We start from the raw sequence: 243,140 nt of genomic DNA on the forward strand, positions 1-243,140 counted from the left end.
ATTCCCAGTCATGTGAAATCCATATATTAGGGCCTAATTTCAAATGACTGAATTCATCATATGACCTGTAACATCTTGAAATTGTTGCATGTTGCGTTTGTATTTTTGTTCAGTATATGTATTGCTCTCAATACACAAGGCTTATGGTGCATTCAAGACAACTGTGAACTCCCAAAAAATACGAAGTCAAATCATGACGTCATTTATCTTCAGGCCTGAAAGTCGGCGCTCGAGAAAGATGGTGCTTTCAAGACAAACGGGAACTCGGGAAAAACGTCGTCAAATCATGACGTTGGTGAGCTTCAGGCGGCAAGCCGGAGTTGGACGACCGTTTTTCGAGTTCCCAGTTGCGTTGAACGCACTGAAGTCAGAGATATCCGAGTTCCCAATTGTTTTGAACGCGATATTACACTCTTTGGTATGATGCTGATCCTAGATCTAGGTTTATAGCCAATTTCGCTTAGAAAGCGCTACTTCCTGACAAACCAATCAGCTGACACACTCATGACAGGCAGGTTTCGGGTCATGTCTAGAAGGGATGCCGCGAATGTTAACGTGACGTCAAAAACGTGCATATAACTCGAACTCTTTTCCAAGCCTTGACCGAATTATCCTAACCTGCTACGTTAATTGCACGAAACTGCTATGAATAGTCACTTCTGACAGTAATCAAAACCTAGGTTTCGCGCGTGCGCTTTCGCCTGTCAGGAATATGGCAGCATCCTAAGCATTGAAAGCGCAATTGAACAGCAACATCATCGGGTTGGCAAGACAGAAACACAACAGCCACGCATCTTGGAGTGTCGGGGGTTGAGGTTCGGAAAATAATCAAATCTGGTCGCGAACAAACAGGTAAATTAATCTACGACTGCACCTCCGTGTAAATTACACAGAACCCTTGCTAAGCTAGCTAAGCATGGAAGACCTACTGTATACAATTTGCTAGCTTCCCTCTGGTGAAAAGCACATCCAGTTGAAGTGTGTGTTGATAAAAATAAAAACATTGCGACAGTTGTAGGCGTCGCTTGTCATGAGATATTTACAATATGTATCACTGAATTGGCCATTTCGGCTTCCGTCTTTACTAGGTCTCGTCTCTATCCGTATCCTTCCAACTTGGCCAGCTAGAGCTGCACTTGAATGTGGCCCTACTAGCCTGTAGCTTGCTAACGTTACCAAAGACAAATACACCGCGGCTGGCAAACGGGGTGTGGTTAAAGTGAGTCAGCAGGTATTTATCAAATTAGACACTCATATATACATGATCTTTCATTGTGTCTACGAAAGTATCTAACTACTTTTTCTAACGGAAGTTGTCAACGTCTAGCATAACTTTACGTTAGTTTAACTTGGATCCATGTCATTTGGATATCTTCCATCGAGATGTAACGTTATATCGTAGAGTTGAGTAAACTCAGCTACGTCTAGCAAGGTGTTTGTTTTGGTCATGACCTGTGTGATATGTACAATGAAATGCATTTAGTAATCAAACATTGAATTTGATAGCAGCATCTACATTCTCAGGCTGACCTAACTTGGTTGTGGCTGTCATATGCATTGTTTTTGTACTTCTAGCTACTACATTATTTTGCTACTGCGTTATCAGTAACGTTATGTGTAGGTGATTTTGCGTCATTGTAAGTTAGTGGCAACAATGAAATTGGAGAACAATATCTGTCAATATCAAATTTGTTGTAGACCAGAAGGTTAGCTACATCCACCCGTTATCCAAGATTAAAGTAACCGTTTTAAATGTAGCCTTGTCTTGATTCTCACTAGCACCATTTTCAGTAAATCAGACACATAAGCCTATATCCACAACAAAGGCTGAGATCCATTAGGCCTAGTCATTGATTGCATGGATCCTATGCAACTGTGGTGAACAAGGATCACAATACCTTTTTCCCTAAAGTTAACAGTTGCAGCATCATTCCCAACTGATAATATTGAAAGAACCCCAGTGGAAATGTTGAGGCACATAGTTCTCAAACCTCAAGTGTGTAAAGCCAGGCTTTTTGTCATCGGTAACAATGTTATTATGTTAGCTATCATCACAGTCATTTATATGCATGTATTTTCCCCTTTGATATCTGCTTATCTGAGTTAAAGTTTTGTTTCAAACCATTTCATGTGCCATCCAGGAAAGCTCTGTTTAAGACAAATCTAGCAAGTGAGGATCAAGACATGGGGAGAAGTTTGTTGTTACATCAGGGTCCTGGCTTGCTGACTGTGTTCCTTTCAGACAAAAACAATTAAAAGTTGTAAGATTTGATTATTTATTCCCATAACTTACATAATTTGTTATCGGCAGCATTTGCATTTATCATTCAATCTTGTGCAGAACTCCAATCATTTTGTGTTATTGCACATTCAAATGTCACATGAAGGCAGGTTACACAGTCACTCAGCGTTCAGAGAGGCTCTACGGAGCACTGTGCACTCACTGCTTGGAAAAACCATACACTGTCGTATGAGGCAGCGTAGGATCCATTTACTGCTCTGCCTTGTTGATTGTGTTTGTATCCTCCCTTGGCAAATTGAAGTACTATTTTTTTTTGGGGGGGGTTAGGAAAAAATTATTTCAGTGTAAACATAAACTTTATATCTGATCAGTCGTATGTAGAAAATGTATTCATTGCGACACCCACCACCAAAGCTGCTTTTTGATCCAGAAAAATATGGTATTACTGACTGTGCCCACAAGGGGTGCTATATCTATCACACAAGTATGTTAACATCCCTTCAAATTTGTGGATTCGGCTATTTCAGCCATACCGTTGCTGACAGGTGTATAAAATTGAGCGCACAGCCATGCAATCTCCATAGACAAACATCGGCAGTAGAATGGCCTTACTGAAGAGCTTGTGACTTTCAACGTGGCACAGTCATAGCCTGCAACCTTGCCAATAAGTCAGTTTATTACATTCCTGCCCTGCTAGAGCTGCCCTGGTCAACTGTAAGTGTTGTTATTGTAAAGTGTTAATGTCTAGGAGCAACAATGGCTCAGCCATGAAGTGGTATGCCACACAAACTCAGAGAATGGGACCGGCGAGTGCTGAAGCGAGTAGCGTGTAAAAAAAATTCTGTCCTCTGTTGCAAAACTGAAAACCGAGTTCCAAACTCCCTGTAGAAGCAACGTCAGCCTAAGAACTGTTTCTTCGGGAGCTTCATGAAATAGGTTTCCATGGCGGAGCAGCCGCACACGAGCCTAAGATCACCATGTGCAATGCCAAGTGTCTGCTTGAGTGGTGTAAAGCTCGCTGCCATTGGACCCTGGATCAATGGAAACACATTCTCTGGAGTGCTAAATCACGCTTCACCATCTGGCAGTCTGACGGACAAATCTGGGTTTGGTGGATTTCAGCAGAATGCTACCTGCCCCAATGCATAGTGTCAACTGTAAAGTTTGCAGGAGGAATAATGGTCTGGGGCTGTTTTTCATGGTTCTGGCTAGGCCCCTTAGTTCCAGTGAAGGGAAATCTTAACGCGACAGGATACAATGACATTCTAGACGATTTTGTGCTTCCAACTTTGTGGCAACAGTTTGGGGAAGGACCTATACTGCTTCAGCATGACAATGTCCCTGTGCTCAACGGAGGTCCATACAGAAATGGTTTTGGATGAATAGGAACACCGACTACGAGCCAGGCATAATCGCTCAACATCAGTGCCTAACTTCACTAATGCTCTTGTGGCTGAATGGAAGCAAGTCCCCGTAGCAATGTTCCAACATCTAGTGGAAAGCCTTCCCAGAAGAGGAGAGGTTGTTATTTCAGCTAATGGGGGACCAACTCCATATTAATGGCCATGATTTTGGAATGAGATGTTCGATGAGCAGGTGTCCATATACTTATGACATACTTGCTCACTCTCTAGGAGCGGATTGAATGTCTGCTGTAACCATGAAGCTTGATCTTGACATCTAGCCACTTAGCTAGTAAGTTAGTTAACCAAATTCATAGATGGAGCCCTGAGCTGGATATAATTTATTTGATGCATCTTAGATTTTTTTATAGTTCTAAGCAGTGGCGTAGCCCGCAGCCACCGTGAGGGTATATGGGGTAAATGATATATTGCCCAAGCTTAATCCACAGGAAAAGCTGGGAAGGGCCATCTCACATGACTACGTCCAGGAATCTGGGCTGGCTTTTTATACCCCTCATCACAGTTACAGAATTAAACTGCATGGCCTTTGAGAGGGGTGCAGAGCACATGGTAACCTCAATGCCCATTGCAAATGTCGGTCCCTATTGTTAAATTCCACCTGTGTGTGCTTGATTAAATTCATTAGGGGGAAGGGTTTGATGCATTAAAAAAAATGTGCTTAGATTCAGAAATGTTCCTTTTGGCTTAATGGTTTTAACTCTGGTTCTCTTTCAGAGGAAGATTGACTAACTTCAGGATTAGTCAGCTAGCTCCTGTCTGATTTGTTACCGTATGTGTTAGTGATGATTCAGAGTGAAGAGCACCCATCATATATGTTGCCTTGGAACTTTGTATGATATACTTCTCCTCTGTGATTTAATCTTACCATTGAAGGATTCAACTTATCTCTTGGGGGCAAACTTGACTTATTTCGCTGCCCCTTGCTGCAGGCTGACATGGAGAGGAAGGAAAAGAGCAGTCATTTATTTCCAGGTTATCTGGGCAGAGGGCTGACACAGGTTCCCTCTGTAACACTGGCAGCGCAGCAACCAAGAGTGAGAGGTTACTAATGCTCTCTGGGCGCAATTTACTACTAGTCTACTGCTACTGTCTCACTGTACTATTTGTTTGTCTGTTGGTCTCTGTCTGTTTACTAGTTACTACTAGTTGCTGGTTTTTATCTAGTGACTTTCTGTGATTTCGGTGGTGTGTGCATGATAGCTTAGTTACAATCCACATCGGTCTAGTATTCTCAACACAAGTACTGAAGTATATCTTTTTTGCTGGATCTTTGTAGAATTTTCACCCATTTTGAGTCATACAAAATCGTATGTTCTCTACTCCCAACAATTAATCCACAGAACATGGGAAACCTAGTTAGTTTTCTTTGATTAATCTCTCCTCGCTCATCTTTCAATCACCCACGTGGGTTAGTATGCCTGTGAAAACCAATTAGTAGATGGGAGAGGTGGCACTTTCAGCGCGTCAAGCGTCTCAAATAGAACAAAGTAATTTTTTTAGAGCCTAACTACGCAGAAGTCCGTTGACGTTCACGAGCAGTTGGGATGAAATGATTGAATAACATTTACATTTAAGTCATTTAGCAGACGCTCTTATCCAGAGCGACTTAATAACATGCAACAGACAGAGTTGATACTCTCTGACTGATAGATACTGTCTCAACAGCAGTCACAGCAACAAACAAAACAAAAAGCAGCATGCTTGTGCATGCAATGTGGCCATGGTGTCCGGCTTCATTGTTTTGTGAAGATGACCAACACATTCTCTTTGTATGCTGATGTGATTGGCTCAAAGGCTGCTTTTTGTTTTGTTTGTTGCTGTGACTGCTGTTGAGACAGTATCTATCAGTCAGAGAGTATCACCTCCGTCTTGTCAATTTGACTCTCGTTCAACACTGTTTAGTGCCACAGAGTTTGCCAGTGACGCAACGGTCACGGGACTCTCCCAGCCAGCACATGGAATGTCAACCAGGATTTCGACGCGTAGTTGAATTTGCAGACCGTAGGCCAGTCTATGCTTTCTGCCATTTGCTTAAATTAACGTTGCCTGGCATCCATTGCCACCTGTATGTACTCATTGAAGTGACCCTAAAGCAAGACTCTAAAAAGCCTATTTCATCATCCCTTTGTGTCTGTCTCCCTTGACCTTGTTCTCCTATATTGCAGATCTTGCCAGAAGATGAATGTCATCAAAGACAACAAAGACTTGGCCTGTTTCTACACAACCAAACACTCCTGGAGGGGAAAGTAAGAGACGCACCTCATATTCTAATGTTCCTTTCCATGATAGGATTTAATTGGTTGAATGACCGATTTCTCTGTCCTTGAAGCTGGTCTGCAAGGCTGAGTTAGGTACTTACTCCATGTGCTGTAACTACTACTGCACTAGTCTAGCACCACAACTATTAATGCAACATGCAGCAATTTCACTTTTTTTACAGTTCATATAAGGAACCAGCCAAATTGCAAAAAATTCATTAGGCTCTAAACTATGGATTTCACATGACTGGGAATACAGATATGTTTGGTCACAGATACCTTAGTTTTTTTTTTTTTTAAATGTATGGGCGTGGATCAGAAAACCAGTCAGTATCTGGTGTGACCACCATTTTCCTCATCTCCTTCGCATAGACTTGATCAGGCTGTTGTTTGTGGCCTGTGGAATGTTGTCCCACTTCTCTTCAATGGCTGTGTGAAGTGGCTGGATATTGGCGGGAACTGGAACATGCTGTCGATCCAGAACATCCCAAAAATGCTCAATGGGTGACATGTCTGAGTATGCAGGCCATGGAAGAACTGGGACATTTTCAGCTTCCATGAACTGTGTACAGATCCTTGCGACATGGGGCCATGTATTATCATGCTGAAACGTGAGGTGATGGCGGTGGATGAATGGCACGAGAATGGGCCTCAGGATCTCGTCACTGTATCTCTGTGCATTCAAATTGTCATTGATAAAATGCAATCGAGTTTGTTGTCCATAGCTTATGCCTGCCTACCCCAACGCCACCATGAGGCATTCTGTTCACATCATTGACATCAGCAAACCGCTCGCCCACACAACGCCAGATGGCTGTCTGCCATCTGCCCGGTACAAACATTTCAAGTAGAGGTCGACCGATTAATCGGAATGGCCGATTTAATTGGGGCCGATTTCAAGTTTTCATAACAATCGAAAATCTGTATTTTTGGACGCCGATATTTATTTATTTAAAAAAAATTTTTTTTTTTAAACATCTTTATTTAACTAGGTAAGTTAAGAACACATTCTTATTTTCAATGACGGCCTAGGAACGGTGGGTTTACTGTCTTGAGGGGCAGAACGACAGATTTTTACCTTGTCAGCTCAAGGATTCAATCTGGCAACCTTATGGTTAACTAGTCCAACGCTCTAACCACCTTCCCAACTAGGAGCCTGCCTGTTATGCGAATGCAGTAAGAAGCCAAGGTAAGTTGCTAGCTAGCATTAAACTTATCTTATAAAAAACAATCAATCAATCATAATCACTAGTTATAATTACACATGGTTGATGATATTTCTATCATTGTCCTGCGTTGCATATAATCGATGCGGTGCGCATTCACGAAAAAGGCCTGTCGTTGCTCCAACGTGTACCTAACCATAAACATCAATGCCTTTCTTAAAATCGATACACAGAAGTATATATTTTTAAACCTGCATTTTTGGCTAAAAGAAATCCAGGTTAGCAGGCAATATTAACCAGATGAAATTGTCACTTATCTTGCGTTCATTGCACACAGTCAGTGTATATGCAACAGTTTGGCCTGCCGAATGTGCCAGAAATGTACGTAATTATGACATACCATTGAAGGTTGTGCAATGTAACAGGAATATTTAGACTTATGGATGCCACCCGTTAGCTAAAATACAGAACGGTTCCGTATTTCACTGAAAGAATACACGTCTTGTTTTCGAGATGATAGTTTCCGGATTCTACCATATTAATGACCGAAGGCTCGTATTTCTGTGTGTTATTATGTTATAATTAAGCCTATTATTTGATAGAGTAGTCTGACTGAGCGACTGTAGGCACGAGCAGGCTCGTAAACATTCATTCAAACAGCACTTTCAGGCTTTTTGCCAGAAGCTCTTCGCTGTGCTTCAAGCATTGAGCTGTTTATGACTTCAAGCCTATCAACTCCCGAGATTAGGCTGGTGTAACCGATGTGAAATGGCTTAGCTAGTTAGAGGGGTGCTCGCTAATAGCGTTTCAAACGTCACTCGCTCTGAGACTTGGAGTAGTTGTTCGCCTTGCTCTGCATAGTTAACGCTGCTTCGAGGGTGGCTGTTGTCGATGTGTTCCTGGTTCAAGCCCAGGCAGGGGCGAGGAGAGGGACGGAAGCTATACTGTTACACTGGCAATACTAAAGTGCCTATAAGAACATCCAATAGTCAAAGGTATATGAACTACAAATGGTATAGAGAAATTCCTATAATAACTACAACCTAAAACTTCTTACCTGGGAATGTTGAAGACTCATGTTAAAAGGAACCGCCAGCTTTCATCCAATAATCGTTATCGGCTTTTTGTGTGTGTGGGTCCTCCAATAATCGGTATCGGCCTTTTTTTGGTCCTCCAATAATCGGAATCTGCGTCGAAAAATCATAATCGGTCGACCTCTGATTTCAAGTGTTTATTTCACCTCATGAAACATGGGACCAACACTTTACATGATGCCTTTATATTTCTGTTTAGAACATTTGCATATCTGCCCTGTGAATGGCATTATCATGCTGTGAAAGAGCCTTGGTCTTCATGTTCAGATCAAGCCAGGTACTCTACCATTCCACACTGAGCCTAGTTGTAGGCCTAGCTATCAAGCAGCAGCAGAACAGACACACTGATGTCAACACCCGAGCAAAGGGAAAGCACTGAAATCCCTGACTCGGTTCATCCATTGTGTTTACGTTTCCTTATCTTCAATGGGGAGGACAAGGTGTAAGTAAATCACTACTGTCAGATTATTGCTATCTGGAATACATATCACTGAAATCCCAATACCTATATAGTGCTGGTTAGACGGATTACTCTGAGTAGTAGGGCTGGACGATATGACCAAAATATCATATCACAATATTTTCCATATTTTTTTTACAATATTTTGTGTTTTTGAATAATACAAGTTTGAAATATGCTTTGAGTAGTTCATGAGCCTAGGGTGGCAACAAATGCATTCTAAGTGATTTCAATGGGGTTTCATCCATTCTGATTGAACAGCATAAAACAATCTAACCCCCCCCCCCAAAAATGCATAATTTTCATCAATTTCTGCATTTCCTGCACTCATTTGTTATACTTTTCACACTGCCGTGTAATTCTGCATGTTGTGGGCAAGGAATCTAGGCCTAATTAATCGGCCAACTGTTGGAAATATACTTATTATTCTAATTCTATAGTGGAATCTAGTGGGCAGCGCTTTGAAGCTTTGAATACATTTTTGTTTGACATGACAATGAATGAAAAAGCCACTAGATCCGTCGAACCAGCACTATATAGGTTTTGGGATTTCAATGACAGGGTAGGAAACAGTGTTAGTCAGTGTTTCCCAGGGGACCTTAATTAGTCTAATTAGATGTTAAAATTGTAATCGTTCTCTTACTTCATGTATACTGAACAAAAATATAAATCAAATTTTATTTGTCACACACATGATTAGCAGATGTTAATACGAGTGTAGCGAAATGCTTGTGCTTCTAGTTCCGACAATGCAGTAATAACCAACGAGTAATCTAGCTAACAATTCCAAAACTACTACCTTATAGACACAAGTGTAAGGGGATAAAGAATATGTACATAAAGATATATGAATGAGTGATGGTACAGAGCGGCATAGGCAAGATGCAGTAGATGGTATCGAGTACAGTATATACATATGAGTATGTAAACAAAGTGGCATAGTTAAAGTGGCTAGTGATGCATGTATTACATAGATGCAGTAGATGATATAGAGTACAGTATATAGGTATACATATGAGAAATAATGTAGGGTATGTAAACATTATATTAAGTAGCATTGTTTAAAGTGGCTAGTGATATATATTTTACATCAATTCCCATTTATTAAAGTGGCTGGAGTTGAGTCAGTGTGTTTGCAGCAGCCACTCAATGTTAGTGGTGGCTGTTTAACAGTCTGATGGCCTTGAGATAGAAGCTGTTTTTCAGTCTCTCGGTCCCAGCTTTGACGCACCTGTAGTGACCTCGCTTTCTGGACGATATCGGGGTGAACAGGCAGTGGCTCGGGTGGTTGTGTTCCTTGATGATCTTTATGGCCTTCCTGTGACATCGGGTGGTGTAGGTGTCCTGGAGGGCAGGTAGTTTGCCCCTCTGCAGATCTCACTACCCTCTGGAGAGCTTTACGGTTGTGGGCGGAGCAGTTGCCGTACCAGGCGGTGATACAGCCCGACAGGATGCTCTCGATTGTGCTGTAGAAGTGCTGTATCTGTAGAAGTTTGAGTGCTTTTGGTGAGAAGCCAAATTTCTTCAGCCTCCTGAGGTTGAAGAGGCGCTGCTGCGCCTTCTTCATGATGCTGTCTGTGTGGGTGGACCAATTCAGTTTGTCTGTGATGTGTACGCCGAGGAACATAACTTGCTACCCTCTCCACTACTGTTCCATCGATGTGAATAGGGGGGTGTTCCCTCTACTGTTTCCTGAAGTCCACAATCATCTCCTTAGTTTTGTTGACGTTGAGTGTGAGGTTATTTCTGACACCACACTCCGAGGGCCCTCGCCTCCTCCCAGTAGGCAGTCTCGTCGTTGTTGGTAATCAAGCCTACCACTGTTGTGTCATCCGCAAACTTGATGATTGAGTTGGAGGCGTGCGTGGCCACGCAGTCGTGGGTGAACAGGGGAAAAAGCTGCCATCAATCCACTGTTTCTGGTTTGGGAATGTTTTAATCGGCATCTTCAACGCACGTTCTAATGAACTCGCTCACCAAATCAGCGTATTCATCAATGTTGTTTGACGCAATACGAAACATATCCCAGTCCACGTGATTGAAGCAGTCTTGGAGCGTGGAATCAGATTGGTCGGACCAGCATTGAACAAACCTCAGCGTGGGAACTTCTTGTTTTAACTTTTGACTGTAGGCAGGGAGCAACAATATGCATTGCTGAAGTTAGAATAGCAATGATCCAAGGTTTTACCAGCCCTGGTTGCGCAATCGATATGCTGATACAATTTAGGGAGTCTTGTTTTCAGATTAGCCTTGTTAAAATCCCCAGCTACAATGAATGCATCCTCAGGATATGTGGATTCCAGTTTGCAAAGAGTCAAATAAAGTTCGTTCAGAGCCATAGATGTGTCTGCTTGGGGGGGAATATATACGGCTGTGATTATAATCGAAGAGAATTCCCTTGGTAGATAATGCGGTTGACATTTGACTGTGAGGAATTCTAAATCAGGTGAACAGAAGGACTTGAGTTCCTGTATGTTGTTGTGACCGCACCATGTCTCGTTAACCATAAAGCATACGCCCCCGCCCCTCTTCTTACCAGAAAGAGGTTTGTTTCTGTCGGCGCGATGCGTGGAGAAACCAGCTGGCTGCACCGACTCCGATAGCGTCGCTCCAGTGAGCCATGTTTCCGTGAAGCAAAGAACGTTACAGTCCCTGATGTCCCTCTGGAATGCTACCCTTGCTCGGATTTCATCAACCTTGTTGTCAAGAGACTGGACATTGGCGAGTAGAATGCTAGGGAGTGGCGCGCGATGTTCCTGTCTTCGGAGCCTGACCAGAAGACCGCTTCGTTTGCCTCTTTTACGACGTCGTTGTTTTGGGTCGCAGGCTGGGATCCATTCCGTTGTCCTGGGTGGAAGGCAGAACACAGGATCCGCTCCGGGAAAGCCATATTCTTGGTCGTACTGATGGTGAGTTGACGCTGCTCTTATATTCAGTAGTTCTTCTCGACTGTATGTAATGAAACCTAAGATGACCTGGGGTACCAATGTAAGAAATAACACGTAAAAAAACAAAACTGCAGAGTTTCCTAGGAACGCGAAGTGAGGCGGCCATCTCTGTCGGCGCCGGAAGTTACTCTAAATGCAACATTAAGTGTTGGTTTCATGAGCTGAAATTAAAGATCCCAGAAATGTTCCATGGCCACAAAAGCTTATTTCTCAAGTTTTGTGCACATTTAGCTTACATCCTTTTTAGTGCGCGTTTCTCCTTTGCCAAGATAATCGATCCACCTGACAGGTGTGGCATATCACGAAGCTGTTTAAACAGCATGATTATTACACAGGTGCACCTTGTGCCGGCCCAGGACCTCCACATCCGGCTTCTTCATCTGCGAGACCAGCCACCTGGACAGCTGATGAAACTGAGGAGTATTTCTGTCTAATAAAGCAGTTTTTGGGGGAGAACTCATTCTCATTGGCTGATCCGAGCTCCCGATTGGTTGAACCTGGCTCCCGAGTGGGTGGGCCTATGCTCAGCCCGCCCATGGCCGTGCCCCTGCCCAGTCATGTGAAATCCATGGATTAGTGCCTAATTCATTTATTTTAATTCCGTGTAGGTAATTAGCGCTAGCTTAACATTCATGCTTCGCCTATTACTCTCTGATTTAGAAAGATATACTTCCACAAACAAAATAAAACAAAATATATAAACTGTCTGTTTGCAGATAGTGTAATTATGGAACACTTATGGATTTATATTAAGAAGCATAGTAAGAATCAGTATTGTTGTCACCATCTTGTTGCAGACTGAGTGAACGGCACGGCAAGTAATGGGGGTTAGGGCTTGGTGTGGGAAGCGCATGGAGAAGTGGCATGCAGGAGGAGAGGGACAGAGACGACAAGTAGCAAATGGAATAAACTTTAAAAACTGATGTATTACATTTAACCAACATAACGTTATAGAATGTAAAGCATCAATACCGGTATATAGGAAAATACAGTATACCCGCCCAGCCCTAGCTCTAAGATAAGGTTCATAAATACAGCTGAATGGTAGCAATGAGTTCATGAATCAATAGCTTCTTCTATACCTTGGAAAGGGCAAACAAATGTTACTAAAAAACTGGTCCCATCCTGTTTCTCTGGTAGGCTTCAATAGAAGTGATACCTGAGGCATTGGGCATTAGACAACAGGATTACATTACTGATACGTGCTTCCTAAATGGCTTTGTACTATTAAGGCAGCCATTGACTGAGGTAACTATAGCAGCAGTGCTAAAGAGCAGATTAGCTATGGCCACAGGAAGGGGAGGGTTGAGGGCTGCTTCCTGCTAATGCCTCTTGATGTGTCCTGCAGGGACCTGTGGTGATGTGTTTGGAGTGGAAAGTCATTTAGTCAGGCTAGGGCTTTGACTGGGAGGCCAAGAAAGAACGGTTTGGTTTATTACCTAATGTTTCTCCTCTTCACTCCCTGTGGAGCATATGGCCGGAACAAGATCCCTTGCGGCTTTCCACCCCAATGCCAGTCAAACGTTTTCAAACACCTACTCATTAAAGGGCTTTTCTTTATTTTTACTATTTTCTACATTGTAGAATAATAGTGAAGACATCAATACCATGAAATAACACACATGGAATCATGAAGTAATCAAACGTGTTTATATTTGAGCTTCTTCACATAGCCACCCTTTGCCTTGAAGGCAGCTTTGCACACTCTTGGCGTTCTCTCAACCAGCTTCACCTAGAATGATTTTCCAATAGTGTTGGAGTTCTCACATATGCTGAGCACTTGTTGGCTGTTTACACAGCCTGTTTACACACGGCGTGTCGCTGCAGAATGCTGTGGTAGCCATGCTGGTTAATTGTTTACATACACTAAGTTGACTGTGCCTTTAAACAGCTTGGAAAATTCCAGAAAATTATATCAATGCTTTAGAAGCTTCTGATAGGCTAATTGACGTAATTTGAGTCGATTGGAGGTGGACCTGTGTATGTATTTCAAGGCCTACCTTCAAACTCAGTGCCTCTTTGCTTGACATCATGGGAAAATCCAAATAAATCAGCCAAGACCTCAGAAAAAAGGTAGCCCTCCACAAGTCTGATTCATACTTGGGAGCAATTTCCAAATGCCTCAAGGTACCACGTTCATCTGTACAAACAATGGTACATAAGTATAAACACCATGGGACCACACCGCTGTCATACCGCTCAGGAAGGAGATGTGTTCTGTCTCCTAGAGTTGGACCTACTTAATAGATGGCATCAAGAGGGAGGAAATGTATGTGGATATATTGAAGCAACATCTCAAGACATCAGTCAGGAAGTTAAAGCTTGGTTGCAAATGGATCTTCCAAGTGGATAATGTCCTTAAGCCATTTTGCCACAACTTTGGAAGTATGCTTTGGGTCAACAAAGTCAAGGTATTGGGGGGGGGCATCACAAATCCCTGACCCCAATCCTATAGAAAACGCGAGGGCAGAACTGAAAAAGCTTGTGTGAGCAAGGAGGCCTACAAACCTGACTCAGTTAGTTACACCAGCTCGGTCAGGAGGAATGGGCCAAAATTCGCCCAACTTATTGCGGGAAGCTTGTGGAAGGCTACCGGAAACGTTTGACCCAAGTTAAACAATTTAAAGGCAATGCTACCAAATACTAATTGAGTGCAAGTAAACTTCTGACCCACTAGGAGTGTGATGAAGAGTTCAAAGCTGAAATAAATAATTCTCTCTACTATTATTCTGACATTTCACATTCTTAAAATAAAGTGGTGATCTTAACTGACCTAAAACAGGTAATTTTTACTAGGATTAAATGTCAGTAATTGTGAAACTGAGTTTCAGTGTATTTGGCTAAGGTGTATGTAAACTTCTGACTTCAACTGCACATCAGGGTTGCCAATCAAGGATGTGCTCTTCAAAATATGTCTTATTTGTAGAACGCAGAAAATGTCCTGCTTTGGGAGTTGATATTTCTCAACCATCTTCTCAAATGACAAAATCTAAAGCAAATAAATAATTTAGTCTAGCTATGCCCTTATCAAGTAAAATGTTAAAGCCAGCATCCAACAATCCTGGTACAAAATCTGGGTTGTTAAGAATCTGGGTGAGAGCAGAGGTTCGTTAGGATCTTCACAAAAAACATTGAACTGACCTCCATACTTTGAGTGTGTTAAGTGTAATTGGATTATTGCAGTGATCTTTTACATACTTGAAGCTTCTGAAAAATAAATATCCTGCAAGGGGTGTTTTTGAAACAGTCTAAATTTCTAACCAAATAGAGTCATCAGCATTTGTGATCCAGTCAGAAATATAACATAGGTGGGCACACCACTGATAACCTAATATTGGGCAAGGCCCAAGCCCCCCGTAGAGCGTGGCTGCTGCACTATTTAAGCTTACTGTTCGATTTAATAAGACCCATGCCACAAGAAGGAGCCAGATATCTAGATAACCAGAAGAAAAAGCAAGTAACCTGACCCAAATATTCTCCTCCTGCTGGCTTTTGCAGATTCTGCAATTACTCTCCTGAATTTTAGGGCAATGGGCTACACAAGGAGTCTGCAACCTTTTCTCATGTGGAATGCCAGTTTGTTTATCTTACCATTTCTACCTATCTGCGTGCAAGTAATGGTTTTCACACGCACATTTTCGTGGAACAGTTTCATTTAATTTATAATAATGTCTTCATATCTCAAAATCAATGTTGTGTGGTAAGAAATTATATCTAAATGAAAATGATACAAACCTAAAAGGTAACTTATATTGTCATTGCCAACTATGTTAAAATAGCAAAACATAAAGGAAACAAACAAAAACATTGCAGCCATTATTCTTTGCTAGTAATGAGATCGCTGTGTCAAATATGACAGGAGACTGAAAAGCAGATGGAGGACTTTTGAATGCACGTGCCGATGTTCATTTCTGAATTGATGGGCTTCCTCAACTGAGATAGGTCTGGCGTGAGTATCCATGACACAGCCTACTGTGGTGGGGCTCACTTGAGACAGAGGGAAGGCTTTGACATTCTTGCCTCCACTTGGAAACCGAATGCTGGTTGATCAAATCACATTTATTTATATAGCCCTTCTTCCATCGGCTGATATCTCAAAGTGCTGTACAGTGCTGTGCAGTTGTACCAAGCTTTCCAGTAGACTCAAGAAGGAAGGTACTTAATGTGATGCATTCCTCTGAAATCTGAAACTGGTAAAGGGAAGCAAAACTCCAAAGTTTGCATAGTGCGGTTGATGCCTGTTGAATCATAGCCTACTTCGCCAAATAACAAGCGCATACGCGAAAAAAGCACTGTCGTTGCACCAATGTGTACCTAACCATAAACATCAATGCCTTTCTTAAAATCAAGACACAAGTATATATTTTTAAACCTGCATATTTAGTTAATATTACCTGCTAACATGAATTTCTTTTAACTAGGGAAATGGTGTAACTTCTCTTGCGTTCTGTGCAACAGAGTCAGGGTATATGCAGCAGTTTTGGGCTACTTGGCTCGTTGCGAACTGTGTGAAGACTATTTATTCCAAAAAAAAACATCCATATTCACCAAACGGGGGATGATTTAACAAAAGCACGTTTGTGAAAAAAGCACAATAGTTGCACGAATGTACCTAACCATAAACATCAATGCCTTTCTTAAAATTAATACACAGAAGTATACATTTTTAAACCTGCATATTTAGCTAAAAGAAATCCAGGTTAGCAGGCAATATTAACCAGGTGAAATTGTGTCACTTCTCTTGCGTTCATTGCATACAGAGTCGGGGTATATGCAACAATTTGGGCTGCCTAATTTGCCAGAATGTTACGTAATTATGACATAACATTGAAGGTTGTGCAATGTAACAGGAATATTTAGACTGATGGATGCCACCCATTAGATAAAATACGGAACGGTTCCGTATTTCACTGAAAGAATAAACGTCTTGTTTTCGAGATGATAGTTTGTGGATTTGACAATATTAATGACCTAAGGCTCGTATTTCTGTGTGTTAGGGGAATACTAAAGTGCCTATAAGAACATCCCAATAGTCAGAGGTATATGAAATACAAATGCTATAGATAGAAATAGTCCTATAACTACAACCTAAAACTTGTTACCTGGGAATATTGAAGACTCATGTTAAAAGGAAACACTAGCTTTCATATGTTCTCATGTTCTGAGAAAGGAACTGAAACATTTGCTTTCTTACATAACACATATTGCGCTTTTACTTCTCCAACACTTTGTTTTTGCATTATTAAAACCAAAATTGAACATGTTTGATTATTTGAGGCTAAATTGATTTTATAGATGTATTAGATTTCAGTTAAACTAAGTGTTCATTCAGTATTGTTGTAATTGTCATTATTATAAATAACTTTTTTTTTTTTTTACCTCTGCCGATTTTAAATCAGTATCGGCTTTTTTTTGGGGGGGGTCCTCCAATAATCGGTATCGGCATTGAAAAATCATAATCGGTCGACCTCTCGTAGATTATGCGAAATGGGTCAACTTTGAGCACCTTAATCTCCTGAAGTCACTTTCTGACCACTTCTTCTTGGGCAAACATGTATGAAAGTTTAGTTTAAATCATAAGTGATGCTTTGAAGAAGTGATAGAATTCAAATAGATTTACCCTGCTGTGTCTGGTTAGGGCTGTAGTATGCATCGCTAACACTGCGTCTTGTGCTTTCTCTTCATATAAACTCCCTTTTAACCTTAATCTCTATTATTCCCTGGTAACGTCATCCTCCATTTACACACCTCCCACACTACTGCCTTCCTCTGTCCCAGACAATACTGAGGAATTGTTGAGGGAAGAGACAAGTTGATTCAGTCAATGGAAAGGCTCTTTCACTGTGTGCTTGTGTGTACATCATGTACCAAAGCCTAGCTGTCTGTAGACAATAGATTTTCCAGCTGTAGACAAAATACCGAAGTGCCTTAGTGCTTATCACTTGCCTTCCTTTGCATTAGGCCTCTGTGCCGCATTAAAATGTATGCCAAACAAAAACCATTGATTTAAAAGTTTAACGAACCATACAACTCCATGCACAAAGGACTACTTTTAACAATTTACACTGAACATTTGACAAAAACACATTTACTGGAAGAACTGTGCCGACTCTAAATTTGGTAACAGACTTTTGGAAAAATCTCCTGCAGTTTGTGTCCAAGCGTTTCTTAAAAAAAAAAACATAAAATAAAAAAAAAAACATACATTTTTTTATTTTATCTGCTCCAAATTAAGATTCAATGATGTCTGCAGGAATAATGGGGTGTCAGCTATGACACATTGCCTTTGAAAAAAAAATATTTTGCTTATTGAACTACAGTAAGTAAAGTGGATTTGCACCCATTAACAGAATTGCGGTAACATAATTTAATCATGTGTCCCTGGTCTATACTACACAGAAATGCATACTTATGAAATATGAACATCATTCTCTTCATGGTGATGTATCCTAAATATGCAATATCCTCCTTTTGTATATTTGGGTATTATTCTACACACACACTTTTTATTTTAATGAACTCTGCCCCCAAACAGGACCAAATCTGAATCAATCATCGATGTCTGTTTCACAAGTTTGGAACGTGGAGTTAGTGTAATCAAATCTCGTGTGCTCTACTGTGTACTATACTCTACTGAACTATATTCTACTTTTCTTTTCTGTGTACGGTGCTGTCCAAACTTGTGAACCCAACTGTGGTTTGTGACTTTTGTGATTTTTTTTTCCCATTGTAGCCAATTCAATTGCAGAAATCCTGTTACTGATTTGGTGATTGAATTTAGAGTTTTAATCACTTACCAATTTTGTTGATGAATTATTATCTGTAAAAACACTAACGTGTGTGTGTGTATATATGTCTACCTTGTTACTTCTGAGAAATGTGAAAATATTTTAAAGATATGTGGGTTTTTGGTAATGGAATTTCAAGGCATTACATTTCTCAGACTAAATATAAGTGATGTAGTTGGCAGGGATCTTTACTTCAACATTGTTTTTTGATGTATTTCTAATACCTTAAGACTTTTTCTGGTTGTTGTTTTCTAAGACCCTTTTTCTGTTTGACCAGATATCAAAGCCTTTGCTTATTCCACATTTTTAAGATTGAAAATTGTTTCAAAATCTGTATTAATTTCTCAAATATTGACTCTTGGCTTTCAGTTGACACCCAATTTCATATGCTCCTATGAACTTCATGTTGGTGCTCATGGGGCTTTTTACATGTAAAATCACCCCCTGCCAATTAAATGTTCCACTGCTTCCAATAACACTCGTATGAAATGTGATAGCAGTGCCTTTATGATGATGTAAAGCACTCTGAGGTCATGGAGGGAATGCCTGTATAATGGCTGTTATTGTTGTGAGGAGCAGCCTAGCCAGCCCTGCCCTCTACTTTTCATAACCTCTGACCCATGTAGGCTATGTAGAGTTTTTCCTGACCATGTGACCTGCCCAGGAAAACTTGGTGCCCTAGTTAGTTTATAACCCGGGCCCAGAGTATGTCCTGGTCAGGAAAAACTCCTGGCCTTAACTACTACAGTATGTGCTGGGCTGAGTTTAGACTAGGCTGGTTGAGCTCCTGTATCTGCCTTGAGAGTACAGGTCACAGAGGATGAATAATTAACAAGTTGTGTGACTAGGCCTGGCCCAGCCACTGAGCAGCAAGGACAAAGGCCCCATGTAGAGGGGTGCCCTCATAGCAGAGGAGGAGCCCTGCACTTAGTGCTGAGAGGGAGGGAGAGCGAGTGAGTGAGGGAAGGAGGGTGGGTGGGAGTGGGTAGGATGAAAGGGAAACGATGTGCTTGCATAAGGATTGAGATGGAGGTAGACTCTGCTACAGGGATGCAGAGACTAGATTCCACCCAAATGTTGACTCTACCCCTGTATTTCTATCACTGATATCTGGACACACTTCGGCGTGGATCAAAGGTTGACCTCTAGTCCATAGGGCTCTGGTCAGAAGTACTGTATATAGGGGATAGGGTGTGATTTGGGACTCATCTTAGGCCTTAGTAGGGAAGGGAAGTCAGTTAAGTTTTAGCCCTCGTGTCTCTCTTTGTGTGAGTGGCGACGTGCCCAGCTAGCCTAGTTTCCCCCTCGGTCTCATGTGGAGGAAAGCGATCAAGGGTGCAGCCTAGAGGAAAGTCTTCATCCACTCTGAGGTAGCTAGGGCAGGGTGCACTGGGCTGTTAGATCAGCAGACCCCCACCTCCCGACACGCGTTCACACACTTATAAACACACAGTCATCGCTTTACAGTGGCTGCCATTTTTGACTCCCTTTGAATGTGGCAGGCGCTCACATTTCTCATAGATCTCAAGCACGCTTCCCTGGGATTTTATATTAACTCAACCGTGGTCTCCATCAGTGTCAGCAAGCTACTCGCTAGCTAAACCCTACTTATTATTCAGTTCCAGTGACAAAACGGTAGCAGTTGTTTAGAACTCCGCTCCATTTTGGTACAGTATTTATCGTCTGCCTCACAAATGGCACCTATTCCTTTTTGATAGAGGAATTCTAAATTCCTTTATGTTTTATTGCCAAAACCAATTCAATTCACACTCATTTCTAATTCATGATAAGTTGTAAGTTTATCATTTGCATGAATTAGCAAGAGACCAGTCTTAAAAACAAGTTCAGCATTTATTCTTGATGAGTACTGACCCAAAATACAAAGAACATTACATTTTAAAGAAAGGGAACATAAAATGACGTCATCAGTTTCACACCCTCTCCCATCCTTACAATAGGTAGTATTCAGTCCTAGAGACGTTTTACTCCCCTCATAAAACTACATTCCAACCTGTCTAAAAGATATACTTCTCTCCACTAATGGAATCCAACCAAAACATTCTGATCTGTATGAAAAGCCATAGCATTGCTCCCCGTTTAACCTCAAGAGACACAGACAATTAATTTGTTCTGCTTATATTTTCAGTAACAGCTTAACCAATAACTTTTACTGTTCATACCATAACATGATAGTATTAGAATAAATGGTTCTAATCAATAATGTATACATAATGAATCATCTTAACTACAATTTCCTCTAACACCTTTATAGGGGCTCTGGTCAAAATTAATACCCTAGGGAATAGGGTGACATTTGAGATGCACATACAAGTTCCCTGGTACATTCATCTCACTCTGTCCAGTGTCGAACTCCTCCGTATAATAGTTCTTTATTTTTACTATGGTTATTTCCTGCTCCAGAGGTATTTCGGGAGCATTGACTGGTCCACCACCATCACTGCAGTACTCCAGTCAATTTCTTTACTGAATGTTGAGCTACCCTAAGTTGCAAATGGAACCCTATTGCCTATATAGTGCACTACTTTTGACTAGGCCACATACTGTAGGGCTCTGTTCAGAAGTAGGGCACTATGTAGGGAATAGATTTCCCCTACAGGAGAAATTGCACTGAATGACGGTCTGCCTTTATCTGACATTCGTTCAGAGTTCGTTTGACGCAGTTTGTTTTCAGGGAACACCTGCTGGTAGGCGTCGGACTGCCAACATTTTCTGTTTCGACATTGGTTTACACTCGGTTAGCAAATTACAGTGAGCTAACTTGTTGTTGTTTTGGCTGTAGAATGAATATGGGGTTCAAGTTTAGGCTGTTGGCTATAATATCAAGGGAATTTTCATCCATATCGGGTGAACAGTTTAGACAGCACTTTTTGTACATAGTCCCCCCATTTTAGGGGACCAAAAGTATTGGGACATTCACTTGTGTATAAAAGTATTTGGTCATATATTCATAGCACACAATGACTCGGCAACATCAAGCTTGGAACACTACACATTTGTTGGATGCATTTGCTGTTCGATTTGGTTGTGTGTCAGATTGTTATGTGCCCAATAGAAATGAATGATAAATCATGTATTTTTTAAATTTCGGAGTCACTTCTATTGTAAATAACAATAGAATATGTTTCTAAACACTTCTACATAAATTCAAAAAGCACAGCGTTTACTGTGCTGATGATTGGCTGAGAAAAATCGATGATGAAAAGGTTGTGGGGGCTGTTTTGTTAGACTTTAAGTGCGGCTTTTGACATTATTGATCATAGTCTGTTATGGCCTTACACCACCTGCCATATTATGGATAGAGTTACCTGTCTAACAGAACACAGAGGGTGTTCTTTAATGCACCTGTCTGTCTAAACTACTGGCACACAACTCTGACAACCATGCATATCCTACAAAATATGCCACAAGAGGTCTCTTCACAGTCCCCAAGTCAAGAACAGACTATGGGAGGCGCACAGTACTACATAGAGCCATGACTATATGGAACTCTATTCCACATCATGTAACTCATGCCAGCAGTAAAATTTAGATTTAAAAAACAGATAAAATGCACCTTATTGAACAGCGGGGACTGTGAAGCAACACAACCATACACATCTATACAAATACACATTAGCATACGCACTATACACACATGTACACATATACATGTGGTACTAGAGTAGAGGCCTGAGTGCACACACACTTAATATGTTGTGAAATCTGTTATGAGTGTATTGTAATGTTTTTCACATGTATTACTGCCTTAATTTTGCTGGACCTCAGGAAGTGCAGTTGCTGCCTTGGGATCCATAATAAATACAAATGTGGATGCTACCATGATTAGGGATAATCGTGAATAATGATGAGTGAGAAAGTTAGACGCACAGATATCATACACCCCCCCCCCCACCTCTGTTATTGTAATGGTGAGAAATTAGTATAGTATTTTTATTTATTTTTTTCATCTCAGCCCCCGTCCCCGCAGGAGGAATACAGAGCCAAAACAACGTGTTGTCCGGCACTGTGTTCAGAGGTGCTAAGTACTCTTGGCCGGCAAATGCTACCTTAACTCAATTGTTTTTTTGTCATTTAGCAGACGCTCTTATCCAGAGCTACTTACAGGTGCAATTAGGGTTAAGTGCCTTGCTCAAGGGCACATCAACAGATTTCACCTAGTCAGTTCAGGGATTCGAACTAGCAACCTTTCGGTTACTGGCCCAACCTCTTAACCGCTAGGCTACTACCCAGTCCTCGCAATGTCCTGTAGGTCTTTGTATAACAGATGTTCTGTGGGTAGGTATCTGACTGACTGAGCTTTCCTCCTCTCTATTCCAGGTACAAACGAGTCTTCTCCGTGGGCACTCATGGCATTACCACGTACAACCCCGCCACACTCGAAGTCACAAACCAGGTCAGTGGGCTCATTTTAAAACCCTTAATTAGGTCTCTGAGTCATGTGACATTATCCTTGTGATCGCTATATCCTTTGTCACCATTTGGATGCTAATCTATGATCTGTAATTTTTAGCTTTAGTGAATGTGACATGCCTCAGTGACATATTTGCCTCTTTGTCTCCTCTGTGGTGCCCTGCAGTGGCCGTATGGGGACGTATGCGGCATCACGCCGGTGGGAAAGGGCCAGGGCACTGAGTTCAACCTTACATTCCGCAAGGGCAGCGGCAAGAAGTCTGAAACGCTCAAGTTCTCCACAGAGCATAGGACAGAGCTACTCACAGAGGCACTGGTGAGTGAAGACAGGATTGGTTCTGGAAGAATAGCTTGTAAATACCACAGGAGCTTAGCATCATCAGATGCCTTAACCCTCATCAGAACCCAAACTATAAGCTTGTTTTAGCCAATTGTTTGTAAAAACCATTTAAACAATGTGTAACTTCAATCCATAGCCCCATCTATACATTTGAGTGGTTACATTTCTTAAGCCCCACCCCTCAGCTGTTTACCCCAAAAAGTGGTGGGATTACATTTTACTCGTTTAGCAGACACTCTTATCGAGAGCGATTTTACAGGAGCAATTAGGGTTTAGTGTCTTGCTGAAGGGCACATCAACAGATTTTCCACCTAGTCGGCTCCGGGATTTGAACCAGTGACCTTTTTGTTACTGACCCAGCACTCTTAACCACTAGGCTACCTGGGATGACTGCTTTGTCATTGTTTGAATCACACACAGATTGCCCCACACACAGATTGTCCAAAAACAAAAATCTTAAGATTCTCTCACTCGTGTCCTTTGAGAGAGCTGTTTCTCACACACCATGCATAAAACAAAATGCGTTGTCCTGAAAAGGTGTAAGAGACTCTGAGTTTGATATTTCCATAAGCTTTAGACCAGCATAGTGACTTGACTCATCTCTGATGTGTAATTACACTTATTCAAAGGGTGATATCTCAATCTCCTACCTATCCAGGATACATTAATAGTGCTGATCTAGGATCAGCGCCCCTGTGTCACGTAGTCTTCTTCATTATGATGTAGAAGACAAAGCAGGTCTAAATTCAGCACTGAGAAGTATTGTGAATACGGGCCCAGATTACAGTGAATACATATTTAATCTGATCTCTCTTTCTCTCTGCAGAGATTCAGAACAGACTTCTCAGAGGGAAAGATCACTGGCAGGGTAAGTCTTGACTGAGGAAATGGAGAAAGGAGGGAGGGAATGAAGACCTGAACAAACGAGTGAAAGGAGAACTGAAAGAATTGAAGTGCTCCTTTACAGAATGTATGACCACACTATAGAGGAGAATAGAATATGAATGGCGATAAGAACAAATCAAAGGAGGGGGGGGACGAGTAAAACAAACACCCCACACACCCCAGGGCCATGTTGAGTAGAGCAAAGAGGAGGAAGAAGGGCAGAGTGGAGCAGCCTCTGGTTGTTGTTCTTCCTGAGTTGACGATAATAATAGGATGTCTCCGCACTGAGCTGGTCTAGCAGACTCAGTCAGGAACCCTGAGGATTTTATTTAGTGTTTCACACTGCGTCCAATATGGTACCCTATTCCCAATGTAGTGCCATTTGCACTGTTTTAAAAGTAGTGCACTATAATAGAGAATAGGGTGCCATTTGGGACGCTGTCTCTGTCTGTGTTCCCCTCCATCAGCACAATCCCATTTCCCTGGGAGAGAGAGGTTGGAAAAGAGCAGCCACTCGCCTGCTCCCCTAAAGGGTGACTTTCATCTACAGCACAGATCAATACAACTTCCTGGTGATCTCTTCAAAGAGGAGCACTATGGTTACGTCTCAAATGGCACCCTATCCCCTATTGGCCCTGGTTAAAAGTAGTGCACTACATTGGGAATAGGGTATCATTTTGGGACATATTCTGTTTTTAAAAGGGCAGCCAGGCACAGACAAGGATTATCTTCATATTTTTGTAAACCAGGGTCTTCTATAGTGGTTCAGTTTCTATATCCATTAGTTGTGAGGGATAAAAAAAAACACATTGTCAATTTGATTGATTGGTTTGCGTTTGAATGTCTGATAGATCTCTAGGCGTTATCATTGTCTAGCTCTGGTCCGGGGTGTTACTGTACATGTGGCTTGCTGACGCCGAGCATTCCCCAAGCTGCACGTAACACTCTGGACCAGAGCTATATTATGCCGTGATGCCATGACCAGTTTTGTCCACTTTATTAACGTGTGTGTGTGTGTGTGTGTGTGTGTCCCGTCAGCGCTACAACTGTTACAAGCATCACTGGAGTGACACACGGAAATCAGTGAGCCTGGAGGTGACCCCGGGGGGAATCGACCAGATTGACCCCCAGACCAACCGGGTTGTGTGCTCCTACGACTACCGCTCCTTGGAGTGCTTTGCAGAGCTCAACGACTACCAGGGGGCCTTCTGCATCCTCTATGGGGGCTTCAGCCGCCTGGTACGTCTCTAAATGTTTAATTGTCTGTGTGCAAATAAATGTGTTTATTCCCTTGTGAAATTCCACTTTCCAGGACTGACTCGCGCACGTACTGTTTTAATTGCACTCTCTCACACTCACCCCCCTCTCTCTACCTTCCCATCCCTCTTTCTCTTCTCTCTCATCCCTCTCACCACCTCCCCATCCCTCTCTCTATCTGCCCCATCCAACCCCCTCAGCACCTGTTTGCGTCAGAGCATCGGGACGAGATCATCAAAAGCGCCATTGAGCACGCTGCTAACTTCATCGGCATCACTCTGCGGCTGCGTAAGGACCCGCTTACCTTCGAGGACTTTGTGACGGACCGGCTTGGGAAGTACGGCTCAGACGAGTGTATCACTTCCCTGGCAGAGTTCGTGGTGCAGAAGGTCTCCCCGCGCCACTCGGTCAGAATCTAACTGCCATCACCATCGTTCCTTCCTTTATATTTGACCTGTTTACCTTTTTTATGAGGAGATTTTGACTTTGTTTGGACATTGAGATTAAAATGTGCTTTGTAGTCAACTGGCCCTTATCAGCTTGAGACTAACTTCTCCTGTACTGTTTGTCCCTGGCAGGAGCCCATCAAGAGGATCCTGTGCCTGACAGAGACATGTCTGGTGGAGAGAGACCCAGCCTCCTACAACATAGTCACCATCAAGCCCTTTGGAGAGGTGAGTGGCTGTTACAATTCCAACACAAACACTGGGGTTGACTCATCGAATTTGTAGAAGTCTAATTTTCCTTGTGTTATGTGGGTTTCAGAACTGTCATTTCTATTCATTCTATGACCTGGCCTCTGCCTCAGGCTCTGTTAAATGCCATGTTTGTCTTTTTCAAGTAAATTGCACTGAAGCACCGTTGTGTGTGTGTGCAGGTGTTTGCTCTCATCTGCGATGCAGAGAACCCCCAGGTGTTCACCATAGAGTTCATCAGAGGCCAGATCAGGAAGTACTGCTCTACAGACAGGTACTGCACAAAACAGCTCTATCATGGCAAATGTCATATTTGCCCTCCCATTTCCTTTTCTGTTGGCTAAGCTCACTAAATCTGTTTCTGTTCACACCCTGCTCATATGTACTGTACTCTCGATCCTGCATCGTTGTCTTTTTATATATTTTCTGTGTGTGCGTCATATCTGCATATTCTTGTCTCTTTCTAATGACTTAATTTGATGTGTGTGTTTAGGGACTCCCTAATGGCCAGCCTGCTGGACGGGGTGCGTGCGTCGGGGAATAGGGACGTGTGTGTGAAGATGGCCCCCACCCAGCGGGGCCAGCGCTGGGGCCTAATGAGCATGCCCGTGGACGAGGAAGTGGAGAGCCTGCACCTCAAATTTCTGGCAGCGCCCCCTAGTGAGTGACACCCCTATCACAGGTTTGATTTTTGACCTGGGGTGTGTTCAGTATTCACTAAATGGAAGAAAACTGACTTAAACTGGGCGGTACTACCTGAGCTTGTCCAAAAGCAATCGCTCAGGTGTGCCCAAATGAATTGTTGTATCTCTAAAGGATTGAGGGGTTAACTTTGGGTTTGGCCTGAGAATGAGAACTCTATGTGGCCCGACTGCCTCAAATTCTGTGAAATTGATTAATGCGCAGTGGGTTTTGGGCTTGCCGTACCGTGCTGTGTTAAAGAAAAACTGTGCGCGTCTTCGCACCTTCATCCTAATACCACTCTTACTCAGCTGCAACAGCTGGGGCCCCTAGCGGCACCAGGATTCTAATATTGACCAGAAAAATGTGTGGTCGTGTTTCAAATTGCGATACGGTTAGGCTGGAGTGCACTCGTGAGAACGAGGATCTACAAGACCATGACAGGCAGTGCATCTCAGTATCAGGAGGAGCGCATCGATTGATTATCAGACAAGTTGTCGGCTTTTGGACGGGAGTAGCAGGGGCTACTATGAGAGTGTAGAGGAAAAGCCACTTTTTTAAGCTACGTAACATGCTGGCAAAATGTTCTGATCAACTAATACATGAATAAGATGATCATGAGCACTCACCTCAATTTAGCTAACCTTTCCCCAGCCTAATTTTTTTTTGTGTGTATGTACTATGTAGGCACCTGAGCTGAGCCATGAGGTAGACTAGGCATCTAGCACCCCCCTATCAGATTAGGGGAGGGGCAGCAATGTGGCATATTTTTTTTAATGTACTTTTATCTCCCCCACTTGGGTTCTGAAATCACCATCACCCACTAATTCATTTTTGCAGATTAAATAACTAGCTCAAACACTTATCAATATAATTTTGGATTTCACCCCCATCTCAAAATCAAATGGTTTTGACAGTTTACTTTTATTCTGGTAAAACACTTTCAACCTCGCATAGATAACAATAACCTATCAAATTATACTGAATAAAAATATAAACGCAACATGCAACAATTAACGATTTTACTGAGTTACAGTTCAAATAATGAAATCGGTCAATTGAAATAAATTCATGAGGTCCTAATCTATGCATTTCACATGACTGAAAGGCCCACCAATTTGAGATCAGGCCCACCCACTGGGGAGCCAGGCTCAGCCAATCAGGATGAGTTTTTCCCAACAAAAGGGCTTTATTACAGACAGAAATACTCATCAGTTTCATCAGCTGGTGAAGATGCTGGATGTGGAGGTCTTGGGCTGACGTGGTCACACGTGGTCTACAGTTGTGAGGCCTGTTGGACATACTGCCAAATTCTTTAAAACGACATTGGAAGCAGCTTATGGTAGAGAAATTAACATGAATTTCTCTGACAACAGCTCTGGTGGACATTCCTGCACTTAGCATGCCAATTGCAAGCTCCCTCAACATTTTTGACATCGGTGGCATTGTGTTGTGTGACAACTGCACGAGGGGCACCTGTGGAAGGATCATACTGTTTAATCAGCCTATTGATATGCCACAGCTGTCAGGTGGATGGATTATCTTGGCAAAGGAGAAATGCTCACTAACAGGGATGTTTGAGAGAAATAAGCTTTGTGTATATAGAACATTTCAAGGACTTTACATGTTGAGTTTATAATTTTGTCCAGTATACATAGGCTGTCACTCAACTAATAAAGCTGACTATTTTATTTTTTGCCTTTGAAGCTGAAGGTACCGTGCAGATGTGTAAGATCAGGCCGCATACCTCTCATTGGTCAGTGCGTGAAGCTGGACATGGTGCCGTTTGACAACAGTAGACTACTAATATTGCCTGGGGTTGGCATGGAAAATAATTACTTGTAGATCAATGACTGTCAACACCATTACATGCTTACATGCTTGCATCCTCACCTTCAGTGTCGAAGTATCAGTTGTCATAAAATATTAGGTATTTTCTGAAGGTAGAAATAATGTAATCAAAAAATTATATACAATTGTGAAACGGCGATTTGTCATATTTGAATCGCTTTTTCTGACCGACGCATGCTACATTTGGATCTGTTTGGGATTTGCAGACCGATGCTCTAGTGTCTTAAACATATTAATCAGGGACGGGTACTTGGCGATGAATCGTTACATCCCTACCAAATATCCAAACGGAGATTCAGTGAATACAAAATTCTGACATTGATTGATTTATCAAAATCAGCTTCCAATTTGCTCATTTATCCCTCCTCCTCTTCAATGTAACTATTCCCAGGGCATTGCTGTAAATGAGAATGTGTTCTCAGTCAATATACCTGGTAAAATAAGGGTTCATTTAAAAAAAAATCCCCAATGGTGCTGTCCCAATCAAAACAGTGCTGAAATGATCTAGGTGACCACATATGACTATTGCTTTAAATTTGTATAATGATTGGATATGACTTTGGGGGTTTCAGTTTAAGCAACAATTTGATACATGCCTTTAATTACATTATCCTACTTTACTTCAATATTTTCGTCATTCAGTGGATCATAACTAAGGTGAGATTTCCTCTCTGCTCTTTTTGTAGGCCCAAGGGCAGTGGTTCTCAAACCTGGCCCTGGGGACCCAAAGGGGTGCACATTTTTATTTTTGCTCTAGCACTACAAACCTGATTCAAAGCCTCATGATGAGCTGATAATTTAAATCAGCTGTGTAGTGCTAGGGCAAAAACAAAAATGTGCAACCCTTTGGGTCCCCAGGACCAGGATTGAGAACCAGTGCCCAAGGGCTGTTTCCTCGTCTCCTCACTCAGCTTCAGCCCGCCTCCGCCGCATTGTTCTCAACACCAGTTTAAATCAATATACTTTTTTCTAGAAATCTTCCTTTTTTGCGCTCTGCTCATTTAATTTATGTAATGTCGGACCAGGCTTTAACTTTCAGGCTCGGATGAGAACTAGTTTGACAAAGTGTCTCTGTCTGTCCTTCTCAGATGGAAGCTTTGCAGACGCAGTGTTCAGATTCAACGCTAACGTATCCTACAGCGGTGTGCTGCATGCAGTCACCCAAGACGTGAGTGTTCAAGCCTACCAAGGAGAGTGTGTCTTGTCTGTAAGTGTATTAGGCCTACCTTAACACTCCTTTCCTCCGGCCGTCTCTCAGGGTCTGTTTTCAGAGAACAAGGAGAAGCTGATCAGTAATGCCATCTTGGCCCTGCTGTCCCAGGAGTGTGAGCTGCCGGGCCTCAACGCCGAGCTGGAGAGTCACTTTCACGCCATCCGACGCCTCGTAGCCTCCAAGGCAGGTTTCCAGGCCTTCACACAGCTGCCCAAGTAAGGCATCAAAACACACACACACTGCTAACATTTCTTCCTGACTTCTCACTACCCCTCTCTCTCTCCTTCAAAGCTCTGACTGTCTAATTGTTCTTATCTCTCCCCACCACTGCTACATTCTCCCTATCCTTCTTCTCTTTCCACCCCCTCTCCTACTAATTATTGCTATGCAGTGTTGTGTATTAGTGTTGTGGTAAGCGTGTAGGTAACAGACATACTCTGTCATTCCAAGGTCTGGTCAAGGGTCTGGATTCACAGATGGAACGTAAATATGAATCCATACATCTCAGTTTTCCCTCCTTCTCTGCCTCTTGTCTGTCTAACCTCCTCTGTCTGACTCACTGACCGACTACGTCTGTCTGCCTCTGCCGGTTGCTCTGTTTCTGTCTCTCTGGCCTGCTGTCTGTCTCTGGCTGGCTAACCTGCTATCTGTCTGCTCTCCTTTCATCTGTCTACTACTCTCCTTTCATGTGTCTCAAACACTGGGAGAGCAAAAGAGAAGTGATGTCATCTGTCCATCTCTTCTTCACCTCTGTCTGCCTGTGTACAGTTTGCTTATCTCTCTCTATTTTGTTCTCTCTCTCTCTGAACTGGGTCTCTCTTTCTCTCTCATATATCCAGGACACTATCTCTCTCTCTCTCCTCTGGGGTCACTGAGATGTATGAGAGGATGTGTATTTCTATTCTTGGTTCCTGTGGAATTGAGAATAAACCCACAGACTCATTGAAAAATATATTCTTGTATCAAAGGCCCTTTTTGAATTTCCAGTGTCAATGACTGTCCCCCTTGTCTCCCTATCATGTCAATGAAATGAATGAGTGAGTCTCTCTAGTATAATCTGTGTGTGTGTGTGTGTGTTTTGCAGGTTCCGGGAGAAGTTGGGGGTGAAAACGGTGAAAGCTCTGAAGAGGAACAACAACGGAGTGACGCACGCCGCCATAGACATGCTCTGTGCTCTTATGTGTGTAAGTGCCATTTGCATTCCCTGAGCAGGTACTGAAAGCGCACACACACTATCTTACACACAATATTGGTGTGGCGACATGACCGTACACGGACTGTGACTACTTTTGTTAATGCACAATTTTAAATTGAGAAATTTCAATTGAATAGCTATTTTAATTTGCAGCCGATGCATGATGACTACGACCTGCGTCAGGAGCAACTGAACAAGGCGTCACTGATGTCTTCCAAGAAATTCCTGGAGAACCTTCTAGAGAAGTTTGTCAGCAACGTGGTACGTGTGTCAGCCTCAACCTCTACTAACCTTTTTTTGTTGGTCGTCCCGAAACACGGCAGTAAACCAAAGGAAGCCATCTTCGTTCTTTATTGACAGTCTTCTTTACATTCTTCTTTCTTCCACTTCTCTACCCTCCCTCTAGGAACACGGCACAGGGGCACTGGTGATCAGCTCGCTGCTAGACTTCCTGACCTTTGCCCTGTGCGCCCCCTACAGCGAGACCAGCGAGGGTCAGCAGTTTGATATGCTGCTAGAGATGGTGGCCTCCAACGGACGCAGCCTCTTCAAACTCTTCCAGGTAGCTAGGAGGTGTGAGAGAAAGGTAGTATGGAATGCAACGGATATGCTCATTTATTTGTTTGGATTTCAGACTAAGGGAAAGGGTAAATGATGGGAGGATTGTGGATTTTATGACTTTTCCTAACAAGGAAAAACAATTAGTGAAAGAGGGTAAAAGGTAGAGGTGGGTAAAACGAAAAGACAAATTGAAAAGGAGCGTCTACACAGTGTCTTTGTATGACTTGCTTTGTATAAGGTATGTGACTTTTTTTTGTTTTTTGTTAGCACCCCTCTATGGCCATTGTGAAGGGAGCAGGCCTGGTCATGAAGGCCATCATTGAGGTGAGGCTGGGGGAGCAGGACTTGATATGAAAAATATAATAATTTTGGTGATCGTATTGGGGATGATCAAGATTAATATTTGTTTTGTTTATAAGGAGGGGGATAAGGAGATAGCCACTAAGATGCAGGAGCTGGCTCTGAGTGAGGGGGCACTGCCCAGACACCTACACACCTCCATGTTCACCGTCAGCTCAGACCAGAGGATGCTCACCAACAGGTAAAGGACAATGGGTCGAAATCTGTTTGCTTCAGATTTATACACAAATCTCCCATAACATCCATGCATGATTTACTCAAAAGTCCAAATATCTTTATCTCAATTTAGGATTCTGACAAACTCACTCATGGTTTTTTAACTGTTTTCCCACAGGCAGCTAAGTCGTCACCTTGTGGGCCTGTGGACTGCAGAGAACCCCATTGCCATGAACCTCCTCAAGAGAATACTGGTGAGGCTCTAGACAGGTGTTCAGGCACTTCACTTGTGTACCATCCATACTGTCAGGGGCAGGGAAATTGATATTGTGTACATTCTCTCCATCTCTCTCTCCCCTCAGCCGACGGGGCTGCTGGCATACCTGGACAGCCTTGATCCCGTTCCGGAGAAAGATGTGGACAGGATGCACATCCGAGACAACGTCAAGATCGCCACGGTAACCTGTTGTAGAGACACTTGCCCAAATTCCCCTGTACCCACTCTACTGTGGTACCTTTTTAGAAATGAATGTGTGCTTGTATGTTAGCAGTACTGTATATTTTTCTCTGTTTGTCGAATACAGGACCAGTTTGGTCGGCAAAAGGTGCCTGACTGGCAGCGGGTGGCGGGCAAAGCAGCCAAAGAGGTAGAGAAGTTTGCCAAGGAGAAGGCTGACATTGTGCTGATGCACTGGAGGGACAAGATGGGCATTGCCCAGAAGGAGGTGAGGAGAGGAACTCGCTGCTCACTTTTCTTCCCCATTCAGGGGCTTCATTCTGGCCCAGGTACTGTAGTACCAGTTAGCATGGCTAACATCCAGCAGCATTGCCATTACCTGGCTTGGGGGAGACACTCGGGCAACCTGTGGGTTTTGAACTACATTCTAACAAACCGTTTTCTATGCTGTTATATGAGGCCACTGAGCAGATATTTTATCAGTAAATGTTTTATTTAAACTTTGTAAGTTACTTAACCTCTTTGGGATAGGGGGCAGCATTTTCTCTTTTGGATGAATAGCGTGCCCAGAGTGAACTGCCTCCTACTCAGTCCGATGCTAATACATGCATATTATTATTATTGTTAGTATTGGATAGAAAACACCCTGAAGTTTCTGAAACTGTTTGAATGATGTCTGTGAGTATAACAGGACTCATATGGCAGTCAAAAAAGGAAGTGGGAAATCTGAGTTTTGTAGTTTAACTCACCCCTATTGAATACACAGTGGGATATGGGTTATTTTGCACTTCCTAAGGCTTCCACTAGATGTCAACCGTCTTTAGAACGTTGTTTCAGGCTGCTGCTGTGAAAGGGGGCCGGATGAGAGCTGTTTGACTAAGGGGTCTGCCAGCAGCCTCATTCTCAGTCATGCGCTTTCACATGAGAGGTATCTTTCGTTCCATTGCTTTTCTACAGTCAATGTAATTCTCTGGTTGTAACATTATTGAACATTTATGCTAAAAACATACTAAAGATTGATTCTATACTTAGTTTGACAAGTTTCTAAGACCTGTAATATAACTTTTTAAACTTTTCATCCGAATGGACTAGAACGCGCTTTTGGATTTGTTTATCAAACAAAAGAAGTTATTTGGACATAAATGGACATAAATGATGGACATTATCGAAACAAAACAAGCATTTATTGTGGAACTGCGATTCCTGGGAGTGCATTCTGATGAAGATCATCAAAGGTACGTGAATATTTATATGGTGGATGGTGGATATTTCTCTGGCTGGTTTGGGCTCTGAGCGCCGCTCTCAGATTATGCTTTTTCCGTAAAGTTTAAAAAAAATCTGACACAGCGGGTTGCATTAACCTCTGGGATATGTGGGACGGTAGCGTCCCACCTGGCCAACATCCAGTGAAAATGCAGTGCGCCAAATTCAAATAAATTACTATAAAAATTCAACTTGGGTGAAATCACACATTCAATATAACAAATGAAAGCTACACTTGCTGTGAATCCAGTCAACCTCTCACATTTCAAAAATGCTTTACGGCGAAAGTAAACGATGCTATTATCTGAGGATAGCACCCCAGTAAACAAAGAGGGAAAAGCATATTTCAACCCTGCAGGCGCGACACAACACAGAAATAAAATATTCATGCCTTTGACGAGCTTCTTCTGTTGGCACTCCAATATGTCCCATAAACATCACAAATGGTCCTTTTTGTTTCCGTCGATATATATCCAACATGTCCATTTATTTGGCTCGTTTGATCCAGAAAAACACCGGTTCCAACTTGCGCAACGTGACTACAAAATATCTCAAAATTTACCTGTAAGCATTGTCTAAACATTTCAAACTACTTTTGTAATACAACTTTAGGTATTTTTTTAACGTAAATAATCAATAAAATTGAAGACTGGATACACAGCGTTCAATACAGGATGATAACAAAGTGTAGCGAGCATTTCTGGTCACGCGCCTCTATCTAACAGTACATGTCAAATTACCCTTGTTTTGGATGGCCGTACTTCTTCATTACACAAATTAAAAACCTCAACCAATTTCTAAAGACTGTTGACATCCAGTGGAAGCGATGGGAACTGCAAGCCCCTGCCTTAGAATTATAGATTCCCAATGAAAACCCATTGGAAAGAGTGACCTCACTAGAAAAAATTCCTGGATGGTTTGTCCTCGGGGTTTCGCCTGCCAAATAAGTTCTGTTATACTCCGAATCATTCAAACAGTTTTCCAAACTTCAGAGTGTTTTCTATCCAAATCTTCTAATAATATGCATTTCCTGGCTTCTGAGCCAGAGTAGCAGGCTGTTTACTTTGGACACGCTTTTCATCCGGATGTGAAAATATTGCCCTCTGCCCCAAAGAAGTTAAGAATAAATTTGTATTTGTTACTCCGCACGACGCTGGGCCAATTGTGCTCCTCCTTATGGGACTCCCAATCACGGCCAGATGTGATGCAGCCTGGAATCGAACCAGGGTCTGTAGTGAAGCCTCTAGCACTGAGATGCAGTGCCTTAGACCGCTGTGCTACTCGGGAGCCCATGGCTAGCATATGCACTGCTTACTTCATGTGTGGTGTCTCTGCTTGTCTATGTGTGTCAGAGGGATCCACAGAAATCTTTTTTAAAGCCTCTACAGGATCGGTGGGTCCCCCCGCTGGACAGTTGAGCTAACGTAGGCTAATGCGATTAACATGAGGTAACAAGAACATTTCCCAGGACACAGACATATCTGATTTTGGCAGAAAGCTTAAATTCTTCTTAATCTAACTGCACTGTCCAATTTACATTAGCTTTTACAGTTAAATAATACCATGCTATTGTTTGAGGAGAGTGCACAGTTATGAATTTGACAAGTAAGTCGCTCTGGATAAGAGCGTCTGCTAAATGACTTAAATGTAAATGTAAAACCAACTAGGCACATTTGGGCAGTCTTAAACTTTGCATGTACACTGCTGCCATCTATTGGCCAAAATCTAAATTGTGCCTGGGCTGGAATAATACATTATTGCCTTTCTCTTGCATTTCAAAGATGACAGTACAAAGAGAACAAAAATGTTTTTTAAATTATTTTTTTACCATATCTAATGTGTTATTCTCCTACATTCATTTCACATTTCCACAAACTTCAAAGTGTTTTCTTTCAAATGGTATCAGGAATATACATATCCTTGCTTCAGGGCCTGGGCTACAGGCAGTTAGATTTAGGTATGTCATTTTAGGTGAAAATTGAAAAAAAGGTGTGGTTTTAAAGTGTAATGACTTCAACTTTGGGAGAGTAAGTGTATGAATGATGAATAACACCGTATCTTATGGTGACAGAATGTAATGCAAGCATTTACAGTAACAGAGTTAGTGTAACAAATTACAAGTCTTGTTAGGACTAATTTGTGTCGTTGCGTAGAGTAGACCATCTGACCGGGTCAGTCATTAACAGAAGACACTCTTTGTCCTCCTGTACGGGACACAGCTGCCTCTGCTCTGGCTTCCCTTCAAATCTTTAATCAAATTATATCAACTGGTCCATGACGCTGCCACAAACCAAAGTTCACCTATCCTTAATAATTTGGCATTTTCCTGGGATTTTCTCATCACACTAGTTTTTCTTAATCTGCTAAGATAAAAAGGAACTTATTAGTGCATATTCTGAATGAGACAATTTTTAAAGGCTTAATCTGGGTATAGGTGATCCCAGCTCAAATCAATAATTGAATTGACTTTTATTTGCCAACCAATCACCACAAAACACTCAAATCACTACCACAACTGTTATTATTTGCATTTAAATCTTACTAATTTGATAAAAATGTGGGTGAATTTGGACTGGAGACTGTTTTTGTCGATGAAGATTTGGATTATGATGCAGATGACCTAACGCCATTGAGAAGCATCTCTGTTTGATCCAACTGAGGACCAATAATCTCTCTGTCTCTTGCCCCCATGCTCCCTCTCTTGCCTGTTGTGGTTCTCGGCTGTCAATGAAATGCAGCAGGACAGAAATAACCTGGTAAGTAGAACTGACCCCCTCATCCTCCCTCTTGACCCCTCCCCCTCTTACCTGTCAATCATTTAGAGCTCATGCAACACATTATGTTTTGTGATCCCATCTCTGTATTTCGATTTTGTCACTGTTTATGACGAAGTTTGTGTTTTTGTTGGTGTTTGTTATCATGATAGTATTTTTCACCTGGTGGTCAGTGACATTTAATGTTGTCCGTCCATTTGAATTTATCAATACAGTAAAACATTTTTGTGATTAATTTTTATTTATTTAACCAGGTTAAAACCCATTGAGGTTTTAAACCTATTTTGGGAGGGTGACCTGGCAAGAAGGCAAAACAGGGAAATAGCAGCGTGTCCATAAAACGTTACAGAAAAATACAGAATACACACAAAAGTCAGTGTCACAAGTTAAAGATACAATTGAAGATTAGAAACAACTGCAGTTATCACAAACAGTGTTGTCGATCAGAGTCTTAAAAACAGGCAAGGACACTAACTGCCCTAACTTTAAAATCTTCTGAAGCATGTTCCAGGATGAATGGGCATTATGGGAGAAAGATTGTTTCCCCATCTCAGTTCTAGCCTTAGGAACAATTTAGGAGCAGTGACTGAACGAAGACTATATTGAGTGACTGATCTGGTCAATAAATGTATTGCGATTTGATACTGTGATTTTATTGAGATTAGATGTTCAAACATATTACTCACCATATGTCTGCTACAGAGGGACAAGATAGAGCCATGCGAGAACTAGTTTTAATCAGTCATGGAAATAAAAGTGCTGAAAAGGAATTTGCTCCCTATTTAAAGTAAAAAAGATGGGGAACAAGTTATGAAGGAAAAGCACTGGAGTAGGGGCAGGTATAGTCAACAGCCAATAATATTGTGATATTGTCAATATGACTTGACTTCAAAAATAATATTGTCTACTGTCAAACAAGCTTTGCAGTAATGACCAATTAGCGGATATTGCCACTATTGAATCTGTCACAGGTGAATTACTATCAGAACCTAAATTAATCAACCGAAGATTCTCCCTTTTCTAGAACAAATTGTACACCTCTGTTTGTAAATCCAGTCAGATCAAGTCTTCTTTTTAAAGAGATAAGATCTCCTCTTTCAACAGAGGAAGCCAGCTTGAGAGCCCACAAGTCTCTCTCTATGAACTCAAAGGGGCATTGGATAACATGAATAAAGGCAAATCACCTGGTTGTGACGTTATTCCGCCTGAGGTCAATTTCAAATGTTGGAACCAATTAGATCCACTGTTACTTGAAATGATAAACACAGCCGTTCACAAAGGTTTATTTGGAAGGGGCGTAAATACAGCACTAATTTAGCTTTTATTTTAAAAAATATATAAAATTAAAGGTTCATGACACCACCCAGTGCGCTCACTATCGCTCTCTATCTGTGATAAACACAGATATGAACATTTTTCAAAAATTCTGTCGTCCTGTCCCCAAAGCGTATTTGTTCAAAAAAGCCAACCTCCATTACATGCTTCATCAGAAACCAATGCTCCATGGGCAGTTCGATCTCTCGACGTAGAAAAATTATTTGATAGACTAGAATGGTCATATCTTTGATCGGTGTTGGATAATATGGAACTTGGCTCCAATTTCATTAATATGATTTTAAATTCTATATGCCAATCCCTCAGACATAGTAATAACAGGCAGTGCCTGCTCGGTTCCATTCAGAATAACTAGAAGTTGCAGGCAAGGTGATCCCATTGGAGTAACCAATTAAAAGTGTTAAACAAATGAAAATATATTTGAGTTTCTTCAAAGTAGCCACCCTTTGCCTTGATGACCGATTCGCTCTTTGATGCACGCTAACTATTCAATTATATGAATTGGTGTATTGTGCATGTAGCCCCCCCCCCCCAACAACAAAAAATTAAAGATTTAGTCACAAAAATCAAATAAAAAAATATCCCGATATGTAACTATACATTTTTTCCCCCATCACTATTCAATTTTTTATTTATTTTACCTTTATTTAACCAGGCAAGTCAGTTAAGAACAAATTCTTATTTTCAATGACTGCCTAGGAACAGTGGGTTAACTGCCTGTTCAGGGGCAGAACGACAGATTTGTACCTTGTCAGCTCGGGGGTTTGAACTTGCAACCTTCCGGTTACTAGTCCAACGCTCTAACCACTAGGCTACCCTGCTGCCCCAATACATGCCATACCTTCGTATTTGTTTTTATCTATCATCTGTTTGACTGTTGTACATTTAACGTAGTCTAGATCCAGATCTGTATGTGCCCTTGCCAACTCAATTACTGTCATTATCAAGCCAAACATGACAATTTTGTATGACAATGAGTGACAGGGAGTTGCCATGATAGCACAAAAAGACTGGCACTCAGGCTACCATGAACGCTGGTGTGACTGGTGTCATAATCATGGCATCCACTCACATTGTCTTATCCTTTCATGTAGAGCAGTTGTCCAACAACCCAGAGAGAATGTGTAGTAGTGACTGACTGACATTGTTCTTGGCTGCTCTTCTATAGAACCCCAACCAAAAGCCTGTCATTCTGAGGAAGAGGAGACAAAGGATCAAGATTGAAGCCAATTGGGAGCTCTTCTACTACAGGTAGCTACACTTGGTCACGTACTCACATAATGGCTTTCTTACTAGTATAGGCTTAATTGTGTTTTGCCCTCGATAATTTTTCATGTATATAAATGTTTCTCTATCTGGAGCAGCCTTCTACTTTAAATTTTGAAATAAATTCAATCAATGCATGAAAAGTGATTGATTTTGGTTTTGGATAAGTAGTCCCATCTCTGGTTCTCCTTTGTCGCAGGTTCCAGTTGGACCACTCACGGCCCAACCTCATCTGGAACCTGAAGACACGGGAGGAGCTGCGGGATGCTCTGGAGGGAGAGATGAGGGCCTTTGGTGTAGACCGCGAGCTGGGCAATGCTAGCGTCATTTCCTGGAACCACCAGGAGTTTGAGGTCATGGTTCAAACCAAATTACGATGATATGATCATTAATCCACACAGCATGTGGATTGGTAGCTAACGTGTGTGTGTGGGTTGTGTGCTTTTGCGTGTGTGTGTGTTGCAGGTCAAGTACGAGTGCCTTTCAGATGAGATCAAGATTGGTGATTATTACCTGCGTCTGCTGCTGGAAGAGGATCAGACGGACGAGTCGGGGTCCATCAAGAGATCGTAAGATATCCGCTACCTACGACATGATCAGCCGTCTAATGACAATGTTACTCTTGCATCCAATTGAAAGGCATAACTTAAAATGTTTCAATTGTTACATTTTTCCAAAGTAAACGTTTCAATCACAATATTCCTCCGTCCATACATCACTCTCTTTATCGTGCTCTCTCTCTGTTTCCCTCTCTTAGGTATGAGTTCTTCAATGAGCTCTACCACCGTTTCCTGCTCACACCCAAAGTCACCATGAAGTGCCTGTGCCTACAGGCCCTCACTATCGTCTATGGGAAGTGCTGCAATGAGATTGGCCCCTTCACTGACACCAAGTACATCATGGGCATGCTGGACCGGGTCAGTGGTGCTGACACAGACAAACCAAAGCAGTATAGCCGAAGCAGTATAGCAAACTGAAGCTTTATAGCGCAACATTTTTGCATGAATGGTTCAGCCAAAAGAACTCAATTGCAGTGCACACTTGGCCCCGCAAAAACACATCGGCGGGGGTTGGCTTGGCTGGGAAACTCACTACATGAAAGCTGAAGGCTATCTAATAAAATACCAGTTTTATATCAATCTAAAATATATAGCTTGTAGGCTAATGCATAGTAATCATTATATACTGAACCAAACTTAAACGCAACATGTAAAGTGTTGGTCTCATGTTTCATGAGCTGAAATAAAAGATCCCAGAAATGTTCCATACGCACAAAAAGCTGTTAGTGAGCATTTCTCCTTTGCTATAAGATGATCCATCCACCTGACAGGTGTGGCATATCAAGAAGCTGATTAAACAGCATGATCAGTACACAGGTGCACCTTGTGCTGGGGACAGTAAAAGGCCACTCTAAAATGTGCAGTTTTGTCACAACTCAATGCCACAGATGTCAAAAAATGTTGAGGGAGCTTGCAATTGGCATGCTAAGTGAGGAATGTCCACCAGAGCTGTTGCCAAATAATTGAATTTTCATTTCTCTCCAATGTTGTTTTAGAGAATTTGTCAGACATGGCCATCTAGGCAGAGTTGCAAAGAAAAACCATATCTTAGACTGGCCAATAAAAATAAAAGATTAAGATGGGCAAAATGACTCAGACACTGGACAGAGGAACTCTGCCTAGAAGGCCAGCATCCCAGAGTCGCCTCTTCATCTGTTTCTCGAACTAGACACTCTAATGTATTCTTGCTCAGTTTCCCACTGCTCTTTCTATTCTGGTTAGGGCAGGGCCAGTTTGCGCTGTTCTGTGAAGGGAGTAGTACACAGCGTTGTACGAGATTTTCAGTTTCTTTGCAATTACTCACATGGAATAGCCTTTATTTCTCAGAACAAGAATAGACTGACAAGGTTCAAGAGAAAGTTATTTGTTTCTGGCCATTTTGAGCCTGTAATCGAACCCACAAATGTTGATGTTCCTGATACTCAACTAGTCTAAAGAAGGCCAGTTGTATAGCACAATTTTCAGCTGTGCTAACCAAAGTGTTTTCTAATGATCAATTAGCCTTTTAAAATGATAAACTTGGATTAGCTAACACAACGTGCCATTGGAACACAGGGGTGATGGTTGCTGATAATTGTCCTCTGTAAGCCTATGTAGATTTTCCATATAAAATCTGCAGATTCCAGCCACAATAGTCAATTACAACATTAACTATGTCTACACTGTATTTCTGATCAATTTGATGTTATTTTAATGGACAAAAAATGTGCGTTTCTTTCAAAAACAAGAACATTTCTAAGTGACCCCAAACTTTTGAACGGGTGTGTGTATATTTGGTATGTATGTGTGTATGTACCGTTGAAGTGGGAAGTTTACATACACTTAGGCTGTAGTCAATAAAACTTGTTTTTCAACCACTCCACAAATTTCTTGTTAACAAACTATAGTTTTGGCAAGTCGGTTAGGACATATACTTTGTGCATTACACAAGTCAATTTTCCAACAATTGTTTACAGACAGATTATTTCACTTATAATTCACTGTATCACAATTCCAGTGGGTCAGAAGTTTACATACACTAAGTTGACTATGCCTTTTTAACAGCTTGGACAATTCCAGAAAATGATGCCATGGCTTCAGAAGCTTCTGATAGGCAAATTGACATCCATTAAGTCAATTGGAGGTGTACCTGTGGATGGAATTCAAGGCCTACCTTCTAACTCAGTGCCTCTTTGCTTAACATCATGGGGAAATCAGCCAAGACCTCAGAAAATATATTGTAGACTTCCACAAGTCTGGTTCATCTTTGGGAGAAATGTCCAGACGCCTGAAGGTACCACGTTCCTCTGTACGAACAAGAGTACGCAAGTATAAACACCATGGGACCACGCAGCCGTCATACGGCTCAGGAAGGAGATGCATTCTGTCTCCTAGAGATGAACGTATTTTGGTGCGAGAAGTGCAAATCAATCCCAGAACAGCAGCAAAGGACCATCGTACCTTTTGGAGAAATGTCCTCTGGTCTGATGAAACACAAATAGAACTGTTTGGCCATAATGACCATCGTTATGTTTGGGGGAAAAAGGGGGATGCTTGCAAGCCGAAGAACAACATCCCTACCGTGAAGCACGGGGTGGCAGCATCATGTTGTAGGGGTGCTTTGCTGCAGGAGGGACAGGTGCACTTCACAAAATAGATGGCATCATGAGGGGGGGAAATTATGTGGATATATTGAAAAAAAGTATTTAGTCAGCCACCAATTGTGCAAGTTCTCCCACTTAAAAAGATGAGAGGCCTGTAATTTTCATCATAGGTACACTTCAACTATGACAAGACAAAATGAGAAAAAAAAATCCAGAAAATCACATTGTAGGATTTTTAAATTTATTTATTTGCAAATTATGGTGGAAAATAAGTATATGGTCACCTACAAACAAGCAAGATTTCTGGCTCTCACAGACCTGTAACTTCTTCTTTAAGAGGCTTCTCTGTCCTCCACTCGTTACCTGTATTAATGGCACCTGTTTGAACTTGTGGACAGGCGTCTTTTATACTGATAACTTCAAACAGTCACACTCCAAACTCCACTATGGCCAAGACCAAAGAGCTGTCAAAGGACACCAGAAACAAAATTGTAGACCTGCACCAGGCTGGGAAGACTGAATCTGCAATAGGTAAGCAGCTTGGTTTGAAGAAATCAACTGTGGGATCAATTTTTACCAAAATATAACTTTTTGGTAAAAACTCAACTCGTCGTGTTTAGCGGACAAAGCATGCTGAGTTGCATCCAAATAACCTACTGTGAAGTATGGGGGTGGAAACATAATGTTTTGGGGCTGTTTTTCTGCAAAGGGGCCAGGACGACTGATCTGTGTAAAGGGAAGAATGAATGGGGCCATGTATCGTGAGATTTTGAGTGAAAACCTCCTTCCATCAGCAAGGGCATTGAAGATGAAACGTGGCTGGGTCTTTCAGCATTTCAAGGTCCTGGAGTGGCCTATCCAGTCTCCAGATCTCAACTCCATAGAAAATCTTTGGAGGGAGTTGAAAGTCCGTGTTGCCCAGCAACAGCCCCAAAACATCATTGCTCAAGAGGAGATCTGCATGGAGGAATGGGCCAAAATACCAGCAACGGTGTGTGAAAACCTTGTGAAGACTTACATAAAAAGTTTGACCTCTGTCATTGCCAACAAAGGGTAAATAACAAAGTATTGAGAAACTTTTGTTATTGACCAAATACTTATTTTCCACCATAATTTGCAAATAAATTCATAAAAAATCCTACAATGTGATTTTCTGGATTTCTTTCCCCCTCATTTTGTCTGTCATAGTTGAAGTGTACCTATGATGAAAATTACAGGCGCCTCATCTTTTTCAGTGGGAGAACTTGCACAATTGGTGGCTGACTAAATGCTTTTTTGCCGTATGTAATAACCCATCGTTCATTAGTTAAATATAAGGCTAATACTGCATTGAATTTATTACCTGCACTATGTTGCACTAACCACCAGTGACGACAGTTATGCTTTTGGATCCAATATCCCTAAATGGATGTTGATCATCTGCTGAAATGACAATGTTTCAATTTCTATAGTCACGTTCCAAAGAGTATTTAATTAATTTTTTTGCCTATTTAAAACGACCAAATGTTGGCCTTTTACCAGATCTGAATATTTTTCCATGAACCGTATGCCTAACTGATCAAATTCCTGTATATACATTATAATGTTCTGCCCATTAATTAATTAATTTTAGGCCATAGTGTAAAAAAACAGCCATACATGGGGCCTCCCGGGTGGCGCAGTGGTCTAGGGCACCAGAGACTCTCAGTTCGCGCCCAGGCTCTGTCGCAGCTGGCCGCGACCTGGAGGTCCGTGGGGCGACGCACAATTGGCCTAGCGTCGTCCGGGTTAGGGAGGGTTTGGCTGGTAGGGATATCCTTGTCTCATCGCGTACCAACGACTCCTGTGCAAGGCACAGTGCACGCTAACCAGGTCGCCAGGTGCACAGTGTTTCCTCCAACACATTGGTGCGGCTGGCTTCCGGGTTGGATGCGCGCTGTGTTAAAGAAGCGGTGCGGCTTGGTTTGGTTGTGTTTCGGAGGACGCATGGCTTTCGACCTTCGTCTCTCCCGAGCCCATACGGTTGTAGCGATGAGACAAGATAGTAACTACTAACAGTTTGAGACCACGAAATTGGAAAAGGGGGTAAAATATATATTTTTTTAAATAAAAAAAACTGCCATACATGATTAAAAAAATGTTGATAATAGACTCATAAACACAAACAAGCACTAGGCTACACAGCTTTTCCCCTCCCAAACACAGGGGAACTCGACATATTACACATATGCCGTCTAAGCCACACACACACACACTGTCAGAGTTCCTTTTGGCACAGTTCTGAAATGGTAACTCCTCCCTCTCCCCCTCTGTATTTACAGTCTACAGACAAACTGGAACGAGACAGACTGATCCTTTTCCTTAACAAACTCATTCTCAACAAGAAAAATGTGAAGGAGGTGATGGACTCCAATGGAGTTCGCATCCTAGTGGACCTGCTCACCCTGGCCCACCTACACACCAGCCGAGCCACCGTCCCACTACAGGTAGGTCTTTACCGCTGCCCTGTCTGACACCCAAATGGTAGCATATTCTTCTCATCACATATCGAAAGTTATGTTTTGATACAGTTACAGGTGATTGAAGCGTATAGCTGTTGGAATTCAACTCTAATTTTGGCAGCTATATGCTTCAGTAACAGGCCAGTCTGTCTGGTTTCATGCTAATAACATGTCTGTCAGAGCAATGTGATCGAGGCCGGGGCGGACATGAAGAGGGAGAGCGAGAAGGAGTGGTACTTTGGGAACGCTGACAAAGAGAGGAGGGGCCCCTTTAGCTTCGAAGAGGTATGTTTCTATTGAATGCCAAACCCAGACTAAGGCTTAGCTCTACTTCAAAAGAAAGCTCTTAGGTCTGATTATCTGGATCCAGTTGCATTAATTAGTTTTGTTGGTATCTCCATGAAAAGGTACATTTTGTAACATGGGTGAACTATCCCTAAGTATGATATCTTTATGACTGAACACATGCATGTGCCCCCCCCCTGCTCCAGATGCAGGAATTCTGGAACACAGGAGTGCTGACGGCCAAGACGCGGTGCTGGGCCCAGGGCATGGACAGCTGGCGCCCCCTGCATGCCATCCCCCAGCTCAAGTGGTGCCTGCTAGCCAGCGGGCAGGCAGTGATGAACGAAACAGACCTGGCCACGCTCATCCTCAACATGCTCATCACCATGTGCTCCTACTACCCCAGCAGGTAGGGAGAAGATCATCAGTTATCTCCTTTTCCCCACTTCTGTTCTCTCTCAATGTCTCTTACTTTCTTTCGTTCTTTCTCTTATCTTTCATTCCCCCTCTTGCTCTTTCATTCTCACTTTAATTTTCTCCCTCTTTTATCCTCTTTCATTTAGTCTCTCACTGAAACCCAGTTTAAAGTGTGAGTATGTCTCCGTCTTTCCCCAGGGACCAGGACAATGCCATTATTCGTCCCTTACCCAAGATCAAGAGAATGATCAGTGACAACACCTGCCTCCCTCACATTGTCCAGGTGAGTGAAACCAACTTATTATCAGCTCCATCTCCCTCCCATAGTTAATAACATTCACATGTTTGGTTGTCATTCAAATCACTATCCTACCACTTTAGCCAGCTGGACTGGTATTCATAAAGGATCTCATAAGGATCAGGTACCACGCTCCATTGTTTATAATCTAAGAGGTCAAACTTATCCTAGATCAGTACTCGTACTCTGAAACGCTTTATGATTATGAGCCCTGACATGTACAGAGTTAAATGTAGACCCAGGTCTCCCTTGTGAAAGATGTCTTCTGACCTCAATGGCACTTCCTGGTTAAATAAAATGTAATGATATGTGTACTATTTCCTCCTCCCTTCTCCAATCAGCTGCTGCTGACCTTTGACCCCATCCTGGTAGAGAAGGTGGCCAACGTGCTGTACCTGGTGATGCAGGACAACCCCAACCTGCAACGCCTCTACCTCACCGGCATCTTCTTCTTCATCATGATGTACACCGGCTCCAATGTGCTGCCTGTGGCCAGGTCAGACTGGTGGAGAGATGCAACCAGACACACACACATGTCATACACTCACGCACACACTACGATCCACGCATGACCGACTTGCCAAAACTATAGAAAAATAAGAAATTAGTGGTTGAAAAATAAGTTTTAATGACTCCAACAGTATGTAAACCTCTGACTTCGTGTGTGTGTCTATCCATCCATGTGTTTTTAATGATTTTTCTGTTGGCCTACATTATGTCTTGTGGTTTCCTTTAGGTTCCTGAAGTACACTCACCTGAAGCAGGCCTTTAAATCAGACGAGGCCAAAGGTACAGACATCGTGCAGCGCAGTGTTCTGGGGCCGGTCCTGCCCGAGGCCATGGTGTGTTACCTGGAAAACTACGAGGCAGAACGCTTTTCCGAGATCTTCCTTGGAGAGTTTGACACGCCAGAGGCCATCTGGAGCAGTGAGATGAGGTAGACATAAGCTTGCTGTTATTGTCCTTTGACGGTCTTTTGCACAGTCTGGAATCAAATCTCAGGCACTATCCCCAATGATTTCTTTTTACCGGATTAGAAGGACCAGATGGGTGTTGAAGGAATGTTTTTGGACCAAGTCTCTCTCTCTCTCTCTCTCTCTCTCATCTACACATCTGCCTCGTCACCCCCCCTCCCAGGCGGATGATGATAGAGAAGATTGCGGCCCATCTGGCCGACTTCAGCCCTCGGCTGTACAGCAACACGCGGGCCCTCTACCAGTACTGCCCCATCCCCGTGGTCAGCTTCCCCCAGCTGGACAACGAGCTCTTCTGCAGCATCTATTACCTCCGGCACCTGTGTGACGCCAACCGCTTCCCGAACTGGCCCATCCGAGAGCCCGTATGTTGATGTTAACTGTGCGTGTGTGCGTGCAACTATATGATGGTAGAATGGGCTTGTGAGAGGCTGATTGACAAATGAAAGTGTGTTTTGGAAGAGTTTCTGACTGCAGCACCTATACTAAAAGTGTATATGAAAGGGATGGAGACCCTAATAGTGCTATCATCATTGGTCTTTTGCCCCCTGCAGGTGAAGCTGCTGAAGGATGCCCTTGAGGCCTGGAAGAGGGAAGTGGAGAAGAAGCCTCCCTCCATGTCTGTAGATGATGCCTACGAAGTCCTCATCCTGCCCAAGGGTCAGGGACAGTAAGTGGCCATTCATATATGAAGATAAATATGCTTCTCCCTTCCCTCTGTCATCTCTCCTCTACAAGATGTATATTGGTACTCTGTAGATGGAATATTTTAAATTTTCTGATTGTTATACAATTGTTTTTCCACAGGCATGAGGAGAGTAAGATCAGGAAGGCCTACTTCAGACTGGCACAGAAGTACCATCCGGACAAGAACCCAGAGGGCAGGGTATGTTACCTTACCATTGCTGCTTCCCAGGTAGCACCCTATTCCCTATGTAGTGCACTATATAGGGCAGTGGTCACGAACAAAACTTGAAATGTGTTTAAAAAAAAAATGTTTTCCATCGCATGACCAAATGAACATGACCCTATATTATTGGGCCTTCTGTGTTGTGTGCCTGGTCGACCTTCAACCATCCTAGTCGGTCCCCAAACATTTCTGTAAAAACCCCAACGATAAAGCCTCACATTACTATTTTTTGTTATTCGTCTCACACTGTTGGCGGTAGGCGCACTTGTTCCCATTTTTAACCATTTAATGTGTCTGAAGCTATAAACTCCACCTTTCCGGTATGCCCGGACAGCAAATCAAGTGCACCTATAAGCCTACAGCCAGCAAAGTTGATACTGTGTTGATACTGTGAGATTTAAAAACTAGACAGAGCCTGTCAACAAAAACTGTAAAGAGCAGCTGTTTCTATGAGTGAGTTCATGTTTAAGTTTTTACTCTGCACCGTCAACACTTTTTTTTCAACACTTTTATAAGCCATAAAATGTGCTGCTGCCTACTCGCGCTACAACCAGCACTGCAGCGAATGAGTGTATCGATAGGCTTGCATTATTCATGTTAGCGACTTGGGTCTTTTTTCATATGGAGGGATATGACTTTCTCTGGTCATAGCAGTTACAACATGAATTTGTGCATGAGGCAGAAATAATGCGGTGTGACTAGAGTTTCCCCATCAGCTGGAAGACAGTGTCCCCTTTTTGGTCAGTCTCAGTGGAGGGAGAGCGGAGGGACATTGAGCAAAGCAATTTATTTTAAATTAGGCCCACTCGGCTGTGCCTTACAAGTAATACAACTGTTCTATTACCAGTTTGATCATATACCACAAGTTTTTTAATATAATTTTGAAATGGTCTGAGAATAACAACAATGTAGGGCACTTCAAGCGTAGCCAAAATGCAGTGATAATGTATTGGGCCTATAGCCTACTGCACAAACCCCGTTGCTACAGAACTGTTTTTAATTGGATTATGTTGCATAGGCTTATGTTTTTATGTCATGTTTTTATCTGAGCGGTGGATCTCGGCGTCCATTTTGACTCAAAGTGACCATAGATATCGGGATTAGGATGCCATTTGGGGCATAGCTATTATCATCAGAGTTTGAGCAGTATTCCCCTCCTGTCTTGGAGTATTTATTTTCATTGTTCAGAGTTGTGTGTGTTCAAGGCTGTGTCTCTTTGTGTGTTCAGGACATGTTTGAGAAGGTGAACAAGGCCTATGAGTTCCTGTGCACCAAGTCGGCCCGCATTATTGATGGCCCCGACCCTGAGAACATCATCCTCATCCTCAAAGCCCAGAGCATCCTCTTCAACAGACACAAACAAGGTCTGACATTCTAATACTCTCTGCATCATTCTGCATTGTCTGTCGTATTGTATTTTTTTAATGTTATTAAGGTGAATTGGACATAAAAACAGACAACAATTATAATGTCAGGGCATATTAACTTGCATTGGTTTTTGGACGCAAATGCTAAAAGGTTAGCATTTGGAGACGGTGGCCATGTAAATAAAACCAAAGGATTGGATTGCTATCTTACCTTGTCCAGACTGCTTACAGGCCAAATAAACCAATATGTTGTTTTGTAAATTGGGTGAACTATCCCTTTAAGGCAAGCTCTTGTTATCCTTTGTCGACAGAACTGGAACCTTACAAGTACGCCGGCTACCCAATGCTCATCAAGACCATCACCATGGAGACGTGTGACGAGCAGCTGTTCTCCAAGAGCTCCCCCCTGCTCCCAGCTGCAATCGAGCTGGCCTTCCACACGGTCAACTGCTCTGCCCTCAACGCTGAGGAACTCCGCAGAGAACACGGCATTGAGGTAAAACTAACAACACTACTGGCTGTTCACATATCAGGGTCATATTCAATGGAAGTAAATTACTATAACAGGGAGGTGTCCAATAAGAAATGTTAGTTTTTCATTTTCCGTTGCAAAACATTTTGCTACGTTTTGAAACCGTGTGCGCTAATAAATACAATTCAGATATTGCAACAATGTTCATCTTTTGTGATCGACATTCTTACATTTATACTTTTCTGGTGTATAACATTGTCCACCAAAAATATCCCTCTCCCATTTCCACCAGATTCTGTTGGACGCCCTATCCCGGTGTGTCGCTGTTTTAACCGCTTCCAGCAAGAATGATGACATGGCTGTTCAAGTAAGACCACCACAGTGCCAGGCCGTGGTGGAGTGGTAACACTCCCTGGCACGTCTTTTATACAATTCCCCCACCGGAGACAAGGATTCAAGCCTTGTGTTTACCCTTTCTATTCTCTATCCCACTTGCCTGTCTCCCCTTCTAATTTCCTTACTGTCTGAATAAAGTGTAAAATCACATTTAAAAATATATATATATATTTAACAACACACCAGATACACAAATATCCCTGTCACAATAATTTCACTGTATTCTAACCCAAACATGTCAGGCTGGAAATGAGTGTTTACTGTTCAGTGTCGTTAATGGGCTGTGTTATTTTGTCTGTTCCTAGGTGTGTGGCCAGGTGTGTAAGTGCTACAGTGTAGCGGCTCAGTTTGAGGAGTGCCGGGAGAAGATCATCGAGCTGCCCAACATCATCAGGGATCTGTGTCACATACTCTACTATGGGAAGGTGAGACCTCTACTTAATCATGTAACAACACCTTATATCTCTGGCTCTGTATGTACTAATGAGATACCACTCTGTCATCCAATGCAGAAAGTACACCAACTTATACTTGCAAAAAGTGGCATTTTAAATGTGAGCACATAGCTTCAATTGATTGCAATCAGCTCTTATTCTCTCTCTCTCTCTCTCTCTCTCTCTCTCTCTCTCTCTCTCTCTCTCTCTCTCTCTCTCTCTCTCTCTCTCTCTCTCTCTCTCTCTCTCAGGGTCTCCAGCGGACAGCGGCACTGTCCGTGCAGTGCGTCAGCTCCTTCGCCGTGGACTACTTCCTGCAGACGCACCTGTACCATGCCGGCGTGCTCTGGCACCTCCTGGTGCATCTGTTCAACTATGACTACACGCTGGAGGAGAGCGGCGTGGCCACCAGCCAGGACACCAACCAGCAGGAGGTGGCCAACAGCCTGGCCAAGCTCAGCCTGGTGGCCCTCAGTCGTCTGGGGGGCTACGCCCCGACACACCCACCCCCTGGAGATGGAGGTGTAGTGGAGACTAACAGGGTGGAGGGGCAACCCCCGGAGAACCCTACAATTCGTAAGAGCCTGGCGGCCATGCTCACACCCTATATATCGAGGAGGTTAGGGTCGGGGGCACCGGCAGAGGTGAGTGATATTGGAAAAGGTGAAAGGGAATATGTAGATTAGACACAATTACACATACTCATAGACCCACTAGTTACAACACTCTTGAGGATATACTCTGATATGCCACACTTCATGCTCGCTCACACACTCACTCATGCAGCTGTCCCTTGTCTTTTCCCCTGTGTGTCATACTAGGTATTGAAGCTGCTGAACAGCAACTCAGAGAACCCTTACCTGATCTGGAACAACGGGACCCGGGCCGAGCTTCTGGAGTTCCTAGAGGCCCAGCAGGAGGCCAACATCAGGAGGGTGAGCAGAGCACTTGGACTGACTCTAGAATGTGGCTACGTCCCAAATGGCACCTTTTTCCCTGTATAGTGCCCTACTTTTGACCCGGGTCCTTTTGGGATGCTGCAATGGACAGCTGTGTTATGATCACTGTAAAAGTGTATTATTTGGCCTGTATATAGAAATGTGTCTCTGTCTTAGGGGGATAACGATAAGAGCTTTGGCTCAGAGTTTGTGTTCAGTGACCATGGTAAAGAGCTTATCCTGGGCGAGGTCTTTGTCCGCGTCTACAACGAGCAGCCTGCCTATCCTCTAGAGGTGAGCCCCAACACTCAGTTTAGTGTCAAACCAAGCCCCATACTCGTCACTGTCAACCATTATTCAATCAAATTGGTACTAACAACATTGTCATGCCATTAAGTAGCACACAGTCACGGTAATCCATTTGCTTCACGCAGCTCACAGTAATATCTGAAAACCTGCAGGTAATTATCTGGTAATACGTACAGTACCAGTCAAAAGTTTAGACACCATGTTTTTTTCTTTATTTTTACTTTTTAGTTTCTACATTGTATAATAATGTTAAAGAAGACATCAAAAATATGAAGTAACATGTATGGAATCAGGTAGTAACCAAAAAAGTGTTAACAAATCAAAATGTATTTTATATTTGAGATTCTTCAAAGTAGTGTGAGCGGACCAAGTACTTGGAGATTGCTCTAAAGCGGAAAGGTAGAATGAACTTGTCAAGAGCAAGTTTTCTTAATTGAACAAAGTTCTCTATTGAGATATTTTTCCTTCTCAAACACTCCAACACAATCAAGGATGATATCCCAAGGAAAACACATTTTCACAACAACAGGGAACAGAAGGTGAGTATCTTTAAACTATAACATAAATCACGGGTGTGTCACCGCCTTCATGATCTGTCCATGGAAAGCCCCATTCGGGTGGTTGCCCGGATCCATGGTGACCATTCCCTAGAGGTGGTGTGTCCCCTTCTCCCTTCCCGAAAGGTACGTCCTTTGTAGAAGCAAACACTTTTTTTTTCTCCCCCCTCTGCCAGTCCCCTCCTTGCTCTTGTAGGGGAAAGAGAATAGCTCATTAGTACTGTCAGCTGGCCTTAATTGCCTCTGATCACCTTCACTCACATGCCGGGTTGGGCTACTGTCTGTGGGAGCAAACAGTAGCCACCTCTGGTGGTCCTTCCACAGTAGCCACCATTTGACAGCTTTGCACACTCTTGACATTATCTCAACCAGATTCACCTGGAATGCTTTTCCAACTGTCTTGAAGGAGTTCCCACAAATGCTGATCACTTGTTGGCTGCTTTTCCTTCACTCTGCGGTCCATCTTATCCCAAACCATCTCAGTTTGGTTGACGTTGGGTGATTGTGGAGGCCAAGTCATCTGATGCAGCACTCTCCTTCTTGGTCAAATACCCCTTACACAGCCGGGGTCATTGTCCTGTTGAAAAACAAATGATAGTCCCACTAAACGCAAACCAGATAGGATGGCGTATCGCTGCAGAATGCTGTGGTAGCCATGCTGGTTAAGTGTGCCTAAATAAATCACAGACCGTGTAGTGTAATCAGAAAAGCACCCCCACATCATGCCACCTCCTCCATGCTTCACTGTGGGAATTGCTCATGCGGAGCTCATCCGTTCACCTACTCTGTGTCACAAAGACACAGCGGTTGCAACCAAAAATCTCAAATTTGGACTCAACAAACCAAAGAACAGATTTCCACTGGTCTAATGTCCATTGCTCGTGTTTCTTGGCCCAAGCAAGTCTCTTCTTATTGGTGTTCTTTAGTAGTGGTTTCTTTGCAGCAATTTGCGCATGAAGGCCTGATTCACACAGTCTCCTCTGAACAGTTGATGTTGAGATGTGTCTGTTACTTGAACTCAGAAGCATTTATTTGGGCTACAATTTCTGAGGCCGGTAACTCTAATAAACTTATCCTATGCAGCAGAAGTAATTTTGGGTCTTCCTTTCCTGTGGCGATCCTCATGAAAGCCAGTTTCATCATAGCAATTGATGGTTTTTGCAATTGCACTTGAAGAAACTTTCAAAGTTCTTGACATTTTCCGTATTCACTGACCTTTGTCTTAAAGTAATGATGGACTGTTGTTTCTCTTTGCTTATTTGAGCTGTTCTTGCCATAATATGGACTTGGTCTTTTACCAAATAGGGCTATCTTCTGTATACCACCCCAACCTTGTCACAACACAACTGATTGGCTCAAATGCATTAAGAAGGAAATAAATTCCACAAGTTAACTTTTAGCGAGGCACACCTGTTAATTGAAATGCATTTCAGGCGAATAACTCATGAAGCTGGCTGAGAGAATGCCAAGAGTGTGCAAAGCTTTCATTTGTTTCACACTTTTTTGGTTACTACATGATTCCATACAGTATGTGTTATTTCATAGTTTTGATGTCTTCACTATTATTCTACAATGTAGAAAATAGTAAAAATAAAGAATCTCTGGAATGAGTAGGTCTGTCCAAACTTTTGACTGGTACTGTATGTAATTTAGCTACAACCATGTAATTAAATAGAACACTAGTAATTTGATGTATTTCTATGGTTATAACCATCCAAATATTTAGTTTAAACATAAGATCAGATGTTATAGGCCTTGTTATTAGTCTGTAAAATGTCTCCCTGTTGATTATGGTCCAGTACCCCAAGGCATTTGCGGCCAGCCTGCTGGACTATGTGGGCTCCCAGGCCCAGTACCTCACCACCCTGCTGGCCATGTCCCAGAGCAACAAAGTGGAGTCCCAGCAGCACGCAGAGAGGCTCCACTGGGCTGAGATGGCCCTGGAGGCCTTGCGCAACGTCATTAAGAATAACCCAGGTACTGTATAATATACAACCACCGCTCATTCTTTAAAAAAATGCTTAGCTTTTTTCATTACCTGAACGTGTGCTCTGTGACCTGTGTTGACCCCAGGTGCGGAGACCGAGTGCATCGGCAATTTCAAGCTGCTCTTCTCCTTGTTACGTGTTCACGGGGCTGGGAAGGTGCAGCAAATAGCTTTGGAGGTACAGTGACACTCTAAACTCAAATACTCACTCACTCACTCACTCACATATATTCACTCTTTGTTTTTCTCCCCAAGGTTGTGAACACGGTCACCTCCAACCAGGAATGTGTGGCCAACATCGCTGAGTCCCTGGTGCTGTCCAACCTACTGGTGCTGCTGCACTCCTTGCCTTCCAGTAAGACCACATAACACCTACTTCATCTACTACTCGTTTCTACACTATTCAAAACCTGTCTGATTTTATGTATTTCTTTCAGGCCGGCAGCTTGTACTGGAAACCTTGTACGCCTTGACCTCCAACACAAAGATAGTCAAAGAAGCTATGGCTAAGGGTCAGTATTATGCAGATTGTTATTGAATATACAGTATTATAGTAACTGCCAAAATAAAGGAAACACCAGCATAAAGTGTCTTAGTAGGGCGTTGGTCCACCACAAGCCACCAGAACAGCTTTAATGCGCCTTGGAATCAACCATGGCACATTTCCATACAGGATTTACCCCTTTTTTATTTACATTTTTTTACCAAAAGGGTCAAACTTTTCTGTTTATATCTATGCGGGCTGGCACCTGTCTCTCACTGGGCCAAGCTCTTACCTGTGGCCAAAGCCAGGCCACTGGTACTTTTCAGCTCTCATTTACATAACAATGGCTAACTGTGAACTGTAACACCTTCTCATAAAGCAACTGTTTTGGTTATGCAGAGGTTGTTGATTCTGCACTTTAAAAGTCATCACTGCCAGCCCTAGTTTTTTAAACAATTTCCCTACTATAACATAAGGGTGTATATACTAGTGTAACACTGGTGTAAGTCTAAAAGCAGCACAAGTCTCTGGAAATCTATTGGAGGAATGCAACACTATTCCTCCATGATGGTGGTGGAAAACGCTCTCTCCGGCTCTCCCCCAGAATCTTCCATAAGTGTTCAATTGGGTTAAGATCTGATGACTGAGAGACGCACACACACTTTAAACCTCCGATGCTCCTTTTGAGACTCCTCTTTCAAAGTCAGCCATCGTAGCCAAAATAATGGCCATTTTTATACATGACCAGATGTTAATTGCTTAATTAACTCAGGAACCCCACCTGTGTGGAAGCCCCTGCTTTATACTTTATCCCTCATTTACTCAAATGTTTCTGCTATTTTGCAGTTACTTGTATCATCATCTGTTGTCATGGGTAACTCTCCAGGGATTGACAATAACGATTTTCCTCTTGTCAAAGACAAGTTTTAAAAAAAATATTTAAAAAAAAAATGTTGGACAAGTAGAATATAGATTTAAGTTGTCAGAATGACAGGAGGGAGACGCCTGAAAATGTAGCCAAACTTTGAGACCTTTAATTACATAAATATAGGCTATACGCTAGTCATGTTTTACAAATATAATGAAGGATAGTTCAACTTTAATCTTAAAGGCTTGATTCTATCGACATATTCGAGGCAAGGTTTGTTCAGATAAAATGGTCACAACAGAACGGTTATGTACGGTGTTGCGCACCGTACAGTACATAACCCACATTGAATCTGAGCAAAAGGCAGTCAGCATTTTGAAACTATTTAACCATAAACATACTGTTTAAAACCTGGAAATGTTATGTCATATTATGAAGCATGTCTTACCTTGTTTCAAAGTAGCCTAGCCAAAATAGAACCATAGAAATGTGGAGGGAATTATTTACAAACACTTAATATGCCCTTAAAACCAGCATTTTTCTCATGTTCTCGTTATTTTATTGTCCAACAGACAAATGCATAAATCCTAGTCATATTAGTAGGCCTAACCAATGCTTCATGTTTAGATCTCCCCACTTTCTTAATTTCAAACATATATTTTCATCTGTCAGCTGAAACTGCTTATGTGTGCGGTGCGCTTTTGAGAATGGTGTTTTCCCTCTGATTGCATTTTGGACCGTTTGCGTGTAGCCTACAGCCATGTGCACATTGTTGCGCTTATAATAATATGAAGAAATAAAACTTGATCAACATTTTAAGCTAACTGGTCTGATCTGTTTCATCAGCCTCATTGCTTTTTTACATATTTTTTTATGTGTATGAATTTTGGATGTGTCATCCCAGAACTATCCCAGAACTGTCCCAGAGTTCGTTTTGAACCATAGACATATTTATTTTTATCATCCCAGGAAAGAGCTTCACTTTTTTAGCCATTTTTCATGTCAAACTCTGCCCTCCCCCGTCTTCCTCCAGGTGCATTGATCTACCTACTGGACCTCTTCTGTAACTCCACCCACCCCCAGGTGCGCTCCCAGACGGCCGAGCTCTTCTCCAAGATGACCTCAGACAAGCTGGTTGGGCCAAAGGTCAGTCAGTATCCTTGCGTGGCTTGCCATAGGAAGAGAGCGATCACTCTGTAGAGTATACTTTAGCTCTGCATCCCAAATGGCACCTTATTCACCATATATTGCACTACTTTTTGGCTAGGGCCCTGTTTTCTTTCTCCCTCATCCTTATCCTTATCCCTCTCTCCCCCTCAGGTGCGTCTGACTCTGATGCGTTTCCTGCCCGGCGTGTTCATGGACGCTATGCGGGACAACGCGGAGGCGGCGGTGCACATCTTTGAGGGGACACATGAGAACCCCGAGCTCATCTGGAACGACAGCTCTCGGGAGACCGTCTCCACCACCGTCCGGGAGGTGATGCTCGAGTACGCAAACTTTCTTTCTGGGCTTCTCTCTTATTGACCATGTGATTTGTATCTTTTATCTCATGTTTTTCTCCCTTTTACTCTGCAGGCACTTTAAGCAGCAAAAGGATAATCCTGATGTTAGCTGGAGAGTAAGTTCATTCAATTCAATAAATGGAGCCATATTCATGTAAATGTGATGGATATCTTATTTGCTACTAATACTTTTCGCTGTGTAGTAAACAGTGAATAAGGTGACCTGATAAATGCCCAAAGGAATCAGCGTAAACAACAGTAATCACATTAATTACACGGTGTGTTAATATTATACAATGTTAACTGTGTTTGCAGCTGCCAGAGGAGTTCACGGTGGCGTACGGGGACGGGCAGGGTGAGCTGGCGGTGGGTGGAGTCTTCCTGCGTATCTTCATCGCTCAGCCGGGCTGGGTGCTTCGCAAACCCCGAGAGTTTCTAGTGTCCCTCCTGGAGACCATTACTGAGCTATTTGAGACTAACAATCCCAATGTGAGCACACCCACACATTCATATCTTTGCCACCATGAAATTATCTCACTGAGTGAGTGAATTAAAGCACAATTCTCACACATACACATTTCCTGTAACTGAGCAAGAAAATACCTATTGTCATTTCATAAATGACCCTGTACAGAATATTCACTTCTATGCTTGTACGCGAACATCTCAATTTCTAACCATCACTGCTCATTTCCAACAGGGTGAGGCCCTGGAGACAGTTACCACAGCGGCAGTGTGTTTGTTCAGCACCCAGACACAGCTGTGTGATCAGGTCCCTCCCCTGGGACACCTGCACCGCATCTTAGCAGCACTGACCCACAAGAACAATGCCGTGCCCAAGAGCTCTATCCGCCTCATCCACGTGCTCTCAGATAATGAGGTGAGATCAGTCTATGGTGGCTTTCCACAACATGAGATGATATTCTATATGACAGACAGGGTGACCAGATCGACCATAAGCTAGTTTAGCAAGCTATGATTGGCTGATGTATTAATGTAGCTGTATAACTACGACCAAGTGAACTTTAACTACATATAGAGTCTACAATAGTCTTGATTTGATTGTAATGAGGTCAACAATCTTCCCATGTACACTAAATCTTGTCAAACTTAGAAGTGTATAGCAAGTCTAATGCTGTGTTTTTGTGTGTCTGTTTGTGTACACGTGTATGTGCGCGCGCAGCAATGTGTGCGCTCTATGGCGTCTCTGGAGACCATCGGTCCGCTGATGAGTGGGATGAGGATGAGGGCGGACATGGCAGGACTGGCCTGTGAGGCGCTGAACCGCATGTTCCAGAGAGAGCAGACAGACCTCGTGTCTCAGGTAGCTCATCTGTCATTTGTTGAGTCCCAAATGACACACTATTCTTTATGCAGTGCACTACTTTTGGCCAGGGTCCATAGTTCTCTGATCAGAAGTAGTGCACTATATAGGGATTAAGGTACCATTTGAGGTTAACACAGTTACATTTTCTCAACATTTTTCCCCCTGTTTATTCCTTAGGGGAAAACACAGGGTGTGCTTGCGTTCGACCCTTTTTTACTTGTTATTCCATGTAATTTGAGTGTTTTTATGGGGTCCTACATGCACACACAGGCCCTCCGAGTGGAGTTGGTGCCGTACCTCCTGCGGCTACTGGAAGGAATTGGACTGGAGACCTTAGACAACCCCTCGGCCACCAAGGCTCAGATCGTCAAGGCTCTCAAGTCCATGACACGCAGTCTGCACTATGGAGAACAGGTTCGGCACCACGACTATGTCAATCAATATATCAATCCGTATAACAACAATATATTGCAGTACTTACTGTGTGTCATTTCCCCTCGGGACATTAAAGTTGATCTTATCCTATCCTCACTGCTACTGTACACTTCTATCAGTCTGAGATGTCCTGTGTTGCAGGTGAATGAAATCCTGAATCGGTCCACTGTGTGGAGTGCCTTCAAAGACCAGAAGCATGACCTGTTCATCTCCGAGTCCCAGACTGCAGGGTACATCACAGGTGGGGATGTAATCCAGAGACACACACAGTATATTAAGCACTACAAAGAGGGGGCATTGTACAAGCCCAATCTGAATCCCTTCGTTCTACTATGCTTCCATTGAGCACTTTGTGGCTGCTGACTCCTCACTTAGTGCCTCTCAGCCTTATACCCTCCTCCCTACTTTTCCTCTCTGTTCTCCTCTCTTCCTCCTGTTCTTTCCCTTTGTCTTCTTCCACGTTTCCTTCTTACTCAGGTGTGTCCACTCCCTCTCTCATGGCGGCCAGCAGCCCCCTGCGGACCGGGCTGTAGTTTCCTATGCATGGTTCTCCCAGCACTCCTCTCTTTGCTCTTACTGCAGGTAGACTTTGTCCTTGCTCCCCCACCCACCCTCCCTCCACCTCTACTCCTTTCCCTGTGGCCCTCCAGCTTGTGCCACTGCTCAGTTTTTCCATTTCCACTTTCCCAAACTCTTCTTCGGATATGGATTGGAAAAACACAATGGCTGGATCACTGTAGCACAAGTCAATGAGGGAATCCTTTGAACCAGTGATGGGGAAGCTCTAATAAAGTCAACAGTGGCCCTAATAAAGTCAACAGTGGCCCTAATAAAGTCAACAGTGGCCCTAATAAAGTCAACAGTGGCCCTAATAAAGTCAACAGTGGCCCTAATAAAGTCAACAGTGGCCCTAATAAAGTCAACAGTGGCCCTAATAAAGTCAACAGTGGCCCTAATAAAGTCAACAGTGGCCCTAATAAAGTCAACAGTGGCCCTAATAAAGTCAACAGTGGCCCTAATAAAGTCAACAGTGGCCCTAATAAAGTCAACAGTGGCCCTAATAAAGTCAACAGTGGCCCTAATAAAGTCAACAGTGGCCCTAATAAAGTCAACAGTGGCCCTAATAAAGTCAACAGTGGCAATATGCTTGCTGATGGTTTAAGTAGCAATAGTTCATATACTCGTATGCCATCTCCACTACCACCTCTCACACCGCCAGCCTTGTAACATAACATAATAACCACACAATGTAACATCTTCAACAGATAATCTAGTGTTGACCTCAGTCCTTACCACTCATCTTGTGCATTCAATTTCAGTGGTCAGCCTTGAGCATTCCTCAGTCTCTCATCCCCTGTCTCTTTTTGTTTGGCTGTCTCCTTCAGGTCCAGGAATCGCTGGCTACCTTACAGCAGGAACCGGCTCCACAGTGCTGTCCAGCATTCCTCCCCCTGTGGACAATGACATTGGAGACTCAGGCTGAAAGACTTACTGACAGGTAGACTGAGCGAGAAGTGCTCAGCCCTCCAGACTGATCTGCTGCTCCAAGGCTGCAGCTCAGACTGCTCAGCTCCACGAAAGAGGGAGGATGGAGAGGGGCCATCAGACTGTCCCCAAAATGTCCGTCGTCGCCACACCTTCAAAATGTCACGGTCCTTCCCCTGCCCCCTCCAAACAGCACTCAGTCTTCGTAAAACCGTCTTAAAGCAAATTATAAAACTTGTCGTCAACCTTCGATTTCTGTTTTTGTGCTCCTTTGTGTCTTCCAATGAGACAACACATAGTTTACTTTTATATGAAGATATTTTTTACTCTTAATTTTTGTGGATTTAAAGACAAACAGACTGAAGATCTATGAAAATTTGGACCTGTCTCGCACTCCATTCTCTTCTTCCTTTCCTCCATCATGCCTGGTCTCACTACCCTGCCTGGTCACACACATCCTCACACCCCCCAGTCCTGAAGGAGGGTACTCTATCTGGCCTGGACATGTGATCACTGACTGAAAAAAGATACACTTTAATCTCCACTCACCTGTTTACAGGAGGCATCCAGTCATGCATCGAAAACATTTAATAAATATATGTTGTTTTGGTGTCGTATGGAAAAGGTTGAAAAAATAATTGTAAGAAGGAACTCACAGAATTATGGTGAATTAAGACTGCCCTTTTTGAAGTGGCTATATGTGTGCGTTCGTTGTCTGTTTGTCTTACCCTCACCATGATGATCTTGATCCATACTTTGCTCTGCTCACTATCTATTTGAAGGTTGCCCTTTTCTGCAGCTGCTGAGAATCTTTTTCTATGTCATTTTCCTTCTCCAGAATGCAAAAAGCACTTAAATATTTATAGGTAAATAACGGCCTTTACCAACAGAAATGAGCTTCTCTGCGAAGACATTTGGAAAGAAACTGACTATGATTATACATCTGTGAAAGACTAGTGCAATTGGGAAATGTTTGATGTATTATGACGTATATAAGCTTTCCATATAAACTGTACATAAATAAAAGTTACACTTGTACATAAGATTTTAAGAATAAAAGGGAACCCACAATGTTCTTTCCATCAGAATGTCTGTCTATTGCCAATTAAACTGAAGAGTGAATAACAATATAAAGTACAGTACAATAAGAGAAAAGTCTAACTTTATACCAGAGTGGAGTATAGCAACAGTACATACATTGACAGAGCAAGCAAACCCTTGGTCCATAAAGGTCCAGAATCTTGGGCTCAAGTACACATACAGCACCCGTCAAAAGTTTTGGACACACCTACTCATCAAAGGGTTTTTATTTATTTTTACTACATTTCTACATTGTAGAGTGATCGTGAAGACAACTATGAAATAAGTGGGAAATCGTGTTGGTTTTGAATGTATTTTCATTCATGCGAGCAGGGGACGCACATTCATATTCACTTTTCTTGGGACCCCCAAAATCTCACTTCCTTTTACATCTTATTACGATTTCCTCGCGCGAATAACAACGAAGCAACAGCTGGCGACTGAACTGTTGCTTTTTCGGAATTGTTGTACACTGTGATCGAGACGGATGACCTGTTTTAATTACGATAATGAGTGTTTGTCCAGGTTTTAGACATTTTGATGCTCATCAACCTCTGACAAGTTCGTAAATGAAGTCTGTCACACTTAATTTGGCCTCTCGCGAGCTCGACGAATTTTACTCCTGTTTGTTAGTGCTAGATAACTAACGCGCGCTAGCTAGCTAAGCTATTTATTTGCTGGCTAAAGGAATAAGCTAATGTTGGAGGTCTTATAAGGTAAGAACAGTGTTTAAGCTGATCTGTCCCCGTCCCGTCCCCCCCTTCCCAGACGTTTTGAGCACAACTATGCACGTTCTCAGAGCAGAACGTGACTGTCAATACTATCATGACTTATCAGTTAACTACTGTAGTTAAGTATGTTGTAGCTAACGCCATTGTCACTGACAGCAAAATAAGCTAGCTAACGTTAACAATATGTCAACGTCTTGTTATTTTACATTTAAGTCATTTAGCAGACGCTCTTATCCAGAGCGACTTACATATTCCCTGTAGTTAGCTAACGTTAGATATATGTCCTGCACTAAAAAGCCTGCTAGCCATATGACTTCCTATATCCATATAGCTAGCAGTTAACGTTACACTTCTACCACATTGCAGGTTTATCATGTCAAAAGGAGATGGAGAAGACTGCTGTCATGGCCTATGAGGTGAGTTTCAGGAGGCAGAAGAAATTCGTCTTGTCACCAAAAGCACTCACAAACTTCTACAGATGCACAATCGAGAGCATCCTGTCGGGCTTGTGTATCACCGCCTGGTACGGCAACTGCTCCGCCCACAACCATAAAGCTTTCCAGAGGGTAGTGAGGTCTACACAACACATCACCGGGGCAAACTAGCTGCCCTCCAGGACACCTACACCACCCGATGTCACAGGAAGGCCATAAAGATTATCAAGGACAACAACCACTGCCTGTTCACCCCGCTATCATCCAGAAGGCGAGGTCAGTACAGGTGCATCAAAGCTGGGACCGAGAGACTGAAAAACAGCTTCTATCTCAAGGCCATCAGACTGTTAAACAGCCACCACTAACATTGAGTGGCTGCTGCCAACACACTGACTCAACTCCAGACACTTTAATAATGGGAATTGATGGGAAATTATGTAAAATATATCACTTGTCACTTTAAACAAGCTACCTAATATAATGTTTACATACCCTACATTATTCATCTCATATGTATACGTATATACTGTACTCTATATCATCTACTGCATCCTTATGTAATACATGTATCACTAGCCACTTTAACTATGCCACTTTGTTTACATACTCATCTCATATGTATATACTGCACTCAATACCATCTACTGTATCTTGCCTATGCCGCTCTGTACCATCACTCATTCATATATCTCTATGTACATATTCTTTATCCCCTTACACTTGTGTCTATAAGGTAGTAGTTTTGGAATTGTTAGCTAGATTACTTGTTGGTTATTACTGCATTGTTGGAACTAGAAGCACAAGCATTTCGCTACACTCGCACGAACATCTGCTAACCATGTGTATGTGACAAATAAAATTTGATTTGATTTGGGGAAAAAGTGACCCTCCCCTACACCCAAAATAATTCCGACATAAAGTGGATAGCAGAGAACATGTCTTCCGTTTACCCTCACTTCTTGGGCTGACCAGAGCCTTAGATACAGTTTTAGAAACTGTTCTTTGTCCTGCAAGCATTAGGCTACATGGCAATGCAGGAATTTTGATATTGCACAGGGCTGTGGGCTAGAAGGTTGTGGGTTCGTAGACCACCGTGGGGGGTGGTAGGGTAGCCTAGTGGTTAGAGTGTTGGACTAGTACCCGGAAGGTTGTACAGCGCCATTATGGCTATTAGCAGGTAACTGGACAATAGACTTGCCTAGATGGAGGGTAGGGGGAGAATTCTATCGTGAAATGTATTTCTTGGTTAGGTTGGCTGTATCACAACCGGCAGTGATTGGTTTCAGTTTCAGTTTAATCCACCAGAAAAGACGAAACAAATAATGCAACAAAAAGTATTATTATTATGTATCACATCCGACCGTGATTGGGAGTCCCATAGGGCGGCACACAATTGGCCCAGCGTTTCTCCCTCTAAAAACAGAAATAAATATTTTGGCCTCTACAAATATTCTTTTGGCCATTATTCAGATTTCAATCGCTCACTTTTGTTTTTAGAAAATTAAATAACCTCCAAAATATCGTTCTATATTATCAAGTTGATGGCACAGTCATAAGCTGAGTGACTCACTCATTCATGGTTTAGGATCAAAATAAGTACCAACATTCTTTCTGATAGTCTTTAATAAAGAAATGTTTTGGTTATCCTGACCTGGACACCATGTACAGTATTATAATAGCCCATTATACGCTATTAGCAGGACAATATACGCTTACCAACACCTCTCTGTATTTTGATACTTTGTGGATGGGGGCTCCAGAGTGGATGGAGGCTCCCGCAGTGCAAAATGCTTTGCTACAGATGCAGGTTCGATACCCGTGCCGGCCGCCACGGAGACCCACGAGATGGCTTTTGGTTTTAAATTTATAAACCTCCAATCCGCTATATGTAATTATTGACTGAGAGTCAAGTCATATTTTTCGATATACTGTAGGCCTACCGTAGGCGAAATGAGTCTCACTAGTGTTGAGTAATGTGCTGTTAAAAGTGGTGTAGGTCTTATTTATTTAAAGAGCATTTTAAAGTTAGAAGCAATAGCATTTGAAGCAATGGCCTACAACTATTTTAGCACCATTTTGCGCTGCTCTGAGACAAGCATGGCGACTGGCCTTGATAAATCAATGAGATTTTTATTTTCACTGAATCTCTGTTTGTGTATTGGTTAAACCACAATTAGGGTGTAGAAGTGTTATTCTCTTAGTGTAACCTTTTTATTTAACTAGGCAAGTCAGTTAAGAGCAAATTCTTATTTACAAGGACAGTCTACTCCTTCCTCCCCGTCTGGGAATTGAACCCCGGTCTCCCGCGTGCCCGCACGACACAGGGATTCTTTAGCTAAATAGCCAAGTACTGTAGCCTACTCCCGACCGTCACGTTATACAGGGCCATATTTTCCGTTCCATCCTAAAGGACTCTGAGTTTTTTTTTTTTTTCTTGGAATAGAAACACCATAATATTAATTAAGCAACTTTTCTTAACTTATGGCTGCAATCCCCCTATTGGGATAAGTGTCATCAACAACCACTGAATAGCATAGAGCTACATTCAATAAATATTACTACAAATATTTATATTCATGAAATCACAAGTGCAATATAGGAAAACACATCTTAGCCTTTTGTTAACCTCTTGAAGCTAGGGGGCACTATTTTTGTTTGGAAAAATAACGTTCCCAAAGTAAACGGCCTATTTCTCATGACCAGATGCTAGAATATGCATATAATTGACAGATTAGGATAGAAAACACTCTATAAAGTTTCCAAAACTGTAAACATATTGTCTGTGAGTATAACAGAACTGATATTGCAGGCGAAAGCCTGAGGATAATCCAATCAGGAAGTGCCTTTTATTTTGAAACTTCTGTTTTCCTATGCGTGCCTGTCCTTCATTTAAAGGGATATTTACATTTACATTTAAGTCATTTAGCAGACGCTCTTATCCAGAGCGGATATCAACCAGATTCCTTTTTCTGTGGCTTCCCTAAGGTGTCAACAGTCATTAAACATAGTTTCAGGCTTTTATTTTGAAAAATGAACATTGCGAAAGTGGGTAGGTGGGGGCTCTCAGAGTAAGTTGGTGCGCAATTGAGTAATTTTCGTTCCATAAAGATAATTTTTATATCCAAAATACCTCTATTTGTTTGTCGCGTTATGTTTAGAAATCCACAGGAAAGAGCGGTCACGACAACGAATACGAAAATTCCAGATAGTTTCCATAATGTCCACAGAAACATGTCAAACGTTTTTTATAATCAATCCTCAGGTTGTTTTAAAACATATAACCGATAATATATCAACCGCAAATGTCTTTCACAGTAGGAGAGGGAATAGACATGGTTATCCAACCTCTGTTGCACGAGCAAAACTCATGTGACCACTTGAACGATGTTATCGTTCTGGCTCATTTTTCAAAATCAAAGCCTGAAACTATGTCTGAAGACATTAAAATTCTCTAGTACAGCCACTATTGAAGGCTATCAAATGCTTCTCAAAGATGCCCTCTGGTGGTCAAACTAGCGCTAACTAGCATTAATGGTACTAGTGGTTGGCACTTAAATAAGATACCATAGAATTCTGCAACTTTTAACCTCTTGGAACACTAGGGGCAGTATTTCATTTTTGGATGAAAAAACGTTCCCGTTTTAAACAAGATATTTTGTCACGAAAAGATGCTCGACTATGCATATAATTGACAGCTTTGGAAAGAAAACACTCTGACGTTTCCAAAACTGCAAAGATATTATCTGTGAGTACCACAGAACTGATGCTACAGGCGAAACCAAGATGAAACTTCAAACAGGAAGTGAGCAAAATGGTTGAGGCGCTGTTTTCCGTTGTCTCCTAATATGGCTGTGAATGCGCCCTGAACGAGCCTACACTTTCTGCCGTTTCCCCAAGGTGTCTGCAGCATTGTGACGTGTTTGTAGGCATAACATTGGAAGATTGGCCATAAGAGACTACATTTACCAGGTGTCCGCCCAGTGTCCTTTGTCGAAATTGGTGCGTAATCTTCAGCTGCAAGCATTCTTCCATGTGATTCAGAGGAGAGAGCAGACTTCCACGAATGATATATCATCGAAGAGATATGTGTAAAACACCTTGAGGATTGATTCTAAACAACGTTTACCATGTTTCAGTCATGGAGTTAAAATTTGGAAAAAAGTTTCGGCGTTTTGATGACTGAATTTTCGTTTTTTTTTTTTTTTTTTTTTTTTTTGGTAGCCAAACGTGACGAACAAAACGGAGCGATTTCTCCTACACAAAGAATCTTTCAGGAAAAACCGAACATTTGCTATCTAACTGAGAGTCTCCTCATTGAAAACATCCGAAGTTCTTCAAAGGTAAATTATTTTATTTGAATGCTTTTCTTGTTTTCGTGAAAATGTTGCCCGCTGAATGCTACGCTAAATGCTACGCTAGCTATCAATAATCTTACACAAATGCTTGTTTTGCTATGGTTGAAAAGCATATTTTGAAAATCTGAGATGACAGTGTTGTTAACAAAAGGCTAAGCTTGAGAGCTAGCATATTTATTTCATTTCATTTGCGATTTTCATGAATAGTTAACGTTGCATTATGGTAATGAGCTTGAGGCTGTATTCACGATCCCGGATCCGGGATGGCTAGAATCAAGAGGTTAAGGACAAACCACTGTATATAGGGCAGCAGCCTCTCGCTCCAATCAGGTCAGTGTTGGACAAGTGGGTGGACCGCCTTCGTGTCGGATGTGAACACAAACTTGGAGGAATTGCCAGGCATGTTTAGTGTATTCATCTGCTGAGGTGGGAGCTCTGGCTTATTTTTTGGTATTGTTCCTACAATCGTCAGCTTTCTCTTGAGGAGCTCCTATATATATGCCATTTAGCAGACGCTTTTATCCAAAGCGACTTACAGTCATGTGTGCATACATTCACTGTGGGGACGATGTCATCGATGCACTTATTGATGAAGCCAGCTCCTCAAGGAGTACACCGCATCAGTCGCTGGCTTCATCAATAAGTGCATCGATGACATCGTCCCCACAGTGACTGTACGTGCATACCCCAACCAGAAGCCATGGATTACAGGCAACATCCGCACTGAGCTAAAGGATAGTGCTGCCGCTTTCAAGGAGCGGGACTCTAACTCGGAAGATTGTAAGAACTCCCGCTATGCCCTCCAATGAACCATCAAACAGGCAAAGTGTCAATACAAGAAGACTAAGATCGAATCGTACTACACTGGCTCTGACGCTCGTCACATGTGGCTTGCAAACTATTACAGACAACAACGGGACGCATAGCCGAGAGCTTCCCAGTGACACAAGCCTACCAGACAAGCTAAATTACTTCTATGCTCGCTTCGAGGCAACACTGAAACATTCATGAGAGCATCAGCTGTTCTGGATGACTGTGTGATCACGCTCTCCACAGCCGATCTGAGTAAGACCTTTAAACAGGTCAACATTCACAAGGCTGCAGGGCCAGACGGATTACCAGGACGTGTTGTCCGAGCATGTGCTGATCAAATGGCAAGTGTATTCACTGACGTTTTCAACCTCTCCCTGACTGAGTCTGTAATACCAACATGTTTCAAGCAGACCACCATAGTCCCTGTGCTTAAGAAGACTAAGGTAACCTGCCTAAATGACTACCGACCCGTAGCACTCATGTCTGTAGCCATGAAGTGCTTTGAAAGGCTGGTCATGGCTCACAACACCATTATCCCAGAAACCCTAGACCCACTCCAATTTGCATACCGCACAACATAACCACAGATTATGCAATCTCTATTGCACTCCACACTGCCCTTTCACATCTGGACAAAAGGTACACCTATGTGAGAGTGCGTTTCATTGACTACAGCTTTTAACACTATAGTGCCCTCAAATCACTAAGCTGAGGTCCCTGGGACTAAACACCTCCCTCTACAACTGGATCCTGGACTTCCTGATGGGCCACCCCCAAGTGGTAAGGGTAGGTAACAACACATTCACCACGCTGATCCTCAACACGGGGGCCCCTCAGAGGTGCGTGCTCAGTCCCCTCCTGTACTCCCTGTTCACTCATGACTGCACGGCCAGGTGTAACGGATGTGAAACGGCTAGCTTAGTTAGCGGTGCGCGCTAAATAGCGTTTCAATCGGTTACATCACTTGCTCTGAGACCTTGAAGTAGTAGTTCCCCTTGCTCTGCAAGGGCCGCGGCTTTTGTGGAGCGATGGGTAACGATGCTTCGAGGGTGACTGTTGTCGATGTGTGCAGAAGGTCCCTGGTTCGCGCCCGGGTATGGGCGAGGGGACGGTTTAAAATTATACTGTTACACAGGCACGACTCCAACCCCATCATTAAGTTTGCCGGTTACACAACCGTGGTAGGCCTGATCACTGACAACGATGAGACATTCTATAGGGAGGTCAGAGACCTGACCGTGTGTTGCAAGGACAACAACCTCTCCCTCAATGTGTTCAAGACAAAGGAGATGATTGTGGATCCTTAAAAGGTTCCTTGGCATCCATATCACCAACAAACTGGTCCAAGCACACCAAGACCGTTGTGAAGAAGGCACGACAAAATCTATTCCCCCTCAGTAGACTGAAAAGATTTGGTATTGGTCCTCAGATCCTCAAAAGGTTCTATAGCTGCACCATCGAGAGCATCCTGATGGGTTGCATCACTGCCTGGTATGGCAACTGCTTGGCCTCCGACCGCAAGGCACTACAGAGGATAGTGGGCACGGCCCAGTACATCACTGGGGCCTAGCTTCCTGCCATCCAGGACCTCTATACGAGGCGGTGGAAGGAAGACCTTAAAAAAACTATTTGCATTGCCTCCCCCACACTCATTTACACTGTTTGCTACTCTGTTATTATCAATGCATAGTCACTTTAATGACTTCCTGCATATACATATTACCTCGACTAGCCGGTGCCCCCGCACATTGACTCTGTACCGGTACCCCCTGTACAGTATATAGCCTCGCTATTGTTATTTTACTGCTGCTCTCTAATTATGTGTTACTTTTATTTCTTGTATGTGTTTTTCTTAACTGCATTGTTGGTTAAGGGCTTGTAAAGTAAGCATTTCACTAATGTCTACTACACCTGTTGTATTCAGTGCATGTGACAAATCAAATTTTATTTGAAAATGGGTTCTTTTACATCTTCACAGAAATTGAGGCCAATGAGTTGAAATAATTATTAATTGTGTAATTTTTATTTTAGTAAACATTGAAAATGGGTTCCTCAGACCCGAAAACCACACAAGATTTAAGACCAGTTAGTCTGGAAAATGTCAAGATCCTTGAAAGTTTCTTCAAGTTCAATCGCAATAACCGTCAAGCGCTATGATGAAACTGGCAATCATTTGGACCGCCACCGGATAGGAAGACCCAGAGTTACCTCTGCTGCAGAGGATGCGTTCATTAGTTACCAGCCTTATATTACCTTTATTTGAACAAATTTGAGATTTTTGGTTCCAACCGCCGTTTCTTTGTGAGAGGCAGTAGGTGAACGGATTATCTCCGCATGTGTGGTTCCCACCATGAAGAATGGAGGAGGAGGTGTGATGGTGTGGGGGTGCTTTGCTGGTGACACTGATTTATTTAGATTTCATGGCACACTTAACCAGCATGAATACCACAGCATTCTGCAGCGATACGCCATCCCATCTGGTTTGCGCTTAGTCCCACTATCATTTGTTTTTCGACATGACAATGACCCAAAACACACCTCCAGGCTGTGTAAGGGCTATTTGACCAAGAAGGAGAGTGATTGAGTGCTGCATCAGATGACCTGGCCTCCACAATCACCTGACCACAACCCAATTGAAATGGTTTGGGATGAGTTGGAGCGCAGAGTGAAGGAAGAGCAGCCATATGTCGAAACTCCTTCAAGACTGTTGGAAAAGCGTTCCTAATGAAGCTGGTTGAGAGAATGTCGAGCGTGCAAAGGGTATCTACTGAGAAAAATCTAAAATATATTTGGATTTAACACTTTTTTGGGTTTGCTAAATGATTCCATTGTTATTTCATAGTTTTGATGTCTTGACTATTATTCTACAATGTAGAAAATAGTAAAAGAAAAAACATTGAATGAGTGGGTGTCAAAACTTTTGACTGGTACAGTATATATTTGCTCCAGCTCGACTAAAAACAATCTCAGGCTACCAACAGCCTATCTACCAAACAATCAACCAGTGGAATAATTGGGGTCAGCCCTGGTATGGATTATTGATTGAGACCACACTAAGTAGCTTTTAGGCGAACTTGATATTGAGCTTAGTGGAGAATTGGAGATGAGGGGCGGATTCAGGCACACATCGATTATATAGCCTAATTAGCAACTCATTCTATAACACTGAAAATGTCATTGAAATGTCATCGATTACAAATGACATGACCTTCCCCTGGATGGGATTTTAAAAAATACTAAACCCCTCCCCTTGCCTGAAATTGAAAAAGCATTATGTACATTTCGATCCATCCCTTATTGAAATGCATTATCTTTCTCTTCACTATGAAACAGGCCATCATGGAGTTCCAGTCAGAGAAGCACTTGAAGACCACTGATGAGGAGGCGGCGTTACAGCTGGACCACAATGACAAGTCTCTGTTCGTCTTCAGTAACTTCTCCACCCCAGCCTTCCACCACTGTAAAAAGGTCTGTCTCAAGACGCACACATTCCCAAACCTGGCTTCTACTTAATCCTCATAAGTCACAACATGTTAACAGTACTGTCAGCATTCAGCAATAAAGTGTACTGAAAACTGGGTCTTCCTGTATTGAACATAGATCATCCCGCCTTCAATTTTATCGATTTATTTACTTAAAAAAATACCTAAAGTTGTATTACAAAAGTAGTTTGAAATGTTTTGGCAAAGTTTACAGGTAACATTTGAGATATTTTGTAGTCACGTTGCGCAAGTTGGGACCAGTGTTTTTCTGGATCAAACACACCAAATAAATGGACATTTTGGATATATATGGATTGAATTAATCGAACAAAAGGACCATTTGTGTTGTTTATGGGACATATTGGAGTGCCAACAGAAGAAGCTCGTCAACGGTAAGGCATGATTTTTACGTCTGCGTGTCGCGCCTGCAGTGTTGAAATATTTTCTCTTTTGTTTATGAAGGTGCTATCCACAGATAATAGCATCGTTTGCTTTCGCCGAAAAGCCTTTTTGAAATCTGACATGTTGGCTGGATTCACAACACATGTAGCTTCAATTTGGTATCTGACATGTGTGATTTCATGAAAGTTTGATTTTTATAGGAATTTATTTGAATTTGGCGCTCTGCATTTTCTCTGGCTTTTGGCCAAGTGGGACGCTACCGTCCCACATATCCCAGAGAGGTTAACAACGTTTACTTCACCGTATCTCCACGGTACATAGTTGCCATTACTCTCAGGAGCGGTCCAACAGAGCACCGTAATAACAAGTATAGGAATACTTTAAACATGAACTTAACAATCTCCCACTTTTCTTTTTAGACAATAAAGTATCAACAAATAGTTAAATATCCAAGTGTTATTCAAGTCCCCATTACAAATGGGTCATGTTACAATGGCACCATTACTGATAGCCTTTAGGAGCACAAGTGCGAATGCAAATGTTTTTTTGTCCGTCAGCTTGCGGTTCTTTTGTGGCCGACCACAGAATCCGCTGGAGCCTGAATAAGTTCCTTGATGCTGCTAACCTCAAGACGAAGTCTTTTCTCTGTGACAGTCTTGGTTGACTTGACAGCATCAACTAGGGAGTAGTTGTCAGTGACACATTACAGGTACAATGTGCTGTTTTGCCTCAACAGTGGTAAGCTCTGAGAACACGGTTACCAGAAATATGAAGTCATCAACATGACAGGCAAGTACTCCAGTCACATTGCACTCTTGATCAAGCCAATAGAAGGCGGCAGGATCCACTTGTGACATTTTGCCACCTGTACCCAGCATTGTTGCCTAACCACTAGGCAGGGTAGCCTAGTGGTTAGAGTGTTGGACTAGTAACCGGAAGGTTGCAAGTTCAAACCCCCGAGCTGACAAGGTACAAATCTGTCGTTCTGCCCCTGAACAGGCAGTTAACCCACTGTTCCTAGGCCGTCATTGAAAATAAGAATTTGTTCTTAACTGACTTGCCTAGTTAAATAAAGGTAAAATAAATAAAAACTTTGTTGTACCAGAGAGTGATGCAGTTGTGAGGCCACACACACACTTTCTTAGTTTCTACAGTGTTCCTTAGCTTCAGGCGGAGGTTGAATGTGAATGTCCCTTGACAGCTCTGTAACCTGCAGAAATGCAGATTTGATGTCCATTGAATGAAGTGAAAAAGATTCTGTCAGATCACTGTCAGCAGCAATCTGAGTGACTCTGACGTGCATGTCGGTGAATCTTTTGGGAGTTCTTTAGTAGCCAGCTCCTCTTAACCACTAGACGTGCTTTTGGCAATATTCAGGTTCAGGTTTGTTTTCTTAGGGCTATGGCCCCTTTTTTCTCAACTTCCTGCCTGAATGACGTGCCCAAAGTTTACTGCCTGTAGCTCAGGCCCTGAAGCCAGGATATGCATATAATTGGTACCATTGGAAAGAAAACACTTTGAAGTTTAATGTTAAAATAATGTACAATAATATTTTTTTTATTTCACCTTTATTTAACCAGGTAGGCAAGTTGAGAACAAGTTCTCATTTACAATTGCGACCTGGCCAAGATAAAGCAAAGCAGTTCGACAGATAAAAACGACACAGAGCTACACATGGAGTAAAACAAACATACAGTCAATAATACAGTATAAACAAGTCTATATACAATGTGAGCAAATGAGGTGAGAAGGGAGGTGAAGGCAAAAAAGGCCATGGTGGCAAAGTAAATACAATATAGCAAGTAAAACACTTGAATGGTAGTTTTGCAATGGAAGAATGTGCAAAGTAGAAATAAAAATAATGGGGTGCAAAGGAGCAAAATAAATTAATTAATTAAATACAGTTGGGAAAGAGGTAGTTGTTTGGGCTAAATTATAGGTGGGCTATGTATGTACAGGTGCAGTAATCTGTGAGCTGCTCTGACAGTCGGTGCTTAAAGCTAGTGAGCGAGATAAGTGTTTCCAGTTTCAGAGATATTTGTAGTTCGTTCCAGTCATTGGCAGCAGAGAACTGGAAGGAGAGGCGGCCAAATAAAGAATTGGTTTTGGGGGTGACTAGAGAGATATACCTGCTGGAGCGTGTGCTACAGGTGGGATATGCTATGGTGACCAGCGAGCTGAAATAAGGGGGGACTTTACCTAGCAGGGTCTTGTAGATGACATGGAGCCAGTGGGTTTGGCGACGAGTATGAAGCGAGGGCCAGCTAACGAAAGCGTACAGGTCGCAATGGTGTGTAGTATATGGGGCTTTGGTGACAAAACAGATTGCACTGTGATAGACTGCATCCAATTTGTTGAGTAGGGTATTGGAGGCTATTTTGTAAATGACATCGCCAAAGTTGAGGATTGGTAGGATGGTCAGTTTTACAAGGGTATGTTTGGCAGCATGAGTGAAGGATGCTTTGTTGCGAAATAGGAAGCCAATTCTAGATTTAACTTTGGATTGGAGATGTTTGATATGGGTCTGGAAGGAGAGTTTACAGTCTAACCAGACACCTAAGTATTTGTAGTTGTCCACGTATTCTAAGTCAGAGCCGTCCAGAGTAGTGATGTTGGACAGGCGGGTAGGTGCAGGTAGCGATCGGTTGAAGAGCATGCATTTAGTTTTACTTGTATTTAAGAGCAATTGGAGGCCACGGAAGGAGAGTTGTATGGCATTGAAGCTTGCCTGGAGGGTTGTTAACAGTGTCCAAAGAAGGGCCGGAAGTATACAGAATGTTGTCGTCTGCGTAGAGGTGGATCAGAGACTCACCAGCAGCAAGAGTGACCTCATTGATGTATACAGAGAAGAGAGTCGGTCCAAGAATTGAACCCTGTGGCACCCCCATAGAGACTGCCAGAGGGCCGGAAAGCAGACCCTCCGATTTGACACACTGAACTCTATCAGAGAAGTAGTTGGTGAACCAGGCGAGGCAATCATTTGAGAAACCAAGGCTGTCGAGTCTGCCGATGAGGATGTGGTGATTGACAGAGCCGAAAGCCTTGGCCAGATCAATGAATACGGCTGCACAGTTTCTTATCGATGGCGGTTAAGATATCGTTTAGGACCTTGAGCGTGGCTGAGGTGCACCCATGACCAGCTCTGAAACCAGATTGCATAGCAGAGAAGGTATGGTGAGATTCGAAATGGTCGGTAATCTGTTTGTTGACTTGGCTTTCGAAGACCTTAGAAAGGCATGGTAGGATAGATATAGGTCTGTAGCAGTTTGGGTCAAGAGTGCCCCCCCCCCCCCCCCTTTGAAGAGAGGGGGATGACCGCAGCTGCTTTCCAATCTTTGGGAATCTCAGACGACACGAAAGAGAGATTGAACAGGCTAGTAATAGGGGTGGCAACAATTTCGGCAGATAATTTTAGAAAGAAAGGGTCCAGATTGTCTAGCCCGGCTGATTTGTAGGGGTCCAGATTTTGCAGCTCTTTCAGAACATCAGCTGAACGGATTTGGGAGAAGGAGAAATGGGGAAGGCTTGGGCGAGTTGCTGTTGGGGGTGCAGTGCTGTTGACCGGGGTAGGAGTTGCCAGGTGGAAAGCATGGCCAGCCGTAGAAAAATGCTTATTGAAATTCTCAATTATGGTGGATGTATCAGTGGTGACAGTGTTTCCTGTCTTCAGTGCAGTGGACAGCTGGGAGGAGGTGTTCTTATTCTCCACGGACTTTACAGTGTCCCAGAACGTTTTTGATTTAGTGTTGCAGGACGCAAATTTCTGCTTGAAAAAGCTAGCCTTGGCTTTTCTAACTGCCTGTGTATAATGGTTTCTAGCTTCCCTGAACAGCTGCATATCACGGGGGCTGTTCGATGCTAATGCAGAACGCCATAGGATGTTTTTGTGTTGGTTAAGGGCAGTCAGGTCTGGGGAGAACCAAGGGCTATATCTGTTCCTGGTTCTAAATTTATTGAATGGGGCATGTTTATTTAAGATGGTTAGGAAGGCATTTAAAAAAAATATCCAGGCATCCTCTACTGACGGCATGAGATCAATATCCTTCCAGGATACCCCGGCCAGGTCGATTAGAAAGGTTTTGCTCGCTGAAGTGTTTCAGGGAGCGTTTGACAGTGATGAGTGGAGGTCGTTTGACCGCTGACCCATTACGGATGCAGGCAATGAGGCAGTGATCGCTGAGATCTTGGTTGAAGACAGCAGTGGTGTATTTAGAGGGCAAGTTGGTTAGGATGATATCTATGAGGGTGCCCGTGTTTAAGGCTTTGGGGAGGTACCTGGTAGGTTCATTGATAATTTGTGTGAGATTGAGGGCATCAAGTTTAGATTGTAGGATGGCTGGCGTGTTAAGCATGTTCCAGTTTAGGTCACCTAGCAGCACGAGCTCTGAAGATAGATGGAGGGTAATCAGTTCACATATGGTGTCCAGAGCACAGCTGGGGGCAGAGGGTGGTCTATAGCAGGCGGCAACGGTGAGAGACTTGTTTTTAGAGGTGGATTTTTAAAAGTAGAAGTTCAAATTGTTTGGGTACAGACCTGGATAGTAGGACAGAACTCTGCAGGCTATCTTTGCAGTAGATTGCAACACCGCCCCCTTTGGCAGTTTTATCTTGTCTGAAAATGTTGTAGTTTGGAATTAAAATTTCCGAATTTTTGGTGGTCTTCCTAAGCCAGGATTCAGACATCTCGAACATCTGGGTTGGCAGAGTGTGCTAAAGCAGTGAATAGAACAAACTTAGGGAGGAGGCTTCTAATGTTAACATGCATGAAACCAAGGCTATTACGGTTACAGAAGTCGTCAAAAGAGAGCGCCTGGGAAATAGGAGTGGAGCTAGGCACTGCAGGGCCTGGATTCACCTCTACATCGCCAGAGGAACATAGGAGGAGTAGAATAAGGGTGCGGCTAAAAGCAATAAGAATTGGTCGTCTAGAATGTCTGGAACAGAGAGTAAAAGGAGGTTTCTGGGGGTGATAAAATAGCATCAAGGTATAATGTACAGACAAATGTATGGTAGGATGTGAATACAGTGGAGGTAAACCTAGGTATTGAGTGATGAAGAGAGAGATATTGTCTTTAGAAACATCATTGAAACCAGGAGATGTCATTGCATGTGTGGGTAGTGGAACTAATAGGTTGGATAAGGTACAGTGAGCAGGACTAGAGGCTCTACAGTGAAATAAGCCAATAAACACTAACCAGAACAGCAATGGACAAGGCATATTGACATCAAGGAGAGGCATGCTTAGTCGAGTGATCAAAAGGGTCCGGTGAGTGGAGAGGTTGGTTGGGGGTCACGGCGATTTAGACAGCTAGCCAGGCCATCGGTAGCAAGCTAGCATAGGATGGAGGTCTGTTATTAGCCACCTCTTGCGTTCCGTCAGTAGATTAGTGGGGTTCCGTGTGGTAGAGGGGATTAATCCAAATCACACAACAACAACAAAAATAAAAACAATAGATATAGTTATAGAGGCCCAAGAAGAAAACATAATAATAAAAATAAATAAATAAATTGTCTATTCAGATAGCAGCCGATAAGACAGCTAACGGTTAGCAGGCCGCAGATGGGCGTTCAGGTAACGTCGCGACGGAGGAGCCAGCCGGATAACTCCTTCGGGTAGATAACGTCGGCAGTCCAGTTGTGAAGGCCAGGTGGGGCTCCGCGTAGGCAGTAAAACGGGTCCGGATAGGTGACTGCAGCCCAGGAGTGATTGATGGAACTCAGGAGTGATTGACGGAGCTGGCTAGCTCTGGAATAATTTATGTTTGCTCCGGAATCGACGAAAGCCGATAGTCACACGGATAGCAGCTAGCTAGCTGTGAGATCCAGGTATGAATGTCCAGAGAGCGGTTGAAATCCAGGGACATGGAGAGAAAAATTGGTCCGGTATGTTCCGTTCCAAGCCATGCTGCGCTGCGCCGTACAAAACTGGCGATAGATTTTTGAGCTAAAGGATAGTTGATGACCACAAACCGTGGTTAGCTGAATACTAACGATTTGCCAGTAAAGAAGCTAACTAGCTTCTGATTGGCTTCTGGATTAGCTTCTGGGCCAGCTTCTGGCTAGCTCCTGGCTAGTTTCTGGCTAGCTTCTTGGAGTTTCTGGCTAGCTTCTTGGAGGATTACAGATTTGAGGTAAATAATACTTTTTTATAAATATAAATTGGTGAGGCGGGTTGCAGGAGAGTGTTTTGAAGATGACTTGATGGAAAATTTAAAAAATGCATGTGAAAAAAGTTGTAAATATATGTATATATATATATATACGGGACACGACAAGACGAGGACAAAAGACGTCTGAACTGCTATGCCATCTTGGATCTTATATATATATATATATATATATATTGAGTTATATATATATATAACTCAATAGATATGGTAGGAGAAAATCCAAAGAAAAACCAACCAGAAAAGTATTTATTTTTGAGAGACCATCCTCTTAGAAATGCAAGAGAAAGGTCATATTGAAAATATGGATGCAATTCCTATGGCTTCCAGGGTGTCAGCAGTCTATGTTCAAGGTATCAGGCTTGTAACTTCAAAAATGAATTGAAATTACAGTTTTAGTAGGACACAGTCTTGGAAATTTGTTTACGCGCGCCATGAAGACATTTACGCACCTGCTAAAATCGGTTTCCTATTGAACATACTTCTTTCCGGAAGAAATATTATAGTTTGATTACATTTTAGGATATGTGAGGAGTCAATAGAAATGTATTTTGACTTGTTGAAACAAAGTTTAGGGGTAGATTTTCGGATTCCTTTCTCTGCATGTTGAACGAGTGGATTACTCAAATCGATGGCGCTAACTAAACTGACTTTTTGGGAAATAAAGAAGAATTTTACCTAACAAAACGACACTAGCTGGGACCCTTTTGGATGACAAATCAGAGGAAGATTTTCAAAAAGTAAGTGACGATTTAATCGTTATTTGTGAATTTATGAAACCTGTGCAGGTGGAAAGATATTTTAATGTGGAGCACCGTCCTCAAACAATTACATGGCATGTTTTTGCTATAATAGCTACTGTAAATCGGACAGTGCAGTTATATTAACAAGAATTTAAGCTTTCATTTATTTGAATTATGTGCTCTCCCGTTTCACCGGAAGTTGTCCCACTAGCGGGAAACCGATCCTTTTAAGGGTACACACTAGAGGTCGACCGATTATGATTTTTCAACGCCGATACCGATTAATCGGCCGATTTTTAAATTATTATTATTATTTTTTACATGTATTTGTAATAATGACAATTACAACAATACTGAATTAACACTTATTTTAACTTAATATAATACATCAATAAAATATATTTAGACTCAAGTAGATAATGAAACATGTTCAATTTGGTTTAAATAATGCAAAAACAAAGTGTTGGAGAATAATGTAAAAGTGCAACGTTTCAGTTCCTTGCTCAGAACATGAGAACATATCAAAGCTGGTGGTTCCTTTTATAACATGAGTCTTCAATATTCCCAGGTAAGAAGTTTTAAGTTGTAGTTATTATAGGACTATTTCCCTCTATACCATTTGTATTTCATTAACCTTTGACTATTGGATGTTCTTATAGGCACTTTAGTATTGCCAGTGTAACAGTATAGCTTCCGTCCCCCTCCTCGCTCCTCCCTGGGCTCGAACCAGCAACACAACGACAACAGCCACCACATCGAAGCATCTTTACCCATGCAGAGCAAGGGAAACAACCACCCCAAGGCTCAGAGCTAGTGAAGTTTGAAAGCGCACTAACTAGCCAGCCATTTCACTTCGGTTACACCAGCCTCATCTTGGGAGTTGATAGGTTTGAAGTCATAAACAGCGCAATGCTTGACGCACAATGAAAGCTGCTGGCAAAACGCACAAAAGTGCTGTTTGAATGAAAGTTTACGCGCCTGCTTCTGGTCCTTCTGTAGCTCAGTTGGTAGAGCATGGCGCTTGTAACGACAGGGTAGTGGGTTCGATCCCCGGGACCACCCATACGTAGAATGTATGCACACATGACTGTAAGTCGCTTTGGATAAAAGCGTCTGCTAAATGGCATATATTCTGCCTACCACCGCTCTGTCAGATGATTGTATGCTCAGTCAGATTATATGCAACACAGGACACGCTTGATAATATCTAGTAATATCATCAACCATGTGTAGTTAACTAGTGATTATGATTGATTGTTTTTTTATAAGATAAGTTTAATGCTAGCTAGCAACTTACCTTGGCTTACTGCATTTGCGTAACAGGCAGTCTCCTTGGGGAGTGCAACGAGAGAGAGGCAGGTCATTATTGCGTTGGACTAGTTAACTGTAAGGTTGCAAGATTAGATCCCCTGAGCTGACAAGGTGAAAATCTCTTTCTGCCCCTGAACAAGGCAGTTAACCCACCGTTCCTAGGCCGTCATTGAAAATAAGAATGTGTTGTTAACTGACTTGCCTAGTTAAATAAAGATGAAATAAAGGTGTAAAAAAAAAATGCCAAATCAGCGCCCAGAAATACTGATTTCCGAGTGTTATGAAAACTTGAAATCGGCCCTAATTAATTGACCATTCCGATGAATCGGTCGACCTCTGGTGGACGCATTGTTGGCGGAGTGCGCAACCTATGCTACACTTGTGAGAAACAAGTTTTGGTTTATTTAATTCCATTTACTAGTTCAGTCAATGTAGTCATTGTCTGGAACGCTTCTGTCAATGTTGAGTAAGGACGCGCATAGAAGTAGGCCAATAAAGGCTACCTGGCCTGCGCACAAATGAATGTGCCCATTTGGGGATCTGATATTATTTCTGATTGGCTTAATGCACCACCACCACCTGTGGAGCTTCTCAATGTAATGTTTTTTTCACCTCAAACAGGTTTTTACATCCATTAAGAATTACAATAGTTCCTCAATGAGTTTGAAAAATCTTGCCAGCGCTCTCCCTTTCGATAACCACTTGGCTTGAAAGGGAAAAATGACATGCTCTGATCCAGTAGAAACGTTAGAAAATAGGCTTATCAGTGCTTGACTTAAACTGAAATAGGTACTCTTTTTGGATGCTGGTACTGTTTAGATTTAGGTGCCACGGCCCATAGGATTCTGTTCAAAAGTAGTGCACTGAATATGGTGTCATTTGGGACACACCCCTGCATGTTTTGTCTGCAGTGGTCTGAAAACACTTGATTATTTCTTTCTCATCAGAGATGGTCTGTCATCTGTATCTATGTGTGTCCCCCTATTGCATTTGTGTCTTTCTGACTCTACATGTCTTTGTTCCTCTGGGGTCCCTGTAGGTGGTGTGGTGCTGGACAAGCAGTGCTTTGACCCCAGCTGCTCCCACATCATTGTGGGGACCCCTCTGAGGAATGAGAAGTACCCGGCAGCCATGGCCGTGGGGAAGTGGATCCTGCACCGCTCCTACCTGGAGGCCTGTCGCTCCGTGGGACACTTCATCCAGGTCACGATCTGGCCGTTAGTGCATCAGACCACAACATGCCAATATTTCTTCCACATGCTTTTAGGCCCAGCTTGTTTTATTAAACCTTAATTTAACCAGGAAGTCCCAATGAGGTCAGAAGACAAATTTCACAAGGGAGACCTGGCCAAGAAGGACAACTCAGTAAAAAAACATAGTTTATATATCTTGACTGTGTGTTCTTTTGACCATGTTGGACATTTATGAACATTATAACAGAACATGGCCAAGATGTTCAAATCTCCACCCGGCACAGCCAGAAGAGGACCGACCAACCCTCATAGCCTGGTTCCTCTCTAGGTTTCTTCCTAGGTTTTGGCCTTTCTAGGGAGTTTTTCCTAGCCACCGTGCTTCTACACCTGCATTGCTTGCTGTTTGGGGTTTTAGGCTGGGTTTCTGTACAGCACTTTGATATATCAGCTGATATAAATACATTTGATTTGATTTGTTCCAGGAGGATGAGTATGATTGGGGCAGAAGCTCCATCCTGGATGTGCTACCGTCCATCAGCTCCCAGCAGAAGAGGCTGGCGTTGGCCACCATGCGCTGGAGGAGGAACCTGCAGGACCGCAATGACCTGGAGGGATCATTCAGCGGTTGGACCGTCATGCTGAACATCGACCAGACCAGAGAGTCAGGGTTCAGACGACTCCTGCAGTCTGGTGGAGCAAAGGTTCAAACAAAGCTCTTACTCTGTCATACTGTACCTCAATCTTCTCTTCGCTTACTGCGTCTTAGTATGGGTAAAACTAATAAGAAACTACTGCTTTTCAAGTGTCCGACTGCCCATCTCTTTCATACTTGCCTTTGTAGATATTGACATGTGTACACTTCTAAATGTCAATCCCATCCACACTCTCTCCTAATCTCTCTTCTTCCGATCTTTATTTCCTCTCTCTAGTGGGACTGTAACTAAAAATGCAAAACTGCCTCACAAAGAGACTGCGGAAGGCATTTTTTGTTGTCAGACTACTTTTTTGCAGTTTATATCAGTAATTTTGGGAAAGTCTAAAGTGAAACCTTGGTTAATGTTTGATCCATAAAGTGGGTACTTTCCTTCATTTAACAATACAACGTGTTTAAACTTCTCCATAAAATCCACCCTAGCCAGTGAATTAAAGGTTATCCATGTAACATTTACACATGTAAATAGTGCTAAATATCAACTACATACCAGTAGTAGCAAAATAATAGAAATCCACCCAGGTAAAACATGCTTATTAGAACGCTGCGTGACACTGCAAATTAGCTTTTTTGTGTGTGTCTAGCTAGGCCGGTTGTTTTGTGTACAAGTTTTTCACGTCCTTGCAACAATATTTTTGGCGATTATGATAAGGTTAGAACCCGTACTAAGCCATTTTAGCAGTTTCTGAAAAAACATGAAGGAATCGATATGATGGCTTAAATATAACATGTTGCTCCTTTAAGAAGAAATAAAATGATGGAAACTAAAACTCCTCTCTCATATGAGTCTGTCATTTTGACCAGGAGCCTATTCCACCAATAGAGATTAACTATCTGCCTGAAGCTGCCCAATGTCTGCCAGCGGGCACAGATACCAGCCGCGCCACACCCTCCCGCAAGCGCTAAGCATCAGGAGATTCCACAAAGTTGAAGAAGACCCGCCTCAAGTAAAAACATTGTCATTTAGAGCTTTGGTGTCAACTAGTAAATTCCATCATTTTAGAAATGCCCCTGCAAGCCATTAATGATATGTCTGTAAATAAGATTTTTTTATTAGTTGTATGAAAATAAAATTTATTTGACAAGTGTTTGTGTCATAGTGATTGATTGGTGCTTTCTTCTGAGACAAATGTTCTCAAGCGCTCAACACAGAGATGCACTGTCAATTTATGTCCTGTAGAGGGCACTCTACATTCGGCTTGCATAGTACCTGGAGTGAGTGTATTGTCCTTTCACAGCATTGCATGCTGTTCCATAAAGCTTTGCACCTCTGAGTTTACTGATGGAAAAAGCAGTAACATTCCTACTTTTTTTTCTCCCTTTTCTCATTGACAACGTGAGTCATTTCTGAGATCAATTCTACCAACAGTGATAATTGCATTGGTTCAGGGTGTGTCACACCAGTTTCTCTTTGACCCATGCTGTCACACATCAGTTATCACTGTCATTAGGACACAATCATTGCTGGCACCAGCCTCGTTACTCATGGCATCCACTTACCACCTTACTGCTGCCATTGCCTCTCAAATCTATCATTGTTCATTTTGACATGATACCTCCAGGCTCTGGTCAGGCCCTACACCCAAACAAGGGCACTGCGTTCATCCACCTCTGGCCTGCTCGCCTCCCTACCACTGAGGAAGTACAGCTCCCGCTCAGCCCAGTCAAAACTGTTCGCTGCTCTGGCCCCCCAATGGTGGAACAAACTCCCTCACGACGCCAGGACAGCGGAGTCACTCACCACCTTCCGGAGACACCTGAAACCCCACCTCTTTAAGGAATACCTAGGATAGGATAAGTATTCCCTCTCACCCCCCCCCCTTTAAGATTTAGATGCACTATTGTAAAGTGACTGTTCCACTGGATGTCATAAGGTGAATGCACCAATTTGTAAGTCGCTCTGGATAAGAGCGTCTGCTAAATGACTTAAATGTAAATGTAAATGTAATAGAACATTGGTCTCACGTATACTAGATTCCAAATATATCTCAATGTGTATACACAAAACAAGCTGACAAAGGCTACACAAGGCAGAGGTCTACATACTGTGATGGAGAACAAAGAAAACCAATGGCAAAAGACATACCCAAATCAGAACCTACTACATGTGTTAGACTACTTATCCAAGAAATTGTACTGCTCTAGCAACGCTGTGTCTCTCCCTTTCTGTAAACATCAGATTTTTTTATTTTCTCACAATGGGAAGCCCAATTATATTAGTCTGTCCCAGGTCTGTTTCTGGAGGCACAGATAAGGGCTCTCTCCCCCTCCTCAACCTCACCGGCCATGGGTGGTCCCAAATGACACCCTATTCCCTACATAGTGCACTACTTTTGACCAGATCATACTCGAAGACTGATGCTGCTGGGGCTGAGGAACCAAATGACAAAGTCAGACCAGGGGAGAGCACAACATTCCCAAAACAATACCATGTTGCCTTGGTGATGATGGGAACCTGAGGCAGTGGAAATGTGTAATGCCCATCTCCTTCCCAATAAACATTGCAATAAAGAGAAGCCTCCTTTCATAGTGAACTTAATTAATCCAAATATTGGTAGACTAGAGAGAGGGAGATGCATGGCCTATGATAAAACCTTCCAAAGTGGGGTGTCTGCATATAGGTTGATAAATCATCAAGGATAATGTAATTAAATTGAGTCAATTTTAATGTTTTCTGTCAACACTTGTATGGGGTAGCCAAGTAATCTATTTATTCTATTAGCGCAGGGGTGGGCAAACCTTTTTGTATCGAGGGCCACATCGGGATTTTGAAATTCAAAAGGGCCGCATTTTTTGCGGGGCCTCGGCACTACACCGCAGTGCTTGAGGTGTCACTACAGACCCGGGTTCGATCCCAGGCTGTGTCACAGCTGGCTACGACACGGAGACCCATGAGTCGGCGCATAATTGGCCCAGCGTCGTGCTGGTTAGGAGAGGGTTTGGCAGGCCAAGATGTCCTTGTCCCAACGTGCTCTAGTGCATGCACGGTGGCCAGGTGTACGGTGTTTCCTCCGACACATTGGTGCGGCTGGCTTCCGGGTTAAGCGGCTAGCGACTTATGTGTCGGAGGACGCACGGCTCTCGACTTTCGCCTCTCCCCAGTCCGTACGGGAGTTGCAGCGATGGTACAGAACTGTAACAAACAATTGGATACCACGAAATTGGGGAGAAAAAAGGGCTACAAAAAAACAACACTTTTTAATGTCTGGCGGGGGATTGAAGTGCCAGATGTTAGAGGGTCTTGTTTCATTTGTCAATATGCCCTTTTTAAGATGGTTAGTGCTCCCCTGTCACTGGCCTCCAGGCAGGCTATTTTCTTAGAGCAACAATGAATGCTATGAATACAATGAAACAGCCCCTAATCTGAGTAAGGACAACAACAAAAATGTGCCTGCTGTTGCAATAATATGTCCTCATACTCGCGCCACGGAAACCCATGTCCTCTCGTGCTTGGGTGGCACTGAGTCTCTGCCCGCCTCTCGTGAATATCTTGTGGACCGCGCGGTAGCTCAATCACATATGATGCTCGCACTGCTAGCCAAGCCTGTTGCCTCCACCGTGTGGTTATCCATCTACCATTGTCAGTGGTCCCAGGATTTGAGGAGATGCGCCCCCGCCGTCCTCCAATTGTGTTTCGCTTGAACAAACTGTATGGCTCCCCGGGGCAGCAGTGTTGAGCACAGTCGGATTGAACATGGAGTTCATGTGACATTCTGGTTCGGAACTGGCAATATGTGCTTGCGGCTTGTGTGACTGGAGTGGTGAGACAGCGGCTTTTTGGGATTCAGTTGACTGGAATACGGGGAGTACACGGAAGTACCGACGCACCTTGTGTAATAGGTAAGCAAACTAATTTGTGTGGCACAGCACCTAGGCTCTATATTGTAGGAAGTTTAGTGCTTTCGTGAGTCAATACCGATTTAAAATTGCCTATGCATCACTGGGTCACTAACCTAGCGTTTAGATGGAGCTACTCTGGCGTTTGTCAGTCTTACTACCACGGTACAGTTTATTTCCGTGCGCGATTGTCTGCGAGCCTTGAAGGTTCACATGAGTCTCCCTCTTTTATTAATAATGTCATCAATAGGGCAACTCTAATCAATTAATAACTCATTCCTCAGCTATTGATTACAGTTCACTGATGTGAGAGACCGGAGAATAACAACCTCGGTCATGTTTACTGAACCCTGAAACATTAACCGCTAACAACACTTCATCAAACAGACTGTTTTATACCACATGACCGCTATTTTCCATGTCACAATACATCCATTGTTGTAGTTGACTGGTTATAGAATGTGTTATTGATGAGAACTATTGTGTATGTGAAACTGACACACGGACCAAAGATGGGACGGGGAAACCATTGAAACCAACCAGAGACAGTGAAGTTTTGCGTCCCTTAAAGTATATATTTTTTCTCTCTTGAGACCCGCAGGAACAGAGGGTATAATTAGGGTCACTCTATTAAAAAGTGCGACCATCACCTTCTCCCTCACACTGAAGACAGTCTTTTCAACTGGAAGCTTTGTTTCCTCAGCTACATTGAGATAGTGTTGTACATACAGAATAACACGAAATGCTCTGAGACCAGGTTGAGTAAGTGTGTAGCAGGCCTAAATGAACCTGCTGGACACCCTTAGCATTGTGATTGGAATGTTGGTCTTCAATTCTCCACATACCTCCCCTCCCCACTCTCTTTGTTCTGGGGACAATCATCCACTGCTGTGTGTACAATGGTGGGGGAGGGGCGGGGTCAATAAGGGGCATTGACATCTGTAGCTGACAGCTTCCTTGGGGTCTATTGACATGATGTATGTTTAGCTCAGAGACTGGTTAGTGAAACATAGGAAACACTAAGAATTAGAGGCATGGAGACCATTCACATCCATGGGACCAAGTAAACAAATTAACACGCATGATGGCAGTCTCTTTCGAATCTAGCATAGATTGTCACCCATCTGAACTCAAAATAAATTGTATTTGTCACGTTTCATAGACAACAGGTGTAGACTAACAGTGAAATTCTTACTTACAGGTCCCTTTCCAACAATGCACAGTTAAAGATAAGATGTCAAAAATAGAAATAGTAACACGAGGAATAAATACACAGTGAATAACAATTTCAAATAACATGGCTATATATAGGGAGTATCAGTACTGAGTCTGTGCAGGGGTACAAGGTAATTGAAATAGCTATGTACTGTACATATAGGTAGGGGTAAAGTGACTTGGCAACAGGATAGATAATAGAGTAGCAGAAGCATATGTGGTGAGTGTGAAAGCGTGTGTGTGGGTGTGTGGGTGGGTATTTGTATTTATTATGGGGTCCAGCAAAATTAAGGTAGTTTATACAATTTTAAAACATTATAATACATTCACAGATTTCACAACACATTGTGTGCCCTCAGGTCTCTACTCCACCACTACCACATATCTACAGTACTAAATCCACGTGTATGTATAGTGCGTATGTTGTGTGTGTGTGTATGCATGTGTCTGTTCCAATGTTTGTGTTGTTTCACAGTCCCCGCTGTTCCATAAGTTATTTTTTATCAGTTTTTTAAAATCTAATTTTACTGCTGCATCAGTTACTTGATGTAGTCATGGCTGTATGTAGTACAGTGTACTGTGTGCCTCCCATAGTCTGTTCTGGACTTGGGGACTGTGAAAAGACCTCTTGTGGCATGTTTTGTTGGTTATTCATGGGTGTCCGAGCTGTGTTGCAGTAGTTTAGACAGACAGCTCTGTACATTCAACATGTACCTCTCATAAATAAAAGTAGTGATGAAGTCAATCTCTCCTCCACTTTCAGCTAGGAGAGATTGACATGCATATTATTAATATTAGCACTCTGTGTACATCCAAGGGCCAGCCATGCTGCCCTGTTCTGTGCCAATTGCAAAGTCCTTTTTTGTGGCACCTGACCACACGACTGAACAGTAGTCAAGGTGTGACAAAACTAGGGCCTGTAGGACATACCTTGTTGATAGTGTTGTTAAGAAGGCAGAGTATCGCTTTATTATAGACAGACTTCTCTCCATCTTAGCTACTACTGCATCATTATGTTTTGACCATGACAGTTCACAATTTAGTGTTACTGCAAGCAGTTTAGTCATCTCAACTTGCTCAATTCCCATGTTATTTATTACATGATTTAGTTGAGGTTTAGCGTTTAATGAGTGTTTTTTTTCCAAATACAATGGTTTTAGTTTTAGAAATATTTAGGGCTAACTTATTCCTTGCCACTCACTCTGAAACTAACTTTTTGTTGAGTGTTGAAGTAATTTCAGTCGCTGTAGTAGCTGACATGTATAGTGAGTCATCCGCATACATAGAAACTCTGGCTGTACTCAGTCAGTGGCATGTCGTTTGAAAAAAGCAAGGGGCCTAAACAGCTACCCTGGGGAATTCCTGATTCTAACTGGATTCTATTTGATAGGTTTCCATTAAAGAACACCCTCTGTGTTCTGTTAGACAAGTAACTCTTTATCCACATTATAGCAGGGGGTGTAAAGCCATAACACAAGTTTTTCCAGCAGCAGACTATGATCAACAATGTCAAAAGCTGCACTGAAGTCTAACAAGACAGCCCCCACAATAATTGTATCATCAAGTGCTGTGCTTGTTGAGTGTCGTTCTCTATAAGCATGCTGAAATTCTGTTGCATTGTATCTGGTCAAACACAATTTTCGCCAGAAGTTTACTAAGGGTTGGTAACAGGCTGATTGATCGGCTATTTGAGCCAGTAAAGGGGGCTTTACTATTCTCGGGTAGCGGAATGACTTTAGCTTCCCTCCAGGCCTGAGGGCACACGCTCTCTTGTAGGCTTAAATTAAAGATGTGGCAAATAGGAGTGTCAATATCATCTTCTATTATCCTCAGTAATTTTCCATCTAGATTGACAGACCCTGGTGGCTTGTCATTGTTGATAGACAACAATATTTTTCACCTCTTCCACACTGACTTTACGGAATTCAAAAGTAAAATTCTTGTCTTTTCATAATTTGGTCCGATATACTTGGATGTGTAGTGTCAGCGTTTGTTGCTGGCATGTCATCCCTAAGTCTGTTTATCTTGCCAATGAACAAGTCATTAAAGTAGTTTGCAATATCAGTATGCTTTGTGATGAATGAACCATCTGATTCAATAAATGAAGGAGCCGAGTTGGCTTTTTTTCCAAAAATGTAATTTAAGGTGCCCCCAAAGCTTTTTACTATCATTCTTTATATAATTTACCTTTGTTTCATAGTTTATTTAGTTTAGTCACATGATTTCTTAATTTGTAGTACGTTTGACAATCAGTTGGGCTGCCAGACTTAATTGCCATACCTTTTGCCTCATCACTCTCAACCATACAATTTTTCAATTCCTCATCAATCCAAGGGGTTTCAACAGTTTTTACAGTCATTTTCTTAATGGGTGTGCTTATTAGTAACTGGAATAAGTAGTTTCATAAAATGTGTCAAGTGCAGCATCTGGTTGCTCCTTATTACACACCACAGACCAGCAAATATTCTTTACATCATCAACATATGAATCACTACAAAACTTCTTGTATAACCTCTTATACACTATTAGGCCCAGCCTTTGGAACTTTGGTTTTCGTAGATATGGCTATTTATATTGTGATCACTACATCCTATGGATTTGGATACTGCTTTAACGCAAATATCTGCAGCATTAGTAAAAAATGTGATCAATACATGTTGATGATTTAACTCCTGTGCTGTTTGTAACTAACCTGGTAGGTTGACTGACAACCTGATCCAGGTTGCAGGCACTAGTTACAGTTTGAAGGGTTTTCCTGAGTGGGCAACAACCTCCCCTTTAACGTCAGTAAGACAAAGGAGCTGATCATTGACTACAGGAAACAGAGGACCGAGCATGACCCCATTCCCATTGACGGGGCTGTAGTGGAGCGGGTAGAGAGCTTCCTCAGTGTCCACATGACTAAGGAATTAAGATGGTCCACACACACCCTCACAGTCATCAAGAGGGCACGACAACACCACTTCCCCCTCAGGAGGCTGAAAAGATTTGGCATGGGCCATCAGATCCTCACCGCTTGGTATGGCAACTGCTTGGCATCCGAATGCAAGGCGCTACAGAGGGTAGTGTGTATGGCTCAGTACATTGTACCAAGATGCCGTAGCAGTGAACACGTGTTTTTGTCCTCTTGTGTACTTTTGTATTTTTCATATTTTTTGTATATACAGTGGGGCAAAAAATTATTTAGTCAGCCACCAATTGTGCAAGTTCTCCCACTTAGAAAGATGAGAGGCCTGTCGTTTTCAGCATAGGTACACTTCAACTATGACAGACAAAATGAGAAGGAAAAAATCCAGAAAATCACATTGATTTTTAATGAATTTATTTGCAAATTATCTGTCGGCCCCAGCCGCGAACTCAGGCTCTGTGTGTAATTAATCCAACCCTCTCTGCCTCGTCATCGCCATTTTACCTGCTGTTGTTGTGTTAGCTGATTAGCTGTTGTTGTCTCACCCGTTGTTTTAGCTAGCTCTCCCAATCAACACCTGCGATTACTTTATGCCTCGCTGTGTCTCTCTCAAATGTCAATATGCCTTGTATACTGTTGTTCAGGTTAGTTATCATTGTTTTAGTTTACAATGGAGCCCCTAGTTCCACTCTTCATACCTCTGATACCTCCTTTGTCCCACCTCCCACACATGCAGTGACCTCACCCATTACAACCAGCATGTCCAGAGATACAACCTCTCTTATCATCGGCCAGTGCCTAGGCTTACCTCCGCTGTACCCACCCCACCATACCCCTGTCTGCGCATTATGCCCTGAATATATTCTACCACGCCCAGAAATCTGCTCCTTTTATTCTTTGTCCCCAACACTCTAGGCGACCAGTTTTGATAGCCTTTAGCCGCACCCTCATCCTACTCCTCCTCTGTTCCGCGGGTGATGTGGAGGTAAACCCAGGCCCTGCATGTCCCCAGGCACCCTCATTTGTTGACTTCTGTGATCGAAAAAGCCTTGGTTTCATGCATGTCAACATCAGAAGCCTCCTCCCTAAGTTTGTTTTACTCACTGCTTTAGCACACTCTGCCAACCCTGATGTCCTTGCTGTGTCTGAATCCTGGCTTTGGAAGGCCACCAAAAATTCTGAGATTTCCATACCCAACTATAACATCTTCCGTCAAGATAGAACTGCCAAAGGGGGAGGAGTTGCAGTCTACTGCAGAGAGAGCCTGCAAAGTAATGTCATACTTTCCAGGTCCATACCCAAACAGTTCGAACTTCTAATTTTAAAAATTAATCTCTCCAGAAATAAGTCTCTCACTGTTGCCGCCTGCTACCGACCCCCCTCAGCTCCCAGCTGTGCCCTGGACACCATTTGTGGATTGATCGCCCCCCCCCATCTAGCTTCAGAGTTTGTTCTGTTAGGTGACCTAGGATATGCTTAACACCCTGGCAGTCCTGCAATCTAAGCTAGATGCCCTCAATCTCACACAAATCATCAAGGAACCCACCAGGTACAACCCTAAATCTGTAAACAAGGGCACCCTCATAGACGTTATCCTGACCAACTGGCCCTCCAAATACACCTCCGCTGTCTTCAATCAGGATCTCAGCAATCACTGCCTCATTGCCTGTTAACACAGTGTCCAAAGAAGGGCCAGAAGTATACAGAATGGTGTCGTCTGCGTCGAGGTGGATCAGAGACTCACCAGAGACTCATGTAATCGGCACCCAAAAAGGACGATTACCAATTGTTATGAAAACTTGAAATCAGCCCTAATTAATTGGCATGGCCGATTAATCGGTCGACCTCTAGTTATAACATCCACCGAAAAGACAGAAATGCAATTGGGGCGGTGTTGCGGTCTATATTCAGAACCTGATCTAATGTTAAATACTTTTGAAGTAATATGGCTACAGGTTAATCTGCCTCACCTAAAGACCATTCTTGTGGGAAGCTGCTATAGACCACCAAGTCAGTATCTGGATAATTTGTGTGAAATGCTTGATAATGTATCATTATCAACAAGGAAGTATATTTTCTGGGTGAGTCTAGGATATCCCTACCAGCCAAACCCTCCCTAACCCGGCCAATTGTGCATCGCCTGGGCGCGAACCCAGTCTCTCTGGTGGCACAGCTAGCATTGCAGGTTTTAGGTTTTAGGTTGTAGTTAATTTAGGATAGGACTATTTCTCTTTATACCATTTGTATTTCACATACCTTTGACTTATGAATGTTTTTATAGGCACTATAGTATTGCCAGTGTAACAGTATAGCTTCCGTTCCTCTCCTCGCTCCCACCTGGGCTCGAACCAGGAACACATCGACAACAGCCACACTCGAAGCAGCGTTACCCATCGCTCCACAAAAGCAAGGGGAATAACTACTCCAAGTCCCAGAGCGAGTGACGTTTGAAATGCTATTAGCGTGCACCCCGCTAACTAGCTAGCCATTTCACATCGGTTACACCAGCCATTAGGCTGATAGGCTTGAAGTCATAAACAGCGCTGTGCTTGCGAAGAGCTGCTGGCAAAATGCCTGAGAGTGCTGTTTGAATGAATGCTTACGAGTCTGCTGCTGCCTACTATCGCTCAGTCAGACTGCTCTATCAAATCATAGACTTAATTATAACTTAACACACAGAAATACGAGCCATTAATATGGTCGAATCCAGAAACAATAATTTCGAAAACAAAACATTTTATTTCAGTGAAATAAGCAACCGTTTGGTATTTTGTCTGACGGGTGGCATCCCTAAGTCTAAATGTTCTTGTTACATTGCACAATCTTCAATGTTATGTCATAATTACATAAAATTCTGGCAAATTAGTTCGCAATGAGCCAGGCTGCCCAAACTGTTGCATATACCCTGACTCTGCTTGCAATGAATGCAAAAGAAGTGACACAATTTCACCTTGTTAATATTATCTGCTAACCTGGATTTCTTTTAGCTAAATATGCAGGTTTAAAAAATATGTACTTCTGTTTATTGATTTTAAGAAAGGCATTGGTGGTTATGGTTAGGTACAGTCGTCCAACGATTGTGCTTTTTTCACAAATGTGCTTTTGTTAATTCATCCCCCAGCGTTGCATCGATTATATGCAACGCAGGACACGCTAGATAAACTAGTAATATCATCAACCATGTGTAGTTATAACTAGTGATTATGATTGGTTGATTGTTTTTTATAAGATAAGTTTAATGCTAGCTAGCAATATACCTTGGCTTCTACTGCATTCACGTAACAGGCAGTCTCCTTGTGGAGTGCAATGAGAGGCAGGTCGTTATTGCATATCATGTTATGCCTGTAAAGGCGTCTGTGTGTAGCTGGTGAGGTGAGTCAGGCGCAGGACAGCAGATATGAGTAATAAAATACCCCAAATTTCAAACATAACACGAAATATACACGACCTCACAATACAGACCACAGTACAACAAAACAATCACTCACAAATACAACATGTAGAACAGGGGGTTAAATAATAAACAAGTAATTGAATAGGTGAAGCCAGGTGTGATAAGACAAAGACAGAACAAATGGAAAATGAAAAATGGATCGCGGTGGCTAGAAAGCCGGTGACATCGAACGCCGCCCGTACAAGGAGAGGGACCGACTTCGGCGGAAGTCGTGACAATGCCATTTGCCCATAAGATCCGATTAGTGCTGTTTGTGTTCGGATTCGATTATAAGGAAATAATCACGGTTTTAGATCACGGTTTCAACTTAAAAAATAAATATTAAATGCATTATGAAATAATGACATTTACAAGGATTTTAGAGCTTTTTAATGGAAATTCCAAACACAAATAGTGATTGCCAAAACAAATAATTTTCAAAACATTGAAAATATTCCATTGTCTCTGTCAGGTCCACATTGGATAGAGATCAATGGGAAATTTAATGAAATCATTTATTTGATTACTTTATTATTTTGTATTCCTTAAAAGTAAACTCATCTTTGTGTGTAGCAGAACAACTGATTGCCCACCTCAACAACAGCCCCTTCACATTACACTCCATGCAGTTTGGCTTCAGAGCGAAACACTCCACAGAAACAGCCAACTGCTTTCTTCTGGAAAATGTGAAGTCCAAGATGGACAAAGGGGGTGCTGTTGGGGCTGTGTTTCTGGACCTAAGGAAGGCTTTTGATACTGTTAACCATGAGATTCTCATCACAAAATTGTCCAAGTTCAACTTTTCCCCTGATGCCTTGAGATGGATGAAATCATACCTTGAAGGCAGAACTCAGTGTGTCAGAGTGAGCAATGAGCTGTCGCCCACTCAGCTATGATGTGGGCGTGCCCCAAGGGTCAATACTGGGGCCCCTCCTGTTCAGCCTGTACATTAATGATCTGCCTTCTGTCTGTACTGGGTCTGAAGTTCAAATGTATGCAGATGATACAGTGATATATGTGCACGCAAAGAGCAAACAACAAGCTGCACAAGAACTCCCTACTGTAATGGTCCAGGTTACAAAGTGGCTCAGTGACTCGTGTTTGCATCTCAATGTGAAAAAAACTGTTTGCATGTTCTTCACAAAGAGGGCAACAGATGCTACTGAGCCAGATGTCTATGTGTCAGGGGAGAAGCTCCAGGTGGTATCTGATTTTAAGTACCTTGGCATCATACTTGATTCCAACCTCTCTTTTTAAAAAGCATGTGAAAAAGGTAATTCAAATAACCAAATTCAACCTAGCTAATTTCCGATTTATACGAAATTGTTTGACTACAGAGGTAGCAAAACTGTACTTCAATTCTATGATACTCCCCCACTTAACATACTGCTTGACTAGTTGGGCCCAAGCTTGCTGTACAACATTAAAACCTATTCAGTCTGTCTACAAACAGGCTCTCAAAGTGCTTGATAGGAAGCCCAATAGCCATCATCATTGTCACATCCTTAGAAAGCATGAGCTCTTGAGTTGGGAAAATCTTGTGCAATACACCGACGCATGTCTTGTATTCAAGATCCTTAATGGCCTGGCTCCCCCTCCACTCAATATTTTTGTTAAACAGAAAACCCAGACATATGGCAGCAGATCCACAAGGTCTGCCATGAGAGGTGACTGTATAGTTCCCCTAAGGAAAAGCACCTTTAGTAAATCTGCATTCTCTGTGAGAGCTTCCCATGTCTGGAATACACTGCCATCAGACACACACAACTGCACCACATATCACACTTTCACAAAATGCTTGAAGACCTGGCTAAAGGTCAATCAGATTTGTGAACATGGTCCCTAGCTGTGTGTTGCCGCTTTCCATGTTGTCTGTTGTCTGTAGCTTGTGAGGTGTGGAAACACTTTGTTGCTTTTATGAATTTTGTTTTGCTGCTTTTTGTTCTATGTTGCTCTGTCTGTATGCTATGTCTTGCTTGTCCTATGTTGCTATGTCTTGCTTGTTCTATGGTGCTATTGTCTATATTGTAATTGTTTTTAATAACCTGCCCAGGGACTGCGGTTGAAAATTAGCCGGCTGGCTAAAACCGGCACTTTTACTGATACGTTGATTAATGTGCACTGTCCCTGTAAAAATAAAATAAACTAAACTAAACTAAACTCAGGTAATAGCAGTCAGCAAGCCAGTTAAATATTTGTTCCTCATACTGTAATGTATCTAGTCATCCTATTTAGCTAGCCTGCCTAAGTATACTGCAAAGCTGTCTGACAATCATATTTACTAGTTCTTCAAAGTAGATGAGGCATACTTTCGCAAACTGCCTCTGTCCCTCGTCATTGTGTTGTGTGCGATCTGTGTGTATCTAACCTATCGTAGCATGCGTAAAAGTGTATCTGTCCAGAGATCTGTATATAATGACGCGATGCTCATGTCCACCCTAACAATGAGACTCGTTGTCCCAAAGGTGGGAAGGCAGGCAACAAGTTTAGGTTCAAAACAAGCTAATAGAAACACATTGGGATTATTTTGGGCAGATTTTGTCAAGAGTGAAACCTCTCGCTTTGCCTCTTCCTCTCTGACCCGTGACCCAGCTGGAAAAACTGCCACAATGAATTATGATCATTGTAGTTAATTACCATGTTTCTAGGCTGAACTAGGTTGAATATTTGATTTAATGAAAACTCCCTTTAGAGCAGAATCCGACATAGTTCTTGAGTTGATTTCTCTTGTGAATTATTAGATTTCCCTCTGGAGAAACAGAGCGTTTGGCTCACAAAAAAAACGAAACTAAATGGAATTCAAGTAATTGAACCGACTTCGGTCAATTAGTTTAATAACCCCCCCCAAAAACAAAATGTTGGTTAATGGTTCTGCACTAGAGCCCATTCAATTTAGACATCTAAAATACATTAGAACCACACACATCCACGTCCTATCATGCAAATTATTTGGGATTAACAAATGACACGGTTTGATGTATTGGGCTACTAAATCTCTAATAAAGCTCAGTACAGCTTTTCAATGGAGAACTATGCAACTCATTACCGAAACCTGTATTCTCCTCACCAAATCTGCTTATCATTACCGTTTCTTCAAGTGCAGTCACAAAAACCATCAAGCGCTATGATGAAAGACAGGACAGCCACAGGAAAGGAAGACCCAGCGTTACCTCTGCTGCAGAGGGTAAATTAGAGTTAACTGCACCTCAGATTGCAGCCCAAATAAATGCTTCACGGAGTTCAAGTAACAGACACAGCTCAACATCAACTGTTCAGAGGAGACTGCATGAATCAGGCCTTCATGGTTGATTTGCTGCAAAGAAACCACTACTAAAGGACACTAATAAAAAGAAAAGACTTGCTTGGGCCAATAAACACAAGCATTGGACATTAGACCGGTGGAAATCTGTCCTTTGGTCTGAGTCTCAACCGCCTTGTCTTTGTGAGACCCAGAGTAGGTGAGCGGATGATATCCGCATGTGTGGTTCCCACCATGAAGCATGGAAGAAGACATGATGGTGTGGGGGGGTATTTAGAATTCAAGGCACGCTTAACCAGCATGGCTACCACAGCATTCTGCAGTGATAAACCATCCCATCTGGTTTGCGCTTAGTGGGATTATCATTTATTTTTCAACAGGACAATGACCCAACACACCTCCCAGCTGTGTAAGGGGTATTTGACCAAGAAGGAGACTGATGAGTGCTGCATCAGATGACCTGGCCTCCACAATCACCTGACCTCAACCCAATTGAGATGGTTTGGGATGAGTCGAACCGCAGAGTGAAGGAAAAGCAGCTAACAAGTGCTCAGCATATGTGGGAGCTCCTGTTGGAAAATAATTCCTTGTGAAGTTGGTTGAGAGAATGCCAAGAGTGTGCAAAACTGTCAAGGTAAAGGGTGGCTACTTTGCAAAATCTAAAATATGTTTTGATTTGTTTCAATAAAAACTTTCTGTGTTTCATGTTTTTTTGTGTTTGATGGTTTTCATGTCTTCACTATTATTCTACAATGTAGAAAATAGTAAAATAAAGAAATCCCTTGAATGAGTAGGTGTCCAAACTTTTGACTGGTACTGTATATATACACGTAATTTTGACAAAAAAAAACAAGATTCAGGAAAGGTTGTGTTGCTGTAATGAGAAATTACTAAATATGTTTTTATAATTTACCTTTAAACATTTGTTTTCAGAGTTGTTTAACTCATACCTTTTTTTCATTAGGGGAGCAATGTTAAAATAAAATTTTGAAATTGATTTCTAAACTTTTTGTGACTGACAAATTCTTGCATTTATGAGGATATTTGTTGTTGTTGGAAATTGTGGTAAAATGTCTAATATCTGATAAACATAATAATTATTAAATAGATAAATAGTGATTGTAATCTTAGTGATCTAAGAGGAATTATGGTGGATTTATTTATTTTTCACATTTTTTGTAAAGTATCAGTTTTGTGAAAATCACCTGGGTTTCCCCTTTGTAATCCTGATAGTTTGCAAGCAAGACCTGTTACATCTGACGAGCGTCCAAGCAGTTGTAGTCGGATTCGGTCTTAGTCCTGTATTTTCGCTTTACCTGTTTGATGATTCATTGGAGGGCGTAGCAGGGTTTCTTATATGGGTCCAGGTTAGTGTCCCGTTCCTTGAAAGCAGTAGCTCTAGCCTTTAGCTCAATGCGGATGTTGCCTGTAATCCATGACTTCTGGTTGGGATATGTGCGTACGGTCACTGTGGGGACAACGTTGTCGATGCACTTATTAATGAAGCCAGTGCTGCTAGCGAAACAGTCCTGTAGTTTAGCATCCGCTTCATCAGACCATTTCCGAATTGAGCATGTCACTAGTATTTCCTGTTAGAGTTTTTGCTTGTAAGCAGGAATCAGGAGGATAGAGTTATGGTCAGGCCAAATGGTCAGGCCAAATGGATGGCGAGGGAGAGCTTTGTATGCATCTCTGTGTATGGAGTAAAGGTGACTTAGAGTTTTTTCCCCCTCTAGTTGCACATGTGACATGCTGGTAGAAATTAGGTAAAACAGATTGAACTTTTCCTGCATCACAATCACTGGCCACTAGGAGCATTTTCTTGTTGGCTTTATGATTGCGGTCTTAGTGCCAGCATCAGTTTGTGGTGGTAAATAGACAGCTATGGAAAATATAGGTAAACTCTCTTGGTAAATAGTGTCATCTACAGCTTATCCTGAGGTATTCGAACTCAGGCGAGCAGAACCTCAAGACTTTGCGCAACGGCTGTTGTTTACAAAGAGACACACACCCCCGCCCTTGAGTTCACGAGACACAGCCGTTATGTCCTGTCGATGCGTAGAAAAACCAGCTAGATTTGATTAACCATGTCCTCGTTCAGCCACAACTCCGTGAAGCATAGGGTATTACAGTTCTTCAAGTCCTGTTGATTGGATAGTCCGAACGGAGCTCGTCCAGTTTGTTCTTGTACATTCGCAAATAGAACAGAGGGTAGAGGTGGTTTATTTACTCATCACTGTAGTTTTATCAGGTTGCCCCCACGTCGGCCTATATGTCACCATCTTTTACTCTACCGAGTGTCTGGGATTAGGAGCTGGTCCCGGGTGAACTGAGTCGTTGAAGTAGAATTCTTCATCCAATTCATGGTTAGTGATCGCTTTTCTGATGTCCAGATTTCACTCATAGGAAACGATGGCGTTAACATGTACAAAAATAGTTTTGGTCACTTCAAAAGGCACTGGTGTTGGGTCATGTAATATTGATCCAGGTTGTTCAAGATAAAGACCAAATGCTGTCATTGTTTACCTATAAGAAAGCGAATAGGGTGACTCCCCTAGCAGGTCTCAAAGCCAGCACCAATGACAAACACCCTAACCGTTGTCCAAATAAGGGATATCTCTAGGGCATGAGCTTATTGGGTGAGTATAGTTAGGCCCTGTCCAGAAGAAACCCTAACCCCACTTCCCTAGGCAATTGTGTACATCTGAAACCATTTGATAGGACTATGTGCAATAGGGTGAATGCACTTTGAAGTAAATCTTACCTCTGTGTTAAAAGTACACTGAAGAAAATATTGTATTGATCAAAGTGATTCAAGAGTATCGTTAAAACAGGTTAATATGCCCCACCTGAAAATAAAGGAGAGCCGCACACTATAGGAGCTCAGATGCAGAAATGTAATGTCCAACGTTTCGACAGCCAAGCTGTATTCATCAGAGTAGTATGATGATGCCCCACCAACATTAGAGAATTATACAAAAAGCCCATAAATCAGTGTTACACATACTTGGTCCTCGGGACCCAAAGGGGTGCACGTTTTGTTTTTTGCCCTAACACTACACAGCTGATTCAAATGATCAAAGCTTGATGATTAGTTGATTATATGAATCAGCTGTGTAGTGCTAGGATAAAAATAGAGGGCGACCCATTAATCGGAATGGCTGATTAATTAGTGACGATTTGAAGTTTTCATAACAATGTGACATTTTTGGACGCCGATTATATTGCAATCCATGAGGAGACTGCGTGGCAGGCTGAACACCTGTTACGCGAGTGCAGGCAGCAAGGAGCTATGGTAAGTTGCTAACTAGCATAAAAATGTTTTTAGAAAAAAACAATCTTAACATAATCACTAGTTAACTACAGATGATTGATTGATATTACTAGTTTAACTAGCTTGTCCTGTGTTGTATATAATCAATGCGGTGCCTAAAATTGTGTCACTTCTCTTGCATTCAGAAGACCATTTCTTCCTAACAACGACCGTAAATAATTTGCCAAAATTTTACATAATTATGACATAACATTGAAGGTTGTGCAATGTATCAGCAATATTTAGACTTGGGGATGCCACCCGTTCGATAAAATACGGAAGGTTCCGTATTTCACTGAAAGAATAAACATTTTGTTTTCGAAATGATAGTTTCCAGATTTGACCATATTAATGACCAAAGGCTCGTATTCCTGTGTGTGATTTAAATTCTGTATTATATTAAGTTAAAATAAGTGTTCATTGTTCATTCAGTATTGTTCTGTCATTATTACAAATATATATATATACACACACACACACACACAGTGGGGCAAAAAAGTATTTAGTCAGCCACCAATTGTGCAAGTTCGCCCACTTAAAAAGACGGGAGAAATAAATTAATTGTAGGATTTTTAATGAATTTACTTGCAAATTATGGTGGAAAATAAACTTTTGTTATTGACCAAATACTTATCTCAATACTTTGTTATATACCCTTTTTTGGCAATGACAAAGTCTTCACAAGGTTTTCACACAGTGTTGCTGGTATTTTGGCCGATTCCTCCATGCAGATCTCCTCTAGAGCAGTGATGTTTTGGGGCTGTTTGTTGCTGGGCAACACAGACTTTCAACTCCCTCCAAAGATCTTCTATGGGGTTGAGATCTGGAAACTGGTTAGGCCACTCCAGGACCTTGAAATGCTTCTTATGAAGCCACTCCTTCGTTGCCTGGGCGGTGTGTTTGGGATCATTGTCATGCTGAAAGACCCAGCCACATTTCATCTTCAATGCCCTTGCTGATGGAAGGAGGTTTTCACTCAAAATCTCACGATACATGGCCTCATTCATTCTTTCCTTTACACGGATCAGTCGTCCTGGTCCCTTTGCAGAAAAACAGCCCCAAAGCATGTTGTTTCCACCCCCATGCTTCACAGTAGGTATGGTGTTCTTTGGATGCAACTCAGCATTCTTTGTCCTCCAAACACGACGAGTTTTTAGTTTTTACCAAAAGGTTCTATTTTGGTTTCATCTGACCATATGACATTCTCCCAATCTTCTTCTGGATCATCCAAATGCGCTCTAGCAAATTTCAGATGGGCCTGGACATGTACTGGCTTAAGCAGGGGGACACATCTGGCACTGCAGGATTTGAGTCCCTGGCAGCGTAGTGTGTTACTGATGGTAAGCTTTGTTACTTTGGTCCCAGCTCTCTGCAGGTCATTCACTAAGTCCCCCCATGTGGTTCTGGGATTTTTGCTCACCGTTCTTGTGATCAAGTTCTCTCACGTCACCCCGCTCCTCCGCTCTCTCCACTGGCTTCCAGTTGAAGCTCGCATCCGCTACAAGACCATGGTGCTTGCCTACGGAGCTGTGAGGGGAACGGCACCTCAGTACCTCCAGGCTCTGATCAGGCCCTACACCCAAATAAGGGCACTGCGTTCATCCACCTCTGGCCTGCTTGCCTCCCTACCACTGAGGAAGTACAGTTCCCGCTCAGCTCAGTCAAAACTGTTCGCTGCTCTGGCTCCCCAATGGTGGAACAAACTCCCTCACGACGCCAGGACAGCGGAGTCAATCACCACCTTCCGGAGACACCTGAAACCCCACCTCTTTAAGGAATACCTAGGATAGGATAAAGTAATCCTTCTCACCCCCCTTAAAATATTTAGATGCACTATTGTAAAGTGGTTGTTCCACTGGATGTCATAAGGTGAATGCACCAATTTGTAAGTCGCTCTGGATAAGAGCGTCTGCTAAATGACTTAAATGTAAATGTAAATGTGATCATTTTGACCTCACGGGGTGAGATCTTGCGTGGAGCCCCAGATCGAGGGAGATTATCAGTGGTCTTGTATGTCTTCCATATCCTAATAATTGCTCCCACAGTTGATTTCTTCAAACCAAGCTGCTTACCTATTGCAGATTCAGTCTTCCCAGCCTGGTGCAGGTCTACAATTTGGTTTCTGGTGTCCTTTGACAGCTCTTTGGTTTTGGCCATAGTGGAGTTTGGAGTGTGACTGTTTGAGGTTGTGGACAGGTGTCTTTTATACTGATAACAAGTTCAAACAGGTGCCATTAATATAGGTAACGAATGGAGGACAGAGGAGCCTCTTAAAGAACAGGTCTGTGAGAGCCAGAAGTCTTGCTTGTTTGTAGGTGACCAAATACTTATTTTCCACCATAATTTGCAAATAAATTCATAAAAAATGTGATTTTCTGGATTTCTTTTCTCATTTTATCTGTCATAGTTGAAGTGTAACTATGATGAAAATTACAGGCCTCGTCTTTTTAAGTGGGAGAACGTGCACAATTGGTGGCTGACTAAATACTTTTTTGCCCCACTGTATATATATAAAAATCATCCGATTTAATCAGTATCGGCTTTTTTTGGTCCTCCAATTATCGGTATCGGCGTTGAAAAATCATAATCGTGCCACTAGAGACTCTGGGTTCGCGCCCAGGCTCTGGGTCTGTGGGGCGACGCACAATTGGCCTAGCGTCGTCTGGGTTAGGGAGGGTTTGGCCGGTAGGGATATCGCGCACCAGCGACTCCTGGGGCGGGCCGGGCGCAGTGCACGCTAACCAAGGTTGCTAGGTGCACGGTGTTTCCTCTGACACATTGGTGCGACTGGCTTCCGGGTTGGATGCGCGCTGTGTTAAGAAGCAGTGCGGCTAGATTGGGTTGTGTATCGGAGGACGCATGACTTTCAACCTTCGTCTCTCCCGAGCCCGTACGGGAGTTGTAGCGATTAGACAAGATAATAGCTACTAGCAATTGGATACCACGAAATCGGGGAGAAAAAGGGCTAAAAATAAATAAAAGAACAATCATAATCGGTTGACCTCTAATAAAAACCAAAATGTACACCCCTTGGGGTCCCGAGGACCGAGTTTGGGAAACCCTGCCTTAAATTATTGACATAGATAAATCAAATCAATAGTCAAATTAACTGATAAACTGACACAGACATGGTGGCGTAGCTGCCGTGAGCTAAGAGGGTGTGAGTAAAAATCCTAGGTGAGGACATGTTGAATAATAATTACTGTATAAATGAACATGCATAATGTATTCATGTATGTCATAAGTGCATCAAATATGTAAGTTGAAAACACTGTGTGTGTGTGTGTTGTTTTGGGGTACTTTTTAACCCTTTTTCTCCCCAATTTCGTAATATCCAATTGGTAGTTAGTCTTGTCCCATCTGTACCCGATTACCCAAGAGTGGGTCCAGATCCAGAATTCTAGATAATGTCACTGGTCTTGGTCAGATCTAATAAGATGGTCTCTGGTATGTGTAATTTTTGGTTGCCTCATGCTGTATGTCTTTACAGAGGCCTTGTGAAAGAGGGCATTAGTCCATGAGACTGGTTTTGAGAGGACATACGCTTTGAGATAATGACAATTGCCATGTGTATGTCTAAACTATAGATCTTCATTGATCCACCTGTACACGAATACCCAAGACCCGATTGGGGACCCGAGTGGGTTCGGATACAGTATTCTAAATAATGTCACGGGTCTGGCTCGGATCTGGTCTGGGGTATTGTTATTTTAACTGACTTGTCCGGAAGGGCCAATATACTGTATGAGCCTGACTGCTTCAGTAGAGAGAGAGAGAGAGAGAGAGAGAGAGAGAGAGAGAGAGAGAGAGAGAGAGAGAGAGAGAGAGAGAGAGAGAGAGAGAGAGAGAGAGAGAGAGAGAGAGAGAGAGAGAGAGAGAGAGAGAGAGAGAGAGAGAGAGAGAGAGAGAGAGAGAGAGAGAGAGAGAGAGAGAGAGAGAGAGAGAGAGAGAGAGAGAGAGAGAGAGAGAGAGAGAGAGAGAGAGAGAGAGAGAGAGAGAGAGAGAGAGAGAGAGAGAGAGAGAGAGAGAGAGAGATGTTGTAATTTATGCTGCTGCTCTTGCGTTTCACAAGAATGGTGTGTGTAGCTTGTTGGCCAATCATAAATCATCAAAGTGGCAATAGGCTACAGTCATTAAGTTAAGAGATACTGTATCTAATCAATGGAAGACGGAATTAAAATTACGGAGTTCAAAATTAAAGGAGAAGGATAGGCTACAACGACCATCAGGTAGGCTGCTACTTCATATTCTGAATGGAGTTGTTGCTATTTGTAACTGTAAGATGAGAAAGTTCATGCACTGCAGCCTCAATTAGCCTATCTAGCAAATGTTAGCTTAACTAGGCTTTTCCCGGTTTGATGTAGTTAAGATAGGCACTACGTATTCATATTTGATGATAAATAACCTAGCTATTAGTCTACGATGGTGTGAGTCGGCTTGGAAGTTTGCGGTCTCTCCCTCCATCATTCCTGCTCCCTGTGTCACTAGCTCACAGTACAGCCCCTCTCCGCTTGCTAGAGTGGCATCTTTCTCCCTCTCGTGCTGTATCAGCTCGGGTTAATAAAGTAGCTTAACTTTTCTGCTGCTTCCCTCACCAAACTAGGTGTGGATCTGACCAGGTCTATACAGGATTGGTCTAGTTATCCTGAGGTCTGTTCGGAACAGGTCTCCTATATTTAAAGATTGCATATCACGTCTGGGCCCCAGGTCCATTTTGGAAATTTTTTGGACCTGTGAACATCTCTAGCGGGGGGGCCCTCGGGCGACGTACTGACAGCTGATGCACAGAAATGTTCTTACAACGTTCTCATGAAACGTGTCTAGAATATTTAAGATATTATATTCTGAGAACATGGCATTCGGAAAGTATTCAGGCCCCTTGACTTTTTCCACATTTTGTTACGTTACAGCCTTATTCTAAAATTGATTAAATAAATCTAATCTGAGCAATCTACACACAATACCCCATAATGACAAAGCGAAAACAGATTTTTAGACATGTTTGCCAATTGTATTACCAAAAAAAGTATTCAGACCCTTTGCTATGTGACTTGAAATTGAGCTCAGGTGCATCCTGTTTCCATTGATCATCCTTGAGATGTTTATACAAATTGTTTGGACTCCACCTGTGGTAAATTCAGTTGATTGAACATGATTTGTAACAGCAAACACCTGTCTATATATGGTCCCACAGTACACAGTGCACAAAAACATAGCCATGATGTCGAAGGAATTGTCCGTAGAGCTCTGAGACAGGAATGTGTCGAGGCACAGGTCTGGGGAAGGGTACCAAAATATTTCTGCAGCATTGAAGGTCCCAAAGAACACAGTAGCCTCCATCATTCTTAAGTGGAAGAAGTTTAGAACCACCAAGACTCTTCCTAGAGCTGGCCGCCCAGCCAAACTGAGCAATCGAGGGAGAAGGGCCTTGGTCGGGGAGGTGACCAAGAACCCGATGGTCACTCTGAAAGAGCTCGAGAGTTCCTCTGTGGAGATGGGAGAACCTTCCAGAAGGACAACAATCTCCGCAGCACTCCACCAATCAGGCATTTATGGTGGAGTGGCAAGATGGAAGCCACTGCTCAGCAAAAGGCATATGACGGCCCACTTGGAGTGGAGTTAGACTAAAAGACCTAAAGACTCTCAGATCTGGTCTGATGAAACCAAGATTGAAATCTTTTTGGCAAGCGTCTGGAGCAAACCTTGCACCATTCCTATGGTGAATCATGGTGGTGGCAGCATCATGCTATGGGCATGTATTTCAGCGGCAGGGATTGGAAGACTAGTCAGGATCGAGGCAAAGATGAACGGAGCAAAGTACAGAGAGATCCTAGATGAAAACCTGCTCCAGAGCGCTCAGGACCTCAGACTGGGCCGAAGGTTCGCCTTCCAATAGGACAACAACACTAAGCTCACAGCCAAGACAACGCAGGAGTGGTTTCGGGACAAGTCTCTGACTGTCCTTGAGTGGCCCAGCCAGAAGCCGGACTTGAACCCGATCGAACATCTCCTGAGAGACCTTAAAATAGCTGTGCAGCAACGCTCCCCATCCAACCGACAGAGCTTGAGAGGATCTGCAGTGAATAATGGGAAAAACTCCCCAAATACAGGTTTGCCAAGCTTGTAACGTCATATCAAAGAAGACTTGCTGCCAAAGGTGCTTCAACAAAGTACTAATTTAAGGGTCTGGATACTTATGTGATATAGAAAAAAATTGCAGAATGTCTAAACCTGTTTTTGCTTTGTTATTATGGGGTATTGTGTGTAGATTGTTTTGTTTTTTTTCCCCCTCATCAATTTTAGAATAAGTCTGTAACCTAACAGTGGGAAAAGTCAAGGGGTCTGAATACTTTCCGAAGGCACTGTATGTGTGCTTGTGAGGTATAGGCTGAGTGTGTACAGTATACTTCTGTCAGCATGCAGTTGCGTGTGTGTGATGGGAGGTGGTGATGCTACTTTTAAACTAATGCTATTAGGTATTATCTCCCACTTCTTCTCTTTCCATCTTTTACACACGCAAACACACACACTGCTCTGTTGTCCGCAGTGCTGCAGTCATCACCTAGGGAAACTGTCACCACAGCAACTCTTAAAATAATATTGAGGAGGCTTGGCTCCATTCCTCCAACATCCCCTACCCCACTCACTCCATTTTTCACTCTTTTGCTAATAATAGTTCCTGCTGATCACCCCACCTCATTGTACGCAGCACAACACCTCGAATGAGAGTAATAAAGAAAAAAAGAGCTTGAGACTTACGTGTGTGTGTGTGTGTGTGTGTGTGTGTGTGTGTGTGTGTGTGTGTGTGTGTGTGTGTGTGTGTGTGTGTGTGTGTGTGTGTGTGTGTGTGTGTGTGTGTGTGTGTGTGTGTGTGTGTGTGTGTGTGTGTGTGTGTGTGTGTGTGTGTGTGTGTGTGTGTGTGTGTGCTGCAGCCGCAAACTCTTCCCTGTGCCAAGCATTTGACATTTAACCACCAAAGTGGTTGTCACTTCATGAATGTTGTCACTTCATCATAAGCTAAATATGGGCAATAATACACTTTACACAAAGTGCTCCACGTCTTCAACCAAGCTTCGCCTCCAGCATAGCTCTGGACCGTTCCATGTTAATAAACAGTGCTGACTGTGTGTGTGAGATCGCTCATGTTGTTCCTGAGCCGCAGATCCCCCCCGTCCACTACACTAACCATGCTGTTATGCTAGCTACCTCCTTCACTGTTTACATATTCATTTATTCAGCCATGACTGATGGCACAGGCCAACCACCCCACTGGGCTTAGATGTCAATTCAATGTCTGTTCCACGTCGGTTTAATGTAATTTAATTGAAATGGCGTGGAAACAACGTTGATTCAACCAGTGTGTGCTCAGCGGGACAGCTCTCCGTCTTCTGGTAAATTAAACATCTGTTGGTCGTTTTTCGCCTTGAAACCACTCCAAAAACACGCACTCTCTGAGCGCGGCGCCAGCAGAAACGGCTTGTCCCGGGAGAGCAGGTTGGTGTTTGGTAATTAGCGTGCTGAGTTGTTGCGTTGATTACTTCATTATTTCCCAGATAAGCATCTGTGTGAGGCAGTTGATTGATGCTTTGGGTTTGACAGTAATCTGTGCTAATGACCCTTAATAATAATAACACCGCTCTGTTGAGAACAGGGGGTTGGTGAACACCTAGTGGAAAGTTGTTTACCGCGAATAGGCTAGACTACAGATGCGAGGACTTTAGCCTGTCTCTTTGATGAAGGATCCATCAGGTCCGCTTACACCATGGGTGAACGCAATTAGCAGGCTCTCAAAGAGCTTTGGCGTAATTACTCGACAGTCATGGCGACGATAACATCACCATTAAAGCCTGAATCCCATTATAGCATAGGAGAATTCTCAGATAGGAACCTGGTTGGGAGGCATGAAAGGAAAGGGTTTGAAGGGTGCATTATGTCTCAGACCCCCAAATGGTTAGTTAAGACAGTTCACTTCAAAGGACTTCACCTAAAGTAATTGGCGTGTTTGCCCATAGCTAGCTAAACCGCATGATACACACTGGACAACATCTTGTAATTCCTTGACTTTGAAATGAAAGTTTCCACAATGGATAATGGAACTAACGAGCAGTAAACAACATGTGCGTGCAAATAAGCCTCAAATAAACTCCCGAACAGCATGGCGTCATGCTCACTTTAAAGAGATGCTCCGGAACTTTGGTGACTAGCAGGTATTTTCTAAAGCTCCCTCTTTGGGCAGGATGTGTCAATGTGTAGTTCATGCATGTATAATATTTGAGCAGAATTGCTGTTTTACCTCAATTAGCTACGAAATCTCTAGTTTGAAAACAACTTTTCTGGAAGCTGTGCTGCGCCATTTCCCCGACATTTTTCCTCACGTGGGCCAGCCCCCTAGAGATTTGAGTTTGTGCCAATGACCTTCGGCCCCTCGCTAGCAAGATGCACACACAGCAGAGCGAGAGAGAGCAATGATGTGGTGCACATATCTGCACATGTGACACATTACTCACTTTTCAGGGACCACTTTTGACTCGTGAACACTACTTTCAGAACTACTGGCTAAAGAGTATACAAAAGTACCAGAGAATCTCTTTAACATGGCCAGAGAGCAGTTGAGATGAGGGACAATGAGTTTGAGATACCATCTGCAATATCAATTGATAGGAAGTCCTCGTCGGATCCAGCCAAGTTATCTCTGCTGATACGCTCTAAAGGGTGTAATGAATTTATAATGTACACCACTGCAGACGCTTTGTGTCGCTTCAGGCACTGACAGACAGGTGAGGCCAATCACTACTAGGCATGCTCTGATTGAGCAATCACTGTTTGGTTTCACTCTGGGACACACTGGGATTATTCATTTTCCAATAATCATGGTCCACCCTTGGGTTGTCTCTGGGCTGGGTTATCGCTTCTAATATGTCTGTCCTGAGCCCATCCAAACAACTCTTATACTAGACTGAACTCCCTGTCAGAACCACATCTCTTCCAATAACCAACCGGTCTAGACAGAGTCCACACCCTATATGTCCTCATATCTGCTGTCTATCAGGGCAGGTAAACAAACCCACAGGAACTGGCTCTTTTACTAGCTCCATTATGGCTTTGGCTGTCCTGTTCCAATTCCTTTTTCATCAACTTGTACACCCAGGGTTCTCCACAAAATGTCACTGCTTTAATCATGGGTATCCTTGAGTGGCTGTGGGAAAAGGTCACCTCTAGTTACCCAGCAGTAGATAAGGCTGTGGGGGATATAAGGCTCGTAGGCCTGCCAGTTCCAGCGTTAGTGAATTACTCTCAGTGGGTGTCAATCATGAACACCCACTGTTGGTCTAAGCACTCCACTCAGAACTCTGACCTATACCCCTCTGTGTGGGAAGTTTCAGAAGGGTGAAGGACCAGTAGGATGTAAATATAGTACAATGCAACCACCAACCCGACAATGACACTGCTTCCATGAGTAAGGGATCTTCAGTCATCATTCAAATCCTCTCATGTTCTCATACACAGACTATGTAGCATCTGCTTTTAACTGTCAGTCTTAATGATGGTGTAATTAGCTAAGCTTACCGTGGCTGATTGTGTGCATGTTTGAAATATTGCGCTTCCCCATGGATGTGGGTGGGAGTTTGTTGGAGTGCACCCTTGTGTATGTATCACAGGAGGCTGCTGAGGGGAGGACAGCTCCTAATAACGTCTGGAATGGAGCAAATGGAATGGCATAAAACGCATGGAAACCATGTATTTGATACCATTCCACTTATTTGTCTCCAGCCATTACCACAAGCCTGTCCTCCCCAATTAAGGTACCACCAACCTCCTGTGGTATGTGTGTTTGAGCACAGCGCCGAAGACAGACACACATCCAGTCCCAGCAGCTTTCTTGGATTTAATCCCTCACTAATAGTGGGGGGGATGGGAGAGGGGGAACAATACCGCATCTCCCCAAGGATGCCGGTTCTCCCACTCGTCTCACAGCTGTTTCTGAGTGCTCCCTGTGTAGACACTCAAGGAAGCCCAGTACATTCCCCCCTCCCCATCCTTCCTCACTACCCTCTTCCTGCCATTGTCACCGTGACAAGCCTGGTCTGCATCAAGAGGTAAAATTAGATGTGTGTGTGCGCAGAGTTTGGACCTTCCTGGACTGCATTTTTGCGTTACTGAGCTGTGCGTTGTGCGCGTGCAGCCGTTAATGAAAGAAAAGAGGAGAGAGGAAATGTCGATGCGTTGGAGAGAAGTTATTTCCTCGCAATGCAGGTCATTGTGTATCTCCATAGACTGGCTTGCTAAGGCTACCTCATGGAAATACTTGAACTTTTCAGAAGGTTTTGTACTCTTTACTGGACATTGGAGTGAGTCAAAGTTTCAGACCTAAATAGAGATCATATCCAGATCAAATCTCTCCAAAAAGGTAAATACCATAGTTTATCATTCTTGTTTCTCCAACCTTGGATACCATGTTTTTTCACTCATACCAGTACTGTAGCCGTATAAGAACATTAGTAACAAACAGGGTTGCTGTATGTCTTTTACAGAGGCATTTAACTGAGCCTAATCTTGGTGTGCTTGTGCCACTCCTGATGCCTTGTGAAAGAGGGCATTAGCCCATGAGACTGGTTTTGAGAGGACACAGGACACATTGCCATGTGTATGTCTAAATTAGGGGTCTTCACAGGTCCACCAATACAGGAATACCCGAGACCCGATCTGGGACATGAGCGGGTCCGGATCCAATATTCTAAATAATTTCACGAGTCTGGGCCAGATCATATATGATTATCATGGGTCTGAGTTGTTTCTTTAACTGACTTGTCTGGAAGAGCTCGTACAGATCCGAACATGGCTGCTGCAGTAGAGAGAGCGACATTTTATTTTTGATGCTGCTGCTCTTGCTTTTCATGAAAATGGAGCGTGGCGCGTGTAGCTTGTTGTTGGCCAATCATAAGTCATCAAAGCGGCAATAGGCTACAGTCATAGAGCCTCGCTGCGTGTGTGGCAAAAGTTAGGAGATATCTAATCAATGGAAGATGGAATTAAAAGTTAAAGGAGAAGGAAAGGCTACAACGACCAAGACACAACAGGTAGGCTGCTACTTAATAGTCTGAATAGAGTTGTCATTTGTAAATGTATGATGAGAAAGAGCTGCATTGCAGCCTCAATTAGCCAAGCTTCCTAACGTTAGTCTACTATAGTGCAAGTCGGCTTGTTGGTTGGTTGATGTCTCTCCCTCCCTACTTACAGCACGGCCCCTCCCCCACCTGCAAGAGTGGCACCTCTCTTTCCCCACTCTTGTGCTTTATCAGTGCCGATTTAATAAAGTGGCTTAAAATATTTTCAGCTGTTTCCCTCACTCAGATCGGACCGGGCCTAGATCTGACCAGGTCTATTCGGAAAGGGTCAAGCTGTCCTCTGGTCCGTTTGGAATGGGTCTCTATATTTTCGGAACGGGTTCAACTTTCTTCATTTTTATATATTTTTTATATATAATGGCACTTTGTCATCAGTTTATCTGAGAGATTAATTATGTTTGTGTTATTACGCCCACTCTATTGGTGTCCATTAGACATTTTATGGAGAAACATCAAACGCAACCCAAGGAGAAGGCGTGACATGCCTCACTTCTGTAGCCGCAGGATACAGCCCTAATTTATGATATTACACCATTACATTATTAATCCCTCATGCAGGGTAGATACCCTAAGGGCCACTAAAATTGCTTTAATTTTTATGCATGATACTTTATTATTACGTGAATGATTTAGACAAGCAGCAGGATACTCCCACTGTGTGTCCTCTCTCAAGCTTAGAGGAATCCTCATTGTGTGTCCCTCTTAAACTTGAATCTTTCCAACTCCCTAACCACTGTACTCTGCTGTCCTCTACACACGGCTCACCACTCCTTGAGTGATGTGCAATAGGACCTCAGGGACTTAATTGGACCGACATGGCATTAACTTTCCTTAAAGGTTACCATTGGTAGCTCATAAAAACATCCAATTGACAAACACCTTGACCTACCTTCCTCCTCAATTACATGCTTACAGATGCCTGTACTGCGGTTCTCGAGCATCAGTTTTCATTTTATTTTGTCGGGGGAAAGCTTTGTTTTTCCTTCTACTACCTCTCCCCATGTATCACGGCCAGCTGTGTCAGGCTCTATAGAACAGTGTGCAGCAACAGGGCAAGGTGCACCGGAGGAGGTTTACCAGGTAACTGCAATGCCTGCTGGGTTGTGGGAGGATTGATAGTCGTTGACAGCTCCCCTGGCTTTGCAGTGATAGCCGCTGCTGTGTCATCCTACACTACAGAATGGGCTGTGGGACGCTGGGCTGTTTGTCTCCATTTCAAATCACTGGTGAGGAGACGCATCTGATACTGCTGTGTCTCCGGGGCTAAAAATATCCCTGCTTTGTCTGACCAATCAGAATTAAGAAAGGGCTGAACGGTGAGGTCTCATTGGACAGGACATTGTCCCTCCGGTGGCGCTTTCTGACTAACCACTGTCTGTCCCCACAGCATGGAACTATGGGAGCTCAGCTGAATCTAAAACAACTGAATCTGAGTTCATTCCCTCATTAATACGACCTACAGAACATTTTTTGGGCATTTTGTTTTTGTTTTTCTTTCTCAACCCCTCGTCTGCTTTAAAGTGACTTTTGAATGGTGAGCCAACAAGTTTTACCATGACTTACAATACATTGCTGACTTTTCGTTGTGCTAAACTCATTCCATGCTTTTATTTTTTTTATTTAACTAGGCAAGTCAGTTATGAACAAATTCTTCTTTACAATGACGGCCGACTCCGGCCAAACCCGGACGACGCTGGGCCAATTGTGCGCCACCATATGGAACTCCCAATTGAACCCTGTACTAAAACATTGAGCACAGTAAAGTAGTTCCTAGCCTCCTGCATGCTTGTTTGTGGTGTGGACCTTCTGTAATGTTCCCTTGCAGTTGGAGATGACTTTACCCGACTAGCGCCTGTTCCCAGAGCCTGTCAGACGCTGCACAGACACAGTGTGACCGTAGGGGTTAGTGTCACACGCAGACGGAGATAGGGAGGAGGGACAGGTGTCAGGCCCCACTGCAGATTGATTGTCGGATCGGTCGAAGACACACACGTCCATGCTCTTACAGGATCCCCCTTTCCGTTACACACACATACACATACACACTCACACACACACCACCCCTACTGACGTGAGTCACACTGACACTCAGCCTGAAAAGGTCAGAAGAGTACATATATCCTCTTTAGAACATCCCTGTGAATCCATGCTTTTGGTATTGCCAGACAGTGTCAACTGCTCATTTCAAAGAGGATATTTCTTCGATGCTTGGTGCTGTGATAATGTCCCAGAAGTGGTGCATGTCCTAATATGATTATTTTTAAGCATTGCAGCTGTACACGTCAGCTGATGATTGTTTCTTAGCATCATTACAAGTTGTTTCTGAAGGCAATGCAACAGAGAGTTAGGACATGGAGGGATCAAGCTTGTCTAGGGAAAGATGAGAGAGGGAAAGAAGAGAGAGAGAGGGACACAAGTAAATGAGGAGAGAAGACCAGGGGGACATGGGAGATAAAGGAGTGTTTGACGGGAGTAGGGCGGGTCAAGTTGTGCTTGAGGCTATGAGATCGGAGAGCACAGCTATCACAGCCACTCCCACAGTAGGCAATCAAAAGACTGAAGCGGTCCACTGAAGGTACTCCATCACACACATCCCCGCCCACCCACGACGCAAAGAGCCAAGCTTGAGAGACACGGCACTGCTCATGCAGTTAACCAAAGCCTCAAATACCAACACTAGCGCAAGCTGAACACCCAACACAGTCAGCCAACGGTTGCACACTAAGTCACCCAAGTACAACACCAACAAAACCAAACCAATGTTTTATCAAGGAATTCAAAGTGCCAAACAAGCAGCTTTCACAGCTGAGTAGCCCTGCCCACTAGATAGCAAGGCATTGGATGGATCAAGGGTAAAAGGCTACATGCTCGTTATCTGCTACTAAGGTCTCATTGATCGCCTAGTCCAATAATCAATGTGCTTCACGCAGGAGTGGCCGAGTTGACGTGTCTATCTGGCAGATCCAGCCAACAATTTTTAAACTGTAACGATTAGACGATGTTGATGTAAGGGGGCTTGTCTTGAACTAGACTTGAGCTGAAACGTCTGCCCTTTGCGTCAGAAATTTGCACAAGGGACAAGAGGAAACAGATTCTGCTCTCATCTCATGTTGATGCATCTGTTAAATGACAGAGATGTTTAATCCTTGAGTTATTCTTCTAGGCATTTTAATTGTTTTCTGTCATGTTTCACTTGAATGGGAGAAATTAAGTATATTAAAGGATCGACACAATACCTCTTCACTTCATCAGTAGGGGACAGATACAGCATGGTCAATGGAAAAGCAGTAAAAAATATCTTACAGTAACCACCGCACAGCATTCTCCTGGAGGATTTGGGATGCACCCTGTCTTGCCAGGCAATTCTGACAGGCGTCGTCTTCAGGCTTTGTGTAAAGTGTGGTGAATTTAGGTGTCAATCACAACCCACGCTCTCTGTTTTCCGGCGGTATTATTTTCTTAGTGATTGTGACAGGCGTAGCAGGACGTGATGCGCTGCTAGCTTCACTTTACTGTTAATCAGCAGCACCACACAACACGGCAGCAGTCAATCATATTATTACTGTCTGCAGGGTCACACAAGGACAGAGATTTTTACATTTTTTATTTCACCTTTATTTAAACCCTCCCCTAACTCGGACGACGCTGGGCCAATTGTGTGCTGCCCTATGGGGACACCCGATCACGGCCGGTTGTGATCACAGCCTGGGATCAAACCCGGGTCTGTAGTGAGGCCTCCAGCACTGCGGGGCAGTGCCTTAGACCGCTGTGCCACTCAGGTAAGGTGGATATAGATATAGAGAGGGGGAGAGAGAGGAGAGATATACAGTGTTCACAACAGGGACGCTGCCAAAGAGAGACGAGCTGCATCCCAACATCTCCGTCTTCACTGCTCGTCCCAATAACTCTGAAGGGACATAAGGCATGTGTGACAGCTATGCAATGACTAGATGTTAGGCATATCAGATTGATATAGGGCTAGCACTTTGTGTGTGTGTGATTTTTCTGCATGTGTGTGTGCACACCCTTGAGCTATCCATCAGACAACCAGATCTGTCTTCAGCCATATGTCCCATTATTGGTGTTGACAGTTTGCCTGCAGTCAGTTATAGGATCAATTTCCATTCTGTGCCATGCAGTCAGTCAGTCCGTTATCTTTGTTTGCTGACCATAATACTATTTGAAGTCTATGCGAGCTGTACCTTTTGTCAATGATGAATCAGACCCATGTGCGCTCCCACACACACATTTACAAACAAATGCACACACAGGACCTTGGTCACAGCTGCTCTGATGAATTGTCGTCGTCAGAGGGCAGGATTGGCTAGTGAGTAATGGGGACGATGGAGGTGTTGTTGGACTTCCCGTAACTCTCATTTCTACTGCAAGCAGGTGCTGCTGTGGTTTTTACTGAGTGGAGGCACTCAAGTAAATGAGTAAGATACTCATTCCGGGTGTGTGTGTGGGTGGTCATGAGAGCTGAGCTGGCAGAGTCAGCCTGTGGAGCCGACCACACACAGACTGTGACACACACACTAAACAGGTGCCCACTCACTACGCTGCAATGCTGCTGTGCTCCATGTCACTCCTACACAAATTGCTATTGGCAGGTGTACAGTTGAAGTCTGAAGTTTACATACACCTTAGCAAAATACATTTAAACTCCGTTTTTCTTCCTAGGTTTTGGCCTTTCTAAGGAGTTTTTCCTAGCCACCGTGCTTCTACACCTGCATTGCTTGCTGTTTGGGGTTTTAGGCTGGGTTTCTGTGCAGCACTTTGAGATATCAGCTGATGTACGAAGGGCTATATAAATGCAATTCCTGATATTTAATCCTAGTAAAAATGACCTGTTTTAGGTCAGTTACGATCACTTTATTTTAAGAATGTGAAATGTCAGAATAATAGTAGAGAGTGATTTATTTCAGATTTTATTTCTTTCCATTACATTCCCAGTGGGTCAGAAGTTTACATACACTCAATTAGTAATTTGTAGCATTGCCTTTAAATTGTTTAACTTGGGTCAAATGTTTCGGGTAGCCTTCCACAAGCTTCCCACAATAAGTGGGAAACATTTCTCCTGATAGAGCTGGTGTAACTGAGTCAGGTGTGTAGGCCCCCTTGCTTTCACACACTTTTTCAGTTCTGCCTACAAATTTTCTATAGGTTTGAGGTCAGGGCTTTGTGATGGCCACTCCAATACCTTGACTTTGTTGTCCTTAAGCCATTTTGCCACAACTTTGGAAGTATGCTTGGTCGTTGTCCATTTGGAAGACCCAATTTTCGACCAAGTGCACTGATGTCTTGAGATGTTTCTTCAATATATCCACATAATTTTCCCCCCTCATGATGCCATCTATTTTGTGAAGTGCACCAGTCCCTCCTGCAGCAAAGCACCCCCACAGCATGATACTGCCACCCCCTGTGCTTCACGGTTGGGATGGTGTTCTTTGGCTTACAAGCGTCCCCCTTTTTCCTCCAAACATAACAATGGTCATTATGGCCAAACAGTTCTATTTGTGTTTCATCAGACCAGAGGACATTTCTCCAAAAAGTATGGTCTTTGTCCCCATCTGCAGTTGCAAAACGTAGTCTGGCTTTTTTATGGCATTTTTGGAGCAGTGGCTTCTTTCTTGCCGATATAGGACACGTTTTACTGTGGATATAGATACTTTTGTACCCGTTTCCTCCAGCGTCTTCACAAGGTCCTTTGCTGTTCTGGGATTGATTTGCACTTTTCTGACAATTACAACAATACTGAATTAACACTTATTTTAACTTAAAATAATACATCAATAAAATCAATTTTGCCTCAAGTAGATAATGAAACATGTTCAATTTGGTTTAAATAATGCAAAAACAAAGTGTTGGAGAATAATGTAAAAGTGCAACGTTTCAGTTCCTTGCTCAGAACATGAGAACATATCAAAGCTGGTGGTTCCTTTTTAACATGAGTCTTCAATATTCCCAGGTAAGAAGTTTTAGGTTGTAGTTATTATAGGACTATTTCCCTCTATACCATTTGTATTTCATTAACCTTTGACTATTGGATGTTCTTATAGGCACTTTAGTATTGCCAGTGTAACTGTATCGCTTCCGTCCCTCTCCTCGCTCCTCCCTGGGCTCGAACCAGCCACCACATTGAAGCATCGTTACCCATGCAGCGCAAGGGAAACAACACCCCAAGGCTCAGAGCGAGTGAAGTTTGAAACGCTATTAGTGCGTGCTAACTAGCCAGCCATTTCACTTCGGTTACACCAGCCTCATCTCGGGAGTTGATAGGTTTGAAGTCATAAACAGCGCAATGCTTGACGCACAATGAAGAGATGCTGGCAAAACGCACGAAAGTGCTGTTTGAATGAATGTTTACACGCCTGCTTCTGCCTACCACCACTCAGTCAGATACTTAGATACTTGTATGCTTGTACGCTCATTCAGATTATATGCAACACAGGACACGCTAGATAATATCTAGTAATATCATCAACCATGTGTAGTTAACTAGTGATTATGATTGATTGTTTTTTATAAGATAAGTTTAATGCTAGCTAGCAACTTATCTTGGCTTACTGCATTTGCGTAACAGGCAGTCTCCTTGTGAAGTGCAACGAGAGAGAGGCAGTTATTGCGTTAGACTAGTTGGGTAAGGTTGCAAGATTGGATCCCCCGAGCTGACAAGGTGAAAATATGTCTTTCTGCCCCTGAATGAGGCAGTTAACCCACCGTTCCTAGGCCGTCATTGAAAATAAGAATGTGTTGTTAACTGACTTGCCTAGTTAAATAAAGATGAAATAAAGGTGTAAAAAAATATATATATATATTTTAGGCAAATTGGTGCCCAAAATACCGATTTCCGATTGTTATGAAAACTAGAAATCGGCCCTAATTTATCGGCCATTCCGATTAATCGGTCAACCTCTAGTTTATACTTGCGGAATATTTTTGTACAAATGAACATGGTACCTTCAGGCGTTTGGAAGGATGAACCAGACTTGTGGAGGTCTACATTTTTTTCCTGAGTTCTTGGCAGATTTCTTTTGATCTTCCCATGATGTCAAGCAAAGAGGCACTGAGTTTGAAGGTAGGCCTTGAAATACATCCACAGGTACACCTCCAATTGAGTCGAATGATGTCAATTATCCTATCAGAAACCTCTAAAGCCATAATCATTTTCTGGAATTTTCCAAGCTATTAAAAGGCACAGTCAACTTAGTGTATGTAAACTTCTGACCCACTGGAATTGTGTTACAGTGAATTATAAGTGAAATTATCTGTCTGTTAACAATTGTTGGAAAAATTACTTGTCATGCACAAAGTAGATGTCCTAACCGACTTGCCAAAACTACAGTTTGTTAACAAGACATTTATATGGAGTGGTTGAAAAACAGGTTTTAATGACTCCAACCTAAGTGTATGTAAACTTCCGACTTCAACTGTATCATCCCTGGTACTACACTGTTCTGCCTTGCATTACTGATGTTAACCTAGCTTCTAAACCAGGGAGAGAAATGGGAATTGACATCCACAGCTCTGTGAAGATGTATATGGGGAGTAATCCAGAAGGTCCAGGTGTGCGAAATGAGGGTTGCCAGGACCAATGTTTAGTAGACCGGCGACGTTGAGGGGGAGTGGGAGTAGACGTGACAGTACGGTTGTATTTTATGTCAGTGGTGTGTCTCTTTTTGGTGATTAATGTTCTTGCAGAGGCATTTTGTGTACTAATTACTGCAACGTTATAAATCAGCTGTTGCTACTCCTTTCTATCCTTTTACTCTAAAGGGTTTAGACTGGTTGTTGAGATGTACAGACAGTCAGGGAGTCAGGCAGGCAGTACAGTATGTGAGAATCCCCCATGATTATGTAAGTGGCAAGTGACTCAGGTAGCCAGACCAGTTAGTCAGTGAGGGTTGATAGGAAGTGATGATATGTCCCCACCTCCCGCCGCATCTGGGTGAATGGCATGCTGGGAGTCTAATTTCCTTTTAATGGCCTGGCATTTACTTGCTGGTTGGCGGGGGAAGTGGTGGCAGGCTGCGCTGATTGATGACCCATGCAGCCAGCGCCAACCGCCTCCAGCCTGCATGTCATAGCAACCGCAACTCATCCTTCCATCAGGGCCATGGCCGATGACGTCGACAGCGTCATCAATTACAGCAGTGACTCAGCACTGCCAGTGACTCAGCACCGTAGCATCCTGCAGATACACATTTGGCGTGGCGGAGAGGAGGAATGGGATGCTGAAGAACCAAGCATTCCTTTCTATAGAGCTTGTGTTAAATACCTGATGCTATTTCATCAGGGAATGTTATTGGAGCAAATCGATACTGCAGTAAACATTGAATTTGTCTTCGATGGCTGGCTGGCCAATTAAGTGATCACAGCAGCACTCCAGTGGCACCATCAACCAATCGGCTACTCTGAGTCACTGCTCACTGGCTCTTAGCTATTGCTGTGGCACATGCTTGAAGAAGTGTTATTTGTTTCATAATGGAATTGTTCATTGTAATCAGGCCCATCATCTATTACCAAGGGGTGGGGGATCAGCCTCAACAGGGTCTTACGTGAATTCCTGTTATGAAAGCCCAACCTTGGTCTGCTCAGGGCCAGATAACCAAACTAAGTGATTTTTTTTCTCTCAACTCCATGGCAAAAGGGGACCCAAATGCAGTAGTCCAGCCCTGGATCTATTGTGAGGTCACTAAGAGCGCGAGAGAGGGAGGGGGCCCTGAGACATCAGCACTTCTGAGTCATGGCCCTCTGAGACTCATCCTCCCCACAAACAGCAGCACATGAAACACATGGAGAGAACGAGGCCCTTTGCGTCAGGTGGGAGGCCATGTTATCAGGAACTGTTTACTGATTCCCATCGAAGGGGGGAAAGAAATTGGTCCTCTGGGAGAATGGGGTGGAGATAGGCATCAGAGTCATGTCACAATCACATGGAACCCCTTGAGATCACGCCAATGAGGTCCACTGGAAATCTACTTTACTAATCTGATGTAACCGGTCTGTTTCCAAAATGGCACCTATTTTCATTTCTACCCTATGGGTAGTGCACTGTATAGTGATTTAGGATGTCATTTGGTACTTACACATTGTTTATCCCCTGGGGCTGCCTTGGTGGCCTACTGTAAATTTACCTATTTCTACATTTAGAATATTAAAATGATGAAGAAATGTGGTTTATGCAAAAGTTAATAAATCTATCCTTGCAAACATAACGCCCATTGGCCCCATATGGGTATTCGGTGGCCAAGGTGGGGCGGCAGGGTAGCCTAGTGGTTAGAGTGTTGGTTGGACTAGTAACCAGAAGGTTTTAAGTTCAAACCCCTGAGCTGACAAGGTACAAATCTGTCGTTCTGCCCCTGAACAGGCAGTTAACCCACTGTTCCTAGGCTGTCATTGAAAATAAGAATTTGTTCTTAACTGACTTGCCTAGTTAAATAAAGGTAAATAAATAAAGGTGGGCATGGGATAGCCCGCAGAAAGTTCACACCAAGCCCACACCAGCCCAAAAGGGGGCTAGCCAAGCACAGGTTTGCCCAGCAATCCCACATCAGACCATCACTGGCTAGCCCACACCAAGCCAACACCAGCCCAACACGGACGAGCTCACAACAAGCCCAACACAGGCTAGTCCACATCAATCCCACTCCAGCCCAACACAAGCTAGCCCACCACAGCCCAACACGGGCCAGCCCACACCGAGCCCAAAAGGGGCTAGCCAACAGCAGGCCAGCACAGGCTAGGCCATACCAAGCACAGCGAGTAGAATATTTAGAATATTTGGAGGTTTGGTTTGCACCCAGTTATTTTGGTGTAACAGTTATTGAGTGTAACTGTTCTGTGTCACTGTTCAGTGTCACTGTTGTGTTGTTTTTTTCTGATACAGTGTATCAGAAAAAAATATATTAATGCAATTAATGCATTACATTTAAATGTCATAAATTACAAATAAAAAAAGTTCCTATGAAATAGCAAATGCGCATCTGCCAATGTGGGCAGCCTACATTGTGACAATGTGCGCATGTTTGCTTTTCAGCTATCTGATAGAAAGTGAAAGAAACAAAAGTCATAAGTCCATGTAACACCTCGGTCATATATTTGTTTCTGTAATACTTTTTGACTGAGGTTTGACTCCATAAATCTGTGTAATGAATTCAGAAGCACGTCTCTCCTAATTTCTCTGTCTCTATTTACCGACCGCCCTCACAGATAGACAGCGTCTGCATCCCAAATGGCACCCTATTTCCTACAGTGCATTACTTTTGACCAGAACCCAATGGTCAAAAGGAGTGGACTACAGTATATAGGGAATAGAATAGGTTGCTATTTGAGACACACAGTGTGTTCATTCAATGCACCTGTAACAAGCCGATAAACCTAGTCTTGAGAACCATGTATTGGAGTGAGGAAAATATTAGCTCAACAGTGTCCATAAAAGCATGTGATTAGGGCTTTGGGTCATCTGTGGGTTGTTGTCATTGCACAACCCTGTCCACTCGTTCAGTGAATCCCTCCCTCCTCGCTCTCTTTACTCTCTTGTTATGGAAAGTGCAGCTTCATGCAAGCATAGAGCCAGACCCTTAGACGCTAAACCCCTAAAGTAAAATAGAGAGAAGTCCAAAATCAAAAGGCATTGTTATCCTTGCGGGCTTGTACCCCGGGGGAGACTGATTGACAGATTTATATTTCACTACCCCATCTCGAGCGACCTTGGCTGGGGCGTAAACTCTATGCCCCCCTCCTGACTCACTATTCAGAGCTGTATTCTCCAAGTAGCAGCAAAGGCATTTTGGGGACCCAAAGGGCTGTCAACATGAGCCCAAACACAAAGGCTTTGCTGCTAGGAGGAAGGGGATGGTTTCTGAAAGTCTTATTCTCTCAGTCCCAGTGGTGAGTGCTTTATTATGTCTTTCTCTTTTAGATTTAAAAAAAAATGTATTCTCTCTGATGGAGACCTGAGTTTGTCCTCGCCAAGGAGATTTGAATATATAATGTAGGCCTACTATTAGAGTTGCCATGGCAATGGCCACAGTGTGTGTGTGTGTCAGTTGCCATGTAGCTGTTGATTTGTTATTCTCCTGTAAAAAGGTTGGAATGTCATGGAGCTGCTAGAAAATACACAGACGGAGGGTATTCCAATACAATTTCACATAGAACTCATTTATAGGATCATTGTGGGTCTACCTCTGTGTGAATTTGTGAATTATTCCCCATGTTTGCATCTTTGGATGGATATATATTCTGTCTTATTATATCCTATAGAAGTAGGTATTTTGATTCTTCTTCTAAGCAACATATTTCAAACACATACCCTGACATAATGCTCTGTTTTAGGACTATTGTTCCGTCCAGCTCCTGGACTTTAAGGACCATGACACGGCCTGCCATAACACATTATCTCTCTCTGACTCTGTGTCCAGCTGTAATCTGTGCAGTGGTCTGAGGGGCTTTACCCATGCGAGTAATTCTATTTCTATGACAGCTCCCAATGTGTGAACAGCCTAATGCTTTCCTCTGTCTCAGCTAGTTAAATCCACAGCCTCTCCACTCTCTCTTTCTCTATGGAGTAGAGTCATGATTATGCACCTGTTTTTTCTCTAATGAAAGGAATGCAACAATGTACATCTCAAAAACACAGCCACTCAGCTAGCTGATCTTTTCAGGTGGAAAATACATCCAAATGCAAATATGACTGGTAGTAGGTTGGTTGAGTTGCAATCTGCAGTAGAGGTCTTCAATAAAAGGTCACTCTAATCAAATGTATAGTTTTGTCACACAACACAATGCCACAATGTGTCAAATTTTGAGGGAGTGTGCAATTGGCAGGCTGACTGCAGGAATGTCCACCAGACCTGTTGCCAGATAATTGAATTTTCCTTTCAGAGAATTGAAAGTTAATTTCTTTACTTTCTTTCTCTACTTTCTTTACCATAAGCCACCTCCACAACCTCAAACAGTCACACTCCAAACTCCACTATGGCCAAGACCAAAGAGCTGTCAAAGGAAACCAGAAACACAATTGTAGACCTGCACCGGGCTGGGAAGACTGAATCTGCAATAGGTAAGCAGCTTGGTTTGAAGAAATCAACTGTGGGAGCAATTATTAGGAAATGGAAGACATACAAGACCAGTGATAATCTCCCTCGATCTGGGGAGATCACACAAGATGATCACAAGAACGGTGAGCAAAAATCCCAGAACCACACGGGGGGGAACTAGTGAATGACCTGCAGATAGCTGAGACCAAAGTAACAAAGCCTACCATCAGTAACACACTACGCCGCCAGGGACTCAAATCCTGCAGTGCCAGATGTGTCCCCCTGCTTAATCCAGTACATGTCCAGGCCTGTCTGAAGTTTGCTAGAGAGCATTTGGATGATCCAGAAGAAGATTGGGAGAATGTCATATGGTCAGATGAAACCAAAATAGAACCTTTTGGTAAAAACTCAACTTGTCGTGTTTGGAGGACAAAGAATGCTGAGTTGCATCCAAAGAACACCATACCTACTGTGAAGCATGGGGGTGGAAACATCATGCTTTGGGGCTGTTTTTTTGCAAAAGGACCAGGACGACAGATCCGTGTAAAGGAAAGAATGAATGGGGCCATGTATCGTGAGATTTTGAGTGAAAACCTCCTTCCATCAGCAAGGGCATTGAAGATGAAACGTGGCTGGGTCTTTCAGCATGACAATGATCCCAAACACACCGCCCGGGCAACGAAGGAGTGGCTTCGTAAGAATCATTTCAAGGTCCTGGAGTGGCCTAGCCAGTCTCCAGATCTCAACCCCATAGAAAATCTTTGGAGGGAGTTGAAAGTCCGTGTTGCTCAGCAACAGCCCCCAAACATCACTGCTCTAGAGGAGATCTGCATGGAGGAATGGGCCAAAATACCAGCAACAGTGTGTGAAAACCTTGTGAAGACTTACAGAAAACGTTTGACCTCTGTCATTGCCAACAAAGGGTATATAACAAAGTATTGAGATAAACTTTTGTTATTGACCAAATACTTATTTTCCACCATAATTTGCAAATAAATTCATAAAAAATCCTACAATGTGATTTTCTTGATTTTTTTAAAATCATTTTCTCTGTCATAGTTGAAGTGTACCTATGATGAAAATTACAGGCCTCATCTTTTTAAGTGGGAGAACTTGCACAATTGGTGGCTGACTAAATACTTTTTTGCCCCACTGTATATGTATATTGTTGTGTACCATGGGATGGATGTAACACTCCACCCTGCTGAGCTACAGCTGATTATGGGACGGAGAGAGCAGAAAGCCAGAAAATCTGAGATTTGACATCAGGGGAAGAAGGACAGAAGGGGAGATCTGAATGACTCCACAGCCAGCAGCCGATCATAAAGCCAGCCCCACGCACTATCAACGTCAGCCCCTTCACCGCCGAACAGCATCAGCAGAGGATCATAAAGCCAGCCCCACGCACTATCAACGTCAGCACCTTCACCGCCGAACAGCATCAGCAGAGGATCATAAAGCCAGCCCCACGCACTACCAACGTCAGCCCCTTCACCGCCGAACAGCATCAGCAGAGGATCATAAAGCCAGCCCAACGCACTACCAACGTCAGCCCCTTCACCGTCGAACAGCATCAGCAGAGGATCATAAAGCCAGCCCCACGCACTATCAACGTCAGCATCTTCACCGCCGATCAGCATCAGCAGAGCATCATAAAGCCAGCCCAACGCACTACCAACGTCAGCACCTTCACCGCCGAACAGCATCAGCAGAGGATCATAAAGTCAGCCCCAAGCACTATCAACGTCAGCATCTTCACCGCCGAACAGCATCAGCAGAGGATCATAAAGCCAGCCCCACGCACTATCAACGTCAGCACCTTCACCGCCGAACAGCATCAGCAGAGGATCATAAAGCCAGCCCCACGCACTATCAACGTCAGCACCTTCACCGCATCAGCAGAGGATCATAAAGCCAGCCCCACGCACTATCAACGTCAGCACCTTCACCGCCGAACAGCATCAGCAGAGCCAGAGACGGGGCCATGGGAAGTACCAGAGGGAGTGATCGAAGGACGGCCATCCAACATGAACTTCCTTCAACCCTCTCATTTGACTTACTGCTGGAGGTCAGTAAGGGGGGCGAGTCCAAAAGGGACCAGATATTACCACTTTTAAAGGAGTGGTTGAACAAGTGGAATGAAGCAGATGTAACCGGTTTTAAGGGAGTAGTGTGTAATCGAGGCTAGACAGTATATGAGTCATTGTTTGCAGGTTAAAGATGGTTCTCTTTTTGGGGTATGTAGCCATTTTTTTACTGCTGTTTTTGAGTTCCACTTTATGGAACATTTTGGTAATGGTTGCAGTTTTACTTTTCTGAATTCTTCTAGCCATCAGTTAGAGGTAAGCCTCGGTTCTTTACACCCAGGGGCAGGGTCATATAATTGTAATGGGTTTCTTCAAGGTTGGGAGCTAGGGTATTCATAGGATAGTAGACTCATTGTAAAGGGTTTTTGCAGTGGATTTCCATGTGGGGTCCATGCTTGGGGTGTCTATAGAATGTCTTAGGATGTTAGGCTAAGGCTGACACGGTGACTATACATCTCGTCTCGTGGGAGACTAGACCCTATTGTGGTGAGTAACTCCAGGTCCACAGATGAAGGGTTTGTGCCGCACACTCGTGGGTGTAAAACAAATATTTATTTAACAATAACAGTTGCAGAGCGAAGAAAGTATACTCACCACTCAAGTTCCCCTGGTCTTATAACCCTAGGTGAGCCTGATGGATTACGGGTCGCCCTACCTCTGAGCTGGACGTCCTGCTGAGTGGTTTTTGGAAAAGTTTTCTCCCACCCCAGCTGTCAGCCGCCGAGTGCTAAGCCGGCGGCGCGGTTGGTATCAGCAGGTCGCTGGGACTGGGCTGGAAGGGCAACACCCATTGGTAATAGTCTTAAAGCATAGGTAATCTAGTGTAGCTCATTAATCTCAAGGGAGAGGCGCGAGTTGGGCAAGACATTTTTGGTGCCCCTCAAGGGAGGGCACCAGAGACACAAATGTATGATGGTGTCGATGGGAAAATATCCTGTTGAACCCACAGTTACAGTTTGTGTATGGTGATGGAAGCAGGCTAAGAAGGTATAGGGAGCCGGAGAGAGTGGGAACTGTACACTGAGGGCTCCTAAAGGGGAACCGATACAGGGGCCTATTGGGTCTACGTATTAAAGTGTCAAGGGAAAACGGTGACGCAAAGGCAAGGTACCACCATTGGCTCAGCCGGGGCGATACTGGAAGGGCTGTTGGAGGCCGAGAAGCGTAGGATGAAGCGGTTGCGCTTAATAATGGATAGTGATTACTGTAATGAGGGTGGTAAGGGTGAAGAAGTGGCCCGCAGAGGGTCATGTGAAAAAATTGCAATACTCATTACAAAAAAATGGAAATCGAGGTTGCTCAACAAAGTCACACCACCGAAGGGAAGTATGAAGGTAATAGAGAGGTTGACATGTTGGCCCAAATGAGTGGTGTAATTGTTGTCGGAGTAAGCAGCTGCTAAGGATGGGAGGAGTAATAAATGACAGGGTACGTGATAATAGAGGCACTCCGGCTAGGGAACTCAACTCTCGTTCCAGCCCGTTCTAATCCCTTGAGAGTTCTAAACCGGTGTGCTCTCTGTTTGTAGGGCAGGAGAGCTGGGTGCAGACCTTATGGCAGCGAAAACTGGAGCACTACCTCCCTGCTCCGCGGTGGCCAATGTGCAGGGAATTGTAGTGTTGAGACTAGGGTATACCCAAGCATGGTTTGGTAGAGGGTTGGGGCATAGAATGTATTGATATCCAGGGATACGGAAGTGATCAGTTGGGGTCCTTGGCTGACGGGGAATGTTCCGTTTGCCGTGAATATACCCTGCCCAAGGTGTGGGAAGGACCAGGGAATAAGAGGCCTCCAGTCATGCCTGTGGAGCGCTATGTGGCCTATGGTTCCACGAGGCCGGGTAAAAGTGATGGATCACATATTCTGTCACCACTGCCGCCTTCAGTTTCTCCCACAACTTAGAGTGTACACCCAATGGGTAGGACAGGGTGGCACTGAGGGGCTTTTGAAAGGGCCCCAGGACTGTTCATGTCAGTGGGATCGGGCCCAACTGGGGAGATGTGACGAGTGCAGTGATCTAAAAAGGTCAGCCCTGCTAATCTCAGCCGGTGGTTTATGGTTACCAGGTTAGAACATTGACAAGACCACTTTTGAGCACAGGCTTGAGAGAAACTCAAAGGGAAGTGTATCCTAGTGGGCCAGGGGTCGTCAAAGTGGAGTGCTTAATATATGCCATTTAGTGCTTGAACCCCTGTGCCAAAGGAGGGGTCACCCAATTGACTGACTGGATAGAGGCCATAAATGGCTACTGGCCAGCAGTGAGAAATGTGTTTAAGGTAAATCAGATCCCCTTGGGATAGGAAAGGCTAGATAAGGGTCTATGGACCAGAAGGGAGTTTAGTCTGCTCCCCGTGGTTAATCAGGATATAGCTAAGGGTTTGAGGGTCCTATGGAAACTATACCATTGGAACCAGTTTATAAAGGAAATTATGATGGATTTCCAAATCCAGTAGGAGGAAAAGGGAATCGTACTAGGCGCTATGTCCTGACCAGATGAAATGGCTGGGGGAGTGGAGAAGCCTGGATATGGTGCAAGGAAGCTACCCTGACAGCATTCACAGAGGACCCGGTTAGACAGGGTGTGCTACAGGTATTTTGGGGGTCAGGCTGTCAGAGCGTCTGGCCCACTGGCGGGGAAGGAGCCCGTGCAGTTTGGGGTGAAACTCAGGACGGTCTATGTGCCGATAAAGCGTTTCTACTTCCTTTCTACATTTGTGAGAGTGGTAGGGCCAGGAACTGGAACCGCCCTGGTAAAAAGACGCCCCTGAGCCAGCATCTACAAAGGGTAAAAATGGAGGTAAAAGGAAGTAAAGGAGATGGTGCCTTCCCACCATCTGGGCCCGAAGGAAAGCCAAGAAGGAAGTGGTGTAAACGATAGTATGAAGTGGGCATGAGCATGTTGTTCGGGGCTTTGCTCATGGTAGCTCTGTACACGATTGGGGTGCTTGGTTGGGAGCGGACACATGTTATGGTAGGAATAAGGCCGACTAGACGATTTAAGGGAACAGCGTACAATCCTGTTTGAAACCTATACGCTACCGATAATACAGTTGAAGTCAGAAGTTTACATACACCTTAGCCAAATACATTTAATCTCAGTTTTTCACAATTCCTGACATTTAATCTTAGTAACAATTCCCAGTCTTAGAACAGATAGGATCACCACTTTATTTTAATAATGTGAAATGTCAGAATAATAGTAGAGAGATTGATATATTTCAGTTTTTATTTCTTTCATCACATTCCTTCCCAGTGGGTCAGAAGTTCACATACACTCAATTAGTATTTGGTAGCATTGCCTTTAAACTGGGGCGGCAGGGTAGCCGCATTGGACTAAAGTTCAAACCCACGAGCTGACATTGTACAAATCTGTCGTTCTGCCCCTGAACAGGCAGTTAACCCACTGTTCATAGGGCGTCATTGAAAATAAGAATGTGTTCTTAACTGACTTGCCTTGTTAAATAAAGGTTAAATATATATATATAAATACAAAAAAAAATTTCACTTGGGTCAAACGTTTCAGGTAGCCTTCAACAAGCTTCCCACAATAATTTGGGTGAATTTTGGCCCATTCCTCCTGACAGAGCTGGTGTAACTGAGTCCGGTTTGTAGGCCTCCTTGCTTGCACACGCTTTTTCAGTTCTGCCCACAAATTTTCTATAGTATTGAGGTCAAGGCCTTGTGATGGCCACTCCAATACCTTGACTTTGTTGTCCTTAAGCCATTTTGCCACAAATTTGGAAGTACGCTTGGGGTCATTGTCTATTTGGAAGACCCTCTTATGACCAAGCTTTAACTTCCTGACTGATGTCTTGAGATGTTGCTTCAATATATCCACATAATTTTCCTACCTCATGAAGCCATCTATTTTATGAAGTGCACCAGTCCCTCCTGCAGCCAAGCACCCCCACAACATGATGCTGCCACCCTCGTGCTTTATGGTTGGGATGGTGTCCTTCGTCTTGCAAGTGTCCCCCTTTTTCCTCCAGACATAACGATGGTCCTTATGGCCAAACGGTTCTTTTTTTGTTTCATCAGTCCAGAGAACATTTCTCCAAAAAGTATGATCTTTGTCTCCATGTGCAGTTGCAAACTGTAGTCTGGCTTTTTTTGTGGTGGTTTTGGAGCAGTGGCTTCTTCCTTGCTGAGTGGTCTTTCAGGTTATGTCGATATAGGACTCATTTTACTGTGGATATAGATACTTTTGTACCTGTTTCCTCCAGCATCTTCACAAGGTCCTTCGCTGTTGTTCTGGGATTGATTTACACTTTTCACACCAAAGTACGTTCATCTCTAGGAGACAGAACGTGTCTCCTTCCTGAGCGGTATGACGACTGCGTGGTCCCATGGTGTTTATACTTGCGTACTATTGTTTGTACAGATGAACGTGGTTCCTTCATGCGTTTGGAAATTGCTCCCTAGGATGAACCAGACTTGTGGAGGTCTACAATTTTTTTTCTAAGGTCTTGGCTGATTTATTTGGATTTTCCCATGATGTCAAGCAAAGAGGCACTGAGTTTGAAGATAGGCCTTGAAATACATCCACAGGTACACCTCCAATTATGTCAATTAGCCTATCAGAAGCTTCTAAAGCCATGACATCATTTTCTGGAATTTTCCAAGCTGCTTAAAGGCACAGTCAACTTAGTGCATGTAAACTTCCGACCCATTGGTATTTTGATATAGTGAATTATAAGTGAAATAATCTGTCTTTAAACAATTGTTGGAAAAATTACATGTCTCATGCACAAAGTAGATGTCCTAACCGACTTGCCAAAACTGTAGTTTGTTAATAAGAAATTTGTGGAGTGGTTGCAAAACAAGTTTTAATGACTCCAACCTAAGTGTATTTAAACTTCCGACTTCAACTGTTTGTGAATGGGGAAAATGCTGGGGCCCCAGAAGTTGTAGTAGGTTATTCAGGCATTGGAATATGACCAAAATATTGAATGTGTTCAATAAAGCAATGGGAAAGGAGTTGAACAATGCCATTGCCAACTGCACCCAAGGGCTGGTTAAGTCGGCAGCTGAGTACAACCTGAATAATACGCCTGGCTTTCTAGATTTGGACAGGATCTGGGACCTCAGTTTTTGTATTTGGTTATGGTGTCAAGGTCCGAAATGGAAGACTGATCTATGCAGGTGAACTGGATTAGAGAGTTGAGAGGATCGCCCAGACAATATGCTGACTGGTGCATTCAGAACCTAAAGGGAGATCCTGACACACCCCTTTGGGGAAAAGATTGTATGGAAATAGTGGATCAGGGGGAGGAGGAATGCACTGTGAGCGTACACCGAAAATGCCAGTTCTGGGGAGAGCTAGACTTGACATGTTTCCGGGTCAAGAGAGGACACCGCGGTTGAGGGGTCTGAGGTAGACCCGACGTCATGGGCCCAGAGGCAGGTTGGGAAAGACCTTGGGGTTTATATGTTTTATAAAAAGTGTGTGACAAAGGTACTAGGAATGGTCCTGACTATGCACGTAGACAGGTGGCCATGCCCAAGACGGGGATGTTGGGCCCTGGTCACGGTGACCAGTTATGACTCCGGCAGTGGCTCCTGTGCACGATGGCCCTGTCACAGTATGTATAACTGAGGTTGGAGTAGATAGAGAGATCAATAAAACACTGCCTTGGGTGTGGAGAAGGCCAGTCACTCTGTTTATACTAGGTGTGAACGACCCCGTAATAAAGTGCAAAAAGGTGCAGGTGTAAATGTGGGTGCAGCGTCTGCCCACCCCTGGGGATTTGGAGGGGGGGAAATCGATCTCACTTTGCGGAACTGGATGAGTGTGTGAGTAAGGCGATGGCGGAGGCCCTAGACGAGCAGGACTTCACCCTGGATGACAATAGGAATCCCTGGGGAACCCCTAGGTACCCTATATGTCAGATGGGAGTTAGTAAGTAGGGCTACTGGTGGTACATCTGTATGGGGCTCCGGATACGGTGAAAAGTACATTGAAATCCTACACAAAGGTTTTTACCATTGTTAAGGCCCGGGTATGGTGGGTTCTGCAAACTAGGGAGGTGTTAAACTATGTGAAACCTTGCTTGAATAAACTGGACTGGGGGAACAATAACTGGACAAGTTACCAGTATCTGGCCACGGTTTATTTGGCAGGTGACACATTGGGCACCCAGGTGATTAAGCCACCCTATGCTCCTAACATAGGACCACCATGATGAACCAGGAGAAGGATGTTACGTTACATTACGAGCAGGGCCGGTCCGTGCCATTCTGACGCCCTAGACGAGACAAGAAAATTGCCGCCAGGGCTTCCTGAGTGACACAGCCTGGGATTGAACACGGGTCTGTAGTGACTCATCAGACCTGCCCTGCTCGTGATGTAATGGTCACATCAATTTCCCTCTGTTGGACTCTGTGGCCATAGAGCAGGGGGGTTGCAACGTGTAGAGCTGGGGGTCGGCATCTCCATTTCCGCCTCAGCGCTTAACTCCAGCTATTTAACCACTCATTCTTGTGTGACCGTTTCACCCATCAGTCAGCCACTCATGTAGCCTCGACATGATAGCTTCCACCCGGTAACTTCTTCCACCTGGTTTCTTCAGGTGCCCATTCCTTTATAAGCTTCCATCTAGCCTGCTTTAGTTCGAAGCAATTCAGCTTGCCCCTGGCTTGTGCTCAGGACCGGTCCGCTCAATATAACATTTAAAATAGGTTAACCTTTCTTTGAATAGCCTTGGGAGGGGCCACAGCAGGTTTATAATTTAGGGGGTGCTTATATTTGTCCTGTTACACACAGGTGTGTAATGGAAATGTGTTTTTTTGCAAATCCCAACTCCATCTGAGACACCTGCAGGGAGTGGAGTCACGACCAAGGTCACCCATTGTACAGCGCCCTGGATCAATTAAGGTAAAGTGCCCTACTCAAGGCCACAGCTACAGAATTTTTCTTCTGCACCTTGTCAGCTCCGGTATTCGAACCAGAAACCTTTCGGTTACTGGCCCAACGCTGTGTCAGCAGGATGGGAAGCCCTCCAAGTCAGCAAGTCTTGAGGGTGGGGGCTGCACTTGAAAGGACAGGAACCAAGGAGCAAGATGGTGAGCCACCTCCCCAACTACACTGCAGGCAATTTCACCAAAAATGAGTCAAACCTGAATGGGTCCTGGGTGAATGGAATAGACTACACCTTACATACAGTACACTGGTATGGTTGGAATACTGTGTACAGGGCTTATGGAAGGAAGGTTGGGTGATTAGGGCAGTTATTTTTTTTAGGAGGAACCATCAAGCTGGCATGGCAGATCTGGTTAGGAGTACCCTGGAGGTACCCATGTCGTTGGTTTGTGGCCTACCTATTGGGGAGAAGCCCAATAGAACCAGGAAAGGCCAAGTACTGCAAATGGGGAGTCTTGGTGTGGCAAGCAGTGGATGTATGGGTAGAAGGGTGTGAGACCCTGAGGCCTCTGTTATGGGTAAGCACTGATAGGATTATACTTAGAACTATATCTGGGGTTGTGTATGAACATGGGAGCGGCACGCAAGGATGGGAAGTGCTGCAGAGTGGAGTGTATCTGTGATGACTGATACTACTGTGTTGCTTGTAAGATGTCAGGTTGGCCGCTGGTGTTTGGGAGTATTCACCGTGTTGTGGAAAGATTCTTACACAGGGACACTCGAAGTCTATCTTAAATGAATCATTGTTTATTGTCAGCGTGCTGGAGGGGTTCCAACCAACTCAATGCACCATAGTACACATGTCAATCAGGAGCTCTCCTGGGGCAGTCCCAACAATTGTCTTATATACGGCTATACACAGACAAGTTATATTTGCATGATTTAGCATAATTAATTCATCATTACCGTTTTGTTTCATTCATGTGACGGCCAATACTGTTTCATAACATGTGACAGACCAACACCTCACGAGGCTTCTCCTCTCTAAGCTCAGACCTTGAAACTGAGATATCTTTCGTTTGTTCTCAAAACAATGTCTGTGCATACTGCCAAATTGCAGCTACTGATAGGTGTGATTTGTACAGTCAGCCACTTGCATGAACACAGAAATTGGTTTATAGAACAGTGCATAAATAGAACACATAAATTAGTTCTAAGCACAAACATTCAAATTCCCATTACAACCACATTAGACTAGATTATAGTTTAAAAGAATGGCCTGGCTGTCCGATGGTTCATAATGTACGGTATCCTCTTTACACAACGAGCGAGTCAGCGTTCCATGGGTCCTCAGGTACCCCAATTGGGGTCCCTTGATGCCCTTGCCATGTCACGAGTGTAAACGAGTGACGAATGGGGAGGGGTGATTAGAGGGGTCATAATAGCAATCTGCAGCACATTTCACTAGGTGGGTAAAGGACCTGCAGGGGTGGAACTTGGGACACTTAGGGCCATTGAATGTGTTACCATTGAGGCTAACAGGGGCCTTTGGATGACCTGAGGATAGGGAAGATGAGCAAGGTGTTATATGCTGATGGGTGGAAGGATATCGTATATGGTCAGGGTCCGATACGCCTAATCCCATCCTGAACATCCATTAGGGGCCAGAAGGGTGGAACCTGGTGCATGTGTCAGTCAGCGAAATAATGAGTAGAGGTGCTGGTGGGGGGTATAAGGATATAATACAGGCTCCTTGGCTAGTGAGGGCTCACAGGGTGCCCGTTGTGCTACAAGGAGAACATATGGAAAGGATGAGGGATCCAGGCTCCTCAGATGTACAGTAGGTGGAGTTCAGGGTCATCCTCAGGGGTAATCATTTGGTAGTTTGAGTGAGGGTGGAAGTAGTGGTGCTGAGCATCATGGAACCGGTAGACCTAGTGGGTCATAGTGATGACCAAGAGATACCGGGGCCGTGTGAAGCCCGAGCTACCGCTCCGGAGGTCAACAACTCTCCGGGGGTTAAGGTATGGAGAGTATCAGATACCAGAAACAGGAGATGCTTATGTATTATGTGCTCTCTATTTAGAGAGACATGAGGCAGGGGAAATGGCTACAAGGCTGAGTGGGAACCATGAGTTCCATATTGGATGCTTTCGGGAGTGGCTGCACACCAGGTGTAGTTGTCCGGTGTGCCAAAACTCGACAAGGTATGACAGGTATGATCAGGGGTAATACAGAGGACCGCCTGGATGAGTGGTTCAAGGAGAGGTCCATGGCATCTCTGAAAGCACCCTAGATCGAGCAAATTGGGCACTGCTAAGGTTGATCTAGAGGTCCTGTCATGAAGAAGGTTATACGGGTCTCGTGGAGGCAGGGTGCCCATATGGGACCATTGGGGGAACCAGGTAATGGAATACCAATGGATTCGCTCTGGCCTCCTGGTCTCTTCCTAGGAAGTTTGCCTGGTGGAAAGACAGGATGAGCACTGTATTATGGGACCTGAGCTGGTCCGTTAGAGAGGACCCCGGGAACAAGACAAGGGGTGTGAGAGGGCACCACAGGTCTGAGTAGGTATTTGTTAGTTATGTGTACTCGGGGGGGGGGGGGGGGGGCAGGAATGTGGATAGGTTCCTGTGATTCTAACTAATCTGAGAAAGTGAGAGGTTTTATTCTAATTTAGATGTTTTTAAATTACAGGTAATGTGGAGGTGTGGTGAAAATAGTTTACCGTAGGAAAATAAGGGAATTTAGGCCTAAGCCACCTACCCGGCTGGGAAAGAGAAGTGGAGACCACCCGCACCTCTTGGGAGCCATTAAGGCCCTGGACCTTGGGAGAGTTTAAATGTATTAAACCAACTGACTGGATACACACAGGGAAAGTTTATCAATATGCTAACAATGGTCTTTGTCCCTATAGGCCTGCTGTGGAATGCCATTATCTATGGTTGATGTGAAGGGTTTGTGGCGAGCACTCGTGAGTGTAAAACTAATATTTATTTAATAATAACATGTGGCCAAGTGAAGAAAGTGTATTCACCACTCAAGTTCCCCTGGTATTATAGCACTAAGAGAGCCTGATGAACTTCGGGCCGCCCTACCTCTGAGCTGGATGTCCCGATGGGTGGTTTTTGGAAAAGGTTTCTCCCACCTCAGCTGTCAGCCACCAACTGCTAAGCCAGTACCGCGATTGGTATCAGTGGGTCGCTGGGATCGGGACTGGGCTGGAAGTGCAACACAAGTAGGCTAGCTCCTTAATCACAAGGGAGAGGTGTGAGTTGGGCAAGACGATATCTAACCATATCATGAAAGCAACGATCAAAGTCTAGGAAGGGGAACGTAATGGTCGGTCAGCTGATAGAGATGAGTTTTCAGGCCTGCTTAAAAGCCCCAACAGTCTGAACAGCACAGAGATGATCAGGAAGGGAGTTCCATAGGTGTGGTGTGTGGGAGGAAAAGGCACGGCCCCCCCCTTGTCCTGGGGGCATGTAGGAGTTTGGCGCGGCTTGAACATAGGGTACATGGAAGTTCATAGGGGTAGTGTAGGTGGGTCCGATGCCATATAGGGCTTTGTAGACGAGGATGAGGATGAGATCAGCAAGGATGGGGGTGATGTGTGGCAGACTTTTTAGTTTGTGTCAGTATCCTTGCAGCACTGTTTTGATGCGCTGTAGTTTATGAATTGAACTTGGAGGCTGGCCCCAAAGTACTGCATTCCCAAGTAAGAAGCTCTCTTACTGAAGCAGTAGGACCGAATACAACTCTCAACAACGTACATTAGATATACAGTATAGCTTCAGAAATACAACAAAGTATGCCAAGAATGTAATGGGGTACCAATACATAATTATTGAAGAATTAAAGGATGAGAATATTTAAGCGGTACCCAATTGGGAAGACGAGCTACAAATAGTAATATCCCAAGTGGGAGAATATATCTAGAAGCAGGTTCAAGACGACCAACTCTCTACTATGAAGGGAATACTCTTAGAAAGTAAAAGTAACTCTTATAATGCAATCAAAGTACAACCATGACATCACACCAAGCTCAAATTAAATTGTAATGGTCACATACACATATTTAGCAGATGTTATTGTGGGTGTAGCGAAGTGTTTGTGTTCCTAGCTCCAACAGTGCAGTAGTATCTAACAGTGCAGTAGTGTCTAAAAGTGATTCACAACAATACACACACATCTAAAAGTAAAAGAAGGCAGTAAGAAATATATAAATATTAGATTGAGCAGTGGTTGTAGTAGCATTGATGAATATACAGAAGAATAGAATACAGTATATACATATGAGATTAGTAAAGTAGTATGTAAACATTATTTAAACATTTATTAAGGTGGCCAGTGATTCCAAGTCTATGTACAGTACCAGTCAACAGTTTGGACACACCTACTCCGACCTCAACCCAATTGAGATGGTTTGGGATGAGTTGGATCGCAGAGTGAAGGAAAAGACCCAACAAGTGCTCAGGATATGTGGGAACTCTTTCAAGACTGTTGCAAAAGCATTCCAGGTGAAGGTGGTTGAGATAATGCAAAGAGTGTGCAAAGCTGTCATCAAGGCAAAGGGGGGCTACTTTGAATAATATATCAAATATATTTAGATTTGTTTAATACTTTTTTGGTTACTACATGATTCCATATGTGTTATTTCATAGTTTTGATGTCTTCTCTATTATTCTACGATGTAGAAAATAGTAAAAATAAAGAAAAACCTTTGAGTATGTGTGTCCAAACTTTTGACAGGTAAGGTATATAAAATAATGCCTACCCAGTGTTAAGGAGCCAAGTCTGTACATTTAAGGTCTAACCCAACCCTGATTTATGTTGTTTTTCCATGGATAAGTATTAATGCCTGTCGCTGTGAATATATCTTTATTATTGTTGTCAGAGGGAGTTTATTGTTCAATACATTTTGAGTTCTTTCTGTTTTTGGCTGAACTGATTAGCAATTATAAACACAGATTACTCTGCCCTGGTGTCTCTCTGGCTGTATTTTTATGTCTATTCCTATCTGTCTGTTGGTCTGTCTCTCTGTCCATCCTCTCTATCTCCCCCCTCTCAATCTCTTGTTCTCTCACTCTCTTTCTCCTCTATATCCTCACGTAATCACATCAGTATCTGACTGAGTTACCTGAGCTAACCTGACATGAGCAACCTGACAATGCAGTATCTTAATCTCTCTCTCTGGTATGGTTGTGTTCCACAGAGAACCATGAGCACTGTGGAGGAGGACTCGGACCACATGATACCATGAAGAGAAGCCTGCAGGTCCTGCGCCGCCAGCTGCTGAGTGAGTAGACAAGACTGGGACCTCATACTAACTGAAATAGAATACAGTCAAATAATATACTGTACATTAGTGAGACTCATAGCACAGTGAGATAAATACAGATCAATACTAGTGTCTCAATCCACCGCATCTGCCTATGTAACACTTCCGCATCTGCGGTGAAAGGTGACAGAACTATAGCGGTGCTTGTCAGACCATGAGACATCCCCACAAAATCGTCTGTAGCGTCCGAACGGTTTAGCCTACAAAACTATTATGACCCCTCTATGGGACAATGAGACTCTCAAGAACATGTACATATCAGTTTTGCTCTAGGACGCCCACAGGCCTCACAAGACTCGCCTGAAAGTCCCGCCGGTGCCGGTCCATTTTTTGTATGGAAGTACATATGGAGTCTGTTTAGTTAAATATGTGTAAAAAAATATATCATAATGTTTCCTAACTTTCTATGATAGTCCCAAAAACTAAATCTAAAATGGTGTCTATCTGTTGTTCCGTGAAGTGAATCTGTTATTCAATGGGTTTGTATGAGCTAATAGCAGTAAGGCCCAATTTTTTTTCAATCAAATAATGTTTTTATTTTTTTATTCTTCAAGAGTTCTTAAAATTCAAAATCAAATAGCAAAATGATCCTACATAGCTTAGTAGTACCCCCTCCCCCAGCTTTGACTGGGTTAATACTCGTAATACTGTACATTAGCCAAACTCGTAGTACCGTACATTGATCAAACTTGTAAAACTGTACATTAGCTACATTAGTTTGTTCCTTAAAATCCTTAAGAATCTATTGACACACCCGTGCGTTAAACTAAGTAACATAATAAAAAAATCCCCATCAAAATCCGTCAGTTAAAGCATGGGCATCCACCTATGTCAGCTTTCCGGCTCTGCAGTGAACGGTGGCAGAGCTACAGCGGTGTTGGTCAGACCGTGAGACATCCCAAAAATCAAGATGATGGTGTTCTCCGTTTTGATCTACGACCCCCACAAGTGTCACAGGACTCGTCTGAAGTTGGTAACGCTGATGTGCCAAATTCTGTCTGTAGTGTCCGACCCATTTGAGCTACAAACTAATGTGTCCCCACTATGGAAAGGGGAGACTGCGTTTTTGCTCTACGACCCTTACAAGTGTCAAAGGACTCGTCTGAAAGTAACGCATATAAACAAATGGAAGTAGGTAGGTAGTTTTGTGCCAACAAAAATAATGGGTTGAATGTGTCCAGAAAAACACAAAAATTCAATGAGCTTTCTTATGCCTCCTAGTTATAACCTTATTCCTTATGATACATTTTTTCCATTTATGAATGTTTTATTCAATGATTTTCTATGGGCTATAGTAGTAAAGGACAAATTCAATATTTTATCAAATTATTTTTTTTTTTAGTATAATTTGATAGCTGAAGGTGTCCTAAAATTATAAATGAAATAGCTAAATGGTCCATGGTATGAACATCTTAGAACAATTCCATATGTTCAGTGGCAATTTTAGCATGTACAGTTGAAGTCAGAAGTTTACATACACCTTAGCCAAATACATTTAAACTCCATTTTCTCACAATTCCTGACATTTAATCCTAGTAAAAATTCCCTGTCTTAGGTCAGTTAGGATCACCACTTTATTTTAAGAATGTGAAATGTCAGAATATTTGTAGAGCGAATGATTTATTTTAGCTTTTATTTATTTCATCACATTCTCAGTGGGTAAGAAGTTTACATGCGCTCAGTTAGCATTCGGAAGCATTGCCTTTAAATGGTTTAACTTGGGTCAAACGTTTCGGGTAGTCTTACACAAGCTTTCCACAATAAGTTGGGTGAATTTTGGCCCATTCCTCCTGACAGAGCTGGTGTAACTGAGTCAGGGTTTTAGGCCTCCCTGCTCACACACACTTTTTCAGTTCTGCCCACATGTTTTCTATAGGATTGAGGTCATGGCTTTGTGATGGCCACCCCAACCTTGACTTTGTTGTCCTTAAGTCATTTTGCCACAACTTTGGAAGTATGCTTGGGGTCATTGTCCATTTGGAAGCCCCATTTGCGACCAAGCTTTAACTGACTGATGTTTTGAGATGTTGCTTTAATATATCCACATCATTTTTCTCCCTCATGAAGCCATCTATTTTGTGAAGTGCACCAGTCCCTCCTTTAGCCAAGCACCCCCACAACATGAGATGGTGTTCTTCGGGTTGCAAGCCTCCCCCTTTTTCCTCCAAACATAACAATGTTCATTATGGCCAAACGGTTCTATTTTTGTTTCATCAGACCAGACATTTTTCCAAAAAGTATGATCTTTTTCCCCATGTGCAGTTGCAAACCGTAGCCTGGCTTTCTTATGGGGGTTTTGGAGCAGTGGCTTCTTCTTTGTTGAGCGGCCATTCGGTTTATTTATTTATTTATTTATTTCACCTTTATTTAACCAGGTAGGCAAGTTGAGAACAAGTTCTCATTTACAATTGCGACCTGGCCAAGATAAAGCAAAGCAGTTCGACACATACAACAACACAAAGTTACACATGGATTAAAACAAACATACAGTCAATAATACAGTAGAAACAAGTCTATATACGATGTGAGAAAATGAGGTGAGATAAGGGAGGTAAAGGCAACAAAAAAAGGCCATGGTGGCAAAGTAAATGCAATATAGCAAGTAAAACACTGGAATGGTAGATTTGCAGTGGAAGAGTGTGCAAAGTAGAAATAAAAATAATGGGGTGCAAAGGAGCAAAATAAATAAATAAATACAGTAGGGAAAGAGGTGGTTGTTTGGGCTAAATTATAGATGGGCTATGTACAGGTGCAGTAATCTGTGAGCTGCTCTGACAGCTGGTGCTTAAAGCTAGTGAGGGAGATAAGTGTTTCCAGTTTCAGAGATTTTTGTAGTTCGTTCCAGTCATTGGCAGCAGAGAACTGGAAGGAGAGGCGGCTATTACACTCAACGGAACGACTTGATTAGTGTAGTGTCAACAACGCACCCACTGCCAGCTAGCCTACTTCAGCAGTACTGTATCATTTTAATCATTTTAGTCAATAAGATTCTTGCTACGTAGCTTAACTTTCTGAACATTCGAGACGTGTAGTCCACTTGTCATTCCAATCTCCTTTGCATTAGCGTAGCCTCTTCTGTAGCCTGTCAACTATGTGTCTGTTTATCCCTGTTCTCTCCTCTCTGCACAGACCATACAAACGCTCCACACCGCGTGGCCGCGGCCACCCTAATCTGGTGGTCCCAGCGCGCACGACCCACGTGGAGTTCCAGGTCTCCGGTAGCCTCTGGAACTGCCGATCTGCGGTCAACAAGGCAGAGTTCATCTCAGCCTATGCCTCCCTCCAGTCCCTCGACTTCTTGGCACTAACTGAAACATGGATCACCACAGACAACACTGCTACTCCTACTGCTCTCTCTTCGTCCGCCCACGTGTTCTCGCACACCCCGAGAGCTTCTGGTCAGCGGGGTGGTGGCACCGGGATCCTCATCTCTCCCAAGTGGTCATTCTCTCTTTCTCCCCTTACCCATCTGTCTATCGCCTCCTTTGAATTCCATGCTGTCACAGTTACCAGCCCTTTCAAGCTTAACATCCTTATCATTTATCGCCCTCCAGGTTCCCTCGGAGAGTTCATCAATGAGCTTGATGCCTTGATAAGCTCCTTTCCTGAGGACGGCTCACCTCTCACAGTTCTGGGCGACTTTAACCTCCCCACGTCTACCTTTGACTCATTCCTCACTGCCTCCTTCTTTCCATTCCTCTCCTCTTTTGACCTCACCCTCTCACCTTCCCCCCCTACTCACAAGGCAGGCAATACGCTCGACCTCATCTTTACTAGATGCTGTTCTTCCACGAACCTCATTGCAACTCCCCTCCAAGTCTCCGACCACTAACTTGTATCCTTTTCCCTCTCGCTCTCATCCAACACCTCCCACACTGCCCCTACTCGGATGGTATCGCGCCGTCCCAACCTTCGCTCTCTCTCCCCCGCTACTCTCTCCTCTTCCATCCTATCATCTCTTCCCTCCGCTCAAACCTTCTCCAACCTATCTCCTGATTCTGCCTCCTCAACCCTCCTCTCCACCCTCTCTGCATCCTTTGACTCTCTATGTCCCCTATCCTCCAGGCCGGCTCGGTCCTCCCCTCCCGCTCCGTGGCTCGATGACTCATTGCGAGCTCACAGAACAGGGCTCCGGGCAGCCGAGCGGAAATGGAGGAAAACTCGCCTCCCTGCGGACCTGGCATCCTTTCACTCCCTCCTCTCTACATTTTCCTCCTCTGTCTCTGCTGCTAAAGCTACTTTCTACCACGCTAAATTCCAAGCATCTGCCTCTAACCCTAGGAAGCTCTTTGCCACCTTCTCCTCCCTCCTGAACCCCCCCCCCCCCTCCTCCCTCTCTGCAGACGACTTCGTCAACCATTTTGAAAAGAAGGTCGACGACATCCGATCCTCGTTTGCTAAGTCAAACGACACCGCTGGTTCTGCTCACACTGCCCTACCCTGTGCTCTGACCTCTTTCTCCCCTCTCTCTCCAGATGAAATCTCGCGTCTTGTGACGGCCGGCCGCCCAACAACCTGCCCGCTTGACCCTATCCCCTCCTCTCTTCTCCAGACCATTTCCGGAGACCTTCTCCCTTACCTCACCTCGCTCATCAACTCATCCCTGACCGCTGGCTACGTCCCTTCCGTCTTCAAGAGAGCGAGTGTTGCACCCCTTCTGAAAAAACCTACACTCGATCCCTCCGATGTCAACAATTACAGACCAGTATCCCTTCTTTCTTTTCTCTCCAAAACTCTTGAACGTGCCGTCCTTGGCCAGCTCTCCCGCTATCTCTCTCTGAATGACCTTCTTGATCCAAATCAGTCAGGTTTCAAGACTAGTCATTCAACTGAGACTGCTCTCCTCTGTATCACGGAGGCGCTCCGCACTGCTAAAGCTAACTCTCTCTCCTCTGCTCTCATCCTTCTAGATCTATCGGCTGCCTTCGATACTGTGAACCATCAGATCCTCCTCTCCACCCTCTCCGAGTTAGGCATCTCCGGCGCGGCCCACGCTTGGATTGCGTCCTACCTGACAGGTCGCTCCTACCAGGTGGCGTGGCGAGAATCTGTCTCCTCGCCACGCGCTCTCACCACTGGTGTCCCCCAGGGCTCTGTTCTAGGCCCTCTCCTATTCTCGCTATACACCAAGTCACTTGGCTCTGTCATAACCTCACATGGTCTCTCCTATCATTGCTATGCAGACGACACACAACTAATCTTCTCCTTTCCCCCTTCTGATGACCAGGTGGCGAATCGCATCTCTGCATGTCTGGCAGACATATCAGTGTGAATGACTGATCACCACCTCAAGCTGAACCTCGGCAAGACGGAGCTGCTCTTCCTCCCGGGGAAGGACTGCCCGTTCCATGATCTCGCCATCACGGTTGACAACTCCATTGTGTCCTCCTCCCAGAGCGCTAAGAACCTTGGTGTGATCCTGGACAACACCCTGTCGTTCTCAACCATCATCAAGGCGGTGGCCCGTTCCTGTAGGTTCATGCTCTACAACATCCGCAGAGTACGACCCTGCCTCACACAGGAAGCGGCGCAGGTCCTAATCCAGGCACTTGTCATCTCCCGTCTGGATTACTGCAACTCGCTGTTGGCTGGGCTCCCTGCCTGTGCCATTAAACCCCTTCAACTCATCCAGAACGCCGCAGCCCGTCTGGTGTTCAACCTTCCCAAGTTCTCTCACGTCACCCCGCTCCTCCGTTCTCTCCACTGGCTTCCAGTTGAAGCTCGCATCCGCTACAAGACCATGGTGCTTGACTACGGAGCTGTGAGGGGAACGGCACCTCAGTACCTCCAGGCTCTGATCAGGCCCTACACCCAAACAAGGGCACTGAGTTCATCCACCTCTGGCCTGCTCGCCTCCCTACCACTGAGGAAGTACAGCTCCCGCTCAGCCCAGTCAAAACTGTTCGCTGCCCTGGCCCCCCCAATGGTGGAACAAACTCCCTCACGACGCCAGGACAGCGGAGTCAATCACCACCTTCCGGAGACACCTGAAACCCCACCTCTTTAAGGAATACCTAGGATAGGATAAGTATTCCCTCTCACCCCCCCCCCCCTTTAAGTTTTAGATGCACTATTGTAAAGTGTCTGTTCCACTGGATGTCATAAGGTGAATGCACCAATTTGTAAGTCGCTCTGGATAAGAGCGTCTGCTAAATGACTTAAATGTAAATGTAAATGTAAGAAAGAATTGGTTTTGGGGGTGACCAGAGAGGTTTTGGGGGTGACCACCTGCTGGGGGCGCGTGCTACAGGTGGGTGATGCTATGGTGACCAGCGAGCTGAGATAAGGGGGACTTTACCTGGCAGGGTCTTGTAGAGGACATGGAGCCAGTGGGTTTGGCGACGAGTATGAAGCGAGGGCCAGCCAACAAGTGTGTACAGGTCGCAATGGTGGGTGGTATATGAGGCTTTGGTGACATAACGGATGGCACTGTGATAGACTGCAATCCAATTTGTTGAGTAGGGTATTGGAGGCAAAACATATTTTCCCGGTCGAAGCTAGTTTTTTCCCCAAGTTTCCAGTTGTCTTGAACTCACTGAAGTCCGATTTCCCAGTTCCAGGTATCCAGTTGTTTTGAGCGTGGCAATAGTCATGCTGGGTTGACATCATGGCCAATGTTAAATATTTTTCCTTTTAAGCTTGGAAAGAGACCCTTAAATTTAGACTTGGGATTTCATACACCCACTCTACTGAATAGCAGGCTAGTGATTGCTTTGCAATGCTTGCAGTTAGCCACTGATTTCTTTTCATTATTTCTCTTCATATGACAAGGATTAAACAGGATTTGCCAGTAGATTGCCATTTGATTCATGATGATGACTGCTAGCTAAGATTTTGAAAATATCAGTCCAATCAAAGCTACTGTAGATATACCGGGATTTGACTCTCTACCCTTAGATTTGGCAGTGACGTAGTGTCCCCATGAGTGACAGAACACTGACCCAATCACGGCGCAACTAGAGAACATTACCAAGCCCTACACTCTGCATTTCCACTGGCTGCCCCACCACCACAGAATGCACTGAGCTAGGCTGTATCACCTGCATTTTGGAGCTCCCTTACTCAAAAAAGCAAAAAAGTGACCAAATGTATATGCAGCTTTATAAACTCAAAAATATATATTTTTTAATTACATTGTTTGCAAACTGATATGTGACACGTATTAATGCAAAAATAACATGCAAAACAGGTATCCCCAATTATATTTGAATGTATTTATTTTATAATTTTGGGGGGGATTAAAGGCTCAAAACAGGTGGGGCTCCGCAGTCCAGTAAGACAGAGTACACAGCTAAAGTGAGAGCACCATAACAGTGCCGATAACGGCTATAAAGCACAGTCTTGGACGATTCCAGGTAGAGAGAGAACAGTTTTGTATTTGCAGTGTGTTACTCGTCCATATCAACCTCTGTGTTCCATAATCATATCATACAGTATGTTGTTAGCCTGTTTAACATTCTAAGCATATTAGTGGGGCCAGGGGGGAGCTGTTGTGAGTGTCTGGCAGGTGTCCAGAACAGAATGTGGAACATGGGGTCAGGCTGATCCACTGACTGTAATACAGCTGAGAAGAGGGGAATAATGGAACCATTAGAAAGGAAACTCGTCATTCTGTGGCTCAGAAATGTAGGATATGTGAAATCGTATCCCCAATAAAACATTTACTGAATAGAAATTAATTTAGTTAATTGAACAATCCTCAAAATAAATTAATTACACTTACAAAATCAAATCAAATTGTATTTGTCACATGCGCCGAATACAACAGTGTAGACAGTGAAATGCTTACAAGCCCTAAACCAACAATGCGTTAAGAAGTTTTAAGAAAGAAAGGTGTCAAGTAAAAAATTTAAAATAAAAGTAACAAATAATTCAACAGCAGCGGCAAAATAACAATAGTGAGGCTATATACAGGGGGTACAGTACAAAGTCAATGTGCGGGGGCGAGGTAATTGAGGTAATATGTACATGTAGGTATAGTTAAAGTGACTATGCATAGATGATAAATAGTGTAGCAGCAGCATAAAAGGGTGGTCTGGGTAGCCCTTTGATTAGCTGTTCAGGAGTCTTATGGCTTGGGGGTAGAAGCTGTTAAGAAGCCTTTTGAACCTAGACTTGGCGCTCCGGTACCACTTGCTGTGCGGTAGTAGAGAGAACAGTCCATGGGCCTTCCTCTGACACACGCCTGGTATAGAGGTCTTGGATGGCAGGAAGCTTGGCCCCAGTGATGTACTGGGCAGTACGTACTAGAGGTCGACCGATTAATCGGAATGGCCAATTAATTAGGGCAGATTTCAAGTTTTCATAACAATCGGAAATTGTTTTTTTTTGGACACCGATTTGGCCAATTGTTTATTTTTTTACACCTTTATTTATTAACTATGACAGACAAAATTAGGGAAAAAAATCCAGAAAATCACATTGTAGGATTTTTTATGAATTTATTTGCAAATTATGGTGGAAAATAAGTATTTGGTCCATAACAAAAGTTTATCTCAATACTTTGTTATATACCCGTTGTTGTCAATGACAGAGGTCAAACGTTTTCTGTAAGTCTTCACAAGGTTTTCACACACTGTTGTTGGTATTTTGGCCCATTCCTCCATGCAGATCTCCTCTAGAGCAGTGATGTTTTGGGGCTGTTGCTGGGCAACACGGACTTTCAACTCCCTCCAAAAATGATCTATGGGGTTGAGATCTGGAGACTGGCTAGGCCACTCCAAGACCTTGAAATGCTTCTTACAAAGCCACTCCTTCGTTTCCCGGGCGGTGTGTTTGGGATCATTGAGATGCTGAAAGACCCAGCCACGTTTCATCTTCAATGCCCTTGCTGATGGAAGGTTTTCACTCAAAATCTCACGATACATGGCCCCATTCATTCTTCCCTTTACACGGATCAGTCGTCCTGGCCCCTTTGCAGAAAAACAGCCCCAAAACATGATGTTTCCACCCTCATGCTTTACAGTAGGTATGGTGTTCTTTGGATGCAACTCAGCATTCTTTGTCCTCCAAACACGACGAGTTGAGTTTTTACCAAAAAGTTATATTTTGGTTTCATCTGACCATATGACATTCTCCCAATCTTCTTTTGGATCATCCAAATGCTCTCTAGCAAACTTCAGACGGGCCTGGACATGTACTGGTTTAAGCAGGGGGACACGTCTGGCACTGCAGGATTTGAGTCCCTGGCGGCATAGTGTGTTACTGATGGTAGGCTTTGTTACTTTGGTCCCAACTCTCTGCAGGTCATTCACTAGGTCCCCCCGTGTGTTTCTGGGACTTTTGCTCACCGTTCTTGTGATCATTTTGACCCCACGGGGTGAGATCTTGCGTGGAGCCCCAGATCGAGGGAGATGATCAGTGGTCTTGTATGTCTTCCATTTCCTAATAATTGCTCCCACAGTTGAATTCTTTAAACCAAGCTGCTTACCTATTGCAGATTCAGTCTTCCCAGCCTGGTGCAGGTCTACAATTTTGTTTCTGGTGTCCTTTGACAGCTCTTTGGTCTTGGCCATAGTGGAGTTTGGAGTGTGACTGTTTGAGGTTGTGGACAGGTGTCTTTTATACTGATAACAAGTTCAAACAGGTGCCATTAATACAGATAACGAGTGGAGGACAGAGGAGCCTCTTAAAGAAGAATTTACAGGTCTGTGAGAGCCAGAAATCTTGCTTGTTTGTCGGTAACCAAATACTTATTTTCCACGATAATTTGCAAATAAATTCATAAAGAATCCTACAATGTGATTTTCTGGATTTTTTTTTCTCATTTTGTCTGTCATAGTTGAAGTGTACCTATGATGAAAATTACAGGCCTCATCTTTTTAAGTGGGAGAACTTGCACAATTTGTGGCTGACTAAATACTTTTTTGCCCCACTGTATACATTTTTAAACCTGTATAGTTTGCTAAAAGAATTAGAGAACACAGGTATAAACACACTGGGGATAATGGGTGATACCTGGAGGGGTGGAGACGAGCACAAAGACTGGTGGAACAGATCAGAGTGTGACAAATTCTTGGAATGAATTTCAATCAATCTGATGAGTTGACCCAACTCTAATGAAGATCTATAGCTTTGGCTGTGGAGAGGGGTTTCAGTGAGAATGCACAGAGAGTGTGATGATATCATCTCACGATATGATCAAACACTCGTTAGCACAGGAAGTTTCTCTCTTCTCTTCCCATTATTACCTTTGGTCACACGCCTCCTTTCATATGGTTTTCTCTTCTGGTCTCATTTTTTCTCTGTTCTCTCTAACCCTCCATGTCTGTCTAGCTCATGGTTGTCTGTACAGGCCCGCCTGACGCTACAGGAAAGACTCCTCATTTGTTTTAAGAAAATGCTTTTTTGCTCTCTTTCCTCAATCCAATTCCTTCCAAATAAGCCAATTCATTTCAAGTATGCCTCAAGTGCAAATTGCATTGTAAAGTCATCTCATAAAATGCTTATCTGTGAGAGCGTTTAGTGTAAGGTGGGAATGATTGCACGCTATGAGAAATCACCCTAATCTGAGTTGCAGGGTCGCACTTCTCGCCTCTTTCGTAGGGGTCTATTATGGCAAATGATTATGCTTGTAAGACCGTTATAACACCGCTGTAATGTTGTGAATAACTTATTTCATTTAGTGAGAGAGCTGGTGGTCTACTTTATGGCATTGTTTTTCACAGCACTCGTGTCTTAGTGTTCTCCCCGGAGCTCGGAAAACTTCCTGGTTTATGTCTGCCCTTCCTGTTTGAACCAACCGGAGCCAGCCATGCGGCCCAGTCGTTGTCACAGCCCCAATCAACCAGGCAACGAGTGTCCCGCTAAATCATTATCCCAGAAGCCCTGTCAATCCTCATCGTCTCTCATTCCTCATTCTAACTTTCAATATTAAGTTCTGACACCATGGACATGGGTTCTGGGATAAACATGTCCGTGTTGAAAGTGGGGCAGGAGCCTAATATGACGAGCATTGCAGAGCATTCAAGCAGGAAGATATTATCCCACTGTGTGAAAGGATGTATCCCACTGTGTGATAGGATGCATACCACTGTGTGATAGGATGCATACCAAATAGGCCCGCAGATCAATTTCCAACAACAACAAAAACAGTCGGTCTCAACTTCATATTGAGAGTTAGAATAAAAGAATACACAAGGTGCAATTTATACATTTGGTTGTACATCAGCACAACTGACAATCACTCAGTTAGCCCATGTCAGCTAACATTTTTTTAATTGGTAAGTTAGTCCAGCCACCTATCTTGTAGTAGTCATGGTCAAATTACCGACCGCGGGGCCCCCATTGATTTTGCTAGTCACTCTCACTCACTCATATCATATTTAAAACGCCAAACATTTCTCTCCACCCAATGGCAATATGAGTAGAATTGCTGGAAAGCCATACATTTTTCTCTCCGCCCATGGCACAATGAGTAGAATAGCATGACATTTGTTAGAGAGTGGTAGAAATGTACACAATTGTTACCCGGAGGAAAATAGGGGAGAGTCATGCTTTTTCAATTTCAGTCAGTTTAGTATATTTTTTTCCAGTTTGTAATCAATTAACAAACCTAATGTAAGGGTAAATCTAAGCGCTGGCGGTAGTGCTATAGGTTTAGGGTGTGTCAGAAATATTTTAGCTATTTTCACAACCAAACATTATCGGCACAGTGCTGGTGTAGTCGTTGTGAAACGCATAGCTAGTTAGCGGGGTGAGCCCTAGTAGCGTTTTAATCTGTGACATCACTTGCTCTGAGACCTTGAAGTAGTTGTGCAGAGCCGCAGCTTTTGTGGAGCGATAGGTAACGATGCTTCGTGGGTGTCAGTTGTTGATGTGTACAGAGGGTGTCCCTGGTTCGAGCTCAGGCGGGGTCAAGAAGAGGAACTGTTACAAAACTGTCAATGGGTCTACATTTTCGCCACCACACTGGTGAATAAAACTGGCCAAATGGAACGTGGTCCATGGTTCAATATGTGGTTGTTTCAAGTTGTGTTAGTGCCTTTTATTGGATTTTGTATTTATTGTAAGTCAAGTTTGTTAAACAGCTTACAGGAACAAATTTACAAAATGTAGACCCATCCCATCTTAACTTAACCCTGTTTGCAGTCCACATTGTTCTAAGTAATTGCATGGCTTCAATGTGGAAATATACTGTATTCATAGCATTCACACTGATATAGGGTCTAGTCCTACTGTAAATTGCAATATGACTGAGCATGGACATGCCACAGGTTGTCAATAAGCAAGATAAAATCCTAAAAAAATTGAGTGAATAATTGGAATCAAATTCTAAACAAAACTAAAAAAAACTATGTCTAAATACACTTACAGGCACCATAATGTCTCCCTGTGGGCATATAATATTAAAACAACGCAGACTATGGAGGGTTTTATGTGCATCCAAAGTTTTCACAGTAGCTGGACAAAGAGCCAATATAAAGAGAAAGGGAGAATGTCCACTCAGCGTTATACCTGCTCCCAAATATGTTTTGTATACATATTGGAACCATCTTACAGATTGCATTCACACTGCTCCAGAAGTTGCATTGTATGCGAGCCACGCTCGCCATTCTCACCATAATACCAGGACATTGTTAATCATTCTAAAAAGTTTGGCTTTATTCAAATTCTATGAAAAACGAGCAATCTTACTTTTTTTCAACAACAATTAATAAATACATTGTAACGTCGTTCTTCGTTTGTCGAAAGAGAGTCGGACCGAAATTCAGCGTAGTGGTTACTCATGACTTTAATAGAAAAAGTGACACATGAAATAACAATACAAAAATACAAAACAACAAACGGAACGTGAAACCTAATTACAGCCTATCTGGTGAAACTACACAGAGACAGGAACAATCACCCACGAAATACAAAGCGAAACCAGGCTACCTAAATACGGTTCCCAATCAGAGACGACGAGAATCACCTGACTCTGATTGAGAACCGCCTCAGGCAGCCAAGCCCATACAACACCCCTACTCAGCCACAATCCCAATAATACAAAAAGAACAATACGAAATACAACAACATAAACCCATGTCACACCCTGGCCTGACCAAATAATTAAAGAAAACACAAAATACTAAGACCAAGGCGTGACATACATGTAAAATGTAATGATATAAAATTGCTAGGATAAAAAAAGACAACACATTGCTGTTTAACCAGCTTTCATTATAGTAGGCCTAGGGTAAGGGTAGCCTATGGAGGGATTTGTGTTTTAAAATGTGAAACGGGAAACAAGCAATAGCTACAGGAAAATTCAGAGGTTCTCATCTCTCATTTCATGATGGGCATGGACACACTTAGCTACATCATGGTGTGGGGGAGTTTACACACCTCCAAAGAATGGCTAAAATATTGTAATACATACGTACAGTACATTTGGAAAGTATTCAGACCCCTTGACTTTTTTTACATTTTTTTACATTAAAACCTTATTCTAATATGGATAAAAAATACTAATAATCCTCATCAATCTATACACAATACCCCATAATAACAAAGCAAAAAAAACATTTTTTTGAAATGTTCGCAAATTTCTTAAAAATAAAAAAAATGAAATATCACATTTACATAAGTATTCAGGCCCTTTACTCAGTACTTTGTTGAAGCGCCTTTGGCAGTGAATACAGCCTCGAGTCTTCTTGGGTATGATGCTTCAAGCTTCGCACACCTGTATTTGGGCAGTTTCTCCCATTCTTTGCAGATCCTCTCAAGCTCTGTTAGGATTGATGGGAAGCGTCGCTGCATAGCTATTTTCAGGTCTCTCCGGAGATGTTCGATTGGGTTCAAGTCCGGGCTCTGGCTGGGCCACTCAAGGACATTCAGAGACTTGCCCCGAAGCCACTCCTGCATTGTCTTGGCTGTGTGCTTAGGGTCGTTGTCCTATTGGACGGTGAACCTTCGCCCCAGTCTGAGGTCGTGAGCACACAATCCAGTCTTGGAGCTCTACGGACAATTTCGCCGACCTCATGGCTTGGTTTTTGCTCTGACATGCACTGTCAACTGTGGGACCTTATATAGACAGGTGTGTGCCTTTCCAAATCATGTCCTATCAATTGAATTTACCACAGGTGGACTCCAATCAAGTTGTAGAAACATCTCAAGGATGGTCAATGGAAACAGGATGCACCTTAGCTCAATTTAGAGTCTAATAGAAAAGGGTCTGAATACTTATGTAATTAAGGTATTTCTAAAAACACATTTTCGCTTTGTCATTATGGGATATTGTGTGTAGATTGATGAGGAAAATGATTAATTTTATCCATTTTAGAATAAGGCTGTAACGTAACAAAATGTGGAAAAAGTCGAGGGGTCTGAATACTTTCCAAATGCACTGTAAATAAAAACAGGAATGTCAGCTCACTGTTTTGCTTTTCTCAAACTTGATCTTTTAATAAAGCTTTGGTGATAAAGATTTATTTCCAAGCGGTCTCACGAGCCAGACCCCTTTATCGACAGTCTTTACCAACCCACTTGATTGCATTGGGCAGGACAAGAAGGAAACAGACTTCATTGAGAAGAGGGGAAGGTACCAAAAGTACATTACTCTTGTTCAGTGTGCATATGGACATGGATAGGCTACATTTCCACCTACAAAATTCATGCTATATCCAACCACATTATCGTGAAAACCAGCTTTTGGTTGGTCTTAAATATCCCTATCAGTGCTGCCTGAAATTAGCACTTTGGATCAAGTTTTTAAGGACACACCTCAGATATTTCCACCCCTCCCATCTGAGCACAAGTGAGCTGATGTAAGATTACCCATTTTTGCACAACTGTTTGAAAATAGCAGAGCGCTGGCTTTCACATGTCAAAATTGTAAACAAACGAGCGTTTGATACTAGCGCCGCCATAAGTCCAGACCAAAACTAGGCTACACTGCATTACACACTGCAATGGGTAGGCTATCCTAATCACAATAAGCCATATTCGAGTTTACATACAGTTGAAGTCGGAAGTTTACATACACCGTAGCCAAATACATTTAAACTCAGTTTTTCACAATTTAATCCTGTCAGAATAATAGTAGAGAATTATTTATTTCAATTTGTATTTCTTTCATCACATTCCCTGTGGGTCAGAAGTTTACATACACTCAATTAGTATTTGGTAGCATTGCCTTTAAATTGTTTCACTTGGGTCAAACGTTTCAGGTAGCCTTCCACAAGCTTCCTACAATAAGTTGCTGTAATTGAGTCAGGTTTGTAGGCCTCCTTGCTCGCACACGCTTTTTCAGTTCTGACCACAATTTTCTATAGGATTGAGGTCAGGGCTTTATGATGGCCACTCCAATACCTTGACTTTGTTATCCTTTAAACCATTTTGCCACAACTTTGGAAGTATGCTTTGGGTCATTGTCCATTTGGAAGCCCCATTTGCGACCAAGCTTTAACATCCTGACTGATGTCTTGAGATGTTGCTTTAATATATCCACATAATTTTCACCAGTGCACCAGTCTCTCCTGCAGCAAAGCACCCCCACAACAGGATGCTGCCACCCCCGTGCTTCACGGTTGGGATGGTGTTCTTCGGCTTGCAAGCGTCCCCCTTTTTCCTCATAACGATGGTCATTATGGCCAAACAGTTCTATTTTTGTTTCATCAGACTAGAGAACATTTCTCCAAAAAGTACCATCTTTGTACCCATGTGCAGTTGCAAACTGTAGTCTGGCTTTTTCATGGCGGTTTTGGAGCAGTGGCCTCTTCCTTGGTGAGTGGCCTTTCAGGTTATGTCGACATAGGACATACTGTGGATATAGATACTTTTGTATATGTTTCCTCCAGCATCTTCACAAGGCCCTTTGCAGTTGTTCTGGGATTGATTTGCACTTTTCTCACAAAGTACGTTCATCTCTAGGAGACAGAACGCGTCTCCTTCCTCAGCAGTATGATGGCTGAGTGGTCCCATGGTGTTTATACTTGCGTACTATTGTTTGTACAGATGAACGTGGTACCTTCAGGCGTTTGGAAATTGCTCTCAAGGATGAACCAGACTTGTGGAGGTCTATCATCTTTTTTTTCTGAGGTCTTGGCTGATTTCTTATGATTTTCCTATGATGTCAAGCAAAGAGGCACTGAGTTTGAAGGTAGGCCTTGAAATGCATCCACAGATACACCTCCAATTGACTCAAATGATGTCAACTAGCCTATCAGAAGCTTCTAAACCCAAGAAATAATTTTCTGTAATACTCCCAGCTGCATAAAGGCACAGTCGATTCAGTGTATGTAAACTTCTGACCCAATGGAATTGTGATACAGTGAATTATAAGTTAAATAATCGGTCTTTAAACAATTTTTTGAAAAATTACTTGTAGATGTCACAAAGCACAAAGTAGATGTCCTAACCGACTTGCCAAAACAATAGTTTGTTAACAAGAAATGTGTGGAGTGGTTGAAAAACTAGCTTTAATGACACCCACCAAAGTGTATGTAAACTTCCGACTTCAACTGTATGTTATATTACAATGAAGTGGCAGCTGTGGAAATGGACATTGTATGGGTGCTGAACGTAGGCTAATTCGAGAAGTCCTGATTCCTTTAAACAGTCTTCATTTAAATGTAACTTTAGTCTACTAACTAGGCTACTAACAACAAGAGGGCTTTGTGTTGGAGTTTTTTTCTTCCTATTCCAGAAAGAGGTAGGCCTATCTGTTTGACAGACGAAATTGGTCTACTATCCATAGATTAAAATGTAATTAAAATGAATTATTTAGGCTATATTATTATTATTATTATAAATTCAAGGCTATAGCCCACCGTTTCAGAAATACATTGTGAAGCAATCGTGACACGCTACAGGCTGGCAGGAGCGCTCAGCATTTCAACAACACATCAACAACATACCTATACGTTTTTTCATTTAGGCTTTATAAAATTAAATTGAAAACAATTATTACTTAGACTAAAGGCATTTTCCATTTCATTATTATTTCATTCTAACAGCCATTGAGTTCACTTTTAGAAACACAAGTTTGGTCAGTCTGGTTTGAGAATCATGTGCTATGCATACCTAGTTTGTTAGTTTAGCCTAGCAGATGTTCTTATATTCCCATGCCATTATCACAGTCAAATCTATTTAACAACAATATCATGGAATAAAATAGAATAAATTACAAAATGATCGTTTCCTGAATGAAATAAAAGTGTGTATAGGCCTACCTGATGATATGCGGCTGCGGTGTTTAAAAAATCAAATGTATTTTGTAACTGGTTCTGTTGCGCACATTGTTTACAGTTGATAAACATCTTTAGTACTGTTCCAAACTTAGACTATTCTATTTTTTAACAATAGTCTGTACCGAAATCAAAACCTCTCCGGTGCTGCAGCATGCGTTCATTCGTTGTCATGCTCTGTTGTGGTATTAAAATATGAATTTTTCAAGCATTCAGGAGAGGCCTTGTAAAAATATATTTTACTGAAGTGAGAGCCATCCATTTTCTCCAGGTATCCTTCATTATAAATAATTTACAATCCCTTATAAAATGTCAATCTTCTTTCTGCCCTTTAGCAAATTGTGTAGATTTGCAGCAAACTTGGCCTCCCTCCCGTGATCTAAGGCCACTGCATCGCAGTGCTTGAGGCGTCACTACAGACCCAGGTTCGATCCTGGGCTGTGTCGCGACCGGGAGACCCATGAGGTGGTGCACAATTGGCCCAGCATTGTCCAGGATAGGGTAGGGTTTGTCCGTTCATGATGTCCTTCTCCCATCGCGCTCTAGCGACTCCTGTGGCGGGCCGGGCGCATGCACACTGACACAGTCACCAGTTGTGTGGTGTTTCCTCCGACACATTGGTGCAGCTGGTTTCCGGGTTAAGCGAGCAGCGTGTCAAGAAGCTGTGCGGCTTGTCAGGATCATGTTTCGGCGGATGCATGGCTCTCGACCTTCACCTCTCCCAAGTCCATACAGGAGTTGCAGCGATGGGACAAGACTATAACTACCAATTAGATATCACGAAATTGGGAAGAAAAAGGAGTAAAAAGAAAATAAATATATAATAATTGATTGCAACAAACTTCCTTTAAAACGAAAATGTGTAGAATTGCAGGAAATTACCTATTCTTCTCTCTGCGTTGTCAAGAGGGGGGGCCACTAAAATGTTCTGTTCGCAACAAAATGTCACTTAGTCATGCTAAATAATGTCCCCTAGCCAAATAGTGTCCCCCTCTAGGTCACAATGGGATTCGATAAACTATTAGCTTCCGTTGCTATATCAACGGTATGATGACCTAAGAATTAGAATTTTGGAGATCGTTACAGCCCAAAATTACATTTTCATCATTGCTATGTTTGTCTGTTGCCAGTTTGTCTTGTCTTGTCAAACCTGCCAGCGTGTTTTTCCAAGTCTGTTTTCTACCCCTTCTGTTCTGCCTGCCCTGACCGTACAGCCTGCCCTGACCGTACAGCCTGCCCTGACTGTACAGCCTGCCCTGACCGTACAGCCTGCCCTGACCGTACAGCCTGCCCGGACCGTACAGCCTGCCCGGACCATACAGCCTGCCCTGACCATACAGCCTGCCCAGACCTCGAGCCTGCCCAAACCTCGAGCCTGCCTGCCCCCCTGTACATTCGGACTCTGACCTGGTTAATGACCTTCTGGCTGTCCTCGACCTGCCTATTGCCTGCCTCTTGTATTTTAAATAAATATCAGACTCGAACCATCTGCCTCCTGTGTCTGCACGTGGGCCTCGCCCTGTGTTGTTCTAACAAGGCTGATTTCTGCGAGAATTTCGCTGTTTAAACAAGTTTTGCTAATAAAATGAAAACATTCATTCAAACTACTTGTTGGTACCTTGTTCACATTACAACATGAAGTCCATGTCTTAAACATTGCTACGTTTCGGAAATGGCAAAGAAAACGTGTAATCTGCTTGACACATTAAAGTTACTTACCTTACAGATCACGAAGTCAGCTAATTTCCACTCCATTCATATGCAAATCCTTTTGATGCACACTGGCTTGTCTGGCTGCCATGTTTTCAGTTTAACCTGCTCTTGTCTACACTGAAATAATATCACTTCAGTAGTCCTCTATTGTGATCTTTTTTCTATTTAGCTTGGCTCAAATATGTATCCATTGAAGGTACTAAGATACAACAATTAATCATGTGGACGAAATAAATACCATCAAAGGATACCTTACAACTTACAATAATGAACACCATGTGAAACAGCTGTTAAAACCAACCTGCAATATTTAAGATTTGATTACGTAAACGTTGATAGTTTTCGGTGCAGTTGTGCCAATAATTTATTTTCACAGATTTTTTTTGTGCACTCACATGGCAATCATAGATTAAAATACGGAATTCTAGTGTGTGGAATTCTACCTGCCACTTGTTCTCAACAGGCAGCCAGTCTCAGAAGGGGGACTTGAAGAGAGAGACTGCAAAGTCCAGGCACTGCTGCTCTCTTTGTTCTGAGTGTTTGCAGTGCTAGTGTTTTTAGTTCATCTGTGTATCTCACATATTATGTGCCCAGTATGACAGAGCAAGAAAACTTTCTTAGCAGATAATGACATCATGACAACAACAGTAGCTGTAGATGATGTAATGAAAAGTTGGAGGGTGGTTGGTAATGGAGGACATCAGGTGGATCCAGGTCTGGGTGTTGGGCAGAACCCCTAGGTCCTGGAGAACAGGAGCAGAGTTAAAGGGAACAGGGTAGGAGACAGAGACATAAACAAACAAACTCATAGGTTACATTTTACTGTGAGAAAATTTGATGGATTTAGTGCAGTGTTATAAAATAAATTAAAAGCGGGCAATCATTTTAACGGGTCAAAAACCTCAATCCTTCTCAGTCCGTGCCTGAAAGGCATTTTCATCTGGTTCGACAACTTCCACCACATCAGGTGGGGTTTCAGTCATCTGAAAGTACTTATACAAAAATAACAATAGACAAACAACACTAAGTCAATCACAACTTTGAAAGACTACAGTACAGTGAGGGAAAAAAACATTTGATCCCCTGCTGTTTTGTACATTTGCCCACTGACAGAAATGATCAGTCTATAATTTTAATGGTAGGTTTATTTGAACAGTGAGAGACAGAACAACAACAAAAATCCAGAAAAACGCATGTCAAAAATGTTATAAATTGATTGGCATTTTAATGGGGGAAATAAGTATTTTACCCCCTCTCAATCAGAAAGATTTCTGGCTCCCAGGTGTCTTCTATACAGGTAACGAGCTGAGATTAGGAGCACACTCTTAAAGGGAGTGCTCCTAATCTCAGTTTGTTAACTGTATAAAAGACACCTGTCCACAGAATCAATCAATCAATCAGATTCCAAACTCTCCACCATGGCCAAGACCAAAGAGCTCTCCAAGGATGTCAGGGACAAGATTGTAGACCTACACAAGGCTGGAATGGGCTACAAGACCATCGCCAAGCAGCTTGGTGAGAAGGTGACAACAGTTGGTGCGATTATTCGCAAATGGAAGAAACACAAAAGAACTGTCAATCTCCCTCGGCCTGTGGCTCCATGCAAGATCTCACCTCTTGGAGTTGCAATGATCATGAGAATGGTGAGGAATCAGCCCAGAACTACACGGGAGGATCTTGTCAATGATCTCGAGGCAGCTGGGATCATAGTCACCAAGAAAACAATTGGTAACACACTACACCGTGAAGGACTGAAATCCTGCAGCGCCCGCAAGGTCACCCTGCTCAAGAAAGCACATATACATGCCCATCTGAGGTTTGCCAATGAACATCTGAATGATTCAGAGGACAACTGGGTGAAAGTGTTGTTGTCAGATGAGACCAAAATGGAGCTCTTTGGCATCAACTCAACTCAACGTGTTTGGAGGAGGAATGCTGCCTATGGACCCAAGAACACCATCCCCACCATCAAACATGGACGTGGAAACATTATGCTTTGGTGTTGTTTTTCTGGGGACAGGACAACTTCACCGCATCAAAGGGACGATGGACGGGGCCATGTACCGTCAAATCTTGGGTGATAACCTCCTTCCCTCAGCCAGGGCATTGAAAATGGGTCGTGGACGGGTATTCCAGCATGACAATTACCCAAAACACATGGCCAAGGCAACAAAGGAGTGGCTCAAGAAGGAGCACATTAAGGACCTGGAGTGGCCTAGCCAGTCTCCAGACCTCAATACCATAGAACATCTGTGGAGGGAGCTGAAGGTTCGAGTTGTCAAACGTCAGCCTCGAAACCTTTAATGACTTGGAGAAGATCTGCAAAGTCCTTCCTGAGATGTGTGCAAACCTGCTAACCAACCACAAGAAACGTCTGACCTCTGTGATTTCCAACAAGGGTTTTGCCACCAAGTACTAAGTCATGTTTTGCAGAGGGGTCGAATACTTATTTCCCTCATTAAAATGCAAATCAATTTATAAATTTTTTGACATGTGTTTTTCTGGATTATTTTGTTGTTATTCTGTCTCTCACTGTTCAAATAAACCTACCATTAACTTCTTGCGTCGAGCCATCCCGGATCCGGTATCGTGACTACAGCCTCAAGCTCATTACCATAACGCAACGTTAACTATTCATGAAAATCGCAAATGAAATTAAATGAATCTATTTGCTCTCAAGCTTAGCCTTTTCTTAACAACACTGTCATCTCAGATTTTCAAAATATGCTTCTCAACCATTGCAAAACAAGCATTTGTGTAACAGTATTGATAGCTAGCGTAGCATTTAGCGTTAGCATTCAGCAGGCAACATTTTCACAAAAACCAGAAAAGCATTCAAATAAAATCATTTACCTTTGAAGAACTTTGGATGTTTTCAATGAGGAGACTCAGATAGCAAATGTTCAGTTTTTCCTGAAAGATTATTTGTTTAGGACAAATCGCTCCGTTTTCTGCGTCACGTTTAGCTACGAAAAAAACCTGTATCCAGGATTGTGTAAATCTATCCGCAAGCTCATTAGTATAACACAACGTTAACTATTCATGAAAATCGCAAATGAAATTAAATTAATCTATTTTCTCTCAAGCTTAGCCTTTTGTTAACAACACTGTCATCTCAGATTTTCAAAATATGCTTTTGAACCATAGCTAAACAAGCATTTGTGTAACAGTATTGATAGCCTAGCATAGGATTATGCCTGTCTTTCAGCATGCAACATTTTCACAAAAACCAGAAAAGGATTCAAAATAAAATCATTTACCTTTGAAGAACTTCAGATGTTTTCAATGAGGAGACTCTCAGTTAGATAGCAAATGTTCCGTTTTTTACAAAAAATATTATTTGTGTCGACTAATCGCTCCGTTTTGTTCATCACATTTGGGTAAGAAAAAAAAGAAGAAAAAAAATTTAAGTCATTAAAACGCGAACTTTTTTCCAAATTAACTCCATAATATCGACAGAAACATGGCAAACCGATGTTTAGAATCAATCCTCAAGGTGTTTTTCACATATCTATCGATGATAAATCCTTTGTGGCAGTTGACTTTCTCTTCTGAAGAAATGGAACGCGCATGGACCTACAGATTACGCAATAATTTTTACATAGGACACCGGGCGGGACACCAGGTAAATGTAGTCTCTTATGGTCAATCTTCCAATGATATGCCTACAAACACGTCACAATGCTGCAGACATCTTGGACGAACGGCAGAGCGCATAAGCTTGTTCACAGCATATTCACAGCCTTATAAGGAGACGATAGTAAAACAGAGCGTCAAAAATCCTGCTCATTTCCTGTTTGAAGTTTCATCTTGGTTTCGCCTATAAGATCAGTTCTGGGGCACTCACAGATAATATCTTTGCAGTTTTGAAAACGTCAGTGTTTTCTTTCCAAAGCTGGCAATTATATGCATAGTCGAGCATCTTTTCGTGACAAAATATTGCGCTTAAAACGGGCACGTTTTTTTATCCAATAATGACATAGCGCCCCCATAGGTTGAAGAGGTTAAAATTATAGACTGATCATTTCTTTGTCAGTGGCCAAACATACAAAATCAGCAGGGGATCAAATACTTTTTTCCCTCACTGTATATGCAATAATTGTATATACAATTGCATTGTTTACCTCAGTCAACAGCTGCGGCTACCGTCCGTACTCAGTGGAGGCCTGGATGCTGCTGTTATGTGCAAAGAGAATTACCTTCTAGTTGTTCTCCCACCCTTCCTGGTACCAATCAAGGGACTTGCCCATGGCAGTCTTGAGGGGTCTGGTTGGTCCATTCACCAAATCTGGAGGAGGGGGAAAGAAAGCGATATCTATTGACAACGTTAGATATTGAAATATGTCTGATTATGTACCATAGAAAAACAAATTGTAAAAAATAAATAAAACAAACCATTGGTGACAGAATATAACCTGTGACATCCGTACCTTGTACCAGCGTTCATGATCTCGGTCACTCAAGATGACCTCAGGAGAACCGTGGGTGTAATGACCTTTAAGCAAAAAGTGACAAATTGAAACATTGTGTGTTCTCTGATATGACATTAATTGAAATCATTATATTTTCAGATATAATAGAATGTGATTGATAAACAAAAGATTATTTCACTTGCCCAGCTGTCTACCATGACAATTCCCAGTCAGAAGAAGCGTAGGCTTCATTTCGAAATGGCCAGCATTCATCTCAGTCAGCACGGCCTCCTCCTCCTCCTTAGTAAAAATCACCCTCCTGTGTGGCTGGCCATCCTTCCACCGTAGGTAGATATGATTGCCTAACAAGTTGGAAGAGAAGAGTTGTTGAAATACTCAAGTCTAATAATATTTGCACTGCTGTCTTTCTCTCTGTTTTTTTCTTTCCATCTCTCTCTCTCTGTCTGTCTTAAACTCTCTTCCCACCTCTCTCCCCCTGTCTCACGTTCATCCTTTCTCATTTTCTCGCCCCCTCTCTGTGTCTCTCTAGCAAAAACACCTACTGTAGTTTACACCTATCCATTTAATTGATCAGGTTTAACGTATAGCTAGACATCTCAATATGACAGACATATAACTATATCAGTGGACGCTGCTGAGGAGAGGACAGCTCATAATAATGGCTGGAATGGAGTCAATTGAATGGTATCAACCACGTGTTTGATACCATTCCATTTACTCCATTCCAGACGTTATTATGAGCCATCCTCCCGTCAGCAACACTCGACTGAACTATATGTATAGTTAGCAAATAGCCTACTGTACGTTAGATGGAAAATGGTTGTTGAAAAGTGGCTGTGCATAGCTAAATCCGTCCATCTAATTGAAGTTAACTGCTTTACTTTACCTTGAATTGTGAATTTCTCTGAATGTTGTGCCTCTTGTCGAGATCAGTGATGTCTTCATAGTACTTTGCCTGGTTGGAAAGATAAAAGAAAATCTCCTCGAGGAATGCCATTGAAGTACAAGCTACATACAAACAGACAGGGGCAATAACAGTTACAGTAGCTTATCTTTAAATATTAATGGATCTGAAGTTAAACTGAATCGGAGTTATTGGAAACTCAATAGTAGACTGTTGGAAGATGATAATTTCAAGATTTTATTATTAAACTAGGAAGGATTTTATTTATTTAACCAGGAAGGGCTCATTGAGATTTAAAATCTCTTTTTCAAGAGTGTCCTGGCCAAGATAGGCAGCACCAAGTCATTACAAAAATTACAGACAAACAACATGAAAAACTACAAGTAATCTAGTAAAAACCATAGAATTCACAAGAGTATAACAAAATCAAAAACAGCTAATTAAAAACATTGACAGGTCAGGGAATCAGTCTCAAGATCATTCATCAGTGACTTAAAAATACCAATCGGGACAAGTTCTTCCAGTTTTAAAGTATTTTGTAAGGTGTTCCAAGACGATGGTGCAGAGGACTTAAAAGCCTTTGGAACAGTTAGCAGGATAAAGTCCAGCGAACGAGGAGAGTACCCACCACATTTCTGAACAATAAAAATGCCCAAATAAAGAGGTGGTAAACCCAAAATGGCTTTGTAAATTAAAGTATACCAGTGACTGAGCCTACGAGTGACTTGAAGGCCAGCCAACCCTATACAAAGTGCAGTGGTGCGTAAGAGTTTTTCAGTTTGAAATCAATCTCAAAGTGCCGTGGTAAAGGGTGTCAATTGATCTCAAACACTGAGCATTCACATAGATGGATGCCAAAGATATTATACAAGACAATTGGAGGAAAGCCCAACTATTTAAGTCTTATGGGAAATATTGGGAATTAATGAAGTATGAAATAAGACAAACGGCCATGAAGAGAGGTAAAGAAATGGCTGAACTTAAAAGATTGAGGGAAGATAAACTTGTTAAGGAAATACTTTCTCTAATCTCTATGGAGGACCTTGATGAAGAAGGAAAGATTCAGTTATTCTCTTTACAACTACAAATGGAGCCAATGTATGAAGAGAGAGCAAAAGGGGCATTTGTAAGATCAAGAAGGAGATGGTTGGAGGAAGGTGGAAAAAAAATACAAATTAAATGTACATCTATTCATAAGCTTAATATAAATGGCAGAGAAACTGAAAACCCCAAAGATATTTAAAAATATGTTTCAGAATTCTATGGTAACCTTTATACCAGTAATGCCTGTCTACATATCTGCCTTTCTAGACTCAGTCAAAGACTATGCAAAAGTCATAGATGAAGACTTCCATGAAATTATTTATATTAATGAAATTTAAAAAATGTATCAGCAAGTTAAAGAGAACACATATCCAGGGAATGATGGCATTATTAGTGAATTCCATAAATATTTTCAGGAGGATATTATTGAATTTATATTTCATGTTTTTAAGGAGGCAATTGATTTAGGGGTCCTGCCTGTTTCTATGACACAAGGCCTCATTTCTGCTACTTGCATCCGTCTTTGCAGAAAGACTTATGAAGGGCAGACACATATGTAATTATATTCTACTAGTATTGGACTTTAGACTACAATGAGCACATTATGGAAGATAGCTTCATTTTATTTGTAGACTTTTACAAGGCATTTGATACCGTTTTTGAGACTTCGATTTTTTTGGTTTTGGTCAATATTTTCAAAGTGTAATTAAGACACTTTACAATAACAGTAACAGCTCTGTTAAATTATCCCATGGAATTTCAGAGATTCCACAAGGATGCCCAATTTCTCCTTTCTTATTTTTATTGGTCACACAAGTTATGGCACTTCATATAAATAAGGATAGTTTTAGGGGTATTCAGATACAAGACAAATAGAGAAAGTGGCTGACGACACCACCATTTTTTTTAGGAAGGAAAGCTAGGAAAGCTATTGAGTGTATTAATGCCTTCTCACGTGTATCAGGTTAATCTCTGAATATTAGGAAATGTGAATTATTTGCGTTGAAAAGACGTGACATCAGTATGTAATATCGCTGTAAAAAATATGATCGCATTTCTTGGTATTAAAGTTAGCAAAGATCAGAAAGAAAGGGCCAATTTAGATTTCTCTCCTGTTGTAGAGAAAATTTGAAAGAGATTAAACTCCTGGTTATTAAGAGATCTTTCTTTATCTGGACGTGTACTATTGTCAAGATCTGAAGGTCTGTCCAGATGAGTTTTACACCTCCCTTGCCTTGGATGTTCCTCTGTCAGTAACTAAATCGGTTGATACTAAATTATTTAACTTCATATGGAGGAATATACCTCATTATTTAAGAAAAGCGGTAATATGTAGCACCCAAGGCGAGGGAGGGTTGAACGCTCTAGATTGTAAAACCTCTAATATAATATTTTAGATTAAATGGATACAAAACTATTGAAGAAATAAGGATTGCATTTGGAATATTAACCCTAATTTAATATTCCAACAGATTGGTGGTCTAGAACTCCTACTCAAATGCAACTTTGATATGGGTAAAATCCCTATTAAGCTTGCAAACGTTCATAAACAAGTACTTCTAACTTGGAACCTCATGTACAAGCATAATTTGTCCCCACATAGGTATACAATCTAAAGACATAAAATACAAAAACAAGTCTTTATTTTTCCAGAACTGGTTTGACAACAACATTATTTGGGCTAAACAATTATTGAATGGTCAATAATCAATTATTATTGATGGACAACTGTATGATCATCCAGAATGTATGAGAACAATGTTACATTCACTCCTGAGGAGTATCAAATTGTTGTTAGAGCTGTCCCTTAAGGTGCTATTCTTCTTTTAGGAGAATATAACAATAGTCCAAGTGCATCTGTTGATGATTTTGTAGCCTCAATATTTACATTTTGAACTATAAATATAATAACATCTATATAAGGGAAATGTCAATATGTTACTATTCCCTCTGCTAAAATGTACTGGAATGTAGCCCTAGGACAAGTGAACTGGAACAAAGTTTCCTTGTTTGTCTGGTAAATATTGTATTGAAGGTGAAAGAAGTATCATACAAACTCATTTGTAGAATCTACCCTGTAAAGTCCTTTTATTATACACAGATTTAAAATAGCTACTGATAACAAATGTGTAATATGTGGTTGTGACCCAGAAACTCTTGACCATTTATTTTGCGACTGTTCTGATGTCAGAAGATTTTGGAGTGAGTTAGAAGATTCTATTTGAAAAGAAACGACTACTAATGTTAATCTGAGTGGAGAGACTCTGATATTATGTTTTATTTTGATCCAAATTATATGGACCCTGATTTAACTTTCATTGTTCATTTGTTTATCTTTCATAGAAGATTCTTTATCCACAAAATTATGTGGGCAGAGAACAAACCCCTTTTCACATTATTTAAGATAGAATTTAAATATTATTTTGAAATTATCAGTCAAATGTAAAAAGCAATACGCACCATAAAAGTATTTAACAGGCTGTTAGGTTTGTGTACTCATGTTTGTATATTTCTGCCTTTTTTGTATTTGTTGTGTTCAAAATAAAATAAAACAATTAAGTTACAGTAGCTTGCTTGCTAATTAACGTTAGCTAAATAAAACTGTCTAGCTAGATGGCTAGCTGACTAGTCAGACTGAGGTATATAAGTAACGTTACAGTAGTTACCAACGTCAATCTATAAAAACAGTTATTTATTCCTATTTAACAATATGTACTTAAGACAAATACATGGTAAAGAAAGTGTTCTCTTTTCGGTCCTCTGAAGCAGTAGGTATTCAGCAGGTTGTCACGGTCAAAAACACCTTCCTTGAAGAGCAATTCGGAGGTAATAGCGAACGTTTATGCGGTGAAATAGAACTTCCCGCAACCTCCTTCCTTCGCGACCGCTGCGAGGTAAAATAGCGCCAGGCAACTAGCATAGCAACGGACGTTTTGGTACATTACGTAATCCGGTCAGAATATTGCAAATTCTAGAAACAGCCCTAGCAACAGAAGCTAGAACTCATCGAATCCCATTGTGACGTAGAGGGGGACAGTATTTGGCCGGTGGACACTATTTGGCCGGTGGACACTATTTGGCCGGTGGACACTATTTGGCCGGTGGACACTATTTTGGCCGGTGGACACTATTTGGAATGACAGCCCTCCAAAAGGCTGACGGCATTTGTGGATATGGATGTGGGTACGCAGACCCGCTATCCACTGTGACCCCTGATGATGAGTTCAGATTTTTTGTGGCAATCCCTGCCCTACATAGTGCAACACTTTTAGGACCCATATGGCTCTGGTCAAAAGTAGTGAACTATGTAAGGAATAGGGTACGATTTGGGACACAGCCATAGACTCTTCTCTCTTTGTCTCATATCTCAGGGCACATCTGTACCGCATGCACATGTATGTCTGTGTGTGTGTTGTTTGGGTGTTGTGAAATTTGAGATAGAAGCTCATTGGTATTCTGATCGATGCTGTAAACAGCCTTCCCACATCCTGTGTAGATTTGTGGACGATCCCATTGAGTTAGCATCTGCCTGCCTTAACAGTCCATAGAGGACCTCCTTAATCTAAGGTGATGATTTAGGGAGGATAAACTGTGCTGTGATCTGTGCCTAAGGGCAACTTCTACCCCCTGAGTGTGTGTTTTGCTGGGGTACCTGAAATGCAGACTGAGAAGTGAGAGGAGGTTCTGCATACCTAGGTGGGACAACCACATCACAGGCATAGAAAGTATATTTTTCCCAAATAATGGATCTATCATCAGTAGAGTCAGAGCTAGAAGTGGGGGGGGGGGTGGATGGTCAAGTGCAAGTGGTGCAGGTAGGAGGAGTATTTAAGATACTGTTTGAAGGTAGAGTTTCAGATGTTAAAGGAAAATGGACAGGGACTCTACTGTCCTAGCTTCATGGGGAAGCTGGCACCACCATTGGGGTGCCAGGACAGAGAAGAGCTCGGACTGGGCTGAGCGTGATCTGCCCTTCCGTAGGCGTTGGAGGGCCAAGAGACCAGAGGTGGCAGAACGGAGTGTTCGGGCTGGGGTGTAGGGTTTGAGCATAACCTAAAGGTAGGGAGGGGCAGTTCCTCTTGCTGTTCCGTAGGTAAGCACCATGGTCTTGTAGTGGATGTGAGCTCCGACATGAAGCCAATGGAGGCTGTGGAGAAGCGGGGTGACATGAGAGAGCATGGGAAGGTTGAAAACCAGGCGGGCTGCAGCGTTCTGTTTAAGTTGCAGGGGTTTGATTGCACAAGCGGGTAGCCCAGCCAACAGTGAGTTGCAGTTGTCCAGACGGGAGAGGACAAATGCCTGGTTTAGGACCTGCCCAGCTTCCTGTGTGAGGTAGGGTCGTACTCTACGGATGTTGTGGAGCTGCTCTCTACTACACACACTAAGTTGATTCTCTGCTATGATTGGTGTGGTGGATATAGGATGTAGTAGTGTAGGCTACATCTCATTACTATTACCCCACTGCAGTAGTTGGTAGTATTGGTCGTTTAAGTAAATACTGACCAATGAGGTTATAGCTGAATGTTGAGGATTTGATCATTTTCACCATTATAATGCTTTAATTTCACTAGGTCTCAAACTCAATGCCACTGGGCGGCCAATTTGGCTTTCTGTGGCCCTGGCATTGACTCTAATACTGAGTGATGTGAAAGGGACAGAGAGATGGGGCAAAAGTACTTAGATCAAGTGCACAAGACACAGCAGCCAGCCCTATGATCTACTAATGTCCCATTCCCCTCCATGTCATCAATAGAGCACTTATACATGAATGTCACTCACTTCTTATGCATTCCAAACAGCCTTTAACTCAGTAAGTTTACTGCATAAATTGCCCTTCCCCATGATACATCTCTTGGCTGGATTAATTGAAAAAAAGGTTTTGGCTGATATAACAGAAATAAATCAGGATCTAATTTAACAGTAATATTGACCTCGTCCTTGTTTTTCTCCATCCCAGAATAGTGAGTGGTATGACCAGGTGGGTGTCAGATAGTGAGCGAAGCTAACAGGTTGAATCAACGTGGAAAACTGACTGGATTTGCAAAACCCAACTTTTAACCTAAATCCAATGACATGGTGACCTTTTTCTGTTGAATTCACATTAGTTGACAACTCAACCAAATGTAAATAAAAACTACATGTTGAACTGACGTCTGTACCCAGTGGGTTTGGTGTTGACAAGCCCTTTCAATGAAATGTACTGGCAACCTTAAAACTGCAATCCATAGTAGTGAAACTGCCATGTTCATTTGCAATATTACAACAACAAAGACGTTACTTCAAACAACGAACGCTGTTCAATCGTGGTTTCATCAGACCAGAGAATCTTGTTTCTCATGGTCTGAGAGTCCTTTAGGTGACCTTGGGGCAAACTCCAAGCGGGCTGTCATGTGCATTTTTACTGAGGACTGGCTTCCGTCTGGCCACTCTACCATAAAGTCCTGATTGGTGGAGTGCTGCGGAAATGGTTGTTCTTCTGGAAGGTTCTGTCAGAGTGATCATCGGGTGCTGGTCACCTCGCTGACGAAGGCCCTTCTCCTCCGATTGCTCAGTTTGCACAGCGGTCTTGGTGGTTCCAAACTTCTTCCATTTAAGAATGATGGAGACCACTCTGTTCTTGGGGACCTTCAATGCTGCAGAAATGTTTTGGTACCCTTCCCTAGATCTGTGCCTTAACACAATCCTGTCTCGGAGCTCTACGGACAATTCCTTAGACCTCATGGCTTGGTTTTTGGTCTGACATGCACTGTCAACTATGGGACCTTATATAGACAGGTATTTGCCTGTCTATATAAGGTCCCACAGTTGGGGTGTTGTGTGCAGTGGTGGAAAATGTACTCAATTGTCATATTTGAGTAAAAGTAAAGATACCTTAGTAGAAAATTACTCAAGTAAAAGTGAAAGTCACCCAGTCAAGTACTACTCGAGTAAATGTCTCAAAATATTTGGTTTTAAGTATCAATAGTAAAACTAAAAGTATAAATCATTTTAACTTCCTTATATTAAAGAAACCAGACGGCACAATTTTCTTTTTCTTTTTTTAACGGATAGCCAGGAGCACTCCAACATGCAGAAATAATTTACAAACGAAGCATTTGTGTTCAGTGGGTCCGCCAGATCAGAGGCAGTAGGGATGATCAGGGATGTTCTCTTGATAAGTGTGTGAATTGGACCATTTTCCTGTCAAAATGTAACGAGTACTTTTGGGTGTCAGGGAAAATGTATGGACGAAAAAGTACATTATTTTCATTAGGAATGTAGTGAAGTTAAAAGTTGCCATGAATATAAATAGTAAAGTACATACCCCATACAGATACTTCACTACTTTACACCACTGATTGTGTATATATTGATGAGGGGGAAAAAATAATTTAATACATTTTAGAATAAGGCTGTAATGTAACAACATTTGGAAAAAGTCACGTGGTCTGAATACTGGTCGATATTGGCCAGCAACTCATTTTTCCACCTGAGATTGCTTCTACCAACCTTAGGCCAGACATGGTACTCTGGTCCCCTTCACGAAAGGCTGTGTACATCATAGAGCTTACAGTCCCGTGGGAAAACTCTGTTGAAGAGGCCTACGAACGTAAGAAACTGCGTTACACAGAGTTGGCAGCAGACGCAACTCAGCGTGGCTGGAATGCAAAAGTCTGGCCAGTTGAAGTGGGATGCAGAGGATTCGTGGCTTCTTCCATCATCAGGTTGCTGAAAGAACTTGGAATCCATGGACAGGCTCTGCGGCAGACCGTCAGAGCAGTTTCTCAAGCAGCTGAAAGAGGTAGCCAGTGGATCTGGATCAAACGGAAGGACCCTTGCTGGGCTATAACTTCATGACCCCTCACCCCCACCTGAGAACTCAATTCAGATCCCTCCAACTTGAGGAGGGCATATGAGGTATGCGGTCAGCTGTATGGCTGGCTCAGAGAAGAGGACGCCCCTGCCTTGCACAGTCCTGTGGGACATCTTAATTGGGCATGGGACACAAGCTAAGGCTTGATCACCCTTTAGCTGGCCACCTTTGATGAGGGTGTTTAGTGATTAAAGGCCGAAACACCCACTGATTCGAAGGCACACTACTGAGGATGTGTCCCAAAAATTGACATCTTACCCCAGTCTAAGAAATAAACCTCCCATGCCACTCTGTCAACATCACGGTAAATCTCATGCGAGTGCATTCCATCTATTGGCACAATGGACAGTTTTTAACATCTCGTCCCGTGTTTTATGATTCTGATTATCTGGACCAGTCCAGTGACTGCTGTGAAAGGACAGCTGACAACATAGGAAAGTCTGTGTGACAGCTTGGAGAGACAGCTGACCGGAGGGAATAGACCCCACTGGGGCTGTCATGGGTTAGCTACCCATGTTGGCAGTCTCCGACGCTGTTTCAGTATGTTGGAGACACCCGCTAAGTGCTACTGAAAGTCAACAAAGGAACATACCCCTAGAGCCTGCGAGAGCTGGGGCGCAAGATGGCTCAACGACTGATCACACGGTTACGGACCCAGGAACGGAAACGACTATGAGTAGGAACACAGCACATGAGACAACCATAACAGCAGCAGGACACACACTTCAGGTGTGCAGCTGTGGTTGGGAGAGAGTAACATCGGCAAGGGGGTTAAGGATCCATCAAGGGAGGAAAAGGTGCTTGTTAGAGAAGCAGAGACAGGGACCTCGCATTGACCAGTACTTCTTACGAAGCAGCCAGTCAAATCAGTCGAATGAAGCACAGCGACGGGACGCAAACCAAAGTTCGCAGAGCATCAGCACCCCTGTAACTGAGGAGGATAACACAAGCACAGAAATGCCGGTGGATGAACTCACCCAACCACAGAGACCTCTAAAAGAGGAAAAGATCAAAGGGCACAGACCGAGTGTGAAGTGGCCCAAAGCCGTTGAAAAGAGAGAGTGGGAAACAATCAACAACGACCTGACAAAAATCTTGGAACAACAGGTAGGAAAAGCAGAGAAAAACCTTGAAAGGATGGGAGACATTATCTACCACTACGGAGAAGAGCGCTTTGGCGTAAACGAAAGGAGAAGTGGCAAGACACCTCCCGCGCCAGCCAAATCTAGGAGACAGCAGGAGATCGAGATACTTGTCAGAGAGAGAAGGCAGCTGAGGAAGCAGTGGAAGAAGGCCTCTGATGCAGAGAGAGAAGGTCTCATGCTACTCCAAGCAGACATTAAATGTCGGCTGGCAACCTTGCGAAGAGCGGAAAACTTAAGGAAACTTCGTAGGAAGAAGGAACACTCAAGAACACGGTTCTATAAAAACCCCTTTAAGTTTGTCAAAGATCTCTTCGCAAAGGAAAAGTGCGGAATCCTAAAAACTACAAAGCCTGGACTGGAAGAACATCTGGAAAAGGTCCACCAGGACATGAAAAGGCATGAGCAGATAATCATCCCACATGACATCCCACCTATTCAACCACCAGAATTCAATCTGGACACTGACCCTCCAAAATGGAGGGAAGTAGAGAACGTTGTCCGAAGAGCAAGAGCGGCCTCGGCTCCTGGGCCTAATGGAGTACCATACAAGCTCTACAAGAACGCCCGGATGTTCTACGCTTTCTTTGGAGGCTCATGAGGATAGTGTGGCAGAAGGAAATAATACCAAAGGCATGGCGAAGGGCTGGTGGTGTGCTAATCCCGAAAGAGAAGGATGCGACAGACATCAGTCAATTCCGACCAATCTCCCTTCTCAACGTCGAAGGGAAGATCTTTTTCAGTATAATAGCACAGAGGCTGTCCACTTATCTGGAAAGGAACAAGTACATTGATACATCTGTACAGAAAGCAGGCATTCCTGGTTTCTCTGGTTGCCTGGAACATACTAGTATGATTTGGCACCAGATCCAAACAGCTAAGAAGGACAAGAGAGACCTCTATGTCATCTTCCTCGACTTGGCCAATGCCTTTGGCTCAGTTCCCCATGAACTCCTCTGGGAATCCTTCAACATTTTCCACGTACCAGAACCCATCACTACACTGGTAAAGGCCTATTTCCAAGACCTGCAATTGTGTTTCACAACACCTGACTTCACAACAACATGGCAGCGCTTGGAAGTAGGCATAATGGCAGGCTGTACAATTTCTCCTCTGGCCTTCACTATGGCCATGGAAGTCATCATCAGGGCATCGAGATGGGTGGTCGGTGGTGAGAGAACTAAGGAAGGGCTCCGTCTCCCACCTATCCGAGCATACATGGATGACATGACTACACTGACCACCACTGCAGCATGCACCAGGCGGCTACTTGCAAAACTGCAGGATAACATCAAGTGGGCACGGATGAAAATCAAGCCAAGCAAATCTCGAAGCATCTCCATAGTCAAGGGACAGCTTAAAGATGTGAGGTTCTGCATTGGAGATGACCCGATACCAACGGTGTCTGAGCAACCCATCAAGAGCCTGGGTAGATGGTACAACGAAAGCCTCCGGGATAAAGATCAAGTGCAGCAAGTAAGGCAGGACATCGCCGACGGTCTTGAGAACATCAACAAGACCCTACTGCCTGGGAGGCTCAAGCTCTGGTGCCTACAGTTTGGACTTCTCCCCGGATAATGTGGCCACTCACCGTCTATGAGGTCCCAATAACAACAGTGGAGAAGATGGAGCGAACCATTACCTCATACGTGAAGAAATGGCTGGGTGTCCCACGATGCCTGAGTAACATCGGCCTCTATGGCAAAGGGGTCCTTGAACTACCTCTTACAAGTCTAACGGAGGAGTACAAGTGCTCTAAAGTAAGACTTCAGATGACATTGAAGGACTCCAAAGACCAGACCATTAGCAAGGCTGCACCTCCCTACAAACTGGACGGAAATGGACATCATCCAATGCTGTGCAGCAAGCAACATCAGCCCTGAGACACCAAGACATTGTGGGGAATATCCAGCATGGAAGAGGAGGCTTTGGCCTGGCAGCAAGCAAACCAACGTTCCATAAGGCAACAACATCTGAACGCAGGAAGCTGGTGGTCGAGGAGGTGCGCAGACAGGAGGAGACTGCAAGAAGTGCAAAGGCTGTCTCTTGCTAAACAAGGGCAATGGACGCGGTGGGAAGGCCTGGAGAGGAGAAAGATCAACTGGAGTGAGCTTTGGCAAATGGAGGCAAGCAACATCAGCTTCATCATAAGAGCTGTTTATGATGTGCTTCCATCACCAAAAAATCTACATCAATGGTATGGCGAGGACTCGACCTGCCCCCTCTGCCCAGCTCCAGCGACTCTCAGGCATATAATGACAGGTTGCAAGACCAGCCTCTCACAAGGCCGCTACACCTGGAGGCACAATCAGGTCCTCAAGAGCCTGGCTGCAGCACTTGAGACCAAGAGGAGTGCAACCAATTCATTACCTCCAAAAACAAGCAATCCCGTCAAAACAACAACATTCATCCGGGAGGGACAGAAAAGGCCCAAGTATCCTCCTACAAAGCCAGAAACTGGACACCTAGCTATGGCCCGGGACTGGAAGATGCTTGTCGATATTGGCCAGCAACTCATTTTTCCACCTGAGATTGCTTCTACCAACCTTAGGCCAGACATGGTACTCTGGTCCCCTTCACGAAAGGCTGTGTACATCATAGAGCTCACAGTCCCGTGGGAAAACTCTGTTGAAGAGGCCTACGAACGTAAGAAACTGCGTTACACAGAGTTGGCAGCAGACGCAACTCAGCGTGGCTGGAATGCAAAAGTCTGGCCAGTTGAAGTGGGATGCAGAGGATTCGTGGCTTCTTCCATCATCAGGTTGCTGAAAGAACTTGGAATCCATGGACAGGCTCTGCGGCAGACCGTCAGAGCAGTTTCTCAAGCAGCTGAAAGAGGTAGCCAGTGGATCTGGATCAAACGGAAGGACCCTTGCTGGGCTATAACTTCATGACCCCTCACCCCCACCTGAGAACTCAATTCAGATCCCTCCAACTTGAGGAGGGCATATGAGGTATGCGGTCAGCTGTATGGCTGGCTCAGAGAAGAGGACGCCCCTGCCTTGCACAGTCCTGTGGGACATCTTAATTGGGCATGGGACACAAGCTAAGGCTTGATCACCCTTTAGCTGGCCACCTTTGATGAGGGTGTTTAGTGATTAAAGGCCGAAACACCCACTGATTCGAAGGCACACTACTGAGGATGTGTCCCAAAAATTGACATCTTACCCCAGTCTAAGAAATAAACCTCCCATGCCACTCTGTCAACATCACGGCAAATCTCATGCGAGTGCATTCCATCTATTGGCACAATGGACAGTTTTTAACATCTCGTCCCGTGTTTTATGATTCAGAATACACTGTATATCTCACTAGGTCAGGATATTTTAGCCTCCATATATCCACTAGTTCCCATCTATGTGCCTGCCCACCCACACGCACGTTTGGGGAGCTATTTTATTCCATTCTGTACTGTGTATTGTGTGTATTAGGTTCATGCCTCACGGTACCTCCTTGCATTACATCAACAGCATTATATTGTTGTGTACACACTCAGAGGGCATTGGAGGCCAAGAGTGTTGCTTAGTTAGGACACCTAGTCAGTCTTTACAGGGAGGCGTAGGGGCAGGAAACTGGCTATACAGGATGAAGGGCTCCCTCATTCCCCCAATGAATCCCTAGAGCTAGCCTGTGTCTGGGGCTGCATCCCGTTCCCTACATAGTGCAGTACTATGAGTCATTGCCTGTGAGTCATTGCGAGTGTCTGTCTTATTGTAACGTATACGCTGGGAGTCTAATAATAAATGGACCATCGAACAACATAATAAACACAAGTCGCGTATAGACATGAAACACATACACAATACTGACTGGGGAAGGAACCTAAGAGTGCCAGATATAGGGGAGGTAATAAGTGAGGTAATGGAGTCCAGGTGTGCCTCATGATGACGTGCAGGTGTGTGTAATGATTGATGGCAGGTGTGCGTAATGATGGAACCCAGGACCGGTGGTTACAGTTGACGTCGAACGCCAGAGGGTGGAGGAGCGGGAGTAGACGTGACACTTATGAGCAGCAGCAGTAGCTCTAATCTAATGTCACTGCCAGACCAGGAGTGGGTGACTCACTGCCAGAAAAAATGAAACATAACCTTTGATGAAAATGACGAGTTGAGCTGGAGATATACTGTAGCTTGAGATTCCTCCTCGTTGTCCTTAGTGTTTACTAACCCTCCGCACTGTGTGTAGTCACCAGTAGGCATACTTACATTCACATTACTGTATGGAACACTCACAAAATTCAATTCAATTCAATTCAATAGATCTTTATTGCCCGAGAAGGGAAATTTAACACACTGCTATAAGAAAAGGAGGAGGGAGGGAGAGTGGGAGTTTGATCTTCTAGAGACTATTGTAGAGAATCTGCATGAATCCGTATCTATATCATACCAGATAATCTGTGTTTGTGTGTGAGTGCATGCGTGTACATGTGCTTCTCAAGAGAGATTAGATGACTCTCAACCACACAGCCTACCACACAAGTAATGAATAACTTCACAAAATATTGACTATTCACCAGACTGACAACGAACATCATGCAACATGTTTTGATGCTACCAAACTTAAAAGGTGTTTTGCCTCCTTTAAGATTTTATGAGCTACTCAATAAAACATGATGATCAGCGGGTTGCCAGATGCATATTAATAAGTGTGTTTATTGCAGATGAGGAAGACCAGTGTGCGAGCGAGCGTGGGTGCATGTATGGGCGTGTGCAGAGTTGCGTGTGTGTGTATGTCTGCGGAGTGTATTGCTGGAGCATGTGTTAGTATGTACAACGGATGTAAACTTTGTTGCCATTTTGTTGGTCAGCGGAGCCGGAGCGCATGTATTTTCCAGGCTTTTCCCGACCGACCGAGGGCCGGGTTGCCAGGTAGTGTTGTGATATTGGGGGTTAGACACTGATTGAGTGTGTGATTGAGGCCAGACTACAGCATGACAAACAGTGTTGCACACTATCACACTCCTGAAGTACAATGCTCAGGAACAACTGCTACTGTTAGTCTATAGCAGCAACATAGTAGCTATGGTTTACTAACAGCCCCCACAATGGACAACATAATATAGTAATCCATTCTACTCTGTGTGAATGTAACCATAGATAGCCTATATGCGACTGAGAGACATGTATATATGTATTAGTATGTTTGTGCATGTTGGAGGATGGAATACAGTAATAATGTGTTGAGGAGACCGGGGGGGGGAGGGGGCAACGTACCACCAACAGAGATCAACAATGGGCCAAAATATGAGGCAAATATTCCTGGGGTGGGTCAGACTATTTCTGTGAGACTATGGTCTCCCTGCCTTACGACCATCTCTCTGAGACCACCATTCATAAATCAAACTATCCTGTCTGTGTTATCCCCCAGTCATGGGTCACTCTGGAGTGTCTGTATTAGGCTCCTCTATGCATCAGAGATGTGACAGGCTTGGTAAATGGAAAGCAGAGAGGAGAGGACACTCTCATACAGTACCTCGCAAGCCAGAGCAGCTGTGTCCTAAATGGCACCCTATTCCCCATGTGCACCACTTTTGAATAGGATGTCATTTAGGACACGCACATATCGAGAGAAATATGATTTATGAGTTGAAGGCTGTGTTTAAATGCCTATTGGATCCCTTAATGGACTGGGGGAAATGAGTGTATAGAAATGTGTGATCTTGAATACTGGTATATGACTGAGTTAAGATGGGTAATCAGTACAGTGTTTGAGATTGTGGACGTGTGCTGGTGCTGTTTCTTGTGGAATTTCACCCTCTTTATTACCCTTCTTTGTCCTTATACTCTCTTTTCTTTATCATTCTTATTTGATTTATTTCTATCTTTTCTTTTCTCCATCTGTACATGTACTCTACATGGCCGAAAGTATGTGGACACCCTTTCAAGTTAGTGGATTTGGCTATTTCAACCACACCCGTTGCTGACAGGTGTATAAAATCGAGCACACAGCCGTGCAATCTCCATAGACAAACTTTGGCAATAGAATGGCCCGTACTGAAGAGCTCAGTGACTTTCAACGTGGTACCATCATAGGATTTTCCAAAAAGTCAGGTCGTCAAATGTATTTTTTACCTTTATTTAACTTCACTTAACAAATTCTTATTTTCAACGACGGCCTAGGAACAGTGGGTTAACTGCCTGTTCAGGGGCAGAACGACAGATTTGTACCTTGTCAGCTCAGGGATTGGAACTTGCAACCTTTCGGTTACTAGTCCAACGCTCTAACCACTAGGCAACCCTGTATGCCCTGCTAGTGTTGCCCCAGTCAACTGTAATGCTGTTATTGTTAAGTTGAAACATCTGTCCTCGGTTGCAACACTCACTACTGAATTCCAAACGGTCTCTGGACGCAACGTCAGCACAAGAACTGTTCTTCGGGAGTTTCATTAAATGGGTTTCCATGGCCGAGCAGCCGCACACAAGCCTAAGATCACCAGTGCGCAGTGCCAAGCGTCAGCTGGAGTGGTGTAAAGCTCGCCGCCAATGGACTTTGGAGCAGTGGAAACTCGTTCTCTGGAGTGATGAATCACGCTTCTCTATCTAGCAGTCCAATGGACAAATCTGGGTTTGGGGGATGTCAGCAGAACGCTACCTGCCCCATTGCATAGTGCCAACTGTAAAGTTTGGTGCAGGAGGAATAATGGTCTGGGGCTGTTTTTCATGGTTCTGGCTCGGCCCCTTAGTTCCAGCGAAGGGAAATCTTAACTCTACAGCATACATTCTAGACGATTCTGTGCGGCAGCGTAGCCTAGTGGTTAGAGCGTTGGACTAGTAACCGGAAGGTTGCGAGTTCAAAACCCCCGAGCTGACAAGGTACAAATCTGTCGTTCTGACCCTGAACAGGCAGTTAACCCACTGTTCCCAGGCCGTCATTGAAAATAAGAATGTGTTCTTAACTGACTTGCCTGGTTAAATAAAGGTTTAAAAAAAGAATTAAACAATTCCAACTTTGTGGCAACATTTTGGGGAAGGCTCTTTCCTGTTTCAGCATGACAATGACCCCATGCACAAAGTGAGGTCCATACAGAAATGGGTTGTCGAGAACTTGACTGGCCTGCCCAGAGCCCTGACCTCAACCCCATCAAACACTTTTGTGATGAATTGGAACGCCAACTGCGAGCCAGGTCTAATCTCCCAACATCAGTGCCTAACCTTACTAATGCTCTTGTGGCTCAATGGAAGCAAGTCCTCACAGCAATGTTCCAACATCTAGTGGAAAGCCTTCCAAATCAAATCTTATTGGTCACATACACATGTGTGCATGTTTAATACAGACTTTAAAAAATAAGTGAAAATACACATATTATTCAATGGATTATTATTTATTTTTTAAGCGGAGTTGCAAAAGCATAGATTTCAGTGGCAAAAAGCATCAACTTTGCAGCTGTTCAAATAAAACCCAGCCCTGAAATGAAACCTAGGCTAAAAATAATTTGTACATCATATCAAAGGAAAAGACAAATAAAACACTGATCCAAGTGGGCACTTCTGACTTGTCACTTCAAGCCCAAATACTGTATATCATACTTTGACTAAAACGATGACTTATTGACTTAAATTGTTGTGCAACATCATGGGTAAGCTCTGGCCATCGTCTTTCTGCTCGATTTAATCCAGCCCACGGTTGTAAGGTTCCTCCAGGACTCATAAACAGCATATTGCCGCTTCTGGAGATCAGTGTTTGTGCCTCAATATTCCAAGCAGGGAACCTCAGGAGAAAGGGTAGAGCGACCTGCACACACACACACACACACTCAGATATGCATACCTACACACAAGCACACACACACATTCTATATAGTAATTATCTCTCTCTGTAGGTGTTCTAGCGATCCTATCTGTGCCAGTGGGAGTGGTGTCCTCTACCCAGGAGCTGTACCCCAGCCGGACCCCCAAGGACCCTGTCTCCATGTCAGCGCCCCACAGCAGCCCCCCTAACCCGCTCCTGCCTCTCCCAGACTGGCAGCAGGAGGACTCCAGCAGCGGGGACCCTTGGTCCCCCCAGGGAGGGGCGCTGCCCACAGGCATCATCAAGCCCACCACAGCCCCCAGGTCCTGGGGCTGGCATCTAACCCACCACACCAGCCTGGCACACACTGTGACACCACCCAGTAAAGACAGCCTCATTCTTGCTGCAGCTACTTTCAGTCCTAACACTGTGAACTCTGTGAGAGTAAACCAAGACCCTGGCCCTAGCTCTGTCAGTCCCAGTCCAGTCAAACAGGCCCATTCCCCCAGCTCTGGTGCTCTCAACCCAGGCCACAGCTCCAATTCTCTCAGTGCAGACCAGGGCCTCTTGCCCAACTCAGTCAATCAAGCCCATAGCCCAGATACTGTTAATGTTAACCAGGGCAACAGCCCTCTTAGCCCTCCCAGCTCTGCTGGCCCACAGAGTGAGGTAGCTGCAGTGGAGGGGTCTCCAGACTCTGGGTCTGTCCTGGCTCCTTCTTTGCCCAGCCCGCTCACAGATAGAGAGCATACTCTGGGCCTGGAGCTTGGTGGTCCACCGGCCCCCACACACACCCAGGAGCCTATGGGGGGGAATGTCAAGGAGCCCACAGACACCAGTCAGCAGGACTTCACCACTGAGCTGCAGCCTTCCTCTCACTCCTCCTCTTCCTCAAAGGATGCTGCTCTAGATCAGACCCTTTGGGAGCATGTTGAAGCCACTCCCGAGCTTTCCCGACCCCACGCCATCACCCTACGGGAGGTGCACCCCCTGGTCAATGAGGACCCCACCCTGGAGCTCAAAACAGATGGCAATGTCACTTTTCATAGCGGCAGTGTGGAGGGCATCCCTGGCAAGGACCCTTCCTCCCAGTGGAACAGCTCATCTGCTACGGAGCCCCCCTCCATGGCCAGTGGGAACTTTCTGAACCGACTGGTTCCCGCCACCACTGCAGACCCCTGGGGTCCTGGTAATGGCTCCAGCCCAGCTCTGGACTCACCGCTGTCCAGCGCCACCATCTGCCTGAGCAAGATGGACATTGTGTGGATAGTGTTGGCCATCAGTGTGCCTGTGTCCTCATGCTGTGAGTATCAAATAGCAACCTGATGAATGCTTTGATGCCGAAATAGTTTTTTTTTGTTGATAACAAAGCCCTTTATATCAAATATCCATTCCCCTCTATAGGGATGAATATATATTGTACAATTTAAGTATAAACTCAAAGCCTCTTAGAGAAAACCATATCAAAGGAAATTGTGTTTGAGTCAGTAGGAGACTGACCACCACTTTTAGGAGGCTGAGATCACGTTTATACCACCCAACCTGTCCACTGAGACAATGTGATACATAATGAAAGAGCTGGACTGAGGTTCTATCGTTTTAGAGGCTGTACTGACTTTGCCTTCCCCACCTTCCTCCATCCTCCCTCCCTCCCTTCCTCTCCCCCTCCAGCTGTCCTGCTGACTGTGTGCTGTATGAGGAGGAAGAAGAAGTCTTCAAATCAGGAGAACAACCTGAGCTACTGGAACAATGCCATCACCATGGACTACTTCAACAGGCACGCGGTGGAGCTGCCCCGGGAAATCACATCCCTTGACAATGCTGAGGTACACAGTCCTGAGACTGACTGCCACTTTTATTATTAGACCAAAGAGGACTTCCTGTAGGATATGAGAAATGTTACACTTGAGGGGAAGGGCCTGTATATAATGTTATTGCTAAATTACAGCCCTGGGTCTGGCACTCAATTGCTTTAGAGGGGACTTATTATTTAAGTGAAAGGGCCTATATGTAATGTTGTTGTGAAGCCTTGATTGAGCATGGTATAATGGGCATTTAGTCCAATTGATATAAGCTGTGTGATGGCATGGGTTAGAGTTGAATGAATATGGAACCTATATTCATACAGGCATTATACAATGTTGGGCTCCTCTAAATTAGGCTCCTCAACTTGACATGAATTCAGTGATGATACAGAAAATGTAAATCAACGAGCCAAGTGTTGTTGCCAAAAATTTGCACACACCTACTCATTCCAGGTTTTTATTTTATGTTCTACATTTTAGAATAATATTTAAGATATCAAAACTATAAAATAACGCTTATGGAATCATGTAGTAACCAAAAAAAGTGTTAAACAAATCAAAATATATTTTATGTTTGAGATTCTTCAAAGTTGCCACCCTTTGCCTTGATGAAAGCTTTGCACACTCTTGGCATTCTCTCAACCAGCTTCATGAGGTATTCACCTGGAATGCATTTCAATTAAAATGTGGACTTGTTAAAAGTTAATTTGTGGAATTTATTTCCTTCTTGATGTGTTTGTGCCAATCAGTTGTGTTGTGACAAAGTAGGGGTGGTATACAGAAGATTTATTTATTAAAATAACAAGTCCATATTATTGCAAGAACAGTTCAAATAAGCAAAGAGAAACAATAGTCCATCAATCCAGAAAATTGCAGTCGCAAAAACCAACAACCGCTATGATGAAACTGGCTCTCATGAGGACTGCCACAGGAAAGGAAGACCCAGAGTTACCTCTGCTGCAGAGGATGAATTTATTAGAGTTACCAGCCTCAGAAATTGCAGCCCAAATAAATGCTTCGCAGAGTTCAAGTAACAAACACATCTCAACATCAACTTTCAGAGGAGACTGTGTGAATCAGGGCTTTATGGTCAAATTGCTGCAAATAAACCACTACTAAAGGACATCAATATGAAGAAGAGACTTGCTTGGGCCAAGAAACATGAGCAATGGACATCTTTGTGAGACGCAGAGTAGGTGAACGGATAATCTCCGCATGTGTGGTTCCCACCGTGAAGCATGGAGGTGATGGTGTGGGGTGCTTTGCTGGTGACACTATTAGTGATTTATTTAGAATTCAAGGCACACTTAACCAGCATGGCTACCACAGCATTCTGCAGCTATACGCCATCCCTTCTGGTTTGCACTTAGTGGGACTATCATTTGTTTGTCAATAGGACAATGACCCAAAACACACCTCCAGGCTGTGTAAGGACTATTTGACCAAGGATAGTGATGAAGTGCATCAGATGACCTGGACTCCACAATCACGCGACCTCAACCCAATTGGGAAGGTTAGGGATAAGTTGGACCGTAGAGTGATGGAAAAGCAGCCAACAAGTGCTCAGCATATGTGGTAACTCCTTCAAGAATGTTGGAAAAGCATTCCTCATAAAGCTGGTTAAGATAATGCCAAGAGTGTGCAAAGCTGCCATCAATGCAAAGGGTGTCTACTTATAAAATAGATTTTGATTTGTTTAACAATTTGAGGTTACTACATGATTCCATGTGTTATTTCATAGTTTTGATGTCTTCACTATTATTCTGCAATGTAGAAAATAGTATAAATTTAAAAAAGAACTTGAATGAGTAGGTGTGTCCAAACTTTTGACTGGTGCTGTATGTATGTGGACTATAGTGCCATTTGCTGTAAGATTAATGGTGAAGCTAAAATGTTCCACTTCAACGAATCATTTTGGTGTAATTTTAGACCTTTAGCTGATCCTCTATTTAGTCCATGACATTTCAGTTCACTCTATTGACGTATTTTTGTTGCTATGAAATCTTACCGGCTCTCTTCTCATCTGCATACTGACCACACCTCTCTGGTTTGTCCTCTTTGTTTTTGTTCCCTCCATCGCTTTCTCTCTCCTCCGGTGGTGCAGGAGTGGATGCCGAGGTTGGAACATGTTTAGGATGCTCGTGGTGACACACGGGTGTTGTGTTGCGTCCCTGTTTTATTCCTCCTCTCACTGAAGCTTTGCCTCATCCCTTCCTCCCTCCATCCATATTGTTCTGTCCTAAAGTGCCTCTAGCTTGTCTGGTGCCTTTACCATAGGGATGAATTGTGAATAGATTTATCTCTATGGCCGTTACAGTCAATATCTATTGCTTATTTTTCCTGAATAGCCTTTTTCCAGTGCAACCTAGAATATCTATATATAGTAATTAGTTTATGTTAGGGTTTGGGGTATTTTCAGTTAGAATGTACCTCTCTTTTTGTAGGGCTCATACTTCTGAATCAATGTGTTATTTTTTTTTCAGCTTTTTCCGCACCCCCCCCCCCCCCCCCCACCCCCACCCCCCACCCCATGTCTTTTAGCTGAGCAACCGCCACTATTTCTCTCTCCCTCTGCTGTGTTGCGTTTTCTGCTGAGTCACCCCTCCTTTCTTTCTTTTCTCTGTCATGGAGCCTGTTCAACTCTCGTCTCTCCTTCCCTCTATTTTTCTCGATGTGTGTTCTCTCTGCTAGCGTAATCATTCAGCCATCTTTTGTACTCATGAGAATGGTTTGTGTCTGCCAAGTCACAAAACACTCTGCCCTGAATCTCACAAGCCTTTAGAATCAGCTAGTATTTCTCTTCTATAGTGTGTACCTGGCATGAATCATGCCCATTTTATGTGATGTAGTGTCTTGCTAATGTGTATGTTGTGTGTCTGTGTGTGTGTGTGTGTGCATGTGTGTGTGTGTTCCAGGAGACGTGTCTACCCCCTAACGGGGACTACAGAAACAGCGGGGTGGTGCTGGTTAACCCTTTCTGCCAGGAGACCTTGTTCATCAACAGAGAGAAGTCCTGCGACATCTAGAGAGGAGGGACGCTGGTCTTGTGGCCATGTCCTGAAACCACCAATACAAGACTGTCAAAAATAAAAGTCTGACTTTCAAAATTAAAGTCCCCCGCCACTGCTTTCTCCCTATTCTCCCACCACTGTCATGTTTATACATGTGGTAAATCTTCAGAGACTTTATACTGTACATTATGAATATATAGACCAAGATTAAAAGAAGAGCTAATAACAGACACTATTTACTATGAGGGTGCGCCCGCATATTTTTCTGATGTGCATTTTCTACAAATGCTTATTTGTGATAAGCGTTTTTATGTCTTTATAAACCACTGAGTATGTGTGATTTCCATTTTGTTACAGTGGCTTGATGGTGAGAACATTGTGGATGTGGTCACTTGAATTCTGCTTTAGAGAGAAGATATTCTGTAAGAACGTTATGTTTCATTTTCTTTTTAATCAAACCCCAAATAATTACTGAAAATCCTGTTGAACTTGAATTCTGTACCTACGAGATTTAGGGCAATGTTTGTGAGACCAGGTTTTAGTAGAGGCAATGGAGGTATTATAATTTGAACTGCCTCTGTAGCATGGGGACTGTCTGTGTGTCTCTCTCTTTGCCTATCTCTCTCGCTCTCTGCCTCTCTCTTTCTCTCTGCCTCTTTGCCTCTCTCTCTCTCTATTTGTTTTATGGAGTAGATTTTGGTTTTGGCAGATTTAGTAAAGGTTAGACGTTAAACAAACCTCATTGTTTGTTTAACGTCTAACCTTTACTAAATATTTTGAGACCAAACTTATTGTAACCTCCCTCCATAAGTACAGTACTTGTCCAGGAGCTTAAACTATGTTTATTATTGTAATGTATAGATTGAATGATATTTTATTTCATTTCTGGTTGTAGAAATGAAAAAGTTCATAGAAATCATGACCAATGAAAATACTGAGATATTTTATCCTGAATATTTACTGTGAGCACATAGTGGCAGTTTAATCAAACATATGTATTTTGTTTCATTATCAAATCAATTTCAGTTTGTCATGCTTTACTTTTGCTTTGTCACATATTTATATTTACTAAATACTGCGTCCGTTTGTCACATTGTGAAACGCTGATCTGTTAAATCATACTTCCCTGTGTTTGAAGATTTTGTTGAATATGTTGTCAATCTACTGGATATATGTCGCTGCAATGGGCATGTGGTGCCATACCAGAGAAAGGGTATTTTGCTACATGTAGAATGGAGAGGAGGGGCAGTATCTTTGGTCCACCGTCATGTCTTTTTTTGTGTCGTAGCATACGCTGTACTTTTTACAGCTGAGCAATAAAAGAGAAAAGCTTTTAACATTCTCTGTGTTTTACTCCTTCCACTCATCAATGAAGACTGTAATGACGCTTGTTATTGTTGCATATTAACTGCATAGTCCTCCTGGGAAATTCTTTGTGCCACTGCCAAGTATAAACTGGGATAAAATGAATTCATATTTTTGGCCTTTTATTTTGTTAACCTTTATTTTAATTGACCATGAACACCCCCTTGCTGACCCCAGCTAAACTTTGCTAATGCTTATCTAGAGAGCTTCAGTACTTGGAGTTCATTAATGAGCTGTCACTTTCTCCTCCCAAGCCAAAAAAAAACACTTCAATATTTTACAAATTCAAGTACAAGATATACTTTTCTGGTATATATTAAAAGGTGCAGAAATCTCTCTGCCATTTCCTGGTTGCTAAAATTCTAATAGTTCACATAATTTCAGTTCATGTGACAAAACAAGCAGTCATTGTGTGGAGATTGTACCATCTCAACCGCTGTGAAATATATTTTCCATAACCAACAATATTGTATTTACAGCTGTTTGAAGCTGGTGTACAAAAGTAAAAGTAAAAGATGCAAGAACTAAACATAAGAATGGGAAGCATAGAATTAGCGCACATAGAACAGATCTACTGCTTCTCAGACTGGCTTTCAACGAGAATGACAGATTTATAACACATATCTATGTGAACTGGTTCGGGATGCCCCCCAAAAAGTTACATATTACAGCTTCAGTACACTATACATATACTATCATTTAACTTAGACACACTTATTAAATGTGTACTTTAAATTAATTGTTATTCAGTGTTTTAGTTCAGTGAGCTCAAAGTATTGAGACAGTGATAAATGTTTTGTTTCGGCTCTACTCCAGCACTTTGGATTTGAAATGATGCAATGACTATGAGGTTGTATGCATTTGTTTTGGTTCTTTCAGATTAATTTGTGCACAATAGAAATTAATGGTAAATAATGTATTGTGACATGTTGGAGTCACTTTTATTGTAAATCAGAAATAATGTTTCTAAACACATTTACATTCATGTGAATGCTACCATGACTACGGATAATCCTGAATGAATCGTGAATAATGATGAGTGAGAAAGTTACAAGACGCACAAATATCATATCCCCAAGACATACTAACCTTTCACCATTACAATAACAACAATTTGGACACAACCAAAACAAATAGCAAACGCATCCAACAAATGTATAGAGTCACAAGCTTGATGTATTCATTACATGCTATGAATATGGGACCAACAGTGGTGGGAAAAGTATCCAACTATCATACTTGAGTAAAAGTAAAGATACCTTAATAGAAAATTACTCAAGTAAAAGTGAAAGTCACCCAGTAAAAATACTATTTGAGTAAAAGTCTAAAAGTATTTGGTTTTAAATATACTTAGGTATCAAAAGTCAATGGAATTTTTAAAATATACTTAAGTATTAAAAGTATAAATAATTTCAAAGTCCTTATATTAAGCAATCCAAACGGCACCATTTCTTTATTAATTTTTATTTACAGATTTCCAGGGGCACACTCAGACATGATTTACAAACGAAGTATGGGTGTTTAGTGAGTCTGTCAGATAAGAGGTAGTAGGGATGACCAGGGATGCTCTCTTGATAAGTGTGTCAATTGGACCATTTTCCTGTCAAAATGTAACGAGTACTTTTAGGTTGTCAGGGAAAATGTATGGAGTAAAAGGTACATTATTTTCTTTAGGAATGTAGTGAAGTGAAAGAAAAAGTTGTCAAAAATATAAATAGTAAAGTACAGATACCCATGTCGTGGAAATTTCCTCTATTTACCAAATCATGGGAGCAAACCACACACACACACGTCATAGTTATAAAAGTCCATCTTTAATTATATGAGCTCTTATCACAATCCTGTGACTCTCAGATAAATTCAGTGTCTCCCCAGTGAATTTTCTGAGAGTCCCCTTACAATGCAACTGAGTTCCCTTAATAGCAAAGACACACATAGTCAGACAGCATAGACATAACTCATCGTTCAGCTTTGTCTCCTTTCATAAACCAAATCCTCCATATCAACAGGCATATATTAAATTGTCATTTATACAACCCACTCTAAACACAAACTCCTGGACAAACTCACGGAAAGGAGAGTGACCCTACAGGTCAATAAAGAGGGAGCATAGAATGATTCCACACACTGCAAATCCTCCTTTCCCCACTCGGAAAGGTAGGGAGTAAAAGATATGTTTACACATGATGACACTTTGACCTCTCCCCTCTCATATGGCCCAGGCAACTTAGTCCTGACATAGAAAAGATAACTACCAATGGCCACCACTATAGTACAACAAAATACATTCTTATGAGAAGTAACTTACACACATTAGATGAATATTAAACATCTTACAAATGTTACCAACAAATTCTGATAATTCCACGACACCCAAAAAAACTACAATATGTAAGTAGTACTTTAAAGTATCTATACTTAAGTACTTTACAACACTGGGGACCAAATACTTTTTACTACTTTAACACACATAAGTTCATCTCTCCATATACTTTTAGTCCTGTAAAACTGGGGGACTATGCATAAAAAGTGCTGCAATTTCAAAACCCAATATGGATTGAAATACCCTCAAATTAAAGCTGACAGTCTGCACTTTAACCTCAAAGTTGTTGTATCATTTCAAAGTTCTGGAGTACAGAGCCAAAACAACAAAAAGTGTGTCACTATCCCAATACTTTTGGAGTTCACCGTCATTACACTTAAGCACACTATTAAAAAGAGTACTTCAATTGTAATATAGTACATTAATTCAAAATACACTTGTAATTGTTTTTAAATTGAGGCATTCCCAGTAAAGCATTAAAACAATCAATCAACAATCAAGAAAAGTGCTAAAAATAGCCCACATTAACATATGCAGCCTGAGAAACAAGGTCCATGAAGTCAATAACTTGCTTGTACCAGATGACATTCATATTCTGACTATCTCTGAAACTCAGATAAAACATTTGATGATACAGTGGTAGCAATACATGGTTATAACATCTACAGAAAAGACAGAAATGCAACAGGGGCGGGAACCACATTCCTGTAAAGTTTAGAGAGGATCTCATGTTAAATATTGTTGAAGTAATATGGCTACAGGTTCATCTGCCTCACCTAAAGCCCATTCTGGTGGGAAGCTGCTATAGACCACCAAGTGCTAACAGTCAGTATATGGATAATATGTGTGAAATGCTTGATAATGTATGTGATATCAACAGAGAAGTATATTTTCTGGGTGATTTAAATATTGACTGGCTATCATCAAGCTGCCCACTCAGGAAAAAACTTCAAACTGTAAACAGGATCAGGTTGTCAGTCAACCTACTAGGGTAGTTAAAAACAGCACAGGAATTAAATCATCAACATGTATTGATCACATCTTTACTAATGCAGCAGAACTTGGCTTTGAAGCAGTATCCAAATCTGTAGGATGTTGTGATCACAATATCTAGGAAAACCAAAGTTCCAAAGGCTGAGCCTAATATAGTGTATAAGAGGTCATACACATTTTGTAGTGATTCATATGTTGATGATGTAAATCATATTTGCTGGTCCGTGGTGTGTAATGAGGAGCAACCAGAAGCTGCACTTGACACATTTATGAAATTCCTTATTCCAGTTACTAATAAGCACGCACCCATTAAGAGAATGACTGTAAAAACTGTTAAATCCCCTTGGGTTGATGAGGAATTGAACATTTGTATGGTTGAGAGGGATGAGGCAGAAGGTATGGCAAATAAGTCTGTCAGCCCAACTGATTGGTCAACATACTGCAAATTATGAAATCATGTGACTAAACTAAATACAAATAAACTATACTATGAAACAACGTTACGTTATATAAAGAATGATAGTAAAAAGCTTTGTGGCACCTTAAATGACATTTGAATCAGATGGCTAATTCATCACAAAGCCCACTTATATTGCCAACTACTTTAATGACTTTTTCATTGGCAAGATAAGCAGACTTAGGGATGACATGCCAGCAATAAAAGCTGGCACTACACATCCAAGTATATCGGACCAAATTATGAAAGACAAGAATTGTACTTCTGAATTCCGTAAAGTCAGTGTGGAAGAGGTTAAGAAATTATTGTTGTCTATGAACAGTGACAAGCCACCGGGGTCTGACAATCTGGATGTAAATTTACTGAGGATAATAGCAGATGATATTGCCACATCTTCAATGTAAGCCTACTAGAAAGTGTGTGCCCTCAAGGCCTGGAGGGAAGCTGAAGTTATTCCGCTACCCAAGAATAGTAAAGCCCCCTTTACTGGCTCAAATAGCCAACCAATCAGCCTGTTACCAACCCTTAGTAAACTTCTGGAAAAAATAGTGTTTGACCAGATACAACGTTATTTCACAGTAAACAAATTGACAACAGACTTTCAGCACACTTTAAGGAAGCACACTCACCAAACACAGCACTTAAACAAATGACTGAGGAGATGATTGTGGACTACAGGAAAAAAAGGACAGAGCACGCCCCCATTCTCATCGACGGGGCTGCAGTGGAGCAGGTTGAGAGCTTCAAGTTCTTTGGTGTCCACATCACCAACAAACTAATATGGTCCACGCACACCAAGACAGTTATGAAGAGGCAAAACCTATTCCCGTCAGGAGACTGAAAAGACTTGCCATGGGTCCTCAGATCCTCAAAAGATTCTAACAGCTGCAACATCAAGAGCATCCTGCTGACTGGTTGCATCACTGCCTGGTATGGCAACTACTCGGCCTCTGACCGCAAGGCACTACAGAGGGTAGTGCGAATGGCCCTGTACATCACAGGGGCCAAGCTTCCTGCCATCCAGGACCTCTATACCAGGCGGTGTCAGAGGAAGGCCCTAAAAATGGTCAAAGACTCCAGCCACCCTAGTCATAGATTGTTCACTCTGTTACCGCACAGCAAGCAGAACCGAAGCACCAAGTCTAGGTCCAAGAGGCTTCTAAAACAGCTTCTACCCCCAAGCCATAAAACTCCCTAACATCTAATCAAATGGCTACCCAGACTACTTGCAATGCCCCCCCCCCCTTTACACCGCTGCTACGCTCTGTTATCATCTATGCATAGTCACTTTAATAACTCTACCTACATGTATATATTACTTCAACTAATCGGTGCCACCGCACATCGACTCTGTACCTGTACAGAGTATATATGTATATAGTCTCGCTATTGTTATTTTACTGCTGCTCTTAAATGACTTGTTACTTTTATTTCTTATTATTATCTGTATTTTTTTAACTGCATTGTTGGTTAGGTGCTCGTAAGTAAGCATTTCACTAAGGTCTACACCTGTTGTAATCGGCACATGTGACTGATAAAATGTGATTTGATTTGGCTGAGAGAAATTGATGCTAAAATGATTGTGGGGGTTATCTTGTTAGACTTCAGTGCAGCTTTTGACATTATCGATCAAAGTCTGCTGCTGGAAAAACGTATGTGTTATGGCTTTACACCTCCTGCTATAATGTGGATAAAGAATTACCTGTCTAACAGAACATAGGTGTTCTTTAATGGAAAGCCAGTGTGTTTATGTATGCGGATGACTCAACACTATACACGTCATCTACTTCAGGGAGTGAAATCCCTGAAACACTTAAAGATCTGCATTTATTTTCAGAATGGGTGGCAAGGAATAAGTTAGTCCTAAACATTTCAAAAACTAAAAGTATTGTATTTGGGTCAAAACATTCACTAAACCCTAAACCTCAACTAAATCTTGTAATAAATAATGTGGTAATTGAGCAATGTAATGATCTTAGTCTGTTGTTTGTAGAAAGTCAGACCGAAATGCAGCGTGTAGGTTACTCATGACTTTTAATGAAGCTAATACGGTACATGAAATAACGGAAGAAGAAAACAACAAACGAATGAAACTAATACAGCCTATCTAGTGACTAACACTAAGACAGGTACAATCACCCACGAAATACAACGCGCACTCAGGCTACCTAAATACGGTTCCCAATCCGAGACAACTAGAATCAGCTGACTCCAATTAGGAATCGCCTCAGGCAGCCAAGCCTAACTAGACACACCCCTAATAATACACACTCCCAATTAATACAAACCCTAATACGAAATACAACATATAAACCCATGTCACACCCTGGCCTACCCAAACATATAACAAAAACACAAGATACAATGACCAAGGCGTGACAAGCAAGTTGAGGTGACTAAACTGTCATGGTCAAAAGATTTTTGATACAACAATAGCTAAGATGGGGAGAAGTATTTCCATAATAAAGAGCTGCTCTGCCTTCTTAACAACACTATCAACAAGGCAGGCCCTAGTTTTGTCACACCTTGACTACTGTTCAGTAATGTGGTCAGGTGCCACAAAAAAAAGGACTTAGGAAAATTGCGATTGGCTCAGAACAGGGCAGCACATCTGGCCCTTGCATGTACACAGAGAGCTAATATTAATAATATGCATGTCAATCTCTCCTGGCTGAAAGTGGAGGAGAGATTGACTTCATCACTACTTGGCATGTTAAGTGCAACGAGCTGTCTGTCTAAACTACTGGCACACAGTTCTGACACCCATGTATACCCCACAAGACATGCCACAAGAGGTCTCTCACAGTCCCCAAGTCCAGAAAAGACTATGGGAGGTGCACAGTACTACATAGAGCCATGACTACATGGAACTCTGTTCCACATCAAGTAACTGATGCAAGTAGTAAAATTAGATTTAAAACACTGATTAAAAAAACACCTTATGGAACAGCCGAGACTGTGAAGCAACACAAACAGGCACAGACACATGCATACACACACACGATAACATACGCACTATACACACACATATATTTACCACTGTAGATATGTGGTAGTGGTGGAGTAATGGCCTGAGGGCACACAGTGTGTTGTGAAATCTGTGAATGTATTGTAATGTTTAACATTTTTATAAACTGCCTTAATTTTGCTGGACCCCAGGAAGAGTAGCTGCTGCCTTGGCAGCATCTAATGGGGATCCACAATAAATACAAAATAGATTTGTTTTAATGAAACTGAGAGATCAAGTACACTACAAGTACACTCTTGGAAAAAAGGGCTCCAAAAGGGTTCTTCAGCTGTCCCAATAGGAGAAACCCTTTTGGTTCCAGGTAGAACCCCCTGTGGAAAGAGTTTGTCATGGAACCCAAAAGGGTTCTAGCTGGAACCAAAATTGGTTATTCAACAGTCGAGGAACCATTTTATGTTCTAGATAGCACCTTATTTTCTAAGAGTTGTGGCAGACCAGGGGGTTTGGTCAATCAGCCCCTTGATTACCCACCAACCACAATCAGCCCCAATTAGTCCTGGCCGGAGAGCCCCTCGAGACCTGGCGCATACAGCAGAGGGAGCCAGCACCGCGTGATGTAGGGGCCTGTCTGTCATCAGGCCTCGGCGAGTCTCACCCTGGTGGCTAACCTTCTGTATTTGATCCCCATCCTCAACATAGCCTTCCTTCAGGCCTTGGGGATTAGATATGTCCTCTTTTGTACCGTTTCCCCGGGCCGGGTGCGGACGTGGTGGCCCGGCATCTGGGAGAACATCGCAATGTTCCAATCGACGAGCTCTCAGAGCTTTTGCTTCTGGGCCGTGTCAAGGTCCTCTTTGCTCAGGACCACCACTGGTACCGTTGGCGTCCTGGGTCCCGACCATAACATGGCCAAGGCTGTCCTCTCGTGCCAACTCTTTAATAGGTTCACATGGTAAATCTGTTGTGGTATCTGTCTCCCCAGCTGCCGTACGCGGTAATTGACAGATCCCAGCTTCTCTATCACCTCGTATGGTCCGTGCCACGTTGTCAGGGATGTACTTTCTGCCGTGGGGATTAAGACCAGCACCTTGTCTCCCACCTGAAATTCTCAGGGCTGGGTTCCCCGATTGTAGACCTGGGTTTGGGTGAGTTGGGACTTTTCCATACGCTCCCTTACTGCTGGCCATATGGCTGTCATCCTCTCACTCATCATCTCCATGTGTTCTACCATGATGCGTAAGGGAGTCGGCTGGGCTTCCCACACCTCCTTGGCGAGGTCCAGTAGCTCCTCCCACAGAGGAGCTCGAAAGGGGAAAACCCGGTGAATGACAGGGGCACTTGTCGGACAGAGAACATTAGGTTGGTAGTAGCTGGTCCCAGTTCTCCCGTCCTGCTCAATGACCTTCCATAGCATTTGTTTGAGTGATCTCCTCCAGATCTTTCATTAGGTGAGACATGAACTCGTTTGGATGCGATTCAGTAGGCACTCCTCCTTGTAGATTCCGGATTTCCTCAACGAGGCGGGCATTTTGTAGCCGCTGTTCCTCCAGTGTTCTTTCCTGAACTGCCTGTTGTGCTTTTGGGCCCAGACGAACTGAACTATCAACTCCTCCATGCTGATGCCGCGTAAATGTCAACCGTGATCTAACCACGTTAACAGAATGCCACGCATTTTCCACCACTTGTCGCAGACCAGGAGGTTTGGTCAAGACGTTTGTAGAGAATAGACACAGACAGAATTTTATTAGCTCGGTTTAAAGGGTGCTTATTTTAACCTTTATTTAACCAGGCAAGTCAGTTAAGAACACATTTCAATGACGGCCTAGGAACAGTGGGTTAACTGCCTGTTCAGGGGCAGAACGACAGATTTGTACCTTGTCAGCTCGGGGGTTTGAACTTGCAACCTTCCGGTTACTAGTCCAACACTCTAACCACTAGGCTACGATGCCGCCCCGGCAGAGAAAATAATAGGTCTCTTCCAGGACACATCCTCCGGGATACCGTCTTCTAGGCTCCGGTGTCTTGATGTGTCCTGTGGAGAACAAAACCAAGCTCCCTCCATTATCTCTGGTACTGAGCACGACTAGACTGGAGTAACCTGCCCTTCTGGCAGCTTTATGGGACTCGTCCAGCTGGTGAGCAATCAGTCCCTAGATTACTCACAAACCACAATCAACCCCAATTAGTCCTGGCTGGAGAGCCCGTCGACACCTGGCACATTCAGCAGAGGGAGCCATCACCTCGTGATATAGACTCCATCTGTCACCAGGCCTTGATGAGTCTCCCCCTGGTGGATAACCTGCTGTACGCCACAGAGTGTATAGTTTCTGTGCCAAAAATGAGTTTCAATGTACTTTCTAAATTCCTATTCAGAAGAGTGCAGAGAAAGAGAGCCGTTACAATGTATACATTTCCATCCAATCAGTGACAGATTTTCATGCAAATATTCTAAAATACGCATAAAGAAAATATGCGGATTTTCCCACCAGTGGTGTGTTTCCACCAAACTGAATTGTTGTGGATAAAAATCCGTGCATGATGACTAGGGCACACAAAATATACCTTTTCGCTTAAGTTTTCATGTACGGAATAGAAATCTAAAGTTCCATGTGTTTCCATTGCATTTAAAACCTATTCGATAGTTTTGAAGCCATTTTGCCACAACTTTGGAAGTATGCTTGGGGTCATTGTCAATTTGGAAGACCCATTTGCGACCAAGCGCTAACTGATGTCTTGAGATGTTGCGTCAAGATATCCACATAAACTTTCCTCCATCATGATGCCATCTATTTTGTGAAGTGCACCAGTCCCTCCTGCAGCAAAGCACCCCCACAACATGATGCTGCCACACCCGTGCTTCACGCTGGGATGGTGTTCTTTGGCTTGCAAGCATCCCCCTTTTTCCTCCAAACATAACAATGGTCTTTATGGCCAAACAGTTCTATTTTTGTTTCATCAGACCAGAGGACATTTCTTCAAAAAGTACGATCTACGGTCCCGATGTGTAGTTGCAAACAGTAGTCTGGCTTTTTTATGGCGGTTTTTGTAGCAGTGGCTTCTTCCTTGCTGAGTGGCCTTTCAGGTTATGTCGATATAGGACTCGTTTTACTGTGGATATAGATACTTTTGTACCTGTTTCCTCCAGAATCTTCACAAGGTCCTTTGCTGTTGTTCTGGAATTTTATTTTCACTTTTCACACCAAAGTACATTCATCTCTAGGAGACAGAACACATCTCCTTCCTGAACAGTATGACGGCTGTGTGGTCCCATGGGGTTTATACTTGCGTACTCTTGTTTGTGCAGATGAACGTGGTACCTTCAGGCAATTGGAAATTGCTCCCAAACATGAACCAGACTTGTGGAGGTCTACAATTTTTTTTCTGAGGTCTTGGCTGATTTATTTGGATTTTCCCATGATGTTAAGCAAAGAGGCACTGAGTTTGAAGGTAGGCCTTAAAATACATCCACAGGTACACTTCCAATTTACTCAAATTATGTCAATTAGCCTATCAGAAGCTTCTAAAGCCATGACATTATTTTCTGGAATTTTCCAAGCTGTTTAAAGGCACAGTCAACTTAATGCATGTAAACTTATGCCCCACTAGAATTGTGATACAGTGAAATAAGTGAAATAATCTGTAAACAATTGTTGGAAAAGTTACTTGTGTCATGCACAAAGTAGATGTCCTAACTGACTTGCCAAAACTGTAGTTTGTTAACAATAAATTTGTGGAGTAGTTGAAAAACTAGTTTTAATGACTCCAATCTGAGCGTATGTAAACTTCTGACTTCAACTGTAACAGGGAGAAGGATGGGGCCACTTCCTTGCGAAAACTCCTCATAGGTGCTAAAATGTTAAATATATTTATTTAACATTTTCTCATATTAGCTATGCTAACTCATACATAGGCTCATGCCATTTAATGTATTCAAACCATATGAATTAAAGCTATGACAAGTCTTTTGGCCACACAGGAGGCTCCTGTGGTGAGGATGGCTCAGAATAATGTCTAGAATAGAGTGAATGAAATGGAATGGCATCAAACACATGGAACCCATTTTTTTAGCAGTCCTCCTCAATTAAGGTGACACTGGCCGCCTGTGGATTTGGGTATTACAACAACAAAGAAGTTTGTATGACAAAAAAGGCTGTTTTTTCCCCCTCTTACCTCATTGCACACGTGATAGAATTAAGTGATATGGTCAAACGGACAGTAAAGTACTGCAATTATAAACAAATTCATTATGGTTAAGTTCTGTGTTCCTGCTGAATTTGTAAATGGAGGTTGTGATTATATAACTCAGATTTCAATGTGTATTCTGAACCACCTGTTCATACCACCTGTTTGCATGATGATGTGACAAGCCAGGATTTCAACCTTTATTCCAAGCCTTTTCATCACCTGACATCCATGGATTGTAGTTCTTCTTTTTATTTTTTTTATTTTTAAATACATGGTAACATGATCATCTTAAACACTTAACCATAATATTTATATTATGTTGGTGGATGTTACATTGAGAAAGGATAGCCTAGTAGAGGTTTAACACTTAGGAGAGCAAGGTCATTTTCCTCATTCTAATGCATTTTTGAATACATGGGTTGCATCTCTGTCTCGTGTCATACCATTATGAGTATTCTATTGACTTCTCAGCCATAGTGGCTCCAAAAACTTGAGCGGTGTCTAGTCATTCTTAACAAGGGTTAATGATTATTCAGTCTAAATTAACACTATAGTGGCATGTAAATATGATGGCATTCCTAACATAGGCAAATAATTAGCAGGAGAAAAAAAATTGACAACTTTTTGTCATCATTATGGTGTCACCAAATGTACTTTAGGGTAAATCCACTTGAATTCAGTCACTTTTTGACAGCATCCCTTTGTTAGGGCGGAGAGATATGTACAGTGTCTTGTCAGTATATCCATAATCTATGTGTGAGGTGACCGTGTAGGTCCTCAACACACAACATACGCTGGTGTGCCCCGGCCCAATAGTAGGCATAATTAACTGCTTTATGGGCAGCCCAGTCCCATGCTAAGCCCATAGTTTCATACAGTGGCATCCCACACGTGTTCCTTTAGTGGAAACCAGTAACACACAATATACATATTTTTAAGTGTGAACTGTCATTGAATGGGGAGCAGAAATACCTACGTTTTCATCTAAGGTTACATCCAGAGTGTAGACTACCACAGTGCCTGTACTGTAAATACTTGGAATGCTGGCTTTGAAAAAACAAGTAAACTCATAAATACATTAAATATGTATTTGTAAGTGGTTCTCTATTGTTTCATGATCAACTAGTCAATGATCAACACAATAAATGTATGCGTGAAGACGACTACAGTAGACCTCATGGTGTGGTACCAGATTATTACCGGGCTAATATGATAGGGTGGTCAAAAAAAGACATGCAATATAATTGGTTCTTCAGCATGTCCATTATGTTTCTCTTCATGTTAATCCGGGGCATTTTGGAGGGTATTGGCTGCACATCCGGTTCGCCTGTCAAATAGCAGTGAGCGAGCCGCACACCCCTACAATAATGTGGCACATTGAAAGACAGGCAGTCAGACAGTAGGTACATGTTCTTGCTCACGATAGAACGGGAGTTGTTGATTGCTCTGCTCGAATAGGAATTTAAACCCTCCCTATCAACTGATTTAAAGAGACGTTTTGACATTTGTCATTGCTTAGCATTCATTTCTGAAAGAAAATGGCGGATGTAGAGACTGGTGGTGCTGCGCCGGAGAAGAGCCTGGATGATTTCTTTGCCAAGAGGGATAAAAAAAAGAAGAAAGAAAAGGGAGGCAAGGGAAAGGAAGCACCATCTGGGCCCACACCAATTGTATTGAAAAAGAACAAGAAGGAAAAGGAGAAGTCCGGCACGAAAAATGAAAATCAAGATGCGCAGCCGGAGAAGGTAACGTTGGCTAGCCCCACGCCAGTCACGGTTGGCACATACTGCTGCTACTAGCCAAATCAATCTGTTGCTAACTAGCTAGCTAGTTTGCCTGCTAACAGTGAGGACTCGTGGCTGTTTAGTAATAAACCATGGCTGGCTAGTTATTATACTGGCCTAACACACGACTTCTGGAGATGCATATTTAAGGTTAGCTACCTTACTAACTAATTAACTAGTTCCTCAAACAGCAATCCAATCATTTAGAGCGCTGCTAGATAAGCCAGCAAACTCAACACTTATTCCAGACGGTGAGCAGACATGTCTCGATAATTTTAGGCCGCGACAGTGTCAACTCTCTCGATTGGTCAACGTTAATCAGCTAGGTAACTACGTTAACTGACTTAACTTTATCCATTTGGAAGATTAGTAATGTTGCAAGCTAGTTTGCACGATTCGCAATAGTAGATGCTTAGGCCTCTAATCTTCTCAGAATTTACAGATGGTTAGCCTGAGCAATGGGGACTGCAGCGGTTAGACTCAGAACATTTGTGCGGGAAATGCACTGAGAGCATAACTTACTGGTGATGTTAGTAACATTTGCAGCAGATAACGTTAGCTTGTTACCAAATGCACATTTTTATTATGATTCTGATAACCGCACAACAAGCCTAGGCAGCCGATAGTGCAGGTCTAACGTTAACTGTCCCCTCTGGGATACCTTAGCTAATTAATATCAGGGTGTCACCCTGGTGTGATTCTGTACAGAGCTTGTGACACTTATTCCAGAGGCAGTGTGACATGTTGTGATGACCGTCCCAAGTCAGGGTGTGGCCTGTATCCAGATCCTAGTTTCTAGTTATTTGGCCCCTTGACAGAAGTTCCTTTGCATGGTCAAATTTTACATGATAAATTGAGGTTGACATGATGACAAGCAAATGTATGAACTACGAAGCCGTGGATTGCTAAACCGCCAGTTAGTGGGGGGTGTAACTGATAAACTGTGTGCTCTGTCTGCAGGAGGACGAGGAGTGGAAGGAGTTTGAGGCAAAGGAGGTGGACTACAGTGGACTCAGACTGCAGGCTCTGCAGATAAGGTAAAACTGAACATAAGGGGGGACAGGGTAACATTCATTCAGTAGGCACTACCCTAATGACATGTTAAACATCTGTACTAGTGGCACATTTTTTTTGTTGATTGTGTTTTCTCTGGCGATTGTGGCAGTGACGAGAAGGAGGAAGAGGAGTATGAGGAGGAGGTCGGTGAGGATGGAGAGATCATCCTGGTCAGTGGAGACAAAATGTCTGGACCCTGGAACAAATCTGGTGCCCCGCCCCCAGCCGCTGCCCCTGTTGGTGAGTATACTTCTCTCCACTCTATGTATCACTTCCACATTGTCTTATTGTAGTGTGTATGCATGTGTACATGTATGTGGGTTACTCCAATAGATATTTTGGCAATTACTAATGATTAGGCTTGCCCTTTGTTTTCACTGACTGGTTTGCTTCATCTCTGCTTTTGTCTCTACAGAGGTGGAAGAGGTGCCTGAGTCCAAGCCTTCTGGGGTGTACCGCCCCCCAGGGGCCCGACTGACTACCACAAAGCGTGGCCCCAACCAGGGGCCCCCTGAGATCTTCAGCGACACACAGTTCCCCTCACTCATGGCCGGCTCCAAACATGTGGAGACACGCAGGTGAGTGAACCTCAACTTCAGATATCACTCATCTTATGCCTGTTGCATGCTTCCCAGGCAAAAAGTTTGCGCATGTATTATGACAGTTTTGTGATGTTTTTGTTCATTTTGCTGTCCGGCATGTTTTTTCAGCTGTTCGCGCAAACTAGGGCTGTCCCCAACTAAACAAATCTTGGTTGACCGAAGGTAGTCTGTTATGGATTTGTTTAAAAGTGTGTTTTTCCACAGGATCTGTCTGTTTTAATAAAATCAACTGTATGCATTGAGCTTGTCTGACGCTTTTTAAGATTACGGTTTGATGAAATAAGACAGCCTCAAGAGGGCGCCAGAGACCTATATATCCAGAAGAGAGAAACCTTTCTCCTCTCACTCCTGCTGGCCATTACTCTCCTGAAGTTCCTGGTAATAGGCTACACTACGTGAGGAGTCGGCTACCTTTCTAATGTGGAATGCCAATTTATCTTACCTGCGTGGCAGTTATGTGAAACAGTTTCATTTAATTTATAATAACCACTTCATATCTCAAATCATTCATGTGCTTAATCCAAATATAAAAGATACAAACCTAAAACTTAACACCTATTGTCAACTATGTGAAAATAGCCTACATAAAGCCAACAAATTAAAAACATTGCAGCCTGCAGGTAGAAAATATCCTGATAAAAATCCTATAAATCACATTAGATACACATGGCCTGTCTGCAACGAACTTGAAACATTGTATTAACTTGGGTCCGGCCTGCCCTCAGTTTCCTCCGCCAGAGAGCTCAGGACAGATGCAGCAGTAGAACATTTACGCATGGGATAAAGGTGCTCACTCGAGCTGAGTAATGGCACCTCAAATTTTCTACTGCTTGAGCTCCTGTTAATTTTATAGAATATTAGCTCAAAGTATTGTGGAGCTCCTGCACCTAAATATGAACAGTACCAGATACCAAAATAAGTACCGGAACCTATTTCAGTCCAAGTCTAGCACTAATAAGTAGTAATCAGGTAGGCCTATTTTACTACTTTTCCACTGGGTCAGAATGACATTTTTCCCTACTTTCTCATACTTGCGCTTCGTGGAGAAGTGCAGAGCGGTTGTCAAGGAAGTGAGTTTGTTTCCTACATGATGTACCGCCCCCACCTACCGTCAACCAATCATGTAAATGCAGAGCTGTACAGAGCCCTCTGCATTGTTACAACATTTGGGAGGTGCATGGGAATGCAGTACAGAGCTGTATTTGGCATCTGCATGCCTCTGGAGGCTCCGCAATTGCTTCGCACCCTCCAAATGGAGTCTCCAACCACATTTTCAGATCACGCATAAATTAGCTTTTAGTCTCCACAATGGATTAGTTCAATGAGGGGTGTGTGTACAATGCATTCGACTCGTTTTCAAAGTAGAGGTCGACAGACTAATTGGAATGGCTCTGCATGGGTAACGCTGCTTAGCTGTTGATGCTGGTTCGAGCCCAGGGAGGAGCGGAAGCTATACTGTTACTGGCAATACTAAAGTGCCTATAAGAACATCCAATAGTCAAAGGTATATGAAATACAAATGGTTTAGAGGGAAATAGTCCTATAATAACTATAACCTAAAGTCTTACCTGGGAATATTGAAGACTCATGTTAACCACCAGCTTTCATATGTTCTGAGCAAGGAACTGAAACGTTAGCTTTCTTACATGGCACATATTGCACTTTTACTTCTCTAACACTTTGTTTTTGCATTTATTTAAACCAAATTGAACATGTTTCGTTATTTATTTGAGGCTAAATTGATTTTATTCATATATTAAGTTAAAATAAGTTTTCATTTAGTATTGTCATTATTACAGATAAAAATCGGTCGATTTAATCGGTATCAGCTTTTTTGCTCACCCAATAATCGGTATCGGCATTAAAAAATCATAATCGGTCGATCTCTAATTCAGACCCCTTGACCATTTCCACATTTTGTTACATTGTAGACTTATTCTAAAAATGAATTAAATTCATGTTTTTCCTCAATCTACACACAGTACCTCATAATGACAAAGTGAAGAAAGGTTTTTAGAATAAATAAATACACAAATGCCTTATACTTTAGTATTCAGAACCTTTGCTATGACTTGAAATTGAGCTCAAATGCATCCTGTTTCCATTGATCATCCTTGAGATGTTTCAACAACTTGATTGGAGTCCACCTGTGGTAAATTCAATTAATTGGACATGATTTGGAAAGGCACACACCTGTCTAGAAACAGTTGAAGTTGGAAGTTTACATACACTTAGGTTGGAGTCATTAACTTGTTTTTCAACCACTCCACAAATTAACTATAGTTTTGGTAAGTTGGTTAGGACATCTACTTTGTGTATGATGTATAAATTCACTTTCACAATTCCAGTGGGTCAGAAGTTTACATACACTAAGTTGACTGTGCCTTTAAACAGCTTTTGGAAATGACAGAAAATGATGTCATGGCTTTAGGATCTTCTGATAGGCTAATTGACATAATTTGAGTCAATTGGAGGTGTACCTGTGGATGTATTTCAAGGCCTACCTTCAAACTCAGTGCCTCTTTGCTTGACATCATGGGAAAATCTAAAGAAATCAGCCAAGACCTCAGAAAAGAATTGTAGACCTCCACAAGTCTGGTTCATCCTTGGGAGCAATTTCTAAACGCCTGAAGCTACCACGTTCATCTGTACAAACAATAGTACGCAAGTGTAAACACCATGGAACCACACAGCTATCATACCGCTCAGGAAGGAGACACGTTCTGTCTCCTAGAGATGAACGTACCTTGGTGCGAAAAGTGAAAATCAATCCTAGAACACAGCAGAAGACCTTGTGAAGATGCTGGGGGAAACGGGTGCAAAAATATCTATAGCCACAGTAAAACGAGTTCTATAACAACATAACCTGAAATGCCGCTCAGCAAGGGTAAAGCCACAAAGCCCTGACCTCAATCCTATAGAACATTTCTGGGCAGACCTGAAAAAGCATGTGCAAGCAAGGAGGCCTACAAACCTGACTCAGTTACACTAGCTCTGTCAGGAGGAATGGGCCAAAATTCACCCAACTTATTGTTTGAAGCTTGTGGAAGGGCTACCTGAAACGTTTGACAAGTTAAACAATTTAAAGGCAATGCTACCAAATACTAATTGAGTGTATGTAAACTTCTGACCCACTGGGAATGTGATGAAAAAATAAAAGTTGAAATAAGTCATTCTCTCTACTATTATTCTGACAGTTTGCATTCTTTAAAAAAGTTGTGATCCCATGATGACATGATTTTTTTGTGAATTTTAGCCCTTTTTCTCCCCAATTTCGTGGTATCCAATTGTTGCAGTAGCTACTATCTTGTCTCATTGCTACAACTCCCGTACGGGCTCGGGAGAGACAAAGGTTGAAAGTCATGCGTCCTCCGATACACAACCCAACCAAGCCGCACTGCTTCTTAACACAGTGCGCATCCAACCCGGAAGCCAGCCGCACCAATGCGCCAGAGGAAACACCGTGCACCTGGCCACCTTGGCTAGCGTACACTGCGCCCAGCCCGCCACAGGAGTCGCTGGTGCGCGATGAGACAAGGACACCCCTACCGACCAAGCCCTCCCTAACCCGGGCGACGCTAGCCCAATTGTGCGTCGCCCCACGGACCTCCCGGTCGCGGCCGGTTAGGACAGAGCCTGGTCGCGAACCCAGGGACTCTGATGGCACAGCTGGCGCTGCTGTACAGCGCCCTTAACCACTGCCCCACCCGGGAGGGCCCAGACAGGGATTTTTTACTGAGATTAAATGTAATTTATGACTTCAACTGTAAGGTCCCACAGACAGTGCATGTCAGAGCAAAAACCAAGCCGTGCGGTTGAAGGAATTGTCTGTAGAGCTCTGAGACAGGATTGTGTTGAAGGCACATCTGGGGAAGGGTACCAAAACATTTCTACCGCATTGAAGATCCCCAAGAACACAGTGGCCTCCATAAATGGAATAAGTTTGGAACCACAAAGACTCTTAGAGCTGGCCTCACGGCAAAAACTGAGCAGTCGGGGGAGAAGGGCCTTGGTCAGGGATGTGACCAAGAACTCAATGTACTTTCTGGATATTTCTGGAAAACAATCTGACAGAGCTTGAGAGGATCTGCAGAGAAGACTGGGAGAAACTCTCCAAATACAGGTGTGCCAAGCTTGTACCAAAGACTCAAGCCTATAATCGCTGCCAACGGTGCTTTAACAAAGTATGTACATGTTTCAGTTTTCCTTTTCTTAATACATTTGCAAATATTTCTAAAAGCCAGTTTTTGCTTTGTCATTTTGGGGTATTTTGTGTAGATTGATCAGGGGGGAAACCAATTTAATCCATTTTAGAATAAGGCTGTAACGTAGCAAATTGTGGGAAAAAGTCAAGGGGTTTGAATACTTTCTGAATGTTACTGATTGACTAAAACAATCTCCGTTGACAAACAGCCTAACAACCAAACAATCAACCAGTTGACTAACTGGGGTCAACCGTAGTGCGCTCAACATTTGTCTTGAACAAAGTTCAATAGCCGAAGTCAACGCCCCTTCGTTGGTGACTGGTTATCAGTACTACTCTAAGTATGAGTGGGAACATGAAGTGTAGTCTCTCAGCGAGAGACGACTAATTTTCATGCAACGTTGTTGACTGCACCAAACATCTTAGCTAAATGTAAAATTGTGTGACTAAGACTTCCTTGGCCAAAACATCTAACTTAATGACACATTTCTTGATTTTATCTTGGATTAATTCTGACAATTTTGAGGAAGTGTTTCTGGTTGTTGCTTCGGTGGCTCGAGGGTCAAACAACCGTAATATTATTTTCTTGTTTTTCATGTGGTTGTCTTTAAGGGGTATACAAGCAGATGTCGTTTCGCCTAGCTGAGTTCTGCTAGGAGCAAACCAAACTAATGTATGTGGATTCCTTTAGACACAGTGTAGAAACTTTGTTTAATATGTCCAATGCTTGGGTTTCAGGGACAGAGAGATGGAGAAGACCTTTGAGGTTGTGAAGCACAAAACCCGTGGCCGAGAGGAGGGAGGCAGTGGCGCTTCCCTGCAGCAGTTGGAGCTTGGTAACCAGTACGCTATCCTGGGAGACAAGTAGTGGCCTGCACAGCCAGCGTGGTCTTACCCAGCTGCCAGAGGGAGCTGAGCTACAGCAGTGTACCTAACTACAGCACAGTCCTGACAACAAACACTGGTGTTGCTGCCACCATCACACTGGACCTCTCCTTCTCACGTACCACAGTACAATACATACAGTATACATACAAACACCTCACACAGTCAACCATATACACTAACACACACACACACTTTACATCTACAGACACTCCCACAATGTCAATACATTCATGTGTATATACAGTACATACACAAAGCACCTGGTTGGCAAAACTGAAAGACTACATCCAAAAGGGTTGTGGCAACGGGGATCAACTGAAACAAATATCAAATCTATATGATCCACCCATATGAATGACACTGCAGCAACAACAGCAAAGGCAACTTGTTTTTCGTGGGTTGTCTTTTGTGGATTGTATTCAGAGCAGCAGTGGTATGGTACAACTTCTCTCTGGACTTCAACTTTCTTTGATAAAGCCACAGAGGATCAAAGAAGACACAAAATTGGGCAAGATTAAATGGACTGTTGAGAATGGATATATTTTTTTTTGCGAGATCGTTATAACCCAAACTGCACATGGTTTGTAATTGTTGGGGTGCGTTATGGTTTGGGCACACGAGTGGAGACTATCTTGGTTGCATGGCTGTGGTGACCATGTTGAGCGGGGACTTTGCTCTTATTGGTGGTGAGTGGGGCAAACGCCAGCACTGCAGAAGAGAACCACCAGGCTCTTCCACTTAGAAACTTTGTTTTCCTCAAAGGGACTCCTACAAAGATCTGTGAACACGGGAGAGAAGTTATGGTCCTCATTCAGAATGACTATTTAAATGTGGCCTTAGTGTAAAGAGAGAAACTGCCTCGTCCTCTAGAGAGAAACTTACTGGTTGTCTCGCGCGCTGTTGCTTGCCTCCTGGATCGCACCAACCTCCCAAATTCAATAATGTAGTGCTGAGTTTCAGTTTGTCAGATTACCCCAACTGTCCTTCATATCCACTGTTTGACTTGCTCGCCCTTTTTTTATTTGATTATTAACATCGGCAAAACATTTAAGCTATTTTCTAATCTGAAGTCATTACTTTGGTAGATTACTTCTAATTTTTTTAAGCATTCTGTGGATTCGGTCCAGAGTTTTTGTTTTACTTAGAGGGCTGTTTCTTCACCATAGTTTTTATGTACTTACACCATTGTGTATAGGTGGGACAGAGGGAAGTAGATTGACATTGTTACAGGTGCAAAGACATTAGCTATACTCGATGCCTGTAATTGACCGCAGTAAGTATGGCCTGTCATACTGCTGTCCATTTTTTTGTATTACTTAGTTCAGTTGGAAAGAGTTCAGATCCTTTGACTTTATCCACATTTTGCTACGTCACAGCCTTATTCTAAAATTGATTAAATATTATCATCAGTCTATACACAATACCCCATAATGGCAAAGCGAAAACGTGTTTTTAGAAATTTTAGCAAATTTATAAACATTTACATAAGTATTCAGACACTTTGCTATGAGACTCAAAATTGAGCTTAGGTGTATCCTGTTTCCATTGATCATCCTTGATGTTTCTACAAATTGATTGGAGTCCACCTGTGGTAAATTAAATTGGTTGGACATGATTTGGAAAGGCACACACCTTGACAGTGCATGTCAGAGTAAAATTTTGGAATCACTAAGACTCTTCCTAGATCTTCCCGCTCAGCCAAACTCAACAATCGGGGGAGAAGGTCAGGGTGGTGACCAAGATACCCAATGGTCACTGATAGAGCTTCACAGTTCCAAGATTGTAGCGTCATACCCAAGAAGACTCACGGCTGTAATCTCTGCCAAAGGTGCTTCAACAAAGTACTGAGTAAAGGGTCTGAATACTTATGTAAATGTGAGTTTATTTTTTCCCAAAAAATCATCTGTTTTTGCTTTGTTATATGTAAATTTATGGGGGATAAACAATTTAATCCATTGTAGAATAAGGCTGTAATGTAACAAAATGTTGGAAAAGTTAAGGAGTCTGAATATCTACTGAATGCACTGCATCTGTTTGCTTTCTCTTGTGCTCATTGCATTGCTTCAGTCCAAGGCATTGAAGTTTGCCTTGTTCTGCAGCATGGAACTCACCCATTTTCCTCCCTCCTCCCCATAGAGATAGATGCCCTCAAAGGTTGTTCCAAAGATATGAAGAATATTATTTCAGCACTTATTGAAATGTTTGTAGAGCAGGTCTATGACATGTAATCGTGGTCCTGGAGAGCTTCAGTCAGTGGCTGCGGTCTGACTTTTTATTTTTGGGCTCCAAACTACCTGATCTGTTTCCTCTAAAGAAACAATGAGGTTATCTCAAAGGTCAGGTGGTTTAGATGAGAATAAGAATGTTTGCATTTTCTTAGGTTGAACAGAGGGTTAGAACTAAAAAAGAGCTGGAGTTCATTTCTGTCAAAGCCAATCGAAAGGAGATGTGGAGGGCAATGTAACACATTATGCAGCCTGTGGTCCTCTGCCAAAACATTGTGGGTGGAAGTAGTGAAAATGTCTGAGGACTTAATCAAAGAACAGTTTAACAAAAAATAAACAGTGATCCTTGTGAAGGGTGTCCTGCGAGTTCTTAACCTGAAAGTAGCTGTTTTACAGGTAAGCTAGATGTTCAAATAAAAGGACACACTGAGAAACCAGTCTGCATAAGTATTGGCAACTGGTAAGTACTGTGTTTCAGTAAGCACAATAATGCACATGGTCTAATAAATTATATTTTAGATCACCATTTTGGGTTGAGCCTTAAATGTTATTACAATTTAAAATCGGATGAAGTTCAAGCAACACTTTATGCTCAGGAGTTATTTTTTGGGACAAATATTTGGTGAAATAGGTAGTGGACTGGGCACATTTATGACATCTGTCCAGAGACCACAGATTTTATTTTGTCCCAGCACTTCATTGGCTTCCTTTCGTTGTCTCTGTCGCCACAACTTCATGACTACTGACCACAAATAACTAGTTATAAAGAAGAAGAGGCAACGAGAAGAAGCCAATTGGAATTAGGAGTACCAGGACCTAGCCAAAGACTGCTACAGGTGCAAACGATATGCAAGTCTCTGGCTTTCATCAGGTGCAAACGATTATTAAATATTAGCTGACATTACTCAACTCCACATTATCAACTGGGTGGTTTGGGCCAGAGACTTACATATATCAAAGCTGTGATATGCCACGGGTATGACAAAACGCTTATTTTTACTAACCAATAGTGATAGTGATAAGGCACCTTGGGGGGTTGTGGTATATGGCCAATTTACCACACCCCCCCTTTGGCCTTACTGCTTAAATATACAATGGAGTTATGTGGGCAGACTACTTCTGACTACATCGAATCACTGTCAGTAAATATTTGGAAAAATGTCAATTTCATTAATGGACCATGTACAGTGCCTTCTGAAAGTATTCAGACCTCTTGTTACTTTACTACCTTATTCTAAAATGGATTAAATAAATCAATCCTCAGCAATCTACACACAACCACATAATTGCAAAAGCTAACATAGTTTTTAGGGACATTTTTGCAAATATGTTGAAAACAAAAATATCTTATTTACTTAAGTATTCAGACCTTTTGCTATGAGACTTGAAATTGAGCTCCGGTGCATCCTGTTTCCATTGATCTACAACTTTCTACAACTTGTTTGGAGTCCACCTGTGGTAAATTCAATTGATTGGACATGATTTGGAAAGGCACACACCTGTATAGTGCATGTCAGAGCAAAAACCAAGCCGTGAGGTCGAAGGAATTGTCCGTAGAGCTCTGAGACAGTATTGTGTTGAGGCACAGATCTGGGGGAAGGGTACCAAAAATGGTCTGCAGCCTTGAAGGTCCCCAAGAACACAGTGGCCATCATTCTTAAATGGAAGACGTTTGGAACCACCAAGACTCTTCCTAGAGCTGGCTGCCCGGGCAAACTGAGCAATCGGGGGAGAAGGGCCTTGGTCAGAGAGGTGACCAAGAACCCGATGGTCACTCTGACAGAGCTCCAGAGTTCCTCTGTGGAGATGGGAGAACCTTCCAGAAGGACAACCATCTCTGCAGAACTCCACCAATCAAGCATTTATGGTTGAGTGGCTAGACAGAAGCCACTCCTCAGTAAAAGGTACATGACAGTCCACTTGGAGTTTGCCAAAAGCCACTGAAAGATTCTCAGACCATGATAAACAAGATTCTCTGGTCTGATGAAACCAAGATAGAACAGTTTGGCTTGAATGCCAAGCGACAGTTCTGGAGGAAATCTGGCACCATCCCTACGGTGAAGCATTGTGGTGGCAGCAGTTGTTTTTCAGTGGCAGGGACTGGGAGACTAGTCAGGATCGAGGGAAAGATGAACTGAGCAAAGAATAGAGAGATCCTTGGTGAAAACCTGCTCCAGAGCGCTCAGGACCTCAGACTGGGACAAGGTTCACCTTCCAACAGGACAACGACCATAAGCACACAGCCAAGACAATGCAGGTGTGTTTTCGGGACAAGTCTCTGAATGTCCTTGAGTCCCAGCCAGAGCCCAGACTTGAAACCGATCGATCGAACATCTCTGGAGAGACCTGAAAATAACTGTGCAGCAACGCTTGCCATCCAACCTGACGGCGCTTGAGAAGATCTGCAGAGAAGAATGGGAGAAACTCTCCAAATACAGCTGTGCCAAGCTTGTAGCATCATACTAAAGAAGACTCGAGGCCGTAATCGCTGCCAAAGGTGCTTCAACAAAGTACTGAGTCTGATCTGGTCTGAATAGTTATGTAAATGTGATATTACTTTTTAAAATGTATTTTTTATTTGATAAATTAGCAAAACATTCTAACAACCTGTTTTTGCTTTGTCATTATGGGGTATTAGGTGGGGGTGGTAAAACAATTGAATACATTTTAGAATAAGGCTGTAACATTACAAAATGTGAAAAAAGGCAAGGTGTCTGAATACTTTCCGATGGCACTGTATGTTTGTCTTGTGAAAGCAAGATTTTCTTTGGGTGCTGAAATCTGTTGATGTGCAGGCCTAAGTGGCCACACACTCAAATGGACCTACAGCTTGTGTAAGATTCCATCATTCACACACAGTAGATAGGCATGGTGTAAACCACCATGTTGTCAACAAAATGCTATCCTCAATGCTTATGTTGTATTGTGGCTGACCCAATTTGTGGAAATGCAGTGATCACCCATCGTCTTTAATGTTGTGATTCACAGACACATGATGACCATGATTTGAATGCTGCAACTGAGGCGGAATGATGTCAAGGCAGGTCAAATCATGACATCAGTGATCTTCAGGTTACAAAGTCAAAACTCTACAAAGATGATTTTTCCCTGTCTGAGCTGGGGGGGTTTTGCTCCCAGTTGTCTTGAATGCACAGAAGTCTTGAGATTTCCGAGCTCCAAGTTGTTTTGAACTCAGCATGGGACTCCGAGTATGACTGGACATCAGTGGAGGCTGCTGAAGGGAGGACGGTTCATAATAATGGCTGGTACGGGGCAAATGGAATGGCATCAAAAACATGGAAAATGTGTGTCTGTATTTGACACCATTCCACAGATGCAGCTCCAGCCATTAACTCAACTCCTCCCCAATTAAGGTGCCACCAACCTCCTGTGCTGGACATGGAAAGGATATTTGTGACGACTTAAAAGGGATGCAGAAGCACACCAGCACCCAATGTTATGTTTATTCTAGGGCCAACCCTCTAGCTACCCCTTATTCCACACTATGCCCCCCCCGTCACTCATTTTCCCCATGTTTCTTCCTTCACTTGTTCTTCTCCTGATTTAACAACATCTAGGCTACTGTTGTTGCTACCCTACCGCTCTCCTGCTTATGATTGGGTTCAGACTGAATGCAGTGGTAAATGGCCTAGTATTTTTTATATTAAACCTACCTCACACATCCAGTTTTTCCAATTGTAACTCACCCACCAAAGATCACAGTATGATGTTTTTACATTTTGTGTTATTTGTGCTGGTCTAATTCCTAAAAAGGAAAGGCAGAAGAATCCTTGCGCTCTCGGATAGTAATAATAGTTCATATGGTGCTCCTCACGAGATCCAGGTTGTATCACAACCGGGAGTCCCATAGGGCGGTGCACAATTGACCCAGCGTTGTCCGGGTTTGGCCGGTGTAGGCCGTCACTGTAAATAAGAATTTGTTCTTAACTGATTCGCCTAGTTAAATAAAGGTGAAATAAAAGATGTGTAAATAGATATGTTATGTATAAAATCCATGTGTATGCATTGTTTGCTAATGTGATTTCTTTATTAAAGCAATGTAATTGTTGGAGATCAGGTGTTTGATTGGTGACTAGGTGCATTCTTGTCAAATATGCTTATTCATTCATGATTATGGATACATTCTGCAATGAGTAAATCTGGATTTGAATTTGTATGTCAACAAGTTAAATTATGAATTGCAGTGCAATGAATTGAAATTGATTTCAGCGTGTTCATGTAGTTGGGAGAAATTATAAGTCATTAAATATACTGTAGAAGTCCACCGGCTGAAGGAGAAGAGGATCTGGTAAAATAAGGAAGGGTATGTTCCTAATATCATCTAGGTAGATAGCTAGTTTCTTTGCCACAAAAAATTTAATTAGCCTAGTATTCATGGCACATTGTACATATCCACCCAATTTAAAAGGTGGAAAAATCTTACCAATCTCACCATTCATATGGTGAATGTGGTATCTCACGTGTGGTACGGGTTACCTTTGAATAGTGATTTTGGACATTTTCAACTAAAACGGAGTCCGCATGTTCATTTTTCGGTAAATTGTCCTTTCTCACCAGTAGCAGCATAGAACAAGCGTGTTAGCTACCCCAACAATTGGCATTACTAGGCTTCCATTTGCTGTATTGGTGAGATTGGGTAAGGTGTTGGGATGTGTTTATAATCTTTTTTTAAATATTTATATTAGCATTGCAAAATGTGTTGTTTTTGCTCCATTCTTTTTAATGGAGCTTTTCATTACTATTTTTCTTCAGGTCGAGTGCATGATGTGCGAGTAGAGCTCTGCCAGTATGAGCCGGAAGCAGTCTCATTGGTCAGGTACATGCTCTGGCCTTGCACACCCGCCATCCTCAGACTGCAGTCTGCTCACTCACTACTCAAGCAGATAACCAGCCTGCAGCTTGAGAGTGGTGTTTCACTGAGGGCCATATGCCTGTCATTAAATGTTCCTCATAGGACAGTAAGTAATCAATTATATAATCTGATTCAATACTAAATGTAAATGTAAATGTATGTCTACTTTGTCTGCAAAAGTTCATAACCAAATTACTGTTTTGATTAACAGATCTGTCTTAGAAACAATGTGCTACTTGTATGTGAAGATGCATTTGCTGAATGTGCTGATGTCCTACTCTGATGTAGTAATGAATCAGTGCCTCGGTTAGGGTCTATTTTTCTCCACTTCCTGTCTGACTGATGTGCCCGAAGTAAACTGCCTGTTACTCAGGCACAGATTGGTAATTGGTACCATTGGATAGAAAACACTTTGAAGTTTGTAGAAATGTTAAAATAATGTATGAGACTATAACACAATTTATATGGTAGGAGAAAATACAAAGGAAAACCAACCGGAACATTTTTTCTTGATGCTCTTTCAATGGAAAGCTATGGGTCCTATGCAATTCCAGTTCCCAGATAGCAATTTCTATGGCTTCCACTAGATGTCAACAGTCTTTGGCTTGTTTCTTCCCAAATGAGGAATAATTTTGAGTTTTGGTACAGGGAGTCAGAAATCAGTCTGTTGTCATTACTTCTATATTGAACATACTACTTTTCATATGAAATATTATAGTTTAATTATATTTTAGTTTACCTGAGGATTAAATAGATACCTATTTGGACTTGTTTTAACAAAGTTTAGTGGTAGCTTTTTGGATTCCTTTCTCTGCGTGTTGAACGAGTGGATTATTCAAATCGATGGAGCCAGCTAAACTGACTTTTTTGGATATAAAGACGGATTTTATCTTACAAAACGTCCATGCATGTTGTAGCTGGGACCCTAGGAATTGCAAATCAGAGGAAGATTTTCAAAAAGTAAGTGAATATTTAATTGCTATTTGTGATTTTATGAAGCCTGTGCTGGTTGAAAAATATTTTGATGTGGAGCGCCATCCTCAAGCAATCACATGGCATGCTTTCGCTGTAAAGCCTATTTTAAAATCAGACAATGTAGTTAGATTAACAAGAATGTAAGCTTTTAACAAATATAAGACACTTGTATGTACCTGTATGTATACACTTGTATGTTTAATATCCATCAGTTTTATGATTATTTGAATTGCGCGCCCTGCCCTCCAATTTCACCAGAAGTTGTCGACAGGTGTCCCGCTGACGGGAAGCCTAGCCCTAAGAATTACGTTAATTCATTTCAGGGAAGAGACTTGTATACTTCCCTGACAAATGAGGCCAATGAGGAGTTCTGACACGTTGTGTCGAAACTTGATATGTTGCGCCGTCTGGCCCCAGAAACTGCCAATGGAACCAAGTGCCCACTCTGTCCCAAGATTTGTAGCTTTTTTTGGGCCTATTAAATGTTTTATCACCCCCAAACAAAACATCAAAGCATAAGATATCAATTGTAATGTTTCCCTCTTTTATAAACACAAATTATCTATTAGAAACATCTGTTCCATTTTTGTCAAAAAATTGTACAGACAGCAGCATACCACCCTGCATCCCACTGCTGGCTTGCTTCTGAAGCTAATTCGGGTTTGTCCTGGTCGGTCTCTAGATTGGAGACCAGATGCTGCTGGAGATGGTGTTGGAGGGCCAGTTGGAGGCACTCTTTCCTCTGGTTTAAAAACATTTCCCAATGCCGCAGGGTAGTGATTGGGGACATTGCCCTGTGTAGGGTGCTGTCTTTCAGCTGGGATGTTAAATGGGTGTCCTGACTCTCTGTGGTCACTAAAGATTCCATGGAACTTATTGTAAGATTAGGGGTGTTAACCCTGATGTCCTGGCAAAATTCCCAATCTGGCCCTCATACCATCATGATCACCTAATCATCCCCAACTTACAATTGGCTCATTCATCTCCCCTGTAACTATTCCCCAGGTTGTTGCTGTAAATGAGAATATGTTCTCAGTCAACTTACCTGGTTAAATGAAAAGTAATAGACTTCTAGTCTTTAATTGTATATGTGTATTGGGATCCCCATGATCTGTTGCAAAGCAGCAGCGACTCTTCCTAGGGTCCAACAACTATAACATTGTATCCAATTATAATTGACATCTCTTTACAGGACAATGTAACAGTGGATGGCATTTTTGGATTGCCAAGAAGTAGTCTGGATCCAGTAGTCTGGATCAAGTTATGAGCCACCAAAACATGGGGAAAAGTACTTTGCAAACTGAGCTGAGGTGGATCAATTTGTTTGTAAGCCCATATCACCAACTGGGGTAATGCCTGAATGTAATATGCACTGCATTTCAAGGATACCTTCCATTGTTACCTTATGTACAACTGGAAGGGAATGTGAACAAAATCTCACATTCATGAACCAAAAGTTAATGATGAATTCATTATGAATAATAAGCTGAATCATGCAAATATAACTTGGCTGTGTAAGCAGTATATAATAAGAGAACGAATGGGACAATCCTGTCTATCAGAAGCCATTGTCCCCTTATCATGAATTGACAGAGGATGTAGTTCACGTGTCAAACACAATCCGTCAAGTGACACATTTATATCGTCCTTGCGCAGTGATTTGGGTTATCAATTCATTTTGACCCGCTTCCATAATGCCTGTGACGCGCTGCACTACAGGTCCTCGCAAGCACTGCCAACAATCTGCGTCCCAAATGGCAGTGCATTGCCACACACACACCCTTCTCCTCCCAGACCCACACACACACCTAACACACACCTGAGCCACACATGAGCCAGCCAGCCAGTGCACTGTATTATATTATCACTAATTGCACTGATCGAATCTTCCACTGGACCGAAAGTTTAAACCTTTTGTAGGCTGAATGTCGATCCCAAGTTTCGGTTCCAACGGGTCATTGCTTTACTAAAAAGGTCATCTTTGTTGTAAAAAAGTAATTAGATAAAGGATTCACATGCAAGTATAAATTCCTGCGGCAGGGTAGCCAAGTGGTTAGAGCTGGTGCACTAGTAACTGGAAGGTTACAAGTTCAAACCACTGAGCTGACAAGGTACAAATCTGTCGTTCTGCCCCTGAACAGGCAGTTAACCCACTGTTCCTAGGCTGTCATTGAAAATAAGAATTTGTTCTTAACTGACTTGCCTGGTTAAATAAAGTAAAATAAACTGATAAAGGACACTGGGACCAATAATTATAATATACTATTTCTTGAAGATAAACAATAGAGAAACAATAAAAGTAATAATTTGCAGACCACAAGTTGAACACCACTGGTTTATTGGACACACCACCATGATAGCCCCAACTCAAACCAGCAACACAGTCCTTTAATAATCTCCCAAACTCTGAATAGCGTTTACAACTGCTGATATTAAAGCATTTACAGCTGCTGATAGGGTTGTCTTCTCCGTGTTTGCAAAGGGTCTAGGAGTGGGCTCCATAATGGGCTGAGTACCTGTGTATACCAAACCCTGGGACGTCTCCTGGAGTAAAATATGTGACAGTCGTAAATATAAAAACACAAATCTACAATGCATAGTTACACTCACACACACCAAAAAGTTACTCACTTGTTCCTCTTCTCCAAACCCATCTACATTTTCAAGGGGAATCCTGGAACCTTTTGGCCACTGAAATAATGTATTATAAATATTAATATTAGCCCATTCATCACTTATCAGTGTCGTTGTATTTTAAATAACACAACGTTAGGTAAACAGAGCTCCTTTGAGTAGGGTTAATCAACACACGTAAACCACAGATTTTTATTTGTATAAGAGTATGAATTCCCGTAACTGTGTGTTTACCCTGTTTCAGGAAGGCCATTGACACCAGACAAAGCAAATATTAAATGACTCCAAATACACTTTGCTGTGTTCTCTAACGAAACCCATTGAACATTCTATGAGATGAAATTATGCCTTTATCCTCTCCATAATCCCAATTCCAAATTATATAATTTATGACGTTTCCATTTTTGCAGTGTCCATTATGATCTTTACTGAAGTAGCTTGATGAATGAAGCAACTAAACATTCCATTCCATTCCATTCACTCCCGAGTTTGTTTGATCAAAATGATCTAAGAGGATTATTGTATGAGAATTTATTCATAAGAGCGTCTGCTAAAATGACTTAAATGTAAATGTAAATATTCAAACCAGCAACACAGTCCTTTAATAATCTCCCAAACTCTGAATAGCGTTTACAACTGCTGATATTAAAGCATTTACAGCTGCTGATAGGGTTGTCTTCTCCGTGTTTGCAAAGGGTCTAGGAGTGGGCTCCATAATGGGCTGAGTACCTGTGTATACCAAACCCTGGGACGTCTCCTGGAGTAAAATATGTGACAGTCGTAAATATAAAAACACAAATCTACAATGCATAGTTACACTCACACACACCAAAAAGTTACTCACTTGTTCCTCTTCCCCAAACCCATCTACATTTTCAAGGGGAAACCTGGAACCTTTTGGCCACTGAAATAATGTATTATAAATATTAATATTAGCCCATTCATCACTTATCAGTGTCGTTGTATTTTAAATAACACAACGTTAGGTAAACAGAGCTCCTTTGAGTAGGGTTAATCAACACACGTAAACCACAGATTTTTATTTGTATAAGAGTATGAATTCCCGTAACTGTGTGTTTACCCTGTTTCAGGAAGGCCATTGACACCAGACAAAGCAAATATTAAATGACTCCAAATACACTTTGCTGTGTTCTCTAACGAAACCCATTGAACATTCTATGAGATGAAATTATGCCTTTATCCTCTCCATAATCCCAATTCCAAATTATATAATTTATGACGTTTCCATTTTTGCAGTGTCCATTATGATCTTTACTGAAGTAGCTTGATGAATGAAGCAACTAAACATTCCATTGCATTCCATTCACTCCCGAGTTTGTTTGATCAAAATGATCTAAGAGGATTATTGTATGAGAATTTATTCAAAACAGTCAAAAAATCTAAGTTCTATAAGGAGTTCCTATAGGAGTTCTATCAGCCTATCAGCCAGTCTATCAGTATTCACTCAAAGAAAATGATTTCTTACCAGCTGTTTAGTTTGTTGAGGTTTAGGCAGAGCCAGGACAACAGCCAGGAGACTGAGTAGTATTATTCCTCTCATCTTCACTTTGTGCTTTATTCAGAGAGACCACAGCACTTTTCAGTTGTATAGCAATGGTTTTATAGCAATGGGGATGTCACATGCCCCATAGAGGGAGTGTTCAAAATGGGCAGTCAATTTTGACCCTTTACATCAATGATGGTGAAAGTGACTTCCACGTCCAATAGTTCCATTGGACATAGCATAAGCGCATTGGCATACACTGCCATCTTTCTATATTTTGGCTTTGTCCTTACATTTAAGTAGCCATCACAACTTAATCTCAGTTAATTGAATCACTGCCCCATGGAATAGTTCTGAGTTTGTAATGTCCCCCCAAAAATGACATTTATTTGATAATTTATCACAAATGACAGTGCAGATGATGACTTTATTCTGCACAGAGGAAAAATTACACTGAACAAAAATATAAAACGCAACATGTAAAGTGGGCTTCAGGATCTCGTCACGGTATGCATTCAAATTGCCATCAATACAACGCAATTGTGTTCGTTGTCCGTAGTTTATGCCTGCCCATACCATAACCCCACTGCCACCATTGGGTATTCGTCCACACACGTAGTCTGTGGTTGTGAGGCCGGTTGGACGTGCTGACAAATTCTCTAAAACAACAAAGGCGGTTTATGGTAGAGAAATTAACATAATATTCTCTGGCAATAGTTCTGGTGGACATTCCGGCAGTCAGCATGCTAATTACATGCTCCCTCAAAACATGAGACATCGGTGGTATTGTGTTGTGTGACAAAATTGCAATTTTTTTGAGTGGCCTTTTATTGTCCCCTGCACAAGGTGCACCTGTGTAATGATCATGCTGTATTTTTAATTGTTGGTACTTTTTACCCCCAATGTCGTGATATCCAATTGGTAGTTACATTCTTGTTCCATCACTGCAACTCCCGTACGGACTCGGGACAGGCGAAGGTCCAGAGCAATGAATCCTTCAAAACACGACCCTGCCAAGCCGGACTGCTTCTTGACACACTGCTTGCTTAACCCGGAAGCCAGCCGCACCAATGTGTCGGAGTAAACACTGTACAACTAGCGACCGTGTCAGTGTGCACTGCGCCTGGAACTCTACAGGAGTCGCTAGAGCGCGATGGGACAAGGACATCCCTACTGGCCAAGCCCTCCCCTAACCTGGACGACTCTGGGCCAATTGTGTGCCGCCTCATGGGTCTCCCAGTCACGGGATCGAACCCGGATCTGTAGTGATGCAGTGCCTAAGACCGCTGTGCAACTCGGGAGGCCCCAAATATTCATGCTGTTTAATCAGCTTCTTGATATGCCACACCTGTCAGGTGGATGGATTATTAAACTTCTGAGGTCTTTTATTTCAGCTCATGAAACATGGGACCAACACTTTACATGTTGCGTTTATATTTTTGTTCAGTGTATTAAAGATGCACTATGTCAAAATCGCTCTGCCAATTCCTGGTTGCTCTAATCATAATAGTTAGCCTAATTTCAGTTTATGTAACAAAACAAGTAGTCATTGTGTTGAGAATTATTGTACCATCTAAACTGCTGGGAAATATCTTTTCCATAACCAAAAACATTGTATTTTCAGCTGTTTGAGGTTCGTGTACAGAACCGAAATGAAAAGATCCACAAACAAACTTAAAACCAGGAAGCATAGAAATAGCGCACATAGAACATATCTAGCGCTTCTTAGACTTTCTTTCAGTGAGAATGAAAAATCTATAACTGTTAGAATCTTGATTAGAATCCCAAAATGTGATAATATCACTCCGGTGCTAGCCTATACGCTGGCTTCCTGTTAATAAGGCTAGGGCTGATTTCAAGGTTTTACAGCTAACCTAAACATTTTTTTACATGGGCTTGCTCCTACCTATCTCTCCCATTTGGTCCTGCCGTACATACCTACTCGTACTCTACGGTCACAAGACTCAGGGCTCCTTATTGTCCCAGCTGGAGGCAGGGCTTTCTCCTATAGAGCTCAATTTTTATGGAATGGTCTGCCTATCCATGTGACAGACGCAGACTCGACCTTTTAAGTCTTTACTGAAGACTCATCTCTTCAGTAGGTCCTATGATTGGCTCAGGGGTGTGAAGGTGAACCGGCACCCTTGCTGTCTTTGCCTGGCCGGCTCCTCTCTCTCCGCTGGGATTCAAGTTAATCATTAATATGTTGAATTCGTCTCAATCTCAACAAAAAAGCAAAGTTAAATAGGACTAAATCAAACTTTAATTAAAATTCGATTAGTGTCACGCCTGCTCCCGCTCTTCCCCCTTGGCGCTCGAGGGCACTAAGCTCCCCAGCATTGCGCCCTCCTGCCTCCATCATTATGCACTCACCTGGACTCTATCACCTCTGTCATGACCTCACCTATATGTCTGGTTCCCCGCTCTGTTCTCTGCTTCAGCATTGATTGTCATATGTCCTTGTTGACCCATGTTACCTGTATGTTCCTGACTAAATGTTGACTCTACGTACCTGCTTCTCATCTCCGGCGTCGGTCCTTACAATTAGATTTGATGTAAGTGCTATTCTTTTAACTTAGATGTTTGGTTGAGATGGAGACGTGAATCCAACATCTCAATTACTAATTTGTAGACAAACTGGAATTAAAGCCTGACAGTGGCACAGATGGATCTATCCAAGCAGAAGATACATCTCCTTTTATTAATACATCTCCTTTTATTAATTGTTGATATTTGGTTGTGTTGACAACTAAACACAATTCAATATTACTTTTGTAATACATTAAATAGCATAAAGTTAAGGCTGTCTTACAAACCAATGTAACATTCAACCTTCAAAATTAGTAACAACATTCATGACCACATTTTTTACGTCTTATGTAATTATATAAAGTGTGCATGTTCAAGGTTACTTTTAATGCAAATCTCAACTGCAATCCAGGTTATTTGGTTCTGCTATTAGATGAAGCAGTCATAATACATTCATCTGTTGTATAAACCAAAAAAATCACACAGTTTTTCCATTGGAATTTGGTTGTGCTTTTAGATGGTTGAAAGCATAGTGATGACACATTGGAAATTTAACTAACTTTTGGCTGTCTTTTCGAGTGGGTGAATATAGGTTGCAATCTCTCATCGATCAACATCTTAACCAAATATTATCCAATTATGTACATTTAAGTGACGTGGAATTTCTGTGAAAATCGAATTTGCACTTCCACATGTGAAAAACGAACTCAGATGGTTGTAATTTTGCATCCCATGTTGTCACATTTATTTAGCATGAGATCATGTTTTTACATGTGTAGTTTCATGTTACCACATGTTGCTTTTACATGTTGTCACGTTATTACATTAACTTCACATAAGATCACATGCGATCATGTGAGATCACATTTGAAACACATGTTATCATATGAATTATTTGTAAGGGAAATGTCCATGTGAGGAGGGAGAGAGCGGATGCATCACAGTCATAGGCAGGGCTAAGCCTCGGTCAGACGGGTCCGGTCTTGAAGCAATGATGACTGTTGCCCAGAGCCGTTACACAGTGCAATGTCTGGTCTCTGTTGCCGGTAGGTAGCCAGCTACTCCTCGACCACCACTGATCACTTAGCACACACTTGGGTGATGCCCTGGCAGTGGAAGGCTCAGCGGTAGTCCAAAGTAGCCTTCCCGAGCATTTGCGCATAACTCTGCCATCTCTGCTTGTACCCTTACTTTGGCCTTGTCCGCTCAACCTCAACCTTCAAATCAAAACATAACATGCTACCCAGTTAGCTAGCATGCCAAACCAACCATCCATCTGACTTGCTTGACAGATTTAAAATGCCATGGTGGCTTTAATATTTTATAATTATATACACTCAATGGACAGTTTTTTTTAGGTACACATCTAGTACCGGATGAGACCCCCTGCAACCATGGATGCAGGATGCACCTGGTCAGCAACAATGTTCAGATACACGTTGGTGTTGGGGAGTGAGCATGTGCCAGGAAAATTATTCCCCACGCCATTACAACACCACCACCAGCCTGTACTGTTGACATCAGGCAGAATGGGGCCATGGACTCATGCTGCTTATGCCAAAGCCTGACTCTGCCATCAGCATGACACAACATGAACCGGGATTCGATGGAACAGGCAATATATAATATATATTATATATATAATGTTTCTCCACTCCTCTATTTCCCAGTGTTGTTGATCGCATACTCACTGGAACCCCTTCTTCTTGATTTTAGCTGATAGGAGTGGAAACTGGTGTGGTCATCTGCTGCAATAGCCAATCCGTGACAAGGACTGGAGCGTAGCATTTTCGTGAATGGGGTGGTGTACCTAATAAACTGGTCACTGAGTAGAAAATAAAAAAAAACAAAGTTTTACAGGAGTGATGCTGCCTTTATAGCGCCATAGGGCTTGACCAATGGTAGGGTGGGGTTGGCAAAATGGGTTAACTTTGAGCACTATCTCCTGAATGTTTTGGCATTCAGGTCCAAAAAGCTTTCTGACCACTTCCACCATAGGCAAACATGTATAGAAAGTTTTGTTCAAATCAAATTGGAAATGGTAAAAAAGGTGTTTTGAATTCATATAAAATGACCCTATTATTTAATATTCAGTCAGGGTTCCAGGTACAGTACATAGTTTAACATAATTTTCATTGATCATCGCATACTGTAGATTATCATAACATGACTAAACATCAATATAGTCATTATCATATCATAACCATTGTCATAATTCTCATGATTGTATAGGTTGCGAAAAGAAAATAACCTAGCCAGTCATCAAACCATATCATCAAGATGACATTGCTTTTGAAGCTCTTTGAGACTCTTCTGTAAAGTTGTAATGGTTTTATTCAGTGCTTTCTTTCCCATGCGTTTGAGATGGACAAATGTAGCTGGAACTACGCGACCGATGCGGAATTTGGTTTAATCTTGACACTGCACTTACTTAATAGGTCTTAAAATGTCAGACAAACTTTGATTCACTACCTGGACTAGCAGGTTTAGGAATATATGAATACCCACCATAAAGCTTTAGACTGCAATTCGAAAAACAACAAAATGTGGTTCCCATTCCATGTTTTAGTAAACAGCTGAGAGATGGGGCTAGAAGAATGTTGGCTAGCTCCTCTCAAATACCTAGGCAGCGCTATAGATACAAAGACTGACATCCACACAATCATTTTTAACATATTTTGAAGCTATTCAGTGCTTGTTTTCATTCCTGTTGTTTCTATACGACTGAGATACCATATATTTTGGAATATGATAGCGTAAGATAGTTGTGCATTCATAAGTTGGGTCATTAATGAATTCCTGGGCACTTGCACCCCACACCTTTGTAACCATGAAAAACACTTTAAAATGACTAATAGTTACACATCATACATGTTTATATTCAACTGTTTATCAATGATAAAACACAATGCAAGTCATTTATACTGCAAAGCTATAGGATTATGCATTGTTTAAAGAACTTGGCTAGTCTCAGTAGTAACATGTTTGGGGGATTTAGAGATCTCTATTATTTTGAATGCTAGAAATTAAACAAAAGTATTTCATATATTTATATATAGTGCCTTCAGAAAGTATTCACACCCATTGACTTTTTCCACATTTTGTAGGATTGAAATTGATTTGTTTGTCAAAGATCTACTCAAAATTCTCCAATGTCAATGTGGAAGAAAAATGTAAATCCATTTTTATTTTATGTTTAATGTAAAGAGTATGACAAATAAAACACTAATATATCTTCATTCGATAAGTATTCAACCCCCTGAGTCAATACATGTTAGTCACCTTTGGCAGTGATTACAGCTGTCAGTTTTTCTGGGGAAGTCTCTAAGAGCTTTCCACACCTGGATTGTGCAACGTTTGTTTGCCCAATATTCTTTCAAAAATGATTCTTAAACCTGTCAAATTGGTTGTGGATCATTGCTTGACAATCATTTTCAGGTCTTGCCATAGATTTTCAAGCAGATTTGTCAAAACTGGAACTTAGCCATGCGAGAACATTCACTATCTTCTTGGCAAACTACTCCAGGTTAGATTTGACCTTGTGTTTTAGGTTATTGTCCTCCTGTGAATTAATTTCCCAGTGTCAGGTGGAAAGCATACTGGACCAGGTTTTCCTCTACGTTTTTGCCTGTGCTTACATTTTTTATACTGAACATCTTTATTTATATCCATAACATTATGCACCCACCACTATGCTTGCAAATATGGAGAGTGGTAGTAACGTGGTAGTAATGTGCTGTGTTGTATTGGATGTGCTCAGACATAAACATTTGTATTTAGGACAAAAAGTGAATTGCTTACCAATTTTTTTGCAGTATTTCATTAGTGCCTTGTTGCAAACAAGATGCATGTTTTGGAATACGTTTGTTTTGTACAGGCTTCCATTTTTACTCCTAAATTTATTTAGGCTTGCCATAACAAAGAGGTTGAATTACTTATTGACTCGAGACATTTTCAGCTTTTAAATCCACTTTGACATTATGGGGTATTGTGTGACAAAAAAAGTTACATTTAATACATTTTTAATTCAAGCTGTAACACAACAAAATGTGAAAAAAAGTCAAGGGGTATGAATACTTGCTGAAGGCTGTGGCAGAAGAATCAGAATTAGTTAGTTAACATAGATAATTAAGATGTCTTATCTGCATAATATGCTTCTATGATATGCTTGTTATTAGAATGTATCCCTTCGGACTCTGGTGATGGCAGTTGCACTTCCTCCCTCAGCTGGTGCTCTGTCACCTGGGGCCCAGAGAGGGGAGAGGTCAGACTTGTCTTTCACATGTCCCTGGTGCTATGCAGAACATCAGAAAGAGAAGAGGACAGGAAGGGAACATTGTCTTCATATGTGAATGTGTCTTTACCTATTCTTAAACCATGTGAAGGGATGGCACAATTACTTGTCTCTACAATGTATGTGCGCCAGTTATTCCCTCCTTTGGCCTTGGGGGAGATAAGGTTTGAGACAACAGATGCGTGGGGTAGTGTCTGGAACCATTGTATGTCATCTCTGATGTTGCACTTATCCTGGGATAGTGTATGACCTAGATGCTCATTCCCCTCAGTGAGCTTGTCCAGGCGTGTGGTCAAGAAGAGGTTCTACTTGAGATGCGAGTATCTGGAGTTGACAATTGATTTATGCCATAGAATGAGTTGGTGTTTTTGTGCTATGAAGTACCAGGAATGAGATGGGAGCCTCGTCTTAGGGGCCAAACTGAACGATAAGAACAGATTTTCTAGCAAATGCTATCTGGCTGCGGGATACTCCATTCTCATTTATCAAGTCTCACTTTGTGACCCGTTCCACACATCTGTTGTTTGTTGTGTAGACTAGGGGGTGGATCTTTGCTATAAAAGATTTCAGTAGCCTTTGTACCGTCATCTGAGGGTGGTTCGTCGATCAGCCACCGCTATTACAGAGCTCTCACTAAAGATTCAGTTGAAGTATAACTCTGACTTGTGTGATAAGTCTGTCTTTCCTTATTTGATAATACAGAAATTAACCACCACAAGATACTGTAGATCAATAATAATTTTGTTAACCAATATAACATGTGTCCCTCAGGTTTTTGTAATTGGTGTGAACACCTTGAAAATCACTCATTACTAGGATATACAAGGACTTTGAGCATTCCCTCCATTGTTATCGGGGGAGGTGTCTATATTAAACAAAATTATTAGCCAATCCCATCCTTTTAGTATTCAATATATTTTGAGGATTCCATTGATCACTTGGTGTCTAAATCCAGTGTCTCTTGGTGTTACTCAATTTAATTTACAGGAAATTACATTATGGGAAAAATTATAAACCATATCACATGTATTATTTTTAAAGGGTTAATGACCTTAGATTTTCAAATCTGTGGCCTCAATTTCAGAAATTCCTCATTGACCTAAAATGTATCCTTGGTGTTGCCATCATTGGTGTTACTACTCCTACTGGTAGCAGACTTAATTATCATAATAAGCTGCCATATTAGTTTATTTAGAATGGGACAATTTACCTAAATACAGGACAATTAAATAAATACATTTTCCCCCCCAAAATACAAATTTTCAACAATCAATGAGTAAGTTATATGAATTGAAATGACCATTGAACAGATTCCAAGATTGCGGAGTGTACTTTTTACCAAGAGCATACTTGAGTGGTATGTCCTCTTATTAGTCTCTTCCATCTAACTCATTTTACACAAGGGGCATTGTTTCTTGTTCTTAGTCATTGTGAATACTTATTCTGTGAGTTCGCAGATGTCTTTTCAGACTTGATGCTAACTTCAAGTGAGTTCCACACAAATGACATTGAACTCCCTCCCCTGTATGAACCTTCATATGCGCAGTCAGGCTTCCCTTCAGACTGAAGCATTTGCCACATTCATTGCAGCGATGTGGTTTCTCCTCTGTGTGAGTCATCATATGCTTTGTAAGGGTTCCCTTGTCACTGAAGCATTTGCCACATTCTTTGCACCGGAATGGTTTCTCCCCTGTATGAGTCCTCATATGCAATATCAGGCTTGCCTTTATGCTGAAGGATTTTTCACACTCTTTGCACGGATAGGATTTCTCCCCAGTGTGATTTTGCTGATGGAGTTTCAGACTTCCTTTTGTTGTCAAGCATTTTCCACACAAATCACATTTAAAAGCCGGCCCTGTATGAGTACCCATATGATTTTTCAGGTTATTCTTGTGATTGAAACATTTGCCACATATGGTACAGCAATGTTGTCCCTCCTCCGTGTGAGTCTTCATGTGACGGATCAGGTAGCAGTTCAGGACGAAACCTTGTCCACATATGTCACACATGTATGGTCTCTCTTCACTGTGCCTATTTTTCCCATGCATTTGTAGGCCACGTCTTGTCACAAAGCATTTTCCGCAAACGTCACATGTCAGATTAGGCAACTCACTGGTTTCTTTCCTTGGCCGTCCTCTTGGTCTCTCGTCAAGATGGCGATTTTGTCGATGCCTTTTCAGACTACGTGCTGTCGCCAGGCATTTTCCGCACACATCACATTTCAGGTCAGGCAACTCACGGTTTCCTTTCTTTGGCCGTCCTCTCGGTCTCTCTTCACCGTGCACATTTTGTTGATGCCTTCTCAGACCACCCGCTGTCGCAAAGCATTTTCCGCACAAGTCACAGTTCAGATCAGGCAACTCCCTGGCATCTTTCCTTGGCCGTCCTCTTCCTCTCTTTGATTTAAGAGGCGTTAACCGTGACAGTCGTATTCTATTCTTCACTTCATCCTCTTTTACATGATCACTTTCGTCGTTGTCACTCTCTGGATTTACTTCAGATGGGGGCTGATATTCACTGGTTGAGTCGGACTCTCTGTAGCGCTCACCATCAAATTCTGTTTGGTTCTCTACAGTTGTAATGTTGATAGAGTTCCATATAGACTCTTCGGCATCAGACTCGACGGGCCCCAAACTGGCGCTCCATTCCTGCTCATAGTGCTGTTGCTCAGGGTTAACAACCTCTCCAGTGAGAGTGAGCTGCTGGAGGCCTGGAGGGAAGGAGAAAGGAATAAATTTAATGAAAACACAAATAGGACTACTACCCATACGATGGGGTCTCTAAATCTGGATCAATCTGGAACATACTATACAGATCATTTCTGTGTTTTATATGATGCATTTATCGGATGCAATATTTGTCAATCTTTAGGGTGTTTTTGATTTTACCCACGCTAACGTTACCTAAGGGGTGACTGAAATAGGGAACAGCTTTACAAAGAAGTGACTGAAATAGGAAACAACTTATTTTTTTCCTTCTTTAAAAAAAAAATCTTTATTACAAAAAACACAAGGAAGGGGTAACATTAAAGTATTAGAACATGAAGGACAAACAATACAGCATCAAGACACTATCAAACATGTATCAGTCTTTCCACAAGAGGCATCCTTATGTGTGAGGGTGCGTGTGCAAGATAGTGATATAAAATATGTCAGTTTCCTTTTCATAATCACAATCTTGTGAAACCCGAACCCTCCAAGATCCCCCCCCACAGTTCCCCAATAGCTGTCCCTCACCCATTCGAGACCCCTCCCACAGTCCCCCCCCCAAAAAAAACGAATTCCATTCCACACCCCTAAAAGCCCCCAATGCACCAACAACCAAGAGAATGAACTAAAGAGAAAAAAGGAAAAGACAGAAGAAAACAACAATGCAAAACCATTTAAAAACAAAAAACAAAGCACATCAAGGACAACTGAAATCATAACAGCAATGCCTACTTTATGTGTGTATGTCTGGCAATATTACATGCATGTGTTTATTTGAATGAGAGTGTGTGTATATGCATGTGTTCAAACACCTGCACGGCATCAGCCTCAGGCAATCCGGCATTAGTTGTAAAAATACTGCCACTTAGTGTCATTCAAATGTACTTCTTTATGTTTTATTTTGACTTTTTTTCCCCTCCTTTATCTTTTGACCATCATTCTCTCTCTCCCACTTGTCTTCAATTCCACATCCCAACCCTCAGCTTCCCTCAGCCCATCCCATCTATCTCTGCTGGCCACCCACTTCGTGTTTCTACGCAACACATCTTTCAACTATGCTAATCAAGTAGAATCTACAGATTGCGTGTTGAAGATAAATACTTTTACTAAGAGTATTAGTATATTAGTAATTGACTGACCCGGTCTCTCCAGATTTCCTAACAGTACTATTTCTAGGGTTCAGCCATTCCTGAACCTGAGACCAGAAACAGGCTACCTGAGGGCAATACCAAAATAAATGGTCTATTGATTCTGTATCCTCAAAACAAAATCTGCAGCGCTTTGATAATTTTATGCCCCAAATATTCAACATTTTGTTGCAAGAATTCTATATAATAATTTTTGCTGAAAAGCACGAAGTCTTGAATCTTGCGTTGTACCATGGAATCATCAAAAATCTCTTCCCAACCATTACTTCATCCCGCTGCCACCTGCCTCCTCCAGTTTTGATCCTTTATATTGGGCAGACAGACCATTTCCCTACTTCATCCCGCTGCCACCTGCCTCCTCCAGTTTTGATCCTTTATATTGGGCAGACTGACCATTTCCCTACTTCATCCCGCTGCCACCTGCCTCCTCCAGTTTTGATCCTTTATATTGGGCAGACAGACCATTTCCCTACTTCATCCCGCTGCCACCTGCCCCCTCCAGTTTTGATCCTTTATATTGGGCAGACAGACCATTTCCTGCCACCCGCCTCCATTTTTTGGGGCAATGTTGTAATCATTTGGTTGTACTCTTGGATTGAGCAGACCTTTCCATACAACTCTGATAACTCCATGAAGGACATACCTCTACCATTACAATTTACAATATAATTTAAGAACAAAATACCCCTTTCAAACATCTTTCCCATAAATACAGGTATTTTATCAACCAGCACATTTGAGTTCATCCATAATATTTGTTGTAATATTTGTTCGATCTTTTCAGGGGATGGAATTTAAATTGTAGCCAGCTCTGCAATGCTTGTTTGAAAAAGACAGAATTTTGAAAAAAGTATCATTTTCATAATTAATCTGCACAAAGGAAAAAATGCCATTTTTAAACAATGGATGAGCTTTTCTTATTAATCTACTTGAGAACCATTTAGGGTTCAAATAAAACTTTTGAGTGAAGCATTTGGAGAGCGATTTAGGGCTTTTATATTTAATCATCTCAACCCACCCATTTCATATTCATTATATAGATAGGCACACTGTATTTTGTCTGGTTTAGCGTCCCAGATAAAGCACTTTTTTTTTTGCTCATATGATTTGAAAAACAAATCATCAGGAGTAGGCAGCGTAAGTAAGTGATGTCTCTGATTGGGGACCATATTTAGGTAGCCAATATTCCTTGGGTATTTTGTGGGTTGTTATTCTATGTTAGTTGCCTGTTTGCACTAGTCATATAGCTCACGGTTTGTTTTGTTCAGTGTTCTCTCTTTCATTAAAGAGTTATGTACGCTTACCACGCTACGCCTTGGTCTCTTTATGACGACCATGACAGAACAACCCACCATAAAAAAACCAAGCAGCATGAAAAGGAGGAGCAGCGTTTGATGGAGCAGACAGCATGGACATGGGACGAAATACTGGACACTAAAGGATCCTGGACGTGGGAGGAAATACTGGCAGGAGAGGATCGCCTAATGTGGAGGCAGGTGGAGATAGCACAGGAGGAACGGCGACGATATGAGGGTACACGGCTAGCACGGAAGCCCGAGAGGCAGCCCCAAGACATTTTTTGGGGGGGAGGGCGAAGCGAGGAGATTGCATGTGTCAGGTCGGAGATCTGAGCCAACTCCTCGTGCTTACTGTGGGGAGCGTGTTACTGGTCAGGCACCGTGTTATGCGGTGGAACGCACGGTGTCTTCAGTGCGCTATTCCAGTTCCTCGCATTGGCCGGGCTAGAATGGGCATCCAGCCAGCCAGGAAGGAGGGTGCCAGCTCAGCGCTCCTGGTCTCCAGTGTACCACCTTGGACCAGGATATCCTGTGCCGGCTCTGCGTACTGTGTCTCCGGTGAGTCTGCACAGCCCAGTGCGTCCTGTGCCAGCTCCCCTGAGGTGCATTACACCAGCCCAGGACCACCAGTGCCAGCACCACGCAGGCCTCCAGTGCCTCCAGGGTCCAGTACGCCCTGTTCCTGCTCCTCGCACTCACCCTGAGGTGCGTGTCCCCAGCCCGGTACCACCAGTGCCGGCACCACGCACCAGGCTTACGGTGCGCCTCGGCAGTCCAAAGCGTCCGGCGACAGTACCCAGTCCAGAGCGTCCGGCGACGGTTCACAGACCGGAACCTCCGGCGATGGGCCACAGCCCAGGGTCTCCAGCGACAAGAGCGGACTCAGTGTAAAGAAGGGGTACGGCATCCAGAACCAGAGCCGCCACAGAGGTTAGATGCCCACCCAGACCCTCCCATATAGGTTTAGGTTTGCGGCCGGGAGTCCGCACCTTTGGGTGTGGAGGGGTACTGTCACGCCCTGACCTTAGTTATCTTTGCTTTCTTTATTAGTTTGGTTAGGTCAGGGTGTGACAAGGGTGGTTTGTTTAGTTTTTGAATTGTCTAGTTTTTTTTGTATGTATAGGGTTTTTTCTAGTCTAGGTGTTTATATGTCTATGGTTGCCGAGATTGGTTCTCAATCAGAGGCAGCTGTTTATCGTTGTCTCTGATTGGGGACCATATTTAGGTAGCCATATTCCTTGGGTATTGTGACGACCCTCCCATTCTGTCTGCCTTATTCTCTCTTTGTTCTTGTTTCCTTATTAGGATGCTGGTGGGCGGAGTTGGGAGGGTCATCAGCTACATGGGAAACACCTGGGCCCGGTGTCTCCAGGATAAATACACCACTTCCCCATTCATGGAGGAGACTCTCCATGCAGACACCTTTACAGATTGTGTTGTGTATCTTGGTGGCCTTTTAATTGTTTGCTTTGGCACCTTTCAACACCCTGCATTATCACATTCATGTATGCAAAACACTCACTTACACTACTGATTACACACACCATTGTATATTGTACTTAGTTTACTTTATTCAATAAATATATGTTTTGTTACTCCTTATCTCCATGTTGTCTCCCTTTTTGTTTCGGGCTTTGAGCCGGTTCGTGACAAGTGGAGGCTCATCCGGGATATTTGAACGTATTGGCTTGGGAGACCGTGGAGGTACGTGTTTGGTTTGCATATTTTGTTTGAGTTTGATAAGCCCAGTATTGGTTGCCTTTGTTGTTTGGTTTGTGTGCAGCTTTGGAGAGAGTATAATGGTTCGTTTCCAGGCCCTGCCTAGCCTGGAAACTCTTGTTCTACTTTCTGTTGGGACGTCAGTCTGAGGTCAATAATCGGCCGTGTACCTCGGTGGGAGATTTGGGTAGGGTAGTGGAACTTGCTACCCGGAGCTATAGCCTTTTTCCCCTGATAGGCTTAGCAACGTGTTTCATTTTTTGGAATATGTTGGGCATGGTTAATCTTTGTTATTTTTGTGTGGTGTCTGTGGACTGAGCAGTTGTCCCGGGGGCACATCCGTGGCTTGGTGGAATTTGCCAGCATGCTGGGGAGTTCTTTCCTTGCCAGCGGGCTACAGTGCGTAAATTCCCACCGCAAATCTGCACGAAGACTAGGGTTGAGTTTTTGTAGGTTTTGTGGAAGCTCCGTATCTCATCTCTCTTCTGTGGTGCTCAGGGTGATTGTCATTTCTCGGGTTGTGGTCTGGTGTGCTGAGCAGAGGGGAAGAGCGAGAATTGTTTTTGTGTGACTATGGCGTCTTATGTAGATGAGTTCATTTGCTTTCCATCAGAGGAATTGTTAGAATTAGGTACTAAAGAACAGCTGGAGAAGGTCGCTGAACACTACAAGGTTGAAATTAGTGATAAACGTCTAAAGAATTCTATTTGGTGGATATTGAAGGCCAACCTGATGGAGAGTGGTAATTCTTGAAGTTACCACTGGGCCAGCCTCTGCTGAGGACTCGCCGTTTCCCCATAAAGTTACAATGGCCATTCCATTGGTTAGTCCTACTAGTCTTCTTTTTGAACAGCAGAAAGAACTGCTTCTGTTACAGCTGGAGCATGATCGTGAGAAGCTAGAGCATGATCGTGAGAAGAGAGAGCATGATCGTGTAAAGTATGAAAAGGAATTGGCATTTAAACAAGATATGTAGCGTGCTAAAATCAAGTTGCAACAAGAACGGATAGAGTTGGTTAGGGAAGGAAAGATCTCAGGGGAGAGTTTGTTCTGGGAAGGTGACCCAGATTTACCTAGGGGTCGTTCCTCTTTTGGTCGTGCCCCAGACACATTTGATATTGTTGGGAACTTACAGTTATTGCCTCAGTTTCATGAAAAGGACCCTGAGACATTCTTTTCGTTGTTTGAACGTGTTGCTGACGCTAGGAGTTGGCCTGATTCTGACCACACTTTAATGTTGCAGTGTGTGCTGACTGGTAAAGCACAGGAACCATATTCAGCGCTTAGTGTACACAACAGTGCCAGTTATGATAAGGTTAAAACAGCTGTGTTACAGATTTATGAATTGATCCATGAGGCTTACCGCCAACGATTTAGAACTTTAAAAAGGGATGATAAACACTCATGTTGAGTTTGCGCGACAATTATCTTTACAGTTTAAACGCTGGTGTTCCGCCTCTGCAGTTGTGACTTTCCAAGGGCTGTGTGATCTGATTATTATTATTATGTTAGAGCAATTTAAGGATACAATTCCTGATCGTATTGCCACGTATATTAACGAACAGAAAGTAAAGAATGTCGCTGAAGCTGCGGTTATGTGTTGACTCACAAAAGTGTCTTTGCAGAGCCCCGTATTCGGAAAGAGTGGGGGCGCTCGGATAGATTTGGGCTTTGCTCACCGAGATACTTTGGTTCATGGGCAGAGTTCTATTCAACTAAGGTTGAGCCTTGATAAAAATGCAATCGTGTTCGTTGTCTGTAGAATATGCCAGCCCATTCTTAACTGACTTGCCTTGTTAAATAAAGGTTTTAAAAAAATACAATACAAAATACAATACAAACATAGGACATCACTACACGTGATTCACTGTAAAAACATAAATTAACATTAAAAATAAATCACAAGAATTTACTTTTGAAAGTTAAAGTACCTAAAATGAATCAAATAAAGGCCAGGATTTACAGTTGTACAAATCTATGATATAGTTGTAAGAATATTTCTGTTTTGTTATTGACTAATTCTAGGGATTTTATTAAATATTGGATTTGAAGTGGAAATATATTGCATTTGGGGACAGATTTCAAATATTTGTTTTTGTGTATATAACATTTACCAAAGAGATTGAAGAAATGAACGACTAATTCAGTAGTGTTGTTTTAATTTGAATAATAACATATTACATCATCCATTGGAAATACATGGGTCTTATTGATGAAATTAAAAATGTCAATATTTAACCTCTCATAATTAAAATTCCTCAAGCATACAAGTATTTTACACCATTTTAAAGATACAATTCTCGTTAATCCAGCCACCATGTCTGATTTTAAAGGATTTACAGCGAAAGCACCACAAACGATTATGTTAGGTCACCACCAAGCCACAGAAAAAAAAACTGCAATTTTTCCAGCCAACGAGAGGAGTCACAAAAGGCAGAAAGAGATAAAATTATTCACTAATCTTTGATCTCCATCAGATGACACTCATTGGACTTCATGTTACACAATACATGTATGTTTTGTTTGATAAAGTTAATATTTATATTAAAAAAATCTGAGTTTACATTGGCGAGTTACGTTTAGTAGTTCTAAAACGTGGTGATATTGCAAAGAGCCACATCAAATTACAGAAATACTCATAATAAACATTGATAAAGATATGACTATTATACATGGAACTTTCGATAAACTTCTCCTTCATGCAACCGCTGTGTCAGATTTTAAAAAAAAACTTTACGGAGAAAGCAAACCATGCAGTAATCTGAGTACATCCTTTAGACAACAAAGCAGCCAAAATGATACCCGCCATATTGGGTAGTCAACATTACTCAGAAAAAGCATTTAAAATATTCACTTACCTTTGATGATCTTCATCAGAATGCATTCCCAGGAATCCCTGTTCCACCATAAATGCTTGATTTGTTCAGTTTGCGCCGAACATCAGACGAAAAGTTCAAAACGTTCCGTTACAGCCCGTAGAAGCATGCCAAATTAAGTATGGAATCAATCTTTAGGATGTTTTTAACATAAAACTCCATTAATGTTCCAACTGGACAATTCCTTTGTCTGTACAAATGAAGAGGAACGTAGCTACCTTTCACGTGAGCGCGCCAGACCACTCACTCAAAGAGCCCTTATGAGCCCCTCCTTTAGAGTAGAATCCTCAAAACAGGTTCTAAATACTGTTGACATCTAGTGGAAGCCTTGGGAAGTGAAACATAACTAATATCCCCCTGTATCTTCAATAGGGGCTGAGTTGAAAAACTACAAACCTCAGATTTCCCACTTCCTGGTTGGATATTTTCTCAGGCTTTTGCCTGCCATATGAGTTATGTTATACCCACAGACATAATTCAAACAGTTTTAGAAACTTCAGTGTTTTCTATCAAAATGTACTAATTATATGCATATTCTAGCTTTTACAATTGAGTAGCAGGCAGCTTAATTTGGGCACATTTTTCATCCAAGCTACCCAATACTGCCCCCTACCCCAAAGAAGTTAACTCGCACCAAAATAACTTCACAGTCACACTCATGAAACATGTGTATAATAGTTTCCTCTACCTTATCACAGAAAATGAATATGTCCTCTAAATCCATGAATTTAGACAACAGTTTAGGGGAAAGAGGGATACCTAGTCAGTTGTGCAACTTCAACTGAAATGTGTTGAATGTGAAATGTCTCTGAATCAGAGAGATGCGGGATGCTGCCTTAAATCGACCTCCACATCTTCAGGGCCCAGGGAACAGTGGATTAACTGCCTTGCTCAGAGTTTTACCTTGTCAGCTCACGAATTCGATCCAGCAACCTTTCCGTTACTGGTCCAAAGCTCCAAGTAGGCTACCTGCCGCCACCCAAGTTATTGCAAGGGTATGTTTTGTGCAAGATTTTTGTGAATTTATTTGACTTTATTTGATATACAAAATTTGTGAGGGAGCAACCAAGTTTTCTTCCATTCAATTTCAATAATATATGCGCTCCAGAAGAATTTCATTAATTAAGTCCTGAAAGTGTTACTTTGCATATAGAATTCAATTCTTTATACATTATTACATTTGAACTTACTCAACCTGTTGTCTGTGCGGTAGAAATTTGAGACAAAATATCCAAAGGAAAGTATTATTTACCCAACTGTTTAGAGCGCTGGTACTGCCTTTGAAATGTCTATTGCCTGGCACATGCGCCAAAACCATGTAAACACCTGCAAGACTTCAGTTAGTAAGCATGCATAAGTACATTGCATGTACTTCCGTCTTTTGCACGTGCCTTAAATCATGAACAAACACATCTTGATTTCCACATACAGAGACCAGCGTATTTGAAGTCGGTTGAACCTACTTGAATCTAATTCAACATATTAAAGAAATCCACATCAAAATCCGTCAGTTTAAGCTAGAGATGTTTTTTTTGTTGCATTAGATGCATCTCTTATTTAGAGCAGTTTGCTGATGAAAAGTGCCAGTAGAAAGGTGCAGCAAGCTCATTGATTATGTTCACATGCAAACTAATAATTCAATATTAAACTGATTATGGCAGTAGGCCGAGTATGGCATTAGTCATGGTCATTTTTCTGTGAAAGGACACATGAACACCAACGTGAAGTTCATAGGATCATGTCAAATTGTCTGTCACATGAAAGCTAAGAGTCTATTTTTTTTTTTAAATCATAGTTGGGGCTCCTGCTATACTGTTCTCCCTTCCACTGGCATACTGTTATGTTAAGCCAATAACTATTTTTTTTCTCTTATTTGATAGTCAAAGTAAGATTGTGAAAAGTCTGGACAACGCCTCCCTTTAGCCTCTCGCTCTCTCTCCTATTAATGTCACCTCTCACTGACACCTATCCATGAGCCCTCTCTCTTTCCATTTACTGTAACCAGCATCCTTACCCACTGAGCACAGTTGACACTGGACATCGAAAAATAGTCTAAATTTGGTCAGTCTGCCCTGGTTTCAGTGTCCACAGACATCTTTTTTTTCCTCGATCTGGACCAGCCCTGATTTCAGTGTCAACAGACGTCTGGACTGGCCTTCATTTGGCCCAAACATAGACGTCCGGACTGGACCAAATCTGAATCAATCATAGACGTCTATGTTTCACACGTTTGGACATTACAGTACAGTAGAGCACAGTGAAGAGAAGTAGGGTATAGTTCAGTACAGTACACAGTAGAGCACTCTAGTTGAGTACACTATAATGTGCTAAACTATACTGTACTCTACTGTATTGTACTATGTGACATTCGTATCCATAATTGTGCATTTCTGTGTAGTATAGATCAGGGACCAATGATGAAATTATCTTACCGGGTGTTAATCCACTTCACTTAAACTTCGAAATCAATGGTGTGTGTTTGGCATACATTTTAAGTGAAAAATCTGAGTCTCGGAGCAATTCCGTAACTGTGGAATTGCCCTCATGTAAACACCTTACTCTGCTTATCTTAATCGGTGTAAAGTCATAATTAGAAGTAAGCATACGCATATTAAAACACCTGGTTTTCTGAGCAATCTTTCAAATGATTGGCACCAGCTGAATTGGAGTTACAGAGGTGTATTTGATCTGCGCATGTGCCAGCAGCGCAAGCCTCCCTCTTATGATTTGCCAAGTTAAAAAGGTTCAATAAAAAAATATATTAAATAAATGTGCAAGTGAAGTGAGTTCAGAAAAACTTAAAAGTATGCATCTTAGAAAAGTTTTCAAACAAACAAACTTTATATGTCCAAATTCAATCAAATGGGCTTCCCAAAAATAACATGGTCGCAGTGGTAGAACGATTATTTTGATTTTGTCGATTTTGTCCATTTATCAAAATCCCTGTTTTCAGATGTGTCCATGTAAACAAGATTAGGGAACTCGTTCTGCTAACACTTTATTTTAAGAGACTATAATAAAACATGTATATGCCATTTATAAATGTGTAAACCATGTATTAATCATTACGCCCACATTAATAAACCATTTACTAATCATCAGTAAAGTATTGTTGCAGTCCCTAATCTAAAGTGAGTGCTATTATTACTTAAATACTTTCTAAATGTTTTCGAGTGACAAGTGTAATGTCTCACAAAAAGATGGGCATGCCATTGGTAGACATTCCTGCAGTAACTTACTATAACATTAACAAATATGGGACGAATGATTAATAAAGTGTTAACATCATTCTCGCAAAGCATGTAGCCCTAAACGTTGAAATCAAACTATTATATTAAACGGACTATTCACAATAATGGCATCATTGAGTGCATGTAACCGTACTCAGTAGGCTGGTTTCCATTGACCCAGGGTAATTCGACAAAAAGCAATGTCGCAACATAAAAATATTGCGACAGGTATATTGTTAACTAACAGATATAGGAGACATTTTCTGAAGATCGCCAACAACAAAAAAGTTTCCGTTGGAGAAGGGTGGATTTTTCTTTTTGTCGAACTTTCTTGTAATTGCGGCCAATGATGGAGCAGTGTTTTTCGAATAAATGATGATTGCCGAATACTTTAATAAAAAGGTTGTATTTAGGCGACAATGTAAAATGAATGTCAAATAGAGACGTCACATACCTGCTAATCTACGCAACTTTATCTCTGGCTTGAAAACCAAATCCAGCAGTCTTCGTAGACGTGCATTCGCCCGTTTCAAACGGTAGATTTCTTCCTGGTACTCTGCGATCGTTTTTTTAACTACCACGGATATCTCCAAAGGAACTGCTGTTAATGTTTCGTTGAGAAACACATTGATCTGTTGTAGTTTAGACATTTGGGGGAGAAAATGGATGGGTGGAGAAAAAAATGTAGTTATTTTGCTGTCATTACTACGGATCCGTGCTCGAGAAACAGGAAATGTCTTGCAGAATGACTTCTTCTTAAATTTGTTTGGCGGATGGCAACCAACTGAAAGGTGCCTACTGCCTACACCCCCACCTACTGTACTGGAGTGTGAAGCCGGTCACCCCATACATAAAATAACACAGTGCTGTAGGTATTTTAATTTAAAGGCAATGTTCCCATGTTTAGCGGAGAGTGCATCCACAATAAATGCTGCATTTGTCGGCTGAATCAGAAATGACCTTATCATGCAATCTATAACGCTTCAGCGATACAGAGTGAATCGAGCCCTTACACTTGTTGTTGGTATTCATCTTCCACAGAGAGGTGCATAATATGATATTATCTCTACTCTGATGTGGCCGGACCAAATTGGGGAGATCTTGTGGAATGTGGCCTTCACTGGCCTCTGCGACTTCTTCCCTGGACTCATCGTCATGCTCAGCTACAGCAAATTACTACAGGTAGGATGGCTAGGCTGTTGTTTGACGCTAGTCAAAAACTTGGTTGCATTGCCAGATTGACTTACACGCCCAATTTTTCAGTTTTTGATTTGTTAAAAAAAGTTTGAAATATCCAAAAAATGTCGTTCCACTTCATGATTGTGTCCCACTTGTTGTTGATTCTTCACAAAAAAAATAGTTTTATATCTTTATGTTTGAAGCCTGAAATGTGGCAAAAGGTCGCAAAGTTCAAGGGGGTGAATACTTTCGCAAGGCACTGTATATAGGGCAGCAGCCTCTAAGGTGCAGGGTTACGTAACCGGGTGGAATCTGCCTAGTGATGGCTATTTAATAGTCTGATGGCCTTGGGATAGAAGCTGTTTTTCAGTCTCTTGGTACCAGCTTTGATGCATCTGTACTTACCTCACCTTCTGGATGATAGTGGGGTGAACAGGCAGTGGCTCGGGTGGTTGCTGTCCTTGATGATCTTTTAGGCCTTCCTGTGACATCGGGTGCTTTAGGTGTCCTGGAGGGCAGGTAGTTTTCCCCAGGTGATGCATTGGGCAGACCGCACCACCCTCTTGAGAGCCCTGCGGTGCAGTTGCCATACCAGGCGGTGATACAGCCTGACAGGATGCTCTCAATTCTGCATCTGTAAAGATACACTACTGAAGTACATTTGAGTAATTGAGTATTAAACCACAGTCCTTTGTTTCATGTTAACACATTTTTGCAATATTCAAGCTTTGGATCATGGGCATTGGGTGGTGTGCCCCTTTTCTGTCCATTGAGGTAGTTTCTAGACAATATTCTGTCCATTAAGGCAAGTATGGGTAACTGCATACGTGGAGTGTGTCTGAGTGTTCATTGTGAAATAAGTGGGTGTATGGAAACATAACAGATAATTGGGTAAATCAGTTACCACTCAAGACCGTTTTGCACGGCTTCTTCCTGCTTCCTTGTAGCATTTGATCTAAGCTGGTTAGGATAATTAATGTAGGAGATTATGAGAATTAACGTAGCAAGTTAGGATAATTAACGTGGCAGGTTAGTGCTTCATTCTATAGCTAGAGGACTACTGAAATCTCCAGGAGTGAGAAGTATCATTTTTGTCTTAATCTGTTGTTGTCTAGTACTGTCTTTTTCCTAGTTAGGGCCATCTACTTTAAGTGCTGCCTGTCTTCCCAGTAACCTACTTGGTGTGTGAACTGCTGACAATTTGCACATGATTGTTGACACATCAACCAGGATTAAGGGGCAGGGCAATTTGTGACTGTTGTTTTGGTAATCAGTGGCTGTATTGGAAGGGGAGTGGTTTCTCCTCTCCTAGGCAATCAGCAATTAGTACCGGGAGGCGTGCTTTAAAAAAAGTCAGTTAAGAACAAATGCTTATTTACAATGACGGCCTACCGGGGAACAGTGGTTTAACTACCTTGTTCAGGGGCAGAATGACAGATTTTTACCATGTCAGCTCGGGGATTCAATACAGCAACCTTTCGGTTACTGGCCCAACGCTCTAACCACTAGGCTACCTGCTGCGATTACAGTTCTCAAAGGCAATTAGCAATTAGTGTTAGTACTTCAGTCTCCCCTGTTTTCTCAGTTGCAGTTACGTTGCAAAACTGAGACCTTAGCAGAAACAAATACGGTTCTGACATGATGTTCTGTGGAGTTATTCAAGGAAGGAAAGTGAGAAACTCCACACCACTCTCTCACTTGCTTTACAGATGCTCCCCACCACTTGTTTGCAACCCTTCTAATTTAGCGTACCCTGATTGCACAACCCATGTCAAATTCCTGGTCTCTGGCAGCATTTGGAATTGCCAATCTGCAGTCAAGAACACCAAGTTCAAATCAGCCTATGCTGCCCTTCAGGCCCTGGACTTTTTGGCCCTGATGGAGATATGGATCACCCCAGAGAACACTGCTATTCCACCTGCTCCCTCTTCATCTGACTATACTTTCACTCAGTCCGAGAGCTTCTGGTCATCGCGGTGGTAGCACAGGGCTGCTAATTTCTGGAGATTTTATACTTTCTCCAACACCTGTCAAACTCTTCAATTGAATTCTATGCCACCACTGTCACTTGTCCACTCAATCTTAACAATGTCAAGCTCATCTAAAATCCAATCAAATTTTATTGGTCGCATACACATTTAGCAGATGTTATTGCAGGTGTAGAGAAATGCTTGTGTTCCTAGCTCCAACAGTGAAGTACTATTCACAATACATACAAATATAAATTTACTGTATGTATATGTGTGACAGGATGTATAGACATTATGGACAGGATGTGTATAGAATGTAGTATATCTGAAGACTATGTTTGATAGAATATATGTACAGCAATAGTTGAATAGGATGGACTTGACTAGAATACAGTATATACATATGAAATGGGTAAAAAAGTATGTAAACATTAAGGTGCCCAGTGTTCCATGTCTATGTACAATGCCTTTGGAAAGTATTCAGACCCCTTGACGTTTTCCACATTGTTACGTTAGTCTTATTCTAAAATTGATTAAATAGTTTTAACCCCCCCAATCAACCATAATGACAATGCAAAAACAGGTTTTTAGCTAATATTACGTATATATTCAGACCCTTTACTCAGTACTTTAAACACCTTTGGCAGCGATTACAGTAGAGTCTTCTTGGGTATGACACAACAAGCTTGGCACACCTGTATTTGGAGAGTTTCTCCCGTTCTTCTCTGCAGATCCTCTCAAGCTCTGTCAGGTTGGATGGCTAGCGTTGCGGCACAGCTATTTTCAGGTCTCTCCACAGATGTTCGATCGGGTTAAAGTCTGGGCTCTGGCTGGGCCACTCAAGGACATTCAGAGACTTGTGCCGAAGCCACTCCTGCGTTGAACAGAGCGAAGTACAGAGAGATCCTTGATGAAAACATGCTCCAAAGCACTCAGGTTTTCAGACTGGGGCGAAGGTTCACCTTCCAACAGGACAACAAACCTAAGCACACAGCCAAGACATCTTTCCCTCAATCCTGACTTGTCTCTCCCAGTCCCTGCCACTGAAGAACATCCCCCACAGATTAATGCTGCCACCCCCATGCTTCACCTTAGGGATGGTGCCAGGTTTCTTCCAGATGTGACACTTGGCATTCAAGCCAAAGAGTCCAATGTTGGTTTCATCAGACCAGATAATCTTGTTTCTCATGGTCTGAGAGTCTTTAGGTGCATTTTGGCAAACTCCAAGCAGGCTGTCATGTCTTTAATTGATGAGTGGCTTCCTTCTGGCCACTCTACCATAAAGGCCTGATTAGTGGGGTGCTGCAGAGATGGTTGTCCTTCTGGAAGGTTCTCCCATCTCCACAGTAACTCTGGAGCTCTGTCACTGACCATCGGGTTCTTGGTCACCTCCCTGACCAAGGCCCTCTCGCCCGATTGCTCAGTTTGGTCGGGCCAACTCTAAGAAGAGTCTTGGTGCTTCCTGACTTCCTCGTTTTAAGAATGATGGAGGCAACTGTATTCTTGGGGACCTTCAATACTGCAGAGATTTTTTGGTGTCTCGACACATGCCTGTCTCGGAGCTCTACAGACAATTCCTTCGACCTCATGGTTTGGTTTTTGCTCTGACATGCACTCTCTGTGGGACTTTATATAGACAGGTGTGTGCCTTTCCAAATCATGTCCAATCAATTGAATTTATCACAGGTGGACTACAATCAAGTTGTAGAAACATCAAGGATGATCAGTGGAAACAGGATGCACCGGAGCTCAGTTTCGAGTCTCATAGCAAAGGATCCGAATACTTATTTAAATAAGGTTAAAGTTTTAAAATTTGTAATACATTTGCAACAATTTATAAAAACCTGTTTCCACTTTGTCATTATGGGGTATTGTGTGTAGACTGATGAGAAAAACAACATTGAATTCATTTTAGAATAAGGCTGTAATGTAACAAAATGGGAAAAAAAGTCAAGGAGTCTGAACACTTTCACAAATGCTCTGTAAATCGTTGTGCAATGTCATGGGTAAGCTCTGGCCATTGTCTTTCAGCTCGAAAAAGTGGATTTCTACTGGTGTGAGTGTTTAAGCTAGTTTACTAAACAAGAAAACAGTTTGTTAGGAAACAAAGAGAGCTGGGGACTCAAACCAGAGATGTCACATCACAGCCCACCTTTTACACACTGCACCAAACCTAACTCCCACAAGGTTTTCCCCCATTTGACTCTAACCTGTCACTGTTGCCCACTAATCATTTAGCTAAGAAGACATTAACCACACCTGGATTCTAACCATTCAAACAATCTCATTTGTGCTAGCCTCGTAACAAGAATGAAGGAGGAAACCTCCAGAGAGCAAGAAGGAATGGGTTCACAGGAGCTTTTTGTGTGTGTCATAGTCCTCATCAGTTTGGACAGAATACAGCCGTGGCCAAAAGTTTTGAGAATGACATGAATATTAATTTTCACAAAGTATGCTGCCTCAGTTTGTATGATGGCAATTTGCATATACTCCAGAATGTTATTAAGAGTGATCAGATGAAGTCCCTCTTTGCCATGCAAATGAACTGAATCCCCCAAAAACATTTCCACTGCATTTCAGCCCTGCCACCAAAGGACCAGCTGACATCATGTCAGTGATTATTTTGTTAACACAGGTGTGAGTGTTGACGAGGACAAGGCTGGAGATCATTCTGTCATGCTGATTGAGTTTGAATAACAGACTGGAAGCTTCAAAAGTAGGGTGGTGCTTGGAATCTTTGTTCTTCCTCTGTCAATCATGGTTACCTAAGGAAACCCGTGCCATCATCATTGCTTTGCACAAAAAGGGCTTCACAGGCAAGGATATTTCTGCCAGTAAGATCAACCATTTATCGGATCATCAAGAACTTCAAGGAGAGCAGTTCAATTGTTGTGAAGAAGGCTTCAGGGCTCCCATGAAAGTCCAGCAAGCACCAGGACCGTCTCCTAAAGTTGATTAAGCTGAGGGATCTGGGCACCACCAGTACAGAGGTTGCTCAATAATGGAGTGCATCTACACGCACAGTGAGGCGAAGACTTTTGGAGGATGGCCTGGTGTCAAGAAGGGCAGCAAAGAAGCCACCTCTCCAGGAAAAACATCAGGGACAGACTGATATTCTGCAAAAGGTACAGGGATTGGACTGCTGAGGACTGGGGTAAAGTCATTTTCTCTGATGAATCCCCTTCGATTGTTTGGGGCATCCGGAAAAAAGCCTGTCCGGAGAAGACAAGGTGAGCTGAGCGCTACCACCAGTCCTGTGTCATGCCAACAGTACAGCATCCTGAGACCATTCATGTGTGGGGTTGCTTCTCAGGCAAGGGAGTGGGCTCACTCACAATTTTGCCCAAGAACACAGCCATGAATAAAAAATGGTACCAACACATCCTCCGAGAGTAACTTCTCCCAACCATCCAGGAACAGTTTGGTGACAAACAATGCATTTTTCAGCATGATGAACCCCCTTGCCATAAGGCAAAAGTGATAACTAAGTGGCTCGGGGAACAAAACATCAATATTTTTGGCCCATGGCCAGGAAACTCCCCAGGCCTTAATCCCATTGAGAACTTGTGGTCAATCCTCAAGAGGCGGGTGGACAAACAAAACCCTACAAATTGTGACAAACTCCAAGCATTGATTATGCAAGAATGGGCTGCCATCAGTCAGGATGTGGCCCAGAAGTTAATTGACAGCATGCCAGGGCGGATTGCAGAGGACTTAAAGAAGGGTCAACACTGCAAATATTGACTCTTTGCATCAACTTCATGCACTTGTTAATAAAAGCCTTTGACACTTATGAATATGAAATGCTTGTACTTAATATCTAAAGACACTGAGGCAGCAGACTGTGAAAATTAATATTTGTGTCATTCTCAAAACTTTTGGCCACGACTGTACATTCATCTAAACTCAGCAAAAAAAAGAAAAGTCCCTTTTTCAGGACCCTGTCTTTCAAAGATAATTCGTAATCCAAAGAACTTCACACGCACCTGTGGAATGGTCATTAAGACACTAACAGCTTACAGACGGTAGGCAATTAAGGTCACAGTTATGAAAATGTAAGTCACTAAAGAGGCCTTTCTACGGACTCTGAAAAACATCAAAAGAAAGATGCCCAGGGTCCTTGCTCATCTGCGTGAACGTGCCTTAGGCATGCTGCAAGGAGGCATGAGGACTGCAGTTGTGGTCAGGGCAATAAATTGCAATGCCCGTGCTGTGAGACGCCTAAGACAGCGCTACAGGGAGACAGGACGGACAGCTGATTGTTCTTGCAGTGCCAGACCACGTGTAACACCTGCACAGGATCGGTACAAACCCGAACATCACACCTTCGAGACAGGTAC

The 243,140-nt window shown here is 42.7% G+C and overlaps 5 protein-coding genes and 1 long non-coding RNA gene across 14 annotated transcripts; 4 read left to right on the forward strand and 2 right to left on the reverse strand.

Annotated features, from left to right (window-relative positions):
- Positions 1 to 1,108: 1,108 nt before the first annotated feature.
- On the forward strand, positions 1,109 to 61,258 carry LOC123991051 (dnaJ homolog subfamily C member 13-like). The gene is made up of 55 exons (XM_046292194.1): positions 1,109 to 1,219; positions 5,832 to 5,912; positions 22,719 to 22,794; positions 22,978 to 23,127; positions 23,978 to 24,019; positions 25,075 to 25,275; positions 25,494 to 25,700; positions 25,872 to 25,967; positions 26,171 to 26,262; positions 26,482 to 26,648; positions 29,609 to 29,688; positions 29,779 to 29,948; positions 30,184 to 30,216; positions 30,818 to 30,917; positions 31,082 to 31,189; positions 31,335 to 31,490; positions 31,757 to 31,813; positions 31,909 to 32,030; positions 32,184 to 32,259; positions 32,368 to 32,463; positions 32,590 to 32,730; positions 36,464 to 36,481; positions 39,003 to 39,085; positions 39,300 to 39,453; positions 39,566 to 39,669; positions 39,858 to 40,017; positions 44,543 to 44,707; positions 44,903 to 45,007; positions 45,214 to 45,416; positions 45,623 to 45,707; positions 46,064 to 46,218; positions 46,459 to 46,659; positions 46,860 to 47,061; positions 47,251 to 47,366; positions 47,504 to 47,582; positions 48,835 to 48,970; positions 49,285 to 49,469; positions 49,738 to 49,812; positions 50,147 to 50,266; positions 50,527 to 50,919; positions 51,097 to 51,210; positions 51,391 to 51,507; positions 53,879 to 54,056; positions 54,153 to 54,244; positions 54,322 to 54,421; positions 54,504 to 54,578; positions 56,452 to 56,564; positions 56,739 to 56,908; positions 56,997 to 57,039; positions 57,239 to 57,412; positions 57,624 to 57,803; positions 58,107 to 58,247; positions 58,521 to 58,664; positions 58,827 to 58,926; positions 60,071 to 61,258. Exons 2-55 carry the CDS (start codon positions 5,845 to 5,847, stop codon positions 60,166 to 60,168), a joined length of 6,816 nt encoding a protein of 2,271 aa, XP_046148150.1. The 5' UTR covers positions 1,109 to 1,219; positions 5,832 to 5,844; the 3' UTR covers positions 60,169 to 61,258.
- Positions 61,259 to 61,648: 390 nt separating this feature from the next.
- LOC123991708 (DNA topoisomerase 2-binding protein 1-like) lies at positions 61,649 to 82,638 on the forward strand. 4 transcript variants are annotated; one of them, XR_006830845.1, is made up of 5 exons: positions 61,649 to 61,966; positions 62,348 to 62,397; positions 70,917 to 71,051; positions 80,728 to 80,891; positions 81,364 to 82,638. XR_006830845.1 is itself a non-coding variant. In XM_046293358.1 (4 exons), exons 2-4 carry the CDS (start codon positions 62,368 to 62,370, stop codon positions 80,794 to 80,796), a joined length of 234 nt encoding a protein of 77 aa, XP_046149314.1. In that variant the 5' UTR covers positions 61,649 to 61,966; positions 62,348 to 62,367; the 3' UTR covers positions 80,797 to 81,192. The 4 variants fall into 4 exon arrangements, 3 of the variants coding, with proteins under 3 accessions (XP_046149314.1, XP_046149313.1, XP_046149312.1); XM_046293358.1 differs by lacking the exon at positions 81,364 to 82,638 and having other exon boundaries at positions 80,728 to 81,192; XM_046293357.1 differs by lacking the exons at positions 61,649 to 61,966; positions 62,348 to 62,397 and adding an exon at positions 62,640 to 62,691.
- A 2,214-nt stretch (positions 82,639 to 84,852) lies between these two features.
- LOC123991052 (transmembrane protein 108-like) lies at positions 84,853 to 184,155 on the forward strand. 5 transcript variants are annotated; one of them, XM_046292195.1, is made up of 6 exons: positions 84,853 to 85,433; positions 136,887 to 136,970; positions 178,089 to 179,300; positions 179,669 to 179,823; positions 181,907 to 181,920; positions 182,718 to 184,155. In XM_046292195.1, the coding sequence occupies exons 2-6, from the start codon at positions 136,931 to 136,933 to the stop codon at positions 182,890 to 182,892; spliced, it is 1,596 nt and encodes a 531-aa protein (XP_046148151.1). In that variant the 5' UTR covers positions 84,853 to 85,433; positions 136,887 to 136,930; the 3' UTR covers positions 182,893 to 184,155. The 5 variants fall into 5 exon arrangements, with proteins under 5 accessions (XP_046148151.1, XP_046148155.1, XP_046148152.1 ...); XM_046292196.1 differs by lacking the exon at positions 84,853 to 85,433 and adding an exon at positions 109,665 to 109,966; XM_046292197.1 differs by lacking the exon at positions 84,853 to 85,433 and adding an exon at positions 110,004 to 110,636.
- A 12,243-nt stretch (positions 184,156 to 196,398) lies between these two features.
- LOC123991053 (protein CDV3 homolog) lies at positions 196,399 to 205,110 on the forward strand. Of its 2 annotated transcripts, none has more exons than XM_046292201.1 (5): positions 196,399 to 196,849; positions 197,849 to 197,925; positions 198,054 to 198,184; positions 198,360 to 198,522; positions 198,655 to 198,788. In XM_046292201.1, exons 1-5 carry the CDS (start codon positions 196,643 to 196,645, stop codon positions 198,710 to 198,712), a joined length of 636 nt encoding a protein of 211 aa, XP_046148157.1. In that variant the 5' UTR covers positions 196,399 to 196,642; the 3' UTR covers positions 198,713 to 198,788. The 2 variants fall into 2 exon arrangements, with proteins under 2 accessions (XP_046148157.1, XP_046148156.1); XM_046292200.1 differs by lacking the exon at positions 198,655 to 198,788 and adding an exon at positions 203,489 to 205,110 and having other exon boundaries at positions 196,401 to 196,849.
- Positions 205,111 to 214,032: 8,922 nt separating this feature from the next.
- On the reverse strand, positions 214,033 to 215,978 carry LOC123991709. Its single transcript, XR_006830846.1, has 4 exons — positions 215,832 to 215,978; positions 215,190 to 215,249; positions 214,343 to 214,402; positions 214,033 to 214,255 (listed from the first exon to the last, which is right to left on the reverse strand). It is a non-coding gene; the product is annotated as an uncharacterized LOC123991709 (long non-coding RNA).
- A 4,460-nt stretch (positions 215,979 to 220,438) lies between these two features.
- On the reverse strand, positions 220,439 to 236,385 carry LOC123991055 (zinc finger protein OZF-like). The gene is made up of 2 exons (XM_046292202.1): positions 236,106 to 236,385; positions 220,439 to 225,382 (listed from the first exon to the last, which is right to left on the reverse strand). The coding sequence occupies exons 1-2, from the start codon at positions 236,299 to 236,301 to the stop codon at positions 224,094 to 224,096; spliced, it is 1,485 nt and encodes a 494-aa protein (XP_046148158.1). The 5' UTR covers positions 236,302 to 236,385; the 3' UTR covers positions 220,439 to 224,093.
- Between the last annotated feature and the right edge of the window lie 6,755 nt (positions 236,386 to 243,140).

The sequence above is a fragment of the Oncorhynchus gorbuscha genome, linkage group LG12, assembly GCF_021184085.1.
Source record: "Oncorhynchus gorbuscha isolate QuinsamMale2020 ecotype Even-year linkage group LG12, OgorEven_v1.0, whole genome shotgun sequence".
Classification (NCBI taxonomy): domain Eukaryota; kingdom Metazoa; phylum Chordata; class Actinopteri; order Salmoniformes; family Salmonidae; genus Oncorhynchus; species Oncorhynchus gorbuscha.

Bases quoted from the DNA above. Each gene is read 5' to 3' on its own strand.
- LOC123991051 (XM_046292194.1), top strand. From the start codon at position 5,845: ATGAATGTCATCAAAGACAACAAAGACTTGGCCTGTTTCTACACAACC. The intron at 54,422-54,503 runs GTAAGACCACAT...TATTTCTTTCAG, and splicing joins GCTGCACTCCTTGCCTTCCA to GCCGGCAGCTTGTACTGGAA. The intron at 57,413-57,623 runs GTGAGCACACCC...CATTTCCAACAG, and splicing joins TTGAGACTAACAATCCCAAT to GGTGAGGCCCTGGAGACAGT.
- LOC123991708 (XM_046293356.1), top strand. From the start codon at position 80,658: ATGTGTGTCCCCCTATTGCATTTGTGTCTTTCTGACTCTACATGTCTT. The intron at 80,892-81,363 runs GTCACGATCTGG...GATTTGTTCCAG, and splicing joins CCGTGGGACACTTCATCCAG to GAGGATGAGTATGATTGGGG.
- LOC123991052 (XM_046292195.1), top strand. From the start codon at position 136,931: ATGAAGAGAAGCCTGCAGGTCCTGCGCCGCCAGCTGCTGA. The intron at 136,971-178,088 runs GTGAGTAGACAA...CTCTCTCTGTAG, and splicing joins CCTGCGCCGCCAGCTGCTGA to GTGTTCTAGCGATCCTATCT. The intron at 179,301-179,668 runs GTGAGTATCAAA...CTCCCCCTCCAG, and splicing joins TGTGCCTGTGTCCTCATGCT to CTGTCCTGCTGACTGTGTGC.
- LOC123991053 (XM_046292200.1), top strand. From the start codon at position 196,643: ATGGCGGATGTAGAGACTGGTGGTGCTGCGCCGGAGAAGAGCCTGGAT. The intron at 196,850-197,848 runs GTAACGTTGGCT...CTCTGTCTGCAG, and splicing joins AAGATGCGCAGCCGGAGAAG to GAGGACGAGGAGTGGAAGGA. The intron at 198,523-203,488 runs GTGAGTGAACCT...CTTGGGTTTCAG, and splicing joins AAACATGTGGAGACACGCAG to GGACAGAGAGATGGAGAAGA.
- LOC123991055 (XM_046292202.1), bottom strand. From the start codon at position 236,301: ATGTCTAAACTACAACAGATCAATGTGTTTCTCAACGAAACATTAACA. The intron at 225,383-236,105 runs GTATGTGACGTC...CCTTCCCTCCAG, and splicing joins AAAGTTGCGTAGATTAGCAG to GCCTCCAGCAGCTCACTCTC.